This window comes from Mus caroli, unplaced genomic scaffold (genome assembly GCF_978045245.1).
Source record: "Mus caroli unplaced genomic scaffold, Mus_caroli_1 scaffold_19, whole genome shotgun sequence".
Classification (NCBI taxonomy): domain Eukaryota; kingdom Metazoa; phylum Chordata; class Mammalia; order Rodentia; family Muridae; genus Mus; species Mus caroli.
Genome location: NW_028227274.1, coordinates 78,399,272 through 78,687,629, shown reverse-complemented (window position 1 = coordinate 78,687,629; position 288,358 = coordinate 78,399,272). Strand labels below are relative to the sequence as shown.

General features: G+C 48.3%; 4 protein-coding genes across 11 annotated transcripts in view; 3 read left to right on the top strand and 1 right to left on the bottom strand.

The window, feature by feature from the left end:
- The first annotated feature begins 47,660 nt into the window (after window positions 1-47,660).
- Window positions 47,661-109,253, top strand: Ctdp1 (CTD phosphatase subunit 1). Of its 2 annotated transcripts, XM_021151013.2 has the most exons (13): window positions 47,661-48,219; window positions 57,137-57,220; window positions 57,850-57,943; window positions 58,315-58,443; window positions 61,326-61,476; window positions 65,031-65,121; window positions 66,088-66,254; window positions 67,234-68,241; window positions 69,894-70,035; window positions 71,298-71,507; window positions 82,997-83,159; window positions 96,428-96,615; window positions 108,436-109,253. In XM_021151013.2, exons 1-13 carry the CDS (start codon window positions 47,906-47,908, stop codon window positions 108,575-108,577), a joined length of 2,883 nt encoding a protein of 960 aa, XP_021006672.1. In that variant the 5' UTR covers window positions 47,661-47,905; the 3' UTR covers window positions 108,578-109,253. The 2 variants fall into 2 exon arrangements, with proteins under 2 accessions (XP_021006672.1, XP_029327830.1); XM_029471970.2 differs by lacking the exon at window positions 82,997-83,159.
- Window positions 109,254-151,682: 42,429 nt separating this feature from the next.
- Window positions 151,683-229,047, top strand: Kcng2 (potassium voltage-gated channel modifier subfamily G member 2). Of its 3 annotated transcripts, none has more exons than XM_085833669.1 (4): window positions 151,683-151,781; window positions 152,448-152,613; window positions 200,722-201,419; window positions 225,083-229,047. In XM_085833669.1, exons 3-4 carry the CDS (start codon window positions 200,757-200,759, stop codon window positions 225,860-225,862), a joined length of 1,443 nt encoding a protein of 480 aa, XP_085689795.1. In that variant the 5' UTR covers window positions 151,683-151,781; window positions 152,448-152,613; window positions 200,722-200,756; the 3' UTR covers window positions 225,863-229,047. The 3 variants fall into 3 exon arrangements, with proteins under 3 accessions (XP_085689795.1, XP_029327698.1, XP_085689796.1); XM_085833670.1 differs by lacking the exon at window positions 151,683-151,781 and adding an exon at window positions 152,044-152,167; XM_029471838.2 differs by lacking the exon at window positions 152,448-152,613 and having other exon boundaries at window positions 151,684-151,781.
- Slc66a2 (solute carrier family 66 member 2) lies at window positions 229,042-267,080 on the bottom strand. Of its 5 annotated transcripts, none has more exons than XM_029471839.2 (6): window positions 266,935-267,080; window positions 265,240-265,576; window positions 258,766-258,899; window positions 250,637-250,690; window positions 238,201-238,417; window positions 229,042-230,165 (listed from the first exon to the last, which is right to left on the bottom strand). In XM_029471839.2, the coding sequence occupies exons 2-6, from the start codon at window positions 265,440-265,442 to the stop codon at window positions 229,958-229,960; spliced, it is 816 nt and encodes a 271-aa protein (XP_029327699.1). In that variant the 5' UTR covers window positions 265,443-265,576; window positions 266,935-267,080; the 3' UTR covers window positions 229,042-229,957. The 5 variants fall into 5 exon arrangements, with proteins under 5 accessions (XP_029327699.1, XP_021006185.1, XP_021006186.1 ...); XM_021150526.3 differs by lacking the exon at window positions 266,935-267,080 and adding an exon at window positions 266,041-266,139; XM_021150527.2 differs by lacking the exon at window positions 266,935-267,080 and adding an exon at window positions 265,956-266,044.
- Window positions 267,081-287,354: 20,274 nt separating this feature from the next.
- Hsbp1l1 (heat shock factor binding protein 1 like 1) overlaps window positions 287,355-288,358 on the top strand; it is a 6,591-nt gene continuing 5,587 nt past the window's right edge. Inside the window, exon 1 of the mRNA XM_021151093.2 lies at window positions 287,355-287,554. Within this exon, the coding sequence (XP_021006752.1) occupies window positions 287,504-287,554 (51 nt within the window). The 5' untranslated portion in view covers window positions 287,355-287,503. The remainder of the gene's footprint in view (window positions 287,555-288,358) is intronic.

Sequence of the window (288,358 nt, the reverse complement as noted above, 5' to 3'; positions counted from 1 at the left end):
GTGTCTTGGGAAAACTGTGTTCACGCTAACACTTGGCAGAATGGTTTTCAAGTGGCTCAGTCAATCCATGATCTGTTTCTCAGTTTTCACTCTAACATGACATACCCTGCCCGGTAAGGACAGTGCTTAGAGAGCTTTCAACAGCTTTAAAGAGCACAGACATCTTGACACCAGACAGATGGAGACCTGCTGGGGACAGTGGCTAAGCACAGATCGGTTTCCACCAAATCGGCTTGGTTTAGCCTCTGCCCCATGAGCTCTGGAGTATCTAGAAGCAGACATGAAGCAGGTCTGAGCCCCCAATCCCACACACTCTCTGGTCCTTTGGTTCATGTGATGGCCACCAAGCCCTCAACCCTTGTCAGCATCTTCTTACGTACTTCTGCCAACCTGTTCCTTACATACTTCTGCCAACCTGTTCCTGCCAACACAGGAAGATAGAACTCTCTCCAGATCCTCCAACATTGGTTCCTGGCCTTCATGACCCCCTCCCCCCTCCCCCAGTGCAGTCAGCAATCTCTATGCCTGGTCCTTCCCTGTCAGCAGATCTCTACAGTGTCGACTCCGACATTACAGACACAGAAGAGGGTGACACAGGATGGCTGATGCGTTTCCCAAACCAAAAGACTTCTGGATTAGAGTGACTTCAGACATCTGAGCTGTCGAACAAGATCAGTGAGATTCCACGGAAGAGCCTTCACCTAACTTTCTTTGTGCAGACCCCTGAGGAGAGGTAGGCGTGGGTTGACTGTGTAGCCATCATGCTAACAGGCCTGAGGTCTGCATCTGGCTTCTGAAGCTCTGGTGGGAAATCAGCATCAATTCTGGAGCATACCTGTAAAAACAAAACAAAACAAAACAAAAGCCAGGATGCAGTCAGCCTCTGCCATGACAGAGGCTGCATTTGCTGCATCTCCATTATCAGGGCACACAAGACCATCCAGACCAAGCAGACCCTCAGAATTAAAGGACAGGCTGCTGATGTTGCCAATTACCTAAGAGAGTAGTTACCTGGCATGTGGTTTCTAGACTTCGAAATGGCAAATGGGATGGACAAGTGAATATACACTGGGTTAGTTGCTCTTCTCTGTGGTGTGGTAAGTTACGTTACTCACAGACCCAGTTTAAAGAAGGAAGGGTTTGCTTGCACCCACAGTCTGAGAGCACATTCACAATGGTAGGGGAGTCACAAAGGCAGAAATGTATAACACTGTCGATACATTGTATCCACAGTCGGGATACAGAGAGGATGCTGGTGCTCAGTTCCTGCCATGCTTTTTATTCAGTCCGGAATGCCAGCCCGTGTGTTTTATTGTCCAAATTTAGGATGAGTCTGCCAACTTCGATTAACCTAACCAATGTAGAGGACCCCCCCTCCCTGGCAGACACGCTCAAAAGTTTGTTTCCATGGTGATCCTAACCCCGCTTAATTAATATTAATCATCAAACATAACTGGACCTTGGTATGTGCCTGCAGAGACAACTGCATGTTGCCAGCATCGTAGGTATCATTCACACACACACACCAGCATCAGTGCCAGCATTGTGGTTATCACTTACATCATCATAGTCAGTCAACATCATCCTGCTCTGTCCTCATCACCGTCATTATCACTGTTGTCATCATGGGCATCTGTGTTGTGGCCGTCAAGGTCATCACTGTCAGCAGCAGCATCTTCAGTTTGCACCATGTGTCAACTCAATTCTGAGTCTGGGCTGGGCCCCCTGATAGAAGCTCACAGTGGTCAGGCCCTGGGTCTGGGTCCTGCTGTCAGAGCGTCTGGAGCTGGTCAGAAGTCTTCACAGGGAAGTCTCTGGGTGACTGGGCCACCTTGCTGTGATTGTGAGAGAGTGGTACTCTCCAGGCACTCTCAGCAACATCCGACTGCATGGTATATCTACACGTCCTTCCCAGCGATAGGTAGTGAAGGCCAGGCATCCCAGGGGCAGAAAGAGCATTAGACTTTGGTCTCCTGTATGATGAGCACTGATCGATAGCTCTGATAAGCTGAAGTTCCTGATCTGCTTTTCGCTTTTGTTTTCTGCAGCTGTTGATTGGAATTCAGAGGCTGCCGAGGTCTGTCCTGGTGTCACGTCCACTGGAGCCAGAGGATGCAGCCCCATCTTGCTGGCCTCTAGGAACTGCATGAGGTAGGTAAGGCAAACCAGGAGTGCATTGCCAAGTCCATGGAATCATCTGCCCAAGTCCTGGTTCCAGGCCCACCTTAGGGATTAGGAAGTGTGTGTGTGTGTGTGTGTGTGTGTGTGTGTGTGTGTGTGGTGTGTGTGTGTGTGATAAAAAGTGTGGTTTTATGGTACAGACTGATGTGTGTGCTTCAGTGAGAGTGTGTGAAAGTAGGTATATACATTTGTACATGCTTATGATTACATGTGTGTGTGCATTGTGTGCTAGTATGCATTTCTGTGTGTATCTTCAACAAACATGTGAAATGTATGTATATATGTATATATCTATGCATATGTGCATGTCTGTGTTTGTGCATACACTGTGTTAATTGTGCTTGTGTATGCAAATGTCACATAAGGACATGTGTGGTGCTGGGGTTGGCGGCCTTGTCTCGGGGTGTCTGCCTGAGTATGTCTGTACATGTGAAGGGTGTTAAGTCTCAAGCGTGGTTTGGTATGCAGAACTAAACTACTGTCTCCATGAGGCAGAGCCATGTGGCAGGATTTTCAGCTGAGGCTCGCAAATAATGTGCTGCTGATCAATACCTTCTGTCTAAACTGGACTGAGCCAGTTTCTGGTGGAAAATCGTGGTTCAGATTCCATAGGCTCCCTCCGAAAGGCCTCAGACGCCTGCTGGCTCATCCCTGTGAGCCCGAGAAAACCGGCATGAAGATATAACTTCATTAACTTGGGCTTTCAGGTACGGGCCTAAGTTCTGCTATCTCAGAGCTCAAATCAATCAGCTAGAGCAAGGTCACTGCCGCTTGGTGCTATCACAGACCCAAAGGCAACAGTTGCACTCAGAAGTTCCTCCAAAGAAATCAACCTCCTTTGCCTGCCGCCTGCCATCCCGGCTGTTTTAAAAAGTTACATATGAGCTAAACATGAAATAACCCAGAAAGACTCACCATGGCACTGTGCATGCATAATAACTTTTACTTCATACAGCAACCCTTACCTATTTAGTCGGTGTTTCTCTACATTTTCTATACACTTTAAACGTCTTGACCTAACAGATTATATGAGTTTGAACATATTCACCTTTCTGAACAATGTCTTTTTCTCTCCCTGACCCCTCGTGAGTTTGGTTCCCTGTCCATGACCTTCTGGGGGGCCTGGGCTGTCCTGTGATTCCTTAGCCTTTGAATAAGAGTTGAGTTGGGAGAGTGGCTGGCCCTCACATTGTAAATGCAGGCTTCTGGACACAGAGCTGGGACTGCAGTTGACTTTCTGCACACCTGCTGGGTCACAGAGAATAACTTGTAATTCACAAAGACACAGAGAACCTCAGGGAAGCCATGCTGTGAGGGAGGCTTGGGCAGAGTTGGTGTGCTAGTGTTTCCCTCCTATGAAGTTCACCACATGTGGTGATGAAGAGAAGAAAACACCAGGGTATCCAGGGAGGTAGAGATGGGGTCCCCTGGAGTAATGTGCCACACACACACACACACAGAGAGAGAGAGAGAGAGAGAGAGAACCTGTTGAATGGCATTCTTAGGATGCATGCACCTCACTGTGTGCGTGCCTTTATTTTAAAAGATTAAAACACCTATAGACTTCCATTATGGGAACCTGACCTGGAAATCAAAGGACAGATATAGATAGATACAGGGTACAGGGATCGGAGGGGCCGATGTATGGAAACAGAAACGCTGACGACAAGATTCTGCTAGTCTGCGTGAGTGTTCAGTATGGGCATACCGAAAGATTATCTCAATCTTTCTGCGTGTCTGACATTTTTTCATAGAAGATGCTTCCTAAGTCTTGTTTGTCCATGCAACATGTAAGACTGGTTGTCCCAGTCCACCAACCTTGGCAGCCCTTTCCCTTTTCCCCACAAACACCCAGTTTTCTCTTCACTGTAGCCTTGGTGTTAGGCGGTAGCTGACCCCAGCCCTGACGCCTAAGGTACTACCCAGCAACATGGCATCTGCTTGCCTCCGATGGCCATGTTGATGAACACCTGTCACCAATTAGTTCAGCAAGACCACCCCTCAGCTCTGGCCTCTGGTACAGTATCTTCATGGTCATGGCTCTTGCTATATCAGAAACCACGTTAGTGACTGGTAGAACCAGTCTCAGGATGGGTGAGAATACAAGATTCAAAACAAGATCAAGTGGTTGCTGCGGGGTCAAATCATCCCTGAATCCTGACCCCCATGAATCTGTGTGCTTAGTCAGACCAATTATTAGGTGAGTCTCTATATAAGTTAGAGTTAGCAACAGCCCTTGCTAGGTACATGTTGAAATTACAGTTCCATTTCGTGTAGTTTTGAAAACCTTGCCTAGGGCTAATAGAGCACTAAATGGTACCTCAAGGGATGCCAGCCTTGCCTGTGGTATAGGTTTCCTAGTTTATAGAATCTTCCTGGTAGCTCTCTATGGCTTCCACAGGCTGCCATTTTCAGTTTTCTGTGGATGAGGCTGACTACCTTTGGGGCTACAGAGCCTTCACCAGAAATACAGTTTTAAAAGACTGGGTCCTCTCATAGCTTACTTCTCTGCCACAGGAATGTTTAGATAGCGGTAAAAGCATCGTTCTCTGTTCATCTCTACCACAAGAGGCAGGCAGTGACTTATTCCTGCATGTGAGGGAGCTGAGACCCTTGGCCTATTCTGAGAGCTGAGCAGTGGGACTTTCCTGATGTGAGTGTCCCTGAGCAACGCTGACTGTCTCGCCCGCAGAGAGCTATTTCTGGGAAAGCAGAAACAATCGATTCTCTAAAAACACCCAGGATCCATCCATGCTTCCCCTTTCAGAGAGAGAACAGAAGCTTCCTCTTGGTGTTCTTGTGGGAACCAAGGCAGGTGCAGGGATGTACAGCCGTGTCTAACGAGGAGCCCTCCTGGTGACGGGGTCAGCCAGTCTGCTGATGAATGATCTCCTGAGTCACAGCGTGAGCCCTCACTGTCCAGGACTCGGAGACAGTGATTAACACTGCAGTGGGCTCTTCCTTCCCACTGGAACTTGGGGTTGGGGTGCAATTTATTCTTCAACAAATAGCAGGAAAAAACAAGATAAGATCAGGAGGGAGAGAGACTGTAAGCCCCAAATCAAACATCTATAGCAGGTAGGATGTTACTCAAGTAATGATTCTAAGGCTGAAGGCATGCTCCATCAGTAAAGTGAGCGATGCACTAGCAGGAGGCTCTGAATTCAGATCCCCACCTGAGTAGCTGAGCAAAGGAGACTAGGACCATAGTCCCATCACTGAGGAAGCAGAGACCAGAGTATCCTTAGGGCTTGCTGGCCAGCCAGTCTAACTGAATCGGGTTCAGTGAAAGACCTTGTCTCAAGGTGGAGAGACACTGAAGACATGTGATGTCGACCTCTGGCCTCCACACAATGTGCGTCCACTCACCCATGTGCAAACATGGTGTGTGTTGGGGTTGGCGGAGTTTCCCAGCAAGCGATGCGGGGCCCATTCGAAAGTTTGTTTAGAAGCTCACACATGCCGATTAGAGGCTACGATTCGGGAGTAATGGGGCTTCCTGAACCAGCTCATTTCTGGGTCTCCAAAGGCCAATGGGCATTTGGAGGCCCATTCCCAATGTGATCACACGGTTCCATTGCATCTCCACGGTTCTTAGCGTATATCCATAGCCTACCTGATTTCAGAGGTAATTGTCACTGTCTTCAGGCAGATCTCTGCAGCAGCCACAGCACAGAACACAGGGAAGAGTCCATGCTAAATCTCTTGGTAACCACTAGGCTTCCCCAAAGAGTCTTGCCACCTGCCCTAATAAACTTGTGTGCCAGCCAGCACGGTGAGTTCTAGGAAACCTGCAGCCAGAGAAATGGCATGCAGGTACCACAGATCCACTCCTTCTTCAACTGGGCAGGTGGCCCACATACGTCTGCCAGCGCTTTAGGGACAAACCTTCAATGTCTAGAGTCCCATACAGTCATTACCCTAGGAATGGAGCAGAGCCCTCCCCCAAACATACCATGGCTGGATGGCTCCCTCATCTCTCAGGTTTCAAACCAATAGTCTGCTTCACCCATGGACACCCACACTGCAGTATGCTCTCCTGTTCTGCATTTCCTCTGGGTTTGAGCCTCGTTTCGCCCTGTTTCTTCTGTTTACCATGTATTGGGTTTTGTTTGCTTTGTGTATTCCACCCGACGTGACCCTCTCTCTCATCCTTTGTGGAGTTCGTCCAGGTTGAAATCAATTAGCAAGTTGACATTCACCCTGGTCAATCCCACCACAAGGCAGTCATTTCAGGCTCCCTGGTCCTGTGTACGGGTCTGGGGACAGATACTGCTACAAACTTCAGAAGCAGTGGCTTTTTTTGTCTGCGCCCCTGCTCACAGGAGGTCACAGAGATGCAGTGCAGCCTCGGGGACTGACTCAGTCCCCTGATACCTCTCCCCACAGCTGCAGCAGAGGCAGCTACTGCAGATCCCCAGTAGTGTCCATGCCGCATACCCTGTGTTGGGAGCTGCCATCTAAGAGCTAAGTATAACCTATCACACCCCCTGGCCACAGCTGTCAGGGAGTCTAGAGCTTTCCTCCCACTTCCGGGTCCATGGTTGAAAGAAGCCCTGTGTTTAGAGACCCTAACAGGCAGGTGGCAGCTGGCTGTCTCTGAGGTCTCCAAGCCTGCTCGTATGGAAACTGTCTGCCAGTTGCAGTGGCCGCTTGCTTGGCTGGTTGTGTGGAGGCAACAGAGGGAACTAAGAGATGCTCCATTTGCGAGGTGGTGAGCGCAGTGACCATGCAGAGGGGGCACTCATTTGTCACGTCCAAATAAGCAGGTGTCACTCTTCCCAATAGAACCCTAAATCACAGGCTTTCTTCACATCTCTCTCCGGCCTGGTTCATGACAGCAGAGTGGGCCAGTGGAGTCTCTGTGAGGTTATGCCATCCTCGGGAGAAGGAGGGCCAGCTCACAGAAGGTGGAAGGGACTCTTAGAGAGCAGTTCAAGAGACCGGGGCACAAGTGAAAGACTAGTGACACTGGGAGCCAGCACTAGAGGCTCACATGGCACCTGTGGGACCACTAGAAGGGTGACACTTCAGTAGCCCAGACAACTGAACCTCCTAATGAACATCAGGGCCACCTGGCACAGGACAGGCGTGTCCAAGGACTGTTACCACAAGAGAGCCTCAGACCTTGAGAACAGCTGCCAGGTCAGATAAGTAAAAGGACCAGGTGCAATTTCCTTCTCAGTGCCATTGAGGGAGGCTGGCCACCTGAGAGACACAGGCTGCTACCAAGCTGTTCTTGAAATGGATGAAGACACAGAAAGCCTGAGTCCAGCAGAGCTCTGCTGCTTCCCCACCATGTTTTTAACATTCTGACATGATCCCTCTGGCCATGAGCCACACACACCCTCAGAGCCCAAAGGCCTACTTTTGGCTCCAAAGATAAGGATCCTTTCGAGGCTCAGTGTTCTTATCTGCATCTAACCAAGGGTTTCCACACCTGAGGAACATCTCTGTGGACATTAACATCTGTGGATGCTACCCTGAAGCTCCTGGGCGAAGCTGTCCTAAGTTTACCCTTCATGCCTAAAGTTCTTCACAGTGAGTTCATTTAGCAAGTGTTAACTGACCACCTGCTGTGGAAAGCCGAACTACAGCCAGCCTGGTATAAGGGTATCACCACGAATGGAGGCTGGCAGATGGCCTGACACCCAGGGTAAAGTGAGTATAGCTGAGAAAGGATGTAGGCAAGGGCTGGAGAAGAGAGGCTTCTCAGACAGTAGCCTTGGTGGGTTTTCAGACCCAGGAGCTGGAGGGAACCAAGGAAGAAATGCATGGGCAAACCAAAAAGGCCTATCACCTTGTAGAAGATGGCAGAGCAGAGCAAACTGATTTTGATTAAATATCTAGTCCTAGGTTGACTAAAATCCTAGAAGCAGTATTACATGCAAAAACTCACAACTGATGCAGAAGCAGATGTCTGAGAGGTTCTCCACTACATGGGATATCTGCACCACATGGGATATCTGTGCCACACCTCCCCTCCCAACACTCAGAGGTCATCATGGATGCACCAGATGGGAAGACTGTAAGAGTCAGAGGTTGAATCAGAACAGAGCAAAACTGTGACTTCTGTGCTCAACAGGACCGCTGCAGTCACCAATCACAGCAGCTGTGGTTGTCAGCATAAGGCCCACGCAAGACCAAGCCAGCCAGCATTCCAGCGTGGAGCAGGACAGGACCCATGAGCCCCTACCTCTAACTGAGAAGCTATCGACAGTACATGGGTTGTGGGGGAGAGAGAGCCAGTTTTCTCCAAGGATGTAGCCCCAGGTAGGTTAACCATGGTCCAGCCAGGGATCCCATGTCCTTTAGTAAATGGACAGGACAAACTGCACCCTGACTGATCATTTTTTTAAAAAGGATATGAAGCTGGGAGAGGATGGGAGTAAACTCAAGAATGGTTAGGGAAGGAGTGCAGAATGAATGATAACTGTAAACACGTATGAAATTCTCAAAGAATTAATAAAATATATGTTCTCACCTCGTTATTTATATATTGTGTATGCACATGTGTGTGCATGTGATCACACTTTATTTACATATCGTTTGTATTTGTGTGATGTGATCTTGGCATGTAGATTTATTTTGTTAGTTCTGTGCCTGATATAGACAAAGCAGGTTGAGGCGAAGAGAGTATGTGTGGACAGGCTGGGCCAAGACTTTGGAAATGGCTTCAGTACAATGAAATCTGGTGAGATGAGGGTCATGCTGGGATGGAAGATGTAAGTCTTGTCCAAGTCTAGACTGTGGGATATATCGGGCTGGGTGGAGAGGTTGGGTGTGGCATGGGAGGGTCCCAAAGGCCATTTTCAGGAGGTGGTTCTCTTCTTCCACCGTGTCGCTCCTGGGATTGAATTCAGGTTGTCTGGTTTGTCAGCAAGTGGTTTTTATACACTGTGATATCTTGCAGGCCCTGATATGGTATTTTTTAATGTTGTTGAAACTGGCATATGTATAAAAATAAGAGGGAGGAAGGGAGAGAGAGAGAGAGAGAGAGAAATATATTTTGTTTTCCCCTAAAACTAAGGAGTAAAGAAGAAACCCAGAAAGTTCATGTCCCCAGAGCTGAGAGAGTAACCAAGAGGCAGAGGAGAATCAGGTGATGCCTCACTACGAACCCAGAAACCCAGATCCCTGAAGCCCTTGACAGGGGTGAGATGCATTCGAACTGAGAAGTCATGGTCAGGACTATCAGGTGACTAGGCTGCTCCTCAGTCCTGTAGCCTGCAATCTGTGCCTCTAAGAGGCGTGTGTTTCTGCAAGCACCATGATACAACTTCTAAGACTGGCACAGGCAGTCCAGCCAAGTTGGAGTAGCCTAAGCACAGACAACAGTCCCAGTCTCTTGTCTGTCTATCCAGAAGCTAGGATAGGCATTCAAGCAGATACAAGTTAGTCAAGGAAGCTGACCAGTCTAAACGGAGTCCTGAAATGCAGACAATACCTGAAGAGAGGAAACACAAATACAACCATATGTGGTAAGCATGAGCCTGAAGCGACTGAATGAAGCAGATGTGAGGAAAGAAGCCTTAGCCTTGTTGGCACCAGATAGGCACCATGGCCGTGACATATGGAGAAAACACTTCAGAACACACAAAACAAACACAAGAAGCCCCTGGTGATCCGGGAAAGTCACAAGAGCTGGCACGTGGAGAAAGTACAGGTAAAAGAGCAATAGGAGAGAAGTCACACGGGAGGGGCCAGGGATGGTTCAGATGTTCATCCCAGGAAAGGCCAGAGATGGAAAAGGACACCACGAACCAAGAAGCAAAGAGAAATCTCATGGAACTGAAAGATTCCTCCTAGGGCCCACAGCAAACAAAGACCACACACACACATTCTTCTTGGTCCTACACCTCATTAGAAAGATAGAAACCTGAAGGTATCCAGGGACTCACAATGGCTTCTGACATCTTCAGGTCATCCCAGGAAGCTAGCAGACGGTATGATCTCACATCCCAGACATATCCACCTAATAACGGGAGCTAGGATTGATTGCATCAAAAACCCAAGATAATGCTTAACATCTGTTATGTCAGTAAAACAACAAAGAATTTAAAATCCAGTGCTATGGCTGTGTAAGGACATATTTTGTAGGGAATATCCAAACCATCTATCTGGCTTGCTGTAGGGTAGGACAGTCCACATGGCCACAACTCTCGAAGAAAACCATGGTAGAAGAGGCCTGGGCCACACCCAGAGAGCCCAAGATGCTGCATCGCAGACATGAGGTAGGTGCATTATAAAGCTGACATACTGGAAGCCAAACTGTGAGGTGTGTCCATGAGTCAAGGCACTGGGGAGTTGGAGTGTTAGAATTTGAGGCATGGGGAGTCGAGGAATAACGGGGAGGGGGGGTCCTTAGAGAGATAAAGCTGGCAGGACATATACAAAAAGAATGGAGGGTTTTATACCTTGGGGATCGTTAGCATCAGTGGTTGGTTTATTTTTATTTGTTTTTTTATTCAGAGTCTCTCTGTACTGCTCAAGCTGGCTTGAACTTAAAACGCTCCTATCTCAGCCTCTGAAGTAGCTGAGAACACAGCACTTGGCTTTGTGGCCAATGATTAGAGACCCCAAATGCTAAAAAACAAAACAGCGTAGAGACTCTGGGAGAATGTCCTGAAGAATGAGAATCTAGGCTGCAGCTTGCCGAATGTTCCATAATAAAAACTAGTCACAACATCCGCCATGGCCCTTATGAGGGCCTGTCCTAGCAGAGGGTGTGGGCCCAAGATAAGGTGTGTCCCTAGAGCATCAAAGGCACTGGTGGTGCCCAGTACAACAAGTTGTTTCTGATGCCAGTTGCAGGGCCTTTGTGGAAACGGTGGTTGTCTCCGTTGTTTTCTCACATAGCTACGTTGATCACATAGCATATAACTATATAGTCTTGGGAGGTGCTGCCTAACTTGTGGAAATTTAGCCTTGGTTTCAAGTCCCGCTCAGCCCCCGATTTGGTTTAGAAAATGCACCAAGTGGATTTTGTGAGCTCTGCGAGCCTCCTTCTAAAGCCGCCTCCTTATCACCAAAGGGTTTTAAGGAGGAATCCCAAGAGGTCTGCATGTAAAACCACAAGGCTATCCACCAATGGCATTTGTGGGCAGGAAGATCCTTTCTTGAGGCTTTTCAGTGTGGAACAAGCAGGATTCCTTGGCTCTATTGTACCCACAGCATCAGCACCATTTAAACTGAAGCTCAGGTCTGGCACACATCCATTGAGCAGCACCTCAGTGTCCCAGCGTAAGGTGTGAGGGCAGGTGCTGTAAGCCAACGGGAAATAGAGGAAGTTGTAGAAAGAGAAACAGTGTAGCTCAGCCTGTGGAGCTGAATCAGAGACTCGGACTCCCTGCTCTACCTGTGGCTCACCCTTCACTTGGGAAAACTGGGATCTGTGTCAAGATGCAGTTGGTGTCTGCTTGCTGTTTGGGACGCCTTGAGGGTGATTTTCACCCAGGAAACTCACTGGGTCTGAGAACAGTCAGTCACATGCAATGGATGGGTGCAGTGTGTGTGCGCGCACGTGTACATGCCTGCACGTGCATGTGAACTATTGTGCATGTGTGCTATGAGCAGCAAGCTCAGGGCATCAGAGCACCTGTACCAGACCCAGGCCGTTTTACGAGCAAACTTCCCTTTATAAGCCATGGGTAAAGCCTCTGGTTATGACCTTTCTCATCAGAGAACACTAAGTTAAGATCATTGGAAAAGAAGAAAGCTTTCCTTAAGTGTCTGTGACCTTAAAAACTAAATACAAAATCAAGAATCCTATTTTCTTAATAGGGTGACCTGGAATGAGTTGAGTACAAACCACATCCCTTCATGGGTGCCCTTACGTGCTATGGGAAGCCCATGTTATCAGTTCTTGAAGGGGCTGGTGTCTACAGGGCATCGGATGTGGCATGCTGACCACTGGTCTGGTCTGATGGCTGTGGTAAGCGGGAGATGTGAGGCCTTTGGCCTCCCACCAGGCATGCTCCTTCACTCTCAGGAAACGCTGCAGTGGCCAGTGACTATTTTCACACAAGATCTGACCCACAGAGAATCAAGGTCACTTAAAACATGCACCATTGTGGCTTTGGTGGTGGAAAGGCACCCAGCTGGAGACTGCATAGCCATAAGCCTCTCATGTGCGTTCCCACTAAATCACTTTTTCCTCTCCTTAGAAAAAATAGGGCAGGGACATTATCCAACTTCCGGAAAGCACACAAAAAATAGAAGAAAGAAAAACTGGGTGTTATCCATGGAAATGTGGCTAATGTTGGCACTTTATATATGCCCTTCTGATTGTGTGAGCGTGATAATGATGATGATGTGTGTGTATGAGTGTGAATGTGTGTATGGTGAAGTCAGATCAGCCAGGGCCTGAAGAGCCTTGGGTGAGACGGCTTCTCTCAAAATACTGGACTCCTGAGCATCACAAAGAGGAATAAGAGAATCTGTCTGTGAGATCCATGTAGATCCTACACACAGGTGCCTGCAGCAGGGCTCAGCGCCTGGCAAGTGTTTAACAGTTGATTATAGAACCACTGTACCCACCAGATGGACGGCTGGGTGTGCCCTTTTCACACAGCCCCATCACAACCCCATGGCACTACAGCCTCTGACTGTGTGAGCATGCCTGGCATATGAATATGCACACATTCTCATGTGTGCGTGAGCGCACATATACGTGTGTCCGTGTGCCATGTGGAGGCCAGAGGTCACCATCAGGCATCTGTTTTCAGTCAGTCTCCACCTTGATGTCTGAGGCAGTGCCTCCCACGGAACCCAGAGCTCACTGAGCTGGACTGGGGTGGTCAGCAAGCTCCGGGGAATCTATCTGACTCCATCCTTCTTCAGTGCTGGAGTTACATATATGCACCAGTCCTTGCTTTACATGTAGTGCTGGGCATTTGGACTTAAGTCATTGTTATTTGGCAGAAAGTGACTTACCCACTTAGCTATCTCCCCAGCCTGAAAACATGGTTCCCACCCAAGGTGCTGTTTATCGTTGGAAGTCCAAGCCGCTTCTGATTATGATACTCTGGCGAAAGCCTCGTGTGTGAGGCCAGGTGAGAGTGTCCGCACTAGAGTATGCAGATGCACTTGTGACCCCCCCCCCAGGGGCATCCCTGGAGCACTTCCTCCCCATTCTCGCTACCTGCCAACTCCTGAGGTTAACAGAGCTCCACATTCAGAAGCAAAGGTAAGCGTTAGGCAGCAAGTTGGCGACCAAGGGGAGAATGGACAGAGAATGCTGCTCATTCTCCTTGTGGAGATGTCCCCTGGGTCTGCACCTCTCTGGTCCTGGAGCCCCAGCCTCCTTTCCAGAAGTCTTCAGGGAGCCCTCCCTTCTCAGACAACAGTCCTAGCCCCATTGGGACAAGAGTACGGCATGACGTCATCCGCTGTTCCTCGGGAACTCACAGGGTACACGTGTACCCAAGTCAAACCACGGTGCAAACCTCTGCCTTCTGCCAGCTTTTCCCCATGCTTACCGATACCTAGGGCTTTACCTATGGTGTCTCTCATCTGACTCAGCATTGTAAATTCCTTGTCCTTTTTAGACTCAGGAAAGGTATAAACCTTAACACAAAAGGACAACCGCAGTGACATGTAGTGGCCCCCACCTAGCTGTAGCAGGAGAAACCTGCAGGTCCAGAGACAGCCAAGAGGGGGCTGGGCAGGTAATTGGGTGACTGTGTTTCATGAATACACTGAGGTCCTAGGGCATGCGACATGGGACATCACTACGAGTTATTTCTCTTCCCATGGCACAGTTACATCATAAAGGCTGCTGAACCATGGGGTGTCACCTTCATAGAGTTCAAGGGGACACCAGATATTGACAGAATTATATTATCTTGGAACTTGGTAGGAAGCTAAGTTTCTGCTTAACACTTTAAATCTTTTCTTTAAAAAAAAAAAACGTAAACATTATGATATAAACTTCATAAAGCGTAAACTATCTAAAATAAAAAGTATGATAAGTTGTGCAAGAATTCATCACAAGAAACCCAGTTCTAAAAGTAGAAGCTAATATGGTCCAGTTGACCACAGCTCTCTCTAAGTGACCTGCTCTCTGCCAGTGTGACTGCCACACAATTGGACACCGCAGGATCAGTAGATGGGACCCAACGCCTTCATGCCTCTACCCAAGCACACAGCTCAGTTCACCAAGGACAGGGGAAGGAACTTCATACTGCATTTCAATCAGGCATAAGGAGCAGAATAGGGAGAGTTGTGGTTTCTTTAAAAGCCCAGTTACGTGAATATGTTCTTGTTTTAATCCCAGGTATGACATAAAAGGCTGCTTCATAGCAGGTGACTATGATTTGCCTCGTGCTCCAGCAGGGATGTGGTTTTACCAGCTGCACATAGTTTCTTCAAGTGGGCGAGTATGTGAAATTTGGAATTCTGGGAACTTTTCAGAGGTTATGAATGCTTGAGCCATGAGAGGGGCCACGTGCACCTTCCAAGGAGGCTGCTGCTCCCCCTGCTGCTCCTCCTCCTGTTGCTGCTCCCCCTGCTGCTGCTCCCCTGCTGCTGCTGCTGCTCCTCCTCCTGTTGCTTCTTCCCCTGCTGCTGCTGCTCCCCCTGCTGCTGCTCCCCTGCTGCTGCTGCTCCTCCTCCTGTTGCTTCTTCCCCTGCTGCTGCTGCTCCCCCTGCTGCTGCTGCTCCCCCTGCTGCTCCTCCTCCTGTTGCTGCTGCTGCTCCCCCTGCAGCTGCTGGTTCCTGTTGCTGCGGTTTGTCAAGGGGTTGTGAGCAAAGAGATGAGAAGAAGAAATTAGATATCCTGATGACAAAGATTGGACTTGTCCCAAGGAACTCAACACCCTAAATCAGCAGGAAATAGTCTACCCTTCTTCCTCTCCTACCTAGTGTTGAGGGTTTGAAAGGGGCTAGGGTGGGATAAAGTTTGGGTGGGTGGTAGGTATAAGATGGTAGGTGTAGGAACCCAATGGAGTAGCCCAAAAAAGCCACACCTGCAGAGCAGCCTTGATAACAAATGTTAGGTCTCTTCAGATGTTGATATGGAACATCAACTCTTCTGTGTTTAGAGCAGGTTTTCTTTCTATAAGAATTCAATTACATTCAGGTAGTATGTACAATTACATGCAGGTAGTATGTGCAATCACCTGTATGTGTTCCTTCTTGCTCCTCTCATCCTTCAACCAACCAGTCACTTAACACCTACAAAAGACCATGGGTCTGGCAAATGAAAAATGAAAATAAAAAGTCACTTGTCCTCAAACTGTTTGTAATCTAGCAGGTAGACAAGAGTGTTAGGAGGCAGATTAGAGGGACATACCTCTTTCTGGATCACTGCGAGCATGCATTGTCAGAGAGCACTGTTAAACGTGGTTGGAGCACGGTTCATGTCAACAGTAAGTCTATTTGTAAATGCCTTCTTAATGCTTTTTGTGAATGATGAAACTGTTCTATTGGCTGGTTTTGTGTGTCAACTTGACACAAGCTAGAATCATCTTAGAGAAAGGAGCCTCCCTTGAGGGAAATGCCTCCACGAGATCCAGCTGTGGGGCATTTTCTCAATTAGTGATCAAGGGTGGGAGGGCCCATTGTGGGTGGTGCTATCTCTGGGCTGGTAGTCCTGGGTTCTATAAGAAAGCAGGCTGAGCAAGCCAGGGGAAGCAATCCAGTAAGTAACATCCCACCATGACCTCTGCATCAGCTCCTGTCTCCAGGTTCCAGACCTGCTTGAGTTCCTGTCTTGACTTCCTCCAATGATGGGTTGGGATATGAAAGTGTAAGCCAAATAAACACTTTCCTCCACAACTGTCTCTTTGGTTGTGGTGGTTCATTGTATCAATAGAAACCCTGACTAAGAGAGCTCTCAAGAGCTGATTCCTTGACAGGCCTTTCCCTTATACCTGGCAGCCACCAGCAGGGAGCCATGAGCAAGCGCACCCTATATTGACTACCAGCCAAATTGCCCTTGTGACACCCAGACTGCTGTGGACACTCTATAGCCACTTTGTGGTCACTTCTGCAGCTGCAGAAGACCACCACTCCCTTGGCTGAAGACACACTTCAGACACAGTTGCCTTGGAAACAGCATTCAAAGCAAGATGGGCCTCAGAAAAGTCTAGATGGACATTTCACCCTGGCCACAGGAGGGGCCCTTTCCCTAGTGACCCAGCAAAGGCCTCTGACTGGTGCAAACACAGTCCTTCATTTGCATGAGGGACTGTATGTGCCATGATTGGCACCAACGCCTTGCCACACCCTCTTCTGGCTCTATAAGCAGGTCATTCACTCTTGCAGCCAGCCAGGAAACACTCTCTTTTGCATACCCTGATGTACAATTTTAGGCCTAATAAAAGGTTTGTCTAGGGGGCTGGAGAGATGGCTCAGCGGTTAAGAGCACTGACTACTCTTCTGAAGGTCGTGAGTTCAAAACCACATGATGGCTCACAACCATCCGTAATGAGATCTGATGCCCTTTTCTGGGGTGTCTGAAGACAGCTACAGTGTACTTACATATAATAAATAAATAAATCTCTTTTAAAAAGGTTTGTCTAGAGTGGTCTTTCCTCCACTTCCTTTGGCCTTTATCATTTATAACAAGCTGAACCAGGAACACAGCAGCCTAACAGCAGCAGGACTGAGGTGTCAGTGGCCTCCACCCCGGGTTCAGCAGCAGTAGCAACAGGAAGAAACAGGATGAGGGCGGATAAGGAGCTCTGGAAAGTGGCTGGGGCAGAAACGATGAAAGCGGAGGCCACAGAGCCACACAGAGCTGTGAGGAGCTCCAGGGAAGAGACACCAGGCCGCAGTCACTCTGAGTGGCCAAGAGTGTGAGTGAGGCTTGCCAAGGGCTGAGAATCCAAATACTCCAACCCTGACAGTCGTAACACTGGCTATGTCCGAGCTGGGCATCCCAATGCCTGATATGTGGACAGAGACAAACATCTGATAAGAGCCTTTTTAAGGAAGGTGTTTATCTGGGGGCAGGCATTCAAGGGTAGAGTCTATCGTGATAGGGACAATGTGGTGATGGGTCCATGTGGCAGCTGGTCACATTATGTCTAAGCACAGAGCAACTGAACTCACGTCCCTCATTGTGTTCAGTTCAGGCTACCAATCCCACAGCCTGGTGCCTCCCACAGTGAAAGGAAGTCTTCCCATCTCAACTAAGCTAATCTACATAATCCCTCTCAGGGATGATTGAGGCTTGTTTCTTACAGGATTCCAGAGCCCATCAAGTTGACAATCAATGAAAGAATAAGGGTGATGGTTATAAATGATGCCGAGGTCAATATCAGACACACTCTTCAATCTTCTCTCCTTGATGACCATTATGATAAAAAAACAAAACAAAACAAAACACTGTCTGCTCTGCTGAGGAAACTGAATCTGAAGAACAGGCTGGCTGGACATCTGGACCACAGGCCGGGAAGACAGACACAAACCTCAACTTCCTTGTGTCCTTGTGAAGAAGGAACTCTATCAGGAGAAGGGTGACTGTGAGCCTGGTGTTTGCCTTATGCCACTCCAGGGCCAACAAGTGGCAGGGAGGAGTCGGTGGAGGGATGAACAGAGAAGTGACAGCGGGTGATTATTCCCTGGAGGAATGGTGGATCCCCAGGGAATGGGGGCTGTAAGCCCACAGGCAGCTTGTGTTTCAGGTTTAGCAGGTTGGGATTCTCAGCCCTTGGGAGGTGGGTCCCCAGGACATAGGTAGGATCCCTTGGGAATCTTGAAAGAATGGGAATATCCCAAGGAAATAGGTGGAGCCCCAGGAAACAGGTGCATTCTTGGGGAAGTTATGAGCCCCAAGGTATAGGAAGATGCCCCGCAGCCGCAGCCTTTGTTCCACAGACAGCTGGTGATCACTATAGTGCACTTTCTTTCTTTCTTTCTTTCTTTCTTTCTCTCTCTCTCTCTCTCTCTCTCTCTCCCTCTTTCTCCCTCTCATTCTCTCCCTCTCTCTCTCTCCCTCTCTCTCTCCTCATCCCTCTTCCTCCCCATTTCTCTCTCTCACACACACATATACATACATATACACACACACATACACATACCACATACATACATACATACATATACACACACATACACACATACATACACATACCACATACATACATATACACACATATACACACACCACACATACATACATATATACACATACACACATGCATACACACACCACACACACACACATACATATACACACATACACACACCACACACACATACACATACGTACACACACATATACACACATACACACACCCATACATATACGTACACACACACACACACAGATGTTAGCTCTCAGCGTTCTCGTTTACAGATGTCGAGTCAGGATTATTTCCAGTGTTGTATAAAATGATGATCAATAAACCTACCATTTTGTGAATAGACATTGTTTTCTTTTCTGCCACCCAATTTAAATATTATAAGCCAAAATAAACATTATAGTCAGGAAGAGAGTAGCCAGACTAAGAATCTGATTTTTACTAAAAAGTTATTTAAGGGAAATGAAAGTATCGGTTGTGCTTTCCCCCATATGCAGCAGCTAATTCTTCTTAATTCAAAGATACATGCAACTGGGACATCCGCGTGGCAGCGCCAATTCCCAGGCCAGGAGCAAAAGCTGCTTGCAAGGTTCTCATCTGTAAACTGAGCCCTGGTAGGGTTGGAGCCAGCTGCAGAGCCTGGGTTCCTCCCTGCCCTGCGGTGCCAGGACTCTTGCCCCGGTGGTCCTGCCTGGTCCATCCCGCTGACCCTTAACACATGCCTACTGACAGCTCACAGACACCAGGCCCATGGGCTGCTCCACCCAGTACCTCCTTAACCCTAAGACCTCCCAGTGCTGAATGACAGAGGTCGTGGTGAGAAGGATGGACCCTAATCCTCTGCCCCCAACCCCTCTCTTCAGCCACCCTGGAGTTCATCTCAATCTTGTCAGAACCCCCAGAGTTCCCAGCATTAACCACAGCCAAGCCCCTCCACATCCCCAGGGTCCCCACCCCCATGATGACTTCTACATACCCCTCCCCTCACAGGCTGCCCTATTCCAGTATTCTTTAGGGAACTGAGTTATCCAATACATGCCTTCCTGGGTACCCACAGCATACCATGTTGCTATGTTTCCCCTTTTATTGGGGTACAAGTGCCCTTACTACCCCAAAACTAAACAGACTAGTTGATGATGACAGCCTTCAAAAGACAGCCATCTCTTGACTCTAGTCCCAGGCCAAATCCCACTCAAATGTTGGGCCCTGAGAGAATGAGGCTGGCGAACCTTTGGCTCTCCCTCTAAGTGCTCAGCGCCTTCAGACATGGCCTCTCCTCTGAAGAGTGAGAAGGCGACCTCAGGAAGGGACGAGAACAGCTAGAGAAACCACTGTGCCCTAAAGCCATTGCCCACGTGACCACTTCCTCTCCAGGAAAGGACAGAGGACTTCCTGAGCCTCCTGTGGTGTCAGGGTCAGAAGACAGAGCCACACACACAGGGCTCTGTTTACCAGGGCCATGTCCTCACTGCCCAGCAGACTTGAGTCCGGGCAACCAAACATCTCTTTCTGCTTAAGTGAGTTTGAACTGCTCTGCTGCCTGTGGCTCCTAAAGCTTCTAAAGCTAAAGATGTCTCTAGGCTCATCCTGTAAGGCATGCAGCCGCAATCAGCTTACAAGCACCAACACGGACCCTGGTAGTTCCAAGGGGCAGGCTCACAGCCCAAAAGGCCAGGTTGGTTCGTTCTGCTGCATGCAGAGACCCGAGCTGTGCATGGTTTAAAATGTGGCACCGAGGCAGCCGTGACAGCCCCTCACCACCTCGACAATCACCTTTATGTCTTTCTGTGATCGGCTGAGCTTCAACAGTTTTACTCCCTGTTGGGGACTGGCCACTGGACAGTGTTCCCAGGCACTTCTGACCTACAAAAGCAATGGCAGCCCATGCTCTTAAGGAAGATGACTCTGTCCCCTGTCCCTAAGCACTGGTAGAGCCTCAGAAGTGCTTCCCACCAGGTGGTGTCCACTCCATCCTGGAGTCTCTGTTTTCAAAGGGCTGGGGATGTAGGTACCTCTCTGTTGGTGTTCTGAAATGTTAAAGCGCCACTCAGGGTGCTGATGTGGACAAGGGTGACCATGATGGGGGTTCATCATTCCTCTTCAGGAACAGAATACCAAGCAGCTGTTGGAGGCTTGTCCCAAACTTGTGCCACCCCGTAAGAGAGAGCCCCCAGACCACAATCTCCAGCCAGCAGGAGCTGAGACAGTGAGACTTCATCAGGTCAAGAGGCAGCTCTCAGTAGCTGGCGCAGAACTCCAGAGACATCTTTGGGAAGGGCGCTGCCTCCTGGATATGAATTTGAACAGTGTGGTCCAGACTCCCAAGGCCGGGCCCTCCAGAAACAGAATGTTCACAGGCCAGCAGAAGCTCCAGTCCACGCCAGCCCTGGAGCCGCCCACTGTCAGCCACACTTTCTTTTCCTGTGGCAATCGGGATGGTGAAGACAAGTCGTCTCTAGAGAAAACCTCAGACTTCTGTTTTCAAATTGGAAACAGCATTACTGGCTCTAATTTTCTGTGAAATTAACCGACACTCTCGCTCTCCTCCAGCGCTCGGGCTGCCATCCTGTGGGTGAGAGCGGAACAGGAGCCCGAGAGCGGGTTTCCACTGCTGGAGGAGGCTCATGTTCTGGAAAGGCTCTGAGCACCCATGGGAGGAACTGCCGTCCTCCTGGGCCCTGTGGGTTGAGCCTGGGCAGAGGGGCCACCTCTTCTGAAAACAGGGGAAAGTGGGTCTCTCACACGGTGGTGGGGTGGTCTCAGATCGACGCCCAGCAGAACCCCAGGGGAGGGCTTCCCAAATGACCCTACAGCGTCCAAGTGGACCAGCGTCTATGTCAGACCTGCAGAAGCAGTGAGATAGACCCAGGCTCTCAGCCAACTGGTGCCCAGTGACCCCAGTCCTTAGAGCAGCGATTCTCAACCTTCCTACGGCTGCAACCCTTTAGTACACAGTTCGTGTGTTGTGTTGACCCCGACCATAACATTATTTCATTGCTACTTCATAATAGTTTTGTTGCTGTTATGAAAGGCAATATAATATATGCTATATGCAGAGTATTTGATGGGACCTCCAAGGGGGTCGTGACCCACAGGTTGAGAACCACTGCTTTACGGCTTCAAAATTCTTGGGCGGAGGGCGGGGAGGGTCTCTCATAGGGTTTAGGGAAAAACAACAACCACAACAACAAAACGCTGTTCAGGAGGGGCAGGCAGGTGTCTCCCCAAGGTGTGAATAATGCCACATGCCACATGTGAGGCTTTACTATGAACAGAGAAGGCTCTGCTGATCTCTGTCCTTGTCTGGCATCCATACAAAGGCAAACTTTATCACTGTCAAGGGGACTTTGGCTTTAAAGCTTGGGTTTTGATTGTTTGAGGAACGCATCAGAATATAACCCTGGCTGGCCTAGAACCCAGGGCAATTTTCCTGCCCCTCTCCCAATCTCTGAGCTCCCAGGCGTGAGCCGCCAAGCCCACGGCTTAAATTTATTTTTATAAAACCTTTAACATCTCAGTTAAAATGCTTTTAAAGTACTGTTTCTTGAGAAGTTTTTGTGCAGATATTTTTTATCATTTATTAAATGATTTAATAAGGAAGTGAGTCCATTGCTCTGTCTGGTCAGGCTCTGCTTCCCCCCCCCCCCCTGCAGAACATGCAGCGTGGTGGAAGCTGAGAGCTCGGGAGAGTCTCTGAACTTCTGCTTATCAGACAGTCTGCGGAACAAGCAGAGCTCACAGACAATCTCTCTGCCTCATTCCCTACCCACCAGGGTTTTGTCATTTGAAAAATATCCAGAGACAGGTACCGTGGCTGGTGCCTTGCCCTTGTAAAGTTAAGGCAAGGGGATTACTGAGAGATCAAGACAAACCTGAGCTATACAGTAAATTTCAGGCTAGCCTGGGCTACAGAATGAGACTTTGTCTCCACTATAAATAAATAAATCCTTCTCACCACTGATAGGATAGTCAGGCAATTTGTGGAGTTTGGCCCACTGGCCTGTGAGCTTCTCCTCTGAGCTTCATGCTGGAAAGCTGGTCATGACTGTAGATGTTGTGGGTCAGATCACGGCTTTGGTGGGATAAGGAGACAGGCTACCCCCTTCAAATGCAAGCCACTCACTGACTTTATCTCCAAGTTCCCACACAGTGCCCACCTCCTCCCAGAAGCGTGTAGGGAAGGCCTAGGAGATGGCATGTATCAGTGCAAAATGGACAGCCAAGGGAAGGGTCAAGAGGATTGACAGAAGAGAGAGGAGAGCCGAGATGATGATGAATTATGGTTGTTTAAAGTCATGAAGGGAGAGAAAACCATGAACAGATTAACAAAGAATGAAGCTAAGAACCATCAAAAAGAGGCCATGCTGGAAGCTTCTCTCCACACTTCCTTCCCACAAAAAAAGTGTCACTTGCTACAGCTGCTGTTATGACCATAGCAACAGCTCCTGATGCTGATGATGATGAAGGAGGAGGAGGAAGAGGAAGAGGAAGAAGAGGAGAAAGAAGAGGAGGAAGAAGAGGAGGAGGAAGAGGAGGAGGGGAGGAAGAGGAAGAGGGGGAAGAGGAGGGAGGAAGAGGAAGAAGAGGAGGAGGAAGAGAGGAGGGGGGAGGAAGAGGAATAGGAGGGGGGAGGAGGAGGAGGAGTAAACTACCAACCAAAAAGGGCAATAGGGCCAGGCTCACGAGGGTCAGAGTACTCCAGCCCAGAAAGCACATGTTCCAGACATATCTGACAAGAACGCATGGGAGGTTTTAAAACGGAATAAAGGTTGTTTTTGACTAAAAACAATTAGGTAGAATAAAACCCCCAGAATTCCAAAAACCAAGGCACATAGGAGTAACCCTTCCTGAAATGAGAAGATGCACCTATGTCATTGAGAAAACCATGGTAAGATAGACTGTCCAGCTTGCCCTCCTAAACAGCTCTAGGCCTACAGTTCAGCAGTAGGCATGCAATCACATGACTACAGCTGTCACCATCACCCACAGAATTTCTTCCATCGTATACAGATGAGACGCCGTCCTCACTGAACTATGGCTCCAGCCTCTCTAGCCAGTACCCACCATCCCACTCCATCTCTGGGAGTTTGGAGGAGTCAAATAGCCCCCGGGTTCTCAGGGCTCAGTCGTGCCGATGTTGCCTATGTTGATGTCTTCCTTTTTAGAAAGGAACACTATTCCGTGTTGGGTGTCTCTGCCCACTCGTCAATCAGCCAGTGGACACAGGTTGTTTCCCTCCTGGCTGCTGTGCACAGTGTGGCTGTGATAAGCACACAGCCCTGGACAGCCCAGGCTTCATCGCTTTGGAGCTACACTCAGTCTTCAATGTATCTTGAAAATTGGTTTTGTCTTTCCTTGAGCTGTTTTCATACCCACTTGTAAAACTCTTACATTGGTTTATTTAAGATGTGTTTGCAATAAATATTTTCACATCTGTAACTACAGCTACTGCTAAATAAGATTTCTGCTAACAAATACTCCAGGAGTTAAAAGAGATATGAAAAGGAAGGAGAGACACGGGGAAAGAAGAGGCAGGGTAGGCAAGGGAGGAGGAGGGCTGTAAAACCCTGACCCACATCCCTGGACTGAGCTGTGTTGGGGGTTTATTCTGCTATGGCCTCTCCTCTTCTTCCACCATCTACAGCTCTCTTCCTTCCTACTCTCCTATGTCCCAAGGCCAATCCTCACCACAGTCACTAAGCAGGGAGACACAGGTTTGGTTGGAGGATGTGGTAAGTACAGAAAAATAAACTTTACTTCTCACTTGTTGTATCTGAAGATCCAATTGTGCCCCGGTGTGGTGACAGTTAAGAATGCAGACCCAAGAGCACCCGACAGTGTGGGTGTGACAAACTTGCACAGAGCCCTGTGCATCATGCCGTGTTTGGTAAGTGGGTGAGAGAGATGCCCGCCAGCTCCCTGCAGGCTGTGGCTTGTGGGGTGCCTAAGAGGAGATGCACTGGAACCAGATGCTATGCTTATTTAGCCATCGACTCGGTCCCTCGGTAAATGTTTCTAAAATGTCTTTTCTCTTCGCCCCCAAGCACTGCAAGCAGATGCTTAATAATAGGACAAACTCCTTCCATGAAACAGCATCGTGCAAAGCTGTGCTTGTCCACATGAACATGAGAGGAAGTGTGGGCACTCCTGCCCAGAGCCTGCAACTATGCTGTGAAGCAACCCTAGCAAGCTCGCGTTCCTAGGAGAAAAGGAGAAAGCCGTGGCTGGCCTGCCTGAAGGCAGCTGCACACAGATGTGTGTGAGCAAGGGCAGAATAGTTCCGGTAACAGACCCAAAGAAAATCTATAGATGACCCAAAGCTGAATACCTTTGGCAGCCTCTTTGGTAACCAGTCACATCGACTACTCAAAATGCAGGATATCTTCGGAAAATGAGGATAATAGGATAGTTAGACCTCTGGTCACTAATATCATCAAATAGTCCAAGAAGCCTTGAGAGCCCACACGTGCATGTATGGGTGTACAATCATGTACTTATGCAACATTGCATGGAAAGGGAGAGGCACTTTGGGGAAAAGAGAGACCTCCCCACCCCTCCTAGCCCTGAGATGTATCTCAGTACAAAGAAGCCAGAAACCCCAAGCGGCTCACTAACTTGATTGTCAAGTTTCAGAGAAGCTAGCTAAGTCTCACGAATGGCTATGTGGCTCAAAGATCCTGAATCTCTTCCCCCTCCACTCCCACTGAGCCCCCAGTGACACCCATAACTCCTAGCTCACATGCACAGGTCCCTAATTCCATAAAGAGCTGCTTCCTGATTGCATTATCTGCATGATGAAGTTCCCTCTCGTCCTGGGGCAGACCTTCCCTTTGCTTATCTGATGGCATGAAGTAAATCAAAGGCCGCCTGCTTCTGAAGCCTGAGAGCAACAAATGATCCCTCCCTCAGGGGTGAGAGAGTCCCAAACACCTCATTAGATACTAGTTGCTACTTATTTCCAGAAACAGAATTCCCACTCACTCTGAGTTAGGAGGCTTCTGGGGGAGGGAGCAACCTGCATTGTCTACCACCGACACCTGCACCTCCCCCTCACAACCCTGCCTCTCATACAACTGCAATGCTGTCCATTCACAACCCTGCCTCTCATACAACCAAATGCTGTCCATTGTATCTCACGTCCCTTAATTAGTTTGTTGTTGTTTTGAAACCATGTCTTACAATGTAACTGTGGCCTCAAACTAAGTATGTTGACCAGATTGGCCTTAACGGCACAGAGATTTCCCCAGCCTCTGCCTCCTGAATGCTAGGATTAAAGGTGTACACCACCCGACCCATCTTTTGTTACTTTAGTGCTTAACAGTTTTCTTTTTAAAGGAATTTGGCCTCATCCTCAAGAACCTGTAACACCACTAGTTAAATGATTCTCTCTAACACACATTCAAAAAAAAAAAAATGCACAATCAATCAAGCTAACAGATTTGTAATCAAATAAACACTATGGTTCAAACACTTCCTAAAACGCCACTCCAGGGCCACAGCTGAAGGTGTGGTGTGTTCTGGGCACTTGAGAAGACAAAGCTTGCCTCCCTGTATTTCCCCATTGTAGGACCACAGCCCAGGCCACGAAGCACACAAGGCTATGGAGAGCGGTCTCCATCTAGTGGTCACTTCTCTCATTACATCGGAGAGGCAAGTTCTTTCTGTTCCCACGGGTGGGGAGAGGGGGTTTTCCTGGAGTCTTTAATGAAATTAAATGAGGGTGATGGTTTCATAACCTTCTGAATACGATGAGAATCATTTACATGAGCATATTAAGGAGACTATAATATGGACAGTTTGTTTTCCGAGTTTTAAAAAGAATAGTGTGAAAAGTGCCTCATGAGCAGAAAGGAATGGTCCGCATCTAAGGTAGACTTACATGGCCTGAAGCCCAGTTATCCTCCCAGGATAGTGGAAATGTGAAGTCTGACACCCAGGGACCCCAGGTCAGAAAAACAGAAACATTTGTTTCATGTGTGTTTGGAAACCTTGTCTCCGTTTCTAGGAAGGCAGTCTGCCCCGGACCCCTTCTCTGAGATTGACTAAGTTGTTTCTTTTTAAGGCCACCTTCCCCCACTGAGACTCCAGGGCTGCAATTACTGATCTGAGCCCCAGCACACAGGCCTTCACTCCTGCTCCACTGGGCTGGTGGGTGTGGTTAAATTATGATGTTTTATTCTAGGGGAGTAAGAAACATCTGCTTCTTGATGGGAGCCGTGTGTTATTACAAGACCCTACGTCAGGCATTTTAACACGATATATCCCTCGCAATTAGACTCGCCACACAGAATACCGACGCAGAATTCCCACTAATGTTCTCATCACACTCCAACTCGAGGACCTTCCTCTGCACCTCCATGGGATTGATCAGTGCAATTATTCTGTAAAGGGCTTTGTCAGTGGATTCAAAATAACCAGAAACAGTAATTATTATTATTTAGGATTCAAGTGTTAATTTTCCAGCTGAGATGCAGCTACAGCCACACACAGCTACAGGTGTGGATCAGAAGAAAAAACAAAGTTGTCTGCACAGAGCATAGCTTCATATCTTCAGAAGGAATCCTGAGAACAGCTCCTTGCAGTTCTATGTAGTGGCTCATCGTACGAGAACAAGCTGCCTGTGCAAGTGTTGAAGATGCTGCTACAGGGGTCTCTGAGGACACAGGGTGATCCCCAGGCTTGGCAGGTACTTGTTACCCACACCCTAAGGGGTCCTCCTCTGTCATATCAGGAAGTCTCTTTACCAGCAAACCTGAAGTACTGCCTAAAGCAAGAGACGGATGGTGCTGCCTCCAGGGTACCAGCTCCAGCTCAGAGCAGGGCTAGAATGCAAAGTGTGAGCATCCACTGGGGATGAACTGGAGAGCCGCATCCATGTGCGGCCCTAGGCCAGACTCTGAGATGTTCTGCCTACCTCTTCTCTAGTGCCCACCTTTCCTGTCTGGCTCTGCTTGCTTGCCTTGCCCTTCAGAGCTGTGAACCCTAAACAGATCCCACCCAGAGGTCCACCTTCAAGTCAGACCCAATCAATGACGCAAGGGGCAGCCTAGGAGGCAAAGAATCACCCCACCAGAGTATCGGCATCACAGAACTTATGAGAGCACTGAGACAGATTGACCAAGGAAAGACACTGGAAGCAAGGAAGGCAGGTGTCGTGAGGGAAAGGGACATCACTGCCAACTGTGCCAACAATGAAATCACTGTGGTGCCATCTAGGGATCCATCCCATATACAGACACCAAACATGAATGCTATTGTGAATGCCAGGAAGTGCTTGATGATGGAAGCCTGATATGGCTGTCTCCTGAGAGGCTCTGCCAGAGCCTGACAAATACAGAGACGGATGCTCGAAGCCAACCATTGGACTGAGCGCAGGGTCCCGGATGGAGGAGTTGGAGAAGGGACTGAAGGAGCTGAAGAGGGCTGCAGCCCCATGGAGGGAGCAACAGTGTCAACAAGCTGGACCCCTGGAGCCCCCGGGAACTGGACCACCAACCAAAGAATATACATGGAGGGACCCATGGCGCTGGCCACATATGTGGCAGAGGATGGCCTTGTTGGACATCAGTGGGAGGAGAGGCCCTTGGGCCTGAGAGTGTTTGATGCCCCAGTGTAGGAGAGTGCCAGGGCAGGAAGATGGGAGTGGGTGGGTGGGTGGGGGAGCACCCACTTATAGAGGCAGGGGGAGGGGACTGGGATAGGGCTGTTCTGAAGGGAAGACCTGGAAAGGGGAAAACATTTGAAACGTAAATAAAGAAAATATCCAATTTTAAAAAAAATTACTGTGGTGAGCACACCCACCCCTGTACACAACATGAAAAAAAACTAGAAAGACGCAAATAATCAGACGTGTCTTAGGAAGAAATAAAATGCCCGAACGGCCTATAGCAGGTAAAGGAAATGAATTGCAACTAAAATCATATCCACAGAAGAAAGCTCAGACCCAGCTCATGTCTCTCAAGACGCTGAAGAAAACGTCGCACCAACCCTACACAACTCTTTCTGGAAAAGGATTAGATAGATAACACTTCTGAGCTCATTCTACGAAGCAGGTGTCACCCTGATACCAAAGTTCCAGTGGCACGAAATAGTATCGTGAGCCATGGCCAACTGTAAGATAACACACGTTTGTTCTCACATCTAAACAATCCACCAATTTGTAGAAAATGTGGGGAAAGAATAATACGGTGCAACATCTGTTTGTGATTTAAAAAAAAAAACAAACACAAAAAACAAAAAACAAAAAACCTTTCAACAAACAGAGTCTGGGAAGAAGGGGTTGTTCTCAGTCTGCTAACGGCAATGTACAAAGCCCACGGCTAGCATCAGAGATGACGGTAAAAGGCTGAGCCCCTCCCCTGTAGATACAGAGCACGAAGTCTGTTCTGATCCTTCTGCTCCGCACTGTGCTCCAAGTTTAAGACTTCTACAGGGAAGAGAGGGAGAAAAAGAAAGTGGATCAGAGCCACAGATACTGAAAGAAAATAGTCTGTTAACAATCAACCCCATCTACATTACGTAGAAAGATAATAGATGGATGGATAGATAAATAGATAGATAGATAGATAGACTACAAAAGAAAAGACCAACTCAATGTGATAACATCAGGATTATGGAACACAAAATCTATAATATTTCTGTATGCTATCAGCGAGCAACCTAAGCATCCGATTAACAAAACAATTCCACTAAAAACAGCCCCAACAAGAATGGAATGCCAGCGCGGTGAGCAAATGCCTTCAATCTCAGCAAAAAGCCTTCAATCTCAGCACGCAGGACTCCTAAGCAGGAAGATCTCTGTGAGATTCCAGGCCAGCTGCATCTGCTCAATGAGCTTCAGTCCAGTAAGGGCTACAGAGCAAGCGAGATCCGGTCTAGAGAGCAATTTTAAAAGGAAATGCTTTGTATTAAATGTAACGAAAGCGTGTTACATTTATTCTTTAAAGGTTGCAGACTCGTGAGAGCTGGGTTCACATACCAAACATAACCCTAAGTAAACAGAGACAACCTACACCCACATGTTAAAAGATTTAATCGTGTTTACGTTTATCAGCTCTCTACAAATTCAACGCAGTCACCGTTAAAATGTCTGTATGCTTCTGTGGAAATAGATAAAGCCAAGCTGTCCGTTTGCATGGATATGAAGAGAATCTGGAATAACCAGAACATCATGAGAGAGAAAGAATTCAGAGAACACACACTACTAAGTTTCAAACTCGTTATGAAGCTACGGTGTCATGGTCACGTGGCATTACTGTAGAACAGACGAGATCCAAGTAGCGGATGCTGGTCTCACTGGTACGGCATGGTGATGTGGAGCCACGGGTGGAGGTCAGGATGGGAGAGGACCTCTCCATCTGGACTTTATCCTTGTATCTGCCCTGCAGTTCTTGTCTAGGACACTAGCCTGTTCTGTTTTGAATTACACTAATGGTCCTATTTATTTATTTATTTATTTAGGTTTGTTTTCGAGTGTCCTGGAACTCACTCTATAGACTAGGCTGTCCTCGAACTCAGAATTTTGCCTGCCTCTCTGCCTCTGCCTCCCAAGTGCTGGGATCAAAGGCGTGTGCCACCACTGCCTGGCTACAATGGTCCATCTTGAGACCTATTTTTTTTTATAAACTCTCTCCAGTGAGTGGAGAAAATAACACAAGAAACAAATTGGGTGATGATTTGTGTATAAGTCATAAGCAAATGTATTCATCGAGGGCCTTTAAAACTGTTCATTATGAAAAATTTCAAACACATGCAAAAATGTTGACAGTCCTACCCTCCTCCAGCAGTCACAAGTGCAAACCCACCTGGTTCCAATCACCTGGTAGCTCTCTAATCCAGACTATCCTGAGGCAGACGCCAGACGGCCAACCTTTCCATCTTTAAGGATTCTGGCATGCACCTCTTAGTGATAAGGGCTCTTAAATAAAGGTGTAACCCACCACTAAGCTCCTGCTGGTTTCTTCGTATAAACAGACACCTTCCCAGGGCTGCATCTACACTCAGCCTAGGGAGCCAGGGGTCTCCAACAGGACCTCGAAGACACATTGGAAAAGACCAAGCCAGCAAGTTTTAAACCATTGTCCAATATTGTACCGGTCCCAGCTGGAAAGCACACATTATCATATGCAGCAGCTGGGAACCTGTAGCAGTTTAGCTGCCAGAATAAACAGTGTTAGGATCTGACCACTTACTCTTCTTGTGCCATGGGCTGAGGGTTTTTCTGGGGGACAGAGACAGTGCTGGAGAAGCTCAAAGCTGCTCACGGCCTCCCTTCAGTCCTACAGGGCTCTCCCTGGAAACCCAGTCCCACACCCGGCCGTGTGAGGCACCAAATGAAAGTCTGTAGGCTGCAAGCGTGAATCAGAGTCACTGAAATTCCTTGCTTCCTTAATGCCTGACTTGTAATAACAATAGGAAATTAGACCCAGGCTGAGTGCAGAAACTCTGCGTGCTGCATTTGGCCATGCCCCCATCTCTGGCAGTATTAACGTTCTGTGCTGAAATCAAACCCTCCTCACTGTTGTCGAACGACACTGGGATCCCAATCGTGAAAAGAGTGCAACTTGGAGGATCCAGAAGAGCATGGGTGAGTAGTGAGACCTGCCCCAGTCTTCTGTCTGCCCTGATTGCTCCAGTGCACTGAGAAGTGACAGAAAACACATGCTCTCCCCTCCACTCACATCTGCCCTACACAGCATAGCAGCTACTCTCAAGGTGACAAACCCCAGCTGTTGTCACATATCCTCCAGTCTCTACCTTCTCCATGGAGCATAAGGGAGCTATCCCAGCTTCCCAGGATTCACACAACATGTACTACTGCCCCCTTTAAAAACAAAGGCAAAACTGAAAATGTGGCGTGCCCCTTTTAGCAAAAATGCATCTTTGCAAGATTGCTCTGTTCCCCAAGAGACACTTCCCTTGAAAGTTCAGTGCTGTGTGGTCCAACCTACAGGAAAGTGTCAGGACACAGTGGGCCATGGGTAAATGGAAAGGTCTAGAAAGCCCGTGTCGTCAACGTGTCTCAGAGCACAGCCATTCTGAGGTTAATCCATCAAGTAACAACACCTGAGACGCAGCCTGCTGTGTTTGTGGGCATCTTACGGTGCTCACGTCTGTCTCTCTGAAGCCCACACCAAAAGCATTTCTTCCTGCAGACCTCCTTCCTAGCAGAAACCTTCTTTAAGGACCCCTTCATCCTCCAACCCATTCCTCAAAATAAGAGGACCATGAGACCCCACCGCCTTTGAGGCTAGGGCTTAGAAATCAGGCCAGGGGCTGGAGAGATGGCTCAGTGGTTAAGGGCACTTGCTACAGATGGTGGTTCACAACCATCTGTAATGGAATCTGATGCCCTCTTCTGGCCTACAAGTGTACATGCAGACAGAGTACTCACTCATATACATAAAAATAAATCTCTTTAAAATATATATATATATATATATATATATATATATATATATATATATACACTCTGGGCTGGAGCGATGTCTCAGCAGTTAAAAGCACTGATTGCTCTTCCAAAGGTCCTGAGTTCAAATCCCAACAACCACATGGTGGCTCACAACCATCTATAATGAAATCCGACACCCTCTTCTGTTGTGTCTGAAGACAGCTACAGTGTACTAACATATAATAATAAATAAATCTTTGGGCCAGAGTGAGCAGGGCTGGAGCGAGCAGGGCTGGAGTGAGCAGAGGTCCTGAGTTCAATTCCCAGTGACCACATGATGGCTCACAACCATCTGTACAGCTACAGTGTACTCATATATATATATATATATATATATATAATATATCATTTTTTAAAAGACACACAATCCAGGTATGAAAGAAGGAAGGAAGGAAGGAAGGAACAAAGAAAGAAGTAAAGAAAAAGAAATGGGGCCAAAGGGAAGAGAAAAATCAGAAGGCAGGAACAGGGAGGAAGTCAGTGTCCCTTTAAATCTTTGCAAGCCCGTTTCAAACAGAGCAGGAAGATGGGAGCGTATGTCCACTTCTGACAAGAAAGCATCCTAGACACTCTGAAGGCCTCATGCAGCAAAATATCTAAACTCCAACTTAGGATTCAGTTTTTCATGTCAGCATTGGGCTTGAAGAAGAAAAGGGATAGCTTCAAAACTCCCAACCAAGAAAACCCTTGTCACCTGACTGTCAAGGAAGGAAAGAAATGCAAGAGTATAACATGAGAGAAGCTGCCCAAGGGGACATGCTCTCCTGGAACCACCCAGAGGGCCGCAGGGTACAGCCTGCCCTGAAAGGATGCAAGGATGCTCCCATTTGGCCCATGGCTCTTGCCAGCAGCAAATGCTACCAAGTGTCCACAAAGTAATACCAACCAAAATGTGCTCATAGAGAACACAGACGCACAGGGCACACTCCTGGGATGGAAGCTAATGGATACAAAGCAGGTGGATCACAGAACACCAACTGCTCAAAATGTAAAGCGCATAACTTTAAAAGTCAGATGTGAGCCATTATCAAAACAGTCACCAAAATGAGAAATAAAAACTGGGTAGAAAATGAAGAACTTTCAAAATAAATCTGATGAGGTTTATAAATGCAAATATCAACTGTTGAATTAAAATCTCAAAGTGGGAGACAACAGACTGGTGAGCACAGACTAACACAGAGAGCGTGGGCCTGAGGAGACTAAACTTCTGCTTATCAAGAAGTCAGGAAAGGAAACGTGACTCACGTGACTAGGAGGGCAAGTCGGAGACTCGGAAGTGCCAAGTTCCGAGACGGCTTGCTCCGCGTTCCAGGGAGACCACAGGGGAAGGGGAGCTGCTGTACGTTCTGGGTTGAAGGCTTTGGAATTAACAAATCCACAATATTGCATTCCAGGCTGAGTGGATGGGAAGAGAGCCACCCTCGTGTCACAAATCAAAGAGCGGGGCACTGGAGAGACCGTTCAGCAGCTAGGGGCAGGGGCTGCTCTTTCAGGGGACCCAGGTTCTCTTCCCAGCCTCTGTCACTGATCTGACAATGGCTATGTTTAAAATCAGAAAACCACAGGGGATGAAGGGGATGTGAGGAAATCACAACCCTTGCTTAAAACGGATGGAGACACAACAGCATGGGGCCCCTGATCTAAGACCAACAATGCCTCAAAACACTAAGCTCCGTGTGTAAAGACGTACTACACCAAACTTTCAAAACAGAACCCGAGACAGAAAATAAGGAGAGTTCCCCAAGCTGTTCCACAAGACGGGTGAAGTTGTGGTGCCAAATTAAGCCTGGATAAGATGCAGAGGAGACCTCAGAGGTGATCTCACTCAGATACTTGAGATTCCAGGGAAAACACTATCCGGAACCAAGAGAGCTTATCTCAGGAATACACAGTTTTATTTACGTATAGATAGAATCACAAACATATATTCAAGTGTGCATATAAGCTAGTATATGACAGACATGCTTATATGAAGGCTGATATTTGATAATGTTCTGAAATAGCTATAAGAATATTTCAGGAGGGGCTGGAGAGATGGCTCAGCAGTTAAGAGACTGACTGCCCTTCCGAAGGTCCTGAGTTTGAATCCCAGAAACCCCATGGTGGCTCACAACCATCCGTAATGAGATCTGACGCCCTCTTCTGGGGTGTCTGAAGACAGCTACAGTGTACTTACTTAGAATAAATAAATAAATCTTTTTTTTAAGAGAATATTTCAGGAGATGAGGAATAGATTTGTGGTGGTTTGAGTGACAATGGCCCCCCATAGGAGGGTGTGTTTGAATGTTTGGTCCTTAGTTGTTGGAATTGTTTGGTAAAGGCTAGAAGGTGTGACCTTATTGGGGAAGGTATCTCAATGGGGGTTGGCGGCTTTGAGGTTTCAAAAGCCCACACCATTCCACTTGGCTCTCTCTCCCTGCCTTGGGCTTGTGGATCAGGTGCAAGCTCTCATCTACTGCTCCAGTGCCATGCTTGCCTGCCTGCTGCTGTGCTCGCCACCATGTTGGTCAAAGATTCATTCTAGGAGACTGGAACAGAGACCCCAGTTAAGTGGTTTGTTGTTGTTGTTTTGTTTTGTTTGTTTGTTTTTTAATAAGTTGCCTTGGTCAAGGTGTCTCTTCACAGCAACAGAAAAGTAAATAAGACAAGATTCTAGTTTCGCTCCCTTGAAAAAGAGCATCTGCCTTCGCAGACAATAAGAACATGTTAGAATTCTCCTTTTTAACATCTAGAATGAAGTGGGGACAACGCCACGGGTAACCCTGATCACCTCTGTCTAGAGAATAGACTACGATCGCAGGCCAAGCGATGAAGTTGGGAAGAAGTGCGACTGTTTGTAAATGATGTGACTTTTCATAGAAAATGCCACAGACTCTACTGATGAGACGGTAGAGTCTCATCAGAAAGAGACGGTCTTTGTCCTCACAGTCCTAACGATTGAATCCAGGCCTTACTAGGCAAGTGTTTTACCACCGAGTCTTACTTACCCATGTTGACATGGAAGATCTTAGTGTAATCATGTTCAGTCAGAACTTTATATACCAGCAATGCTGGAAATCTTACAGCTCCTACTGCTGTGCCACAGCACCACAATCCAAAGCAACTTTGCGAGGAAGAGGTTTACTTCGGTTTACAGTGCCACATCTTCATCCATCGTCAAAGGAAGTCAAGGCAGGAACCTGGGGGCAAGAACTGAGGCAGTGAAGGTTGAGCCCAAGTTGTAATGGGAAACCCAAGGTCTTGGTGGTGCCTGGAATGCGGTCCATGTGCAGGAAAGCTGTGGACACTGAGCGGAACCAGCTCAAGGAAGATCCCTGATACTGCCGGCAATAGAGTCAGAGCGACTATCTGTTGCAGGTCAAAGTCTACTATGTCTGGATAACTCCTCTGAATTCAATGCAAAATGGAAAACTCCCCTTTCTTAGAGGGGCTTCCTCTTCTCGGCCTGATCTGGGGTGCCTGGCCCCTGAGGAATGTCATGTAGTCCTTGGAAAACCTACAAGTTCAACTTCCTCTTTCCCAATAAGAACCCATCTTACTAAGGACCTGAGACTCCCGGAATGCCTCTCCATACAAATGAGGCAGTCACAGTATGTTTAAGCTCTAGCCAATGATTTTACATTCACCCTGAAAATTCTACCCACTCTCCAAGGTCCATATATAGCCCTTGGTCACCCTGAATAAAGTATATGCTCGCCAGTTGTTTCACTGGACTGTATAAGAGAGCTGTTTCATTGAATATATCTTCCAAAACAGCTGTAACACTAAAATCCTCAGAGAAGACTCCCTCTTCCCTCTGCACTTGCTCCCAGCCAGACTGGGATCCTCAGACCCCATCTGTTCTGGACTCCACTTTATCCTTGCAGCCTGGTGTGCAACTGCACCTGGATAGTTGGGGGAGAAAGCAGAGGACTCGGAACCACAGCTGGTTTCCCGATACACGTACAACTATCCAAGACCATCAGAGCCTAGGTGGTGCCACCACATGTCCCAGATGTCAGACGTAGAGCAGCCAGTGCTCTTAAGTGCTGAGCCATTTCTCCAGCCCCTCCTGAAGTATTCTTATGGCTATTTCAGAACATTATCAAATATCAGCCTTCATCAGCTGACAGACTAGCTTACATGCATCTATGCACACTTGAATACAGACGTGGGGTTTAGTGTTTGCGGGATGGAATTTTACCGTGGTTTAGTCTTGTTTTTCCTTCCTATCCTGTGGTGGTTCCTCCTTCTCCTCCTCCTCCTCCTCTTCCTTTTCTTTATCATAGATGTAAGGGTTTATTTTAATTGTCAACTAAAGTGGATTTAGAATCGGCATGGAAACACACCTCTGTTTAACTAAGTATGAAAACCCAGGTGGACTGTGGACAGCCCCATTGCACGGGGTGGGGTTCTGGACAGAGTAAAGCGAGCAGTGAGCTGAGTACTAGCGTCCCTGCCCTCTGCCTCAAGACTCTAGACACCACCTGAAGAACTGTCCTGAATTTCCAGTACCACTCATCTCCCGTCACAGTAAGTTTTATTCCCCACGTGTGACCCAAAATAGACCGTTTCCTGCTTAAACTGCTTTTGTTAGGTATTCTGTCGCCGAGGAGGGCAAATTAACTAGTACTGAAGGTTTCCTCTGTGCTATTGGATACTGGAAGTATGTAACCTGGTTTTAGTTTTAGGGAAGCTCGAAGTTAAGGATCTTAAGATCCTTGAGTCTCAGAAAGGACGTTAGACTTTTGAGCAACTCTGGAACTGTTAAGAATGTGGGGACTTTCACTAGACATGGTGGCGCATGCCTTTAATCCCATTAGTTGGGAAGCGGAGCCAGACGGATCTCTGTGAGTTCGAGGCCAGACTGGTATACAAAGTGAGTTCCAGGACAGCCAGGGCAACACACAAAAACCCAGTCTTGGAAAAAATAAAACAAAACAAAACAAAACAAAAGAATGTGAGTATATTTTGCATTATAAGGTGGTTGGCTGTGAGCATATGGGAGCTGGATAGAATTGTGTGGCTGAGTGTAAAACATCTCCCAGAAAGTTACCTTTAAAGTCATGGTCCCCACCAATAGAACAGTTCGGGGAGGTTGTGAGTGACTGGCACAAGTATGTCACTAAGTGGGTCATTAAGGTTATAGCCTGGCCCTTATTCCAACCCAAGAGCTTTCCTTTCCAGTTGCCAAGATGTGGTCAGCTGCCCTGGTCTAACCCATGCCAGCTACCATGCTTTCCCCACCAAGGACACCAATGACCCTGAAATTATGAGGCAATAAGCTCCTGGTCCCTAAGCTTGTTTCCGACGAGTGTTGGTCACAACAACAACAACAAAATTAACAAAACTATAATGTGATGTTAGTTTTTTTAGGCATACAGTAGATAAGATTTACAGACTCATCAAGGCTTCCATGTAGATTTCAAAGGGAAGGCTGAGATGCCAGGCAGTGTGCAACAGGACCAGAGTGAACCCAAAGAGTGCAATACCTGAAACCGTGGTAATCAAGCTGGATCCATGCTGGAAAACTTAGGGCAGAGTTTTCATCATCATGCCAGGACTGTTAAAGCCTAGGAACCTCTGAAGTTGGAATAAGTGCAATTTGCTTTATGAGACGGCCTGTGGGGTAGGGGGAGCAAGGGCGGAATGTGAATTGAATGGAAAATGTCTTCCATAGGCTCACAGATTTGCATACTTGGTTCCTGGCTGGTGGTGCTGCAAGTGGAGCCTCACTAGAGAAAGCGGGTCACTGGGAGTGAGTGGGTCTTGAGCTTTTAATAACGCAGTCTATGTCCTGCCCTGCTTCCGTACTAGCGATGCAAGGTGGCTGGATGCCACCATCGTAGATTTCATCCCTTCACACATTAAGCCAAAATAAACCTTCCCTCCCTTACATTGCTTCTTGTTAGGTATTTGGTGTCATCAGCAAGAAGAGTAACTTACACCCTGGCATTTAGAGACTGTCAGAACAGGAAGGTCACACACAGAAAGCACAGAGGCAGTGTTGCCAAGTGGCTGGCCACGGTTGATAGCTAAGGAGCTAGAAAACAGCACTGGTGAGGGCGCCAGGACAGAGAAGTCAAAAGTCCCCAAAGTCATAACAATTTCAAAGCAGAAGCCGTTTCTCTCTCTCCGTATTAGTTGCTTTTCCAGTTACTGTAATAAAAAAAAGAAAAAGAAAAAAGGAAAGGAAAGGGAAGGGAAGGAAGAGAAGAGAAGAGAAGAGAAGAGAAGAGAAGAGAAGAGAAGAGAAGAGAAGAGAAGAGAAAAGAAAAGAAAAGAAAAGAAAAGAAAAGAAAAGAAAAGAAAAGAAAAGAAAAGAAGGGGCTGGTGAGATGGCTCAGCGGTTAAGAGCACTGACTGCTCTTCCGAAGGTCCTGAGTTCAAATCCCAGCAACCACATGGTGGCTCACAACCATCTGTAACAAGATCTGACGCCCTCTTCTGGAGTACACGCGTCTGAAGACAGTGTACTTACACATAATAAATAAATAAATAAATAAATAAATAAATAAATAAATAAATCTTTAAAAAAAAGAAAAGAAAATTAAATTGACAGAAGCAACTTTAGGAAAAGAGTATTTATTCAGCATCATAGTTTAAGAAGGGACATAACCCTTTTCATGCTGGGAAGGCATGGGCAGGAAGGTTGAGGTGGCTGGTCACATTGTGGGGCAGTGGACCCAGACTGGTAAGGTTGCAGCAAAGTTCAACACCCCCCCCCATAAAGCTCATTACTGAGAATGGCAGGAGTTCAGACTAGTTCCTGACAAGATTCCTGTCCTGGAGCATGTGACCACCCCAATAAGAGGACCATGACAATCAGTCATGTGAGAACAACACCTGAAGTCCTTCCCCATGCAAATGGGGGGTCCCTAACTTCTCAGACTGAGCCAATGGGAAGTTTGACCCCTAGATCCCGCCCCAAAAATGTGTATAGGGTCCCTGTCCACAAGAAATAACGTGCGTGAGCTATTTCACCGAAGACTGTGTGAGAGTGCCTGTCTTGTTGAGCTGTAACACTCCAGGGAAGTTTTCTTTCCTGAAGCATTCATCACTGGACCTCAAACCCATGCTTGACTGCAGCCACTTCCTGCTTGGTGTCTGACTCAGGCTCCTAGCTTGCCGTGCTCCAGCTTCCCCACCCCAGAGAGCTGTAAAGCCTAATCCCCAAGAAACCTTTCATTCTTGCCCGCCAGGCTAAGGATTTCTGGCTGGCTGCTCCCCAGGACACAGACTGGCACAGTCAGGAAACGGAGACCGATCCTGGCATTCCACTGGACTATTCCCTTTCTCCCTAGCCCATGGGACAGTGCAGCCCACATTCCAGGTAGACCATCCACCCTAAGTTAACCCTCACGGGAGATTTCTAGAGATATATCCATGAGGTGATTCCTAATCCTGTCAGGTTGACAGTAAAGGCTAACCATCACAGGCCCACCCCTTGTCAAATTGACACCCGAGCACAACACTTTAACTTTCCACTCCAGGTCCCCCAAGATGTTTGTGGTCATCTCAAGGCATTTAGTTTCATCTTCAAAAGTCCCCCAAAGTTGGAACAGTTTGAAAACCTTTCAAAGGTCCAATGTATCTTCTGAGACTCAAGGCAATCTCTTCCCAACCCGTTTAAACTTTTTAAATTACATACCTTCCAAAATGCAGTGGGACAAAATAAACACCTATTCCCAAAGGGAAAATGGAGAAATAGCAAAGAAAGTGGAACCTAGAGCTGAAACCTAGAGCTGAAACCTAGAGCTGAAACCTAGAGCTGAAGCCTAGAGTTGAAGCCTAGAGCTGAAACCTAGAGCTGAAACCTAGAGCTGAAACCTAGAGCTGAAACCTAGAGCTGAAACCTAGAGCTGAAGCCTAGAGCTGAAGCCTAGAGCTGAAGCCTAGAGCTGAAGCCTAGAGCTGAAACCTAGAGCTGAAACCTAGAGCTGAAACCTAGAGCTGAAACCTAGAGCTGAAACCTAGAGCTGAAACCTAGAGCTGAAACCTAGAGCTGAAGCCTAGAGCTGAAACCTAGAGCTGAAACCTAGAGCTGAAACCTAGAGCTGAAACCTAGAGCTGAAACCTAGAGCTGAAGCCTAGAGCTGAAGCCTAGAGCTGAAACCTAGAGCTGAAACCTAGAGCTGAAACCTAGAGCTGAAGCCTAGAGCTGAAACCTAGAGCTGAAACCTAGAGCTGAAGCCTAGAGCTGAAGCCTAGAGCTGAAACCTAGAGCTGAAACCTAGAGCTGAAACCTAGAGCTGAAGCCTAGAGCTGAAGCCTAGAGCTGAAGCCTAGAGCTGAAACCTAGAGCTGAAACCTAGAGCTGAAACCTAGAGCTGAAACCTAGAGCTGAAGCCTAGAGCTGAAACCTAGAGCTGAAACCTAGAGCTGAAACCTAGAGCTGAAGCCTAGAGCTGAAACCTAGAGCTGAAACCTAGAGCTGAAACCTAGAGCTGAAACCTAGAGCTGAAGCCTAGAGCTGAAGCCTAGAGCTGAAGCCTAGAGCTGAAACCTAGAGCTGAAGCCTAGAGCTGAAACCTAGAGCTGAAACCTAGAGCTGAAACCTAGAGCTGAAACCTAGAGCTGAAACCTAGAGCTGAAACCTAGAGCTGAAACCTAGAGCTGAAGCCCTGCAAGGGAAACACCCAACTTTCATCTCCATTGCCAGCGCCTGGAATTCGTCACAAAATCACTTAATTTCCAGTGACCTCCAGGTAGCCCACCCTACACCTTGACCACCTATAGCACGTGTGACCTCTCTTTTGAGCCAGCTTGATTCCATGCCTGTAGCTTTCCTTGCGGATGTATCATGCTTCGGGTATCTCCAACATTCCAGGCTCTCCGCTGCAATTTAGGCTTCACCTTGGGTGTTTCCCACAATGGTCTTCCATGGCTTCCTTGTGGGGACTCTGACCCTGTCAACATTGCCTGCCACCAGTGCCACCGTGAAACTTTGGTGCGAGCTTCCATAGCCCTCTTGCTTTTGCATTTTGCGTTTTACTGTTATGTTATATGCGTGAATGTATTGCCTGTGTGTGTGTCTCAGTATCACATGCCTGCAGGCCAGGAGAGGAGGTCAGATCCTCTGGAACTGGAGTTATAGACTGTTGTTAGGCTCCATGTGGTTGCTGAGAACTGAACCCTGGTCTTCCTGAAGAGCAGCCACCTGTGCTCCTGACCTCTGAGCCATCTCACCAGTCCACGATTGCATTCTGAATGCCTGCAAAGCCCTCACCCTGTGACTGATCCTGGCAAGTTCCGTTGCTGGCTCATGAGGTAGTTGGCATGTTTCTACCACCACTGCAACGCCTTCTGCAACTTTTGTTTCTGACCCTGGGAGAACACTTCCCTATGCAGTGTTTGGGAACCAAACAGTCCCTTGGTGGCACTGTCAACACAGCCTCTCTTCTTTCAAATGAATTTGTGTTTGCACACAAGTGGAGCCTTCAGTGGGTGAGTGAAGAGCTCAGGTCTCTACTTTAGTGACACTAATGTCCTTAACAACCATAGCTGTTCCCCCTCCCCTACCTTGTTTGCAACTTTAAACTCTCTTGTGTATCTTTTCTTGTCAAACTGCATAGTTTTTATATGCTTTAAATTCTCACTGTGAGTCTCAAGTGCAATGGCCGTAACCACTGCACAGACTCAATACTACTCTGTCTTAAATGTTCCTCTGCCAAAATAACTTAGCCTGTTCCTTTTGAATTCAGCCTCATTCAAGTTTTAGGACCTAGGCAGAAAATGACCAGATTTTTCCCCCCATAAAGTATATGAATGGCCTCTCATTCCATTCCTAGCATGGCCTTTGTTCTCCTCTGAAACCCTGTAGCTGTCTTAACTACTTGCCTTTTTGTATCTTTCTCCCACAAACCAGTTCCAAAGTCCTATAAACCATGCACTCCTGTGGTCATGGCAACAGCTCCACTCCTCAACACCAATTACCTCTATCACTTTTCTTGCCACTGTAAGAAAATATCTGACTGAGGCAATTTAAAGATTTATTTTGGCTCACAATTTAGGGAGGGATACAGTCTGCCCCAGTAGAAAGGCCATGCAGTCCAACAATGGCTGCCCCCATGCTAGAGAGCCTGAGAGCCTGGGAGTTACTCAGTTTGTGAGTCTGGGCTCCTCTGCAGTTCCAAGATAGTGCCGATGGCCTAGAAGACTCCCGGAAAGCCCCTGGTGCTCAGTTCACATTGGAAACTCAAGAAAGCCGGAATCTGATGTCAGTGAAGCGTGGCCACCACAGCTACAGAATAGACACGTTCAGCATTAAGAAGCAAAGTCAGGGAGGCGAAGGAGACTGCTTCTTTTACCCAGGTCTCTTTATATTTAGGATGACTACAGGAAGGTGCCACCCACACTGGAGGGTGTTCTCTTCTGTCAATCATTCCCAGAAGTGCCTTCTTAGTTGACACCGGGTCCCAACAAGTTGGCAATTAAGATTAGGATTCATATCGTGTAACTAAAATCCAAGGCTATTTATTACTTGGGAGAAGAAATATAAAAGATTTTTCAGAAAGTAGAAAAGCAATCCAGTATAGTGGAAAGTGACATTCATTGTCTTACTTTCTTGCTTAGAAAATACTAATTTCTTAGAAGTAGACAAGAAGCAGCCTTTAAGGAGCATTGAGTGCCAGCAAGGTGGCTCAGCATGTAAAGATGCTTGCTGCCAAGCCTGACGCTTCCAGTCCATTCCCCAAGCCCCAAACGGTAGGGGGGGGGGGAACCAGCTGCGGTCACATTGTCCACTGGCCACCACATGAGTGCTGTGGCACACAAGCTTCTATACATCCACACACCACACACTCAATAAATAAAGGGCTGGGCTTTGTTTTTTAATTGATAAAGGATCTAAATATAATGCAGCTTTCTTTATTCTGTGTAGCCAACTCTCCTTATCTATTCTCACACTTTCCAAGCAATTCTGAAATATTATGAAATTAAAAACAAGAGTATTATTAGAGTATTTGATTCACAAAAATTAATATTAATTTTAGGGGATATTGTTCAATGGTAGATCACTGGTTTTACATGTGCAAAGCCCTAGATACGATTCCCAGCACTCCAAAAAATATCCCCACAATATCTATTTTACTATGCTTAAAATGAACTGAAACCATGCAAAGGGATTTTTCCAAACAGTCTAAGACATGATCATCACATTCCATCTGGTAAGGTTTCTCTTGCTCTTTTCTTTGGGAATTTTCATTGTTGTTATTTAAAAGATTCACATAGAACTTACCATACAACACGACAGAGCATCGCTCTGCTTACTATGTACCACGTGTTTCCAGAACTCTGTATCTGCTAGACCGTGCCTATGTCCCTTCTTGCAATCGTTAACTAACTAGTCAATCTTTTCTTTAGGAACTGATTACATTAGGCACATCATAGGAGATTTATGCAGTGTGTGTCCTTTTGTGAGTAGCTTATTTCATCTAACCTCTCTTCAGTGCTCACCGCATTGTAGTACGAGCCAGGCCTTCACTATCTGTACGGCTGAATGGTATCCTACGGCATGTGTGCATAGCCCTTTGTTCATCATCACAGCAAACACAGGCTTTTTGGTTGCTTCGGTTTGGCTACTGTGGATGATGATTCTATGAGCCTGGGCACAAAAGCATCTCTTCTAAACACTGCTTCTAATTCCCCTGGATGAGTACACTCCCTGACCGTTCTGAGGACGACTGGGGTACACAGGAATCCCAAAGGGCCTCCATAGTGGTGACGTTTTATATACCTGCTAATGGTAAGGAGGCTTTCAACTCCTCATACCCTTTTCCAACAATGACTTGTTTTGATAATGGCTGCCCTAACGCTATGGGAGATACTCCGATAAAGCATTCATTTGCATAAAGCACTCTAATTGAGGCTTGCAAGCATAGAGAAGAGTTAGCAACCTATAGACCTGTTTGGCTTGAGCTAAACACACACACACACACACACACACACACACACACACACACACTTTTTAACAATACACTTAGAGATCAAAGACTTCTTCGTTGGGCTCCATGCACACCCGTCTCCAAACAAAAGCAATTATGTCACTATGTGTCAAGTGTGTTTTGAAGGAGAAGGGGCTCAGCTGATTGAACTTGGCTCCTGGCTGTTGGTGCTATTTGGAGAGGTTATGGAACCATGTGGAGTCTTGCTGGAGGATAGATGCCCCTGCAGGCAGGCTTTGAAAGTTTATCTCCTAGTCATTTCCAGTGGACTCTCTGATTCCCATTTGAGGTCAGAGAGGTGTTCTCTAGTCTCCTGCTCTGGTGCCTGCTGTCATACCACTCCCACCATGGCCATATCACAGTGCAAAATTCATTTAGTTCAACTTCAAAAGTGTATAGAGTCTTTCAGTCTCAAGACTGTCTAAAAGTTTAAAGTCTCCTCTGAGACTCAAAGCAATTCTTAGCTATAACCCCCTGCAAATCACAAAGTGAATTACATCCTTCTAACATTCAAGGCATAGAATATACACTGCCATTCCAAAGTGGAGGAATTGGGGCATACTGAGGAAACACTGGACCAAAGAAAGACTGAAACCCTAGGAGGACAAAAATCCTGTGACTCCGTGTCTCATGTCAGTCTCATGTGGGAGATGGCTTCATCCCTCCAGCTCCGCTGACGGCACACACTTCCTCTTGAGCTGGTTCCACTTCCCGTGTGCAGCTCTCCTGGGCAGGAATGGCACACCTCGGGGTCTACAACATAATTCACAGCTTCCCTCGTGGCCTCTCAGGGTCTCCACTTGTGGCCTCCCTTGCCACATGCCTGACCTCAGCAGCTTTCCTTGACTGTAAAGGAAGACTCCACAGCCCCTTTCTCCTTCATCCTTCATGACTCTGAAACCAGAGCCACCGTAAGTTCTCCTCTTGAATTTAAGGATAGTGGCGAATCCAGCTTAGACTGGTTTTCAGTGTGAGTAAGGCAAACTGTGTCTTCAAAATTAACTTTTTTTGGGGAAAAAAATCCCTTACCTACTTATCTTACCCCTAGGCATGACGAGGCATTGATTTGATTAGAATCAGCTCTATCAAAGCAAAAGTCATGCCCAGTGAAGAGGCTCCCACAATTCCAGTCAGTCAATCAAAACGGAAAACCACCTATATTCTATCCGTAGTACCCAACTCCTCCTCCTTTTAGACTCTATAAAAGAAAGGTTCAAACAATGACCTCATCTTGAGCATTCTAGTTCAAACAGCCCACTGCTCCCTTGCGGTTTATCTGCTCTGTTCCTTTGTTTTGCTTGAGACTAAAACTCCCTGCTTTCCTCTCTGTGTGCTTTTGAGTAAGATTCCAAGAACCTGGTGATACCCAGTCAAGGCAACTCACCCCAGTCAAGGCAACTCGCCGTGACATAATTGGTCATTTATTATCATCTTGGGTTTTTGAGACAGGTTATATGTGTCTTTCTGGCCTTGAACTTGTAATCATCCTTCATTCACGGGCACACCTGGTGATGATGACCCGCCAGGCACATCAAAATAATGAATTATTTTTTTCTCTTCCCTCTGTAGCTTGAGGGGGCAAAGGCAGAGCCTTTATACATCCCAGCTAAGAAGTCTACAACTCAGCTAATCCCCAGACCCCGCTATTATTGTTCATTTTAAAAGATATACTTCCTTTGAGAAAATGCCTACTTCGACTTTTTGCACTCAGTTCTGAAGATCAAACCCCACCTGCCCATTTTAAAATTAGGTTGTTTGATTCTTGCTTTGATTTCCTTTGCATGTTCTGGATATCAGCCCCGAACACCTTGCAAATGCTTTCTTATTTGGCACGCTGTATTTTCATGTTGTGTCCTCTAATAGCAGACATCTTAAAAGCTTGATGTAATTTTATCTGTCCTTATTGTTCTTGCCTGTGGATCTCTGTCATGTTAAGAAATCAATGCTAAGCCCAATGTCACGAAGCTTTCCCTATTTTAGAAATGTTGTATGTAGTTTTACATCTATCACAGCCCAGTCCAAGCTGATGTTCGCTTACCTTTACAAGATATGTGCTCGCAGCATTTTTTTAAAGCCACAAGTTGATGCATGAAACAGGCTATGGCATACAAACTTGCAGATGAAGGTCTGCAAGCGTGGGAAATCTGGCCTTCCTGACGGGTTGGTTACCCTTGCCCTGGCAGTCCTCTTATCTCTCCTCTTAACTGCCTCTTCGTTTTAGCCTCACTAGCATTGACCAGAGTCTGCTCATCAGAGAACAAAGTTGAGGCTTGAAAGAAGCCTATCTCAGCCAGGAAAATGGATGAGGTAATTATGGTCCAGGTTTTGAAAAACAGTGAAGTAAATCAGGCTGGAATTCAAGAGACGCAGGGCCTTCTCCTTGGGGATAAAGATCACTGCATCACACATATAGGATGTTAAGTCTCAAACCCGGGTGCCTATCACCATAGCAACGCTAACCGTATGCAAACCAGCTACCCTTCTTTCCAATGAGTACCAGTTCTTACCATCTGCCTGGTGCTCAGGTTTGGTCTCAAACTCCTACAAAGTAACTGCCTGGTGGATCTGGCCCTAGGACAGCAGTCACATCCTCTGGACCTTAAGTTTCATGATCTGGTTGCACAATTCAGTTCCCCGTCTATTTACTGGTAGACTAGTATAAGGAACTTGGAGAACTCTTTGCTTCTGCAAACTGCAATCCTTACCTGGTGTCTTAGGGATGGTTAGGGATAAAACACGAAGCCCAAAAGCAACTTGGGAGGGAAAGGGTCTATTTTGCCTACACTTCCACATCACTGTCTGTCTTAGTTAGGGCAACTATTGCTATGATGAAACAGAAAGATTGGGGAGGAAAGGGTTTATTTGGCTTATACTTCCACATTTAAGGAAATCAGGGCAGGAACCAGAGACAGAACCTGGAGGCAGGAGCTGATGCAGAGCCTATAGAAGGGTGTTGCTTATTGGCTTGTTCCTCCTGGCTAGCTCAGTCAGCTATCTTATAGAACCCAGGAGCACCAGCCCAGGGGTGGCATCACACATAATGGTCACATAAGAAAATGCCCTACAGGCTTGCCCACAGACCTATCTATGGAGGCATTTTCTCAATTGAAGACTCCCTCTTCCAAGTAACTGTAACTTATACCTGCAGTGTATAGTTAGGGAACCTATCAATGAACAGTGCTATCCCTTGAAAACCTATACAATTATAACAAGCAATTTTGAAGGAATTTTTTTTCTTGGTTTAAATATAGAAAACGGACACCTCCGACGCTATAGGCTATAGCTTAGCCTATTCACTGAAACAACCCGTAGCAACGAAGGCGGTGGATTGGCAGAAGATGAGGTAACAAGTGTACGCCTCTTGAGAGAAGCGTGTTCACAGCTCGGGTCACCCACTCAAGCTTTATGAGAACGCTACTTTATAGGATTCAAGAACTGCGAAGTCCCCAGTCAGAGTGCCTCCTGGCTCCCATTTGTAGGCCTGATACGCGCACCAAGCAGGACCTGATGAATAATTAGCGCACAGCAGCCCGGGGAGGAGCGAGCAGGCGAGGCAGACATTCTTAATCCGCCGTCGATGCTATAAACTCCGCTCTGAAAAGAGCCGCCGCTGCGAGCGGCCACTGCGCAAGCTCCTCCGCCGCGCAGAAGGCTAAAGAAGGACCGAGTCTAGGCCCGCCGCCATCAGAACGGACAGCACTGCAGAGCTGGACCTATAGCTCCGGCGACCCATAGTATACTAGTAAATCTCGCAGTGCACGACGGGAATGGTGGGACCGCAGTCCGCGATGCATGCTGGGACTTGTAGTCTCCCTCGACGTCAGGACTACAACGTACAATCCAATACAGCGGTCCGCGCCGAATGGGGGCGTCTGAAGTCTCCCATAGTCGGAATTCGCAGTGTACGACGGGAGATGACATAGATTCGCACTGCACGCCGGAACCTGTAGTCTCGATGCGTCAGGACTAGCAGCGGGTGACAGAAAACTTGTGGCAGCGATCCGCGTGACATGGCTGTGGTCTCAACACCACGGACCGGCGCTCCGTGGGTGTGGACCAGCGCCTGTCGGCTCCGCGAGGGCCGAGTGTTTGCCCGCCGCTTGAGAGCACGCAGTCACGTGGCTGCACGTCGCCTGCCACGCCCTCCGTGACGCAGCACGCCCCCCCGGAAGTGAGTGCGCAGCGAGCGGCGGGTGAAGCCGGTGTCGGAGCGGGAACAGCAGTGTCGCCGCCGCCCGCGGTGGGCGCCGCGCCCTGAGCGCCTTGTGTTTTCGTTTCTCACCTCTGTTGTGACCGTCCGTGCCGCTCTCTGGGTCACGATGGAAGCGCCACCCGCGGCCGGCGTCCCCACCGAGTGCACTCCGGCGGTGGCCGGGGCAGAGGTGCGCTGCCCCGGCCCCACGCCGCTGCGTCTGCTGGAGTGGAAGGTGGCGGCGGGCGCGACCGTGCGCATCGGCTCGGTGCTGGCAGTGTGCGAAACCGCAGCCTCCGCGCAGCCCGCAGGGCCGGCCCCGGCTCGCGCGGCCTCTGGGGGCTGCGTGCGCGTCGCGCGGACCGAGCGCAGGCTCAGGTCGGAGCGCGCCGGCGTGGTCCGTGAACTGTGTGCGCAGCCAGGCCAGGTGGTGGCCCCTGGGTGAGTGTGCTGAGACTAGGACATCCCGGGCTCTCAGGATGTCGTGGTGGCGGTGGCGGTGGTGGCGGTGGTGGTGATGGTAGTGGGGTCTCTGGCTACAGTTACAGTCCGGGCGTGCAGGTCGCCCTAAGAGGCTGCGGGGTGAGACTGTAGAAAGAATTGTCCCCATTTGTGATTCTACCGGCCCCGAGATAGTTTGAGTTTGAGAGTTCTCGGTGACCCAAGGTTACCCCTTTGGGATGTCTTTTGCATTTGTCCTTCTTCTATAATTGGTGGACTCCACCTTTGTAAGTGAAGGCAACTTGGGTGGCTGTGGCCGCAGGACTACTCAGGCAGGTTCCTGGCTCGTTACTGAAATAGAAGGTGTGGGGCGTGTGTGTTTCTACAAACGCTTATAAAACTTTGTGTACGCTGTTGTAAAAACCCGGCGGCTCTGCATCATAGCCACGGAAAGGGCAGAGCCCAGACTATCGGGTGATGTACTTGGTCCTGGATTTCTTGTGAGGACTCTAAAGCTGTCAAACTTGTGTCCTAACTCTGTAGGATCTTGACTTGGTTTGGTCTGCCGCTGTCCAGTTTTATTTCTGAGTTTTGCCAGTGTTGTGTTTTGAACCTAAATTCACACGTGGGCATGTGGGTCACATGGCTGGGATTGTTTTGATTGTAAAGAACAGAAACTACTGGGAGAGGTGCATGCGCCTGCCTACTGTGGGTTGGGCTGAGAGCTTCCCTTTGGAAGCATTCTTTCTGCAACTTTTCTGATGTCCTTTGCTCACTTCTTGGACTGGTCAAATCTTTCCTTTGTTGACTATTTCCTGCCCACCATTCTCCACAAGGAAGATTTCCATTTTCCACTGATCTTGTCATAGACAGAGAACCCTGCCTGCCTGTTTGTCTTCCTGGTCACTCCATCTAGTGCATCTTTAAAATACTGCCTGGGTTCTTGGTTTGTGGACCCTCACCCTACTCCTGCCCACTGTACGCTGGGTTGCACAGCCACCAGGAAGGCTTGCTTCTCTGGGGCTGACTTTAGTGAGCTGTCTGTCTGGCTTCCTCTGGAAATGATTCTTGTAATCCTGGGTCACTGACAGAGGCTGCCAGTCCAGTGATATCACGTGAGTCCCTGCTTCTGAGAAGGCCACTAGCAACATTACTTTGATTTAAAATGCTTCTTCCTTCCCTTTTCCTATTACGTGCATTTGTGGACAGCATCTTGTCAGCATTCTGGGGAGAAGTGTAGTGAGATGACATTTGTGTTTCCCATAGTATTCCTGTATGCCTGCAGGTACATGTGTGACAGGAAGAAGCAGGTAACAAGGCCCCTGCTTAAAGCTCCATTTGTATCCCCTGTGTCAGTCCTAATAATTTCTCTGGAGTAAATGTCAAGGGTATGGGTTGCCTTCCCCTGTTGGATTCATTCGTGAGTGTTTGGCCATAGACCCAAGGCTGATAAGAAGGGCAGTACTCCCCCCCCCCCCCCAACTACTAGCTCTTTTGGCCTTCCCCAGAATTCCTGTCATACTTTTTATGGAAAAAAAGTTTAAAAAGAAATTACTGGATTAAGTCACTTTTTACAAAGACCGCTCAGCAGTGAATTGTTTCCTCAGGGCCTCAGCCTGCAGAAGCAGCGTCCCACGGAGCATCTCTGGTCAACAGAGCCCCTCATTCATAGTCACCACAGACTTTTTGTAGCACATAGATTACACCTAGGTAGGTCTTCCCCCCCACAATTTAGTTATACAGGCCAAGTATCCTTAATTTTAAAATTCAAAATCTAAAATATTCTAAGAACCCAAACCAAGGCATAGATGCTTTTGTGTTTTCCAGTGCTCCGCCTGTGAAGCCTGTGCAAACACACCAAACTCCAAATGGTCCCAGAACAGCAGCGCTTCTGGTCTTCAGCATTTTGAATGAGGGATTCAAACATTAGGAAGACTTTATACATGGCGTGTGCATTTCCCTGTTTGAGAAAACAGAGAGTAGTGGGTATCATTGGGTCCTGGTGTGGAATGGTGCTTGCCATGACTGTTAGACCTTGGTCGGCAAAGACCTGTCTGGCTCACACCAGGTACGCTGGCCGAAGCCTTCCATTTTGAGAAGGATTTCTGTGTCTGGGTTTGGTGCAGCTTCATCCAGCATCTGCTCCAATCACGGGACTGCTTTACCCCGGGGAGGGGCTGGAAGAGGTGTCAGGAAGGAGCAGCCGGGCCTGATAGCCCTGGAAGTTTACTTCTGTGTGAGCGTGTCTCAGAATCACTTAAGACTACTTTATAATGAACTTACCTGAGCAGTCCTGGAAGATTGTTCATCTAGCAACACCATCTCTGTCTTTCTCAGTACTGGATTACAGATACATATTCTTAAGATCACATGCCGGGCAGTGGTGGTGCACACCTTTAATCCCAGCACTTGGGAGGTGGAGGCAGAAGCAGGTGGATTTCTGAGTTTGAGGCCATCCTGGTCTACAGAGTGAGTTCCAGGACAGCCAGTGCTGCACAGAGAAACCCTGTCTTAAGAAAGAAAGAAAGAAAGAAAGAAAGAAAGAAAGAAAGAAAGAAAGAATCACATGGGAGAGCCACATTTACTGACATTTGTTTTAAACCTTTGTAGAGTGATTATTGTGTGGTGGTTCCTAACTCCCACCCACAACCCACACTTTAATCCCATCCTTAGGACTAGTGGATTCTGAACTGTTTTGAGAGGCTCTTGCCCACCTTCAGCTTGCCTGTGGGCAGAGGAGGTATCTGTTCACGAGCGTTCTCTCTGTCTGTCTGTCTGTCTGTCTCTCTCTCTCTCTCTTTCACACACACACACACACACACACACACACACACACAAATCTCCCCCACAGCAGCAGTGGAACCTGCCACTCTAGTAAGAAGCAGCAAGCCCATTCCACTGTTGAGAAGCCTGTAGTAGTCTTAGACAACTGTCTAGATAATGCACAGCTGAGCTAGCCTGCCAAAATTGAAAACTTGCTTCTGGGACAAACTGGACCTGAGCCTTCATGTGTGTGCGACACTATTTGGTCCTCCGTGGTGTCTCTTCTGAGGCTGATCAGGCCTTCTAAACCTGACATCTCTGGGGGTTTTCTGCCCTTTATTGTTCCTCCTGTTTCCTCCCAGGGTTGGCTGCCCCCTATTTTTGAAGAATGAAGGGTGATCATCCTCAGCCTGGGTGCTGTAGCACAGCTGAGCCCAGATGTGTACACTGGGTGACAGCAGACTTCAGTGACAGGTTGCTTGATAATAACTTGTTTTTGCTGAGACCAGAGCAGAGTCAGAGGCTTGTGTGCTAACAAAAGTGAGATCCTGTGGTTGTGGTTGTCACTGTTGTCTTGGTCATTAGCAACATCCAGTCTTGCCATATCTGTGTTTGTTCCCAAAGCGCTGTGTCAGGTTGAAGCTGAAATGATGAGTGATTTTGAGCTATGCTAGGACTGTTTCCACAGTACTTCCTCCTGTTGGATGAAAGAAGGAACTGGGGGCGGTGGGAATGGAAGGTGCGTAGTGGCCCTCTGCTTGGTAGGCTGTGGTGTGTCCGGTATTGCCATGAAATGCCACTTAGTGTGTTCCTTACACCTTATTTATCGTGGACCTAGAGCTTAGTGGCAAACCGGGAGAATGGGAGAATGATACTCTGTACGGGGTTATAGGGAGAGTGATACTGTGTATCGCTTTGCCTGTTTGTAATGTTACCGAGGTTACAGTTACTGAGGTTGAAAACACTGGTCCTTCAGCTGTTAGACACAAACCCCTGAATTGGCTTGTCATATCCTCTGCAGGGCTTTAAGTTCCCAGAGGCATTTGAACATGTAATTACGGGGAGAGTGGGGTGGAAGGAGGTGATAAGAACCAGTAGGGACGCTCACCCCACATCAAGGAGACTTACATCACTTTGCAGCAGAGACCATTACAGACAACTACAACCAGTCAAAGTGTAGAACTGTGGAGCACAGTCCCAATGGATACATTTACAGTACATCTTCAGTACCTAAAGCTCAGGGTCACTGTGGAAGAGAGGGTAGGAAGGCGGTGAGAACGAGAGTTTGCTGTAAGGTTGTGCCTCCTGGTGATGTCAGAAGCTATACTCTTAAGATCTTGACTGCCTAAATTGGAGCTGAACAAGGACAACAACAATGAGCACACTAACATGGACGAGTGTAGGCATACTGTTCTTGTGCCCTGTATATTACTCAGATGCTGACTTCTATGCCCCCACATCTGGTTGCAGCCCTTACTCTAGGACTCTCCTGTTTCAGTGTTGTATAAACATTGCTCCTCAATTATTCCATAATTGGTCAATAAAGTAGCTGGTCAGCCGATGACTGAACGAACAGGGGGTGGGGGAGGAAGCGAGGATTAGTCACTGGAAGAGAGAGTCTGGGAGATACCCTGAGAAAACATCTGGAGCCCAGAGAGCCAGATCAGTACTAAGATGCAGATATCACTGGAATGTTGGCCAGGAGGCAGCCTGATTAGTTTGAAGGATTAAAATAGAGTAATACTGCTCAATCATTGTGCCTTGAAGCTTGGTAAATAAATAGAGCAGTCAGAGTCAATGAACTAGCAGGGTTAAGAGGAAAACTGCAACACCCTTATAAAATAACTAATAGATAATAAGAGAGTCCTTAAAAAACCAAGGCAACTCAGGGATGCTGACAGTGGCAGAAATAGCCTTCCCCAGGGAAGAGCTCACTGTTTGACTCTCCAGCCCTGGAAACACACAGTACCATCATACACACTGGGCAGGGCTTCCATGATGAGGCAAATCTATGTATGTATATAGCAACAATCTTTGAGAAGGAAGGGTACCCAGGAAGATTTAGAAGGGAGAACCGATATATTACAATCTTAAAAAAAAAAATTTAAAGAAATAAATTTTTTAACTATGTAACCTCTAAAACAAAAATCATGAGGCAGAAGAGGGCAGACCTGCATTTGGGGGACATTCAGCTGCTGTGGCTGAATGCTGGGGAAAAGGGCATTTTGCCTAACCAGCTCCAGCAGGAGCATCCTGCTAAAAACCAGAGCCTAGAGAAAGAAAACCATCTTGGAAGGTCTGAATAACAAAGTAACTCAGAGTTGCTCCTGTGGTTACCTCCTCATTCAGTGTGGGAAGGTTAGATGGGGAGAGATGCTCAGAGCCCATCACGGGCGCTGCTGCGGAAGCTGTTGCCTACACAGTTTGCCTTTAGGACTTAGATTTCTTTTACACTCCCATACCTTGAATTTTTATGAATGAATATTCTTTGGGTAAATACTGATTGTTGGCATCTGCTCTATCTAAATAAGGAACAGCAGATAAGCTGTAAGAATTGTATATGTATTATGAAATGTTTCCTTTATCTCATCCTAAAAGAGACTAAGTGAGGGGGCTGCAGAGAGGGTTCAGAGGTTAAGAGCCCTGGCTGCTCCTCAGGGGGATCTGAATTCAAATCTCAGCACCAACATGGTGACTCACAGCCGTCTGCTAGTCCAGTGCCAGAGAGTCCTCTCTGCTCTCTGCCAGCCATGCAGGCAGAATACCCAGACACGTTAAATAAGCCTTTTTAAAAAAGGTTAAAAGAAATACTCATTGGTGTAGAGGAATAGATAAGTTAGTTTCATATATATATATATCTTAAAACATGCATAAATCCTGATGTCGCTGCCACATACAACAAGTGACCAATGCTCACCATCTCAGGGCAGGAGCATCTTACACTGAGGAAGAGACATAGAACAAAGCCACGAAGGAGCATCTTACACTGAGGAAGAGACATAGAACAAAGCCGTGTCGGAATGCTTAGAAAATACTTTAAAGATACTTTAAAGATGTGCATCTTAAAGCTTAGAACCAAAATGTTATAGATAGATAGATATACACACACACACACACACACACACACACAGAGTTCCATTGAATTCTAAAAATGAGTTATTTTTAATTTTATTAAGTATTTTGTGTTTCATAGTTTTTTTAAAGTCTGTTTTCACGTGGCACATGAAATTGTGGATAAATGTTAATTTCATACACTTATGCACTGTGTGTGTGTGTCTGTGTGCGCGTTGGCTGTGAACTGGTGGGAATGTAAGTCTTGTGCCTTCAGGTGGCAGGTGCACCCTGCAACTTTGGAGCTTGGAGCAGCGATGGCTTTATATGGATGCAGACATTTAAACCCCTTGCTACAGCTGAGTTTCTTTGAAGAGTGTGGAGGGTGTGTTCTCTCTGGGCCACCATGGCACATATTTTATCTGTCTCTTGTGTTTATGGAGCACAGACCCAGCCCCAAACACCTGCATTTCCCAGGTTCCAGAAACAGAAATGGGGTTGGGCCTCATCAACTGGACATAGGCAGCCAGAGTATGGCAGCAGATGCTATGAGAGATGCAAAGATAGCTGGCACTTGTGTACGGTCCCAGGTTGGTTTGGTGGTGTAAGCTGTCACATAGATTAGCTCTCCGTGTAGATGAGCTCATTGGCTGGCAACCAGGGATGAAATCTCTAGAACGCTGAGAGCGAGCACCAGTGCACTGGATGAACAGTAATGCTCTGAGGTGCTGTTGGTCTCATGGCTAGGTCGTGGGACTGTGCCACAGCTACTCTGTGCCCCGCGAGGTAATAGAGCAATATCTAGTGTGTCTGTAAACCTCATGTGTTCCTGGGCAAAATATGCCTTGTAGAATAAGATGCACAAAAAAGCCTTAGATTCTAGTACAAAAAAACCATAATTTGTTCATACAGTGAGGCCGTTGAGTTCAGTGTCCAGAGTATAGAGTCAGAGTGTGCTACATAGACCGTGTCCTCACTCTGGTCACAGCCCCGCTTTGGACGCTTTTGTTTCTACCTTTGCTTCCTCTGTACTTGCCAAGAATTCACCATCTGTGTGATGGGATTCTTGTCACTAAGTCTTTGGGAGCAGGGTTGCATAGCCCACTTCTTAGATTGTGGCCACGTTTCTTATAGAGGAATTTTTGCCCACGGCAAAATTGATACTGGGCCCATGCTCCAGGGAAGACCAAACTGGGCAGGTAACCCACTGAGGCTGTTGGCTCTGTTACTAGTTCTGCCCTCACAACAGAATTCCTTCATAACTTTACCCCTGTCCTTGATGGCAGCTCAGTGCTACCATGTAAATTGGCACATAGTTTCTAGACAGGGACAGGAGGTAGAAAACCAGGCTGATTCCACACAGGCTGCTGGGAGGGGGTACTTAGAGGAACTGGTCCTGTGTCTGACTTAACCATAGTAAGGTGAGACCTGGGTAATCCTGCTGGTGGGCGGGAGGAGGTTCCTTGTGCAGCCTGTGTGGCTGGTGTGGTCACTGGGCATGTGTGTGAGAGATGCTAATTTGCTACCCAAGCAGAGCTTAGCAGCTGTGCTTGTGGAAACTGCTGAACTGGTCCTGATGTTTGTACAAAAATACAGGGAACCTAGAATAGCCACCTGGAAAAAACAAATAGAGTTGAGCTTTTATTAACTGGTTTAGACTTATTTTAATCAAGATCTCAGTATTACAGCTGAGTTATGAGAACTCTTCATGCTAGCTAGTATCTTTTTGTTAGGACTGTGGTTAACTCCTGGGGCCTCCCTGTCTAAAAACTCAAGAGACAGATTCTGCTAAGTACCTAGCACTGGCTTTTATGTTTAGTTGTTATCTGTTTTAAGTCAGATTTTGTATAAGGTGTGAGCCTTAAAGGTCCTTTTGTGTTGCTTTTTTCTTGGCTGTGGTATCTCACAGTACCAGTGGAAGTCTCTCCTGGCTTTCCTGAATTGTAGTGTAGACCTTGGGCACATGCCCAGGTCAGGTGAGTCCCTTTGAAACCTCATACACAAGAAGGGAGGCGATAGGTGCAGAATAGAGTACCCTGAACTTAAGACCCTGTCCACTGAGGCTGGACGCGGGACTGTGTGACTGTGTCTTAGGTCTCAGCCTTCTAGTTCTGTGACATAGCGGGGACATGCCCTTTGTTGTTCCTGCAAGGCCATGCTTTGGTTCCTTCTTTGCCCTGCTTTCCTTCAGCTCTCAGAGTGCTGTGAGGGGAGCCGTGGGAAGTCCTGGGAGAGCTGAGTGCTGGATCCCAGTATGCTAGGAAAGGCCTCTGGGAGCTTCTGCTGGGGGCAGACTAGCAGAGGGGTCTTGAGTGTACAGCAGGACAGGACCAGTTCTGCTTCTGGATGATGAGCCTCCTCCTCCTGGAAACTCGGCTAATTTTATGCCGCTAGGTTCCAGCAGCACACGCGCCTGTGTAGTAGTAGCCACTGAGCCGTAGCAGAGACATGTGAGTCTCTGCTGGTCATCAGGTGCAGCCTCTGGTTTTATGGTCTTTAGGTATATGTTAATCCTTGAGGCAGTGCTTTTGGGACATAAAAAGAAAAATAGTTTCTGTTTATTTAAAAATTAGAAAGTGGGCAAGGTGGTATACACTGTGATCCCAGTCCTTAAGAGGCTGAGGCCAGAGGATGGTGAGTTCAGGGTCAGTGTGGGCTACCTGATCAAATGTTGTTTTAAAGGGAAAAAAACAAACAACTAGAGATATTATGATAGTTCTGTCAGAGAAATGTTGGGTGAATATGAGCCAGTCTAGACTGGGAATCATCTGTGGGAGAGAGCAAAAATGTATTTTGGAATTATACCAACATGTGCTTACAGTGTTCCTAGGTAAAGCTTTGGCTTTGATGTGTTCCTTATCAGAAGCGTGAGAAAATCATATGCACATATTCATTGAGACCATCTGTATAGACATCTGCAGTTCTTTCTTTATCTTCTGCAGTAGATGGTTGTCCTGGTAGAGTAATTTGAGAGTCAGATAGAGCCAGCCTGAAGACTCGTTTGGGACTCTGCTCCCACTTGGGTGCCCTTTCTTATACCATATGGTCCACTCAGAGATTTTAAATGCAATTTGTTTGTTAATGTTTGCTTTTGTTTTTGCAGAGCACTTCTGGTGAGGTTGGAAGGATGCAGCCATCCTGTTGTCATGAAGGGCCTGTGTGCCGAGTGTGGCCAGGACCTGACCCAGTGAGTACATGGGAGGAGGCTGTGTCTTTGCCTCTTGGGTGGTTGAGCCTGTGGTACTGAGGCACGACACAGGGTCCTGCTGGCTTTGCCTTGGCAGCACCTTGAGCAGTTTCCCAAGGAAAGAATCCTTTTTGTTTTCCAGCTATTTTTCATGCCCTAGATAGGTTGAGTATTCTTCTCCAGTATTTCTGGAAGACATAATGCTTTTTGTCTTCACTGTAAAGACAGCAGATCACCTGAAGTGTTGACAGTGAGCCTGTTTTTCTAATGCTCTATGTAGATGACCACTGATTCTTAAATGATCTCTATTCATTCTGCAATGTAGGTGGTGGGTGGCTGTTGCTATTTTTTGTTTGTTTCCATGTAACTGCAGTTGGTTTACTTGGAGAATAGACTCTTGCACTGACTAGTGACTGCCGTATCTGACTGCAGGTATGACCTCGAGCCCAGTTTCTCATGTTTTCTTTTTCTAAAAGAAAGACAGCATTCACGTAGCTGTCTGTACAGGAGAGTTGTGCGCTAGGATAGCAGTGTTGGTAACCACTTGCTGAAATCATACCACCACATTCACAGTTGTGACAGTTGTGCCTTTCCACACAATGTTAACCAAACCCTTTCCACTCTTACAGGCTGCAGAGTAAAAATGGAAGGCAGCAGGTCCCCCTTTCCACAGCGACTGTTTCCATGGTGCACAGTGTGCCGGAGTTGATGGTGAGCTCTGAGGTAAGCAGAGGGCTCTGGAGCGTGGATTGATAGGCAGCCCCGTCTGAATACTGCTTCCTAAGGTGCAGCTCCACTGGCTGCCGGTTTCCTTTTTTCTGTTCATAAACAACTGTCTTTCCATGAATGCTTGGAAGCCCCACAGCTTAGTTTTGTAGATCAGTCACCTTCTTGGTACTGCTGACACAGCAGCAGGGGTGGCCTGCATTCCCCTTGAGCCAGACTGTCCTTAGAATTGCTGTGACAGGCTCCTAACAGGAAGCAGTGCTATGGCTAGGAACTTGTTTGTGCTCTTTTTCTTAATAAAATTGAATTACATTTTGAATCCAAATATATATACTTTGTCATTTTTCTCATTTACTTTTTGACTTTAGCAAGCTGAGAAACTAGGAAGAGAGGATCAGCAGCGACTACATCGAAACAGAAAACTGGTTCTCATGGTTGACTTGGACCAGACCTTGATTCATACGACTGAGCAGCACTGTCCCCAGATGTCCAACAAAGTGAGTGACTCCAGCTTTTCCCTTGGTAGCTCTCACAAAAGTGTTAGACCCGTGACTCCATTTGCAAGTGCACTCTCTTGTGTTACGTGAGTCCCTGTGAACCCTATATGTGGGAGGCAGGTCAGGCGGCTGCTGTGGGCAGACCTCACATATCTGTGTCTGGGCTGGGCCAGGTGGCACGGGAAGTGCTCTCTTCCTGTTGGCATTAAGCTTCTGTGTCAGGTTGGCTCACACTTACTAGGGCCCTTTAAGATAGAAGAGTTCAGAAACAGTCGCTGTGGAAAGGGGGACCTGCTGCCTTCCATTTTTACTCTGCAGCCTGTAGGAGTGGAAAGGGTTTGGTTAACGCTGCTGGGGACATGCTCTTGGGAAGAGGTGTGTGTAGAGTGCCGTATAGTTAGATGTCTAGAACAAGAGGATATCTGAGCCCGTGTTAAAGAGAACCTGGGCGGCACCGTGAAGGAGTTGAATTCTCCAGGGTGACATGGAAGTGGCCAGGTGTAGAATCCCATGCAAGTTGAACCTGAATGGGGAGTGAGCCCCACGCTGGGGAGTTGAGGTTCAGGGGCAAAAGCTTTTTTAGTGCCTTGTAGAGAAAGTCCATCTAAAGCCAGTAGTGAGACGGACCTTTAGCCAGGATAGTGTCCCATGTTTTCAAATGTTAGCTGTTGAGCAAATGACACATAGACTATTGTTATAGATTTTGGGTACCACTACAGGTCTGCATGTGCCCTGCTGTGCCCAGGTCTAGGGGTGGGAAGATGCTAAAAGCTGATCACAGCCTAGAGTATGGTTCACCGTAGAACCAAATTCCTTTGCTTTGAGTGAACTGCTGCAGATGTGATGGTGATATGGGTAATATGGCTAGAATTCTGCCTCCCTCAGTGGTACAGCTCCTACTTGCGTCACACTAGGTACCTGTGTACTGTGGGGTCTGACAGAAGTATCCAGTGTATTTGATGCCAGGAGGCCGTACTACGCAGGTTATTGTTCAGTCTCATCCCTGCCTGTAGAGCGAGCATGTGAAGGGCGCAGGGATGGAAGGGGCTCTGCACCTCTGCACTCTGTGGGAGCTGGGGTTGACTCTTTCATTATACCTTTGGAGTTGCACATTTTAAACTAGTTCAATAAGACCAGTTCTCACTTGTAAAAGACCAGGGAGTTAGTGTCTGTCCCTCGGTGCAGGTGCCCATCATCGGTGTAGGCCTAGGACACAGGAGACACAGGTAGTTACATCACGGCTCACAAGGGAAGAAAAGTGGTGCAGTAGAAGAAGGATAACTCTGGCTGGGGTCACCACCACATGAGGAACTGTCTGCCAGGTCACGGCGTTAGGAAGGCTGAGAAGCACTGGTATAGGCTGATTTAGGTGGGACTAGTTCTCTGCTAAGATCAGTACTTCTAGGAAGCTTCTAGTCTATTCTGAGGATACCCTGGGCACCACTGAAACATAATTGCAGGCCTTGATGCTTATTCAGCCTTTGAGTTGAGTTCCTGGTGTCTGGACACTTAGGGAAGGGGTATGTAATTCTTGCTCCTGAGTATCATCCATGCCTGTACCATTAAGGAAGTAGTCATGACAGCTGTTGAACTTCAGTGTTGTGAAGGGGAAAGCTGATACTCGAATTTCCTATTCTGTCTGTGATGGTTCAGTTTCACCATCCTGCTGGTGTGTTTGCGATATCTGGCCTAATTAACCTTTTTCGTTTTTTGAGACAGGGTTGCGAAACCAGGCTGGTCTCCAACTCAGAAATCCACCTGCCTCTGCCTCCCAAGTGCTGGAATTAAAAGCGTGCACTACCACTGCCCGTCAGTAGTTAGCCTTTTTAATTGTTAAAGAAATCAGTATTTTTACTGAGAAAACAATGAGCTATAGAAGTAAAAGGATCGCAGCTTAGTTTCCTATGGAAAACAAGCGTATCTGAAAAATAATAATGGAAGTAAAAACGGTTTCACCTGCCTGCAAGGTGGCCTAGAGCACTGTTTCCGCACTCATGTGTGCTGAATGAAGCTGTCTCACCATTAGCCACTGTCACTCTCATTAGAAGCCCAGGAGTCCGGAGCTCTTGACTCTAGCTGCATATGTATCAAAAGATGACCTAGTCGGCCATCACTGGAAAGAGAGGCCCATTGGACACGCAAACTTTATATGCCCCAGTACAGGGGAATGCCAGGGCCAAAAAATGGGAATGGGTGGGTAGGGAAGTGGGGGGAGGGGGGAGGGAGAACTTTTGGGATAGCATTGGAAATGTAATTGAGGAAAATACGTAATAAAAAAAATATTAAAAATTAAAAAAATAAAGTTATCGTGGGATTTATGTTCTTAACAATCGACTAGTACGAAATACATAATTACTCATCCAAAAAAAAAAAAAAGAAGCCCAGGAGTCACCATGCTATGCTCAGAACAGCGATGCCACCAAGGTAACGGCACAGATGGGATGTATGGTCCAGGACGGATCCCAAGACTCCCCACTACCCTGAGGTGTGCCACGACTGGGTAGCTGCTACCGCCGTTAGCAGCCTCCCTTGGTTGTGGTTATCGAGACAGTTATGAAGATGGCTGATCCTAAGTAGTTACAGGCGCTTGTCGTGATTGGTGGTTACCAGGTGGTTTATAGGAAGTAGTGTAGACGGTTACAGTTAGGAGAGGTAGTTATTGCAGCTGCTAGTACAGTGCCCAGTTGGCATAGTTAGCATGGTAGTTGGAGGCCTCCATGACCAAGGACCCCCAGCCTCGCTCATGCAGTACGTGGGCCTCATATGCCCGGTGCAATCCCACATCTGACTTGTATGTCTGCACACCCTTGCTGGGCCACAGCTCAGGCGCTGCCTGGCAGCTCTCCCTGCATCCTTTTCTCACGCTGGACGGTTGTTTCCAGGGCATCTTCCACTTCCAGCTGGGCCGGGGTGAGCCCATGCTGCACACGCGCCTGAGGCCTCACTGTAAGGATTTCCTGGAGAAGATCGCCAAGCTGTATGAGCTGCACGTTTTCACCTTCGGCAGCCGTCTGTATGCCCACACCATCGCAGGTCAGTCCAGCACAGTGGGAGGAGTCGGGCCTTAGATGGATGGAAAGAGAAAACTTAGGCTGTGTCTTTTCAAAGCTTGTTCCTTTAGCTGACTAAAGATGGCTTTGTAGCTCTGTTGGCCACGTGTGTTTGTGGCAAACACTGTGTCTTGGTTGGACACGAACTGCTATGCTGGCAATCACTTCCATGTGCTCTTAGTTTGCAGTGGCCACCAGGTGGCAGCACTGGCTGGGGAATGAGTGCTGGCTGTAGCCAGATGGGAAATTACCTCTGACTGCATTACATGACATGAAATGACATTACAGTCACTGCCTAAATACTGGCGGGGGTGGGGGGACACGACGGACACATTCTATCCCAGCAGGCTCACAGCACCTGAGGAGCAGCTGCAGAACTTGTTCATTTGAGCAGTTTTAAATTCAAAGGTTTTGGAGCTGGTTCAGTGGGTACAGCCTTCCTGTGCGAGTGTGAGGGCCAGAGCTCAGATCCTCAGTACCCACCAAGAATGGCCAGCCAAGGTCTGAATCATTGAGATCAGATACCCAAAACAACAAAAGAAACAACGCAAAAAGTGATAGAGGAAGAAACTCGGTGCTGACCGCTGTCTTTCACACATGCATACATGGGTGAATATATCTGCACCTCACCGCACCGCAAAGATGGTCTGTCTTTGTTGATGGAGTTGGTAGTTTAGAATCTCTATAGCCTATTTTTTTAAAACAGGCTTTGTTTTTTGGTCAGCTTTAGGTTCACTGCAGAATCACAGATGTTTCCCATGTACACGCTTCCCTCCATAGACTCTGGCCTGCTACACACACCCCACACAATGCTCTCTACCTCCCCACTGTCAGTGGCTCCCACCAGATTGTGTAGTTTGTCTAATTTGTGAACCTACACTGATGCTGTTTGTCATGAACATTGAAGCCACATGTTCAAGCTGTTTCACTTTGTCTGAGATTCAGTGTTTTAAGATTGTCACTCGTGTGTGTCACTTGTACACTGGGTGGGACGCAGGATTTGAAGGTATGTAATTGTATAATAGGCAGGTGAGGCATCTCAGACCAGTGAAGAACCTGTGCGCTGACCTCGTGTTCTAACCTTTAATCAGCAAGGTGGTGATTAGGAGGTGATCTTGGAGGCAGAACAGCCCCCACCTGTCAGGGAAGCTGCTGCTGCCCTCACCTTGGGTTTACAGCTCACAGAGCTGTGATGTAAATTACCCAGTCCCAACAGCCAAGGCAGCCCTGTATAAAAGCAGAGCCACTCCCAAGCCTGTGGCTTTCTTCCCATTGATGCCCTACATCTCTAGGTGCTAATTAGTGATGCATAGGCTAATAGTGATAATGGGGCAAGCTTTAGGCAGGTGACAGGAAAGGCACAGCAGAGTCTAATGAAGAAAACATCGCAGTTAAATGAGTACTTTGGTACTTTTTAAGTTAAAAGTATCAACGTTAAAAATAAGAGACTGTTCCTCACTGTCAGGTGCACGTGTATCCCCTCAGTGTGTGTCCCCGTGGGTGGTCTACATAGCTTGTCTCAGGGTCCGTGCGTTCCCATCCGTGCAGTGTGCTTGACCCGTAGGATTTATACATCATCGGTGTCACAACACCACAAAGGAACAGCTGTACTCGGCTTTCTCTTTCATCATATGGTAAACCTCCCCTCAGCGTGGGAATGGATAGACTTCTTGCTCTGGATTAGCTTCTGGGTGGGCGTCCTGATGCCTGTGCACCCTGTCCCTCTAGTGCCAGTACCGCTGCTTATTGTTTGGGTCTCTCAGATCTTAACCATAGGTGTTTGGGACAATTGCTGGGCACATCCTACAGCAGTAGATCTCAACTTGTAGGTTGAACAACCCTTTATAGGGGCTGCATATCAGATATTATACATATCAGATATTTACATTGAGATTCATAGCAGTAGCAGAATTACAGTTATGAAGTAGCCATGAAAATCATTTTATGGTTGGGGTCACCACAAGGGTCACAGCATTAGGAAGGCTGAGAGTCGCTGCTCTAGAGTCACTTAACTCTGCCTTGTAGAAACTGTGTTTTGTTGCTCTGACCACATCAACACAGCAAGGACCAGAATGAAGGAGGCACAGGGACTCTGTCAGTACTGACATCTCCTTAAGCAAAGCCACATGTCCCCGAGTTTCATGTAGGTCATACCCTCATTAGTCCTTCTGATAGTCAGTCAGTGAGATACTGCATCAGGTTCCTGTCAGAGAGGCCCCAGTGATAAGGGTAAAATAAGAGGAAAAGAATGCCAGGCCGCTTTCAGACCTGAAGCAGGAGAGCATGTTAATGTCTCTACTGATATCATCGGCAGTGCCACACCACAAGAGCCTGCTACCAGCTCTGGCCTTGGGGGGTGGGGGGGGGGTCTACCAAAAGCAAGACCTGCTGCTGTGTGTCTTCCTGAGCTAGTCAAGCAGGGGAGGCTTAGGCACCTGTTCCATTTCTACCTGTGGCTTTGTGGGAGAATTCTAGTGTCTCTTTCATCCAGAGAATGTTGGACAGAATGGGACAGCAATATCCATTAGAACTCTATGCTTATCTTTAAGAACATAAGTGTAAATGCTCCCAGACCAGAGCCCGAGGACAGCTGTGGACAGGGTGTGAATCCAATGGTAGTTACACCTACAGAACTAAGTCCTGAGTGTGCTGTGCGAGACACACCACAGTGACTGTGGTCACCAGTTAGTGGGGTGGGGATAGTTCAGCCTTTAGGAAGCACGGTCAGGTGGGAAGCAGAGGTGGTTAGGGCAGAAGCCTTAGAGGGAATACTGGGGCCGTGCTCCTCCTGTTTACTTCCTGGTTGCTGTGGAATGGTGGTTTCCCCAAAGTTCACGAGCCTGCTTTGATGTGCTGTGTTGTCATAGGCTTCAAACGAAGGCCCGGTGACCATGGGTGGAAGCCTGTAGATCTGTCGGTCATGAGTCTGTCCTCCTGCGTACTGCTCTTTTCAGGCGTTCACCACACGATGACAGAAAGCTTGATACACTTTTTGGAGTGCTGAAATGTGGTGACCACCTTGGAAGAGGTGCATCTCCTGCAACACTCTAACAAACTGCCTTTTTCATGCTGGTTTCATCCTGCGTCACTGACATGAGTTCATTACTATCCAAAGTGTCAGGCTTCCTCTTGGCTTTGTAACACGCTCCTGGTCGTGGAGGAGATGGCCGTGTGGTCCTGCTGATGGAATCAGAAATGCATGGGGAGTGTTTTCTCCCTGTTATTAAATGGCCTGGATTACATGGCAGAGTGATGTTCTGCTCTGAGTGCAAACCACAGGTGGACAGACCCACAACCATTGTTGTGTGAAGTACAGCGACAATTTATTTGCTTTATACAAAACTATGGAGTTTATGCATCTCAGTTGTGTCTTACAGATTGCTTCACGGATGTTGCTGTAGGCAGCAAACATGGTTCTGTTGTAGAAATTCTAATGTGTTAAAAGAAGAGCAGACCCAAGTGAGCTGGTCTCAACTGCACAGAGCACAGTGTGGAGTGCTGTGTGCACAGCATGACCTTTGTCCTTTCTTCCCACAGGCTTTCTGGACCCCGAGAAGAAGCTTTTTTCTCATCGAATATTGTCTAGAGATGAATGTATTGACCCGTTTTCTAAAACAGGAAACCTTAGGTATGTACTTAGCTGAATTACCATGGGACAACTTACTACTCAGTTTCCTCTTTAAAAATTGAATACTGAGATGTAGAGTAATAATCTCTGTCTAACATTTTCCAGAAATTTAACCTTCCTTCTCCAACTTTGAGCATAACCCATTGAGTACTCAGCAAGGCTGTTTCTATATAGACCCTGTGCTCCTCCCACATGGGTCCTGGGCCTGCTCTGCATGCTTGGGTCCTGTCTGTTTAAAGCCCATTTCTGTGATAAGATGCCACGACTAAAGCAACTTAGTAAAGAAATCAGGGGCTTGCTCACAGTTTCAGGGGGTGAGTCCCTATCATTGCAGGGAGCACATAGAAACGTCGTGAGCCTCTGGAGTCCATTCTCATTCAGACCACCACAGCCCTGAGAGTACCCAAGCCTTTCTGTGTCCTCCCGTCCTGTGCCCTACTCTGGACCATAGCAATGTAAAACTGCTTTTCCGTGGTTCTGGGGCTCTGTCAGAAGAGGCACAGTGGTCATCTTGCCCCTCGTGGACTGCATGTTAGCTTGCTCTTCACCTCTCAGCCATTGCCTTTCGTGTCTCCCTTCACCAGCTGGTCTCAGAGATTAGGCCTTGAATTTCAGGCCTATCTTGAGGCTTGTCTAAAACTCCCTGCTGCAGAGGCAGGAAGCACTGGCCATAGAGGTGGAGGTTTAGTGCTCATGAGGCAAAGCAGCCTAGAGACGGTGTGGGCCTGGAATTTTCTTAAGGAGAACCAAACAATGGAGAAAAACATTTTAATTTCACTTTCTCTGGAAAACATATACATTATGAGCTAAATGGAAGCACACTGTAATAGCTTGCTTCTTTTTAAGGAATCTGTTCTTTGTTCTTTATAGATAGTTGGAAGTCTTAGACTGTTCTTTTTAGCAGGATAAAAGATTATTGCAACTGGCAAATCACTGTCTGTGTAAACTGCATGTGCTTGCTTCTAGAAATCTCTTCCCCTGTGGAGACTCAATGGTTTGCATCATCGATGACCGAGAAGATGTGTGGAAGTTTGCCCCTAACCTCATAACTGTGAAGAAGTATGTCTACTTCCCAGGCACGGGTGATGTGAATGCACCCCCTGCAGCCCGGGAAGCTCAGACAAGGAAAAAAGGTGGGTCAGCTTCTCAGAGCGAAAATAGCATTTTAATAAGTGTCTGGCTCTTATTTTTTTTCTCTCTCTGTAATGATGGTTTCAAGTTGAATATTCACTTTTTTCTGTTTTGCTTTTTATTTGTATTTCAATTTTCCTGAAGCAATTGGATTTATGTAATGAAAAGTGAGATATTTAAAAATCATATTAGAGGCTGGTGCTATAATTCCGTGGTCTTTGAGTTCAGTCCCTGGTACTGGAGGGGACAGGTGTGGGGTGGTGCGGGATGTCACACTGTTCTGAGTGTCTCAGTGTGCTGCTGCGCTCCTTCCTAGGAGTCTGGGATAAGCACCCACAGGAGGAGTACGGTGTTCGGTACAGTGGTTCCCCTGTAAGAACCAGCCCGCAACACAACAGGGACTCAGTCTATTGCCTGCATGGAAACTGCATGGAAATTGAGTCAGAGGCACATGGGGGCCAGAGTCTGTCTGAAGGAAGTCACATTTCTCCCTCCCTCCCTCCCTCCCCCACCCCGCACCCTCTCTTGAGACTTAGTCTTTCTGTATAGTGCAGACGGCCCCCTCCTTCAGCCTCCCAACTATGGGGATACGGGTGTGCATCACCAAGTTCAGTTTAAAAGTTTTGATTTTAAGTTTTTATGGTGAGTTTTAGTTTTGAAATAGAATGTTTAGAGACATGCTATTGCTTCGTAGGCACTAAAATAGAAAATGAAGGTAAACTCCTTTCTGTAGCTGTAGGTCTTGCAGATGTAGAACCTTGTACATGAGGGTGTTGACCTAGAACACCTTGCCCACGCAGGCTGTTGGGGCAGAAGGTCTCTGCATGGTTATTTCTAGTTATTGTCCAGCTCTTAGATCAGAAACTTCCCTAGGCCTGAGCCAGAGAGGACGGCCAATCATACCGTCCTGAAGAGGGGTTTAGTTTCGAAAGTCACTTACCATTAAATAACGTAAATCTCTTTTGTGTGTCGTCTATGTAGTAAATCACTCTTCTAAGGGAGGGGACGCCTTGGAACAAGCTCTGTCCGTGAGGGACCCTGAGGACGGCAGACCTGCTCCCGGGGTGGAGCACAGCAATGGCCTTGGGAAGGCCTCCCGAGAGCTCAATGGTGGTGAGGCTGTGCCAGGAGTTTTTCCCAGTAAAGCAGACGAGAAGGAAGCCTGGCCCCTCACTCGGGCCTCTCCTGCCAGCAGCTCTAGTGGCCACGAGCCGACTGAAGCTCCAGAGCTCCCCGTGTCTTGTGAGTGGGATGGTCGGACAACGCCGGGGGTGCAGCCCACTCAGGGTGACGCCACCACCCAAGATTTGGACTTTGACCTGTCCAGTGACAGCGAGAGCAGCGAGAGCAGCAGCAGGTCAGAAGGTCAGAGGGCTCCAGCCCCCCAGGAGAGAACAAAAGCAGCTCCAGAGCACAGTGGGCCCCAGGACACGAGTGGGGGCAGAGCTGCAGCAAGCCCCCTGGGAGAGTCTGGGCCTAGCATCCACCCCCATGACAAAGGGTCAGACCTGGACACTCAGGAGGAGGGTGAACGGGACAGCCTCTGTGGCCTGGGCAATGGCAGTGTGGACCGGAAAGAGGCTGAAACGGAATCCCAGAACAGTGAGCAGTCAGGTGTCACTGCAGGCGAGTCCCTAGACCAGAGTGTCGGGGAGGAAGAGGAAGAGGACACAGACGACGACGACCACTTGATACACCTCGAGGAGATCCTGGTCCGAGTACACACTGACTACTACACGAAGTATGACAGATACCTCAGCAAGGAGCTTGAGGAAGCTCCAGATATCCGGAAGATTGTGCCAGAGCTCAAGAGCAAGGTGCTCGCAGATGTGGCGGTCATATTCAGCGGGCTGCACCCAACAAACCTTCCTGTGGAAAAGACTCGAGAGCACTATCACGCCACGGCCCTGGGAGCCAAGGTCCTTACCCAGCTGGTGCTGAGCCCTGATGCTCCAGACAGGGCCACTCACCTTATTGCAGCACGGGCTGGTATGTGCCACTGTCCCTGCTCCTGTGGGTGGGGACATCCCTGTGCTTCAGTGTGGTCCCTCCTCTCAAGGCTAGGTCACAGTGCACTGCATCTTTATAATCGTGAAGGTTTACAAACAGGTTGGCTTGCTAGGGAAATAAATGAGTGGGTGAAAGTGCTTGCCACACAGGGTGGGTAGGGCCTGAGTTGGCATCTCCAGAGCCCAGGGAAAGCCAGGCACAGATGCCTGTCACAATCCCACCGTACCCCAGACAGGAGGGTCCCAGAAGCTTGGGGGTCAGATTGCTTGGAATAAGCAACAACAGATGACAAAGACCCAGTCTCAAGAAAACAGAAACCAACATCCAAGGTTGTCCTCTGACCTCCACATTTGTGTATGCTACCTACACACACGTGCGCACGCGCACACACATAGGTTGATAAGTGACTTGACTTTGGGTAAAGTTGTTTTCCTATATACATTTCACCTGTCTCAGGTCTCTGGAAGAGTCACCTTCATGTTATGTATCGCACGATACTGAGTATTCTCTAAGAAAAACTTAATAGCTAATTACTGTTTTAAATGATCTTTATAAGCATTAGACTTTTCCTTATTAAGGTCACCCAGGCTGTCTAGGCACTGCTTGTCACCTCGCCATTTCTCCTCACCAGCAGTCAATGACTTAGGACTCCTGAGGTTTCACCTCCAGGCTATGCATGGCTGTCCATGTGGTCCAACCCATAGTCTCAGCAAAGGTTGCAGTCCTGTTTAACTCTGGCTCCAGAGCCTGATGGTATTGCTTTGTAGAACAGTTTGCACAGATCAGTGGGAATCAGATAGGCTCTTTGGACCCAGCAATGTCTTTTGTCTGAGGAGGGAATGTAGCACCAGCCCTCCTCAGGAACAAAGGGTCTTCCTTTCAGGGTATCCAGAGTACAAGCCAGGTCTTTCCTTGGGGGTGGTGTGTGTTTGCGTACGCGCTGTGTAGAGACTGTTGGAGTTACTAGTCTCCATGTCTATTTTGCCTGGTTTTGAAGCTTGTTCTCTGTGGACTCTTTAGTCGTAGGGATGCTGTGAGATATGTTCTCATTCTACCTTTTCCACTGAAGAGAGTGACTTCCTTGAAAACATAGCGAGTCTGGGAATCAGTTGGCCATCCTACAGTGTGGGGTTACTGAACTGTGTGCAAAGTAGACTTAAGATACTAGGACAGGGCAGGGTCAGCTGAAGATGGCTGAGGAGTCACTCAGTGAGTGGTCAGTAGCACTCCAGGGGCCCTTGGGACACAGAAGGACAAAAGAGAAGAGTGTGTAAGGCAGGGGACAAGGCCAGGCCAGGTGCCAGACTGGTTAAGGAAGCCCTGGAGTTCAAAAGTGATAGTGTCCCTCCATGCGGGGAGAGTTAACGGGACTCCAGATGGGTCTCTTGCCATGGCTGGTACCAGAGCCCAGGTAATAGGCAAGCCCGGAGGACAGGGCCTCAGCTGTCTGCAGGGATGACTTTATGATTAGGAAGTAGTTGAAGAACAGAAATACTGTTGACAAGAGGTTCTGTCCTCAGTGGTGAGGAGCATGTTTGTCTGTAAGCCTAGCATGCAGCTCTGTCCTAAGAGGAACTTAAGACCCCATTCTGGTACCACATGGCAGGCAGGCTGACATGTTGTCTCTGCAGGCACAGAGAAGGTGCGCCAGGCACAGGAGTGCAAACACCTACATGTGGTCAGCCCTGATTGGCTGTGGAGCTGCCTGGAGCGCTGGGACAAGGTGGAGGAGCAGCTCTTCCCACTCATGGATGATGATACCCGCACACATAGGTAGGTTCTCCCCCATCCATCCTATTCCACGCTGCCTTTCTTCCTTCCAGGTCCCTGAGGTACCCAGCCACAGCCAGGCATCTACTGAAGTCTACTCAGCTGTGACCCACCCTCATCCCCTGTGATCTTCCCACACTGGGCCAGGAGTTTCTGTAGACTCAGTTCTTTCTTTCCAGCAGTGCTTTCAGGAGGATAACTTGAGTTCTGGCTGGATACAGTGCTGAGAGCCTTAATTGCTGAGGGGTGGCCATCCCGGTGCTGTGACACAGTACCCTGACAACAATTGTAGGGAGGAGGGAGTATATTTTCTATCCTGGTAGGGAAGTTATGGTCACAGAAGCTTGGGATAGCTAGTCATGTGTAGGGCCCCCCTCACCCGAAGCCCAGAGAATGGTACCCCACCTACTTCTAGGATGAGTCTTCTCTCCTCAATAAATTTAATCAGAATAATCCTCACAGGCGTGGCCAGAGGCTTGTCTCCTAGATGATGGTTGATCTCTTATGCAAATTGTTATTAACCATTACAAATGGTACCCAACTCCCAAGGCTGCAGTGCTCCTTAGAGGGAGTCTGCTCTGTCCACCCTGGTCTTGGCCTTTGCAGAGTGATACTGCAGGTCCTCCATGGGCTCAAAGATGAGCAGCTGTTAACATCCAGAGAAGCATTAGAGCTGGGCTTTACTGTAGTGAAATTCAGTTGTGATACTCAGCACTAAATTCTAGTTTGCGTGTATTTCTTCAGAGGTCAATATCACACACATTATATAAAGGCTAGTCTAGATCTCAGAACCAAAGCAAGGGTATGGGATGAAGACCATGGAGCAGGTACACAAAATTACTCAAAGAAGGCGGCATATTGGGAAAATGGAATTTCTCATCTTTTGTGTATTTGAGATAGAGGCTTTTGGTTATTGGGGACAAGTGGCAGGCAGTTTCTGAGAGTAGCCCTGGTCGTTTTCAGCTGAAGCAAGTATCACAGAGAGCCAAGGCAGAGGGTTCCTGCAGGCAGGTGACTGGTGATGCTGCTTACACATCGCTGTGTTCTGGAAGTCAGAGTTGCAGATCTTCCATCTGAAGCATTCACTTAGGAGTCTGAAAGAGCATGTCATCCGGTGCCTAGCCAGTAGTGTCTGTTGTCCCTGATGCATTGTGCCCTGTTCCTGTATCCATGCCGTTCACATTGCTATGCCTCTCTTTCATCTTATGTCCCTGGGCCAAGTGTTACTAATAACACTATTCATGTCCCTTGCTCTCATCCCACAGGGATAACAGCCCTGCAGTCTTTCCAGACAGACACAGTGTGCTTCCAACAGCCTTGTTCCACCCAACACCCATCCATTCCAAGGCCCATCCTGGTCCCGAGGTTCGGATCTATGACTCTAACACAGGCAAGCTGATCCGGATGGGCCCCCAGGGTTCTGCACCAGCTCCCTCCAGTGCCCCACTTAACCATGGAGAGCCTTCCTCCTTCAGGTACGTTGTGGCACGTGTAAGCCTCTCTTGCTGAGAAAATGGGCATCTAAAATGTTAAACTTTAGTTTTCTGACCCTATTAAGATGGTTTTGTTGGGCTACAGTATAGACAAGCGATATTCGAGGTTCTCTTCAGTTCTGAGTTAGTGCTGAGCTGCCTGCCCAGCTGGTGATTTCCATGAGGCATGTGTGTCTACAGGATGCTCAGGGCTGGCAGGGTACCCATGAGAATCCTAGGATGCTCGGCAGAGGAGGGTCCCACAGGGTACTCCGACTTCCCTCCTAGGTCTGTCCTCAGCAGGCACTCAGTCTTAGCCACTTGGACTCTTGCATAAACTGAGATGTTTTGTCAGAAAGGTATGTGAGGACACTAGAGTAGATGAAGTCACTTGATGGCAGGGTTAGTGATGCTCACAAGCGACAGACCCTTATTGTTAATCCTACTCTCTCTCTGACCCTCAGACCACCCTGCTAGCGCTGAACATCCTACTTGTTTAGATAATGAGCTTAGCACGTTTGGGGCGGTAGTTACCATGTTCAGCTTGCAGTTGGCACACAGCCACCTGCCCATTCTCTGTGCTCCTTCAAAAGCACCAAAATCCTCCCTGGTAGTTGCCCTGGGGTCAGCATCCCAGAGCTATAGTGCTGTCGTTCTGCTCTGACTGCAAGCGCTCTCTGGCAGGCTGAGCAGCTTGCCTGTGTTCAGCAGAGTAGTTTTAGAGCTGAGCACAAACTTGTGCCCAGCCTCAGTGACACACAGGCAATGGGAAGCAGGATTGGCACAAATGGAATCCCAGATGTTTGTTCAGGACTGCTATCAAGTGGCTCTCTGTTTCCTCAGTACACCGTGGAATGCACCTGCTGCTTTGCAGTTTGAAACGAAAAGGGTCATCATTTCTGCAACTTGGTTTCTTCCAGTTAGTCACTTACGTGCTGGGCTGTGTCCACACGCTGCTGCTTATAGTCTGGACCATCGTATTACCACAGTGCCATCACTGAGTTAAAGGTTGTGAATATTTTTATCTGTGGTACAGTATTGCAGCCACTTTGGCAAACCGTGCTGCAGTTTGCCCAGATACCCAGAAGAGACGACCTGTATTGCCTGGTGAGGTGTGTGTGCTGCTCATAGCCCGTGAGCTGTCCTGGGAAGCTAATGGGTAGCAAGAGGTTTGTGAAGGCAGCCTCTCTGCGGCTGTGGCTCACTATTAGAATACACTGCAGCAAATTGCCTTCTCATGTCCTTCTGGTCCTTTCTCTACTGAGTTCTTTGGGGAGGGTGTTGGTTGACTTGTTATGAAGTTTGTCACGTAAAAACTCGAATGGAACCCTCCTACGTGCTTACAGGAGAGAGGCCTTGGAGAACTCGAGCAGCCAGAGCTTTTGCTGGCTGTGCATATCATCATGTCCAGTTGTGTGCATGCTAGCTGGTCTCCTCTGTAGCAGGTGCCTATGAGGACAGTTATTCGTTCAGTGTCTGTGAAGTTGCATTCAGTATAGATTCACTAGACATTTTTTCTTGCATTTTTTCACAGTTCAGACTGAGCCTCCTTTCAGATTCTATTGTGATCAATACTCTTTGGCAAACTCTACAAACTCTGATCGATAACTTGATCCGAGAACACAGGGGCAGAGGTTTTGGTACCTCCTGCCATAGCCACAGCCCCGCTTGCCTGCTGTGCAGAGCCTAGTCAGAACAGGTGTGAGCTAACAGTCACACGCAGGATCCAAGTAATTCATTTGTCACAGCATGAAAAGGCTGAGTTTGGTTCACAGCTGTGTGTATTTTACTATCTGAAAATATCTCAGGTAAACATTCATTTGTTTGCCAAAGTGTCTTTTAAAATGGTAAAGCTCTCCTCATTTCCGAGGTCTTGGATTGCAAATAAAGAGGATGAGTGTGCAGGGACACAGGTGGGGTGGGTGTGTCGTATGCCTAGAACTCACATAAATGCTGGCCACAGTGGAGCGCATCTGCAGTCTCGCTTATATCAGTGCAGGTGGAACTGGGCAGATGGCTGAAGGGCAGCGGCCGGCCAGCCCACCTCAGTCAGGGGGTGCCTTGTCTTAGACATATAAAGTGGAGATTGATTGAGAAGACACGTGATGTCAGCTTCAGGCCTCTACACAGACATGCATATAACTTGTATGAACGTGTTAATGCTACATACATTATATCAAAGAGCAAAAACATCCTGATGCCTCAGATGGGCAGCGGTGCTGAGACCTCCTCGCTACTCACCCCTGCCATCTCTCTACTCTCTGCTGCGCTGACACATGAAAGCCAGAAGCCATAGGGTGTGGGACATTGTGGAAGGTAGAGACAGAGTGTTTTAAAGTCTCCTGGAAGGCCCCATAGCTGACAGTGCATAAGAGAAGTAAAACCACACGGTACCAAAGAGCTCAGACCCAGGTGGGGCCATAAGTCTGTGCACATCCTTCATGTGGGACATGGTACACACGTGGAGGTCAGGGCAAGTCTGGTCTCGGGGCTGAGCTAGATACCTGGGCCCATGTGTTGTGGCATGATACTAGGTGATCTCAAGAGGAGACTGGCAGTGGAGAGAGATGAAGCATTCAGGTTGTAGGGATTAGTGGGTTGTGATGAACACTAGCCTCTACACAATCGCTAAGTACAGAGGTTCTTCCCAGGGCTGTGTGTTCCTTCAGAGGTGACATGTGTGTGGGTTTTGCTGAGGGACGTCTAAGTGGACTGAGCATTCGGCTGAGCTCCGGCAGTATTTGCTGAGAGTGCTCGCTCTTGGACCCAGGGTTTGCTTTCAGAGCTGTGACCTAGGGGTCTGAGGGCAGTGGAGCAAGATGCAAGATACGGAATTCTTCACTTTCTTTCTTGCTGAACATAGTCATAAAGCTGTCACATGAAACCATAATGGATGGTGTTGGGAACAGCCCCAGTGACCAGCTAGGCTGTGGCTTGTAGCCACCCATGTGGTGTTTTTTGGGCTGGTATGCTATGAGTCCAAAAAGGATGTATTCTTCTGATCTCAAGAGACACAATGGGGGAGTTGAGGCCACCACAGCATCCAGAATTTGAGAATCAAAACCAAGAGAGGGGAGGACCAAGGAACCTGATGACTACAGACTTCTTTTATTCTGGATTTTGAGTCCTTCCACATTGTCTCATCCAACAATAGCTGTGGAGGGAGTGTGCTTTGGTCAGCCTAGAGAAGCAGATGGGTATGGGAAAAGGGTGAAAAACTGGAGAAGTCAGGGAAGGTGTGGGCCTTTGCTGGGGGTAGTGGAGGCTGTCAAAAGAGCCTCAGCACCATGAAGTTGGGACACTGTGAACCCATTCTCTGGGGTTTTGTGGAGGTCCCTTTACATGGGTGTACTAGGTTAAATCACTGGTCCTAAGTGATTGGCTTTCTGGAGGTCAGAGGTGGGGTTGGGTTTTGAAGTTCCAGGCCTGGGGCTTTGGAGGAAGCAGCCCTGTTCTGAAGCCATCTCGTGCGTGGTGGAGACAGCAAGGTTTTGACTTTTGTGTTAGGAACCAGCAACACGCTAAGATTTCCCCTTTGAGCATCTAGTCCCAGAAGTCAAGGGGTTCGTGTTTGTGTTGCTGGCTGTTTGCAGTGTTATTATAACCTGATAAGGGGCAAGAAGGAGCTGTGCATTGAAGGCTATTTCTGAAATTCAGTTTCTAAATTGCAGTTGGACAGCAGTGCTTCCAGAATTTAAAGCAGCCGCAAAGTCAGTATGTGCTGGTGTGCACCTGCGCAACACCTGTGCAGTCTGCTTTCCACGCTGCGGAAACCAACTCAGCCTCTCATTTATTTCCCTTAAATAAAAAGCAAAGGCACCTTGTCTTAAGGTGAGTACAGGGTTAGGTACAATATTGTGTTTTTAATTATTCAACTTTGTTTGAAGTGTGTGTCAGTAGACTAGGGATTCCCAAGGCAAGTGAAAAGTGAGTGTTGTCTGAAAATACTTTGTGTGGCAGTCTGAGCTCAATACAGCTTTTATATGACAGCAGAGGCAGCCGTGTCTGAGATGGGGAGCTGCCTCTTGTAGCTGTAGGAGCCCGTCTCTGGCAGTGCATTCTGGGGCAGTGATGCGTTCTCTTAAACCTGCAAGTATCTCATGCATCCAGGCTGCCAACCAGTCTTGGTAGCCATCAACCTTGTCGCTGTATAAACTTTAAATGCAAAGTCTTAGCCTAGCTCACTTTGGAGGCTGCCAGGGAACCATGCTCCTGCTGTCCCTGCTTGAATGCACAGAAAACATAGAAACGCTGCAAGGTCAGCAGGTGTGAGAACTACGTAGTCATGACTCTGATTTCCCAACTGATTAACATACATAAGGAAAAATGGAGGCCCTGCCCCTGACTCTTCATTGCCTATATCTAAATACAGAGAACTGGATGTCTGGGGAGCCAGGAGCATCCAAATGCCAGAGGAATGTACTCCTTGTGTGTGTGTGTGTGTGTGTGTGTGTGTGTACACCAAGGGATGTAGCTGAGAGCTTCTAGCCCACTTTTTAGACCTTCTCTGCCAGAACCCCTTCTTGGCTGGTAAGGAAATGTAGAGTGTTTTCCTTAGACCACCGTGTGGAACACTCCCCTTGATTTAGAGACTTCCTTCCCGTACTTGTCGCTGAGTCTCCCGTGCTGAGGCACTGAACAAGTCGGTGTGCTCTGATTCAATGCTCCATGCTGCTGCTTGGCACCTGGTGACTTTCTCGTAGTCACGCCCACCACAGTGCCAGAGGTCCATCCACGGTGGCCTTGGAACAGCGCAGCCACAGTCTCCAGTGTCGGCTATAGAGTCTCCTCGGGCCACAGCATAGTATGGACCGCTCTTCTAGCCATCCAACAACTTGTGCGGCTTCTGCTTTGCCTGTCACAGGGCTCCTGTGCCTGCTCTACTTCTGGGAATTCAGCCTTGTACCTCCACAGAGTGACAGGCAGCCGGTCCTGGGCCTGGAACTCTCTGCAGACCCATTGTGACAGGGCGCTTGGCAACAGCACCGAGATGAGCTGCGTCACCCTGGTTGTGAGGTTGTAAGTTTTGCTCTGTACTTGGTGGCTAGTACAATGGAGTCTCCAAGACTTGTCACTGAGTGAAGTCAGGGACATCTGCAGGCACTCCTTAATGAGACTCGAGCACAGTAAACGTGTGGCTTGAGAGCCAACTGTATCCAGTTGGTGGGTGATGTCATCTGACCCCACTCTTAACTTGGTGTCTGAAGCAGGCTGAGATACAGGTACCCCCTGGCCAGGTGAATTCAGGGGCTGACCCCTTGGCCTGACTGAATTTGCTAAGATGGTGGTGGTTCCCATGGGGCAAGTAGAGCCAGAGAGAGGCCGAGCATGCCTCTCCTAAGGCTTCCCTGAGCTCTGAGCACTCACTGGTGAATGGCTCCTTGGGGAAATGGCTGTGGTCTTGCCCAGCCTCTAATGGAGCTTTTTGGTTATTTCTGTTAACATGTCTGTATGTTTTCCACTTGAACAAACATTTTCTCAGTCTACTGCAGTTTGTCTTTTTACCTTTTAACTAACTGGACCTTTGATAGTATAATAGATTTTACTTCATGAGTTTTGTAAACTTCTACTTACCAGCTTTTTTGTTATGAATTGTGTTTTCATTGTTGAGTTTTATTACCGACAGCCTAGCCTTCAGATTTCTCTAACCATTTTATTCTGTTTCTCTAAACATGTTGTACTCTTAACATTTACATATACTTAAATATGATGTTTTCTGTCAGGTTTTTTTTTTTTTGGAAGGAGGGCGGTATGAAGGGGTGTATGGTGTGTACACAGGAGTGCATGTGGAGGTCAGAGGTCAGTATCCCCTAGCAGCCTCATTTGCTCTTAACTATACAGTTTGACAGAGTTGGAGCTCACCAATTTAGTAAGCAGACTGACCACTGAATTCCAAAGATGTGCCTGTTTGCCTCTGCTGTACTGGGATTAAAGGAGCATGTGTGGCCATGCCAGGCATTCACAGAGGTGCTGGGGAACCCAGTTCCAGTACTCAGGCCTGCATGGAAAGTTTACCGAGTCACCTTCCCAGCCTGAGTCACTTTTTGTAGAAGTTACAAGAGGTCTTTTTCACCTCTGTGCGACCGACCACAAAGATGCTTGAGGATAGGGGGATGGATTGGTTTGCTCTGAGACAGTCTCTTACTCTAGCCCAGTGTGGCTGTGCTGCCACAGCCTCCCCACTGCTGGGTCACAGGTGAACATCACTGGGACGTGAGGCCTGCTGTGCTCCACGAGTGCCTTGCCCTTCATTGCCGTTGTTCCCAAGTTGAGCAAGTACAGTTTTCCGGGTTTGTTTCCTGGCTCCATCTGTTCCACCAGAGAACTCGTGTGTCACCTTTCTTTCAGTCTTGGGTGAAATATTGTCTTTGGGTAGGTTGTTGAGAGTCTGTGGGGTTTGAGGCATCTTCCTTGTCACACTGGAGACCGTCCCTTCTTCCTTCCTCATATGAAGTGTTGTTCCTGGTGACTGGGGTTTTCAGTAGTTGTGTGTATCATGAACTCTAATAGACATTTCTTTTCCTGAACCTGCTTCTACATGGGTAGTCACCTTGTTTGAATTTTATTACATTTATATACTTACAGTTTTAGAGGGAAGGTGTGTGGACTTGTGAGGCATGCCACAGAGTGACCATGAAGATCACAGGGCAACTTACACGAGTGTTTCTCTCCTCCTACCATGTAGGTCCAAACTCAGAGCTCAGGCCAGCAAACTTGGCAGCCAGCACCTTTATTCAGAGTGTCTCCCTGCCCCAGTGGTTGGTTTAATATAAAACAAAACATCTTTGAACTCTTGGAATGTGGACCTATCTCTGTTGGCTTATATATGTTGGCAGGCATAGTAGCCATGAGTCTGCGATATATTTCCCACTGTGTGACCAGTGTGACTTTGCTTCACAGGATGGGTTGAGTAGTGCCCTCTCCCCTTCCTTCACTGAGCCGGTAGAGAGCAGGGACCACACTGTGGAATGTCTGGATGTTTAACTGATTCTGACTAGCCCTGATACTGGGAATCATATCTTTTTTTGCAAATCAGTTGTGCTGGAGTTCTCTTCTGTAATCAGTTATTTACACTTGGGAAGTAGAGTCAAGAGGCCCAGGGATCCAGCTCATCCTCAAGCCAGCCTGGACAGTGTGTGCTGTGTCCAGAACCAAACAACACCAGTCATTCGGTTTATTGACTTGTGGTTGTTTTCTTGTTAAAGCTCCGTGGTTTCTGTTCTTTACCGGCTTCCTCCTGCTTGCTTGCTTGCTTGCTTGCTTGCTTGCTTGCTTGCTTGCTTGCTTGCTTGCTTGCTTGCTTTCCTACATTTGTTCCAGCAGTTGCATGCAGTTCAAGAGATTCCCTTAGAGCAAGGTCTTCTGTGGTGCCCTTACCTGCTGTGTAAACCCTTCCTGGGGAGGGTTCAGTCAGGTTTCTGTCCCATGTGTGCTTCAGATTCCATTCCATGATTAGGAGACTGTGTCCCCTAATAGCCCCATCTCAGCACCTTGAAAGCATCTGAGCCCTCCTGGTCTCTGAATTGATAGACAAGGTCTACTGTTGGCTTCCTTCCTCCTACAGAGGGTGGCATCTTCCTCACACTGCTTCCATGATGGTCTTTTGTTTGTTTTGTCTTTAATCGCACGTTCCATGACTGTGTGCTGGTGTGGATTTTGAGTAGAGGATTTGCTCAGCCTCTTAGGTCAGAAGTTTATAACTTTATGCTAGATTAGGGACATTTCCAGCCATTGCTGTTTGGGTTCATCTCTACAGAGCTCTTTTAGGAGTCTTGAACCTTTTGTTGCCTCTTACCTGAGTTCTTGAAGCTGTCTTCCTTCTTCCTCCAGTCGTGCTTTCTCTCTGTGTAGACAAGGTGGTTTCTGTTACATCTCACTGTGGTACACGCATGAGCTGCCAGCCTCGTGGGTGCGCTCCCATGGTGCTTTTCATCCCTAGACTTCCCTCGTCTTTTGCATCCTCCTCTTTGCCAAGGGTTTCTTTTTCTCGTCTCTTTCAGATATATTTGTAATTGGTGGTTAATGTCTTTTTTTGTCGTAGATGGCTTAAAATCTTTGTAAGATAAAAGGTCACCTTGGAGTTAACAACCCTCTGTTGATTGTCCTTTCCAACAGTTAGAGGTCTTCCTGTTCTTACACAAGTAATTCTGGCTGAAGCCTGGCCGTTTCCCATCATGTTAAGAATGTGGGTCTGGTGCATCGTCTGTCTTAACTGACTACTGATATTGTGGTGGGGGAGGGGTGGTGGTATTACTAGGAAATGATACCAAGTCTCGCTCCCTGTGCTGCTTCTGAGGCCCATCATGGATGCTCTTGCTGCAAAGAGAGCACTGTTAGACTCTAGGCTTTCTACCTGTCTCCTCCCTGCTCTCATTAAGATGGCAGGAGCTGGGCAACAGTGGGTTTGTTTGGTTAGAGTAGAATTGGTATTGTCTACACATTGATGTATCAGCTCATTTAACATTAAAGCATTGTCTGTTAATACATGTTTTATTTTAAATCAAAAGTTACTTCTTCAGATCAAGAAGGGATATAACAGGAGTTATAACAGGAGTGCTTTCCATTTGACAGCTCTGCCATACTTTCTCCTTTGGTGGCGCTTTAAGTAACTGGCCAGCCTTGCACCAGGGCAGCCCTGGAAGAGCAGGACGTCACAGGTGTTTGAGAGCTTCCTTCCATATAGTGACTGATCTGTAGCCTCTTAGAGGTCAGAGGAGATGGTTTTGCACTTTTCATGCACCTCAAGCCTGTCACTGTTTGCAGAACTCCCCTGGAGCTGTCAGACCAGGGTGGCCCTGATCTGGGCATGGCCTGGGCAGTGCCAACCTTTAAAGATTAACAACTAAGCTTTCAGAAGAGAGGTCGTGGTCTTAAACTTCAAATTTGGTTGAAACCATTAGACAACCTAAAAGAGAAGCACACCATGTTTATTTTTAGTAAAAGGAAGACGAACATGAGCTTTCCCCTGTTTTCTTTGGAGCTGTGGTGTTGGGAGCAAGGGGCAGTGGTTTAAGCAGCTGTAAACGAGGTCCTGTTGTGAACCTGGGTAGAGCATAGCAGGGAGGAAGAGGCTCCTTCCAGGGCTTGTTACTCAGCCCTGGGCAGCACAGGAACAACTGTGGCAGGAGGTGGCACCCTCTGCTGTTGCAGTTCACCTGCAAGCCTCAGATGTCCAGGCCCTTCCATCTCTCAGTGTTTATAAAGGTTCTACAAGTACACAGCTCCCTGCAAGCCTAGGAGACTTGGGATTCCTTAGCTGTTGGTAGGAGGTGGCATTAGAGGATTCCCTACCCCTTGCCTCTCGCCTATTACAGTGTCCAAGCCTGGGGTGGCTTAGACTCCAAGGCTAAGCAATACTCCAGCAGTCTCCCAGCCACCGTGCCCCATGGTTTCTCTTCTCTGGCTCTTTGCAGCCTTGTGTTCTTCAGCTTCTGTTTTACCCTGGCCAGTCTGAGCTCTTGAGCTTCCTCCTCAGCTAACAACAGCCTTGCCACTTTGACAGCTCTGTGCCAACTACTCAGTGGTCATTACCGCTCTGCCACCTCCAACATGACTGTGACTCTGGGTCTTAGCCTCCTCTCCTAAAAGTAAGCAAATAGAGATTAAAGAGAAGCCTAATGTTGCATCAGGAGAGCATTGTCCATCTAGCTCCCCAGGTGAGTCATGCTGTTCTGTGTAGCTGTGTGTGTGGGGGGGGGGGGGGGGCCACAGTACCCAAAGCCCTTTGGTACCAGCCAGTAAAGTCTCTGGTAGGCCAACAGAGGAAGTGTTGTCCCTTGAGTCCCTGGTAATTGTTTTAGGGTCATCTAGAGCTTACCAAGGCTTGTCTTGTGGTAGCAAAAACTCACTACAGAGGCTTTGAAACAGCCCTGTGGCAAGCAGCTGAGGTTGCTGTGTAGCTTTCTTACAGTGCCCATGGAGTGATCAGGAATGGCCAGTGCCACATACAGATAGTTCAACTTTTTGAGGCAACCAAGCAGAGTGAGTCCAGCAGCTGCCAGGTAGAGTCTGCTTGCCTCGTCCCCAAGTTATTTCCTCATTTACAAGAAAATAGCATCCGGAGTTTTACTGTAGCAGATTTAATACTAATCATTGTGTCTTGCTGTCCATGAGTCCTTTCATCTGTCTCATAAAGGCAGTGCTAGACCTTGGCCACACACATCCTCATCACACTTTCTGCTCAACTATGACTGTGGTCAGACAGTTTTGCTAAAGATAGGACATGGAGACAACATTTGCAGAGACTGCACTTCTTAGATTTTCGGGCAGAAAAATCTTTTGCCCTCAATAGATAATATTCAGTTAGCCTAATACAGTTTCTTTTTATCTTTGTGACTTAGAATTAATGCCCCATTATTGTTTTTATGTTTTAATGTGTGTGTACGTGTGTGTACTCCAGTGCGTGTGTGCCTGTGGGTATGCATATGCTGTTGTATCCTTGTGGAGAGCAGAGCCCGTGTGGGTGTCAGTTCTGTCTTTCCACCTTGTGGATCCTTAAGAACCAATTCAAGTGGGCCGCCTTGGCTGCAAGTGCCTTTATCAGCTGCACCATCTTGCTGGGTCCCACATTTCTCCTTGTGATAGTGAGGTTTTGTCACTTTATGCCAATGTCTGTGCTGGCCGGTCTGGGACCCCGTAGGCAGTGGTGCTCAGCTTCTTGGCCCACTCTTTAACCTCAGGAAGGACCTATTCTAGAAACAGCTGGCCTCAGACTCATAACAGTTTTCCTGCTTCAGTCTTACAAGTCCTAGAATTGTGCATATGAGCCACTCACTTTGCCTAGTGTACCTTAAACTTTAACACAAACTTAAACATGCATAAAATATATTCAATGAGGTTTGCCACATGTAGATGCACATTGCAAACAGAAATGTTTTTCAACAGAGCTTCAGTTTTGCCAATAAGAATACCACTTTAGTGTTGGCATCACGGGGGTCCAGGTTGGAAGTGTCTTTGAGGCTTGCACTTGGTCCTTGCAGCTGCCTGGTTACTATAGACTCAGTGAAGCTGTGCACGCATAATCTAATGTCTCCTCTGCGTCCTTTGTAAGCAGATTAATTCCACCCCATTGGGAGCCACCTCTCAACTCACCAGTCCTGCTTGACTTCTGTTGTGTGCTCTGAACAGGAAGTAAATGTCACTTTTGCCGCCTTTTGTTCATTCCTAAGTCTTGGCTTTCCTCGGGGTAAATGACACTCCCTGATGATTCCGGGCAAACCCTTGGTCTCCCTTTAAGTTTCATGCTCAGGTCAAGTCAGGCGATGGATTGTAGACAAGGAGGTTTCTCTGTTAAAAGAGGTGTGAGCCTCCTCAAGAGCCAGGACGTGTCCCAGGAGGAGATAGCAAGTGGGTAGAGCGGACAGGGCAACTTGTCTCTCCCAACAAATGCCCTCTGTGTGTATCACCTCATCCAGAAGTCAGGTGTCTGCCACCGAGCTGGAAGGGTGCCATGGAAATGCTTTCCTCACGCGGGACTGTAACATTCCTTACAGAGCTGTTCAGCCACATCAGCAGCAAATGTTTGGTGAAGAGCTGCCAGAATCTCAAGATGGAGAGCAGCCTGGCCCTGCTAGAAGAAAGCGACAACCCAGTATGTCAGAGACAATGCCGCTGTACACTCTCTGTAAGGAGGACTTAGAGAGTATGGACAAAGAGGTGAGAATGTGACCCAGGTCCCAGTTTCCAGAGGCTGCTGTGCACACGCACGTCACAGATTCAGCTGGGCTTCCATGCAGGACAGGCACAGGTGTTGTGAGCCAGCACCTGGTTTCCTATTAAAAAGGATTTGTAACCACGTGAAATGAAGTGCCCATGTGTTTGGCAACAAAAACTCACAGCTGCCACTCCCAGGGATTCGTGATAGTGTCTTCAGATGTTCCAAATTGTCATAACAAGAGGGTGCTTCTGGCATTTTGAGGTACAGGAGCCACAAGAGCTTTTCAGGATACCCTGCTAAGGAAACATCCAGACAGAAAGCTGATAGGATTCAAGATATGAAATGCTTAATTAGTTTGCATTCAGTTAAACAGATGGTTTTTTTAATACATGAAGTCAGACAAATTAAAACCAGTTTCTTCTGCCGTTTTTACACCACTAAATAGTTTTAAGTACATAATGTGAAGTTAGTTTTTTCAAATGCTCAATTTGGAGAACTGAATATCCTGACTACAGATGTGTTTTAATTACAGCCTAAATACTGGGGCTGTGGAGGGGGCCAGTTACTCCTTAGAGCTAAAAGCAAAACTGTGTCATAGGTCAGTATTGCCCTGGGTATTCCTGTGTCCCATCTTCCTCTGGGCTCCCAGGCTAGCCCTCTGACAGAAGCTTTTGCTTCTGGGGTGTTTGTGGTGTGGTCTGTGCAGTTGTTGCTCTGCGGCCTGTTTTGAGAGGACCACAGTAAGAGGCGAGTATCGGGTCACGTGGACCAGAGCTGCCCTCGGCATGCTTCCTGCACCTGCGGGTGAGCCCATGTCCCTGGCACTGCTGGGCTGTGAGGACAGAAGTGCTTCCTCTCCATTGATCATGCAGCAGAGAGCCCAATCAAGAAAGCATGGTTCTCATTTATTTTTGAGCAAAAGCAAGAAAATACATTTATTTTCAGGATGAAATCTCATCTGTAATTCAGATTCTCTCTCAGATGATAGCTTCTTTTCTGAACTCTTTACCATTTTTCTGTGTTTTTACACTTTAACTGTTGTCATTTCATGAGAAGGTTTTTTCTTGGCCACTGATTCCCTGTCTTCAAGATCAGCTGACTTGGATCTGGAAGCAGTGCCCACTCCCGTCGAGCGAGCACACTTCCCTCTCCCCACCCCGGGGCCTGCCATGTTCCTGTTTCCCTTCTGGCTTCACAGGAATCCCCTTGCAGTCCATTTGATACTACTTGGCCTTGTTGTTGCTTTTATTCCCTTCATATCAAAAGACCTCAAGTTATGCTGTGAGACAGCAACTTTTACTTACTCCACAACCTTATCATCCTCTCAGCCATAAAAACCCCTTAAGCCCTAACTCAGCTCCGCAGAAGCTCCTGCGGATGAGCTGGAGCTCTGGCTCCCATGCATGGGTCCTGCTAAGTGGGGGAAGACAACTGGAAGCTTCATAACCCTACACGGGCTTTGCTCTTTCCTGGGTCCTGGGACCATACAAGAAAGCATCCCTGTCCTCCAACAGAGACAGTAGCCATGCTTCCCCATGCCGGAGCATAAGGGAGATGCTTTCTCAGTTCCATGGGTCCCAGATCACCTTAGACTGTCCAGTTTTCTTGGGGATAAAGCGGGCGGGCAGGCTCACAGTATCTAAGCACCACGCTATTTTATGTACCTCAGGCCACTTAGGCTGTGCGTGACATATCCACTAAGTAGTAATAAGCCTCGTGGGTGCTTAGGTTTCACTGTCTCCTGTATATCAGTGTCTGTCCCTCTTCCAGCAGACAGGAGTCACTACTCTAGGACCACCCTGATCCCAGAGACTTCATCTTAGCTAACACATCAACAAAGACCCTGTGTCTCCAATGAGACCTTGCTAAGAGTCACTTTCTGGGTTATGTCCAGTTGACAGGTAAAGCTAGCAGAGTTATGGACATGCGCCATGTACATTTTGTATCCTGCCATTACACACAATGCCATAGACACAGGGACCAGAGCAGGAGCTTGGGGTGGAGAGGCATAGATGTGCTTGATAGGATAGGCAGGGACTTGAGCAGAAGCACCCAATCACCTGCATCCGTGCTGCTACTCAGGTGCTCCCTTGCGCAAGCTGGAGCAGGGTTTTTCCTGAGACATTTTAGCCTGGCTTATAAACTAGGTATACAAACCACACGCTTACTTGTAGTGAATCATGAAGTTTATTTTAAAAGAATTCTTTGGTATATGTATAACCTTGTTGCTTATTAAAGGTCAAAGCAAACTTGAACTTTAATAAGATAAATATGTGTATTTGATGTGTTCATGAAGACATTGATTGCCATGCATGAGCGTGACAGAGGACAGTCTTGGACACTGTTCCTATAGTACTGTCCACCTTGGACACTTCCCGGAATACTGTCCACCTTGGATTTTGAGAAGGGGGGGGGGGTCACTCACCAGCTAGGCTAGGCCAACTGCCTAGGCCATTCCGCCCAGTGGATCCACCTCTCTCAGCCTGCAGAGTTAGGGTTATAAGTGTGTACCACTATGCCTGGCTCTTTTGTGTAACTTCTAGAGATTTAATTCAGAATTTGTTCTTTTTAAGAGAAAAATTATTTTTCTCCTAAAAATATTAAATATTTACTACTGCAGAACATGGCTCGTTTTTTCATTTTAGTTGATATTTTGCTTTTGTAATCATCAATTCTGATGATACCATTTTACAGAAAATAAAAATCATACAAGATGGCAGTAATATTCTTAGAGCCATTTCAAAAATTGTTGGGAAATTATGTGCTAATCCCAAACCAATGTTCATTTGATGATTTTTTTTTTTTTTATGAAATTCAAGTTAGCAACTCAAAACTGAAATTTAAAAATCAGCATTTCAGGGCTAAAGAGATGACTCAGCAGTTAAAAACACTGTTCTTCCAGAGGTCCTGAGTTCAATTCCCTGCAACCACATGGTGGCTCACAACCATCTGTAATGGGATCTGATGCCCTCTTCTGGTCTGAAGACAGCTACAGTGTACTCATATCAAAATAAATAAATAAATAAATAAATAAATAAATACCTTTTTTTTAAAAAAAATCAGCATTTTAGTACAATATAATTGAAAGCAACATACTAACTTCATATTTATGTTTCCTAATGACCGGAAAATATTCTTTGTTTTCTGTAAACAGTTATGTTTCTTTAAGAGCAGACAACTTTGTCTGAACAGCAGCAGCACTGCAATTTCATGACATGCATCAGTCCCCAGTCTGAGCCAAGGCATTCAGACAGCATCCACTGGCATTGTGTGTAATGGCAGGATACAAAATGTACATGGTGCATGTCCATAACTCTGCTAGCTTTACCTGTCAACTGGACATAACCCAGAAAGTGACTCTTAGCAAGGAATTACCTTGATCGGGCTGCCTGTGGGCTGTCCATGGGCAGTTTTCTAGGTTGTTAATTGAGTTAGGAAGACCCGCCCTGAGTGTGGGCAGCACCGTTTCATGGACTGGCCCTAAATTGTCCACTAGTGAAGAAAGTCAGCCGGCATAGTGGCAAGCAGGTGGGCAACCCGGGTGAGGTCACTTGTCTCTGCCTTTCCTGGGCGTGCTATGACTACTTTGTCCCCCCGCCATGATTTTCTCTCAGTGATGGACTGACCTAGAATCAGAAGCCAAGTAAGCCCTGTCCTCCCCTTAAGTTTGCTCGGGTCTAGGAGTTTTATCATAGCAACAGAACTGTTACTAGAGGAGTGAGTTTGTTGCTGCCTTTTTGTGCCTTGGACTGTTTTATCGGCAGATTGGGGAAGATTTGGAACTTGGGGCCAAAAAAGCTTGGGAGTGCTAATTGCTTACTGGTCTTTCTGGTAGGAGCTTGGAAGATGAGATTGGTAAGAATAATGCAAACAATGGAGAAATGTTTCAGAGGGGAACCAGAATTTTTGCCCTTAGCTGGATTGGGGCTATTTATGGATGTTTTTGCTGTGTGCCTGGGCTGAGAGAAGTGGTTGCGATTGTCAGAGCTCAGCACCACTCAGGTGAAACATTCCAGACCTCGCTGGGACAATAGGAACATGTGTCCTCGGGGTCCGACAGAAGCTGCCAGGGAGGCCAGGCTACACATTGTGCTTCCAGCAGAACTTAGCAATGTCTGAGTCTTGTCCATGGGGTACCATTTTGAAGGCATAAAAGCCACAAGACAGAGAGAGCCACAGAGAGTGGCTGAGGTGTGGTGCTTGTGTACCTGTCTGTGGTGAGGGCCTGCTTAGGGAGAAAGACGCAGGAGTGAGTGTTACTTTCCAGTCCTCCCTGGCATGGTGGCAGGATCCTCACCCCATCACCCCTCATTCCTAGCTCTATTTACAGAGGTTTTGATGACATCGCCCCAAGTCCACATACCTGATGGAGCCTCCACTGCCACCTCTATGAGCAGGGAAAGCCAGCGCTCTTCCAAGCACAGGTCTGAGGGTGACATTCTCTGCCCAAAACCATAGAGAAACCACAGAACTTTAGAAAGCATTGCCTAGAAAGCAAATTAGAGATGGGAGTGGGCCAAGAAAAGTACAGCAGACACGTGCAAAGCTAATAAAAACCGACACCGTGCTTTCTCTCAGCTGCTTTAATCCTGTGTATATTTCTAGAAACATAGAGAAGCCAAAGATTCTTGACAATCCAGTGTAATCCCCAAGGTAGAATCCCAGCCTGGGGAGGGGGCAGGGCTACCTGCAGGCTGCTTTTCTGTGTCAGAACAAGTGGGCTTGGAGGATATGAGCTGCTCCGTCACTAGAAGCACTGGGTACGTCACCGGGTTAACGAGACTGCATCGCTGTTTGTCGTATAACTACTGTAATCGTTCCAGGTTTCAGGCAGAACAGAGGGTCCCCTTGGGTAAGGCTTCCGTATGCTAGAACATGCAGCAAACAGCACATAGATTATCATGAAACCAGGAACTTTGAATCATCCAGCAGCAATGCAGTTTAAGTTGAAGCAGTCAGCTTTAGTTCTTGATTGTTCTCTCTGTGGGCTGAACTTGGTCTCCCATTTCCACTGAAGGCGCTGCTTCACCTTAGAATAAATAACGTTAGCCACGGATAGAAATACCTCACCTAGATGGTCTCAAGGACGTTATGTTGACTCTGAGCTATTGTTGTTCTCTTCCCTCCCTGAAGAGAGAGGGAGGGTGGGCTAGCTAACCCTTAGATAGGAAAGCTCGGGGACACTGGAACAACATGCTTGGGTCTGAGCCGGCTTCTCAGTGAACTTAAACGGCACATGCCAGTTTACCAAGATCATATGCAGTACATTATCCAAGACAGTTATGGTGGCTAAGGGACTTCTCAGTCTTAGAAGAACATGAATTTGACAGCTTAAGTATTTAGCAGAACACAAGTTTTGTGCATTCTGCTAGTCTGACAACCTCAGTCCAGCTCATTGTCAGAATTTACACTCTAATTTATACTCCTAATTTATTCAGTTTGCCAGCCACGAGGAATCATGAGAACAGTTTAGGCACCATTATATGACCTCAGCTTCCTGAGTCCATGCCTGAGAGAAGAGGCATGTCATAACAGTGAAGCAAATCATAGTTCTGACTTGAGCAGAGCCCAACCATGGCCATTGTAGCTGACATACTGGGCAGGATCTCCACCGTTGAGAGTGAGTGCTGGCAGTCCCCACTCCTGTAATGTAATTGTTAGCATGCTACCAACAACCCTGACCCCCCTTGGCCATGGCTATCAGTTGAGGACAAGTGTCTGTGCATCCCAGGCCTAGCCAAGTAGTTCAGAGAAACCTACAGAGCCACAGGAGAGCACCAGTCCCTCCTCTGTCCCAAAGGTTCTACATGATGGGCTTGTGCCCCCACAGGCAGTCAGCAGGAAGACCCACTACCTAGCACATGGTCGCCTGTTCTCTGGCTCCCCTAGCACGTGCAGCAGGGCTCTCACGAAGGCCCACTGTAGTCTCTCGGATTACAGGCCGTGGTTGTTCCGTCCTTCCCAGACAATATCGAGTTCTTTAAAAAGAAGAGTCTCACATGGACGATGCCGTGTGTCCTTTAAAGCATGGAGATGCACAATCCCTTGTCACATTATGTAGGGACAGTCAAGCTTGGAGCAGGTGCAGCAGGCACTTCAACAGCCCTAAGCTGCCTGAATGTACCTCTCTAAGTATTGACTGCAGTGATTCCTGTCCTATGACTCACCTCCTGTTCTTCTAACTATTGAAGGTCGCTTGGTATAGTACAACACCCAGTCTTTGCTGGTGTGTGAGAAGAATACCAGAGTCCCTGCTCAGATGCAACAGCTGTCATCCATAACAAAGATGAGAATCATTTGCCTTCTTCTTCTGCTGATGACAAAGTTCAGTGCCAGGATGTATATTCTGTCTTAATTTATCAGCAGCTTTTCATTCCAGTAAAAGATAAAGCTTTCTTTTCTCCCCAGTAAGTTTGATGGGTGGTTTTTGTTTTTTGTTTTGGTTTAGTTTTGCCAGCAACATCTCCTTTAAGTATGGTTTAGTTTCTTGAACTAAAGGTCTGTGAAGCTAACCTCACTCACCATGCCATCTCTTCGCAGCTCTCTGCCTTCCACCTTGAAGTAACTGGGGTAGTCAGTCACTTGTGTGTGCTGTGGCCCCACAGAAGAAATTCTGCAGGCAGGCCATGTCCCCTGAGTGTGCACTGGATTGTGCTCTTTGAGGTGGTTCTCCTCAGCTTGCTACCCCGTGCCTCCTAGCGCCCCTTTAACTCAAGCTGAGGAACCATTGTTAGCATGGCTCAGGTGCCCACTGGCTTGATCCTTTGTTAGGCCTGACTGGTATCCTGCCATGTGGGCAGCACCTTAGTACTCCAGTGCCTTCAGCAGAGTCAGAAGTTGTATAAAACATTCTCAACTCTTTGTCTTTGTTGAGAGAAATAAAGTATTAGCAGGACCTAGTGAGGACTGTGTGTGTTGGCTTTTGTCTTGTACACGCTGAGCTTCTGCGAGTGGAAGGCAGACACTAGTGCGTGTGGACACAGATGCGGTTGGGGGGAAGGTGAGCACCGTGCAGGTGCATGTGTGGGTGAGCATCAGTGCAGGTAGGTGTTAATACAGTCAGTTCTGCAGAGCCAGCAGCTCTGGGCAGGCTGCTCTCAGGAGTCACAGCCTGTGCATGCGCACATGACTGCACTGTTTGCCACACTCAGTCCAATGGATAGAGAGTATCTTCTCTCAGAGTAAGGAAGATTGAGTTCCTTGTCAGCGCGGGGTCAGGCTTGACCTTGCTCATGCTGGGCATGTGCTCTTCTGCTGAACCCGCAGCCCGTGGTTAGGGTTTGGAGGCCATTTTTTTTTTATATTGTTTTGTTACTGGTTTTTATTTGGGGGTAGGGAGCATGCCACAGCATGAATATTGAAGACCAGAGGAGAATTAACAGGAGTGCTTCTAGAAGGTGGGCCAGGGGATAGAACTCAGGTCGTCAGGTTTGACAGCAAACACCGTTACCAGCTGGGCCTTGGAGGTTTTGTTTGTATGGAACGTTTATATGCTTGTTTAGGATGTATACAAGCTGTAGGCTTAATGGTTGTGTGCTTCATGCTTATGAATTAAAGCCGGTTGAAGAAAATGGATAGTCTGAAGCCTGCAAACTGGACTGCTCTGTACAGTCTCCATCTAGGCACCCTGCAGCTCTGGGGAGCCTGGCAGTGGCAGGCACCACGTGACATTATGGCATCTCATGCCTGAGCTGCTCTACCATGCTGACTCTGGGCACAGTATACGACCCTATCGCTAGTACATGAGGCCGGGGAGCAGCTCAGAGCTCATTCTCCCACTGTTCTCAAGTATGCACTGACGGGTGTGGAGCCATACCATCCCCCGTGCCAGGAGCACTGACGGGTGTGGAGCCGTACCATCCCCCATGCCAGGAGCACTGAGCTGAAGGAAAGGCAAAGTGAAGCTTTCTGAGCAAGGTGGGCAGGACAGACAGGCAGCCTTTGTCCTAGCACACCAAGGATGTGTGTCGTATAGCAGTGGCCTTTGACAGTCCAATTGTTTTGATGTCTTTACAAATCTTGAAAACATCTCTTCACGTGTATCTGAGGACTGTCAGTCTCAAAGGAGGGATCACCAGTTTGTGTAGATGCCCCTGAAATTATGAGTATGTCTGTGCAGAGCTGACCCGACAGAGTAAAGGCAGGTGCCAAACTCTCTATTTGCTACTGGGCATCTGGGAGCCCCAGTGAAATGTCAATGTTATCAAAGCCAGCTCTGTGGTTTGAGAGTTTGGTGGGGTGGGGTGGGGTGTAAGCGTACCGTTACTTGTGACTCTTGGAACTTTGTTAAGGCAACTCTGGTCCCAAAAACCTTTCCTGTTACTACCACTGCAGAGTGGGGTTGATGGTAAGTTTCTGAGGGGACCAGGGAAGGAATCACCTGTGCAGGTTATAAGCACAAACCGGTGTCAGGGTCACCCGGAAGCAGACAGGGGACCAGTGGCCGTTAGAACTGATAGAGGGCAGGTGAGTCACCTAAGCCCACCGGGGCTTGAGACAGTCCATAGCATTACAGGGTCTCTCCCATTCAACTGGAGCTTGTTCACAGAAGGCAACACAGATTTCATCTGTAAAGTCAGCCCTAGACAGTGTGAGGCAAGACTATGACAGTGAAGTGGTCAGAAAGAGGCTTGTGCAGCTTCTGTGGCCTCTGAAAGGTGAACGGTGACCAAAGAAGTAGAAACAACACCAAAGAACCAGTACATGCAGGAAGTGTGGAGAGCCACTGAAATCTATCAGTGGGACCATCGTAGGCAGGGCAGGGTAACAGGGAAGTGACATGCATCCTCAGACAGAACCTCAGGAGTGATTTATCCTGAAGATCACCTAAGAACCGTGGAAGGGAGTAGACGAGGATACGGGAACCCCAGTGTAGTGCTCATAGAGACTCTGACTGAGGACAGTGCAATAGAGGAGGAAGGGGAAATGATGGCTGAGAGTGTCTGACCTGAGGAGGAGGAGGCAGACAGCAGTCTCTCTGTACAGCTGAGCTGGCCAGGTGTGGAGGTGGCCAGGTGAAGTCCATACTGCGTCTGCTTCACGTCCAGACTTTCCCAGTGTTCTTTGTTGGGAACAGAGATGATTGGAGGTTGTGTTGGCTTGTGTGCATGGGGTGGGGGTATCCTCTGTCTCATAGTCACTAGCTAGACTTATGTAGTCCTTTCTTCTTAATCTGGTGTGTAGGTTCTCTGGATAGAGAGGAGGGTGAGAATTATCCCAAGGATTCCTATATACCTGGAAAAACTTTGTGCAGATATTTGTCAGAATGTAAATGCTTGTTTTCACGGTGGCCAAAACTTTTGGGTATTATTCCCCACCTCCTTCTTTCTGGTCTGTGATTCTATCTTGTGATTTGAGCAGGCACGGCTCCCGTCTGTTGTCTCATAGCCAGCCCCATGTGTTGTATCCTCTCTTGGACGGGATGTGTTTGACTCTGACTTGGGTGAGTTTGCAGGCTTCCCAGAGTGATTGATTTTTTAAATCAATGCTAGAGAATTCTGTGACTTCCATGATTTCATGTTTCTGCTTTACTGTCGTGGACAATCTGTTTATCTTCAGATTATTAACAATAATATAACTTGTTATTTTAAAAAGCCAGTGGGCAGAGATGAGACCTGAAGAGACGGTAGAGGGGTACTGTGGGGTACTGAAGCAGAGACGGGTGCATCACCCATGTCTCTGTACCTGCCTGCTTCTGGGGGAGACAGTCACCACAGGAAGCAGGGCCTGTGCCTGCAGTGGCCGTGCAGAGGAGCAGTCATCTGCAGCCAAGCACCACGCCTGTCTCTCCCAGTCTTTCCCATTGGCCACCGTCCTCCGTGGGTGACTGGCTGCCTTCAGACCACCCCCACCCCCCCAAGACTTGCTGCTCCTAGGTAGGGAATCTAAGCACATGTGACCCGTGCTTGTTGGGTGAGGGCTGAGTGTGTGTGGTTTATCCACAGTGCAAGAACACCATCCTGATCACCAGTGTTTGCACCCTAAGCTAAAACTGATGCTGTGAGAGTGGGAGTGTTCCACTGGACTCCACACTCGTCTGCTCAGGTCTGCTCCTGTTCTCATAACAGTACAACTGTTTATGTTTATATTGGACTTATATATAGTCAATTACCCTTTGGCAAAGGTCAACAACAGTAGTAACTCACACTGAATTAGACTTTGAAAAGAGCCTCAGCTTTGACCATGTACTGTGTACACATCTGATGGTTAGTGTCACAATGTACAACAGACATGTCAAGGCAATGTTTGGGCATATTCTGTTATTAAACAGCAGTCACTCTCACCTCTCATCAAGTTATGACTGGATCTTAGACAGTTACCCTAGTTAACCAAAGCTATTTAGTCAGCAGAGGTCATTGAGCCACTTGGTAACGGCATGTCCTACCCAGAATGTTCTTTGCTGGTATGGTGATTTCACAGGTCTTCGTCCGGCGTTTGTGCTTGGGTTTATGTATTTAGTTTTAAGGGGATAAGTGTTTGGAAGGATGATCCTGTGTCATTGGCCCTCTGTTTCCTGAAAATGTTGGTCCCTGGAGTTTTAGTGAGATGGCCTCATTGTATGTGAAAGCCTGTGAGAGGCAGAGACCTGAGGGTTATCATTTGTTTTCATTGCCCTGGTGTAAAGAGCTTTCTGGGGGTTTAGAGTGTAATTTGCATAAGTGCTGCCCACAGCCAGCATTTGTGTGACAGTTTTAAATCCTCTCGCGCAGTTTCAGAATACCTCAAGTTTGTTTTCCAAGTTTGGGGTTTTTCGCATGTTATTAAAGTTTCTCTTTGGCCCTCAAAGTATTTTCTGTTCATAAAAATAGCTTATCAGTTGACATCATTCCCCTTAAAATACATTCTACCACTCACTATATTGGTCTTCTGTGGTGCATGACAAGGAACGCAGACGCAGACGCTTCAAGGAGCCTCTGCCTCTCCTCTGTGTGGTCACAGGGTCAGGAGTCAAGTGCAGGGAAGTGGGCTCCCCATGGGGCCTCAGAGCATTCTTGTCAGCCAGCAAGCTCAGTGTCTTCCCTGCTCCTGCTGGGTGCAGCCTAATTCTCACTGTTGTAGGAGTGCAGTTCTCAGGGCATAGGCTGTCACTCTCCTTGGCATTACTACTAGGGCACTGGACCCCAGGGAGAGTCTCTTCTAGGTGGCCAAAACAGCCTGGTGTCCTAATATCCATGGATATTAGGACAAATGATAACCCTCAGGTCTCTCTGCCTCTCACAGGCTTTTACATACAATGAGGCCATCTCACTAAAACTCCAGGAATGCATTTGCCCTTGGAGTGAGAGAGAGTCCTGCTGCCACAGTGAGTGCTTGGCTCCCTGCTGACCTTCATGTGCCCACCACAGGTGGTTCCAACACCATCTGTGTATAAAATACAAGGCGTTGTCCAACAGCAGAAAAGTGTGTGGAGTTCCCTCTGTCCTTGGTAACATCATCGAGAAACTTCTAGAAAAGAGTGACATAATGCATCCATAAATACATTCAGTTTTTCTGTCAGAAGGTTCTACTGCTCAGAATGTTGGTTCTTTAGAACAAAGAAATCAATACGTTTATGTGGGTTCCAGGTCCATTGATAAAGTTTAAGGGTAGTAGAAACCTGTTCTTGGAGGTCATCTCCTCTGGGCAGTCATGTGAATGGTCGCACTTTGAAGGCCTTCCTAGTCCTCTCTGGTAAGGCTGGTATGGAGCCATTCTCTGGGAAGTTCTGCGTACTCTCCCTCTGCTTTCTGTACAAGGCTCGGAAGAGGCTGTCTGTCACTCTTGTGCAGAGGAGGAGGAAGGGCCGCGGGCTTTGGGCCCCTTGTGCTTTCGCCCTTTGGCTGTAAAGTTATAAAAAGACAGATTCTCAGAGAGCTGTCTCCTGAACGTGGCAGGCGGAGCCACAGATGCTGTCTGTTGAGAGACACTGCAGTTGATGTGCTGTTTTGCCATTATTTGAAGATTTGAGGACTGAATTGGCTATTTGTTGATTTTTTTTTGTTGTTTGTGTTTTACATGTCATGTGCTTGCTTTTAAGTTTTGCCTTAACATTTAAAACAACTTTCCTGTTGCATATTTTAAATTAAGTTTCTTACAAATAGTTTTCAAAAGGCAGTTGACACATTTGTAAAAGAATGCCTTTGGAAAATTCATGTCATTGCCAAACAGAAGCCTGGTTGAAGAGGCCAGACTCGGTGTATGCCCACGGTTGTGTTTGGCTCTTAAGGTGTTTGTCCCGCTAGGTCTTGAGACAGCCAGCAGAGTTAATGAATGCTCAGGTTAGCTGTCTGCCACACGGGAATGCTGGCATAGGTGTTTGAATGCCTTTCTGATCAGCTACACAGAGGCTGGTGGCCTTGTGTCTCACCCAGGTTGCCCCTTGACCTGGCAAAGCTGTGCTGTGCGTAGAATCCCCCAAGGGAGTTGTTCATCAGGACTGATAGGCAGGGTTCTAGCACATTATTGTTGCTGAAATTCAATAAACATCTCACTGGTGCAGCTGGATGCAGCCCCGCTCTACTCTGTGGCTTTCCTTTGCCCATTTCTACAGTGCAGGAGAAGAGCTGAGAGCTGGGGCCAGAGTGCCAAAGCCAGGTGCTGGCTCTGTTCCTTGTCTACATAGCATCAGCTCCTATATGCACAACAGAGGAACAGCAGCCCCTCTTCTCTGGTACTGAGTTACAAGGTGGTTCACTGTAGTGTAACCCAAGTGAGGCTCCCCAAATGCCTGCTTGTCGTCTGGCTTCTCTTTGCTGTACCCCCCCTAAATTCTCTGACCATGACACCTCACTTCACTCTACCTGCCCTCAAATATCTATCAGCAGCAAGAATTCCAGGTAGGCCTGTTCCTCCTCCCACGTGTCATATGCCCAGCTTGAGGTAGGTAGGAAAGAGAGAAAGGCCAGCCCAACACAACTGCACTCCAGTATCTCGGAGCTGCTTCTCTTGGGAAATGCACAGCCTGAAGGCTGCGGGTCTCACTGATGAGGTAAACGGCTAGCAACGCACAGAAATTCTATCAGTATAATATGTGAGAATGGAAGCTACCATCCCTCCTCAGGACTCAAGTGTGCAAGCTGCACGGGCATTTCTGAATGAGCCTTAGTACACCTGTGCTCTTGTGCTGTCGTTTAAGCTTAGTTTCAGTCCCCAGCATGCAAGTAGAAGACAGAACTGAGTCTGCTCTTGTATGACAATGGTGTGAATCCGTTGCAGTCCTTCCTGGGCAGTCCTTTCCTACAGAAAGCCAACCTGCCAGACAACCCTCTGACTCTCCACCTTTTGTCAGGTCGACGACATCCTTGGAGAAGGCAGTGATGACAGTGACAGCGAGAAGAAGAAGCCAGAAGACCAAGACAATGAGCAGGAGAGAGCCCCGAAGCCTAGGAGGCCCAGGGCCCCAGGGATCCGAAGAGAGCAGCCTGTAGGGTTGCCCTCATCTGGCGAGAGGAGCACCACTGGCATGCGTGGACCCAGGTAAGGAGGGTGGGCAGGGGCCTGGACAGTGGAGGGAGAGAGTTCAGGGGAAGGCAAACAGCAGGCAGTGCCGCACATCACAACAGTGGGAAGGGAGAAAAGAAACCTTGACCTGTTTGGCATCCTCGGCACTGTCAGACTGTTAAGACATTCATGGGAACTAGGTTCTAACTGTGTTCCCAGTTCTGCACTGAGAGTTCTGGCTGCCCTGCCTCAGGATGAGGAAGTGGCCTGAGCTGCACCCTTGGCCTTGCGTGTAGGAGCGTGGTCCTATGTTCCAAGAACCTACCCTTGAGCCCACGGGAAGCAGCTACCTTGTCCCCCGTCCTCCTGTGTTCAACCATAAACACTGATGGTGTGCTCCTGCCGTGGGGACCTCTTCCTAAGTATAGGGGCATTGTGACGCTGAGCTTGGCAGTGGGTGTCCTGTCACTAGTGGGCAGTCAAGAGGTGGAGCAGGACTCACGCAGCTCCATCTGCTGCTGTCAGAATGGCGTGTAGGGCTTTGTCAGGTGTTTGGAAGCCGCACGCGCATGTCTTTCACGCTCCTAAGTGACTAGTTTGTGCTTTCTCAATTGGCAGAATGACCTCATCTCTGCTGTGTGTGTGTTTTAGCCTATCATCTGCTTCTGCCTCCATATTCCATGGTACGATTGCTAAATAGCTTTTGTGCATATAAGGTTCCTTGTTTCACGGTCTTCAGGAGCATGAGTTTCTATCAGCTGCTTTAGGCCTTGTCTTTCTGACATCAGTCTTAGTAAAAGTTCGCCTGCTTTAGTAAACAGATAAGGACCTCCTGTCAGTAGTAGTAGTGTGCTGTTACTGGATAGTGGCAGGACATATCTTCAACAAGTTAGTTTGCCTTTAAAATTTGTTTTAACAAATTGACATGAATTTGTGTAAAATTCAGAAGACATTACAAGGCATAGAATAAAAGATGATCAAGTCAAGTGTCCCACCCCAGCCCTGTGCTTGCCCTGTCTACATTTTCTCCCTCTTGAGCTGCATTTTCACTGTTAAAGGCCATGCTTTTTAACCTTTCCCTGGCCTCAGTCCTGCCAGTGTAATCGTTTCAGGGTTAATTAAATTATCGGACTATGCAGTATTTATTGTGACCTAAATCATTCCATAATCATCTTTGGTCTCTTCTTGATCTGATAATTATCTCACTTTTATTTGCTTAGTGTGTGGCTGCCTGTGCAGTACAAAGTCACACATCACTGTTGTCCTCTCTCACAGCTGCGGGCAGGACGCTGAGCTCAGTAGTAGTGTGCTAAGGGCCCTTTTAGAATAAACAAAATAGAAAAAAGCAAAAACAAAAACCTGGCTTCATCAGTGTCGGTATGCACATGCACAGCTGCATGGCAGCCTTGCTGCATCCATGTAGCCTTGGTGGGGTAGCCCTACAGCCTAAAATACCCAGTGAATACGGATGCTACCATTTTAGGGGACAGAGGGACTAAGCCCCACTTCACTGGGCGCTCGGCCTTTGGATGTGAATCCACTAAGCCCACGTGAGTACAGCTGCTTTCTGGCAGGGAAGAGCGTGCTGTCCTGTGTCCTTGTCCAAGAATTCCAGTAGTGTAGGCCCTTCGCTGCCTTGCCCTATTCCCTCTCTCTCGGGCTTGGGGTCTTGTCTTGTCCTTGGTGTCGTCCTTTGTGTGGTCCTCATAGCTCAGAGTGTACTGCTGACTTCCACCTCACATGCATGCTCTGTCCATAAACCTTAGACAGGCAGCTGAGAGAAATGCCCAGCTCAGCAGTCTGGCAGAGCCTCCGTTTACAAAGAAAAGCAAACAGGATACATCCTAAGGGTCTCTCCTTGAGCTGTTGTGCAGCGGCTGTGTGGTGTGGACGGAGTGCAAGCGAGCGAGCTGAGTGAGGAGAGCAGCAGGGGAGCTGCTTAAGTCGGTGCTCTCAGAGTGCAGCACTCAGAGAGAAGGCTGCGGCTGCGGTCACCCCATAGTTAGAGGCTTGGGCCAGATGGGATCGCAGCTGAGCAGGATCAGGGTTCTCGTTATGCAGTTAGGAAGGAGCACTTTCCAGTCTCATTGAAATGCTGCAGAGTCATGTCACATTAGGAGAGATGTGCAGCTTCTATACTAGGTCATGAGTCATGGGTTTTGGTAGGTATGTCTTCATGTCTGGGAAGACAGTAGGGTCTGTAGGGAAGCTTGGGACCAGCCTTGGAGAGGGAATTATAAAGGATAAGTCTGCTGCTAAGATTAGACCCCTTACCCCCTTGAGAGCCTGAATGTAAGAGGGCTACATGCTGCTAATAGTCTCTGGCACTATCAGTCAGACAGAAAGACTGTAGCTGTCCCCATAGGCCTGCTGGAGCCTTGCTCTCACTACTTGTCCTGCCCATGGTTGCCACCTCTGGTTAAAGAGGTCACATCCAAGCCACATCTCTAGACTTAATTATGTATGCATGGAACTGGAATTGAGGAAGACTCTAGACTCTGTCTTGGGTGTAAGGGGTGCTCTGCTCTTGAGCTGAATAGGGCCACCAAATGTGTCCAGGGGAGTGGGGTGGACAGGGTCTGGTCCCTGCTCTGGTCTCTGCTCATTGGGCTCTTGGGCACATCCCTGCCTGTATTTTATCTACTCTACATCCCCATTTTAACATTATTCAGTGAGAAGTCAAGCTGGTCTTGAACCCAGGCTGTGCCAGGGTTAGGATGAGCCTCTAAGCAAAACCCCCCTGATTTAGGAAGAAGAGTTTGGGTGTAGCTGGCCTGGGTGCACAGTGGTGCAGCATTAGATGGATTAGCCTGGTAGATGCTCACGTGATTGCAAGGGAACAGGCCTGTCCACCCACTGGCTCCTTGGGTAAGAACTCCTGTTTCTGTCATTGCTATTCTGTGGTTTTGACTAATTATTTTGGAACTTAAGGGCAGAAGAACAAATATTCCACGGGCTGAAGGAGAGCTATCTAACACTAATTACACTCCTCACCTTCCTCCTGCTTGTTCCTCACCGCCAACACCCACGTCATCCACGGCAGGTTTTGCAGGGAGAGCTGCAGGTTCCATGGCCTCTGATAGCTATAATGGCTGACAGAGCCAGCTCACCTCTTAGAAACTGGACAGGTCCCACTCCTGTCAGCTTAGCGCCTCTCACACTTGGAGCTCTCACATCTCTGCAAGTTTCTTAATAAGTCTGCCCCTCTGTGTGATGAAGCCTTGCAGCTGAGGTGCAGGTTTGGTATGGTGTGGTGCTCTGTTGGCAGCACATCCTGTCAGGCTCGCACGGCCAAGCTGTTCAGAAGCAGCACCGTGTAAACTTGACAGTGACTAACAGGAAGACGACTATTCTCTGCCTATCTACCAAGAAGTGCTTCATCCCCCTCACAGCAGCACACGTACTTGCCTTCTCTGTGCACATTCCTTAGGGAAGAGAGCTAGCCGAGCTCTCTAGGTGTCTGCCACCCAGGTAGGGTGGTCACACAGTGAGTGCAGCATGGCCCCTCAGGTGTGGTCCTTCATAGCTGTCTTCTTTCCACCCAGGTAGGGTGGTCACACAGTGAGTGCAGCATGGCCCCTCAGGTGTGGTCCTTCATAGCTGTCTTCTTTCCACCCAGGTAGGGTGGTCACACAGTGAGTGCAGCATGGCCCCTCAGGTGTGGTCCTTCATAGCTGTCTTCTTTCCACCCAGGTAGGGTGGTCACACAGTGAGTGCAGCATGGCCCCTCAGGTGTGGTCCTTCATAGCTGTCTTCTTTCCACCCAGCAAGAGCTTTTTTATGGGGGGGCGGGGGGCAGATGTAGGTGGAGGGTTAATGGCCAACAGCTGTCAGACTTGAAATACAGCATGATCATAGTCTGTTCTTGGAGCTGCTGGGGAAAGCAACGGTATTTAAATGGCAAAGTCCACAGCAGTTTTGCTGATCACATGTAACTCTTGGGTGAGAGAAAGTCTCATAGTGTCTGTCCTACCTTGGCTGCGATGACACTAGAACATGCTCATCTCAAGGTTGTTCCTGCCCTGTTGGTGCCCCACACTACTGGCTTGGAGGCCCTCTGAACAGCTGGGAGATGCTAGATGGGCACAAAGTCCCAGTGCAGGCCCTGCTGCTTACCTGGCACTGTCCTAGAAATGAGGGCACAGACAGAGTGGACAAGCAGTGCAGCCCTGCAGTACAAAGGAGTAGTCTCCATGCAGAAGCTCCCGCGCCCGGTCTCAGCCTCCTCGTGGAGACTGTGTGCTTCCCAGGGGTGGAAAGACAGCCCTGGCCAAGCCTCCCCATGCATCCCTTCCTTTCTCTGGAGGCTTGCGTCAGCCCCAGCTCTCACATCCAGATGGACCTCACTAAGTACTGCTGCAAAGATGCTCACACAGAAACTAGGCTTGGCGTGATAAATTAACTTTCAAGACAGAAAAGGCAGAAGAAAATATTCTGTTTAAAAAAAAAAAATGGCTAAAAACTTCCACAAACTTGCTGGCATTGATTTTTTTTTTAAGACCCAAAAGTTCAGCATGCCCCATGTACGATAAGAAATCCACACAGACACAGCACAGTAAAATTGTGAACATGGAGGGTGAGAAGGAAACTTAGAAGGCAGCAGAAGGTGCCCATAGGCTCTCCAGTGAGGTAAAGCTGCTCTCTGTCTCTCCGTGGGAAGTCGGGCAGAGGTGCAGAGAGCAGTCGCTTGGCAAGACCATGCCTCAGGAGTGGAGGAAGACTCCCTTGCCAGCAGACTCCTCGGAGGAGCCCTGGCACTTTAGACTGAGAGCATATTCTCCAACAGCTTTATAAACCCTTAGGCAGGAGGGAATACCCGGTAGCCATGGAAGAGAGTGCTGCACAGTCCTTCCTTCTCCCTGACTTGGGCTGTGATGCATACAGCTGCACTGCTGGGCCTGTGACATCCTGACTGACTGTAGAGGGGGAGGCAGGAACCAGCAGGTAGGAGCTCATAGACATATCCTCAAATGTGATGCTGACTTACCCATGTCAGCCCCGGTGGAGGGGAAGGACGTCCAGAAGGCAGCTCCAGATCTTTGGACTGCCGGCTTGTGTATGGAGACGTCTATGTGGGGCTAGCTGGGAAGAGCTCCGAGGGCTCTGCCTCAGGCTCTTCAGAAGCTGTCGAGGTGAATGTTTTATAGAACGCAGGAGTTGCACTGTACTCCCTAACAGTTTCTGTCCTCTGCCTGGTCAGCACTGGACCTCCCTCACAAAGTGTGTGTGTATGTGCAAGAGAAGGCACAACATGTGTTCTCTATGTAGTTTTATCTGTGTGTGCCAAGTCACACTCTTTAGTGTGCATAGCCACACAAACCAATCTTTAGATTTGTGTTAAAAGTTAGAAACACTTGCATCTGCGTGTGCAGCATACCCAGACTGTCAATACTCAGTGAAGACAGAGGAATAAAGCACATTAACACATGCCGCCCCCCCCCCCCCATATTAGTGCTGCCCTCTGCTCTTCTGTCTACCACAGAAACCACACAAGGGATAATCAGGTGTCAACAGTGCACCCTTGGCAGGCTGATGACTCTGGCAGGATTGGATGTGGTTAAAACAGCACTGTTTATTAAAATATAGTTCTGCATCTTTTTGAATAAAAAACTGGCACTAGTCCATGTATGCTGAGACTACAGTGAATTCAGAAAGCTGAAATATTGGGGAGGAAATTTACATCTATTATTCATATTTATATTCTTCTACCACATTGAATTTGATACGCTTTTTTCAAGCTTTCAGATGTTCCAAAATTAAATCTGCTAATATTTCTCTATGGAGTTGTGCAGCTGGTTGTAAGAACAAAATATAAATATTGCATGTTACACTAAGAGGAAATGAAACATATCAGTTGTAGGCACTTATTACTATGGCCTACAGCTGTCTGCTTCTAATTTTTGAGGTAATTTTTAATTACCTAAATTTACTCATGGTGTATTTTAAACTGTACTGCTGCAAACATTGTTTTAGCCAAGAGTGGAGCCTGTGCATCATTTTCTATAAAGCTCTGCCTGAGTCTCTCATAGGCTGTGGCCATGAAGGGCTGCCCTAGGCTGGCTGTCCATGGTAGGAATCGTCACTGAAGACCTGGCCTGCTGTCCCAGTTCTTCTCACTGTGGACTGCTTGCCATCTGTCCCCTCCTCCCATGGACCTGCTGGCCCATCCGTTCTCCTCGTGGTCTTACTGCTCCAATATTTCTGTCCTCTTGTGGTCTTCCCATCTTCCCATCTCTTGGGGGGGGGGGGGGGGGCTGTGTTCTGATTGTTTGTTTCCTCGGAGTCACATCCCAGACAGGTGGCCCGTGTGCCGCCTGACCCCTGTGCTTCAGTGAGAGGCACTCCCTGAAGCAGAGAGAGATGCAGTCCCTCTGACCTCTCACTCTGCCCCTGTGTTTAGGGCCTGTGATGGTCACCTCCTTGATTCAGACAAATAGCCAGCGCCTACCGATGTGCTTCCTGTGAGCACTTCAGGACACAGCACCTAACTAGAGCTCAGTGCTGCTGCTCTTCTACGCCTTGTGGAGCCAGGAGTGAGGGGGGTGGTACAGCTTTGGCTGCCTGTGCGGCTCCGGCTGTATGGAAAGAGTCTCAAGCCAGAGTGCCCTGCAAACGAGAAGCCTGCTTTAACATTCAGCTCCCGTGTCTATACCTTCTCCTCATTTGAAATTGAAAGTAGTTCATCATTTGGCTCTCAACAGTCTTCCACCCTAAGTTTCCTTTTACTTACATGCGTCACTTTAAGTACCAGCTAAAACAATGCAAATTTTAAAAAACCAAATTGACCTTCATAGGATTTTTTTGAAGAACAGAAAAAAGTGGTATTTATATTCTGCCTACTGTTTTCACACCGTTAAAGCTTAGTGTGGTGGCATATGCTATAATTACAGGGAGGCGAAGGCCAAAGGATGGGGAGTCCAAGGGGGCAGCCTTAGCTACTTGATGTCCTATCTCAAGACCTCTTCCCATGAAGAAGTTTGTGCTTGAGAGAATTAACTCTCCATAGCAAAGCCAGGCTCTGTGTGGCCAAGCTCTGCAGCAAATCCAGGAGGAAGTGAGACGTCTTCAAAGTCTAAACCAAGTTTCCCTGCCTCGGAAGGGAAGGTGAGCTGGGGATAGGGCTTGACACTAGGGAAAGGAGGGAGGCCTAGCACTGCTGACCTTTGACCTCCCCTGGAGTCAGTTCCCATACCAGAACCACACTTGGTGACTGAAATTGACAGCCCAGCAGTCATGAAGTGGGCGTTGCTGTTTGAGAATGGAAAGTCACCCTGTGACATCAACATTTGACAGTAGCCAGCTGTGTCACACGGGGAGATGCTCCCTCCCTCAGTGTTGGCCACCTCCCACAGTCTCCTCCTCATGACAGCAGGTACCCAGTACCGAAACACACTACCGACACACACGGCGCTGCCGTCCTCCCCTGTAGCACCTCCAGAACCTGGACAGTGACACTGGAAATACAGTGAGGTGCCTTCCATGGTTTTAGCCTTTAGATCATTTTGTCACTGTCTTTGATATGGGTCTTTTTGTGCTATGCTTGTTTGGTTGGTTGGGTTTGGGTTTTATTTTGGAGACAGGATCTCCCTGTATAGCTTCTACTGTGTGGAATTCAGAGATCTACCCGTCTTGTCTTCCAAGTGCTGGAATTAAAGGCACAGTTGCTTCATGCCTTCCATCTTTGATGTCCTTGTCTTTAGTTTAGGTGTTAAAATGCCTTTTCATATAATTATATTGTAATGACTTCCAGTTAAGCGGTGTCCCCAAAGGAGCCTGCTGCAGCTTGTGAGCTGGCCCACCACGTGTCAGCATGTGGAATGGCTTCTGAGTCACTTTTCAGTCTTGGGCTTTTTACTGCAGACTCCTTCTCAGTCGCTCCTGGTTTTTTAATGTACCATCCCTGCTATGTAGACGTTACTGGGTCTGTCGGGATTCACGGAGGCTGCCGTGTTGAGGTATTGACCACTTTGTGTTCTCCTGGGTGCTCTGTGGGCCACCACGAGAATGCTTGCCTGCCATGAGGCCTCACTGCTTGGCTTTAGAACGATGTTGTGAGGACCAGTTCTTGTGCCTTTTGCTGTATTTCTCTGACTTTATTCCTCCTGCTCTTCTGGATCCTACCAAGGACCTCTCCCTCTCACACCTACCCAGTGTCTTAGTTAGGACTTCACTGCTGTGTACAGACAGCATGGCCAAGGCAACACTTACAAGGACAACATCAACATATATTTTGGGCTGACTTAAGGGTTCAGAGGTTCAGTCCAGTATCATCAAGGTGGGAACACGGCAGCATCCAGGCAGGCATGGTGCAGGAGGAGCTGAGAGGTCTCCATCCTCATCTGAAGGCTGCTAGCAGAAGACTGGCTTCCAGGCAGCTAGGATGAAGGTCTTATAGCCCACACCCACAGTGACACACCTAATCCAACAAGGCCACACCTTCTAATAGTGCCACTCCCTGGTCCAGGCATATACACACCGTGACAGTCAGGGACCTCAGTACTCTCAGCTGCGGACCTGTGCTTGCTGTGGCATCACTGTTAGTCCAGGGCAGACAGTGCACTGCGGAGCTGTCAGTGTTACTGCCGATGACAAACAGATGGAAGACTCTCTAACAGTGGCACACGTGCTCTCACATACTCCAGAACACAGCCACCGTTCCCAGAGCAGAGCTACATGGCTTCCAGGTCTGCCCATCTGCCTAGCATCTCCTTCTTAGCCTGACCACTGGGCACTCATTTAAAAAAAAAAAATTGCAGCTGGACCCTCAAAGTGGGGAGGCTGACTGTTGGGTGCTACTCATCCATTGGGCACCCAGTCACTGTTGGGGCTGCTGCTGTCCTTGGGCTTGCTTCATTTGAGGATGCTGTTGGAAAAAGAAGCATGAAAAGTGGAAGAGACTTTTGAGGGTGAATAAAAATTAGTAAAGCTCTTTGAGCATGGATGGCAAGAGCAGTTTCAAATGCATTTCAGAATCTGGTGAAAGTTGTCCCAACTTCTGCCAGTTCTGAACCTCTGTGTCATGGGTTCTGTACCTCCTCCTCCTCTGTTGCCACAGGCTGAGTGACCTCCTCTCTGACTTGTTTTCATGTGTGCGTATGTGTCTAAAAGTGGCACAGGAGGTACACTCGCCTGTGACTGCACGTGTGGTGGCCAACACTGGTGTCTCCCTCTAACTAACACTTTACATTGTTCTCAGACAGTCTCACTGAATCTGGACCATACCATTTCAGCTAGGCTAGCTGGCAGGCTTGTCCCCAGGACCCCTTCTCTCCTCCCAGCCCTCCCCTAGCTGGGATTATAGACACGCACCATCATGAGCAACCTTTACACCAGAGCTAGGGGTCCAAACTTAGGTCCTCCTTCCTGCACTTTACCCACTGAGCCATCCTCCACTCCTGTAGCCTTTTTGGCTTTCTTGCAGTCATGCTCATCCTAAACCAACACTCGTCTGCGGCTGCTCTGCCGGTGGGACAGCAGACGGGGATCACAGCAGTTGCATGTTGTGTGTCAGCATGCGGTCGGTCGGGCCTGTTGGCATTGAGTTCCTGCATCCAGCTTTAGGGGGGCTTCCTACACGGGGAGTGAGGTGTGCTGTGCTCAGCTTTAGCGGGGGCCTCCTACACAGGGAGTGAGGTGTGCTGTGCCCTCCTTACCCTGATTCACATTTCCCAGCGCCTGCTTTGCTGCTGCTTTAAGTTTTGGTGGCTGTGTTCGCTTGCAGAGTGTTCCTCCTGGGTTGGTTGTCGTCCTGCCACTTTTAGAGTGTCTCAGACACAGCGTCACATAACATGGCCAAGTATGCGCCATCTGTCTTGTAAATCCAGTGTTTGCAACTTTGTGATCTGTTTGGCTAAACAAATACTCACTTTTCTCCGGGCAGATAGACTTTTTGGAAGGTTTCTTTTCTTCTTTTGCTACAAAATTCAGTTTCTTTGACTAGTGGGCCCTTCTCTTCCCTCCGACTTCCACAGATGGTACCGGAGCAGCGAGCTGTGCATCTGCAAAGAGAGAAGAAGTCTCACTGATACCCCACACCCAGTGCAGAGACTGACTCAGAGTAGACACGGCAGGAATAGAACTGAAGCTCTGAGGGGGCAACCTTTGTAACCATGTGTTCCGCAATATAGGAAGTGCTGCCATAAAGCAGTGGGTAACTCTTGTTTGTAAGAAGAAATGTAAGATGAGAAGAAGGTAGCTAGCTCCAGAAGGAGTGGTGCAGGGCTGCAGACCTGAGAGCAGTGAGAACCTGTACACAGCCTAATAATCTCAGAGCTGGAAACTGCAGCCGGAGACATTGTGTAAAGTGAAGCCATGGTGAGACTTGGCACACACTGGTTAGAACAGCAAAGACCAGGAAAAAAAGCTGTGGGCCCGTAAGCAGAAAGGGCTTCGACCATGATGGGAAGTGGTTTGATGGATTTTGCAGGGGAGCAGCAGGCAGCTTCCATCAGGCAGCATTTGAGGTGTAGTCTGGCAGCTCTGTGTTCCTGTGTCTACTGCATGGAAACCAGCTGAGAGCATGCTGTGTGACCCTGAAGGCTTGAGCCTGGGACTGGGTGTACTATGTTTTGGGCTGTGCCCATGAGTGGAACACAGGTAGTTGTCTTCAGGGCCGAGGGTTCCCCTGTCTCCACAGGCCCTGCCCCACCTGCTTCTCAATCAGCATGTGCTCCGTGTGTATGGGCTCTCCATAGCATGGGACCAGAGGTGCAAGGCTGAGCTGGCCGATGACCTTGGATAAGTGTTGTGGTTGTTAGTGTTGGAGTCACGGTAACACAGATCCCATGAGCCACCTGGAATGGGCTCCTTCATAGACAGTCATTGTCTTGTCCAATGCTTCCTTCCAATCACCATGTCACACTGTACCTGCCTCACAGGAAAACTACAGTGCTTTCCTAACACTAGCATCTAGATATGTTTGATGCCACCGCACATATTATAGATGTGTTACATACATGTATGTGTGTTCGGCAAAGAAACTTTTGTTCTGTGGCCATAATTACAATGTATTTTGTCCCAGGGTTGGAACTCTGAGCTGATGTTGCCCAGTTATCCTTTGTCAGGGTCAGATCAGTTAGGGCACTGTGTGTGTGTGTGTGTGTGTGTGTGTGTGTGTATGATCTATGTATAGGTTATATATAAGATAAACTTCAGAGACGAGGGTCACTCTAGTCTCAGAGCTAAGGAAAGGACCGTGCTGAGCAGTGTAGTTGGATGCTAGTTCCGGTCTGCAGGCTCCCTGGGAACAGGGTTCAAGGCTTAGAAATGTGCACTGCTGTGTGATGGTTGTACAATGTGCTGGTGATGGATTTAGTTTCTGTAGTAAAGTCACTGGCTTGAGTGACGGCCTGAAGTGACTTTGGATTCCCTTTCAGCAGCTTATCCTTAAGTGGTTGTTATAAAAGATGGCAGTGCACCCAGTGGCATCCCATGTCACTTTGTGGTGTTCATTCCTGTTGTCCGCACTCATAAGCAGCACGCTCTTTCCACCTATAATATGGGACCTCCCTTTATGCCTTGTTGGGTTAGAACCAGCTCCAGTAAGGTATGTAGGTCTCCCCCCTCCTACTTTCTGGCCTGTTGTCCTTGTTGTGGCCTCTACTATTAATAGATCTGTCGCCTGCACCTACAGAATTCCTGTCGTCACAGCTCCATGCTTCCTGGCATATACCAGAGGGTGGGGCTGTGTTTCCCCAGTCCACTCCCTCCCCCTCCAGATGTAGCCAGGTGCACAGTGTGCCCTCATCACATGCCCTCCTGAGGCAGTGACCATGACATTGGTTTTGTGCTGAGATGACTAAGGGCCTGCATGCTTGCCAGAGTCTCACAGTGGTCCTGCTTCTCTTCTCTCTTCAGAGGCCACAAGAGGAAACTAAATGAGGAAGATGCTGCCAGTGAGTCCAGCGGGGAGTCCAGCAACGATGATGAGGAGGGCAGCAGTTCAGAAGCAGATGAGATGGCCGCTGCTCTGGAGGCGGAACTTAATGACCTCATGTGACTTGGACCCGCCCCATACCAGCCCTTGGCTTGGGTCCTTTTTCTCCAGAAAAACATATATTTTGCAGAGCTCCACATACAGAAACACATTATTTTGCAGAAATAAGTGTTTGTAAGAAGTTTTACTATAGGAAAGTCTACTTTTTTAAGCGGCAAAGTGTTCTGAGGAGTTGGTGTGTGATGCCAAAGAGCTCAACAGGGCCTCTCATGGTGAGCGTGGATAGATACGTGATGTCTGGTCATGTAGTGAGGGCCTTGGGGGCTTGCCTTTGAATGCTATAGCATATTTAGTGTGAGGACTGGGGACCCAGTAAGATTTAGAGAGCAATATAGCAAAACCTGGCATCTTGGGCCTTTTTCACAGCTGATGCTATCATAATTTTGAAGGATTTTTAAGTAAAACAGCAGTGTACATATGTGTGTACAGGACACCAAGACTCACAGGCAGGCCTGAGAGCCCCAGCCACCCTTCCGGCCTCAGCGGATCTGCAGATGACCTGGAGTTCCTGATTCAGGTCCCTGTCTGCAGCCTGGGCTGCCTGGGCCACAGCCTGCCAGTGTGGGCAGTGTGATGAAAGGTGGCCTGTACTGCCCTAAGAAATCTGATGTAAAGTTTTTGTATATTTCATATTCCACCCACCAGATTCTGCTTCCATTTAATAAAACCTTTTTTGTAAGCTGTGTTCTCTGGTGTGTGACAGCAGTGTGCTGTCCTCTCTTCAAATTCCCTCTCAGCAGCCCAGTGCCATGTTGGGTTAGGGTGACCACATCTGAGCTTGTCAGTTTGTAGAACAACACAGTGGCCCCTGTCTTCAAAGCTGTCTGAACAGAAGGGCCATAGTCATTCTCTTCCCAGCTTGTTCTGCTAAGCTGTGGTAGTGGAAATGAGGTCACTCGGATGCTCCAGACCCATGGAGACAGTGAGCAAACAGCCAAGGACGTGCAGCCACACCCTGGGATTGGCAGTTCCAACGAGACAGCTGCCCACCACCGGGAACGGCAACCAGACTGCAACAGTCAGAGGCTTGTGGTCTCTGTAGAGCAGAGTGCAAGCTGTAAGCTCCAGACAGCATCAAGAACTGGGGCTTGCTCTGGGTCAGCTTTCCACTCTGCGAGGCTCTCTCCACTGCCCAGCTAAGATGCTCATACTCTGCCCCAAATGATGTGGACAAGGAAGTGATGGGAAGACAGCAGTGGACCCAGAAATGAATGCAGAGCAGGCAGGCATCCAAAGCCGGAGCCTCGCCAGAGCCTGCTACCATGCTCACTGGGTGCCTTCACTCACTCCTACAGCAGAACCAAAGTCTCTGTGTCTTCCAGGCAGTCTCTAGGAAACAATGAATGGAGCAGGAAGCCTCGTTGCAGACCTGCACAGGTATGGATGTGAAAACAGGCCTTTAACATGATCTCGGCACACAACAAACCAGCTCTCCTGGCGCTCTGCACAGTGTTGACCAGCATCTTCTCAGTATCTGTCTTGGTGATGTGCTCAGCTGGGCTGTCCACTACTCTTAACGCCTCGCCCCAGGCCATGTTCTGGCTGTCGACCACGTGTTGTGATCAAGGATCTAGAACTGAAGATGAAACCCAGGACCTTGAGTGCATTTTGTACCCAGAGGTCTTTGTTGTAAATTTTCAAGATGGCCATAACGCACTGACCCTTGAGTGCATTTGCTCTGCGGTACAAATGCAGACTCAGCTGCAAGGCCTTCCCAACCTTCATGGCATCTGTGCCCTCATGTGGAGATCACCATGTACAGCTCATTCTGTCTGTCTTTGGGGGAACCACTGTTGGTTTAGGCTTTGTCATACCAAAGGATGTTTTGGTTGTAAATGGGCTGTCATGAACATCCCTGTGTGGCTTCTGTGTACACTCACATGTTCCACTTGTGCGTAAATACCCAAGTGCAGGGTGGCTGCACACACCACTGTGAGTTGGACTGCTGTCCACTGTGTCTCACCAGCTTGGAGTAGGAGTCCTGCTGCAGCACTACTTCCTACTGTGTGTGTGTGTCTGTGTGTGTGTTCTGCACAATCGCTCATCATTGCTTTTCTGGTTTTCATGGGCTTTGGTCTGATGCTGAGAAACCACTCCCAGCAGTGGTTTGGAGATCTTCCTGTCAGTCACAGCCCCTTGCACCTTCATGGGTCTTCGTGGTGATCTTAACACCTTAAAATCCAACTTGCCAAGCACACGGGTTGAGGCCAGGTGCCAGTTTATGTTGTGTGAAGGAGACCTTGCCCCACAGACCTGGAATGGGTCCCACCTGAAAACTCAACTCCACGTAGTTGTGTTGTTTGCGCTTGTTGCATTTCAGCGATAGGACCAAACCCAGAGCTTTGTACATGATAGGCAAGTGCTCTGCCGCTGAATTCCATGCCCTGCCCCGCCCCCCATGCACACTCAAATTCCCAGTTCTCACCTGTTTGTCTAGGTGGAGTTGAAATTATCTCATCAACCAAACCTTTACACTCTAAGGAGCACTCAGAGTCACAACAGGAGGTTTTGAGCCTAATTTCCTCCCGAGACTCAGCTCTCTGAAGTGGTATTCTTATAAATAAACCAAATTGCTCACCTTCAGGGAATGCTACAGTAACGGTTAATCTTCATTCTCAATTAGACTGAATTTATAACCACCTAGAAGATGCAGAGGCTCGTTTGGTAGGGTCTGTGGGGGAGTTTTTCATAAGAAAGGTTTAACTACGGAGAGAAGACTCGCCTGGAATGTGGGCTGGCGTCCTGGACTTAACCAAAGAAAAATAATGCTAACTGACCAAAAGCATCAGCCCCTCCGGTGCCACTGCAATGGGACCAGTGCCCCACACTCCTACCCATGCAGCCAGAGCTGCTGAGTGTTGGGATGGACCCTCAGTGCCCAGGTGACCAATCCATTCTGAAAACTGAGAGACATTTCGCATCTCTCCTTTGCAACGGTCCCCCTGGGGTGTGACTGCTGGACAGGGCGGGAGACTTTGCTGCCCACCCTCAGGGTTGTGGCAGTCTGAGCACTAACCTTCATCAAAAACAGATGGTGTGCCCCTCCTGGTGGAACATCACAACAGAATGAGTCTGGTCGGATGAAGATCGCACTCACTCCTGCCAGCAAACGGGGCCGACACTGGTGAGCAGTTCCACAAGGCAGGGCTGCCTGTGATCACTAAGCTTGACTGCATCTGGAATCCACTAAAACGCAAACGCTGGGTCCACCTGGGAAGGATTCTTCTTGATTGGATCGTTTGAGGATGGAAGACAATCTTCCCTAAATCTGGCTCATGCCTGCCTTCTGCCAGCTTGCCCTCACTCTCCCTGGAGAGGTCAACTAGCTGCTGAGGTGTTCCTCCACTGGCATGAAAGCCTACTGCTTCGGGAGTCCAGCTGAGACCATCCAGCCTTGTGGGCTGGACAGTCACCAGGTTCTTGGCCTTTCCTTAACAGCTATTTTTGGAACTAGGCAGACCACAGCCTGTAAGCCATTCCAATATATAAATATGGAGTATACGTAGACACACATATACATATGTGTGCGAATACACACACATATACGTATGTGTACGTGTACACACATCTATACATACTACTTTTGAAGAAGTCTGGCTTGAAATACTAGCAGTATATCAGTCAGGGTTCTCTAGGGAAATAGATCAGATGTGATTGTGTGTGTGAGTGTGTGTGTAATATGTCTGAAGAAAGCTCCACTGATGACAACACTAACAGAATTTTAAGGAGGCATGTATTTGATATTAAAGAGTTTATTTCATTTAGGTACAGTTGTACTTTGAGTTTTTATTTTAAATATCGAGACATCAATGGATAGAATCTCTGAGTTTGCATTAAAACATGGCTCAGGAGCAGGTGGAGTTCGGCCATCTGAGAGCTGGGTCACGAGCAGCAGAACTTCTCCCAATTTTCGTGTTTGAAATGATCTGTAGTAAGATAGTAGTCATGTGAGTTGGTTGGTTCTGTGAGTTGGGGTTTCTCTGGGTAGCCCAGGCTATCCTGGAACTCGATCTGTAGCCCAGGCTGGCCTCAGACTCAGAGATGTTCCTACCTCTACCTCAGGAGTGCTGGGATTAAAGGCATGTGCCACCACCTCCGTGCTATAAGTTTTAAATTCATAATTATGTAAGAATGTTTGCAATCAGAATGGCTTAATTGCCCTGTGGCAATCCAGATCTTCCTTTAAAGTCACTGGAACCGTGTAAAGGCTGGAAGCGCATAGTGTCCCTTTCAGATGGACTTCTGGAAAGATAAGGTCTCCTACAGACAACCTTCGGAGCTTTTGCCAGTGCTGGATGCAGCAGAGTTGTCCTTCCCACAGGAGTCACAGTTCTGCCCACACTGAGAAGACTATTTGGTGGGCCACAACTTCTTGATTCTTGAGACAGGAATTCCACTTCATCTGTATGCCTTGTGAAGACTGGTCAGTCTTCCAAGCCCCATGGACTAGACAGATGACTATGGTCTTCTCAAGCTATAATAACTACTGGCCCAGCCACCAGCCCTGCTCCAGGGTAGCATAAGTGCCGTTACTACGAAAGATGATGTTGCAGATCATCTAGAACATTTTTAGCATTGTTTTTACGATTTTATTTCAAGATTTCTTTGGCTATAATGTCTTTCTGCTGATTTCTGTTTGAGAACAAGCCTGCATACATGAATCCTTTTAGCATAAATTGCCTTTGATGTTGCTTCAGTTGGATTTTCCTGGGCCTTGTTGGAGAAGCTCGGTTCCTACTGTCTGTCACGTCTCACATCTTCCTCTCCTTGTCATCTGTCCCCAGATCCTGGGAGGACTTCCCAGGACATTTCTCCATGCACTTAGTGGGAGTGCCATGAGCATTCTTCCTGGCCAGCAGGATTGGCAGCTTCCTCAGCCTCACCCCTCCGTCCTGGTCACATGACACTCCTGGTGCTTCATGCTTTTCTGCATCCTGTGGAGAAGGAGAAATTCTTTCGAAATGTTCTTGGGTTATTGGTGTTTCACAAACATAATTTGTTTTTCTTTTTGCATATTTTCAACGGGTCCACTTAATTGTTTTGTCTAACCTCTGGAAGATAGGTGTATTCAGTTTCAAAATGAAGTGCTTTGGGGCCTGGAGATGAGGCTTAATGGTTAGAGAACTTGCCTGGCATGTAGAAGGCTCTGTACTTGATCCTCAGCTTGCCCCTACACACACACACACACACACACACACACACACACTCATACAAAGAGTTTGCCTTTCCACCTATTTCCTCCCCTCCATCAATCTTTGTTAATTTGCGGTTAGTTTGGGCTTTTTGCCCTCTGACCCCTAGTTTCTTGACTGACATCCCCATGCTATGCTCCATGGTAACAGGGTGGAAGTTGGGCTACTGATGTTTTATAGCTTCTACTCCCAGCAAAGACAGACCTTGTCTCTGGTACCCGTTTAGCAAATGTCTGTTGTCTGGCATGGTTCAGGTAACCCTCAGCTTTCTTCAAGTCACTTCCCATCCCACGCCTGGGCTCTGAACCATTTCTCTACCTCCTGTCACAAACAAAGGTTACACTTGGTAGATGTCCCCATCCTGTGTGAGAATCAAGGAGAAGCTAGAGCCCAAGTCAAGGGAGTCTCATACCTTGCCTTGGGCTGGTTTTGGGTACCACAACTTTATTCCTCTGTGTCATAGTAAGAGAGCCAGCGTGTGAGCTGTGAGTACTCTTAAACAATGAATGGAACTGGGTAGTTGTTGAAGGAAAGGCCTCCAGATGTGTGTGTGTGTGTGTGTGTGTGTGTGTGTGTGTGTGTGTGTCTGTGCGTGCCTTCCCAGGTGACACTTCTGTATAGGAAAAATCCTGAATAGCCTAAAATGGACGTAAGTTCAGCAAGGTTGCAGGATATAATATCAGTATAGAAAAGCAAGTTATGGCAGGCATGGTGACACACACTGTAATCCCAGCACTCAGCTGCTGGGGTTGAAGAACATATTTGAGGCCAGCCTGGGCCATGTAATGAATTCAAGGGCAGCCTGGATGACAAAGCCAGACCCTGGAAGAACAATGTCTTCAACAAATGGTACTGGGAAACATGGACTCCACGTGGAGAACAATGAAGGCCTCTCCCTCACTCAAAATGGAACAGAGGCCTAAGTGTAGCCCCGAAACAGCGAGACTACTGAGAGAAACATAGGCATAAGCCTTCATGCATTGGACCAAAGACTTGAGTGTGGTAACTAGTGCACCAGCCACCAAAGAGTAGTGGTTAAGTGGGACCTCATCAAACCCACAAAGTGTTGTACAAACTACACTAGCAAGAAATTAAAATTCTTGAAGAAGAGGAGAAATGCAAGGAATATCTTTGAGAAGAATATAGTGTCTAGAATTTGTAAATTGTCTTACAAGTCAACTATAAAAAAGCAATCCAGTATAAAAATAATTGATGATTCTAGTCATTTTTAAAATATATCTTTTGAAATATGTCTATATGAAATAATACACACATACACACACACACACGAGTGCACGCACATGATTAATGAACAGATTAAACAAGACTCAATACCATTAATCCAAAAAGGCTAGGGGATTCAAGAGATTGCTCAGTGGTTAGAGCTGCTTCCTAACAGCCATGAGGACTGGCTTGAATCCCACAAACACCTGTAACTCCATCCCTGAGGGATCTCATGCCATTTCTGGGCTCTATATGCACACAACTGCACACAAATGTATGCAAGTACACACACACACACATACCCCATAACAACACAGCCCTAATCACATTTATAAAAGATGACAAATGGGGCTGAGTGAAATGCACAGCCAGTGACAACCAGCAGAAATAAGAGTGTTCACAGAGGGCTGGTGAGATGGCTCAGTGGGTAAGAGCACCCGACTGCTCTTCCGAAGGTCCAGAGTTCAAATCCCAGCAACCACATGGTGGCTCACAACCATCCGTAACGAGATCTGGTGCCCTCTTCTGGAGTGTCTGAAGACAGCTACAGTGTACTTACATATAATAAATAAATATTAAAAAAAAAAAAAAGAGTGTTCACAGAGTAGAAGAAAAGCTTTGCCAGACAGGATTAGTATCTACCATATATAAAGATCTCAAAAGAAACAAATACTAATGAAACGATCCAATAAATGAACAGATAAAATGAACGGGCAGTTCTCAAAAGATGTAGTAGAGACATGGGGAGTGTCTGGTGTCTTGAGCCATCTGATGCCAATGAAAACAACACAGGTCCCACCTCACCCTAATCAGAAACGAGAATGGGTAAGCGCCGGACTGTTCCTCGGTGCCTTTGACTAAGGAAACAAGAAATGCTGAAGAACATGTGGAGTGAGAAGAAAGGTGCACAAATCTATCACTGTTGAGAAGGTAAGGAACTGCAGCAACCGTGGACATCATAGAGGTCTCTCCCCCATTAAAGGAGAACTGTGTCCTCTGGATTCCCAAAGGAATCAAAGCTCACAAGAGATATTCACACCCATGCTCACTGCAGTGCTATTTACAATACCAGCGCCGCATTGCAGTCAACCTGGGTACGTACCCATCCACTGATGCATGGAGCACAGATGCATCCACATCGTGCAGGAGGCCCTTAGATTCAATCCCAAGTACTTAATAAATAGATAAAGGAAATGTGCCAAGTGTACCCAATAGACATCATTTCACCATAGAGAATACAATGCTATTGATGCGGTAATGAAGGCAGGTGGAGCTGGAAACCATCACATTGAGTGGAGCAGACCAGTCTCACCCATTTCCCTCATCTACACACAGCATGGGATGGACTAGCGGGAAGACAGAGAATGGGACAGGACAGAGCAATGGATGAGTTTGTATAAACGATATACTTAGTGATGCTGTCAGTAAGAGGCCAAGCTGTACAATGAACCTGTGCTAACCGTAATACAGATGCCCAGTCACTCGGAGAAATGCAATAGGCCATTTTATTTGACTTTAATTATAGTGTTAAGTAGTTACATCTGGCTGGTGGTTTTATTCTAGAGACTTTAAATTTTTTTCTTAATGATGATATTTAAGTAAAATTCTTGTCTTCCATTTTCCAGCTCTTAGAAACCATCTGCTTCTGTCTCTATTGTTTTGATTTTTTTTTTCAGAAAGTCACATAAATGAAATTATATATGGTGCACTTGAGGCTCATTTCTTTTTTTAAAAAGATGGCTGAGAGCAGAGGGTGTATCATCTCAGCCTACGCGTCCCCTACGTGGGTGGCTCTTCCCACGTCCCAAGCTTCTGTGGCAATGCAAACCAGTCTCTGGCAGCGTTTAGCTCCAAGATCATTTGGTTGTTACTAGTTTCTAAAAATTCATGGTTTATGTTTTGCCATGGAAAAGGGAAAGCTGGCAGCGGGCACTTGAAGCCAGGAGGCTCTGGGTGTCTGCAGCCAGCGAGGCTGGGAAGGCTCGCAGGGAATTTCAGAGCCTGGGGGAAGAAAGGTCTGCAGTCAGCAGGAAGGGGTTCCCAGATGAGTGGTACCAAAGCGGGCCACCCGGGCAAAGGCAAACCCCTCAGGGTTACCATGGTGGCTGCCAGGAACTGTTCTCGGGTGCTTTCTTGAAATGGCTCAGTTCTCCAGAAAGTGTCAGATGTCTTAAAAGTGGAGGAAAGAGAAAGTGATAACTTGCAGCTCGAGCCCAAGGCAGGAGGAAAGTGTGGGAATGAACACGTAGCAGCCTCCTCAGTCTTTATTCAGAGCCGTCCCGGGGAAGACACACCTTGATCATCCATAGCTGCCAGCTCTGTGGCTGACGCTGTGTCACTTCTGCACCGTCACAGATTGCTGAGGCTTGTCAGCTCCCCGTCTAATCAGGAGAAAAGGCTATGCAGATCCAGTCTGCATCTCCCAGAACTAGAACAACAGTGTCCACCTTCTCCCAGCCGATGCATCAAGAGTCTCCACAGGTGCTCAGGTGAAACTGGGCACACAACTCGCCATCTTCAGAGTGGACATCACAGCAGCAATGTTGGTCTGTCCGCTAAGTTCAGGAAATGAGGCCACCCCTAGAACGAGTGAGTGAGTACAGGGCAGAGGAAACCCTTGGGAAGTGAAGTCCTGTGTGAATATATATTTTTGCCTTGGGCACAGCCGTGCCAAGGACCCCAAAGCCTCAGACCCATGCAAATGACAAAGCCTTCCCCAGGTGAGACTCGGGGATAACAAGCCTTCCTCTGGGGTCCATGGGTGAACAACGGACCAGTATGTACAAATATTGGCAACTGCAGCTTCTTCCTGGGTGCTTACAGCTCACCTACAGACACATCCTACCAAAACCAGTTTACCCCTCCTCCTGGGCTGTTCCCAGTAAACACACTGAAGTCCCGGGTTGTGGTGGTGGTTGGTGTCTCTCCATCAGAGCTAACACCACCCACCTGACTGCAGCTTTTCTATACATGTCTGTCCTTTCTTCATTCCCTCACTGCCCCAGTCAGGTTTTCAGACACAAACTGTGTGGGTCATGGCAGGAACCAAAGTGAGACCATGTCGATGACTAAGAGTCTGGGTCCTAATGAGGCAAGATTTATGTCTCTTGTATTTCAGCTCTGTTACCTGCTCTCACTACCCTTGTTAGTTCTACCGTCACTAATACCATACTGTCAGCCCTCAGTGGCTCCATGCCCCCTTCCTGCAGGGGTAAGATCACCTGAGACCTCCTCTGTCTCATTCCATCCTTCTCTCCCGATACCATGGTCTGTCCCCTGATGTGGCACCCAGCTCGGTATGTCCAGACCCTCATGTGCACTGTTACCTACTAAGATGTGGTTGTCCTCCTCCAGCTGGAAAAGCTGTGGCCTGGCTTTCGGGATCTGACTTCATGTGTCTTCCAGGAGCCAAACAGAACGAGGGGTGACTCCATTTTTTGGTGATTTACGAACTGCTGTTTTGCTTTTCAATTGCTGTGAAGAGATACCATCGCCAAGGCAACAGCAGCAACAACAACAAAGCATTTAACAGCAGCTCACAGTTCCAGAAGGCAGTAAGGTCCATGGCCATCATGGTGAGCAGCATAATGGCAGGCAGATGTTGAGCTGAAACAGTAGCCAAGAGCAGACACGCCGAGACAACAACCATGATGCAGAGAATGAGAGCTCACTGGGAACAACAGGGTCTCTTAGAACCTCAAAGTCTGTGGCAATAGGACCAAGGTTGGAGGGTGAGTGGTGATGGAGTCGTGTGATGTATCCCAGGACTAACTCCAGAGACCAGCATCAAGGTGCAGATCTGAGTTTATTGCCCAGCCTATAAGCTTATATATCAGTGTTTGAGCCAATTCCAAGCCCCTAAATCCTTGGCCCATCATTTGTCAACAACGAAAGCCCTGCCTAATGAGGTAACTCAGAAGTAGTGGGGGTGGGGGTGTAGAATATCATCACCTGTGAGGACTTCTGTGAAAATGGGGGAAGCAGCCACTGCCCAGGCCTCAGTCCCTTTCTGCTGTCTCACCTGTGTGCCGGGAACCATCTTAGATCTAATGCATGCCGAATCAGGACTCTTAGAGGTACCTGTGGCAGCTCGCTCTCCATCCCACTCTTTTCCTTCACAAGGTTGAACTCTACATCCCCCACAAAAGCCCATACCCAGTGACACCTCTTCTAACAAGGACACGCCTCCTAATCCTTCCAAAACAGCTCCGCCAACTTCAAAGTAAGCATCCAGACATATAAGCTATAGGGGCCTGCAGAGACTGTTCTCAGTCAAAGCACCGCGTGTGCAGGATTGTATAGGTCATGAGGTAGTTACACAGTCCTTGGGAGGCAGAGGACTTGATGGATGAGTGAGCCTAAAATAATTCTATCCACCCAAGGAATGCCCTTCAAGGTTTACACAGTACTCGCCAGGAACCTAAGTTCCCATGAGCAGTTGACAAGTGCTGTATCATGCCAGGACTGGTCTGAATCTAGTCACACCAGACTCTAGGTGGGCATGGTTGGCCAGCGTATGCCACCCATATGCCATGTGACACCACACAGTTAAGTCACTGCCCTCCTCACTAAACACACAGCGAAGGCAGGCCGGTGAGGGAACCCAGGCTCGTGGCTAGACATTGCACCTCTCTACAAAAGCACAAAAGCTCTCTTTAGGCAGACTGACTATCCAGCCCATTGATCAGAGGCTGTGTTAGCATGAGTGACAGGGGGCTTCCCACAAGGTGAATGTTGCTATTCCCTCTTAATTACACAGGACTTCAGTACTGGTTGCCCCTAAGGATCTAAAGAAGCTATAACCACAGGCCTGGCCAGTGGAAGAGACAGACAACTGAAGCAGATAGGTAACTTCAAGGAGGCCAGAGAGGAGCTGTGGGTGTCCTCCTGGAAGTCTGATTACAGGGTTAAGGACACTGGTCCCCATTACAGCCACCATCACAGCGATGTGGCCTATCTACTTTGTGGCAGACTACAGAGGAACTACGATCTTCAGACCTGCATCATTGTACAGGCTGGACAAAGCTTACTGAATTCTCCAGCCAGGAGTGCCATGTAGCCCTAGGAGTGGGGTGTTCAAGGCAAAGCTGAGAGGCTCAGTGTACCTTGGCCTCCACAGATATTTTCCCTCAGATGTCAGTCTGCGCTTCAAGAAGGGAGAGTTTAGTTACAGGACACGGCTTCTTAAACCCGTACAGGAACAAATCATCAGTAGGTGAGGTAGAAGGTTTGTATTTTCTTCAGGAGGACTCAGATGGCACAAGGGCTCACACAGAGCATCCTGAAGGAACAAGGTGAGGATTCTTTTGTCTTTGGTCTCCAACACCTGAGCCACAAGGCCAGTGAGACAAATCAGGCAGAGCCTCTTCCATTCCTCTGCTCCTAAAGCCATGAGACAGAAGGCATGCCTACCATGTATAAATTTATCTTCTTAGATCCTGGGACACAGCCCCCAAGACAGGATTCAGGGGATCTGTTTTTATACCCAAGACCTCCCCACCCAGGGACATGGAGCCTCTGGCTGTCCCAGCTCTAGGCTCAGCTGGACTAATCTGAGATTCCAAGGGGCCTGGACATTCTGCTAGGAAACACAAGGCTAAGTTGTTGGTCTGTTGCTGCAAAAGAAGGTGTGTGTGTCCATCTCTTGCTTCTTCGTAGGTTCTTTTCCCCCCACCCTTTTCCTACCCTTCCAACCCCTCTAACACTAGATAGGAGAGGAATGATTAAGGGATTTGAGTTCCTTTTGGGCAAGTTTGATCTTTGTCGTCAAGATATCTAATTTCTTCTTGTTTCTTCTTTGCGCATGACTACTTAACAAACCAACAGTAACAGCAACCAACAACAATCCACCATGCCTCTCGGGGCTCTAGCATTTATATACCCCCTGAAAAGTCCCACAATTCCAAACATCACACAATCGCAGACACTATCTGCAGCTGGCACAATCACTCCCCTGCTAGAGCACGAGGCAAATCATAGTCAGCTGCTGTGGACAATCTGAAGCAGCCCCACATCCCACACCTGGGATTAAAGTGAAAACATATTCTTATAATATTTCTGTGTTGTTGTTTCAAAGAAACTAAAACTCCAAAATTGTCACAGGTGGGTCTCCTTGTCAAGGGAGCTGCAGACTCTGTGGTCTCTACAAGATGCAAAGCTTGACCACAGGAGGGCACATGACATCCAGGGAGACCAGGACTCAAAGGACAATTCAAGTCCTGCTTCCATCTACCTAAACCATGCATCCTTGGTGTACGCTGCTCACCAACATCCACTTCCTTCCTATAACCTGGCCCACTGAAGTCGACTGCAAACACAAACTTGCTGTCTATGCTTTATCCTCTTAATATTTTTTATATTTCTGGCTTGGAAAATATCCAGTGGGACATTGTTCTTGGAATCAGCACACAACATGTGTGTATGTGTGTGTGCATGTGAGTGTGCGTGTGTGTTTTGAGTGTGTATTCACAGCACCCACGTATGCTGACTCCTCTCCCGTGGCACCAGCCAGGTCAGGATCCTCAGGGGCCTGCTCAGGGAGGGAACAGGCAGGTGCCTCTCCTCTCCTGTGCTGATAGATTCACTTTCACATTGCTCTTGGCTTCTGACCTCAGAAGGTCTGGTGGGGCTTTAGCTCTGTGGCCAGTGCTGACATGATATAGGCAGACCAATGTCTCTCCTCAGGACACACAGCCTGGAGCTGGCTGGCTCCTCATTCCCCACACTGGAATAACATGTGACGAAATGAACGTCTTCCTAGGACCAGTGCTAGGCTGAGAGCTCACCACAGTGTGAGATGACAAGCTATACCCCATCAGCCCGTCCCTGGACAGACACTAAGGCATCCTGGTCACTTTCCAGGATGCCAGTTCCTGACTTCCCACTTCCCTGGAGATGATGGCTTGTTCCAGAAAAGTCAGTTCAGATTTGCACCTGGGGAACAAGGAGAGGGTGTGGCGTGGCTTCCTGCTTACCACAGACCTAGCTGCCTGGGCCTCAAGGTCATGGCTAGCCAAGGATCTGGCCTAGCCTCGTGTCACCCTGGGAGAAAACCTCCCTTACTCCTCTTCCAGAGGGCAGGTCCCATGTGCACTGTCAGCCTGAAGCCATCTACAGATACCCCTGCCCAAGGTGCCTGGTCACCTAGGAGGCATGGTGTGCCTTCTTCACCTTGAACCCATCTGTGCAGGCAGCCACTATTCATGATGTAAGGAGAGGTGTGTGGATTGGAGCTCTTGGGGAGCAGGTCCTGAGTGCTCAAGTGAGGGAGACAGATCTGTCAGGAGATCCCCTCACCAAGAAAGGGAGCTCGCTTCACCCAGATCCTAGAGGAGCTACAGCCCCAGACACATCGAAGTTCCTGAGCCAGCCCACTAGGGGACCAGTGCGGCTCCTTCAAAGAATAAATCAAACTAGAACCCTACGTGGCTGTTTGACATCACAAAGGCTAGGTGAAGAGATGATAACAGAATAGCTGTTCTCAGCTTCGGGACCACCCCCCTCCCCAGGCTTCATGAAGACACTGCCTAAGTGTAAGCAATATATTTCTATGGCATCTGTGACTCGTGAATAAGTGTTCGGAAAGGATTCGTTCAATTAGTGCTGGCACCGGAGACTACAGATTGCACCGTGTGTCGGTCGGCTTTGCTCGCAGAACACCATGTGGTGGTATTTGTTCCCAGCCGTGGGCTGCACAGAGAGCTCAATCCGGGCCCACTCTGTTGGCTAGCCCGAATGTCCCCAGTGGGAATATGTTTGTGTGTCTTTTCACACACACCCTGAATCCCAAACCTACCGGGACAGATAATAACACAGAGGAACACGACGTGAAGAAATGTGTACCCAGTTTTGGGTGCAGATCACCTGCAAAGCTGCTCATAATTTTAAAAGGTGTCACAGGCTGGAACTCACTATTTAGACCTGGCTGGCCTTGAACTCAGAGATTTTCTTGCTTCTGCTTCTTGAATGCTGGGACTCTGCCACCACTGCCAAAATAAATGAATAAATGAGTGAATGAATACTTAAAAAAAAAAAAGGAGTAGCTGGGGCCCACTGGGTCATTTTTACTCTTGAAGGCTGTGCTTTCTACCATCACATAGCCTGGGATGCTGACACTAGAGTAGATTTGATTTGCTGAGGTCAGTTCTTCCTCTAACACTTGCATTGGTCGTTTCTAAACTTGGAACGAAAGGGGAATGCCCACCCCTGTGCAGTGCAGCCTGAGTCCACGCTGTAGTGTGATACAGCAAACATGGGCTGTAAAAACCCACCAAGGCCATTTTCCTGGAAAGACTCCGAGCGCTAAGGAGGCTTCAGTACACAGCAGCAGTGTGTCTGCACCGAAGCTGATTCAAACCGGCGTGACCCTGACTGCCGGGTCCAAGACTCAGGCTCCACAAAAAGAGAGCTCAGCTAACCCCGAGTCCAGCAGGTTCCTGGAAGCATAGGTTTGACACTGTAGCAGTGGTGAGCCACTTGCCCTGCCCTTGTGTGCTCCTGTAGCTCAGCTCACCGGCTCGGTCTTCTGAGGCCTCAGCCTCCTCACTGGAGTAGCTGCTCCACTCAGGACTCAGCTTCCGGCCTGCTTCCCTATTGAGTGAGCCCTGGTGGCCTCCCTGGAGCTGCACACAGCAGGTGCTAGCAGCTGACCCTTAAATTTGTGAGTGGTCAGGGACAGAGATGTACCAGACTGCCAGAGAGCATGATGGGTACAGCCCTGGGGCCACATGAGGCAGGAAAGAAGATGGGGCTGGAAGGGTCCTCCTTATTTATTCCCCTCAGACTCAACTCCTAGGCAGCTCTCTGTAAGATGTTGGACTTCCACATCAGACAGAATTTCCCTGAAGATAAAAGAAATAGTGACTGCAATGAAGAAGGCCGTAAGACTCGGATGGTCGATGGGGCTAAATATGGCACTTCTAACTCAGAGAAGAAAATGACAATCACACACACACACATGTACACACACACACATACAAACACACATACATACACACACAAACACACATACACACACTACACACACATTCACATATACACAAACACACATACACACAGATATACACACAAAACACACACAAACACACCCATACAAATACATACACACAGACACACACAGACATACAAATATACACACAAACACACATACAAATACACACAGATATACACACAAACACATACAGATACACACACATACAAACTCACACAACATACAGATACACACATACAAACTCACACAAGCATACACACAGGTATACACAGACATACACAGATTTGCACACAAACACACACATATACACATTCATACACACAAACACAAAACACACACACACATAAACACACACACACACACACACACCACAGATAACCCCTTTGTTGACACAGAGAAGAAGCCAGTGCACATCTGCAGGTGGGAGCCTTCCAGTAAACGGAGTACCCTAGCTAATCCATTCACACTGAGGGTGTCACAACACAGGCTTAATGAATGAGGAAGGCAGCATCCCACGCACTCCCTCGCTCAGCCTGAGTCCCGGTAGACCTAGGGAGCCTCTCTCTGGGGAGTGAGATGCTTGACTGGAAGGCTGGATGCCCCCTGGTGAGAACCAGCCTCCTGCAAGCCTATTCCTCAGCGTCCCACTGAGTGTTGGGATCTCTTTCCTGACATCTGCATGCAGATCGCCCCAGATGGCCCCAACCTGCTCTGGCCACCCAAGCACTGCGCCCTGGCTGCCATGCAGACAGACTGGTGCCAGAGGAAGTGTGTGTGTCCTTTCCTCTTGGGTGAAACTGAAAGTCATGGGAGTCAGCAGAAGGCTCATAGATGGGGTAAGACTCCCCCTAATGGCTTCTTTCCCAGGACCAAACCTTCCTGTATGCAAATCTGTACCAGCCTGAGTCTGGTCTTATTAGGACTGTGCCCTTTATGTCTACTTCACAGGGTGGTGACAGTCTACCTACTCTACTCTGCTGTGACCAATGACCAGAAGAAACTCAATAGTGACGTGTCTCAGATCCAAATTCAATGGACTCCTCTTCTTGGGATCCAACAGAAGCATGTATGTTGGTCACATTGTTCTTTCATGCCCTTTCGGGGAGAGGTACTGAGATAGAAGGCATAGTGTCAATGGGCAAGCTTGCGCTGCTAAGCTGTGTGCCCAGATGCTCTGCCCGAGACTGCTCCCTCTACCCAGTAGCCTCTACCCAGAGTGACTCTGTCCCTCGGGGGCAACTGGTGGCCTCACTTTGGGGTGAGGGATGCTGCTAGCCCTGGGGTGCAAGGCAGGGGCGCCACAGAACAATGAGTGCTACATGTCGATGACCACAACTGAGAAGTCTGGCTCCGTTCCAGCCTGGCGACAGGCCCCTAGGATGGGCAGTGAGCAAATACATACTACCTCTCTTCCTCTCAAATCTCTGAGCGTCCGTGGTTATGCAATAGGGACACGCATCTTAGTATATGCTAGGAGGGGTGGGTGGGAGGGGCTGTAGTAACAGTCAGGGGTCCTGACTTTGAAGGCAGACTCTAACTGAACAGCCGCCCCCATTGCGCTTGAGAGCTTAGGGCCTGTGGCTTGATCTATACCTGCTCATCTTTAAAAGTAAGCTATTCCCTGCTGGTTGACCTACTCAACAAAGCCAGAGAACTGCCTCCAACACATGGCTGTGTGCTGTGCTCTGAAAAACCCCCATCCTCCAGCCCTGAAATCAATGGCTGCGTGGTAGACGACTTTTCCCATGGTGAGGATGACTTGGCTGGAGAAGCTTTCAGATACCAATGCAAAGCGCAGCTGTCAGTCAAGGGGAGCAAGACAGCCTATCTCAAGCCAAGTAACAGTAGCCGTGGCCAGGAACCTGGATGAGAGCGTACCCAATAGCACATTCCAACATGGACGTGGTTACGTGGCTACAAAACAAAAACCACAAACCAATGTATTTTCCAAATGCATTTGTGGGGACATCAGGTACACGGGTTACAGGCAAGCCGGGAAAACTGCTTTAGGTCTCAGATGCTACTTAAAGACACTTTAGTGTTTGGGTGGGCTGAAGCTAGCGGACTGCTAAGTTAATACATTTCAAAAGTTTTACCCAATAGTTTAAAGGATACAGGCCGGACAACTCGATGTCCAACGAACTGTCATTAAAGGGATGAAAGATAATCCAAGATAATTGGTTCTGAGTTGCAATATTCCAACTCTCCACAACAACACAGTTATAATCAATTAATGGGTTTCGTGGAATCTTTCATACAGGTGTGTGTGTGTGTGTGTGTGTGTGTGTGTGTGTGTGTTGTGAGGGGGAAGTGTGGAGTATGTGTATGTGAGGGGGTGTCGTATGTATTGTGTGGTGTGTCTGTATGTCTGTATGGTGTGAGCATATGTGTGTTTCTGAGAACATCAGTTCACACAGGTCTCCTCACATCTGAAATGCTAGGCAGCTTTCATCAGAACAGAAGTCTTTACACATCTTGGAGAAACCTTGTTACACCGTGACAGAGTTAACGTTGTATTTGTGAGAGCATACCAGCCGCAGTCATCAGTAAGTTTGTTTGTTTGCAATATTTTAATAGAATTGCAGCGCATTGTAACAGTTCACAATAGTATCAGTAGCAATAAATATTTTGGCCTAACTTTTTTCTCATCCAGAGAATAAAAGCAACCTGTTCTAGTTTGCTCTCTGATACTGTGACCAAAAGCAACTTATGAGGTGTGCTGGCTAGTTTTTACATCAACCCGACACAAGGTAGAGTCATCTGAGAAGAAGGAACCTCAATTGAGGGAATGCCTCCATAAGATCAGGCTATAGGCAAACCTGTAAGGCATTTTCCTAATTAGTGATTGATGTGGGAGGGCCCACCTCGTTATGGGTGGTGCCATCCCTTGGCTAGTGGTGGTCCTGTGTTCTATAAGAAAGCAGACTGATCAAGTCATGGGAACAACCCTGTAAGCAGCACCCTCCATGGCCTCTGCATCAGCTCCTGCTGCAGGTTCCTGTCCTGTTTGAGCTCCTGTCCTGACTTCCTGCAATGATGGACTGGGATGTGGAGGTGGAGGTAAAATAAACCCTTTCCTTCCCAAGTTGCCTTTGACCATGGCGTTTCATCACAGCAATGGATAGCCTTGCTAAAACAGGAGGAAGACTTTTATTTTGGCATACATGTCCAGGTCATACTCTATCCATCCTTGAGGGAAGTCAGGGCAGGTGCTGAAGTAAAAGCCATGTAGAAATGGCTCTTACTGGCTCTCTCCCAGGCTCACATTCAGCTAGATTTCTTGGACAGCACACTCAGGAATATCACCGCTCACAGTGGGCTAGACCCTCCTTCCTACATCAATCAACAATCAAGACAGTTTCTCACAGACAAGACCACACATGATCTAGGCTCTCTCCCAACTGAGATTCCTTCAGCTAACTCTAGGATGTGTTGAGTTGACAGCGGAAGCAATTAGGACATAGTGTGTTTGTTGCATTGTGTGTAATCCAATGGGATTCTCTTGTGTGTAAGAGGCCTGGCACAGCAGGTCACTGGAACAGATCCGCTTGAATCCCAAGACCTGTCATCGACATCAGAACTGAACGTTTTCTGGACTGGACAAACTTAAAAGCTGTGTCAAATGCACAGACACTTCCACAACTGCCCTTTAACCTACCTCCCCACCCTAAGTCCTCGCCTAGTCTGTGTCAGCATATAACAAGCTGCTACATGGTATAAGGCACTAATCTACATGGTATAATTCATGTGATGGTTTGTATATGCTTGGCCCAAGGGATGGCACTGTTGGGAGGTGTGGCCTTGTTGGACTAGGTGTGACCTTGTGGGTGTGGGCTTTAAGACCCTCATCCTAGCTGTCTGGGAGCAAGTATTCTGCTAGCAGCCTTCAGACAAAGATGTAGAACGCTCAGCTCCTCCTTCTCCATGCCTGCATGGATGCTGCCATGTTCCCACCTTGATGATAATGGACTGAATCTCTGAACTTGTAAGCCAGCCCCAATTAACTGTTGTCCTTAAAAGAGTTGCCTTGGTCATGGTGTCTGTTTACATCATTAAAATCCTAACTAAGACAATGCACAAATCTACATGGTATAATATATAAATCTACATGGTGTACTACATAAATCTGCATGGTATAATGTACAAATCTACATGGTATAACGCAATAGGCTTAGTTCTCACTCTCACCGAGTCTAGCATGGCTGGAGACTGGTGCACACAGCAACCTGTAATGTCTTAACCCAGCATGGCATGGCTTGTCCTTCTCCACACATTTGATAAACATACTCCAAACAGTACTAGAGCTCAGTTGGGCTCCTCATGCCTTGGATTTCTCCTTTAGCCTCTGCACCCAAGGGAAAAAGTGTGTGTGTGTGTGTGTGTGTGTGTGTGTGTGTGTGTGTGTGTGTCTGTGTGTGTGTGTCTGTGTGTGTGTGTCTATGTGTGAGGGTGGGGGACTGCTGCCTTTCACACAGGTGAGTAACCGATGGAGTTTGGATATATGCTGTGTCTATCCTTCAGCCACTCAACACCTAAGTGTTGGCTTTGGTATTTTGGGGAGATAATGCTTCCAAGAAAGTGTAGGAAGATGGAACGGACTGGAGTAGGGAAGGGGGCTTCTGACTAGGGAGAAGTTGTGGAAGGAAGGATTTAGACTGAGAAACAGTTTAGAACAATATTTCTCATGGCCCCTTTGGGAAGTTGAAAGACCTTTCCACCTGGGGTCACCTAAGACCATAGGAAAGCAAATTATGGTTATGAAGTAGCAACGAAAATTTTATGGCTGGGGAGACCACAAGGAACTGCATTAAAGAGTCTCAGCATTAGGAAGGTTGAGAACCACTAGTTTAGAAGAACATGAGATATGGTGAAGGCCATGGGTCCATCACAGCTTAAGGCTCATTGGGTGGCCCTGCCCCTCAGTCGATGATGAGGGCCCTCTCTAGTTTTGATGTGGAATGTGCAGAGAGCAAATAGCAGATAGACCATTTGGGGAGATGGCATCTGCCAGAAGTCAACTCTGGGTGTTGTTCCTTGGGAGCTGTCCACTTTGATTTTTGAGACTGGCTCTTCAAGCCCACAGGTATGCCTACCTTTGCTTATCAGGGAAGGATTTATGTGGCCCATCACCCTTGGCCTTTATACATGGGTTCTGCAGAGTTAACTCAGGTTCTCAGGCTTGCAAGGCAAGTACTCTATCAGCTGAGCCATCTTCCTAGTCCATCAACCTTGTTTTAAGTTTCTTCTACACTAGGACGTGATATGGATGAGGGTCAAATGTTGTATCTCTACATCCCAGGATCCCCTGAGCAACTGGACAAGACACCATGATGACCAGAACTGGCACCAGTTTTTGGTTGTACTTTTGGAGCACCTTGGCAACTCTTGGCCAAGGGCAGACTGGAAGGACAGGAGAATTGCCCCTTCGTAAGAAATAAAATACCCAATGGAAAAAATTCACACTCAGTCCTCAGAGCAGCCTTGGGCTATGATAAGGATAGCATATGGAACTGATAATCTCATGACCAGTATACCAGGTAAGAAGATCTCCAGTGGTCTGGAGAGATGGCTCTGTGGTTAAGAGCACTGACTGCCTTTCCAAAAGTCCTGAGTTCAATTCCCAGCAACCACATGATGGTTCACAACCATCTGTAATGGGATCAGATGTCCTCTTCTGGTGTGTCTGAAGACAGCTACAGTGTACTCATATAGATAAAATAAATCTTAAGAAGAAGGAGGAGGAGGAGGAGGAAGAGGAGGAGGAGAAGGAAGAAGGGGAAAGAGAAGAAGGAAGAAGGAAGAGAAGGAAGAAGGAGGAGGAGAAGAAAGAAGAAGAAGGAGGAGGAGGAAGGAGGAGGAAGAGAAGAAGGAGGAGGAGGAGAAGGAGAAAGAAGGAGAAAGAGAAAGAAGGAGAAGGAGGAGAAGGAGAAGAGGAAGAGGAAGAGGAAGAGGAAGAAGAAGAAGAAGAAGAAGAAGAAGAAGAAGAAGAAGAAGAAGAAGAAGAAGAAGAAGAAGAAGAAGAAGAAGAAGAAGAAGAAGAAGAAGAAGAAGAAAGATCATCTCTAATGTGGTGGCCAGAGCCAGGGCATCAAGGTGGACAGGGAGCCAGATGAGACTGGGGGAGCCAGCCAGATGTTCTGTTGGTCAGAGATGAATAGGTCTGGACATTCTGATAGATAGATAGATAGATAGATAGATAGATAGATAGATAGATGATAGATAGATAGATAGATAGATAGATAGATAGTCCCCCCACCCACCCATCCACACTGAGAACAGGTGGCCGTGGAAAGTAGATGTGACCTAAGGTGGTATCTCATCAGGAAAGATAGAGTCCATGGGAAGGTCTCCATGGAGATGGGAGACAGCAAGACGGCTCACACAGTGCAGGGCAGATTAGCGGGACTTTAGCGCTCAGAAGAAATAAGAGGGTCCTGTAAATTCCAGGAAGGGAAGTGTCTGAGAGGCTCAGCTTTTGGAATCAGTGCTGGGTTGACAGGCACTAGCCTGCACATCTGGAGTGTTTTAGCCTGCCTGCTTGCCTGCCTGCTATTGGTGCATAGTGTTGAAGACTCCCAGCACTAAGGCAGAGGTGAAGGCGGAGCAGCTCACTCTGAAGGCACTGTTGCCCCCGAAATCCTGCCCCTCCCACTCCAGGCCACTTCACAACCCCACAGTCTTTTTGCACACCGTAAATCTCCATGACTTAGAGCCAGCCTCTGTAGGACAGCTGTTTCTTCACTGCTAGGCTGACATTCCTACTGAGTCCTTAACCTTGGGTGAACCTGACTGGGGTATGGAGGGAATGAAGGCAGACACACGGAAAGAAAAACTGGGATCCCATGTTCTGGGCCTCCTAATAAAGAAAACACCCCCAGAAGCTTAGTGTGTTTATTATAGGCAGTTGGACAGAGGTGGGGGCGGGGAAGTTATTAAACACAGTTGAACAAGGAAGCCAGTTATTACCGATAAACAAGGAGGCGGGGCTTACGGTATACAGCTGGATCCGGAGGCAGGCTTAGCTAACACGCGTAGGAATGGTCTCTGTGGGGAGCATTCTCGAGGCAGTAAACACAGAGGGGTAAGCTACAGTGACATTTTCTGCGCATACTATCAACCTCCACACATGGATGGCAAGAAAGCGTTGTCACACTTCTGAGCCTCTGTCTGTAGGGACAACTGCCATTTGCCGTGGAGTCTGAGGTTATGGGACACTTGGCATGGCTGTGCCCATGTTGACAGCACACATGTAGGACTTTGCTCACCCGGGGATTAAATCCTCCCGGGAGGATGGTGCAGCACAGTGAACTCTGCTTTCTGTAAATTTTATATGATGACGTGGCTAGGGTTCTGAGCCGCTAAGAGGATCAACCACCGAGGGCTGACTGATGGGATGAAGCGCCGAGCTTTTAGATCACATAGTCTAGATCTGCGGGTGATGATGATTATGGATCCTCACGTGACTGCCACCTACGAGTCATGAAATGAACCAACTGTGAGTTTCTTGTTTCCTTCCAGCAGCCGTCACAGAGCAGCTGGTGGCCCAGGGGCTTCTCCATCCTGGCTCTTTGGTTTTACTGAAAATGTCCCATAGGGAAAGACTTTCGCCTAGTGCTGCACCCTCTGTGCGCCTTAGTCGGAGGAGGTGTTCACTCCAGGGACCACAGGAGCTGATAAAGGTGGGGCGGTGGTTGGGAGGGGGCAGAATCAGAGGCCTCTCCTGCGCTGAGATGCTCAGCAGCTAAGAGAACGAGCTCTAAGAAGTGCAGCCACAGCAGCAGGAACAGGAAAAGCCCGTTCCAATGTCTGCCAGTGAGCACATTCAATATTTGTGGCATGTTTAGAAAACTGAATATGAAAAATATACACTGTACACAACACAAACCATACACATAGAGTTAGCTGTGGCGTTTCCATTTCAGACACAGAGAAAGATATAAATACAAACTCCACACGCATAGGAACTTGGCTTTTTTTGTTTGCATTTATCCCATTATAAACACTTTGTATATTTAGAGAATAGCATTTGCTGGATCCAGCCAGGTCCAACAACAGCATCGATACGATCTGTTATTTATTCCACATCGATCAGTCATCTCCCACGGTGTGAAGTAAAATACAGTGCCATTCCTTCACCCTATTGGCTGCGGGTAGGCCTCTGGCTGTACGCAATGGAAATAACGTGAGACGCAATGTCCAACTCTCAAGACAATCTATGGTGGCATGGGAGACAACACTCCTATACGTAACACAGCCTCTTTCTCACTGTGACCCACACTTTTGAATTGTCCCTGTTCACTGGACTCAGATGATGGATGGATAAAGCCTGGGATACAGATATGGGCTACAGAGAGGCATGGCCACCATGCCAGACTACAAGACCCAGAATCCCCAGCTGTGGATAACACGCCCACTTCCCACCACTTGCAGCTGGCTCTAGACTCTCCTTATGGGAAGTGGAGTTCATGCCTGCCAATCAGCGTGAATCACATGGCCTGTACAGGAAGTCAGTGCTGAGAGAAGGAGCCAAACTGTTCCTCTGCAGAGGCTGCACCGTTAGCTCCACTGGAGACAGCCCACAATGGCGAAGGAACCATAGCCAAGGCCTGAGATTCGAAACCAAATACAGCCAGGAGGGCATTGAGGTGGCAGTTGTCACAGATCCATGACCTCCACGGGGAGAAGTGTGTGAGACATGCAGTTCCACACACTCAGAAAATGTATATCAGATTAAAGTTACTGTCCGACACTGAAAAGGTCAGCTAACTAAAGACTGTTGGAAAACTCCACAGGGCTCCAGAACATGAAAACCCCTCCTCTCCCAGAAGGAAGAGGTCGGTGGAGCACGGTGGCCAGAAGGGGAAGGCTGATTAAGCCCCTTCTACCTCCTTCCCTAAAGACCAATCAGTTTAAAAGGCACACTGTTCCATCAATCATATTGTGCCTAGTTGCTAATGCTCTTTTCTGCCCCTGGAAACTGTATAAAAACTGTATAAAAAATGATCCCAGGGTCTCCTTCGGGTGCAGGAGGACCCCAGCACGTTGGAACAGTAAATTCCTCTTGCTTTTGCATCGATCCCTGGTTCACTCAGAGGGTCCCTGGTAGTTAAGGCTCGTGCTAAGAGCCAGAGGAAACACACAAGCCAGAGTGGAGAGCTGGGGACAAAAGAAACTATTTGAATACAGGATCAAATGCTGACTCCACAAGCGTGCTCAGCTGTTCACCCTCAGAGGAAGGACCCCAAATGATGAACCAGGACCCAACTATTATTAAAGCCAAGCCAGGAGAAGCTCTTATTTTGTGAGCAAGGCTAAAATGACACAGAAATAGGATGTAACAGCATCAGGAATGGCTGTATCTGGTTCAAGCATCTTTGCCTCTCTGCATAGGAACTGCCTCTCTTCCTATTACCCCACTCCTTCCAGGGTAGAATAAGGTAGGACCAAGCCCACATATGTCTTAACTCTTTGACAAAACAACCCAGTTTGCTTCCTCAGTGATGGTATGAAAAACCTGTTGTCTGGTCTTTGACCATAAGCCTGTCAACCCATGAAGGGGAGTCTTTCTGCCAGTGTAAATACATGCTTTGATGGAGACATGATTCCCCTAGGGCGGTGTAGATGCTACCACACAAGCATACGTTAGGGTCTGAAAAAACAGTTTCTCTCCTCTCCGCTATGCACAGCTCAACCATGGAAGTCAGAGGAGCCCTCAAGGGAGAAGATTCTGACTTTACTCTTTACCAAAGAAAGGGAATCCACTTCAGGACACACAGAGCTAGAGGATATCCCTGGAGGATAGCCAGGCAAGCACTTGCTGGAGTACACTGGGGTTCTAGTTCAACAGGAATAATACTCAGAAGGAAGGTGGAGAATTGTATGAAGCCTACATCTCAGTGCTCAGCCTCCCCAGAGTCAGCAGCAGCCATTGTCTGCTGTGGCCAGGATTTCAGTGTTAGGCCCTGCCAACCCTGCCCGACCCGTAGTCCAAGCCAGTGGCTTCATGCATTGTGCACTGTATACATTCTAATTCCAACAGCTGATGTACTCTAGATTGTATATAGGTTCCCGGCATCTAAAGAAGGCTACCGTCTTATTCCTCAACATGTTTAATGCAGGTTCAATTGGTGCTGGTTATGAAGTTGACCCTAGACGCACATCAGGGGACAGAAGGCACATCTTTCTGGTCTTTCCTTGGGAGATGCAGGAGGCTCACAAGCCCATGTGCTTTTGAGAGTGCACAGCTTCACTCCCTGCCCTCACCCTGCTGGATTGGGCTAATATCTGGCACAAAGCATAGAGGATCCTCAGACTTCTGGTGGGATCTGCGGTCCTCTCTGTTCCTGGGTGCTCCCAGAGCTGCTGGGCTCCAGGCTGTGTCCCTCTGGTGGGATCTGTGGTCCTCTCTGTTCCTGGGTGCTCCCAGAGCTGCTGGGCTCCAGGATGTGTCCCTCTGATGAACTCCAGCTGCCACTGGAGTCAGGTCACTCTGGGCACAGCAGGACTTGCAGGACATGATTTTCAACAACCCAGGGATGGGCCATGTCAGGGCCAATGCTTACGGTGCTGTGTCAATGGTTCTGATGGGACTAGCTACGCTTAACACTAGGGGGGCACAAGGCAAACATAATGAGCCCTCTAAGGATGCTTCACTTGCACAGCCTGAGAGCTCAGCCTGAAGAGGATGACCCCACCCTCTACAGTTACAAGGGAGGATGCCCCCAAGCCTGGCTTCTCTGCTAGCATTCAGCCCTTGGTATGGGAAGCACCACTATCCTTGTGAGCAGGCCTGTCCCCGTGAATCCTAGCGGCCAATTGTTTCCTGTGCCACAGGTGTTCTAGACATGGGGAAGTCGTCTGGCATGGTCCATCAAAGGTGGAAACATGTTTATATTCACCCATGGAGTTGAGAGTATGTGATGCTGATATGAAGCGGGAACATGTAAGAATAGACGGCTGAGGGTCCCATGCCTGATGCTACCCTACCTGTAGAGCTCAGGCCATGATGTCAACCTGTCCCTGTGACCTCTGAATTGCTCTACTGTCGCTGTCCACACACTTTCCCAAGTGTTCATGACACTCTCAATATTTTGAGGACATTCTTGGCTGTGTAATGTGCCCACTCCATGGTTGGGGACTTCAGCAATAAAACGAAAGCTTCTTTCTCTTCCCCAGTGTCTTAGTCAGGGTTTCTATTCCTGCACAAACATCGTGATCAAGAAGCAAGCTGGGGAGGAAAGGGTTTATTCAGCTTACACTTCCATACTGCTGTTCATCACCAAGGAAGTCAGGACAGAAACTCAAGCAGGTCAGGAAGCAGGAGCTGATGCCTAAGCCATGGAGGGATGCTACTTACTGGCTTGCTTCCCCTGGCTTGCTCAGCTTGCTTTCTTACAGAACCCAAGACTACCAGCCCAGAGATGGTCCCACCCACCATGGGCCTTTCCCCTTGATCACTAATTGAGAAAATGCCTTACAGCTGGATCTCAAGGAGGCATTTCCTCAAGGGAGGCCCCTTTCTCTGTGATAACTGCAGCTTGTGTCAAGAGGACACACAAACCCAGCCAGTACAGCAGGCCTCTAGCAGTCCTATCTAGAAATATGTCCCATGGATGCGGAGAAAATGCAGGGTGCCTGGTCATTGTTCCGTCAGACTTAGGTGTGTATGGCGAGATGTATGTGTTCACAAGATTTACTCACCAAATGTTGCTGGGCAGCACCTCACATGCTTGTTGGCTCCTGTGGGTCCTACAGCTAACCTCATACACCATAGTTTTCAAACCCAGTGTGGCTGTGCAGTGATGCCCTGGAGGGTAGCTACAAGAAAGTTTAGAGAAGTAATTAGGAGTTGATGAGTTTTGATCTTAATATATTTCGTTGGAAGTTTATGAGTGTTCCTTTTTAATAATAACTGCTATCTGACTTGGAAAAGCCTCCAACACTCTGACAGCTCCCCGATGCCCACCCTACTGACTAGTGCATCTCCTCTGTGCTAGCATCCAAGAGTAACAGCCCTCTGCTCACTGACCTGGGCCGCTCTGTGGAGCTTTGCCGAGGTCCCTTTATGGCCTTTGAAGAGCCCGCCCCTCCTCTCCCAAAAATAAAATGAACCTGCAGTCAGAGGAGCCCTCAGAGGTCCTGAGCTTAACCTCTCACACCTTAATTGTGTGGGATCCCCTGGGGATGCTGATCTGTGGACGGTGGGCTGGGACTCAGCCTGTGTCCCTAAGGCTACCCACTGAAGCAGCTAGACCACAGTGCAGGGAGCGAAACCAGCCAAACGCCTGCAGCCCACAGGCAGTGCTGGCTGACCCACTGTTCCTCACAGAGTCCTGTCTGCTTGTATCAATCTACAGTAGAGCTTTCTTCCTATTGAATGTGATGAACGTTCTCTGGGATTTCACTGCACGCACACACACTAAAGAATCACTCTATGGACAAAGTGCCCGGGAATATTTGGTTAATTACATGATGGTAAACATCTAAAAACAGCTAAAGAGGGTGATCCCTCGTGCCTCACATTCTACAGGCACTGGGTCTCCAGGCCTCTGCGGATAGTGAGAACCTGCCATCCTTTGTCTTTCAACCTTGTCCCATGTTGGATGACACTTCTAAGACAGCTGCTATCAATCATAGGGCTCACTGCCCTCTGGCCTCCATTTTTGGCCACACTGTCACCTTGGGCCAATAAACTGGCAAATGTCTTTGCTTCCAGAACTGGGAAGACAGCATCCCTCATGGATGCCTGGCACCAGAGTATAGCAAGGGTTTTCTGGCAAGTGAAACCATGTCTCTATCCCTGCCACATGCCACTCCCTGCTCAGCCCCTTTCTCCAAAGCTCCTAGAGCCTCCCAGCCTTCCTAATACTGCGGCCATTTAATACAGTTCCTCATGTTGTGGTGATCCCCAGCCATAAAATTATTTTCATTGTGACTTCATAACTGTAATCTTGCTGCTGTTATGAATCGTGATGTAGACATCTGATGTACAGAATGGTCTTTGATGACCGCTGTGAAAGGGTCATTTGATCCCAAAGGGAAGACCCACAGGTTGAGACTGTCCTAGCTATTCAGCCACTTGGCCTCTGGCTCCTTTTTCTCTCAGTAGGCAGTCCCTTCTCCATTGTGCTGCTGTGTGGCTGTGTGAAGAGTGGGCAGCAGCAATGACGGCTGAGCTCCTGAGCTGAGAAGAAGCCAGGCCTGCACACCAGGTTCACCCCTCCACCTGGCTGGGGTACAAGCAGCGTGGTCCTCTGCTGCAGTGCAGGAGGTAGGCAGTGCCTCATCTGGGGACAATCTCCTGTTCTACCTTGGAGGAAACCGGAGGCCTCTGTGCACACGAGCAGCTGCTCTGAGCCGGGTCTGTCTCTGGCTAGGGAGGTGAAGCTTCTGGGCCCATCTTCCATTGAGAAGACTATCCTTCGTGTTTCAAGGCTGTGTGTGTGCACTGGTTATATCTGGAAAGACGTCAGGGTGCCAGCTGCCCAGGGGTTTCTCTCCTTGTTGATATCCACACTCTCCCTTCTGCGGGACCCGCTATTACTCTGGCAGCCATGGGCTGTTGAATTTCCTTCTAAAATCCATACTCACACATTTATAACTTGGCTTGGATCCAATCTGACAAGAGCATTTTAAAGCCAGCAGCATTTGATATTTTCTTTCCCTCTCGCTAGCAAGTGCTTCTGTAATTGCGGCTGTCTTCTCGGGGTTCCTGCCAGGCACACTGGGGGAGTCTCGGGGGGAGCCTTCAATCAAGGTTGTACCTGTTTGAGAAGCTGTGGGGCGTCGTTTTATTTTTGGTCCTAGTAATCTCTGGCTCGTAGGTGTTGAGGGATAAGGAATTTTCCAGTCACTCCACAGCAAATACAGGACAATTAAGCCAGGTCACAATCCATCCTCTTAAGCGCCACTCTCCTGCTGTGGGCGGGGCTTTTTCTCTCATAGAAATCCCTCTCTAGCTACACAACTGCTCTCAAATAAACAGCTTCAAAATTGCATACTGACCTATTGTTGGCCAAGCCCTTAAGGTCACACAGCTTGCCTATGGTGGCCAAATTAGTCACAGCAGGTGACACAGAAGCTGTCATGGTGAGGGAAGGGGCCTTGATTACCACCGTTTTCTAAAAGAGTAAATAAGAAGGCAGGTGACAGATCCTTGGCCAATCTGAACAAAGCTGGACTCTCTGGCATGGGGTTGTCCCCCTGCCTCAGTCGGCTGTGGCCAGCTCCTTGGGTTCTTCAGGCCTCAGCCACTCAGCTGCAGGAATTAAACTCATATTCAAGAGGCCACTGTGGCAGCAGTGTCTGTCAGAATCAAGGTACCAAAGCTGCCCAGTAGACAGCCTTCTGCTGTTGCTAATTCTTCAAATGGCATTGAAGGGACTGGCAAGGCCCCAGCTTGTAGCCACAGGCTGCCCAGGGGCGATGACCCCAATCAGCGGGTCCCGCTGACCATTGCTTATAGTAGTCAGAGAGAGATGCTGCTCCCTGCCTGTAGAAAGCCTCCCCCTCAGTTCTTCCCTTTAGAAAACCTCTTCAGCTCATTTAATCATAGCCAAGTCATTAATCAACAATGTGTGCTCTCAGGCTGTGTCCATGGCTCACCAGGCCAGCCCTCATAGTAACACTTATCGATGATAGCACTTCCTTAAGGAGCCGAAGAGCTCCCGCCTTGGGTTTCATGGAAACCATTCTGGTTTTCTTAAACACTGGTCTTCTAAAAGAGGGAATCTTTGCTTGTTCCAGCTGGCTTTCTTTGCTATAATTAAAAACAACAACAACAACAAAAACCAACCAAACAACAACAACAAAACACTCTGAGCAAAAGCAACTTGGGGAGGAAAGGGCTTATTTCAGCTTCCTGGGTGCGGTTTCTCAGGAAAGCCAAGGCAGCAACTCAAAGCAGAAGCCATGGAAGGAAGCTGTTCACCAACTCGCTCCCAGTGGCTCGTGCTCAGTGAGATTTCTTACACAGCTAGGGCAGCCTGCGCAGGAGGGGGCACTGTCCACAGTAGCCTGGTCCTTACTATAACAGTTAGCAATCAAAACAATGCTTCACTGGGTCCAGTTGTGTAGGAGCAGTTGACGGTCTTGGCAGAGGACCCAGGTTCAGTTCTCAGCACCACTTACAGCCATCGTAATTCCCATTCCAGGGGTTCACTGATCCCTTCTTTTAAGTCTTTCAAATAACACACATGTGGGGTGGGCAAACACTTATGCAAAATAAAACAAAATAAATAAATCTTTTAAAAAAGTCTCGTAGAAGTTCTATAGAATTTCTCTATAGAAATTAGAGATGACACTAATGTGTATCAAGTTGACAATAAAAAAACTTAACCAGTAAACAGTTACTTATTGTAATAGCAATCAAATACAATTTTATGTTCAAAGCAAACCTGGAATTAACATTCCTTCAAATGAAAAGAAAAAAAAAAAAGACTTTCCAGGTCAGTGACATGGCTTACTGGATAAAGTCACCTCTGCCAAGCCCAAAGACCTGAGTTCAGTCCTCAGGATGCACACGTGGAGAACCAACTATCATAACTTCCACAGGTCATGCATGCATGTGCATGCGCTCGGGCACACACACACACACACAGAGAAATTTTAATATAATAAATAAAGATTTTCTATAGGTCTTTGAGTGGTGACTAAATCACCTACAAACATTCCTAAGTCAGGAAACAGACAGTTGGGGTACAGGGAAATCCTCCAGTCACCCCAAGGACAGTCTGAACCCCACAGAAATAACTGGTGATGTCATACAGGATGACATCACACAAAACAGCACCAAACACGGAAGTAACATCACATGAGAAGAGATGATATGATGAGTGATGGCATCACACAGGATGTTGTCATGGAGATGATATCAAATGGTGCAGCACCTCGCATGGTGACGTCATGGGAGGTAGCATCACATGAGATGATGCCATAACTGATGACATCATCATGGGAGGTAACATCACATGAGATGACGTCATAACTGACTGTGTCATCTGGCATGACATAGGCGATGGCACACAAATATCCACTGTCCAGTGCTTTGATTGTAATCTGTCAGATAGTGACAAGAACAGAAGGACCTCAGCAGGTGAGAGGGCCCAGGGGAATCTCAGAAGTCTCCCCACTCTCCGAACCACTCTATCCTGGCCTCTCAGCTCCAGACACAATGTTCCTGGTGCTCTGGCCTCTGTTGGATTTTCCCTGTCACTCTGAAGTGACCAGTGGCCATTGTCAGTATCTACCTAAACACTGAGCTCAGGCGTATAGTTGCTCTCAGGTATCCTGATGGGAAGGAGCAAGACGGGCGAAGTGTAAGGGAGCGCCAGCCAACAGAGGAGCTAGCAAGACCTTGCCTGCTAGTTCCTCTTCCTTCACAGCCTCTTCCTTCACAGCCTCTTTATCCCCTCTGCTCTCTTTGCTCCTGGGTCCAGGCTTGTGTACAGAGGGTATACGGGGTTGTGGGACTGCTGCGTGAACACCTGGCAGTTAATATGGGGAGAACATTCCGGTCAGACCAGATATGACACGTGAATAAAGAGAGCAGATACACAGGGGATGCCACTGAGCAAGAGAAAGCTGTCCTGCTGCCTGCTCTGCTCCCAACAAGCCTCAGGACCCCATGCTGTGGGTTCAAGATGATGTTCTTGATACTATAATCAGCACACCTGGCCAAAGTCTTTGCTTTAGGGTACAGGGTAGATAGTGGTATGTGGTATAGTGCCCACATTTCCGTATGTCTGCAAGCATAGAGGACAGACAAGATCATATAGATGAGCTGCTGGTCTTGCTCTCCCAGTACCATTTCCAAGTCCAGGCTCCCAATCTCCTCAGAGAGGAAGTTCATCAGGGTGAGGCAGAGCTCATGAACCATCTTGTATTCATATCAGAAGGGCAGACAATGCCTGCCTGATGAGGCAGCCCAGGAGGTGTCTTTCCTGTCATGATCAGTGCTAACAACATGGTGGGCTTTCTCCAGGGAGGCCAGCTGGGCCAGGGCCCACAGATTTAGATGAGGCTCAACCTCAGGACCCCAGGCCTTCCCTAAACCACACTGTTGCACTTTCTAAGTGACTGAAAATCCCAGGCTAATGACAGCAGTGGGGTAAGACTAGATGCAAGGCCAAAGTAGGCTGTAGAGCTTAGGGTCAGACAGAAGGCTGTTGTGCTGCACTGGGGGTCCTGGTAGCAGTTCTCGGCAGACGGGCTTCTCACACGTGAGAGGGCAATGGGACTTGTCTGTTGTCACACACTGATGTGACAAAGCTTGAACTGCATTTGCTGTCTGACCCAGGGGAGGTACCCCTTCTGCCTTTTCAGAGACAAGAAAACTCTGTCCCATTAGGGCCTAGCCAGGCTGGATTGTAGCTACAGGTGGACGGGCTCCACATTCCTTTCCAAGGCTGGCATAGTAAGAACAGAAGTTAGTTACTAATTTGGATTTCCCCCTCAAATATGAGTCAGCGGTAATAGAGACTGCTTTCAGACAATACGCTGTGTAAATATATGCATACATACACGTGTAGGCTGAGGTGAGTGTTCCTCTTGCTTCTGAGAGATGGAACCCACTGGAAGGCTCTACAGGCTTCGGGAGGAGCCCAAGATGGCTGTGTGGGTTGGTGTGGGGTGGAGGAAGGATGAGACAAGAGATATATTTAAAAACACGAGGCTATTTAAGCACTCCCCTCATGCCAATACTTGATGGCTACGTGAAGGACAGGTTATGTGCCATACACTAAGTGTCACCTGAGCTCGCAAAAGCCAGAGACGCTGAGGGTTGGTATGAATCCTAGAGTCAGCAGCATTTATTTATGAACACGGCAGCCTCAAATATTCATATTTTGGCTGTCAGTTTATCTATTCTTCAAGGCTTGAAAATGGATGGGCCCAAAAGCCAGATGACCCAGCTCTGAGTGAGCTGAGCTGGAGAGCAGCCCGGGTCTGTCCTAAGCAGTGTCGAAATGGCCCTCAACTGACTCTCTCCTGGCAGGAAAGGAGTTTGGAGAAAGAAACTCACAAGCTCAGATATGACCTTTCCGGCGAGCTGTCACTTTGCAAACTGGGGCACAGGCGTGGAGAAGCTCTTATTGGGCTTGATGTTACTCAGCACTTTCTAGATAGGAAGTAAGTCATGGCCGGGGAGATTTCTAGAAAGACACGGAACTGATGGTTAAGGGTTGCTGAAGACAGGTCAGGGCCGAGGCTGAATGCTGGCAAGCCCCTGGGCTTGTGGAAACCTAGCAATGGAGAGAGCTAGCTGGGGGAGGGGAGGCGTGCTCCTGAGAGGGAAAGGCCAACTGTGTATCTAGGGACTTGCCCTTGGGTCCACCTTTGAAGTCATTCAGAGTGAAGGTGCCCAAGAGTCCCCTTGCCTTGGTTCCCTCCTTCAGATCACCTGGGCCTGTAGGTTTCGAGACAACAGGAAGCCCACCCTGGAGGAGAGGGACAAGGACCAAACAGGGAGTAAAGAAAGCTAGGGGGACCATCCCGAAGAACATTGCCTCAGTCCCACCTGACATTTGTCTAGGAGACTTTCCCGCCTCCAGGAGCAGCAGTTCCTCAAAGACAGAACCCTTGACAAAGCACCAACTGCTGGGTGAAGTTAGGGGACGTTCTGGAACAAATGTAGTTCATTTACAATAAGGGACATCTACTCACCAGGTGCGCCTTGCATGTTGACAGGTCAGTTAGACACACAAGAGGCCCAAAGGTAAATTTGGGCCCGATACCCTGAGCCCCAGCAATTAAGCTGCAGTAAAGTGTCTGTGGAGACAAGCAGACAGAGATACACAACTCATGCTGTGCCCTGGTTCACTCTTGCTTGGTGAGAAGAAGTCTTTCTCTGAGACATGTTGGTTGAAAACTCTATTCCACTGCAGGCAGACATTTCTTCAGGAACATGCCTGCTTCCTTCCCAGTATCCAGCCTTGATTCTGACAGATCCAGGGCTGGGTTACGCTCTGGACCTGCAATGCAAGAGAAGAGAGAAGTCTCGGGGTGGGTAATCCACAGCCTCACAGGCGATTAGACTGCTGGCAGATACATCCTAAGAAAAATTGCTAACGGAATTGGAACTATTTAGCTCCGAGCAGGGAGAAGCCAGGCTGCAGTCATTACCCCGCAGCACTTCACGGCTCTATTTTTGGCTCCTGCAATCCCCGTATTGCAGGTTGGGGAATTTGAGGACTATTAGGGCAGTCACTGGCTAGCACTGCTAGGGCCAGTCTACAGGCCTGGGAAGGGGACCTCATGCCCTCCCCTACCTCTGGTCCCTTCTTAGCCTGTTTTCTCCTGTGGGCATCTCAGGATCATGTTTTCCTTCATTGTAGTGTATAGTCAGGTCTGAAACCAGGGGCACAAAGGAGGGCTTTGCCCTTTTCTTTCTCTAAATCATATTTGAGAGGATTCTAAACTTTCCTCACCTGCGAAATGAGAGCAGGGCCAAGTAGTTGCTAACATTAATTTAAGTGACATCAATTCTCAGCTCAGCTCTAGTGTGCAGTATATATATATATATATATATATATATATATATATACACATATATATGTGTGTGTGTATGAAGAGAGAGAGAGAGAGAGAGAATGAATTCGGGGAAGGAGTGTTGCACAGTGTAGAGCCCTTCAAAGATCACCAGGGCAGAAGACACCCCTGACAGCAGCAGCCCCACCCCCCACAGTCCTTCCAGTGGGGACTGAGAGCCAGGTGCAGTTATCACTGGAATTCAGCAGTGCTGGGCTGACCTGGGCTGCCCTCACTGGTCCCACAACAGCTTCAGTCCCCATCAGACTTACTTCCTCCAGAACCAGAAGCACATGGTTCTGCTGAGCCAACCCATGTCTCCAACACTTCCGTGTCCCCCATGTTCTGGACAGAGCACGTGAGCCCCGGTCAGAGCCTCCCTGAGAGTCTTGCCAGAACATTTACTTGAGTAGTTATTCCAACAAAGTCCGGAGTCACTGGGGGCTTGCCTCTGCATAGGGACATTTGACAGCAGAACTGGGACAGAGGAGAAGGAAAGCCAGCAGGACTGAGACCCCAGTTTACTGTCACCCCTGCATGTTGGTGATGGAGGTCGCTGCACACGTCACATGAACTTGGGAGTGTCTGTCAAATTCAACTAAAGGTCCAGCTGACACAGTCCTCTGATAGATGCTGTTAGTGGAAGGCAAGATGTTGCAATGAAATATGAAACCACAGTTAAAACCTCAGGGGGCAGACTAGACAGTTTCAGAAAGGCTGGCATTGGTTTAACATGGTCTTTTTCGTTTCCAAAAATGTATGAGGAAGTCTAATAAATTAGGTTTTTTTCCCCCTGTTTTTGTTGTTTTATTATAGTCATTCAATTGTTCCATGGTTAGGAATAGTACTTTAAATTCTTAGTATTTTACTAAATTATGAGATCGTTTGCTAGTAAAACCTTACTGAGGCCTCTGTGCACTGGGGTCTACTCTGACTATCAGAAGAGAAAACCACAGGACACTCCCACAAAAGTCAACTGCGGGTGGGTTCAGCACTGGCTGTGGAAATGGGGCGACCAGAGGATGGCGGGATCCTTCCATTGTCGAACACTTCTCACCTTGTATGGCTACAGACGTTACAAAGGTCCTTTGTAGAAAATACAAGAGACACAGCAAAGTCAAAAGGAAACAGAATCTCTCAACTCTGTTATCCTGAAGGGTCCACCAGAGCACAGATCCCCGAGTTCTTATCCACGTGGGGTGGCTCATCGTATCCCTGTTGTGTGTTCTTAGTCACGTGAGGTTGACCGGGTGCTACCAATACTTGTAGAACCCCTCAGGTACATAGCACCTGCACTGGACAACTGCACAAAGCTCGGGGTTACTGACGAGGGGAGTGAAAGTTCCATAGTCCAGTAGTTCCCAGAGGTGGTGAAGTGAGCCAGAAAGTCCCATAGTCCAGTAGTTCCCACAGGTGGTGAAGTGAGCCAGCAGGTGAGGTATTCCATCAGCCTACCAACTGCTGTGCCTGTTCCATCCCGACTTGAGGTCTACTCTACCACGCAGTAGACCGCAGGCCACACAGTTTTACACATGCCTTTTGCCAGAGTGCCATGCACTATGCCAGCGTTATAAGACATTCTTTGGATTTTATTGTTAATGTTTGGTAGGGGTCCTTTTGAGACCAGGTCTCATGGAGCCCAGGCTGCCCGTGAATTTGTTATGGAGCTGACGGTGACCCTAAACTCCTGATCCCCATTTCCACATCCCAAGCACTGATATCATAGGTTTGCACGACTGTGTCCAACTTCTGGGAATACGTTTAATGGCTGCATTTTTCTGTGTTTCATGTGGCTGTCACATAATCTATCAAATCAACCTACTGTATTGGTTCTGATGGTTCTGATCTCTCAGTGGTGTGAAAGCAACTAGGGACACATTCTTAGATGCAAACATCAAAGACCTCGGGAGCGAGATGAGGTAGCTGGGAAGTTTTACCTGACAGCAGCAGGCTGGGAGGTGAGGGGCAAGCCCCTCTTTACCCCTGCAGCTCTGTGGCCAGAGCGGCCATTAACGCTCAGCTGTCTGCACCTCTCTTGTTTCTGCCTAATCTTCTTCAGGCCCCTTCTGTCCCCCAGCCTTACTACAGGAAGAACTGGCCATCCCTACAATTCAGCAGATTCGTTAACCTCCACAGGAAGGTGACCATCTCCCTCAAAGGCAGAAAACCCCTGCTGGTAGCTGTTCACTCATGGAGAATGGTTATGTTCTAATTGGGTTCTGGGGGTGAGAAGGCTGTGCTCCACACTCCTGGCTCTTCTCAGGTGCTGGGTCTATGTTCTGTGACTGAGCACAGGAGGAAGATTTTTAAAGCTCATTTTAAGGGAGGAGCAGGAGCCTACAGGCACGATCTCTCTCTCCCTCTCCCCCTCCCCCTCCCCCTCCCCCTCCCCCTCCCTCTCCCTCTCTCTCTCCCTACCTCCCTCCCTCCTCCCTCCCTCCCCCACCTCAGGCTTGCTTTGTAACTGTCCACTAAATTTGCCTTTTCATAAAGCTGAATCCCTAACTACTCTCAATAACAATAACTGTTTGAAGCATCTGTGCCCAGAACATATGACCTGGGGGTGTCCTTTGCTGTGACAGGTAAGCAGGTAAATTTATTAGACTGGATGCAGATAATGATCTATCCCAAGTGGAGAATGGGGTTCCATTATGCACAAGGCAGGAGACTGTCTTTAGAATGTCTCTGTTAGCATGGGGTGTGGGGAAGCAGATGCCCACCTCCCAGCACCTCATTGACTTACCGGTCAGCACGAAGCAAAGCAAATACTTCAACATGATTCTGTTGAGCCAGAGACTGCTTCGAAGCACCGGAAGTTCTGAATGCCAAGAGGTCAGCATCACAGCCCTGATGGTGAAGGGTCCTGTGTTCCACCAAAGATCAACAGGATGCTGGAGAAGAAACTCCGGATGCTTGCTGGGCACGAGTTTGAATTTGTAAAGGCTGGAGAGATGGCTCAATGGTTAAGAGCGTTTGTCACTCTTGTAGAGGACCTGGGTTCAGTTTCCAGAACCTACCAGGTGACTTATAACCATCCATAACTCCAGCTCCAGGGGATCCGACCCCTTCTCACCTCTGTGGGTACCAGACACACTTGTGGTGTACATGTGTACAAGCAGGCACTCACTTATATACATAAACTTAAGTTGTGCTGTTGACTGTTATGTGATTCCTTCCCTAGACCTTGATCATGTGAGTTCACAAGCTTAACACCACACAACTTCAGTCACACACATAGCTGCATTGCGGGGGGGGGGGAGGGACCCAGTCACAGATGAAGTAGTTGATTCTTTCGTTGCCACCTGGATAAGAAAATTCAAAGGGAGAAACCCCTCCCTTGCAAAAGGTAAGTGAGAAACTAGCTGTGTATCCCAGGGAAGAAGAAAAAGAGGAGCTCTCTGCACGAACAGTACATGGAGGACTCTCCTCTCTGCAGGAGGACTCTCACGCAAAACCACAGACAGAATTTCAGTTTCCACAGATTTCAGAAGCACGTGAACACTGCGTCTGCGTGCAGGTATGTGCGCAGATGACAGAGTGAGCTCTGCCTTGCAAAGTCCATGTTCAGGGATGGGAAGATGAGCTGAAGTTTGGTTGCCTCCCTTTGGGGTCCAGGCAAGGTAAGGACACAGAATGATGATAAACGTGGAGGTGGTGGGGAGCCTGGGCTGTAGGATTCAAAGTAGTGAACAAAGGTGGGAACTTGAGAAAGCTCAAAGAGAGAACAAATTCCCTAGGATGAAGAACGTTTGATCCATCAAAGCTGGACGTTAGAAGGAACAGGCGGGCGTGGCTGGCAGACAAGAGGAATCGGTCTGAGAGCATTTGGAGCAATTGTGTAACGGAGAGAAGGTGTGGAAAGCTACAAGCAGTTGATGGAAAGAAAAGCCACAGACTAGAACAACAGATGATCGCACACATCCATGGAGCGCTCAGGGAAAGGCTACCGGTGGGATGCCGAGGCTCACAGAGGACTCTGCTCTGCATTCAAGAGGGCAGTGGCAGAGGGTGCTCAGGCTTTAGAAGCAGAGCTGTGTCATCTAGAACTATGGGGACCCCAGAGAAAGGCAGACCTACAGAAGAACACAAGTACCCAAAGTGGACAAATGGCCAAGAGCAGGTGGCATACGCAGCACAAGGGGACAGTAGGCTCCTTCATGTTCCCCAAGCACTGATTCAGAAAGAGGCAAGATAAGCAGAAAGGACCAGGAGTGCCATGAGTGGGGGGAAGGGTCCAGGGTTCATTAATGGACAACAGGCATAGAAAACTGTAAAGATGGCTATGAACAGGGTAAGAGCCACAAAACTACCCACTGTAAAGTGCACAGTGTCTAATTGGATCTCACTGAAACTGCTAATAGCAACTGAATGACATATATCATCTTCCTTTGAAAAACAGCCAAGAAGCGAAATGTATATAGTTAAATATCTAGGAGAAAACCACCGATTTAGAAAATGCCGGCAATGAAAGTAACTTGATATGTGCTCGTGTTAGATAAAAAACGGGAATCCCAAGCTGAAAGAATCCTGAGCAGATGGAGCCAGGCAGGCCTCTGAAGTGACCCAGCACACTTGGTTTGCAAACACCAGGAACACTTGGCTGTGACTTGCAAATGCCTGTGTTAAAGAGAAACAGAACCTAAGCTCTGGCAGTCATGTTACATAACAAGTGCTTTTCGACAGAAAGAGACTCGGTCTTTGCAGCTCCACCATCATGACCATCAGACTTCTATTGTTTGCTACACTGTACTGGTCCTGTGACAGCCTCCCTTAGTTCCTGAGCTACCTCCAGGTTGCAGCTCCCTGGTATGCTAATCTTTATGGACTCAATGTCTCTACAAGTTTATTGTGCCTCTGTTTACTCTTATGACTCACAACTTACAATAGTATCTGCTCATCTCCTCCTCACTGATGCAAACCGTAAACATGCATTAACTTAACAAGCTCATAGGACAGGCTCAAAGGACCAATGACATCAAAATAAAATATGCCCCTGCCCCTGCCCCTGCCCCTGCCCCCGCCCCTGCCCCTGCCCCTGCCCCTGCCCCTGCCCCTGCCCCACGGGCCAGTGTTTGCAAAGATGGAGAGACAAACATGCTCAGAATTTCCTGTTTCTTCAGAGAAATCAATTTGCAATTTCAGGTCCAGGCAATATTTATTTCTAGAATTTTCTGCTAACAATACACCAGTTGGAATTTGGTAATAGGTTAACGTAGTCATGAAAGGGACCCAAATATGTCGATGACGGTAAAGTTCTTTGAGAGTGGAAAGTTGGAAAGAATACCATGTCAATTAATAAGGCATGATACACGTCACAGACTGGAATTCTGTTTAAGTAACTCCTAACTTTTATGTGGGACCGGGGGACCATCAGCAACATGTGTTGCCTGTTTGGCGGTGAAACTTCAGCATATGTTATAATATTATTTTTTGTATTAATGAACCCAAAGTATTCTTTACATAAAAATGACCAAGGTGTTTTGGTGTCAAAATTGGTGCCAAAATGTTAACAGTGGTGACGTTTGGATGGTGGAGCTACAGGAAGTTTGCTGGTTCCCTTTCATGTTTTTCACAAGTGGAATTTTTTCTCTAATAATAATGTACTATAGACAGAAACCATTCTGAAATATTCCTCCTTCACAAAACAGTGGCTACTCCAAAACATGAACCTCACCCAGATATCAACTTCATATCATCTAGGAAATTCAAACCAAGCAGCATAAACCCATGCTGGCAGGTTCACCACCTCCTCCCATCAGCTTCCTAGGGCTAGCCAGCCACCGAGTGTCCGTGTATCCCTAAATGCTCTCTGGGGAGCTGCCTAACTAAGATACCATGGGTCCTAGAGCAGGAAGCTGGACTGGTAACCTCACATCCTACTGAATCCTGCATTTCAAGAGCCCTCGGGTGTAGCAATGGTTAGTGTATCAACCTTCCTGAAACATTGTTGCAATACATGTAACTTTGGGGGGGGGCGGGTTGAAAAAAGCTTCTTTATTAGCTTATAAGGTTTTGCAAATACCAGAGTTACTTTAAGTGCATAAAAATGAAATATGTAACTTTTTATTTCAGTGTTTTGCAAGCTTTTTTTTTTTTTTCTGCTTACAGTGAGTCTGGCATTCCCAATAACTCACTAGATTACCAAAGGAAACAACATGGACTTCTTGCCACTGTTTTCGGTGTACACACAAGGACACTCAGAGAGAGGGCAAGGACACACCGACTCCTATGCAACCCAGGCATAGGAGCTTACTTGCACTGATCTCCAAAACACCAAATCGGAGTGGTGGACACCGGTGATGAAATCACACTAGGGCCGCTTTCCTGTTCTGTTTTGGTATGTGTACAATACTGGTAGTAGACTCGAAAGTTTAATTGTGCCACCAATTATATTTCAGTTTCGGAGGACAGTATATCAATGCTGGCATCCCTCTAAAACACATAGGAAATACTGGACCGATAGAATAGCCAAGTGGGGACCAGCACCGACACTGACATCTGGGCCCACAGAAGTTGGTTCTTGTCAGAAACACCGACTGCACTCTCGTGCAGGGCCTTGTTGCAGCACAAGACCCGTACTGAGGATGCGCCAGGCAACCAGTCAAGTTTGTATCTGTCCAAGGAGACAAGGCAACAGGGTAAATCTAAGATCCTAAAGCACCTGACAAGCTCATGAAAACGGGAAATAAAAATGAATGAGGTGAAATTTAATAGGAACAAATTGTAATAATCTACCTTTCAAAGAATCAAAAAGAAAAAACCCAAAACAAACAAACAAAGAAACAAAAAACCACCTGAAGCATTATATCGCATCAGGGAAATGAATCCCAACAACTGCCCGGGTGGGAGGTAAAGACCTGGAGACTGGGAGTCAAGGTTGTCTGCAAATGAGCTGGGTGACTGGAATGGATAATGACAATCTTCAGAAGGGAGGGAGGGAAACAGGCTAGTTCCACTGCGTGGTCACTGTGACCCAGAGACTTGGCCCAAGGTGAGGGTCTAAAAGGGTGGCTAGTGTGCAGGTGAACCTGGCCATTTCCTCCCAAGACGAACAGTATAGGGCCAGACAATAAGAGGTCCAGGACCCACCTGGATTGTCTGTGCCTATGAAAACGTGTGCAGCTGGGCGCTGGCTGAGAGCTTCCTGAGAGTTACCTCGCTTATCAATCTGCTTATCAATGCATCAGAGGCGTTCCCAGTTCATTCTACCTCTGTCACTGAGTATCCACAGGGCTGGCCAGGAGCATCTGCCCCCGCCCCCGGACAGATTGTGTTGACAAACAGAACTGCCTCAAAGGTCACAGATCCCAGAAGCAGCCATTTCCTGTGGAAGGAACTTGGTGACTTGGGCTCTGGATAGTTAGTAGAGCCTGGGCTCCTGGGCTCTAAATCCAATGAACGGTTTCCAAGGAGAAAACGCCTCTCTCTTCCAGGCCTAATCCAGGAGAGAGGCTGGGAAAGAACATCGCCCTCTCCATGCAAACAGTGACACAGTGGCCACCAGAGGCCTCCCGCCACCGGATCCATTAAATACCCCTGTCATAGGAAGGATCACAGAGCCTCTGCTTGCCCTGGATCTCCAGATCGCACAGTTGGAACTTGTCCGTAGACTGGAAAACTACGTTCCCATCCTAAATGTCTCTGGAGTTTGTTTGAAAGAGCTTGTTTCCTTCCCCTGGAGCACGGCTTCGGAGGGGCCAGTCCACACGTTTCAAATGGCATGGGCTCTGAATTTAGGCGAGTGGGTTCCTTACTTGGCCTGAGCCATACAAATAGCTGTGTGTGAGGGTGTGCACCAGTGTGTCTCATGTATGCACTATTAGCTCCCATGTATGTGTGATCAAGCGCTTATGCATAAACCATGTGCGTGTGCCTATGTGGTTGTATGAGTCCCCTCAGGTGTGTATGGGTGGTGAATGTGAGTTCTGGTGAGCTTGTGAATTCATGCGTGTGCACCTGTGTGCCTTTTTGAGTGCGGCTGAATGTGAGTGTAGAAACCCATGTGTTTGGGTGCCTTTGTCCCTCCATGGTCCCACACAGTGCCCAAAGAGCCCAGCCTGGAGCTTCCCAAGCCACAGTAGGGGCCTCGCCCTGGGACCCGCTGGGCACGAGGGGGCGCCGCGCTACCGTTGCGGGGACTCGCTGGCCAGGGCGGCCTGGGGGCGGCTCACGGGGCGGTGCCGGACTCTGAGCTGTGGGCTCTGGGGACGCCGCGCTCCACCCGGAGGAGAGCCACGGCTGGGCACGCAGAGCAAGCAGCTGGGAGCCCGGGCAGGAGGTAAAGTTGAATTTACAGTGTGTAACAGGAGTCTGCACCGAGAGTCCCTGGGACCGTTCCGGGACAGGGGCGTAGCTGTGAAAGAGGTCTGTGCAGCGGGGCCCGGGTCCGAGCGGAGCTGGACACCTGTCCGCGGGCGGCCACCGGCGGGAAGGCAGCTCGGCTCGGGTGCCTGGCTGCGCTGCGGGCGCCGCAGCCCACGGAGGGGCGCTCGAGGGGTCGGGCAGGGCTGGGGCAAGCGGAGTGGGGCCGCCGGCGCTCCCCGCGCTGGAAGCCGGAGGATCGGGCTTGGCCGCGTGCTGCGCTTTCATGGCGCTTCTGGCGGCCGCTGGAGGCTGGGTCTTGCTGCCGCCCCGTCTGCCCGCGTCGGTTCTACCGGAGCCCGGGTAAGAAGGAGAGAGGAGGGTGAAGGAGGTTCTCATCCGGCGGCGGGGCCCAGGGTCCCCGAGAAGCGATCATGGCTCTCCCGGATCGGACGGGACCAGGCTTGAAGGCTGTGCGCACCGGCTTCGGTGGACAGGTGACTGGGGCCGAGTCCGCGGCTCTGGTTCCCTTTCTGGTCCGAGATGGTGAATGCCCCCCACCCACCTTTTACACGCGCACTCGCGCGCTCACGCGCTTTGTACACGCGGGTGTCCTGCCACCTTGCCTTCTCTAACCTCCTAGGGCGCCGGTGTGACTCGGGTGTGGGTCCTAGCTCCCGCGTTCCAAATTCTGCAAACTCTCTGTCCTCCTGGCTCGGACAGCAACATCTGGTCCGGACAGTGGCACCGCCAGGAGTGAGAGTGCTGGATGCCGAGGGGGTCTGAGCCTGGGCTAGCGTGTGCGGAAGGTGAGCTGCCTCTTATACGTCCGAGATGGTTGTCCAACCTCGCGATTCTTGGGGGGATCCCACGCATGTTTGCCATCGAATGATTTTAGAGTTGGGAAGCCCCTGGATTCCAAGACTTCTGTCCCTTGAAGCGCTGCTTCTGCTCCGCAAGAAAGCTCTGGGCTCATGTGCTGTCCTAGGGATCCTTTTGGTCAAGTCCAAATTCTCCTGCTCCTGGGCCCCAGAGATCATGAGCTCAGATTCAGCCTTCTTCTTGGCCCCTGGAGGTCCTAGAATTCCCTCTCACAGCCTCTGGTCTCTTTTGTCCCCTCCTTTGCCCTTGGCTAAAAAAGGACAGGACAGCATTGGAGCAAAGGCTTGCTGTGAATAATGGATTTTCAGCCAGTCTGGAACTCTGAGAGTGATTAAGTAGTGGATCACACTGTGGCCCTGCTCTTGGGTCAGTTAAGTAAACCCACCCCGGCAGGGATTTGCCTTCAGTGATGGTTTTTCATTTCTACCAGTGCCAGGAGGGATTCACAAGCCCCACAGGCAATGGCTGTCCTCTCTCTCACTCTCTCCAGTCCCTCCTTCTCTCTTGGGCTGTGTAGGACTTTCACTGTCCTCTGGCTGCCTTAGGTAGGTTCTGCTCTCCTGTGCTATGAGCCCTGAGGGTGTTGTGGCATATGGAGGGGTGAAGCCCACTTGCCTGGAGGTCCCTGCTCTGTACCCGACACAGACAACAGGCACATGCAGTGCTGTCCAAAGAAGGCTGTGGTTTCTGGGTCTCTTTGGGGGGAGAGTGATGACAGCTCTCCAAGGCCAGTTTATAGATTCCATTTGAGTCGTTCCCCTGCCTTGGGGTTGCCATAATTAAAAACAAAACAAGCAAAAAGAAGTTGAGTGTTTGTGGTGGCAAAGGAAGAGATGGGAGTGAGCCCCAGGCTGACACAGATTGGAGCTGTGTGGTTTTCTTTTCCCAGTGCCTAGCAGAGCCCTGCGTGGGCCAGATGCTCAGAAAATGTGTGCTGCTTGATTAATTGGTTGAGTTATAATTAAGAGTTTCTACCTAGTGTATGGCTGGGAGCAGCATTATCATAATTACAGGTATGTGTGCTGTAATTAGTAGGTCCTGTAAAACACATAGGTTGGTAGGAAATGATAAAATGTTGGGGTTTGCCCTGGCAAGTGCTGGTCCTAAGTGTCTCTGAGTTGGAGGGGGATGGGCTGAGGCAGATGAGGATGGGGTCATCTTCACCCCTAGTTCTGGGCTTGTTTTCTGGAAGAAGTGTGTCTCACCAGGTTCCCAGAGGGCAGGATGTCTAGAGTGGGAGGTGCTCTAGGCTCAGAAACCCTACGTGGGTATGTGGGGGCAGACTGGAGGGGAACAGATGTGTGGCACCGAGTATGTGGGTGCTGAAGGCCACCAGATCTGAATGATGAGGCTGGCCTTTGGTCCAAAATGGCTCTTTGGGTCTGAAGCTGAGTGCCTGCCCATGGATGGTAAGGAACAGGAGCATTCAGAGATAACACTATCAGGGGACATTCTAAACCATGGAGACCCAGAGAGCTCTCCACTGCTAGAGTGGGAGTATCTGCCTGAACAGAGACTGCCTTCAGTTGGCCTGTGTACCACCAAGAGGAAAGTATCCATGTCGCTGCAACTATGTTGCTAAGGTCTGCTTCGCTGAAGCCTCCACAGTGTCTGACAGAAGCGAAGGCACCATGGTTGGCTTGCAGCACCCCCCACCCCAGAGCGGCTGAGTCAGAACTGCCTTTAACAGGGTCTCATCTTCATCTTCCAGAGCTTGAAGGTACTTGGGATCCCTTTTCTGTTGCAAAGAAACTGCATGCTGAAGCAGTTTCAACTTTGAAGCTCATCAACTTTGTTAAGCGGAACTCCAAAGGTTCCTTTATCCAGAGAGGCTCAGTCAGGCTAGGGAGGGACCAGTCCTTTACCCTCCAGGAACCACCTGCCGGCCCAAGCATCTCCCAGTTGGAGGAGCTTGGGCTGCTGCAGATATGAGGAGGCTTGGGGCCATCTTTCCCCCTTTTCTAAACAGCTCAGTACATAAGAGCAAGCTGAGGAAGACACCCGAGAAGCACCCCCACCCCCATCCTCTAGGCAACGTCCCTCTGAGGACACAGGTTCAGCAAACCTGGGTCTCGGTGTCCACAGATGTGGTGCAGTCTGCAGTGTTCATGTAGACCTTAGTTCCAGCATTACGTGAGAAGGCTCCACCAAATGACGTCCTTGAACTCTAGCTTTGGGGAGATGTGTTTGTAGAGTAAAGCGCAAACCACATTCCATTAGAAATACCCATTTTCATTTGAGCATGAGTTTAGGAAAAGACTTAATGGAAATGTGAGTGTGTGCAGAAACCATTTGTGTTACTTCCGTCCCCTAAGAGAGAGTCTGTAGAGTATCAGACGCCAGCGAAGGTTCCAATGGCTGTTGGGCCTTGGGCACAGCTACCTCTCTGTCACTGTCCCTAATGAGCCATGGCACCTCTTAGGTTAGCATTTCCTCTTCCTCCACCAAGGTAGCTCCCCAGGACCTGGGCTCCAGGAAAGAAGGCAGGATTCAGGCTATGGTCTGAGAACTCAGTGGCTATCCTGGATATTCTTAACCTTAAACATAAAATGATGGCGTTTAAATGTTAGCATAGACCAGAGTGGTGCCTTGAAATCAAAGGCTAGAATTCGGAGGCTCCACTAGGCCTCCAAACCGTCTGGCTGTTGTGAATACGGGGGCAGTTTCAACTAAATTCCATCTCTAAGAGGCAGATTTATTTTTGTCAAGGTTTGGCTGTGGTGGGAAGGGCTGTGGGATCCACTTGTGCCTGACTCTTGGCTCTGCTCTCCCTATGACTTCCCAGCTCCTGGAACTCTCTCCATCGGGTGTGTTTGTTGGGTTTCTGGGTCTACTGTGTTGTCACGCACTGTTCCACCTCCCAAGGAACGGGGATCTGAGGGTTTCCTTACACACAAACCACTTGGCCGCTGCACTCAGGCCTTGCCCTCGGGGACTCAAATTTGGTAGTGAAGGTGAGACCTGGCAATATGGATTCTGAATATAGGTCCTAAGCAAGTGTGTGTGTGTTTGTGTGTGGGTGTGCTTGTGTTCCTAAGCATGCCAGAGCACATGTGTGAAGATCTGAGACCAACCCTTGAATGTCAGTCTTCACCTTCTTCCTTGTTTGAGACAGGGTCTGTAGTTCACGGTATTGCTGTGGGTCGTGCTGGCCATAGAGTCCACCCACATTAGCTGAGTTGTTTTATGTCACTGAACTTGGTGCCCTTGGTGGACCTTCTCATTCATCGCCTCCTCTCTCTGTCATCTGTCATCCTGTGATGGCCTCTATGTCTCTGCCATCTATTTCTCTTCTCTCAAACTGATGTGTGTGTGTGTGAGAGAGAGAGAGGGGTATGAACAGGTTTCTTGTTGAAGGGGATGTGAAGGCCAGAGGGTAACATCTTCCTCTGCCATGCTTTTTGCTTTTTGGGGGGCTGCTGGGGGTAGGGGGCTAGACTGACAGGCTAGCAATGCCTAGGATGTGTGTTGACTCCAGCCTTCCTCCAGCCAGTGTTAGGGTTACAGGTATATCCTCGATCTTGCATGGGAGCTGGCGATCCAAATTCAGGCCCTCATGCTGGCCCCACAAACACTTCATCCACTGAGCCCTATCTTGAGCTTTCTGGTGCTTCCAAGAAAAGTGCAGGCAGAATTCATCCTTGCCGGGAGGGAGCTGGAGAATACTGGCTACTTCTTCCTCAGAGCGTTAATTTAGTGACAGCGCAGCGTCTTGCTCTGTCTCACGGGAACAGCCTTTAGACTGTGCTGTGGCTCTCTTCAGGCTGACACAGAGGCCAGACATACACATCTCTCCTGGCAAATTAATAAGGAGGAAAACATGTCCTCGTCTTCTTTTGTGGCGCAGGGAAGTCAGTTTTCAACATTGCGCCTTGGCCCAGGGCTAGAACAACAAGATTAATTAAGTGAAATGTTTCTTCCATTTTCTTCCCTGACATCCTCACATATCCAGAACCTGTACAGGGCCTCAGGGTGACAGTGGGGACTCACCCCCTCCTCTGTGACTGTGTGTGAATGTAAGTAAAACTCACATTAAAACTCTATCCTCAAACTCTGCCCTCAGACCTGGAGAGGTCTTGGGGGTTAGGTACCCATCCAAGTACAGAGGTCTCCCACCCAGGTTGGTCCCAGGGATGGCTGTGGAATATTTGCACACTCAATACTCAGAAATCTCGTGTGTCTCTCTGCACATCCTCATACTAAGATGTCATCAAATCCCAAGGTTGGGATGTTTATCACTGAAGAGAAACCATGATATTAAGGGCCATTCAGATCCCAGATCTTCTAAGTGAATACCAGCCCTTCCTTCCTGACTCAGGCCCTCGTGGCTACTTGAAATATTATTTCAAAGAGTGAAAGAGTGAGTGGGCTCACCAAGTCCAGAATTTAACTGGCTGCATAGTTACTGTGTTTCTGGAAGCGCCCTTCGTGAAAGTTTTGCACTTTCTATCCGTAAGATCCTGGGATTTAATGGGCTCTGATCTCATACAGGAAGATGCTCTGTCTATCTGAGGATTTGTGTCTAGTTTTGTTAGAATATAATAAGTGTACTAATGGGTTTATTATGACAGTTGCCTACATGTGTAATGTGTCTTAGTCATACTCACAGCTCCCAATCACCCCTTCTTGCATCTCCCCATCCGGTCCCTTTCCTCTTCCCAAGCAGTCCTCTTGCTCCTTTCAGGTCTTCTTTGTTTTAAATCGATCTAACCTGAGTCTCTTTTTTTTTAAAGAAAAGGAGGAGGAGGAGAAGGAGAAGGGAAGGAGGAGGAGGAGGAGAGGGAAAAGGAAGAGAGGGAAGAGGAGGAGGAAGGAGAGGAGGAGAGGAGGGAGAGGAAGAGGAGGGGAGGAGAGAGAGGAAGAGAGGAAGAAAAGGAAAAGAGGAGAAGAGAAGGGGAGGAGAGGAAAAGGAAGAGGAGGAGGGAGGGAGAGGAGAGAGGGGAGGGGGGAGGAGGAGGAGAGGAAGGGAGGAAGAGGGAAGAGAAGGAGGGGAGGAGGATGGGGAGGGAAGAAAGGAGGGGAAGAGGAAGAAGAGGAGGAGGGATGGGGAGGAGGGGGAGGAGAGGAGGGAGATGGGGAGAGGATGAGGGAAGGATGAGGGGAGAAAGGGAAGAGGGAGAGGAGGAAAAAGAAGAGGAGGAGGGAGAGGAGAAGGAGAGGAGGGGCCAGGCGTTGTGGTGCACGCCTTTAATCCCAGCACTTGGGAGGCAGAGGCAGGCAGATCTCTGAGTTCGAGGCCAGCCTGGTCTAGAGTGAGTTCCAGGACAGCCAGGGCTACACAGAGAAACCCTGTCTCGAAAAACCAAAAAAAAAAAAAAAAAAAAGAAGGAGAGGAGGGAAAGAGGAGAGGAGGGGAGGAAGAGAGAAGGGAGAGGGAGAGGAGGAGAAAGGAGAGGAGGAGGGAGAGGAGGAAGAAGGAAGAGAGGATGGGGAAGAAGAGGAAGAGGAAGAGGAGGAAGGGAGGGGAGGAGGAGAAGGAAGAAGAGGAGAAGATTCTACTTAGAAATAGCCTGAGGTAAAAAATGGAGGAAAAAAAACAATGAAAAACTTTTAAAGGGATACTTGAAAAGAGAGAGGTTGGCATAGGAGAGGGTATGAGGATCAGGAGCTCAAGGCCACGCTTGGCTAAGTAGTGAGACCGTGTCCTGCTCCATGCTAGAGTGTTGATTGCCTTGGTCTTGTGCAGGCAAGCACAGCAGCTAGGGTGCCGAGTTCAGCGGTCCTGTCATGTCAGAAGACACTGTTCATCCCACCATCCCTGACCTTGGCTCTTACACTCTTTCAGCCCTTTGTCCACAGTCCCTGAGCCTTGAGGAGGAGGTGTGAGATAAACGTCCCATTTGTAGCTGCACACTCCACAGACACTTCTCTGGACTTTGACCAGTTGTAAGCGTCTGTCTCTCTTGACCACCCTCAGCTTCAGAAAGAAACTTCTCTGATGAGATAATGGGGTCTGTGCTGATAGATAAGTGGAGATAAATGAATATACTGGACACTTTGTGTACTGGCTGGTTTTGTGTGTCAACTTGACACAGGCTGGGGTTATCACAGAGAAAGGACCTTCAGTTGGGGAAATGCCTCTATGAGATCCAGCTAAATGGCATTTTCTCAATTAGTAATCAAGGAGGGAGGTCCCCTTTTGGGTGGTGCCAACTCTGGGCTGGTAGTCTTGGGTTCTATGAGAGAGCAAGCTGAGCAAGCCAGGGGAAGCAAGCCAGTAAGTAACATCCCTCCGTGGCCTCTGCATCAGCTCCTGCTTTCTGACCTGCTTGAGTTCCAGTCCTGACTTCCTTCAGTGATGAACAGTAGTGTGGAAGTGTAGGCCGAATAAACCCTTTCCTCCCCAACTGCTTCTTGGTCATGATGTTTGTGCAGGAATAGAAATCCTGACTAAGACAAATTGGTACCAGCATAGTGGGGTATTCCTGTGACAACCTGACCATGTTTTGGGTTTTGGGGAGGACTGTGGAAGGACTTTGGAACTTTGGGCCAGAAGATCCATTTGGTGTTAAGAGGTCTGTGAGATGTTGTGTGTAGGAGCTTGGAAGATAATGTTAAGAACAGTGCAGAAAATGGAGGCCTGGCTTAAGAAATTTCAGAGGAAAAATTAAAGACTCTTTTCAGGGCCATTGCTATTTTGGATTGTGAAGATTCTGTGGTTCCAGTTAGCTGAGGCTGAAGAATCAGCTGTGATTAACAAGATACCAGAACTACTAAAGTGAAAACTTCTCCTTACTGGGACTATTGATGCTGGTTAGCTGGAGCTAAGAAATTAGCGGTGATTAAGAAGAGACCAGCATCATTGAGGTGACATCTTCTGGGAAGTGTTTTGAGAGCACAGAGGCTGTGTTCCAGAGATAGCCAAGGTTGTACCTTGTGCTGTGGCTGGACTTGGTAATGTGTAAGAGTTACCTAGGTGGTACTGGTTTTGAAGGCATGAAGGGGTCACGCAGAGCAGCTGAAGCTCGGCACTGTGAGAGGCCATGGAAAGCCATTGGTGAAGGTACAGCCTCAGTTGCAATTGATGGCCCAGGACTGGAGGGGTCATGCAAAGGAGTTGAGGCTTGGCACCATGAAGAGAGCCTATGAGAGGCTAGTGTTGAAGCCTAGTTATAGTGGAAGACAGCAGCATTTTGGAGATGTCAGTACCATGAGATGACCACCAAGAACAGCAGCAGCAATGGAGTACAGGCATCTGGAGCCTAGAGGACAATGTGTATGCTACAAAGGGCATGGCTGGAGAAGTGATCCAAGCCCTTGGAGGAGCCCAGAAGGTCGTGAGTTGGGTCCCAGACATTGGATGGTTGGAGATTGATTTTTGCTTTTGATTGTGACTGTGCCCTGATATTTTTCCCTCTTGAAGGAAGAAGGTATTTTATTGGAGTCCATAGTTAAGAGACTTTGAATTTTAAAAGATATTGAATATTTTAAGTGATTGGACTTTTAATATGTAAAGATTGTGGGGCTTTTAAAGTTATTTAGGCCCAGTCGGAGGACAGTGACCTGCCCTGCAGGGAGCGCCATCTTGGCTCCGGGACTCCGCCGAACTTAGTCTGTACAGGTCAGAGTGAGGACCACAGAGGCAGACAGCTTCTGGGACAGGCGGGAGCCACAGAGCCGCTGAGGCAGCACCCTTTTGGGGCCGCAGACATCCGGCACCCTCCCAGTCGGAGGACAGTGACCTGCCCTGCAGGGAGCGCCATCTTGGCTCCGGGACTCCGCCGAGCTTAGTCTGTAAAGGTCAGAGTGGGGACCACGGGGGCAGACGGCTTCTGGGACAGGCGGGAGCCACAGAGCCGCTGAGGCAGCACCCTTTTGGGGCCGCAGACATCCGGCACCCTCCCAGTAGGAGGACAGTGACCTGCCCTGCAGGGAGCGCCATCTTGGCTCCGGGACTCCGCCGAACTTAGTCTGTACAGGTCAGAGTGAGGACCACAGAGGCAGACAGCTTCTGGGACAGGCGGGAGCCACAGAGCCGCTGAGGCAGCACCCTTTTGGGGCCGCAGACATCCGGCACCCTCCCAGCCGGAGAACAGTGACCTGCCCTGCAGGGAGTGCCATCTTGGCTCCGGGACTCCACCGAACTTAGTCTGTACAGGTAAGACTGAGGACCACAGAGGCAGACAGCTTCTGGGACAGGCGGGAGCCACAGAGCCACTGAGGCAGCACCCTTTTGGGGCCACAGACATCCGGCACCCTCCTAGCTGGAAGACAGTGGTCTGCCCTGCACAGGAGCCCTCTGCCTCAGGAGCAGGGAGCACATCTTGGATCCAGGACTCCAATGAACTTAGGAACTTAGTCTGCACAGCTGAGAGTGTGTACCACAGAAGCCTACAGCTTCTGTGACCTGCCAAAGCAACACAGCATCTGGGAAAGGTCCTGTTTTCCGCCTTCTTCTTCGGCCAGGAGGAGGTCAAAACCCCAGATATCTGTACACCTTCCCTTTAAGAGGAAAGCTTGTCAGCAGGGAGTGCTCTAACCACTGAAACTCAGAGGAGAGAGCCTGTCTCCCAGGTCTGCTGACAGAGGATACTCAGAATCCCCAGAAGAACAACCTCTGAACAGAGACAACTATAACAACTCCAGAGATTACCAAATGGCGAGAGGTAAAGGTAAGAATCTTACTAACAGAAACCAAGACCACTCACCATCATCAGGACCCAGCACTCCCACTTCGCCCAGTCCAGGGCACCCCAACACACCTGAAAAACTAGACCTGGATTTAAAAGCATATCTCATGATGATGGTAGAGGACATCAAGAAGGAATTTAAAGAACTACAGGAGAACATGGCTAAAGAGTTACAAGTCCTTAAAGAAAAACAGGAAAACACAACCAAACTGGTAGAAGTCCTTAAAGAGAAACAGGAAAACACATCCAATCAGATGATGGAAATGAACAAAACCATACTAGACCTAAAAAGGGAAGTAGACACAATAAAGAAAACCCAAAATGAGGCAACACTGGAGATAGAAACCCTAGGAAAGAAATCTGGAACCATAGATGCAAGCATCAGCAACAGAATACAAGAGATGGAAGAGAGAATCTCAGGTGCAGAAGATTCCATAGAGAACATGGGCACAACAATCAAGGAAAATGGAAAATGCAAAAAGATCCTAACTCAAAACATCCAGGAAATACAGGACACAATGAGAAGACCAAACCTACGGATAATAGGAGTGGATGAGAATGAAGATTTTCAACTCAAAGGACCAGCAAACATCTTCAACAAAATTATAGAAGAAAACTTCCCAAATCTAAAGAAAGAGATGCCCATGAACATACAAGAAGCCTACAGAACTCCAAATAGACTGGACCAGAAAAGAAATACCTCCCGACACATAATAATCAGAACAACAAATGCACTAAATAAAGATAGAATACTAAAAGCAATAAGAGAAAAAGGCCAAGTAACATATAAAGGCAAGCCTATCAGAATTACACCAGATTTTTCACCAGAGACTATGAAAGCCAGAAGATCCTGGACAGATGTTATACAGACACTAAAAGAACACAAATTCCAGCCCAGGCTACTATACCCAGCCAAACTCTCAATTAACATAGATGGAGAAACCAAAGTATTCCACGACAAAACCAAATTCACACATTATCTCTCCACGAATCCAGCCCTTCAAAGGATAATAACAGAAAAAAACCAATACAAGGACAGGAACCACGCCCTAGAAACAACAAGAAGGTAATCCCTCAACAAACCTAAAAGAAGACAGCCACAAGAACAGAATGCCAACTTTAACAACAAAAATAACAGGAAACAACAATTACTTTTCCTTAATATCTCTTAATATCAATGGACTCAACTCCCCGATAAAAAGGCATAGACTAACAAACTGGCTACACAAACAAGACCCAACATTTTGCTGCTTACAAGAAACTCATCTCAGAGAAAAAGATAGACACTACCTCAGAATGAAAGGCTGGAAAACAATTTTCCAAGCAAATGGTCTGAAGAAACAAGCTGGAGTAGCCATTCTAATATCAGATAAGATTGACTTCCAACCCAAAGTCATCAAAAAAGACAGGGAGGGGCACTTCATACTCATCAAAGGTAAAATCCTCCAAGAGGAACTATCAATCCTGAATATCTATGCTCCAAATACAAAGGCAGCCTCATTCATTAAAGAAACTTTAGTAAATCTCAAAGCACACATTGCACCTCATACAATAATAGTGGGAGACTTCAACACACCACTTTCACCAATGGACAGATCATGGAAACAGAAACTAAACAGGGACACAGTGAAACTAACAGAAGTTATGGATCAAATGGATCTGGCAGATATCTACAGAACATTTTACCCTAAAACAAAAGGATACACATTCTTCTCAGCACCTCATGGTACCTTCTCCAAAATTGACCACGTAATTGGGCACAAAACAGGACTCAACAGATACAAAAACATTGAAATTGTCCCATGCATCCTATCAGATCACCATGGACTAAAGCTGATCTTCAATAACAAAATAAATAATAGAAAGCCAACCTTCACGTGGAAACTGAACAACACTCTTCTCAATGATACCTTGGTCAAGGAAGGAATAAAGAAAGAAATTAAGGACTTTTTAGAGTTCAATGAAAATGAAGCCACAACATACCCAAACTTATGGGACGCAATGAAAGCATTTCTAAGAGGAAAACTCATAGCTCTGAGTGCCTCCAAAAGGAAACTAGAAAGAGCACACATTAGCAGCTTGACAACACACCTAAAAGCACTAGAACAAAAGGAAGCAAATTCACCCAAGAGGAGTAGACGGCAGGAAATAATCAAACTCAGGGGTGAAATCAACCAAGTGGAAACAAGAAAAACTATTCAAAGAATCAACCAATCAAGGAGCTGGTTCTTTGAGAAAATCAACAAGATAGATAAACCCTTAGCCAGACTCACTAGAGGGCACAGGGAAAGCATCCTAATTAACAAAATCAGAAATGAAAAAGGAGACATAACAACAGATCCTGAAGACATCCAAAACACCATCAGATCCTTCTACCAAAGGCTATACTCAACAAAACAGGAGAACCTGGATGAAATGGAGAAGTTCCTAGACAGATACCAGGTACCAAAGTTGAATCAAGATCAGGTTAATGATCTAAACAGCCCTATATCCCCCAAAGAAATAGAAGCAGTCATTAATAGTCTCCCAACCAAAAAAAGCCCAGGACCAGATGGGTTTAGTGCAGAGTTCTATCAGACCTTCAAAGAAGATCTAATCCCAGTTCTTCACAAACTATTCCACAAAATAGAAACAGAAGGTACTCTACCCAACTCATTCTATGAAGCCACAATTACTCTGATACCTAAACCACAAAAAGACCCAACAAAGATAGAAAACTTCAGACCAATATCCCTTATGAATATTGATGCAAAAATCCTCAATAAAGTTCTTGCTAACCGAATCCAAGAACACATCAAAACAATCATCCATCCTGACCAAGTAGGTTTCATCCCAGGGATGCAGGGATGGTTCAATATACGGAAATCCATCAACGTAATCCAGTATATAAACAAACTCAAAGACAAAAACCACATGGTCATCTCGTTAGATGCGGAAAAAGCATTTGACAAGATCCAACACCCATTCATGATAAAAGTCTTGGAAAGATCAGGAATTCAAGGCCCATACCTAAACATGATAAAAGCAATCTACAGCAAACCAGTAGCCAACATCAAAGTAAATGGTGAGAAGCTTGAAGCAATCCCTCTAAAATCAGGGACTAGACAAGGCTGTCCACTTTCTCCATACCTATTCAACATTGTACTTGAAGTCCTAGCCAGAGCAATTCGACAACAAAAGGAGATCAAAGGGATACAAATTGGAAAAGATGAAGTCAAAATATCACTTTTTGCAGATGATATGATAGTATATATAAGTGACCCTAAAAATTCCACCAGAGAACTCCTAAGCCTGATAAACAGCTTCGGTGAAGTAGCTGGATATAAAATTAACTCAAACAAATCAATGGCCTTTCTCTACACAAAGAATAAACAGGCTGAGAAAGAAATTAGGGAAACAACACCCTTCTCAATAGTCACAAATAATATAAAATATCTTGGCGTGACTCTAACTAAGGAAGTGAAAGATCTGTATGATAAAAACTTCAAGTCTCTGAAGAAAGAAATTATAGAAGATCTCAGAAGATGGAAAGATCTCCCATGCTCATGGATTGGCAGGATCAACATTGTAAAAATGGCTATCTTGCCAAAAGCAATCTACAGATTCAATGCAATCCCCATCAAACTTCCAAATGAATTCTTCAACGAATTAGAAAGTGCAATCTGCAAATTCATCTGGAATAACAAAAAACCTAGGATAGCAAAAACTCTTCTCAAGGATAAAAGAACCTCTGGTGGAATCACCATGCCGGACCTAAAGCTCTACTACAGAGCAATTGTGATAAAAACTGCATGGTACTGGTATAGTGACAGACAAATAGACCAATGGAATAGAATTGAAGACCCAGAAATGAACCCACACACCTACGGTCACTTGATCTTCGACAAGGGAGCTAAAAACATCCTTTGGAAGAAAGACAGCATTTTCAACAAATGGTGCTGGCACAACTGGTTGTTAACATGTAGAAGAATGCGAATCGATCCATTCCTATCTCCTTGTACTAAGGTCAAGTCTAAGTGGATCAAGGAACTTCACATAAAACCAGAGACACTGAAACTTATAGAGGAGAAAGTGGGGAAAAGCCTTGAAGATATGGGCACAGGGGAAAAATTCCTGAATAGAACAGTAATGGCTTGTGCTGTAAGATCGAGAATTGACAAGTGGGACCTCATGAAACTACAAAGCTTCTGCAAGGCTAAAGACACCATCAATAAGACAAAAAAAAACCACCAACAGATTGGGAAAGGATCTTCACCTATCCTAAATCAGATAAGGGACTAATATCCAATATATATAAAGAACTCAAGAAGGTGGACTCCAGAAAGTCAAATAACCCCATTAAAAAATGGGGCTCAGAACTGAACAAAGAATTCTCACCTGAGGAATACCGAATGGCAGAGAAACACCTGAAAAAATGTTCAACATCCTTAATCATCAGGGAAATGCAAATCAAAACAACCCTGAGATTCCACCTCACACCAGTCAGAATGGCTAAGATCAAAAATTCAGGTGACAGCAGTTGCTGGCGAGGATGTGGAGAAAGAGGAACACTCCTCCATTGTTGGTGGGATTGCAAGCTTGTACAACCACTCTGGAAATCAGTCTGGCGGTTCCTCAGAAAATTGGACATAGTACTACCGGAGGATCCAGCAATACCTCTCCTGGGCATATATCCAGAAGATGTCCCAACCGGTAAAAAGGACACATGTTCCACTATGTTCATAGCAGCCCTATTTATAATAGCCAGAAGCTGGAAAGAACCCAGATGTCCCTCAACAGAGGAATGGATACAGAAATTATGGTACATTTACACAATGGAGTACTACTCAGCTATTAAAAAGAATGAATTTATGAAATTCCTAGCCAAATGGATGGACCTGGAGGGCATCATCTTGAGTGAAGTAACACAATCACAAAAGAACTCACACAATATGTATTCACTGATAAGTGGATATTAGCCCAAAACTTAGGATACCCAAGATTTAAGATACAATTTGCTAAACGCATGAAACTCAAGAAGAATGAAGACCAAAGTGTGGACACTGTGCACCTTCATAGAATTGGGAACAAAACACCCAGGGAAGGAGTTACAGAGACAAAGTTCGTAGCGGTGATGAAAGGATGGACCATGTAGAGACTGCTGTATCCAGGGATCCATCCCATAATCAACTTCTAAACGCTGACACCATTGCATACACTAGCAAGATTTTGCTGAAAGGACCCAAATATAGCTGTCTCTTGTGAGACGATGCTGGGGCCTAGCAAACACAGGAGTGGATGTTCACAGTCAGCTATTGGATGTATCACAGGGCTCCCAATGGAGAAGCTAGAGAAAGTACCCAAGGAGCTAAAGGGATCTGCAACCCTATTGTTGGAACAACATGATGTACTAACTAGAACCCCGGAGCTCTTGTCTCTAGCTGCATATGTATCGAAAGATGGCCTAGTCAGCCATCAATGGAAAGAGAGGCCCATTGGACTTGCAAACTTTATATGCCCCAATATAGGGGAATGCCAGGGCCAAAAGAATGGGAATGGGTGGGTAGGGAAGTGGGGGGCGCTATGGGGGACTTTTGGGATGGCATTGGAAACGTAATTGAGGAAAATATGTAATAAAAATATTAAAAAAATAAATAAATAAAAAAAATAAAGTTATTTAGATCCTGGGGATGAATAAGAATATAAGGGTTGAGGCTTACTAGTGATGTGGTTTTGTGTCAAGTTGACAAGGGGTCAATTGTACTGGCTGGTTTTGTGTGTCAACTTGACACAGGCTGGGGTTATCACAGAGAAAGGACCCAGCTGTAAGGCATTTTCTCAATTAGTAATCAAGGGGGGAGGTCCCCTTGTGGGTGGTGCCAACTCTGGGCTGGTAGTCTTGGGTTCTATGAGAGAGCAGGCTGAGCAAGCCAGGGGAAGCAAGCAAGCCAGTAAAGAACATCCCTCCATGGCCTCTGCATCAGCTCCTGCTTTCTGACCTGCTTGAGTTCCAGTCCTGACTTCCTTTGGTGATGAACAGCAGCATGGAAGTGTAAGCCAAATAAACCTTTTCCTCCCCAGCTGCTTCTTGGCCATGACGTTTGTGCAGGAATAGAGACCCTGACTAAGACACTGTGATTCTACATAGATTCCCCAGAGTACTAGTGGTTGGTTCACCCTGAAACCTGTGAGATCCTCCACTGTAGGTTCTTGATCAGATTACAATGCTAGGTGTGTTTTCTCTTGTGGAGTAGGCCTTAGATCCAATCAGAGGGGCTAGTTATCCTCATGAGAGTTGTGCCACGGTTGTTTTGTTATCCACAGTCATAAACCCTCATTGCAGTTCACCTAGTTCACAGTGGGGCAAGACTGTTGAGGGCTTTCCCCCACAGCGGCCTGGTGGTAGCACATTCCAGTATTATGCAAGCGAGTCAACAGGAGAAGCCAGGCTTCTAGGTTAGTGCCAACCGGATTTCTCCATGTCTTTTGACCATTGTATGTAATATCTTCAGCAATAGTGTGGACACAGCTATCCTTCTGAAAGCAATCTACAGATGGAATGTAATTTCCATCAAAAACTCAAGTGCAATTCTTCACGGAAATTTTTTTAAATTGTTAAATCCATATGGGAGCGCAAATGATGACAGGTAGCAAGCAGTCAAACAACAATAAACAATCCTGAACAATAAAAACACAGTTGAAGGTATCACTGTGCCCAATTTCAAGTTATACTACAGAGCCGTGACAATAAAAACGCCAGGCTACAAGTACAAGAGAGACACATTGAACAATGGAACACAGCTAACGCCTCAGAAGTTCCTGCTTACGGGCCTTGACAAAGATGAAGAAAACGCCCATTGAACAAAAGACAGGGTCTTTACCAAATGGTCTTGGGGAAACTGAGTCACTACATGTAGAGTGCAAATTGGCACGGATGCTGCGGAAACCAGTCGGCAGTTGTTCAGAAAACTATCGGCAGGTCTACCATATGACCCAGCTATAACACTCAGGGGCAAGGCTGCCTGGCTTACATTTAAAAAGCAGTTAATATATTCTACTACCGAGCAGAAAGCCCACAGCTGATGTAGAAGAATGTTTAGCAAAACCTAACACCTAATCAGAATGAAAGTTCTCATAAATCTGTCTGTTCACAGACTCTCAGCTTGAGAGAGAGAGAGAGGGAGAGAGGGGAAGAGGGGAGAGAGAGAGAGGAGAGAGAGAGAGGAGAGAGAGGAGAGAGAGAGGAGAGAGAGAATTTAAAGTGAAGACTGAGGCTTTCTTTCTTTAGGATCAAGAAGGCCAGGATGCCCCTTCCACCACTGCTACCCAGTAAAGTTAGGAAGAGTGGTGGGAGAAATGACAGATATTCAGGTAGAAGAAGAAGAAGAAGAAGAAGAAGAAGAAGAAGAAGAAGAAGAAGAAGAAGAAGAAGAAGAAGAAGAAGAAGAAGAAGAAGAAGAAGAAGAAATAGAAATAGAAATCTCTCTGTTTGCAGATGACATGACTCCAAGAAATGTACATTCCAGCAAATGTATCCCCCAAATTGCCAGAACTGGTGAGTGAGTTCGGCAGGACTGCAGTGTGTATAGCCAAAAGAGAACTCACACTTCTGTATGAAAACCTTGATCTATAACACCAAACGTGCAGTGCTTGCCTATCGTGCCGTTCAGTCTTTCAGCACGAGGGAATGGGGGGGGGGGCTAAACACAACTAAGCAGGGGTACACATTGCACAGAACACCCACACTCTGAGTGCTGCAAGTTAGAATTGTTGCTTGAGGACATCAGACACCTGGGGATGTAAGGCAGGGATAGTGGACGTGCTTAAGGCTCTGGGTCCAGTCCTCAATGCCATAGAAAAGGAGGAGGAAGATATCCAAAGTTAGACCAGGCTCATGGATACGAACGAAGAACGAAGATCATGGTACATGTGTTGCCGCTCAGACTGATGGGCAGGCTTAGCCCATTCACTTGTGGGAATATCCCTATCTCGTTTTCTAAAGGAACCGCACATAGGCATATTAAGCTTATTCTGAGGTTCTTAGGGGAAAATACAGACCCCAAAACACCCAAAAGAACCCCCAAAGGGAGAACAGTGGCTGGAGCCATTCCAGCCATATTCACACTTTCTCTGTAGCCACCATTATCTCAACAGTGGTATTGATCGTGTCCTGGAAGGACACGTGGATCAATGGATCGGGACACAGAAACCATTCGTTCTGCCCAGCTAAGTTAATGTAAGCTGGGGAAAAACCAATCCGATGTAAGGTAGGCGAAAAGTTCTTAGATTTGAAACCTAGATTATGGTCTATAAAAGACAAACTTTATTCACAGGACCTCATCAGAATCCAAATGACCTTTTAGAGAAAGGCAAACTACGGAACAGAAGGATATATTTGCAAACTATACATTCAAGAAGGAATACAAGAAGACTCAATAGTCTATCAGGAACCTCAATTAAAACTACACAAAGTATGAGAATAGACACTAAAGAGAAAACTAGATAATAAACAGTCATGAAAACATAGTCCACACCAATAATCTTTAGGAATGTGTAAATTAAACCACAGTGAGATATCGTGTCCTGCCTATCAAAATGGCTACAGTAAAACTCACTGGTAACACCACGGGCTGACAGAGAAGCAGGGGAGCTATTGCTCCACAGGCTGGCTCAGCGCCTGTAGAAAACCACTTAGTGGTTTTGGAAAAAATAAACACCCAACTACAATATGACTTAGCACTGTAATCACTGTCCTAAAGTTGAAACAGGACCAAGGGGACGGTTCACTGGGCAAAGGCACTTCTGGCCAAGCGTGATGATCTGAGCGGGCTCTCCAGGACCTGCACAGGGAAAGGAAAGAACAGATTCTCTGGGTCCACTATGACCGCCACCAGCTTGCCGTGGCGTGTGCATGCATGCATGCATGCATGCATGTGTGTGCATGCTCATACACACAGCCATACAAAGCCTTGCCATAGGTTTCCACAGTACCAAAAACAATCCTAGTAGGCCCAAACGAGACATGACCCAGATATCTATAAAGAGGTGATTGTTAACCAGGGATGCTTCTCTGTGGTGGTACACACCTCTGAGAGAGAATCATTGAGAACATAGTGCATGTGATTCCTGTGCAGAGTGAAGAGCGAATTTCACGGTTATCAGACCTCATGATTCCATCTTCCATTTTTCACAGCATCAGAAATGTGGGGGCTAGCCCTGCGGTGCCAGGATGGGGTGTGGAAACCGGGATGGGGGTGGGGGGAGTGAGCAAGACTGTTGAGAGCAATAGGAGCGTGATGGTGGCCCTGTCACCTCCTAATGGTAAAAGTATTCTATGAATTTGTCGGAAATGACCCTGCGAGAACTGGCCAGAGGGCGCGGGGGTGGGGAGTGAGGGTGGGGCTCTCCACGATAGGTGTGGGGAATCTCAACCTGCAGAAAGTGATGTACAAACTTTGTGTGTCCGTATACCACACACGGATTTAATAAAAAGCTCTGCCCAGTTAGAATTATCTTAAAAGCAGCATCCCGCAGAGAAGGGACCTGACTTTGAAGAGAAGGCAGTGGCCACACATTTGTTGTTCTGTGAAGGCGGGGCGGGGGGAGGGGAGCTCTACAGAGATGCCAGGTCATCTCCTTCTCCTCCAGAGGAGCTCAGACATGAGGTCCAAAGGCCACTGTGAGCATGGGCCCACTGCGGGCCAGACCCCTCCCAGCCTCCTTTCCCGCCCTCCAAGCATCCTCCTGCGGCAGCCCACTGCATTGCTGGGTCTCCATTTCCATCTCCTGGAGATTATTAATTAAAATTCTTTCAGAATCAATTTTCTGAGTAAAAATTGGTGTGGGAATGAGGCATTTATGTAACTCCTTCACACTGTTTTTCTTCCAGAAATGGATAATGGGCTTGCTTCAAATTGAATTAATAGATAATTAATACACGTGCAGACACAGGCAGGAGAGCAATGAGCTATTCTCATTCATTCATTCTCTCTCTCTCTCTCTCTCTCTCTCTCTCTCTCTCTCTCGACTTGGTTGTGGGCCTGACCATGTGAGCCAAGGGAGACACAGCAGCCCTGGTGGCGTTTGGGTCAGTAAGAAGGTGAGGAGGACTCACCCGTGACCAGGTCGTGCATCCAGAGTTAGATGGTGATCCCCAGCAGAGAAGTTCCCCTGTGGCTTTCATGGAGGAAGTAAAAGGGCTTATTATTATATCTAAGTACACTGTAGCTGTCTTCAGATGCACCAGAAGAGGGCATCAAATCTCATTACGGATGGTTGTGAGCCACCATGTGGTTGCTAGGAATTGAACTCAGGACCTTCAGAAGAGCAGTCGGTGCTCTTAACCATTGAGCCATGACCCCAGCCCCCTCTGATGACACTCTTATTGCTACCTACTGTCAACAGAATGGCGTACCTTGTCACAGGCTGTCACTCTTGTCATAAGTTGTCTCACAGTGGCACCCTGTTCCTGGGCTGTCCCCAGACCACTCACACCCAGCTAAGGATCACCAACGATTATTCCATTGGCTCCGCAGTTCCTGTACTCCTTTAGATATCTGCCCTCTGGCTTTCTGTGGCTGGAGTGAGGCTTTATCTCCCAGTCAGCATCTCTCACATCCTGAGACCTCTGTACTTACCCCATACCACTTAACCCAAGACCCTGTATCTCGTTCCTATTTGCGTGCCTCTTAAAAGCAGTGCAGCTCAGGGTGACTTTGGGTCACCAGCAGCTGTTCATTTCCAGTTCTTTCCTGGAAGGCATGGGGCAACAGAAGCGGGAAGGAGCCTGAGCCTTTCCCGAGCCTACAGTCTACTGGGCTCTTCTCACTGAGTTTACCAGAGGCTATGCCCACTTCCACCAAGGCCAATTGTGCCCCTTCCCTAATTAGGTATATAATGTGCGCATAGAGACCCTGTTGACCATCACAGAATCAGCTTCTCAGAGAAGAAAGTATAATGAGCCCTGTTCTGGAAAGGGAGCCCTCTGTGGAAGCATTTGGCTTCCACCTGAAGGTGGTTAGCCTATGGTGGCTGGGAGGTCCTAGGCTCCATCCCCACTGCTCTAACCTGACACACCTGGGCCACCTTCAGCTGTAAGGGTTCCGGTGACGAGAGGGGCGCAAGGTACAGTCACATAAGCCAGGACGCCCATCCCCACAGGAAACAGCACAGCTTCCAGAAAATGTGTTTTCTAGTCCTGAACATCGAAGCAGCCCACACACAAATTACCCAAAGGCGTGGGCAGGAGTTCCACTGGGGCCCTAATTATACTGTGCAGTATGGAGGAGTGTCAGGTGCCTCTGTGGTGAGCGCTGCAGAGCCCATGAGGCAGAGCTCAGCTCTGGCAATGGTCCTGGGCCTGAGCCTCTGTCAGGCAACCACCTCCACCCCTGGAAGTGCCTTACACTGCTTCACAAGCTGCCAGAATAGCGCCTCAGAGCCCAACGAGCAAAGACTGCAGCTTTAGAGCCCGCCTCTCCTGTGCTCTCTTTACAAAACCGTGTGTGTGTGTGTGTGTGTGTGTGTGTGTGTGTGTGTGTGTGTATGTGTGTGTGTGGTGTGTGGTGTGTGTGTGTGTGTGTGTGGTGTGGTGTGTAGTGTGTGTGGTGTATGTGTGGTGTGTGTGTGTGTGTGTGTGTGTGGTGTGGTGTGGTGTGTAGTGTGTGTGGTGTATGTGTGTGGTGTATGTGTGGTGTGTGTGTGTGTGTGGTGTGTAGTGTGTGTGTGGTATATGTGGTGTGTGTGTGTGTGTGTGGTGTGGTGTGTAGTGTGTGTGTGTGTGTGCGAGTGTGTACGTGTATGGTGTGTGTGTGTGGTGTGTGTGTGTGTGTGTGTGTGTGTGTGTGTGACAGAATGTGTTTTAGTCATCTTGATGTATAATTTAGTGGTACCACTTACATTTACCATGTCATGTAACCATTACCACTATTCCAAAATTGTATTACTCCCAACAGAAATCCTACACACACACACACACATACCATGCATTCTAATCTACTTTCCATCTTTATAACTGCTTGGTCTAGTTTAAGGCTTAAGCTTTTATCATTTGAGGTACCTTTCAACAGAAATTTATTTATGTGACCCTGGAGATATATACATATATACATATGAAGATAAAATATTTATTGATAATCATGCTGAATTTTAAAAAAGATTCCTTGGTATATAAATCTAAATTTTACCACTAACTAAAGACTAAGACAAATTCTCATACTATTGAGATATGTGTATTATTTATTTTTACATAAAGATTAAATCTTGGCTGAAGTTGGTTCTGTGGGTTGTAGGGCACCTTCAACATCTTTTAGAGCTGCCCAGTGCTTGATTTTTTAAATCAATAATGTTGAGAGCGCTGCTTAGCGTAAGCATTTCATACAAAATGGCAGTCATGCTTAGGAACCGTTCAGAAGTTGTTGGAAACTTTGTGCTAGTCTCAAAAGTTACTTAATGCTTGTTTGTTTTTTTAATGAAATTTAAGTCAGTAGCTCAGATACTGACTTCTTAAATTAAAGAGTCTAACGCAATACAGCACAAGGATGTTCTAACACGCTCAATAGTAATGAATTTTAAAAGTGTTTTCTGTGATTAAGCCATTATATTTCTGTAAAGGTGGAAAGCTTTGGATAGATACTTAAAACCCTGCATTTCACAGCATAGAATGATCTTGAATCTGAGCCTAGGGCTTTCAGGGCATGTTGGTTGGTTGGTTGGTTGGTTGGTATTACAGGACATAATAGCATGTGTTGTGTGTGCATGGTGCAAAGTGAACATGCTGAGTGTTTCAGACCAAGGGCTGCAGCAAAGTTGCACCATGCAACGGAAGTGAGCCACGCCAGGAATAACTTGGATTTGCTACATCTTTGACTTTGTTAATGTTTGTCATCCTGAATTCAGAAACAATTTCTGTTGTCAAGTGTTTCATGAAAAGTGTTACATGAGAAAGTATGATTCTCAGTTAAGGAAGCTGAGTTCTAAGTGTTCCTATAACTGTGCAATGTGGTTCACCTATGTCACAGTGTCTGTCCTATGTGGTATGAGGCTGGACCTTCTGCATATGGGTGTCCCTTATGCATATGGTGTCCCTGCATATGGTGTCCTTTCTCAGCACCATCTGAGGACTTCTTGCTGACTGACTGGTCTAAATACTCTGTTCCCATAGACACCAGGATCTATGTCTGGGCTTTTTGTGCTAGTTTGTTGACTAATATATCTGGCACCACACTGTCTTAACTGCTGTTGTCTTTTATATCCTTTGGCAATTGGGTAGGGCTCTGATGTGGTCCTAATGAAAGACTCCAAGAGGAGCCCCTCGCTCAGGCCTCAGGACAATAGCGGACACCCAAGAACTCACGATAGACTGAGCTTGTTGCAAACCACATGTGGCTTTATTTGGGGAAAGCCAGAGCTCTGGGGATGACTCATATCCCACGCAGGGGTAGAGGAGTCGACCTCAAGAGGAAAGAAGTCCCAGTTTTTATAGGCCCTCAGGGGAGAAAGGAGAAGGGGGGGGAGAGTAGGGGATTTCCAGATCTAAACAATGTCTATTCTCAAGAAATGGGTATGGGAGGGGTACAAGGAAAGAGTCTGTTGCAGGTGTAGCAACTCAGGATTGGCTGGGCTGTGGTTGCTGGGGAGATTTTCTGACTCTTTCTCAGCAACCAATATCACAAACACCTGGCAATGGGCTTCATCAGTGGGCACACACATGGGTTTAAGGAACGGTCAAAACATTGGCAGACACACAGGTTCAAGGAGTGGCCAGAGCATTGTCCACCTCTATTTTTCTAAATCAGTGAAGCTAGTTCTGCTAACACTGATGTCTATCTTGCCAATTTCAGGGCTTCTGTGTCCTTTTACATTCTGTCAGGATCTTTCACTTCCATGCCAGATTAGGCGGGCTACCCACAGGCCATTGTGACTCCATATGAATTAAGATGAGCGTTTTCTGTCTCTACAAAACTCTCTTGAGATTTTGATAGGCTGTTCTAGAAGGACCATGCTTGCGAGGAAGTCCCAGCATGGGTGTTTGGGGTGTGAAGACTTCAGTTAACACATCAAATTCTGACTCAGGGTGCTTTTCTTTCCAGGACCCCAGGGTTTAAGCAGAAAAAGTTAGGGTTTTAAACACTTTTATCTGAGCTATTTTTGGACTCGCAGAAGAACTGGGGAATGTGCGCACTTTTTTCTAAGCCAGTGTCCTCCATCACTGGTGACTCTCAGTGGAATTAGATACCACCCCACCACTGCCTGTCCCGCCTTCTGCGATGGCTCCCCAGATCTGCCTGGGTCTTTGTGATCTTGACACTTTAACAAAGTGTTGTTCTGAGCTGTGAGGCATTGTGACTAGCTGAAGCCTTTTACCCACAGACCTTTGTCTCCATGGCCCTCTTCCGGTAATTTGAGTGGTGTTCTGCTCTCACTTCCTGAAGCCTTCCATTTGCCTTAGTGAGTTCTGTCTTTCTGTAGCCCTGTGTGTTCATGTATATGTGGTTCTGTCTGTGGGATGGGGAATGGTATCGGAGCTCTGGCTGCCTTTTGGGTCCTTTTTGAAGTTCCCTCGCACCTGTGTGGCGTCACGGCCCTGGCCCACCCAGTATGTCTTTGCACTGAGACATCTCCCTTAGCAATACTTCCTGACCTCTGTTCAAGGAAGGCCAGACCCTCCTTCTACAGACGCAGTGTGCTCCTGTGGAAGCGCATGTTTATCCTGGGTCTTTTCTCTGTCTGGATTGGTACTTTCCAATCATTCGCCAGCCAGAACCACTCTGCAGTGTAGAGCCCTGCCTGTGCATTTTAAGTTTCTTTGGAATGAAATCCTAGAGTTGGATAGGCTGAAGACTTCTAGACTTCCTACAGGACACTGAGCACAGAGTGACCTCACAGCTAAAGGGATGCCATCCCATAGTGGCAGGGGGCTCCCGATGCTGTGCCTGTTGGCATGTGTCTAACTACGGGTGAGCACAGACATCTTCCCGAAACCCTGGAGGGCCACTTGTATCCTCTGACTTCCTGCTCTGGTTTCTCCCTCCTTCTCTGTGCGTTTTTGTCTTTGTCACTCGCTTACCAAGAATTCCGTGTTCATGTTTCTCCTCAAGCTTCTTCAGTGCCCATACTTTATGATTAAGGTTTGTCATCCAAAATTAGCATATTTTGTCTTAGGGGGTAGGGGACTGGATTTAATTTATAAATTAATGCCAAAAGGAAAGTCCCATGGGCTGGGGAGTTGGCTCAGTGGGCGATACTGTTTGGACCGACAGCACCCAGTCAAAAGCTGGGCATGCTCATGTATGTCTGAAACCCCAGAGCTGGGGACGTGGAGACAGGAGAACTGCAGGGGTTTGCTCATCGACGAGTCAAAGTGAAAATGGAGATCCAGGTTCAGTTAGAGAGGCCCTGTCTCAAGAGAATACGGTGGAGAAGTGATGGACATCTCCTTATCTGCCATGAGTGCACCAACATGAATCAACACCCACACCCACACAAACACACATGAACACACACACACATACACACACACAAACACACATGAACACACATACATACACACACACAAACACACATGACCACACACACATACATACACACACAAACACACACCACACACACATACATACACACACAAACACACACCACACACACATACAAACACACACACATACACACACCACACACAAACACACAAACATACATGAGCACAAACACACATACAAACACACACACAAACACACACAAACATACACACATATACACCACACACAAACACACAAACATACATGAGCACAAACACACATACAAACACACACACAAACACACACACAAACACACACACAAACACACACAAACATACATACATATACACCACACACAAACACACAAACATACATGAGCACAAACACACATACAAACACACAAACATACATGAGCACAAACACACATACAAACACACAAACATACATAAGCACACACACAAACACACATACAAACACACACACATACATACACCACACACAAACATATATACATATATACCACACACAAACACACAAACATACATACACACACCACACACAAACATGCACACACAAACACACACACACACAAACTCACAAACATACATGAACACATACACAAACATACATATACAACATAAATGAACACACACAAGCATACATACACACACAAACACACACACATGCACGCATACACACACACACATACACACTCACACACACATCACAGACATACACAGCACTGGGTGGGTAGGCATCACAATGTTAAGCTGTCTTGTCCAAGAACAGAGGATTGTGCCCCACGTGTTCAAGCTAACTCCTGATACTGTGGATAGAACCCTGGGCCTTACATATGCTAAGCTAGTGCTTGACCAATGAGCCATATGCCTAGTCAAGTTCAAGTTTGCTTCTGTGTTTCCAGAGCACTGTCAACTTTTCTTATAAAAATTGCACACATGTCTTGTGAAACTTATTCTTCTATTTTTTTGTTATTGTTGTATTTTAAGCAGGCTGCCCTCCATTTGTTGGTTTTATGGCCAGCTGTTTTGATAAATTCTTTTGTTCATTCGAGGCATGTCCCCTGGATTCTTGAGGTCTGCACTCATGTATAGTTTTGTCTGCACATAAAGGTAGCCGTGCTACTCCCTGCCCACCCTGGGCCACTGGCTGTTCTCTGTCTATCAGCTTGGCTGGTGCCTCTCAGGTAGTACCAAGTGAGGCCAACACTGTACCATTGATATGCTTGCTCCTGGTCTTCTTTCTTCCCCCATTAAACATAAGAGTTGCTTTAGACACAGCCTGAGAGTTCATTCATTTTGACCCTAGACTCCCAGAGTATTTGGAGAAGGCTGTCTTGGCATCTGTGGAGATAATCCTATGTAGCAAGTCACAGTGAGTTTCTTGCACTCAGCTGGCAGACACTGTCCTGGGGTTCTACACTTGCTAAACGAATAACATCTTTGTTGCCCAGACTGTAGGCAAAGGGAACAGGTCCTGGGCCACAGAAATCCTGAGGAAACCTGAGTCTGCTCACTTCTGGCTCTTCATAGGCCTCATACGCAGGATGTCCTTCAGAGTTAGGATGCAGGAAACTGGTATATTATCATTTCATGGGACCACACTCTCCTATAAAAATGCTGTAAGACGGTATTTTCTCTCCTAAAATTGGAATGCTTTTATTACTTTTTCTAGTTACTAAAATTACCGGTATCCTTTGTTCAAAAACAATCTTAAAGAGAAAAAATGCAACAGAGAAAGACGAAGGAAGATGTGACAGTTGCCTGAGTGGTCACGCCGGATCTGTGCACTACTGATGTCTTTTGGGTCCTCTCTGCTGTTTATGGCACCCTGAAACCATTCTGTCTTCCAAACGCTCTTTCAGAACACTGTTGTTGCTAGAACAATGGGAAGACTGCAGAAAATACACAGTCCTGAAGGCAGGAGTGAGTTTGTGAGTCCATTACAACTTCACAGGCTTGTCCCCTGAATGTGCCTCAACTATTGCTAGGAAGAGTCCAGCCGAGGGGCTGCCTGTGGTCTTGGGGTGCAGGAGCAAAAGGAAGGGGTGTGTGTCACCATTGGAAAATGCATAAACATTGGTGCCAAACCAAGAAGGGTTTACTGAGCATAAGGTGAAGTGAGGGAAGCTGAAAATGTCCGTGTTCACCCCCTAGTTAGACACATGCCAACTGGCACAGCACTGGGAGCCCACTGTGAGATGGCATCCCTTTAGCTCTGAGGTCATTGTGCTCTAAGGAAAAGGTTGGCAGCTCCAGGCCTGGGGACTGTGCATGATGCCCAAAGAGTGTCACCCAGAAACCAGGCTGACAGGGCTTTGAGAGGCCAGCATTGGCCCGAATACACAGGTGCTCTCAGTGACACCGTGTGACCTTCACAGTGCAGCAGCAGCAGACGACATTGCAGAGTCTAACTGTGTGCCTTGCACGTGGTGAAAGGGCTGAGATGATTAGTCATTTATTTGGTAAAATTGGACAAGAAATCACCAGTTAAAAACCATAATAATTGGGCTGGAGAGATGGCTCAGTGGTTAAGAGCACTGACTGCTCTTCCAGAGGTCCTGAGTTCAATTCTCAGCAACCACGTGGTGGCTCACAACCATCTGTAATGGGATCTGATGTTCTCTTCTGGTGTGTCTGAAGACAGCGACAGTGTACATATAAATAAAATAAATACAAAAACCATAATAATTAAAGAGTAGAATGTAGGGGCCAGAAGGATGTCTCAGTTGACAGAGTGTTGGTCATACGAGCACAAGGAGCTGAGATCAGATCCTAGAATCCATGTAAAGCCGGTCACAGCAGCACATGCCTGCAGTCCCAGCATGACAGAGCAAGGTCTCTCTGGAGTTCGTCTGCTAGCCAGCCTAGTCGAATCGATGAATGTCTGGTTCAGTGAGAGACCCTGACTCAAAAAGCACAATGGCAGCCAGGGGAGCTGGAGAGACGGCTCAGCAGTGACAAGCACTTGCTGCTCTTACAGAGGACCTGGCTTCAGTTTCCAGCACCAACAAGGTGGACAGAAACCATCTGTCAAACCAGTACCCAATACCCTCTTCTGATTTCCATATGCACCAGGCACGAATGTAGTACACACACACACACACACACACACACACAGGGAAAATACTAACATACATAAGATAAAATAAATATTTTTTAAAGTTTATAAGCAAACTGGACAACAATAAAAGAAATCACCTGATGCTGACGCCAGCCCCTGACCACCAAAGGCATGTTCACCTGCAAAGAACATACACACACACACACACACACACACACACACACACACATACCTGCAAAGCAATATGCACACATCCACAGAAACACCTTATATTCCCATATCCACAAAAACAATAGACAAAACATAAAAAGGGAAATGTAATTGTCTGACATGTGTCTGGTTTCTGGTCACTTCTCATGCATCACTTGATGTCTTTCTGCTATTTCTGACGAAGTTGGCTTAACCTGTGGGTGCCAGGCACTGTCCTTGGATGGTGAAATCCCACCCTCTCTCCAGAGGCAGGTTGCTGACTACAGCAGAGATTTCTGAAGCAGATCTGGATCTCGTGAGCTTCTGTAGTCAGTTCAGATCACCTGAGCTTCGGTGTGTCCACCCCCAACCCTCGATGGCCCTGTTCTACCCTGACCTCTGATGGCTGACCCTCAGTGGATCTATATTCACTTTTAATCCTTGATGAATCTTGTCTAATCTTGCTCCTTAGGATCTGTGTCCAATCTTGATTCTCAGTGGACCTGTGTCCAACCTTGACCCTCAGTAGACCTGTGTTCAACCTTGACTCTCAGTGGACCTGTGTCCAACCTTGACTCTCAGTGGACCTGTGTCCAACCTTGACTCTCAGTGGATCTGTATCCAACCTTGATCTTCAGTGGACCTGTGTCCAACCTTGGTTCTCAGTGGGTCTATGTTTACCCATGATCCCCTGTGCATCTGGGTCCAACCTTGACCCTCAGTGGATCTACACCCACCCCTAGCCCTAGGTGGATCTGTGTTCACCCCAGACTTCAGTTGATCTGTGTCTATATCTGTCTCACAATGGTTCTAAATTCATCCATGGCTCTTAATGGACCTGTGTCCACCCCGACCCTCAATGGATTCACTAAATCCTCAGTGGATCTGTTTGACCTTTGACCCTTGGAGTGCATTCACCTTGAATTATAGTATGTGGCCACACTTGCTCCCAGTGTCCCCTCTGCACACCTTGCCCACACATCTGAGTACCTTTCTGGTATAGGGCATGGCACTGTAGTGACTCCTCACCCCATGAACAGATAGGAGCAGGAACCTTTCCCTAAGCAGCTAGGAGAATTCCCCATCACTGATAGCATCTCTACCTCTAGACTGCCTGCTCGATGTTTGACATCGAGGTCGAACAATGCCCAGGTAGACAGTTGCCTTAGCCTAGAGAGGGTTTCAGTCCAACCCTTAGTGGAACAGGAGGGCAGGACTTGGTAGCTGATGACCATGACTCTCAGATGTAAAAGCTTGGGAGGGCCCGGGACTCTTAGGACTTTTGTTCATGAAAGGAGGAATGGTATCTAAGGTCCAGAGAAGGACTCTCAAAATCGGCAGTGTGGTAGGAGGAAAGACACAGCGTTATCTCCACCTGCCTGCAGCTCCCGGATAGCTCCGTGGGCTGGACCTCAGTCCCTTTTCTCTGGGCTCCACAGCAAAAATGCTGACGTAAATAACCACTTCTGAGGAAGAAAATGGTCTTAACAGTACATTTGCATACAAATACACTAATTATACTCCTCTTCCTATATGCTTGTACAGAATTAGCAGTTACAGCTATTTTGGAGCACAATATTCCTAAAATCTGTAGGCATATAGGCATGCAGAGATGCCTAAGTACACATGGAAATGCATTTGTTTGCACATGCATTATGCATGCACACTTTCCATATGTCTGTGTACATATCTGTGTGTGCATATATACCCATGTGTTTATCTGTCTCGGTGTGCATGTATGTTTGCATGTGTCTGTGTGAACATGTGTGCGTGTGCCTTGTGAACGTTTGTGTCTGTGTGTGCTTGTATATCTGTGTGTTATCTTTGTGTATGTTCTTGGGTCTGCACATTCATGTATCTGTGTGTGTATGTGTCTTTGGGTCCATGTGCATACATTGTGTGTGTGTCTATGTACCCCTATGTACTTGGGCATTGGAGACAAAGCTTTCAGCATATGAATTTAGAGGAACATTTCATATCAAAACCATTCTGAGCATCTTTGTGTTTGGTCAGGTTTTTTTTTTTTTTTTTGTAGTTATTAGTTCCTGTGTGTTAGGGTTGGATAAGTTTATATTTCTGAAATAGACAAAAATCAGGCATCCTCAGAGTAGTATAGCTATCTATAGACTGTTTCTGAAACATAATTGTGAAGTTTCAGGTCTGGCCTTGTGTTGACACCCACTACGACCCCACTGCCACGTGATTTGTTGTTTCATAGGGAAGGGTTGTTTGTGGTGGCTTGTGAAAGGCAGAAGAGACTGCGACTGGTGCTCCTGATGAACTCCAATCTATCATGTAGGGTGTCACTGCCACAACAACTTAACAAAAACTCCTGGCATTAGGGGAACGATGTCAGGGACTGCTTTGTTACAGAGTTTGCTGGAAACCCAGATTGTACTGAGAGAGCGCATTGCATCCTTCCAGGAAAGTGAAAAGTCTTGGAAACAGCCTGGAACAAACATCCTGTCTCCTTTTTATCCTGTTGTGGCCACAGCAGCTGGGCTGAGCAGAGCAATTTTCTAAGTCAGGGAGCCAACCAAGCTTGATGGAGGACCAGCTGAAGGTTCAGGGAGCAGCCAAGTTCGATGGAGGACCAGCTGAAGGTTCAGGGAGCCAACCAAGCTCAATGGAGGACCAGCTGAAGGTTCAGGGAGCAGCAAGGTAGGGCCTGTGAGTCTGTGGGGGGTCCTAGGGATGAAGGGCAACCTTCCAAAGGAAGGGCACGAAGGAACAGAACACGTGGAACAGAGAATGGAGCAGAGAGGATTCTGTTTGGTTAGGACCTTTAGATGCCCCGCCCATGAGGCCTGTGAGCCTGGCATGAGAAGCCATTGTAACAGTGGTGGGTTGGAGACTCTGTTTCTATGTTGAGAAGGGAAGAGAAGCAGGGTGTGTCTCTCGCTGTGGATGGGTGGGATCTGGAGCAAGGGCACAGAGCTGTCTGCCTCTCTTGAAACAAGAAGGATGAGGAGGACTGGGCTTTGGGTCTGAGCTTAGGGAGATGGTTCTTGTCTTCTCTGGTGCGATGTTCCCGACGAGTATCTGTCTAATTTGTTAACGGAGGACAGAACGCTAAGGAAGATGAGCCAGTTAGGAAAAGCTGTTCCGTTTTCATTTGTCTTGTCAGAACTCTGTGCGGAGAGACTCATTTGCACAGTGAGGATGTTGTGGGGTAAGAGCACAAACCACAATGATTCAGTTAAATGCTGTCAGGGTAGATATAAATGTCCCTGAAACGGCTCTTAACCAGGAGCTGGTGCAGCTCCGAGTAACTCCGTGGGCTCCCAAAGCCCTAAGAGGGAGGAATCCAAAGCAGTGAGCAGCTACCTACCTGCTGTGAGGAACGGGCCAGTTCCTGGCTTTTCCAAAGTCTTACTAAAATCAGAATTTGTCATATCCTTTCAGGGGTTTGAGAGGCATTGACAGAGATCTCATGAGATGGCACCAGATGAAAAGGGGCAGCTAGGATAAGCCCCCCCACCACCACTTGGAGATCGAGATCCAGGGTCAGGAGTATGACTGTTGAGTAGGGGCTTGTTGCCTGGTAGAGGCAGCGGTCTACCATGTAGAGCCCCCAAGGCAACATTAGATGGCGGATCACATTACAGTCAGGCAGAAGATAGAGTGTGGGGGAAGAGGAAGCTAAGGATGAAGATTCAGCTGTGGATCCCCGTAGTGTTCTGGGGACGCTATGCCTGGTTATGGGCTGGGGAAGCTAGCACGAGGGAGCTGTTTGTGGAGATCATACTGCTTCGTAGATTAAAAGCCGGCATTATGGGTGTGTGTAGGAGGGTACCACGGTCCTTCAGAGATCTTGAGGCCTCCTCGACCTGCTTCACTCTTCCCTGCCTGCCTTGTGGGGGCAGGTGGTTCACTTGTGAGAGCCCAGTGCTGCTTCTTGAAGTCTGGAGCTGGAAGCGTCCATCTTCCCCCCTGCAGGGAGACACATCCTAGGGTCACCTCTAGATGCTGCTGGAAGAATAGTAATTTCACATCCAGGAAGAAGGCTAGGGAGGCACTGGGCGGGCAGCCTTGTCCATTAGGTCCTCTCAAGCAAGCCCACTTGAGTCTACTTCCTGAATCTCTCCCTGCACACCACACTCTGCTCAGTACTGGGCTCTGTTCACCTGACTTCTTCCCACTCATCCCTGGTCCCCGATCCATGGACTGTAGAGTCCTCTTCTACACACAGAGTAGAACCATTCAAGGGAGGATGAGGGTGGCATCTTCCATGAAGCCTTGCTCCGCACCGCTCATACTTTGTCTCCTTAAGTTGCCACATCTTCAGGCTGATGCAAAGGTGCTTTGGTAGGGTGCTCTGGGTCGCCTACTTTAATGCCTCGGTTAGCACAGCCCCTAGACTTGGGGGACAGGATGGAGCATAATTGCCCTAAACTCTGGCTATGACGGAAGGATGCTCTATCATTTCCTCTGCTGTGTATCTCAGCATTCCTCAAGTCAGTCGTTAAAGATGTCACGCCATCTAACCTGAGTCCCTTCACTGCCATTTGTTGACTGTGTTACCACCGTTGCTGGGAATTTTCATTGAGATTCTAATTGTTGTTTTTCTTTCAACACCCACGCTGTTAGTACTGTGTTTGGGAAGTGAGAAATCAGAAAGTGTGAGTTACAGAACAAAAACCCAAATTTGTTTGGCCACAATAGTCTAAAAGAAGCAAACTTTCCCTCAGATGTTGGTCTCAGTGATAGTCACAGCTGAGGAAGTCAGTGGGTTGTGTGGACGAGTAGAGAGAGGACCAGAGGCCTCTACGTGTGTGACGGGGTACCCCAACATTGTGTCAGGCTGGAGTCAGCATGGACAGGAAGCCTGTGTGCCTACCCTACTAAAGAACAAGAAGTTCTACCTCTCCTCCCCACCCCATGCATTTCAGGGACTGGGAAATCGGGTTTCTCATGAGAAGCATCACAGGATCCCCACCCTGCCAGGCATGGGTGCCTATGGGAAGCTCCTGCCCTGAGTCACGGGTAGGTAGAGGTCGCATGGGAAACCTGGGCTCCACCCACCTGCCAGTCATGGGCTGCTGTCCAATGCCTGGAATCAGCAGGACTTAGCCACAGTGGAGAGTGACAACACGGGACAGTGTCCAGATTCCATTAGGACACTCTGCCACAGTACGAAGAATCGGAAAGATCTCAAAGGGAGTAAGGAAGGATGGTCAGGAGATACACGGTTAAGATGACCAGGCACCGGAATTACTGGACGGAGACACAGGCCACTATTATGAAGGTGCCCCTGTGAACAACCGGAAATGTGGCGGGGATGGGAGCGAGTTGAGTCTCTGCAATGGAACAGACAGCATGAATAAAAACTAGCTGAACATTTTAGAACTGAGAAATACAAGAAGTTAAGTGGGATTCTCCACAAATGGGCTCGGTGGTGGTCGGAGAACCCAGATGAGAGGCAGTGAAGCCAACAGAGCAACAGAATGAGCCCTTGAGTGTGCTCTTCAGCTACAGCAACACAAATCTGCGGTGATAGTCAGCGCTGGCAGCGCCAAGGACCCAGCTTAGCTTGCCCACAGTGCTGGTGGGATGCAAAATGGCCCAGCTACTCTGGAAGACACTTTGGCAATCTTTTTCAGAAATAAACTTGCAACAGTCAGCCAATCTAGAGGGAGAGTGAGAAAAAAAAAAGATAAATTAGACTTTGGTCAAATTTAAAACTTCTATTCTTCCCAGAGCGGAGCGGGGGTGGGGGGAACATGCAGAGATGTTTATAGCAGCCTCGTTCACAATCACAAAATCCTGGAAATAAGCAAGATGCTGTCCAGCTTCTGAATGGTTGAACAAACTGTAGTTCACCCTGCCATTTGGTGTGAGAAAGGTGCCAGGCGCACAGAGGGCCACGCTGTCTCCAGGAAGCCGTGTGGAGTGACAAGCAAACCTCGACATAATCAGACTCCTGAGTCTGTTTTCTCAGCATCCCAGAGTGGCTTGACGGTGGGGTAGAGAACAGCCTGGCTGATGACATCAGGGGTAGAAGGTGTATGTGATAGGAGTATGGCATGCTGGTATGCTGGCTGCTGTACGTCAGTTGAGCTGTGCCCTGTGTCGTCCTGCTACAGAGAGCGGTTGTCAGGAGGTATCTGCCATAGGGTTGGGATGAGGGACAGCAGAACTCTGTGATAGACTGATGGCTGTGTATGAGACTGTGGGGGTCTCAACACAAGCACGGTTTTCAATGCCTCCAGGGCAATCATGGTAGCCTTGCTTGCACCTCGCCCTGTGCATAAGAGTCATTAGTCACCAGGCTCTCGTACATCTATAGATTCGGAGATTGCGTCTCATAAATCATTAAGTGAAAAGCACTTGTCAATTTCTCTGTCAACATCATGGCTTAAAAAATGGATCTAATTAGCAAGTTTTCAGTCTGGCTCATTACACACTCTTGCATGTGTCTGATAATTAACGCTTGGTAATTGCGTCCCTTTGACACGGAAAACAAACCCGTTTCAAAATAAAATGACCGAACTCACGTACGAGTTTAACAATCGGGAAAAAGTTGTAGGGATACCATTAACATCCGCCTCCTCATTTCATCTCCTGTGTCATATTTTACTTAAAACTGTTTACTTTAAAGTCAGGCACAGTGACACAGGCCTATAACATCTGCCCCGGATGGGCTGAAGCAAGAAAATAGTTTCAAGCTCAAGACCAGCCTGGACTTGTGAGTCAGGCAAGGGTTAAGCAATGCCTCCTGGTTGTCATAGTCAGACACGTTTTAATTTTAAACATTTATCAGCTGAAGTCACTCAGGAGTTGATTAAGGGAAAATGAGTCTTGCTGAGGTCACACATGGCCTGCACACTTGTGAGAACCTATCCTCTCAGAGCTCCTCTCTGCCTGTAAAGACTGACAAGCCCAACAGAAGAGCCGGGAATGTCTCCCTGAGAATCAACAGATGTTACCATTCTCCTTGAGCCAGATTTATGATAATACCAGAGCCACACAGATGGGAAACCGCCCATCAGAAGCTTTGTATGAGACTGGGAAGCTACTCCGGTCACCAGACTGCTTGCCACACAAGCGTGAAGACCTGACTTCAATCGCCCAGAACCCATATAAAAAGCCATCCATAATGTCACATTCTTATCATCCCAGAGCTGTGAGGGCAGAGACAAGCACACCTCTGGGGCTCACTGGCCAGCTAGCACACCCTGCTCGTTCTCTCCAGGCCAAGTGAGAAACCCTGCCTCAAGAAACAAAGGGAACAGTACCTGGAAAATGACACCGGAGGTTGACCTCTGGCCTTGCCAAAGACTCTCTCTCTCTCTCTCTCTCTCTCTCTCTCTCTCTCTCTCTCTCACACACACACACACACACACACAGAGCTTTGTTTATCTGGGTATACCCTAATAACATCTTGGCAGGAAAAAGTCTCTAAATCCTTAAATGATGAAGCTTAAGCTCAGAGGAAAGTTATGGTCAGAGCCTCCCCTCTGGGTGCTGCAGCTTGCTGTGTAGGGTCCTCTGACAGATGTTGTCTGTCTCCACTCTGGGAGTGACGGGTGTGGACCAAATTATTTGACTACCACTTGGTTTGAGAATCCCTTCTATAGTGGCCAACACAAATGTCTATGGAAGTCTCCACGCATCTCCTGGTAAGCAGGGCTAGCAGTGGGTCCCGCATGAATGGCATTGAGAGGGCATTGGGGTATCTTTAGCAAACAAGGAGTGTAACTCTTTAGTACAAATGGAACACTTGCCTCTGATTCTTCCCTCCTCTGGTCATGACTTATGTGCCTCAAATCCTCCCCATGCTCCCCATCCTCCATCCTCTCCATCCTCTCCATCCTCTCCATCCTCTCCATCCTCTCCATCCTCTCCATCCTCTATCCTCCATCCTCCCCATCCTCCATCCTCCATCCTCCCCATGCTCACCATCCTCCATCCTCTCCATTCTCCATCCTCCCCATCATCCCCATCCTCCATCCTCCCCATCTCCACCCTCCCCATCCTCCATCCTCCCCATCCTCTCCATCCTCCCCATCCTCTCCATCCTCCCCATCCTCCCCATCCTCCATCCTCCCCATCCTCCCCATCCTCCCCATCCTCTCCATCCTCCCCATCCTCTCCATCCTCCCCATCCTCCATCCTCTCCATTCTTCATCTTCCATCCTCCCAATCCTCCCCATCCTCCATCCTCCCCATCCTCTCCATCCTCCTTCTTTTGGTAGTCCTCACGACACAACTGTCACTCCAGTCTATCAAAGATGCTGGTGCCTCTTCCTGGACCCCTCATGCTCCAGGTTACCTTTCTCCCAAGGTCCTTCCTGAGCTCCTGGGTCTATGTTCAGATATCTTGCAAACCACCGTCTATGTTGGGTGTTTTGAGTGGAGTGTCAGTCTGTGCTGTGTGTCGGAGGTTGAGTCCCCAGGCACACCCACCGTGTCTAAACTCTATAAGCACATTCCTGTGGCAGCCTCGATGCCCCTGCCTGCCACCTCCTATCTAGTCTCCTGCATACATCTATGAACTCACATACATATGCACCCACAGATACATGGAAATAAAAGATAATTCACCATCTAGCCAATGCCCCTCCCCATCTCTGCAAACCCACTGTCATCTCTCCCTGCTCAGAGGCAATGTCGGTTCTACAAGGCTGATTTATCCTGACTCTTCTCTATGTGGTAGAAACTCTCAATAAAGTTATTTGGTGGTTTTAGAAGGAATGTAGATATTTAATTACTGCTTCCGTCTTCTCCGTGCTTGGAGATGCATTCAGGGTTCCTACTTCTTTGTTCTTTTCTGAAGTGCATGGAGACCGTGCTACACAAAGATCTTGAAACCCTGGGCTTGAGTGATCCTCCTGCCTCAGCTAATGTCTCACCACACCCTCTGTCTGGGTTCCTGCTTCTGCAATCAATTTTCAGGCTGCATGTTTCTGTTTTGCGATGTCTCTTTCTTCCTCTTTTTTCCCTCTAGGAGCAGAGTCGTCATTGCGTTTCTTCACACAAGGTTGGTCCCTGCTGCATTTGTGGCTTTGTCTTTTTCAGGCCCAGCTTCTCATTTCTCTTCTTCATTAACCCTCCAGTTTTGACTTTTTCTGCCTGGATAAGAGCTAGAGCTTAACCTTGCTTTTCTGCTTCTCCTTTGGGCTTCACAGCGAGAGGATCTTCCAGCACACATGGTGATCAGCTGCTCTGTTCTCCACGGTGGTGACGTTTAAAGCCTTTGTCTGTGCATTACGTTTTCCCTTGGAGTTTTGGTGGTGGTGATAGTGGGGTGTGTGAGTGTGTGAGTGTGTGTGTGTGTGTGTGTGTGTGTGTGTGAGAGAGAGAGAGAGAGAGAGAGAGAGAGAGACAGAGAGAGACAGAGACAGAGAGAGACAGAGAGAGACAGAGAGAGACAGAGAGAGACAGAGAGAGGGAGAGAGGGGGGAGAGAGAGACAGAGAGCGACAGAGAGAGGGAGAGAGAGGGGAGAGAGAGAGAGAGAGAGAGAGAGAGAGAGAGAGAGAGAGGCAGAGGCATGTGTATGGCCTGTATGGTATGGTGGTTTGAGAATGACCCCATAGGCTCATATGTTTGAAAGCTTGTTCCCCAGTTAGTGGAACTGTTTGAGAAGGACTGGGACATGTGGGAGCTGGCGTTAAGGTTTCAAAAGCTCATGCCAGGACCAGGCTCGCTCTCTCTCTCTCTCTCTCTCTCTCTCTCTCTCTCTCTCTCTCCCTGTCTGTCTGTCTGTCTGTCTGTCTCTCTGTGTGTGTGTGTCTGTCTCTCTGTCTGTCTCTATCTGTCTGTCTGTCTATGTCTGTCCATCTGCCTCTCTGTCTGTCTGTCCGTCTCTCTGTCTGTCTCTGTCTGTCTGTCTGTCCATCTCTCCCCTGTCCGTCTCTCTGTCTGTCTGTCTATGTCTGTCCATCTGTCTATGTCTGTCTGTCTTTCCGTCTCTCCCCTGTCCGTCTCTCTGTCTGTCTGTCTGTCTGTCTCTGTCTCTGTCTCTCCATCTCTCCGTCTCTCCATCTCTCTCTCTCTCTCTCTCTCTCTCTCTCTCAGCCAGGGCCTCTCACTGACTCAGAAGCCCCTCGGCTTGACTAGACAGGGCTTCAGTGAACTCCAGGGATCTGATGTCTGTGGCTCCTTTGGTTTGTTCTAGGGCTGTAGCATTGGGTCCTCCCCCTTAGGCAGCTGCACCTCGCTGACAGCCGTCTCATCGGCACCACTCTGAGTTTTGTTCCAAGCCAGAAGAGAGAAGAGAGCTTAGAGGATCCCAGCGAACTCTGTCTGTCCACTGAGGCATGGAGAGAGCCGTCTCTACTCCAGCCCTGCTCCCAAAGTCATAAAGCATGTGACTTTGGGGACAAACCTCACATGACTCCAGTTAGACACTGGCCTAGGAGCCTGAGTAGCAGTCCAAGACTTTTAATGTGGTGTGTGTGTGTATGTGAGAGAGAGAGAGAGAGAGAGAGAGAGACAGAGACAGAGACAGAGACAGAGAGACAGAGACAGAGACAGAAACAGAGAGAGACACAGAGAGAGACAGAGAGACAGAGACAGAGAGAGAGAGAGAGAGAGACAGAGAGGAAGGGACAATGACAAGATACAGCAGCTCCCAAGGACAGTTTCCCAGGAATACTTCTTCCAGGTCAGTCTTGCTTTCTGATAATGTCACCCATATCGTAAATCCATCGGGAATTAATCCATTGACTAGTTCAGCACCTTTGTGATCTAATTGTCCCTAACAAAGCCTTGCTGACACACACTGGAGTGCTTCCTAAGCCAACCAGTTGACAGTCAAAGCCACACCTCCTAAGACAGGCAGGATTATAGCCCCAGTGGTGATGGTTTGACTTCGGACATTTCAGATCTATAGTGGCCTGAACACCACAAGCTCTTGGTGGAGACTGCATGGAGTGTTAGTTAACTGTTCAGAGTGACCCTTACAACCATTCTTCAATTTCCGTCCAGGACCCAGGAAATCAGCTGGAGTGATCAACATTTTCTGATAAAACCACCTTTGTGTTAGATGAATTTGCCCCACTATGGCTGGTGTCCAAGCACACTGAGAAGGGTGGGGCTGAGCTGTCTCGCCTGTGTTGCTTGGTACTAAATAGACTTTCAACTGTCAGTTTATAATGAGCCCATCTGCAGCCCCTGTGGGTGGAAGAACATCTATGCTGTTTTTTAGTCACTCTATCATGTCACTTTTACAAGGTCATGAGGCCAACAGGTGGGGAGCTCAGACTATTCTTACCTCTAACTGGATTTTCAAGTGTCCTGAGACACCTCGGGTTAAAGCTAGCATTGTGGGGACTCCAAGTCACGATGGTACATATAAGTAATGTTTAATTACCACCAACGAACATTGTTCCCTCCCAATGGCCTCCTTTCAAGCAAGCGTTCTCTGTTTTCATAAGTGCTGTGCCCCAGGGAGATGATAATGTCAGCAGTGATACTTCTGATAATGTGCCATTAATCTCCAGCAGAGCTAGGAGATGCTGGCGCTGGAATAAGCAGCTCCCTCCAGAACATTCTGTATCCAACTTGATCTTTGCTTTATGTCTGTGTTATCGAACCCATCCAAAAAGCCCCGGGCTGTCAGGATGTGTTCACTGAAGATTTAGATCCCAGCAAACCAAAGGAGAAGCTGCCTCTAACGGGCCCACACCAGGGATCAGACCACACATGCCTGGGAGAAGTTTACATCCAATCTGTTATCCTTGAGAGGGTCGGGGCCACTCCTTCCGGGGTTTGGTGACCTTCATTGTCCCTGGTTCCTCCTTGATTTTTTTTTTTTTTTTTTTTTGCCATACAAGTGACAGCTGCATTCCTCACATAATTACTGATATTCATGGATAGTTATCACATCTGCTGTCCTCAAGCCAGGGGTGACACTAAAGAAAGCCAGAGCTGGACTCTTAACATGGTGACAGGAGCATGAACAGAAGCCTGTGGCTTCCTGCCAGAGAGGAGAGAGCGGCCAGGACTCGCTGTCTCGGGATAGGATCTTTTCTGTTCCCAGCACTGCAGGCTCCACCTTCTCCCTTGTAGGGCTCATATTGTTTATGACTTAGGAACCCCTTCCTGGATACCACGTAGGGCAGAACAGGGCTGAATGTGCCAAGCTGGTTTCCATCCTACTGACACCTCTTTCCGTTCCTGGCTTCTAAACACAATAGTGCCCACCATGACTCCTGACCTAGCCATGCATCCTGGGGCAGAGTCATGGAGCTGTCTTTAACTAACGATACTCCATTTCCCCCTTATAGCTCAAGGACATCACCACGCCCAGCCACCTTCTGCTCAAAGTCGCCTAATAGCTTTGAGTTTCACAGATAGAAGTCCAGCTTCACGAGGTTCACCTGGGTTCTGAGACTTCCAACCTCATTGTTGTTGTTGTTTTCTTTTTAAACTTGAACCAGGGAGATCACATACCCTTCTTTATGGATCGATTTTTCTTTAAATGTCCCTTTTGTCACTCCTGTGGCTGCAAAGTCACTCTTTAACTCTTCCCTTTATGCTATGAGGAGCTAACAAACTGCCTTTTATATTCCAACCATGTCCCTGATGGAGTTTGCCCTGTGGCTCTGTGTTGACACAATGCCTTCTGGTTCCTAAGTGTCTGGTTTTGCGCTGATGGGGGGCACTGAATGGTTCTTATCCACCCGGAGGCCTCTTTGCCTTGGCTGGGTGTTGGGTGGAGTTGCCTTTCTGTCTTTTTTTTTTTCCTACAGAGCTGTCAGGTTCCCTCTATGATGGCAGAACCTGTAAGCTGTCTGCTCTGTTCCGTACAAAGGGTGGGCAAGATCCCCCAGAGCTTTGAAGGCTTTCAACTTCACAATCTCAATTCAAAAGGAAGTTGTCTTAAAAACACTTACAACATATAATTACCATTCGTGTTTTAAGATGAAGATTCTGGGGGAAGAAAACTCATCCCAGCAGAAGTTCCTCAGCGATTACCCAGTTACACTTATTACTCATCCTTCCGTATGAACATTTGGACTTGCCTTCGGTGACAGAAGGAGCCAGGCCATCCTGCCACAGCAGAAGGCAGGCAGAGGCAGGGCCTCTCTGGAGATGTGATGCCCCATGGAAGAGACCAGGTATCCCCTCCCTTTCTCAGGTAGAAACTTGGACTTGGCTCTGACTTGGACAGGTAGAGCATATACTCCACAGGGCTTTGCAAACTCAGGTCCCATAGGATCTGTCAGGAAGGCTCCACAGCCCTGGAATGGCTTCGTTAGTTCACAGGGTGAGATGCTGACACACATTTGCCAGGGCATTCGGCTCGTGGGTGTGGTGCCTTCAGAGAGCCTTACCTACAACCTAAGACAAACCAGGTCCCCAAAGACACGGCAGGTGGCAGGACTGTATACAAACCAGAGTAGTGGGTTCGAATCCTGACCAATCAGGACAGTTGTCCTTCCTCCTCGCCATTCATCTTCCTGTTCTTTAATAAGTTCTGCCTCCAACTGAACCCCTGTGGCCTGAGTCTCCACAGCAGATGGCTGTTGAGTCCATCAGACCGCCCAGCCCCAATCCATCCAGATTCCTCAATGTTGTGGGCCACTGCCTTGCTCCGGGGAGCCCCCTGGCTATGTCCTACTTCTCTGGCACACCATCCTCGAAGTGTCATGTGGGATTCTTGGTGTCTCATGTCTGGTACAGGGAGATAAAAATGAGTACATCCTGGGGCAGGAGCTTGGTGTTGGCCTTGAGTGTCCCAAGGACTGAGTTCTTGGGGGTTGCAACACACTCACTCTTGGCGACTCTTGGAAGTTCCCCTCACCCTTCCCTACACAGTCACACTAAATGATTTCTCATGTTCAGATGCTTCACGATTCCTCATTGGCACATGGAACTTACTGGCAAGCATGGACATTTCCTTCCTTCCTTCCTTCCTTCCTTCCTTCCTTCCTTCCTTTCTTCCTTCCTTCCTTCCTTCCTCCCTCCCTCCCTCTCTTCCTTCCTTCCTTCCTTCCTTCCTTCCTTCCTTCCTTCCTTCCTTCCTTCCTCCCTCCCTCCCTCTCTTCCTTCCTTCCTTCCTTCCTTTCTTCCTTCCTTCCTCCCCCCTCCCTTCCTCCCTCCCTCCCTCTCTTCCTTCCTTCCTTCCTTCCTTCCTTCCTTCCTTCCTTCCTTCCTCCCTCCCTCCCACCCTCCCTCCCTCCCTCCCTCCCTCCCTCCCTCCCTCCCTCCCTTCCTCCCTCCCTCCCTCCCTCCCTCCCTCCCTCCCTCCCTCCCTCCCTCCCTCCCTCCCTCCCTCCCTCCCTCCCTCCCTCCCTCCCTTCCTTCCTTCCTTCCTTCCTTCCTTTCTTCTTCTGTGACAAAGCATATGACAAAGGCAGCTTAATAGAGAAGGGATTTGGTTTGGTTCACAGTTAGAGGGCACAGCTTGTCCTGGTAGGAATGTGAGGATCCTGGTCATACGATGCCTTGGTCGGTGTTCTATTGCTATGAAAAGACACCATGACCACAGCAACTCTTTTTTTTTTTTTTTTTTTTTTTTTTTGGTTTTTTTGAGACAGGGTTTCTCTGTGTAGCCCTGGCTGTCCTGGCACTCACTTTGTAGACCAGGCTGGCCTCGAACTCAGAAATCCGCCTGCCTCTGCCTCCCGAGTGCTGGGATTAAAGGCGTGCGCCACCACGCCCGGCCCCACAGCAACTCTTATAACAGAAAGTATTTAAATGGGGCTGGCTCACAGTTTCGGAAGTTTAGCCCACTGTCGTCATGACAGAAGCATGGCAGGTAGACATGGTGATGGAGAAGAAGCTGGGACTTCTACATCAGATCTGAAGGCAGCAAGAAGAGAGAGATGTTGGGATCTTTAAAGTCTCAAAGCCCACCCCAGTGACATGCTTCCTCCAACAAGGGCACACCTCCTAATCCTTCCAAGTAGTGCCACTCCCTGGTGACCAAGCATTCAAACCCATGAGCCTGTGGGGACCGTTCTCATCCAAACCGCCATGCATGACATCCACAGTCAGGAAGCAGAGAGAGATGAATTCTGGTTGCTTGGTGCTCTCCTTTTTAACCAATCTGAGATGCTTACTCGTGGAATGGTGCTCCCACTTTCAGGGTGGGTGTTCCCACCTCAGTGAAACCCCTCTGGAATCTCCCACACAGGTATACCTAGTGCCGTGAGTCTGGCATGGTTCTACGTCCTGTCAAGTTGACAATCAAGAAGAGGAAGCAGCATAGCGCGTTACCGTCAGCCTTCTCTCAGTGTCTTTCCTCTGCTTGTCACATTTCCTGTGCTGCGTCAGGCGACTCACACCTGGCCCCACCAGGCTGAGCACCCACAGCCTGGGCATGTGTGTTTGCAATTCCTAGGTTGTCTCAGTGAAAAGTTTGTTTTGCTGGGCAGTGTTTAGGGAAACAAACTATGAGCATCAAGGGAGGCCCTCGTGGTGAACACTAAAGGCAGTGGTTGTCAGGGCTTACCACTGTTCCCGTGGACAGTACTGGGTTTCCCCGGGACCCACCCGCTCAGAAATTTTTCCATTGAGATAAAATCATACAGCATTTCACTTACCATTTTAATTTAAGTATACAGGCCAGCAGGTTCTTAAAAAAAATCCATTAACGGTGTTGTAGAGCTGCCACCCCTGTATAGTTTCAGGACATCTTTATCGTGCCAGGGGAATTCGGCACCTACTAAATGTTTATGTATCATTACCTCTTTTCCACTTGATGGCCACTAACTTTCTGTCTCTGAATGAAGTTACCGTGGGCATTTCACATCAGTGGGTTCATACTAGGTGACCTTTTCTACAAAGTCTTCTACATCTGGCATACCATGCTCAAGTTCTGTTCATGTGACAGTCATACCTCACGGCTTTTGTCTCCAGAATGTACCGGGCTCTGGTTCCTCGCTGGCCACTTTGGTTGGATTCATCCTTTGGCTATTTTAAACAACACTGTATAAGCATGTTCGTATACATCTTAGTTTGGCTGTATGTTTTCATTTCTCTCAGGTACTTACGTAAGCGTATAGCATGTGTCGTGTGGTAAGGTGACTCTATCTGATTATTATTTTTTAAGATTTATTTATTTTATGTACACAAGCACACTATAGCTGTCTTCAGACACCCCAGAAGAGGGCATCAGATCTCCTCACAGATAGTCGTGGGCCATTACATGGTTGCTGGGAAATGAACTCAGGACCTCTGGAAGAGCAGCCAGTGCTCTTAACCACTGAGCCACCTCTCCAGCCCCAACTCTTCTTGCTCTTGGGGGGGGGGTCACTGCTGACTCTTCTGTGGGGCTGTGCTCTTCAGTGTCTCCTACCATGTGTGAGGTTCTTGTGTTTCCACATCTTGGCTGACATTGGTTTTACCGTCTGTTTGGTGTGTACATATGTGTTTTATGCATGTGCACATATGTGTACATATGTGTGGAAGCTGAGGTCAACCTCAGGTGTCATTTTTCAGGAGCCATCCATATTATTTTTTGAGATGAGGTTTCTTCCTGGGACCTAGGTCTTGCCAGGTTATCTGGGCTGGCTGCAGAGAGCCCTGAAGATCAATCTGTCTCTGTCTTCTCAGACCTGATACTAAAAGCACTCACCTCTGTACCTGCCTTTTTACATGGATGTTGGGGTGCTGGGGACCGGCTGGGGACTGAACTTGGTTCCTCAATTTTATGTGGCAAAGTGTATGAACAGTCCTGTATCTCACCCAGACCTCCTCAGTCAGAATGCTTGCCCATTGAAACAAAACCACGTAGAATGATACTTGATTTTTTAATCATTATAAACTATGCAAGTCAGTGTTTTAAAACACATTGCCAGTCATTGGTGACTATCGTAGTATACTTGTACATTGAGCTATCTCCACAACTCCTCTGGTTTGATTGTAATTAAACAAAGTGGCATCTCTCTGTGTGGCGAGGGCCATCCCTCCACCTGCTGGCCACAGGCATCTGGTGGGACACTGGCCTAACGTTTGCCCTAACGAGGCTCCCCCGGATGCTTAACAGTGGCCTCTCCCTCTGCTTTCAAAACGCTCTCGAAGCCTTCCATAGACAGTTAATGTGAGCCATGCCAGTATGGCTCTCTGAAATTATCTGGCTTGGAGTTTCTTAATGCATAGATTGAGGGATTCCATCAAACATGGGGATATTTTTATTGTTTGGGAATTTCATACACACATATAATATGTCTTCATCAAGTCTGCCTCCCATTCCCTGGCCCCTGATGTCTCCTCTCTCCTCACCACCGCTATTTCCTCCTCAGTTCCGTGTGTTCTTTTGTTGTTGTATTTTTTTTTTTTTTACGTGTCCCAGCATGCCACTTAGTACTGCCCGCATGTACACGAGGTAGCCATCATGGATCATGAGTAATCTCTCAAGGGCCGCATCCTATAAGAGAGCTGACTCTCAGATTTCGGGATTTTTTTTTTAACTGTTTTGTCAACTGTTCATTTGTTTCACCTCTCCCTCCTTCCTCTCCTTTCGCTGTGTCTCTTACCCAGGGCAGTGGGCTTCCTGAAGGCTGCTTGCCAGTTTCCTGTCTATGCCTAAAGGGGGCCCTTTCGTGAGGCTTGCTTTCATCCTGTGCCTCTGGGGCCTTCTCAGTTGTGCAAATGTTCATCTTATGCCCCACACTGTTCAACTCCAGTATTCTCTTGCTTCCTTTTTATGACTTCTGTCTCATCGATACTTCTTACAGAGACATTCTCATAATCATTTAGGTCAGCCTTCGGATATGGCTGGCTCCCTTTAGCTTTTTTTGTTTGTTCGTTTTTGTGTTTGAGACAGGATCTCTCATTGCAACCTGGAACTTACTCTGTAGCCCAGGCTAGCCTCAAACTCATGACTATCCTCTTTGCCTCAGTTTCCCAAGTGCTGGGGTTACAGCTATGCATCATTACCTCAGGATATTCCTTGAACGTATTCCATTTAGTTTATTTAGTCTTTTTCTGGTGAAGCTGATGCACAGGCTCCCTTAGGGACCGTTCGTTTTAGTTGTTCTTTTCCCGCGTGTAGGCTATTCTTTCTCATACTTCATATTCTTCATAATTCTTGTTGTTGAAACCTGACATTTTAAACAGCATAAGCAACAGTTATAGAAATCAGAGTGCCCCCACCCCAACCAGTGAATGGCCGTACTTAGTGGTGTTTGTTTGCACAGCGCATAGGTACAACTCGTGGTTTAAAGGATCAGTTTTGTAAATTTTGTAAAGGCTGTGTGCCCATCCTTATGTGGCCATAATGGCTCTGCTCCATTCGAGTCACAGAAAGAAAAGCAAACCCAGTCTTCGCAGATGAGCTGTGTGAGCTGGGGCCTTGCCAGCCCTCAGCCAGGCAGCCTAGATAGCTCTTCTGCTCACCTGCCTCTAGACCTGAAGGTCAGCCGGGGACAGCCTCGGAGGCTTCTTGGATATTTACTGAATTAACACACAGCCCCGCCTGCACCCCCCAATCCCAAAGCATCTTCCAGTTCCTTACTCCCCAAGCACCTCCTGCCCTCTGAAGCGCTTCTCCATCCAACTGCCTCAGGCAATGAATGCTTTGACAGACAGTCTTAAGCTGGCTGCATTGGCTCCAGGCAGGTTCCTGGTATGGGAGATAACAGCAAAGCCTTTGGGTCAGTCTTCTTGGAGGTTGGCGGGAGCTTTAGGGAACGGTGAGCCCTGTTGTGGTGTGTTCTTCCGGTGAAAGTGCTGGTATCCTTAGCGCAGGCAGTGTTTTTCAAGGACACCATTGGGTTGGAAGCATGGAGTGAGATCTCTGAACTGTGTGCAGGACATGGACAAGATGAGACCCCTGAGCATCGATCGAGGGTAGATGTGGGGTGGCTTCTCTGAGCTGGGATCAGGGTAGATAGGGGGTGACTTCCCTGCACTGGTATAGAGAAGACACAGAGAAGATCCAGTTGCTTCTCTCTCTCTTCTCTCTCTCTTCTCTCTCTCTTCTCTCTCTCTTCTCTCTCTCTTCTCTCTCTCTTCTCTCTCTCTTCTCTCTCTCTTCTCTCTCTCTTCTCTCAGATTTATTCATTATATATAGTGTCCTGCCTGCATTTATGCCTGCAAGCCAGAAGAGGGCACCAGACGGCATCACAGATGGTTTTGAGCCACCATGTGGTTGCTGGGAATTGAACTCAGGACCTCTGGAAGGGCAGACAGTGCTCTTAACCTCTAAGCCATCTCTCCAGCCCCAGTTGCTTTCTCTTAAGGTCCTTATGGCCACTGACAGTTTTTGGTTAGTCTCAAAGTCCCACAAGAGCTAGCTCTGAAGCTTTTTTACCCGTTTTTCATTACCTCAAGGAAGGATTGCAGAGCGCTTTATCCTGAAAAGTATTTTCACATAGGATGCTGTGGTTAGAGCGGAGGAAATTCTTTCCTAAAAGGTGTGCTGACAGTTACCATTTGCCTGCCTGTCTGTCACTATAACAATACTGGGGGTGGGAGGGAGATGTCCCCCAACAGTAGTCAACCAAGGTGTTCTCCCTGGCTGGTTGGTCTAACCTGGACCAACTGGAACTTGCCCATCAGCCATGCTCTTGTTACTGTTACCATAGCTCCGAGTGCCTCTGCTGAACCTCTTCCATTCCAGGAAGCAAAGTAGCACTGCAAACAGTAGATTGGAGGGAGAGGGGAGTCCTCTGGAAAAACAGCAGAAGTCTCCTTGCAGTCAAAGTCTTTAATGTTAGTAATAGCCCCCCATTTTTTTTATATAGAATACTCTAGGACAAGTGAGCCTAGTGGAGAAAAAAAATGTGTATGCCAAACAGTTGGCATAGAAACCTGAAGCTCCCAGAGCATCTGAATAATTTCTGTGGGTACCAAACAGTTCCTCTGACTTAGAAACCAAGGCTGGCTGAAAAATCGGGCACTGTGGGTTTCCATCTTCCTTGATTGGTGATTCTCAACTCCAGCTGTGCAGCAAAATTACCTGGGAGCTTTGTTCTGAGCAGAGCAGACCTCGGCCATCATGGAGATGTCAAAGATGCATGAAGCATAAAAAGGCCTGGTGCGGTGCAAATATCTGTGAGATGCAGGCAGTTTCCTCCGCGAGCACCGGAGTCCCGGACCCCTCTCATCTGTGAAGATGCAGGCGGGACCTCTAAGAAAAACTGCCCTGGTTTCTCATATACAATTATCATATCTTTCTTTACATTTTCTTTACTTCCTACGTTGTGCTCAGTGTTTCTCATTTGGCTTTAAATGTTTCTTTATAATTGGTTCCTTTTAATCCAGTCTAGAGCAGTGGCCACACAGAATTTTGTAAGTCTGCTTCTAATTTACCTCTCCTCACCTTTAATTTTCCTCTACGACTTCGTTGGAGGGTTGATAACTGAGCTCTTTTTAAATACTGACATATAAACCAGACATATGGGTTTGTAAAAAGCCTTATACTACGTGGCACAAACCCTTCTTGAGTCTAGGGTTCTTTAAACTGGTTCTGCCCACGACCCTTCCTCGCCTGAGTAATCTTATGTGGTCCTGACTTCTAGGAGATGAAGATAAGTTAAGATACTGTATCTGCCTTCCGGGGTCCTCTGGAAATTGGGGGGGGGGGGGCGGGAATCCCAAATATGGATATGGCGGAGCCTTCAAGTGTGCCAGAGTTAGAGGTGCAGCTGGGATAGGAAGTTCCTGGCCCCCCAGAATCCAGATCTTTGGTTAGGCGGCCTTCTCAGATGGCCGCAGTCCTAACTCTGCGATTCCTTTTGCAGGCCCAGTCTCCTGATCGCGGCTGGCATATGGGGCCATGGCCCGGCTCCTGGGGCATCCGGAGGCCCCCGACGCGGAGCCTGGCAGCGCAGGCCGACGGGGCCGAGGTGGCCGCGGGGCCCGGGCGCGCCACGTCATTATCAACGTCGGGGGCTGCAGGGTGCGTCTGGCCTGGGCCGCGCTGGCCCGCTGTCCCTTGGCGCGCCTCGAGCGCCTGCGAGCCTGCCGCGGCCACGACGAGCTGCTGCGCGTGTGTGATGACTACGACGTGAGCCGCGACGAGTTCTTCTTCGACCGCAGCCCGTGCGCTTTCCGCGCCATCGTGGCGCTGCTGCGCGCCGGCAAGCTGAGGCTGCTGCGCGGCCCGTGCGCCCTGGCCTTCCGCGACGAGCTGGCCTACTGGGGCATCGACGAGGCGCGGCTGGAGCGCTGCTGCCTGCGCCGCCTGCGCCGCCGCGAGGAGGAGGCCGCCGAGGCCAGCGCCGCGCAGCCCGCCCGAGGGCCGCCGACCAGCCCGGGCCGAGCCCTGGGCAGCGGGCGGCTGGAGCGAGGCCGACGGCGCCTGCGCGACGTGGTGGAGAACCCGCACTCCGGGCTAGCAGGCAGGCTCTTCGCCTACGTCTCCGTGGCCTTCGTGGCCGTCACAGCCGTCGGCCTGTGCCTGAGCACCATGCCGGACGTCCGCGCAGAAGAGGAACGGGTGAGCGTGGGCGCAGCCTGCAGGGTCTGCGGCGGGACATGGGGGGGTGGGGGGGAGCCAGCATCAGGGAGGTGTGGCCAAAAGGCCACGTCCTGCACCTAGGTGGGATGCCAGGGATGCAGAGATTCCAAGGGCACATGCAGATTACTAGTCAAGAGTTGTCCACTACGCCCCTGCAGTGGCTAGAGCTCCAGGCTCCACACCCCTTTTCTATGCTAGCTGAGTGGTCGGGAGTGAGGGTCCACTGAGTTGATGCCTGCACCTTCAAACTTCGTTACATTCCGGGACAAGGATGCACAGCTTTTCTTCTGGTGCCCTCTCTGTATCTTCAACAGCTCAGCAAGTGGGACCTACAAAATCTAGACAAGGCAGAACGTTAAAGGTATCCAGTATCTAAAGAGTGTAGACCGGCAGTTCTCAACCTGGGGGCCAAACCACCCTTTCACGAGGGTTGTATATCAAATATTCACATTATTATGCATAACAGAAGCAAAATTACAGTTATGAAGTAGCAATGAAAATAATTTTATGGTTGGGGGGGGTCACTAGAACGTAAGGAACTGTATTAAAAGGTCTCAGCATTAGAAAGATTGAAAACTACTGCTCTGCAGAATTGTAATGGCCAAATTTGGATATCCCAGGGTTAGAGTGCCTTTGTGGAGAAATGAGGACTCCGATCTTGTTGAACGACCTGTTTCTTGTCCTCTTTTTCTCTGTCTTGTCCACCAATCCTAGAATGCCAGCGCCAGGGCAGGAAATGGAAACAGATTTGTTATTTGTGGCTAGCCAGTTCTTGCAACGACAAGAGGGGAGAAAACAAAACAAACCAACTTAAATGCATTTGCTCACATTACCATCATGGGAAGTTCTGGAAACAATTGGGAAAAGATATTATGTAGCTGACTGGGTCTGTGTTTGGGGATGCTGGGATTCCTGCAGAAGAAGATGTTCTACACTTGAATTTAGCTCAGTGCTACTCCAAGTCCTTCCAGTCTCTTCCCTCTGAGTAGATACTTCCAGCCTCCTCACAGATACCCCTCCCTTGGGCAGAGCTCTCAGGCCAGCTTTTTAGAATCCTAGCCTGTCCCCACCCAGTGCTCACCTAGAGGGATCAACTCATTCAGAGAAACAGAATTTACTAAGAGCTTGGCAGCCTTGGCTGCAAATTAAACGTAAGCGTAAACGTAAGGAAATTGGCTTGCTTCGTTATTGGGCATCCCAGGCATGGGCCAAGTCCAGTCATTTTAAGTAGTCATGAGTTTCTGATTCTAAGATGATACTTAAGGGAAGTTTGGCTCTCTTGGAAAGCATTTGGCTAGCTTAGACAGCAGAGGTGGGGTGGGGAAGAGACATTCGAAGTGTTGAATTTTGTTTGTTTGTTTGTTTGTTTGTTTTTGGTTTTTGGTTTTGGTTTGGTTTGGTTTTTTTGGTTTTTCGAGACAGGGTTTCTCTGTATAACCCTGGCTGTCCTGGAACTCACTTTGTAGACCAGGCTGGCCTTGAACTCAGAAATCCGCCTGCCTCTGCCTCCCAAGTGCTGGGATGAAAGGCATGCGCCATTACACCCAGCTTAAGTGTTGGATCTTTATGTAGTAATCACTCCATATACTGCTCAGGAAGAAAGGCATTTGGGGAAAACTGTCCAATAGAAATCAGGGGTGCCTCCACTAGAGATGGAAAAGTCCAAGCCCCAGATCCCCTCAAAACATCTGCTCACCCCCAGATGCCCCAGCTGTGTACACTTCCAAGCACCATCTTCCAAATTAAGTTACAATTAAACAGTGGTAAGCCCTGGAGAGAGAGAGAGAGAGAGAGAGAGAGAGAGAGAGAAATCCTCCAAGGTGTGTCCACACTGCTACCCAGTCTTACCCTCACACACTCCTCCCCCCTCCCCATCCCCTTCTCTAAGGAGAAGGGGAGCCCTCCTATGAGTACCAACCCCCTCCCCAACACATTAAGTCCAATCAGGACTAAATGCATTCTCTCCCACTGAGGCCAAACAAGGCAGCCCTGGCAGGGGAAAGGGACCCAAAGGCAGGTAACAGATTAAGAGACAGCCCCAGCTCCAGTTGTTAGGGGACCCACATGAAGACCAAGCTGCACATCTGCTACATATGTGTAGGGGGCCTAGGTCCCTGAATGCTCTTTGGTTGGTGGTTCAGTCTCTGTGAGCCTCCATGGGCGCAGAAGCATTCGTTCTTGTGAAAAGTGGTTTTTGACCCATGTAAGGGGTACCTGTGAGGGACTTCTGTATACACAGAGCGCTTCTGGATGTATTGGTTAGGCAATAGGATGCCATAGCTGCCTACACCATGTTCTCTGGGACACCTAAGGATACTTTGATCCAGAAGCTGCAGAGAATGATCCTCTGGGGTCTCTAGATGTTCAAGAAATGTCTGTCCTCTGCACAACTTAGTTGTACATAAGTAGGCAATGTTATGACCACCTCCCAGGAAAAAGCCTTATATCCCATCAACTGTTTTATGTTTAGTAAAACATACATGAAACTTGCCATCTTGCCACAGTGCAGCATGCAGCAGCAGTGCCATGCACATTCACATGTGTGTAGCTTTTACCCACCCATCTCCAAGACTCTCCACCTTAGAGATGACAGATCTGGAAAAGCCCAAGCCCCAGATCCCCTCGAAACATCTGCTCACCCCTCAGATGCCCCAGCTGTGTACACTTCCAAGCACTGTCTTCCAAATTCAGTTATAATTAAACATTGGTGAGCCCTGGAGAGAGAGAGAGAGGGGGAGAGGGAGAGGGAGAGGGAGAGGGAGAGGGAGAGGGAGAGGGAGAGGGAGAGGGAGAGGGAGAGGGAGAGGGAGAGGGAGAGGGAGAGGGAGAGGGAGAGGGAGAGGGAGAGGGAGAGGGAGAGGGGAGAGGGAGAGGGAGAGATTAAGAACAACAGAAAGTACAAGGGCTGGTTAGCAGGGAGAGCTGAATAAATAAGGTTAACCGGGAACCATTGATAACACTGGCTAGGAGCTCCATCTGGGACCGGTGAACTTGTTCCATAAGCTGCTGATGCAGAAACCACAGCCTGCCTTCCTTACTGGGGCACAGATCTGCCGAGTAGAGAGTGGAATTTCTGGGGATTGGCCAGTGTGGAACAGGGTTGGCCCCTTCCTGAGGCTATTGGATCTATCCTTGCCTTTTAGCTTCAGGCCATAGCTCCTCATTTCTTCATCACAGACACTCATCAATGTGACTTTCACTTTCTTGTCTTATTGACCCCAGCCTCCTGTGTGCACAAACCCTAGACCCTTGTCAAGCCCACCTGGGTAACTAGGCCAGCATCCCTTCTCAAGGCCTGTAACTTTATCACACTGCAAATTCCTTTTGCCTCATGAGGTGACATTTTCTCAGACAGTTTCTTGGTGGCAAGCAAAATCATGGTGCATTCCACGTAAGCCTGCTGCCTTGTCCTCTAGACAGAGTATTTCAGGTTCGGCCATGTGCTTTGTCTAGGTTGGGAGCCACACCTGCCTGCTCACCCCAGAGTTCAGAAGGCACCTTGTTGACCTGGTACCCTGTTCAGGCTGTGACCTGGGTCTGCACCAACGCCAGGACACCAGTGCTTGCTGCAGTGTCTGTGCAGATGTGTGTGTGTTTGCACACGGCCTTTCTGTTGGAGTCACATCGTCTTCCTACCTGCAAGCTTTCAGCTCCTCCTGTTGGTTGTAAAATGCTGTTCTCATGGGATCAGTATTTTCTCATATTTCTTGTGCTGTGTTCATAACTGCACACTACGCAGATATCCCATATCCTTTCCCTAGGGAATTGTGCTGTGACACTGTGCCTCTGCTGCACCTGTCTCCCAGTCCCAGCAGGCTGTGTCCTTGACCTAATCCCTGAGAGAGCATTCACTCAGTAGCTGTGTCTTTTGGAGAAGAAAATCTCATTGCTTTCCAAACCTATTGTGTGTTTTCATGCCGTAAAAAGTTATCAACCAACAGCCTGAAAATGTCTGGTCACAACATCTGATGTGAATTCTTTGACTCTTAAAAAGTACATTCTGGGGAAAATGCCATACCTCTTTGCTAAATCCCCAGGTGGACACCTCATGGCAATATGCAGATTTCCATGTTTTGCACACTAAATGGTGGCCTTGAGGTCACTAAGCAGGGTCTCAGCACCAGGTGCTGAAGGAGGTTGGAAGGATTGGGAAGACAGGGCCTGGAGTAGGTCTTGCAAATGGAGACTGGGCTCAATACTGTGTCTCTCTAAGCTCTTGCTCTCTTCTGTGGGAGACCTGCAGAGGAGACAGGAGTCTCCAGCACAGCTGATATCTTCATAAAGTGTCCAATGACTCTATAGCGGTCCCCAGGTTGGGGTGGAGGAGATGGCTCCTCTACCTTCCCCATGCTGCAGGCCAGTGTTAAAGTGTATACTCAGTTTTACATGCCTTTTCCTGAGGAGATGTGAACAAACATCTCTTCAGATAGACACTGGGGCAATGACTACCCAGTGAGTGTGTTAGCTGTACTTACAGGACCATGAGTGACCACTTAGGCAGCTCTGTTACTGAAAATCTCACCCAGCATGGGTGAGAACTCATGAAAGCTGCATCTCTGGAGTTCTCTACCTAGATTACAGGCAGCTTTGGCATCTGGAGAGATGGTTCAGCAGTTAAGAGCACTCGCTGCTCTTCCAAAGGACCTGCACTCCTATTCCCAGAACTCACATGACAGATCCCAAACATCTGTAACAACCACCCCAAGGGATCAGAGACCTTCTTCTGGCTTCTGAAGATAACACATGCATGGGCTACACATATATGATGCAGGCAAAATACCCATATACAATAAACAAACAAACAAATTCTCCTCTCCCAGTCACTAACCTGATACAGCACTAGAAAAGAACTTAGTGAATCCTATAAATTTCAGGAGCTTCCTGAACCTTGTAAGTAAACTACTTCTTGATTCTTACTAGCCTGTCTCCCCACTCTAGGAGACAATGTTGCAATTGAGAGGAAATAGCTACATAACATCAGAATCCTTAGGGACAATAGTGCTATTGCACTATAAGCAACACAGGCCCTGACCATGACTGGCCCTGACTAATATGGAGTCGTTCAGAAGTAGATGTCTTCTGAGAACTTACCTACAGAGTAGAGGTGACAGTGGAAGTGTGCTCTTCTCTTGTGTTGGAAGGTGCTGTTATTTGTAAGAAATGCCCAGAGGTCAGGCTGTGGGCTAGCAGGGAGGGGGTATGTTGCAGTATCTGTTTTGAGTGGTTCAAATGTGTGGAGAGACAGTGCACAGAGAATTTTATGCCAACAGATAGCTGCAAGGTTCCTTCCATGCGGTGGTGGCTGCTGTGTTGCCTGGAGACAGAGCTGAGCGCTTGCCTGAGCCCTGGCACACAGCGGGGACGGGCTGTGCTTGCCAGCCTGCCCGAGAACAGCCTGTCGCTGCTGAAGGCCCATGGGGTGCAGGGTGCTTTTCAGAATCCATCATTTCCTTTTGCACTGGGCTGTGTGGCTGTGCCAGTCACTGTTGCCTTTTGCTCACGTGATTTAATTTACAGCTCTTGTAATGAGCTATGGATTTCGTGCCTGGGGTTCCAGCTTTGAATTTACCGAGATTATTTCTGCAGCAGCCTGGAAATCTGGTGACAAAAGTTTCTGCTGTAAAGGCACATAAGGGCAAACACAGAGCTCTGCCACCTTCTGGCAGAGGGAGGGTTCAGCGGTCTCTGGGCCGGTTAGTCAGGTCCCCTAGAGACTTAAGTGAAAGGCTGGAGGCGCAGGGGGTTCACTGTCCAGCAACCATGGATGAACTGGGTTACCTGAACAGGAGGCTGGAAATGAAAAAGGATGGGGGGGGGTGGCACGAAGAGAGAAAGAAGAAGCCAAAAGTTTCTGATCAAAGCTTAAAGTTTAATAGTCAGCACTGCATTTACATCGGGAGAGCCCACAGCCCCATCCTTTGTTCCAGCTGAATTATGTTGTGAAGCAAGCTCAGTCTGCTCCTGTGGGAAATGGGCTCCACTTGGGTCCAACGGGGGGTGGGGGGGGGGCAAACACTTAAGGTCTGTTTAGCCTGCTCAAGGCTAGAGGAAGGACACACTCAATGTACACAGTCTCTAGCCAAGCTATCCCAGACCCGAAGCTTCTGCCAGGATCTCTGAGGGCCTAGGCACAGGCTCAGAGTAGGAGACACTGATGTCCTGGCCCCACGGACATGTAGGACTCTCTGTCACTCAGGAGAGAGGCCTTCTGTACCACTCATGTTTCCATAGGACTAGGTATGGCAGTCACAGAGGAGGAACATCTGTGGCTTTATCTAGACTCCCTCACAGGCACACCTGGAGATACGTCTGACCAACCCTGGGCCACCCCAGAGTCCATCCATACCCACAAAGCTTCCTATCACGTGAGCTCTGGCCTTTGCCCCATGCCCACCTTAGTGCCTATGGCTGAGGGGTTCTCCGTTCACTGGTACCTCCCGAGAGCCCTGCCAGATGGCAAACTGCACTTCCAGCACGGACACAGACAGACTGTGTATTTGTTGTCATTGCCTCTGACACAGACATACTGTGCATTTGTAGTTCTTGCCTCTGGACCATCACTGGGAACCTCTGGCTGGTTTCGTGGGGTGTGAAATCTGAAGCTCAAGGAGGCTCATCTCAGAACCTCAGGGCAGAGCTGAGGTGGGGGGGGGGGGTCTCGATTTAGAAGAGTTTGCAGAGGAACTACCAAGGGAGTGTCAGCGCTGGGCTCCCTATCCATGTTGGTATGAAAATGGCTGTTATATGTGACACTGAGCCATTCTCCCAAATTCTCAACATCAAAGCTCTTTCTACTGTCCCAGCATCTAGGGTGAACAGCATAGCCACTATCAGTGATGCACTAGTGCACAGGGGCCAGGTGGAATTGTTACTGCAGTGCACTAGTGCATAAGGATCGGGTGGAGTTGTCATGACTCACATTCAGCTATGACCCCAGGATAAGAAAATCTTGGTTGCTCTTCACTGAGAGGTGAGGCATAACCTGGTCAGTAGCCTTTCCCTTTGGTGACAGTGACAGATCACTGCCCAGAGCCTCTCTTGGGTGATCACACTAGGGACTGTCACCAGGTCCTGTCACAGCCCAGGAACTTAAGGGTAGAGACTTTACCTCACCTGAGGCCAGACTACTACAGGACCATGTGTGGTTAGGTCAGTGAGCTCTGGATTCCATGTACCCTGTCTGGCCAGCAGTGTGCTCGGTTGGTTTACCTGCCTGCTTGCAGATCTGTCTTTCAGCAGACAAGCAGGGGCATTACAAAGTGAGTCAGCATGGTGTTGAGCTGCAGTCAGGGGTCTGAGTCAGGTCTGTTTTTGTTTCTTTTGTTCCTTGGATTGCTGGGACTGTGATGTAACTGGGTCTGTAATGACTCGTGTGTTATACAGTGTGGCCGTCATCCCTGTTATGGCCAGCCCCACTACTCAGCAGGTGTGGGAGCCCATGGCCAAGATAGCTGCCTGTTTGCATGTGAGGCCCTGTGGGAACTTCTAGAGGCATGGAGACAGTGGGACCTGGCCACTTTGGTGGACACTGGTTAAAGATAAAATAAGGGCATTGGTCTTTCTCAGCTTCCTATCCAGATGTGGCAGAGAAAGTCTAGATTTGTGTTTTGGACTTTTGCCTTTGTTTGAGAAAGACTATATTAAAGATACACCCAAATGCCCAGAAGAAACACTGCAAGACCAAGGACTCTTCCCTCCAATATCTATCCTAGGTCTTTCATCTCTCTTCTGCCTCCTTAAGAGAATAATTTTTATACACATGCACACATGTGAAAGCCAGAAGTGTTGGATCCCCTAGAGCTGGAGTTACAGGCATGTCTTAGTCAGGGTTTCTATTCCTGCACAAACATCATGACCAAGAAGCAAGTTGGGGAGGAAAGGGTTTATTCAGTTTACATTTCCACACTGCTGTTCATCACCAAAGAAAGTCAGGACTGGAACTCAAGCAGGGCAGGAAGCAGGAGCTGATGCAGAGGCCATGGAGGAATGTTCCCTATTGGCTTGCTTCCCCTGGCTTGCTGAGCCTACTCTCTTATAGAACCCCAGACTGCCAGCCCAGTGATGGCACCCACAAGGGACCTTTCCCCCTTGATCACTAATTGAGAAAATGCCTTATAGCTGTATCTCATGGAGGCATTTCCCCAACTGAAGCTCCTTTCTCTGTGATAACTCCAGCCTGTGTCAAGTTGACACAAAACTAGCCAGTACAGGGCAGTTATGAACAGCCTGACGTGGATGTTAGGAATTGATCTGGGGTCTTCTGGAAGAGCATCAAATGCTCTTAACCACTGCGCCATCGCTTCAGCCCCTAGATGCCTGTTCTGACTGTTACGGGACCTTTACACACTTATTTCTCCTCTAGGACTCAGTTTCTCCATGAAGCAAATGCAGGTCCTGCAAAGAGGTCAGACTCAATGAATCATGGGGATTAGGGGACTCAAGTTATTCTGTTGCCTACAAAAATCCAAGCATACCTGGAAGGGCCATGGTAGCACTGTAAGAGGGAATTCGAGTGGTACGAGTGGGCCTCCCCCTCTGACTGACACCGGAAGGTTCTGAGAAGTAGCCAGGGTTGTTGGTGTGCAGACACAGCAGACCTGGAGGAGAATGGAGGATCAAGAAACCCCTTGTGATGGTTTGTATATGCTCAGCCCAGGGAGTGGCACTATTAGAAGGTGTGGCCCTGGGGCTGGAGAGTTGGCTCAGCAGTTAAGAGCACTGACTGCTCTTCCAAAGGTCCTGAGTTCAATTCCCAGCAACCACATGGTGGCTCACAACCATCTGTAATGGGATCCAATAGTCCCTTCTGGTGTGCCTGAAGACAACTACAGTGTACTCACATAAATAAATAAATAAATCTAAAAAAAAAAAAAGAATTATTTAAAAAAGAAGGTGTGGCCCTGTTAAAGTAGGTGTGTCACTGTGGGTGTGGGCTTTAAGACCCTCATCCTAGCTGCCTGAAAGTCAGTATTCTGCTATCAGCCTTCATTCAGATGAAGATGTAGAACTCCTCCACTGGCGGCAGGGTTGGCACACAAAGGCCAGCAGTTCTGTCCCAGTGCCCCGGTTTCTATTGACCATCCAAGTGTAGGAGTCGTTCTGCCCCACTGACCTGTGCAGCGGCCAGTGAGCACAGCTGCGGTGCTGAGGACTCACTGGAACTGAGGGAAATCGGAGATGTTTCCCAGTGTGTTTGCTTCCTCCACGCACTTCCCTAAATAGGATTGAATTATTCTGACAGATAAGCTGTAGTTTTGAAGGGAACTCAGTTCACCCAAACTTAAACTCATCAGGCACTCCCCAGTTGGGAGAGCACATTTGAGAAACTGGAACTGAGATGAATTTTTTTTTTTCACTCCAGCTAAACTTGAAATATTGAGATGTGGCACAAAGGGGAAGTTGTCAAAATTTGCCAAGTCAGCCATAGCCAGCTTACACCATTTTACCAAAACTGTTTCCCCACGAGGCTCCGTGGAAAATTCTGCTGTGGTTTGCAGCAGAACTCCACATCAATGACCCAGGTGAACCTGCATCCTTTGGTTCCCTGTCTGCTAGGGGAAGCCATCCTTCCACAGACACCATTCTGGAAAAGTGCGCCTTCCTGAACTGAGTCAGTTTTCTTTTTACAAGTGGACTTCGATGTCTTTTTTTTTAATTTATTTTATGTATATGATTATTTTATGTATATGAGTACTCTGTCTTCAGACATACCGTAAGAGAGCATCGGACCCCACTACAGATGGTTGTGAGCCACCATGTGGTTGCTGGGGATTGAACTCAGGACCTCTGGAAGGGCAATCAGTGCTCTTAACCACTGAGCCGTCTCTCCAGCCCTCGGATGTCTTAAAAAAATAAGCCTGCCACCTCCGTGGGTGCAGTGTCTGGAGGGAAGCAACAAAGCCTCACATCCTGTTACCTATTGTAAGCTTTTGCTTCTATGGACAGTCGCAAAATACAGAGCTGTTCCCAGAACCACAGGGAATTTAAGCAGAGGGCCAAATCGGCCAATAGGCTACCATTTGCCACCTTCCTCCCAACAACCCCCTTTTCTGTCAGAATGGTGACCCATACAACAGCCCGGCAGCCATCTTGTCTCCCAGCATGGTGGCCAGAGCCCTCTCTGATCATCCCTGCGCCTGCCTGCACAGCACTGGGGGAATGCGGTGCTAAGTGTTCCCTAGCTCTTTGTTGTAACTTATTGTGGGGTGACCATTCTTGCCCACATAAGACTTCGAGGAGTTTCATTATGTGTTGTATTGTTGCTTCTCAGGGGGCCCCTATGGTGGTTCCATAGTCTGTTCCTCAGAGGTCAGGCCAGTGACTTTTAGGACTATTCATCCATATGTCCATAAAGGTTGTAGGAGCCAGACCAGTGAAGAGACCTGTGGTAGTTTGTATATGGCCCAGGGAATGGCACTAACTAGAAGATGTGGCCCTGTTGGACTGGGTGTGACCTTGTTGGAGTAGGTGTGTCACTGTGGGTATGGGCTTTAAGACCCTCATCCTAGCTGCATGGAAGCCAGTATTCTCCTAGCAGCCTTCAGATGAAGATGTAGAACTCTCAGCTCTGCCTGCACCATGCCTGCCTGGATGCTGCCATGCTCCTGCCTTGATGATAATGGACTGACCCTCTGAACCTGGAAGCCAGCCCCAATTAAATGTTGTCCTTATAAGAGTTGCCTTGGTCATGGTGTCTGTTCACAGCAGGAAAACCCTAACTAAGACAAGACCCTTCTCCAAATTCACCCCTCTGTCTCAAACACTACCTCATAGCTGTTTAAGTCTCCTTGGTAACTAGGTGATCGGCTGGTGTGTTTTTACGTGTCTATCTGCTAATTATTTCTCTGAAGATTGCTGCCCTTGGGTGCTTGGTTGTTGTTGAACCTATGTGCATACTGCAGTGTTTTCCCATTGATCCTTTGTGTATTTCTGCCTAGGCCTCTGCTTGCTAGGAACACACCCTCCCTACCTTGCTTCCCCTGTCACTGAGACCCGTACTTCAGCTCGAAGCTCAGTGGGTCCAGAGTCCCCTTCCTGCTGAGTACCCGCTGGACAGTGCCAAACCGACTGAGTTCAGCAAACACCCAACAGTGCTTTGCCTGTGTGCATTTTTAAGCCAGGGGTGGGCCAACCCGGCCCTGGATGCTAGTGCCCTCCCGTTTATAACCCTGCATAAGAAGCTCACTGTCTTGCTTGCCTTGGATCCACAGTGAGCCTGACCCTCGGGTGGATGTCTGTTGAATCAGCATTTTGTAACTCAGAAGTGCTGAGTGTGCTCCTGCCTCCCATGGAAGCTAAAAGAGGCTCTCTGCCCTGCGCTGCTGCTCAGCACACTGAACAAGGAAATCAACTTAATTAGGCCTCGTAGGGGCATTTCCTAAAACTTCGCATTGTTTCTCATTAGCCCTAATAGGCTGCCATAAATAAGTTCTTCACTTAACATGGTATGGTGAAATATGGATGGCTAAGCAAATATAAATGTTGCTTGCACTCCTACAACTCTGACTGTCCAGGTACCTGATTCAATGAAAGCCCTGACCGTATTACCCCTGAGTTGACCCGTTTGAGGCCGGTCCTTCTGTCGTTGGGATGCGCCCTGAGCAGAAACGGCTGTTCTGATTCCTGGGGCAGCGATTTCGTTCTGAAGACTCAGCCTGTCGACAACAGACACAGGCTTCCTCCCCCCAGGCCGTAGCCACTGTCTCTGTGGATTTTACTGCAAATCCAAGAGACCCAGCTGCAAGTGTACTGGGAACGAGTGGATCTGCCAAGGTGGCTGGCTGTAAAATAAACAGAAAAATTCAGTCACTTCTCTGCATATCAGAGGAGTTTAAAAAAAAATAGTGGGAAAACTGTTCTGTTAGTATTAGAATAAAGATGTGAAGTGTCTAGGGATATACTTAGCAAGAGAGGCTCAGTGTTAAAAAGAGAAGCCAGCATGAGGCTGGGTGAGGCATAGAAAGAGCGGGTGGGGGCAGCATGTTCTGTGCTTGGATGGGAGAAGAACCTCCCCCAGCCGATACATATACATGACGCTGTCGGTCACAAGCCCAGGGAGTGTTCTTGGATGTTCTACAGGATGTTAAGGACTGAGAGACACACATGAGTAGGCTCTGATTTTTCAAAACCTACTTTTATTAAGGGTTCTTGAATGCTTTAACCTCCCTTCTAACCCACCAGAGGCTGTGGGACAGAACGGTTATGAGGATACAGGGTATGTGGATCTGTTTGGAAATAGTTCTTTGGAGCAAACCCAACCTGCGTTGTCAGGAAATCAGCAGGGCAGAACACACGAATCAGCAGCACAAACACCATCCACGAACCAGCACCGGCAGGTCGGTCCAGAAGAAGCCATGAGGCTCTGCTGTATGCTGTTTAGAAGTAGTTCCTTGGGATAATTTCAATCTCCGGTTGTCAGGATACCAGCCGTCCAGTTCAGTAGAGTCAGGATAGCAAACATGAATCAGCAGTGGTGGCACGATCCAGCAGAAACAGCCAGGCCTCCACCAAATCGGCATGAGTCAGCAGGAGGGACCAGGACCAGCAGGGACACCAGGAGAAGTTCTCTGCCTCTCTCAATGAAGTGAAGATCAGTGAAGATGAAGACGAAAGACCAACAAAGCATTGCAAAGCTAACTGTGCAAGCCCGCCGTCACTGTCCAATTTATACTCCCTCCAAACATCCCGTTTGTCCTTTCACGTGTCTGCTTCAGCAAAACATCCCTTCACCTGTGTCTGCTTCAGGAAAACATTCTTTCACATGTCTGCTTTAACAAAACCTCTTTTCGCCCGTGTGCCCCAGCAAACCATCGTTTGACATAACTGACTTTCCAAAGAAGCTACAAGTTTCCTCTTCACACATGTGTTCTACTAGCTGTGAGGTGTAGAGAATATGGAAGTCAGCTGAGCAGGAGGCTGGGGTCCTCTCTGGTGTCTAACAGCTTCCTAGACTTGGAGCATGTGAATGGCGATACACGCTTACTAGTGTCTGTGGCTGGTATTCAGCCGAAGTCAGCTGTGCCCACACAGTGTCTCCGGCTCCCAGGCACCTAGCACATCTTTGGTCTCATCTTCCAGGTGGCCGGCAGTAAGAAGATCTCCTGGCTACGCAGAACATGGTTTCTCCACAGCCTTGATATGGCAGGCATATCTAACACCAGCATTGATGTGAGTAGGAAGACAGGAGGTGGGGGTGAGGGGGGTGGTGTCTGTGGAGACACCATCTTAGTATTTCACACTTTACCAGATATAGGAGCGCAGAGTAAATAAAATTAAACAATTATACAAGTAACAGATCTTAGAAATACTATATGCAAAATTAAATATGCTCTTAGTAAGACACACATTGGAAAGTGTAATAAGTAACATGAAACAAGCATACAGTTAGTCACAGTACCAAGCTCACCCTGGCAATTTGGAGATGACTACACAGAAATAGAACAAATCTGGGTGGCAACTTAGTGTATAAGATGAAGCCTTCCCACAGCTGTGAGTGGTTGTCTTATAGATGCTACCTGAAAGCATCTGTTTAAATAAATTCTAAATATGTAGGAGATCATGGAGGGGAAACCCAAACCCATATAAATAGCAAACAAAAATGTAAGTAAATATACATGGATGTAGGGGAAGTTATTTTACCCTCCCCCCCCAAAAAAAAAACCCCAGAAACCATAAAGGTAATAAAATTACAATGTATGTGACAATAGGCTTATAGTCTTCATATAGAAGAAATTCAAATGCATTTATAAGAAAAATACTACCTCGGGGAGGTGGAGACTGTGCTGCGAGCCCACCAGGAAGGTTAGCAATGCTGGAAACTGTAGCAGATGCTCTCTATGGTGAAAAGAAGGACGCATCCCATTCAGTGATGGAGAGGGTGCTGCTTCTGTGTTGGCAGGAACTCGAATACATGTCCACATCAGTGTGTGTGAGGTCTTTCGTAATGCAGAAGAGGGGACATTTCACGGGTGAGCCTATCACTCACAGGAGAGAGTGAGTCTCGAGTAGGAAGTCTGGGGATCTACCTAGTTCAGTGGCAGAGTGTTGACCTAGCATGTGTAAAGCTCTAGTTCAGTGGCAGAGTGTTGACCTAGCATGTGTAAAGCTCTAGTTCAGTGGCAGAGTGTTGACCTAGCATGTGTAAAGCTCTAGTTCAGTGGCAGAGTGTTGACCTAGCATGCGTAAACCTCTGGATTCATTAAAACCAGGAAGCCTGTTTCTGGGAAATCTGCCTAAGGAGCCTCAGGCTTAGCATGTTTAGAATGTTCCCCGGTGCATCATTGTAGTAGGTAAAAAAAAGCGCTCAGCGGGCTGAACCAGGCGCAGAGCGGCAAGCCCCTCCTCATCCTCAAATAGAGCTTAAACTGTGGGGTCTGGCCTTCAGGAAACAGCTAAAATTAACAGCTCAGTGAAGAAAAATGGCTGTGCCTTTCGTGCCATTGTTGAACCACATGGTACATGATCCGGGACTCGGTCCTGTCTGTCCGCATCCTGCTGATTTCATCTGTACCAGGAACCTCAGTGCACTCTCTCAAAGCTGGGTGAAAGCACACTCTCGACACGCCCAAGGGCACAGCAGAGCCCGCATCTCCAGGAAGCATGCCGCCAGGCTTAGTGTGCCACCTCACGATGTCCCCAACCTCAGGCCCTTTCTTACTATGAATCTCTCTCAGAAGAAACCAGCGACACGTGGGGTCAGGGCCCCTGAAGAACTTGTTTCTGCAGCATGACACACACCGGGTAGCAAAGTGTCGGCAGGAGAGTGGGTTGACAAGCCTGCTTCAGAGCAAACTCTTCGAAAGGAGCAGCTCGCTTCCACTTAAATGACTGCATTGCTGCTTTTGAACATGTGCTTCTCCTGGGGAGATCTGACCTTCCTCTGCCTGCACCACCAAGTCTGACTATGTGAGAACGCTCTTAGAAGAATTAATTACGAAGAATAAACCTCGAGTTTGGAAGTCAAATTTGGAGTTGGTGAAATGAGTTACCGAACATCTTGTTCTTCTACTGCTTCTGAGAGAGAAAGTGAAATCGGCACGGTCATTAACAAGATCGGGTTCGGCTGTGAACTCAGCCTTCACAGGATCTGCCCGTGGCCAACTCCAGGCTAAGCCTGCTAACTGCAGGAAGATGGGTAACCTGCAGACGACTCCAGCTAGCTACCTAAAACAGATGGCCGGACGGATGTGGAGCTGGGAGTAAGTTCCGGTGGTGCACAAGCTGTAGTCAGAGCCACGAGAAACAATTTAATCACCACCAAGTAGGCTTTCAGACACGAGCCAAGGAAGACACAGTCTTAAGACACACCTGCCTTCCTATGTCCCCTCCTGTCTCCTCATCTGCGGGCTATGTTTAATTTACAGAGACTGAAGTACATAGTCATTGCAGGGCTCCTTGGTAAGCTACTGTCACTAATTTTTAATTGCACACAAGGACAAAAGTGAGCATGCGTGGGGCAGCATGCTAGTGACACAACTACCCCCTGCTGATTGACATCTCATTACCATGGGAACTGGACACACCCACCCCCTGCTGTTTGACATCTCACCACAGTGAAAGCTGAATTCCTTCTTTTGTTTCTCCTGGAAAGTGTAGAAGACTGGTGCCAACATGGGCCCCATGTCAGTAGACCTTGTTTTCTGAAGTGCTTGGTTGTCCAAAGTGAGCCTGTCCTGGTCACTAGTTGTGAGTTGTATAGCAGAAATTATTAAAACCCCAGTCTGGGGTTTCAATAGCCTTTGGTTATTGAGTTCCTGATGAGAGACACACTCACACAGTACAATAGCTGGGCAGCTGCCTACCCTCCATATTGTTAGAATCTATTTCCCTATTGATAATCCAAGTTATTACTTCCTATGTTTCATCTGGGCTGCTCTTAGCTCTAATTAGGCAGCCCTCGGGGCCATGCTCTCCTCTCTTGTAATGCATGGCTGCTTCCTTCCTCCTCCTGCACAGTCTTCTCCTGGCTGGTTCCAAGCCCAGGAAATCTAACCCCCACCTATGTCTGGAGGAGGACGAGGACGAGGACAAGGATGGGGAGGAGGAGGATGAGGAGGAGGAGAGGCATACCACTGATGAGACATCCATGATCAAAATGAAGAGAGACATGCTTGCCATGAGCTGGGAGATCAGGTGCTATAGAATTCATCCTAGCTGAGTTGCAGGGTCTGTGAACTCTCCTTCCAAACCTGGTTCATGTAAATATCATCAAGCTGTTTATAAAATACATGTGGCTCAACAGCGGAGGTGTTTTAAAGAACTAGGTGGAAGATTCACACCTCCTAACTTCAGGATTCCCAACAAAACTCCAGTCAGGCTTTGTAGCACTGTGTGAGAAAGAGGTGAGACCTGCAGTCTCTGCAGTCAACCCAGAGAGCAGACATGCATGTGCAAGGTCACCTGAATCTTTTTATGTGTATGTTTTGCTTGTGTGTATGTGTGTGAATGTGTAGGTAGTGCTTGAAAAAGTCAGAAGAAGGCATCAGATGCCCTGGGACTGGAATTACAGATGCTTGTGGGTCACCAGGTGGACACTAGGAATTGAACCTGTGTCCTCTGGAAGAGCTGCAAGTACTCTTAAGCACTGAGACATCTCTCCAGTTCCTTGCCTTATAATTTACACAAAAAATTCAACTCAAAATGGACGGTAGATATAAACATGAAATATAAAATGTGGAACTTCTAGGAAAACCTCGGAAACTGTCTTTGCTTGTCTAGATTGGAGACTTCAGATGTTATATCAAAAGATTTCTACAGGGGGAAAAAAATTGGTAAATTGCACTTCATCAGAGTTAAGCACTTTGCCTATGAAAGACTGCTAAGGGAATGAAAAGGCACGGCTCTGACTGGGAGAAATATTTGCAAATCACAGATCTGACAAAAGCCTTTAGCAATTAGACTATATAAAGAGCTGTACAAACTGAGCTGTAAGGAAACCCGGTTACAAAGGATTTGAGCAGATACTCAGCCAGAGAAGACATAAGTGACATCACATGAGAAGATCCTGGACGCTGTTCGCTGCTAGGGATATACAAACTAAAGGACTGTGCGAGACCACACACTTTATTTATAAGGGCGACGAGGGGGAGAGAGAATTATAACACGCATGTAGGTGGGCTGTGATTTGAAAAAGCAAACAAACAACCTGGAATGAATCGGAGCGCTGGATCCCCAGATGCTCTGGGGAAAGGCAAGTGGTATGGCTTGGGAAGTAGTGTGCTCTCATATACATGGTCTGACCCGGCAATCTACTGTAGGATTTACCCCCAAAGAGAAGCAAATGCTCACAGAGATTGACTCGTTAACGTTCATGCTAGCTTTACTTGCAAAAGCCCCCAGGACATTAATGCATATCCACAAATGGACAGTGGATACACTCTGACACAATCATAGAATGGGATCCATCAGTTAATAGCCAGAAAGAACAGATGTTGACAGGGTAACACAAGCGAACACAGACCTCCTTGAATAGGAACTTGGGTACCGACGCCAAGGTCTGGATGCCAGCCATGTGTCTGTCTGGAGCAGGCAGGGTCATCAGGCCTGGAAGGACTGGCGAGCCCTGAGGCGTCTGTGTTGGTTGTGACTATTATGTATCTTACCCCTGGAAGATGCTTTCTTGTACTGTCTTCAGTTCACAGACCTGCCCTCTGGCATGTGGGGATCGCGTAGTGCATCTCCTAAGTCTTTGGACCCATTTCTAATGTTCCCTAAGAGTGTGGTCCCCAGATGGAATGCCCAGGTCAAAGAGGTTGGACAGTGATGGACTGCCTTGGAAATGTATCTTTGCAGAGTTTATGTCGTTACATGTTTTGTCCTGCAGTCTAGACCTCACCTGGACTGCCCTGCTCTAAAACCTTAGCCTCAGATCCAGCTGGCCCATGTGTAACAGGGAATGGGTAGGCTAAGGGAACAACTCAGGCGTTTCTAATAAACAGGAGAACTGTGTGTCCTGTAAAGCCACAGCTCACACCCAGCAACCCTAGAGAAAGAGCCCTTAGTGTGTGGACACAGGACATGCCTAGCAGGTTAGCCTTTGTAAGTTGTTTTGTTGGGGGGTGGGGCGTTTTCTGTTTTGTTTTGTTTTGTTTTGGGTAATCGTGGATGAGACTTAATTAAATGCACCGAATCCAAACTCAGCTCAGTGTTTCTTACATACAGAGGGAAAGGTGCCTAAGCGGACCTCGCTTCCTATGTTCTCACGCATGTCTGTAGTCTCTGACTCACAGTTCACAGAGCTGCTTCCCTGGGAGGTGGCTGACCTTGGTTTCCTCAGCCAAGTTACCCCAGAAGCTGTCACCTGGGAAGGTGTCAGCCGGGAAGGACTCACACGCCTTTTCCTGGAGAGGGGGTTTGCTCATGGGACCAAATATTCAAATACAGTTAGCGTTTCCAGAGTCCAAACAGGTAAACCAGGTGGATAAAGGAGAGAAGATGCTACATGCCCACTTCTATCAGGCCCACGGAGAGATTGCACTGGCTAGCCCAGGAGGGCCAGGTAGACTGAGGTCTCCGGTGTACTGTGTGAACCCCCACCTTCAGCTGAGTGGCTGAGTGCAGACAAGGTATGAAGTGCCAGGCTGGACCTGCACCTGCTCTCTGGCTCCTCATCCCAGCAGCCAGACCCCAATGGCCACCGAAGCCACCTCTTTCTCTTTTCTACCCTACCCCTTCTCTGTACAAGACCCTGAATCTAAACAACACCTCTTCCTGCTTCTCTTCAGCTGACAGAAAAACTCCTCCTAACCCCCAGAGACCCTTCCTGTTCCCCAGGACCCTCTTCCTGGTCTTTTAAACCCACTTCTTCCCCACCCCCAGACTCCCTCCTGTACTCCAGACCCTTTTCCTAATCCCCAAATTATCTCCTCCTCCTCCTCCTCCTCCTCCTCCTCCTCCTCCTCCAGAACCCTCTTCTTGCTCCCCCCAGGACCTATCTTCTGGTTTCCCATCATTATCAAGTCCTCCAAAGCTTCTCTCTAGTCCCTTCGGGTCCTCTGCTGGTCCCCTAAGAATCCCTACTGGTCCCCCAAGACCCTCTTCCTGATATGGATATGAAAGTATGAAACATGTCTGTTCTCACCCATCCAGATATGGCTGACCCCACTCACCGGTGTGGCCCCGCTTCTCAGCTTCGATTCATTTCTAGATTTGAGTTCAGTGAGAAACGCCTTCTGTGCTCCTTAGCCTAGTGCCTGGCTTCTCCATACAGATATCCCATAACTCTACTTCTGTCCTGCTCTCCCCTGAACAAAAGGACTCGCCTCTGAAGGGGTCAAGAGGGTCCCAGAGACTTTTATTGTTACCTTTGCTGTGTAAACGTTGGTCAGTGCTCTTGCTTCTGGGGACACTGGAGTATGGCTATTCCTAGTGACAGCTACCCGTGCTGACTCCGCCTGGACACTGTGCGTGTTGGCTGTTCCGGTGACTCTTGATTGTGGCGGGGACTCCATCCAGCCTTCCAGCCCTCGGGCCTTCACACCACACATAGACCTTGACAGCTTGCAGAACGTGAGGGAGGAAAAGTACAAGCAGAAGTCAAATAGAATCACAGTGTGAGAGGGAACGCTCTCCGGGGGCCGCTGGGATGAGCACGGGCTTATTTCTGACCTGGTTTTTTTTTTACCAAGTAAGTAGGACAGATATGTCACCTCATGATGAATAGAGGTCTGCCTTCTGGGTTGAAAGCTCGCCCGGATACTGCTCCCTTACACTAACCCCAGGCTTGAAGATATCACCACCCTTGGCTCTCTCTGGTGACTTCTAGCCCTGGAGGTGAGCTGGGTCCCTGGTGGCAGCATCTGGATCTTCCTCTGGTAGGGGCCATAGTGATCTGTGGGGACTCAGAGGATATGTTCTGGCCCCTGGTGCCCCCACAACCCCGTTTTGTGGTTTTAAGTTTATCAGGGACACAGGGTTTGTTTCCTCCTGCCCTGTGGGAGCAACCATAAGTCCAGAATGACGTTAGGGTAGTGTCCTTCAATTCACGTGTGACCATGTGTGTGACCTGGACAAGCTACCCAAGGAACCCAGGGAAGGGGACATGAAGACAAAGACAGACAGGAGACCTTCGTGAACACCCAGTGTCTTACTAAAATCTGCATCTGGGTTTCCTTGAACAAGGCTGAGGCTAGAGTCTCGTCTCTCCTGCCCTAGATGTCTGGAAGTAGGGACTCTGGTCTCAATGAGTAGAAGTCTGTAGGGCCAGGACCAAGGCTAGGGCACCTTCTTAGGCTTCAGTGCAGCCTCCACCCCTCTCATTGGCTGGAATTTGAGTACAGATATGGCATTTCCAACCTCAAAATAGGATGGTGGCTAATGTGTAGGTCAAGGAGGGGGCCCTGGCATCCCGTTAATGCAGGAAAGAGCAGATAAAGCAGAGGGCTCTACACATAGTACCCTAGATATGGATGGCCAATTACATGTGGCACACTAGAGTTTGCAGAATTGAGCAGCGATGTCTAGTTGCCAGCTCTCTACATCCCTTTCAGTCTAGTGATCTATCAGACTCCCAGCTAAACACACAAGATGACCCTCCCATACCTGAGTGTTCCATCTTCCTTAATCCCTCTGTGTATAGGAGTCATTGTTGGCTGTACACTTACAAGACACTGCTAAACTAAAATCTCTATGACCACTGAGGCCTCAGACCCCTTCTGAGTAGAGGTTTCACTAGAGACAAAGGCGGCAGGCCTTACCACTCTGCCCACTGGGCCTCAGACACAAAGCTCCTATCTCCAGGTGCTCTTGTGGACCTAGAGATTCCTTGCAAGAGGTGGAACCAGGGCCTAAAATAAAAGGGCAGAGAGTTGTGAACACATCACTGTGCATATTTCCTCCATAGTGGAGGTGATCTGGTGACAGATTCTGTCACACAGAGTCAAATACCCTGAACAGGGATGGCCAGTGAGCTGGGTGGTTTTGTGGTGGGATGGGGAATCATTAGGCAAGACATAGCAGCCTTGAGGTTGCGAATGGCCAGCCAGCTCTGCCCCAGTTCCCAGCAAGATGGCTGTCTCCTACACTGTTAGATGCAGCTATAAACCCCAGAATATATCCCAACAGTGGGATGGCTATCACAACCTCAGCCTTCTGCTATGCATTTGTTTTCTGTCACCCAGCTAGCCACAATCAATCTCTTGGGTTTTCTTAGAGATTAAGTATTTTCAGTAAAAATATTTCACATATATAATTCACATACCATACCTATAACACATCTGTAGTGTATTTCAATTCCATTGTTTCCAGCAGTAATTCCATTGTCACAGAGAAATGGCATGTCCCCCAAACCATGTCTCTCTTACCCCAACCCTGACACCCACTAATCCATTTTCCCGTAGATTTCCCTATCTTGAACTTTGATATGAATTAATATCAAGTAAGTTTCCTGCGTCTGGCTTCTCTTACATCACATGCTCAGGGTCCACTTACACTGGGGTCAGCTGATGACTAAATATTCCGACATGTGAACCAACTACATTTTGTTTATCCTTCAGCCACAGACTCACATTTAGATGACTTTGCCTCCTGGTGTAAAGTCATATAGAAGTTCTACGGAGACATGTTTTCTCCAGCAGAGACCCATGCATAGCACTGTAGAGTCTGATGGCAACTGTACTTATTTGAGGGGCTGACAGAATGCTCTCTAGAGTGACTGGACCAGTTTGTATTCCTATCAGCAGTGTAAGAGTCTCAGTTCTCCATGTTCTCACTGACGCTTGTCACTGTCAGACTCCTTGACTCTATCTTACTTTGTGGCATTTCCTTCAGAAATAATGACATCAAATATCTTTGTGCATGTGTGCATATGTGTGTATATGTGTATGTGTGTATATGTGTGTATATGTGTGCATATATATGTGTTGGTGTGTATGTGTGTGTACATGTTTGTATGTGTGTATATGTGTATATATGTGTGCATATGTGTGTATATTTGTGTATATGTGCATGTTTGTATATGTGCATGTGTGTGAGTGTGTGTACATGTGTGTATATGTGTGTGTATGTGTGAGTATATGTATGTATGAGCTATTTGTACACTTTCATGGTATTTTGAATGGGATTTTCATTTTCATATTATTACAAGTTTATAGAGAGATAAAACCGACTTTCGTGTATCTGTCCTTCAATATTACTGAGTTAGTTATTCAGCTCTAATGTGTAACTTTAGTGGATTCTCAGGGCTTTTCTGTATACAAAGTCATTTCACCTGTGAACACAGGGTTATTCCTTCCTTTCTAAACTAGATTTTTTTGGGGGGTGGGAGGAGTCTGTCATGGCTTGAACATTTAGAACTCCTTGGGTAGGGGTAACAAGACCTGATTATCTGGTCTTATTTTTTATGATGCTTTTATTATGAATTAATCAGTTTCAGGTGCTAAGTCAGCCCTGCTTCCCTAGCAAAAACCTTTCTCCATCTTGATTTTTTAAAAATTATTTCATGTATCTATCTATTAGAAGGGCATGCATGTGCCAATGTCCACCTGTGGAGTTAATTTGCAGAATGGGTTCTCTCCTTCCACCATGTAGCTCTTAGGAATCAAACTTGGGTTTTAAGTCTTGGTGGCTAGTGTGTACCTGCTGAGCTGTCTCAGAGCCCCTCCTCCACCATGGTTTCTAAGTCTTCTGTCTGCTGCTGGCTTCTCTTTTACTTTAGACTCTATTGTTGCTGTTTTCACTTTTGTCTCTGAGAGGGACTAGTGTAACTGAGTCTAGCCTCAACTGCATACATAGTTGAAAATGGGCTTGAATTCCTGATTCTCCTGCTTCCATCTCCCAAGGGCCAGGGTTGGAAGGCAGACCCGAGACCCTGTCTTTCTATAGTTTTCTGAAGATGACGCTGTCTGGGTTTTGTGTCGCTCAGAAGTATCTCCTTCACTCTTGTTTTGTCATGGTTAGTGTTAATAACTCAGACAAGTTAATACTTGGACATCGTGGAACACTAATGTAGGGCCATCTGGACCACTGGGTGGGCTCACTGCTGTTTAACCTCCTGGCCTTGGACTCTGGTCTCCAGGCTTGCTTCAGACTTTCTTCCCAAGTCTCTTTCTGTTTTATCATTCTAGAATTCCTCCATTGCATCCGAATTATCCAAGTTCAGGCACACTATACACAGTGTAGTCTTTTTTCCTTTTCCTTGTTGGTGGCGGTAGCCGTGTCCCCCACCCCCGTGCTTCCTGTTTAGTTGTGTGAAACCTGTCGATTGCGGTCTTTGTAAGAATCAGGGTCTCAGGTCTGCTCTCTGTTTAGGTATCCCTGCCCTCATCTTTCTGTGCCCGAGGATTCCCTTTGTCTCTTTTCCCAACTGTCTAAGAGTGGAAAGTTAGTCTACTCATCCAGAACTTTATTGTGGGCATCTCACAGATCTAGTCAGAGATGCTCCGTGGTGGGTGGTCCCTGGTTTTAAATGCCTTTCCGGTTTCCTGAGTCAGCCTGCTTATCGGCTCGCATAAAAAAAAAAAATGGTGTCAAATAAATCTTCAAAAGAATAAGGGGGGGGCAGATTGGGCTTTTTCAGCCAAATTCTTCTATACCCTTCCCCTACTCCCAGATGTCCCTGGTGCGAGTCTGTGTGACATCCTCCTTCCCTTCCTGACTTCCTCATGGCCACCGCCCGTCCGCCAACCCGATGTTCCTCTTCTCCATAGGGCGAGTGCTCCACAAAGTGCCGCAACCTATTCGTGCTGGAGACGGTGTGCGTGGCCTGGTTCTCCTTCGAGTTCCTGCTGCGCTCCCTGCAGGCCGAGAGCAAGTGCGCCTTCCTCCGGACGCCGCTTGCCATCATCGACATCCTGGCCATCCTGCCCTTCTACGTGTCGCTGCTCGCGGGACTGGCGGCAGGGCCCACTGGCAGCAAGATGCTGGAGCGCGCGGGTCTGGTGCTGCGGCTGCTGCGGGCGCTGCGCGTGCTCTACGTGATGCGCCTGGCGCGCCACTCGTTGGGGCTGCGCTCGCTTGGCCTCACCGTGCGCCGCTGCGCGCGCGAGTTCGGACTGCTGCTGCTCTTCCTCTGCGTGGCCATGGCGCTCTTCGCGCCGCTCGTGCACCTGGCTGAGCGCGAGCTGGGCGCTCACCGGGACTTCTCCAGCGTCCCTGCCAGCTACTGGTGGGCAGTCATCTCCATGACCACCGTGGGCTATGGAGACATGGTGCCGCGCAGCCTTCCGGGCCAGGTGGTGGCGCTGAGCAGCATCCTCAGCGGCATCCTGCTCATGGCCTTCCCTGTCACCTCCATCTTCCACACCTTCTCGCGCTCCTACTCGGAGCTCAAGGAGCAGCAACAGCGCGCGGCCAGCCCTGAACCGGCCCTGCGCGAGGACAGCACGCGTGATGACAGCACACGTTCGGCCAGCGCCACCGAGGACAGCTCTCAGGACCCTGAGACCGCAGGCGCGGCAGGGAGCTTGCCGGGCCGGGTGGGACCCTGAGCTGTACTAAGAACTTCAAGAGAGTCAAGAGCCTCGGAGGACACCAAGCGCCTGCTGACCCAGGAGTTGCAAACTTGGTCTGGCATATCCTTGCAGCTGGCTCGCCTCCCCAAGCAATCCCCGAGCTTCGCGTAGCCTGGAGGATATAGCAACCTGGTCTTTCTTTATGCTTTGATTTTCCCTCCAGTTTTAAATTTTCTATGGCTAATTAAAAATATAGTCCCAGAAATTCCAAGTCTGAAGCAAATACCAGCCACCCTGAACTAAAATTTGCCCTTCTTTGATTCATATCTCTGGCAGCCCCAGGGAACAGAGGGTGGCATCTATCTTGTGACCTTAGTGGGCAATACCCTATATAAAAGATGGTGTCACCTGGCATCTGTCACTGCCATCATCCACATCACTTGCCAAGTGTTGGGGTAGTTGACAGGACACTTAGCCCCCTAGTTCTGCCTATCCACTCATTGCATGGGGAAAGAAATCTCAGGAGTTGACCTCTGTTCCCCAAACCATCTCTACCAGATCGCTTGCATAGTGGCCTTTTAACCCTTTTCCTGCCCTCCCTGGTCTGCAGAAAGGTCGCCTGTCTCCAGGGGATGTTGGTGTCTCTTCTGTCAGAACGTTTCCCTCAGATGTGACTCAAGTGAAAACCAAAAGCCTGGTGGGGTGAAAAGGCGTTTCAGGGAGAAGACGATGAGGGTGCCGCCAGGAGGAAGTGCCGCCTTTCTCTACTCCATGGAGGCAAGGGAAATGGAACTTCCCAAATTGTGTCACTTTGCCCTGTTTCAACAAGCCCACAGGTGGTGGCATATGCCTGCAACTGTGCCACTTGGGAAGTGGATACAGGAAGATCACAGGTTCAGTGAGCCCCACCACTACACCCAAGATAGTCATAGGCTTCCCCATCAGAAGTAAGGTTCTCTATCTGCAGGCTACCACCATTGCCTACTACATAGTAGCTTTCGGCAAGGGCCCTGTGTGAGCTCAGCACAGGCCCATTTGGGGCCCTTGCACCAACGGCTTTGCAAGAATCTACTGTAACCAAATAAAAAATTGCCAGCCCCTCCTTAGGTCAGTAGGCTGAGTTCCTCTCACTTGGGTATCATTTATGTTTCTGTGGGGTCCACACTGAGCCTGGGGCTCCTAGAGCTAGGAAGGGGGTTTCCTGTGCTTTGGGGGGTCAGGAAACGCACAGGAGGAATAGAGTACCCCAAGCCCACTTTGTTAGCCTCCTTGCCCCAACAGTTCAGTAAGTGTCACATGATCCTCACTCCCAGGGAAGGTGGGTAATTTCAGGGTGGCAGGTAGAGAACTGAATGCAGGACTCAGGGCTTTTGATATCCATGTCATGTCCTGGGGATAAGGGTGGCATGGAGTGGCAGGCATGCATATAAATGGACTTCACCTGTCAAGGCACGGTCTGAGAGCGAAGGAACCTGGGAAGCATACAGGTAACCTGGGCCTGCCATTCCTCCTAGACCAAGCAGAGATGGAGGCCAGTGAACTACAAAAAATCTCCCACTTTTTCCATGTATCCCCCCTTCTCTGGGATTTTTGCACAAGCTCTTTGGGGCAAAAAGAAATGTTCTTTCAAATGTGGAAACAGCTACCAGGATGGGCCTGGCCAAGCCTGGCTGAAACCTGGAGCCCGGTATGGGATTTGCTTAGCCCTGGCTTGCAGCTCGCCTGAAAGCAGAGCTTTCTTCTTACTGCTGGGCTCACATCCACCAAGGCCAAGGCTGGCAGGGCCTTCTAAGGTGTTTGTAGTGAAGGAATGGGGAAGTGCAGAGACAGGAAAAGCTACAGCTTTCCTCTAAGAGGAGGCAGAGCTAGAAGTTACCCAAGTGTACCTTGGGCTCAGGCCAGCCTCACCAGCGTGTGAAACAACCTGGGTAGACCCTGACCACACCGAAGATGGATCTGGAACTTTCAAGGAGACTGCCCTTCATGGAGGAACGGCCTTGGGCTTGCTTAGGTCCTAACAGAGACTTTGGTACCAGCAGACAGAGGTTCAGCCAGAGGCATCTGTGTCAGGCTGACATTCAAGGTGGACTCCTTCTCTCAAGGATCGGTATGGACACCTGCTAGGCAGGTGCAGTGACTTCCTTCCTGAAGATCCTGGAAGGAAATTCCAGGTTGCTGTCCCTTGGAAGCCAGGGAATCCATGAGGAGAGAGCAAGGGATCCAGTCATTCTAGCCAGAGCACCTTCAACAAGGCCCCCAGAAGCCACCCTGGGTTACCATATGGCAAGGGTTGACAGCTAGCTCTGTTGAGAATGGGGGCAGAGGACACATTTCTTCTGAGCAAGCAGACCACCAGCTCTAAGCTCCTCTGCCTGTACAGACCAAAGAAGACTCTCCTACTAAAACCTTCTGAGAGGGATGCAGGGCTTGGACATGCTGTGGCCTCAGCTTCCTGTTTCGTTTCAGGGAACATGTATTCCCCATATCCCAGCCAGCCCCCTTAGGACATAGAGGAAGTCCACGTGGAAACACCTGTCAAGACACCCACAGTGCACTGGCTGCCTTCTTGGTGCACATGATGCTCAGAGTCACCACGAGCACAGCAACGATCGGGCTTAGGAAAGCAGCTCCGTCTCACACCCCAAGAGCTGGGCTAAGCTTGTGTGTGCTAAGAACTGAAGTGAGACACAGCCTCAGCCATGCGAGCAATGACCCCCCACAGCCTACCACCACCCTGGCAGGCTAAAGAACAAAGGTCAATACACCCTGGAGTCAATACACTGCCTCACTCCTGCTTCGGTTCCCTCCCTGTCGGTCCAGAATGATCCCCAAGCCCCTGCTTTAACATCTTAGGAACCTATAATTCAGTCATGACTGTGTATATGCGGTGCTCATGGAGGACAATCTGAGTGGGTTCATCTCACATATCCATATCCTCAAGTGCCAGACAGATGTCGTCACCCAACCAGATCTGGACCACATCCCTGAGAGCCACATGAGCCTTTCAACCCAATGAAACCCTGAATCTCCCACCTGAACCCGTACCAGCTTCCATCTCCCCAACTACTACAAGTACTGTCTCCCCGCCACCCCCCAACTTGTACTACCACCCTCCACCTGACAGCTCTTGCCCTGCCCTGCCCACCTGCTGCAATTCACCCTCCCTCCTCACCCTGCATGCTGTTCACTGACTTACATACACCACATGAAGCATGTTCATTCAGCAGCCAGGGCTGCCTTCAATGGCATTTATTTTGGAGGTAATCACCACGACAGACATCTCCCTTCGTTTTTTAAAAAATAAACATCTCACAAGCATCTTACAGGCCAAAGAGTAAGCAAGACTCTCGTTCACACAACTTAGAATATCCGAGGGAAGCCAAAAGGTGGCACAGTGTGGACTCTTCGGCCATCCCGCGAGCCACCATGACCGTCAGAGCTATTGTGCTAACTGGATGGCGTCATCGTCGTGTGCACAAGAAGTTCTTCTGCCCAGCAGAAGGGAAGATACTGTTATATAGAAGCATCTAGAACATTCTGGACCCAGGAGCCAGCCAGGTCAGCACAAGGCTGGCAAGTGTAACATGATCTCAAGATGAGCTCAGAGAGGAGCAAAATACAGTGACCAGTGTCAGGCCAGCAGCTTCCATCCCCCCACAGGTGCAGCAGACTTAGCTATGGCCTACAAGGGCAGGACAGGCCAGAGCTTGAAGACAGACAAGCCACCTGCAGCCATGACTACACATTCCCTAGAGTGCCACAGGCTCTGCTAGGAGACCAGAGGCTCACTGTGGGAAGCTGGCTGAGAGGAAGGAACTCAGCTGCTTCCTGTGCCTGCCATCTTGCTCAGTGGCACAAACCTATTTCAGGATCAGGCCAGTGTTTTTTTCTGGAGGAGGTAAGGCCAGACGCCTGCCTTTTCTATCACCTCAAAAACACCACAGAGCCAGCCCTAGCTCCACTGACCCCGAGTCCCCCCACCTGAAGGCTGATGGGGACACGGCACTCAATCTCTGCCGACACCTGGCCCATCTGTGGAGTGCACAGGGCCAGTCTCCCCGGTGCAGAAGCACAGACTGGGACGCAGCACCCACGCTGGTCGGTCACATGTCCTTGTTCTCCCTAGATTCCTCAGAGAGCCTTGGTACTGGCAGGGTGCACTGCATGGGCCGCTGGCTTCTGGGGGTGGTGAGCAAAGGCATAGGCCTGCCCCAGGATGACCAGGTCCACCATGACCTGTAGTAGACCGCAGACTGAGAACTGCAGAGGTGCGCCGTTGAGCAAGAAGTAGGCCGTCTTGAAGGTGTCACCACTTGTCCACATGAGCACCATCTTGAGGCTGCAAGAAAAGAAAGGGGCAGTCAGTGTTGACCCAAGGACAGGGATATATATAGAGGTCAGTAGTGTAGCCCAAAGGATTAGCAGGCACATTCAGAGATGGAGGCCACAGAAGGAGATGGAACACCCTGACCCAGGCCTGTCCAACCTACAGCCTTGTGCCTTCCTCTGGTCCTAGAGAGAAAAGGCAGTCTATCACATGCCAGGACCTGGGAGTTCTGACCGCCATGGATAAGACTATAACTCTAACAAGGCCCCGAGAATGGTCTGCTTATAGATAGCCACAAGGGCTGGTATGCGGGGAAGCCAGGACCCCAGGGTTCTTCAGCCTGGCCTAGTAGGTCCCCAACACTGGGTTCTGCAGATGTGGGAGGGGAATAGAGAAGGCAGAGACGACACACAAAGCAGAAAGCAACTGCCCTGGGGCCTCCCTTCAAGAGAGTTTCTGAGCTGGGCGTGGTGGCCCACGCCTTTAATCCCAGCACTCGGGAGGCAGAGGCAGGCAGATTTCTGAGTTCGAGGCCAGCCTGGTCTACAGAGTGAGTTCCAGGACAGCCAGGGCTATACAGAGAAACCCTGTCTCGAAAAAACAAAAAACAAAAAGAGAGTTCTAAGAGAAGCAGAATCATTCCTCTTGTCCCCACACATCCCTTGTTCTCACATGGCATTAGGGGCCACAATTTCCTAAATCATAGGTGCCAAAAAGCCTAGCTTTCTTGGCAGAATAAGCCTGTGGCACTAAAGCTACATGCAGCCCAAGGGCCGATGGCCCCAGACAGACAGCTGATGGCACAATGCAGAGGAGAATTCCCTCACGCTGAAGACACAGCCACACTTTCTTTGGCCACCTCTCTGTAGTATCCAAGCTTCCTATCCTCTGCGGGCCCCAGCTTTCTCCTTCCTGAAATGGCTCGCACTTTATGCCCAACCCAGTGCTGAGGCTCACACGCCCCAGAACACAGGAGGAAGCACACCCTAATCTCGTGGTCCTGCACCTGCAAACCTGGGGTTGTGAGAAGTGCCTGCCCTGGGCCTTCCTGGAGACAGGGATCTGAGTGTGCTCTGAGGAAACTCTAGTGATGGGGAAGAACTGGGTTAGCACCCTCAGTGGCTTACATTAGACACTGTACTGTGATAAAGTGCCTGACAAGCAATCCATGGAATGGTTTGCTTGGCTTACAGTTTGGAGAGGGCACAGCAGCAAGAGAATGAGATGGCTAGTCCCTGTTCCTGACCCTGTCCATATTCAGAAAGCAGGGGAGAAGTACCTGTCGAGAAATGTCTGTCCTCGATTTCCTTCTTCTCTTTCATCCTGACCAGAACCCCGGCTGTCCACAGTGAATATGGATCTCTCTACTCCAATTAACCAATGAGAAAGTCCCTTGTAGACATGCCAAGAAGTCTGTCTCCTAGGTGATCCTAGACCCTGTCGAGCTGACCGTGTTAACAAGCATCACAGCCAAGGTTCTGGCCATCTGGACACAGAAGTGCCATAGAATGCTGCACTCTGACCCTCCACTCCAGCTCCGGGTCCTCCTAAGGTTCTCTCTAACACTTAGGAAAAAGTTCTGCTCTTACTCTTGAACTGTAACTTAAGCAATGGCTAAGTTGTCACTTAACATCAGTGTCACCTTACTGTAGCCAGGTGTGGTGGCACTTGGGGCGGTGGAAGCAGAAGGATAGGGAATTCAAGACCAGCCTCAGCTACAAGGCTTTAGCTCAAAACGAACCAATCACATTACTGGAAAAGCAGATTGTGAGAAGACACCACGCACAAACACAAGCCAGGTAAAGGACCTCTGAAGGGTATGCAAACATGGGGTCATGTGGAGGTCACCATTGGCTGGTGTTGCACATGTGGTCGGACAGGTCTGAGGCTGCAGGTGGATAGAACCAGTCTGTATGACATGACACATCTAGGGTCAGGAATCGCAGAGGTTCACCTCTCAGGCGACAGTGCCCCTCATAATCCAACAATACTAAGTTAACAAGAAAGAACTTCCATACGGTCTTCTAAGAGAGTGAAGCCCAGAAAGGCGGCTTTTAGTTCGAATTTTAAAATCAGGTAAAGCCACACTGCTGGGCTCAGAACACCTAGGGTGATAGAAAAGGGAGGTGGGGACAAAATATGGGTCTTGTTGGGTCACCTGTGCAACAACTTCACACCTGAGTTTCAGTCCCTCAATAGAGGAGCAGAGTATGTAGGGACTGCCTAGGTGGGGCTGCATCCGATCCATTACCTCTCAGACAGAGCCCAGGATTCTCCTAGGACAGTCAGTCATACACGCCAAACTTCCAGAAGGCCTCTGTGACAGTCACACCTGTCCAGGCCCTCAAGAAATGCAGGGACAGTCATGCCTATACACTTATTGCAGACAGAAAGCAGGTGCTGTACTCCAGGTTCCAGCCTTACAGTCAGGGGCACAAAGCCCTGGTCAGACAGCAGGTGAGCTATACAAGGACATGTCATGGCCTAAGAAGAAACCAGATCTAGCTGTGACTCATGTAGATTTGAAACAAACCAACAGAAACCAAGAGAGACCTGCAGGAAAAGGTGACCAACTTGCCCCTCAAAGTTACAGATGTCTGGTGAACACTGAATGGGACAAAACATGCAGAGGTGACCTATGCGACTCAGTTAGACACAGGGAGAGGGTGCTTCAATAATTCACCCAGTGTTACACTAAGTGAGTGTGGGATTCCTTGGGTTTGACTCTAAAGTCTGGCATAGACAGGTCCATAGCACCGGACATACAGCTGTAGCCCTGTGTCCCAGGCCACCTGTCCCTATCCGAGCCACCTGCCCAGGGTCCTCACTCTTAACATCCTGTTGGCCCCGAGTACATAGTTGTGTCTGTAACAGCAAACGGAGACATGAAGTAACTGCTGGAGCATGGCACTACCCAGTGCTGGGGGATATTCTTAGCCACCTCCGTTCTTCCTTCAGATGGCCTCTATCTTCCAGGAAAGATAGCTCACTGGTAACGTCAATGCCACTCTGTTCCCGGGACAGGAATCTAACCGTGCTGAGGTCCTGACGTGCTCTGAATTGCTCAGAGAGTTAACAGAGGGAAAGGAGACCACAGTGTCACATACACACACATCACAGGACACAGGGCCGCTGTACACAGGACAAACTCAAATCAGTTTCCTGGGACTCTTACTGGTTTGTTAGCTCTGAGGCAATGGCTGCTGGGTCTCCTCCACACCAGAGTGTTCCTAGTCAGCGCCATTTTCATGAGCAAACAGTGGGCACCACCCCTGAAATCCCAGTACTCAGAAGGCTGAGGCAGAAGGATCCAATGTTCACTGGGCCAGGCATGATGGTATATGCATTTAATCCCGATACTGGGAGGCTGAGGCAAGTGGATCTCTGTGAGTTTAGGGCTAGCCTGGTCTACATTATCAAGTTCTAGGACTACATAGAGAGATCCTGTCTCAAAAAAAAAAGGAACAAAAGAAGAGTTGAAGGGCATTCTGGGGGGTGTGGGAGTGTGGTAGAAATATACCACATCCCAAGAAGTTCTTCTCTTGTCCTTGGAAGGAGGAAACAGCTGGTCTAAGGTCTCTAAGCAAGAGACTCCCACAGTACAGGATATCCGCTCTCCTGTAGGGACAGCCTTGCAGTGGAATCAGTGTGGGTGTAGAGCAAGACTGTCATCACAGAGACCTAGATTTTCTGCTTCAAAATCACACTGTAGCTGGTGGCCCAGGCATGGCTGTAGTTCCCCCTCTTCCATCCCGCTCCTCTGCCTCTGCCCCGTGCGGACTGCTGTTGCTGACTGCTGTTTCTTTGACCCCTCCTGTCCTCCCCACTGTTTTAATCTAGGCTCCCATTACCTCACTCTTGGCTCCAGCGTTTATCTTCCCAACCAGGCTACCAGATCACTGCTCTTAAAATACCCCCTCACCTCATCCTTGTCCTGGGCAGCCGACAGGAATGGCTCTCTCTGGCACCCAGGACTGAAAAGCCAACTGCTGCACCTGCTCAGCTTGCCTTCCACTTCAGCCCACTGGCATGCTGACCATGCTGACCTCAGCCCAGGACCAAGTCACCACTACCGCCCACAAAAGCCCCGCCCCCAAGGCAAAGCTCCGCCCCAAGGCAAAAAGCCCCGCCCCAAGGCCAAAGGCCCTGCTCCCAAGGCTGAAACCCACCCAAATCGTGTCCCCTTGGTAACCTGGGTTAGGCAACAGTTCTTTTAGATGAGATACCAAAAAACTAAACAAAAAAGGAAAAGCAGATACACACAATGTCTTCAGAGCTGAAAGTTCTTTGTTTGTTTGAGACAGCCTCCCAAGTATTACATTCCCACTATAGCTGGGGGTGACTTTGAATTTATAAGGCTCCCATCTCTACCTCCTACATGCTGGGGTTACAGCTGTGTACCTCCATGCCTAGTTTATGTGGTGCTGAGGATCAAACCTTCAGAGCCTTCTAGGCAAACACACCTACTCTTCCAGTGTTTTCTAGCCAGCACCTAAGCTTCCACTCCAGGGGTGGGGATGGCTCAGTGGGTAGAGTGTGATGCATGAGAAATATTAACAAATCACATATTTGATATGATTCTAATACCCCTGAACAGATTTTAAATCCCCTGTCCTCTTTTAAATTCTTACCGTAATTCAGTAATAAGACACTACAAATACACAGGCTAAAATGGGCAGAGATCTTGAAAAGATACTTCTTCGAGGACAGAAGCTAGGGCCACAGGAGGTGTTCGCTGCCATTTAATTGTCAGTGAAATGCAAACCAAACCACCCTGAGCCAAGCACTTCACACCCACCAGGGCGTTAGAATTAAACAGCAAATAAGAGTAACTATGGGGAATCAGGACCACACACACACACCTACCCCCACCCCTCCCATCCTACCTTCCAACCTGCCACCCTGTACAACTAGTAGAACGTGAAAATGTGCTCCCTGGAATACAGGCCCGCAGTTCCACAGAAGATAGCCCCGCCCCCGGCCATCACGTGACCCGCCCCAAGCCATCACGTGACCTGACCATTCTATGCCTACGTGCTTTCTCTATTAAGGAAAGCACGGCATGTCCAGAACTTATCTATGAAATCGGGACAGCACGAGTCCACTGAAGACAGACCAACATCTGGAGCACCCACATCGTGAAGTCGTAGAAAGGAGTGAGGCTCTGGCCAGACACAGAAGGCCACACAGTGAATGATTCCACAGACATGTAATGACCAGATCAGGCAAATCAGGGAAGACAGAAAGCAAGTAATTGGTGTGGAGAAGGCTGGGTCGGATGGGCAATGCTGCTAATAAGTTCAAGCTTCTCACCTCTGTGGAGAGATGATGCTAAAATTAGAGCACAATGCTACTCCCAGAGCCTGTGCACGCACTAACATGCTCTAGTGGGTACTCTGCAGGCAGGTTATCCTGCAAGCAGAGGATCTAGCCAGGGTAGTACCTGGCCTTTCCACTCTGGGCACTATGAGCAGCATGTTTTCTTCTCACAGAGCAAAAAGCATAGGTTGACTATAAAGGTCTGGCAGTGATCAAGACATCTCCCAGATGCTGGATTTCCTAAGAGGCCTGCTCAGGGGACTGCAGCTAGACAGGCATGACCATAGGATAAGCAAAGCCCAATTTCTGGGAGCATCTCATGATGGCCAGAGAGCCCAGAGTCCCAACTGGGTCCTGCAAAGTGGCCTGAAGCTCAGCCTCCTTCCATGTGCTAAGCTTGCCTGCCTCTTTGTCATCCTGTTCTCACATGGCTTCCATCCTTACTCCCCAGGGCCCTGCCTTCCTTGCTAGCCCTTCCTTGCTAGATTCTTCAGACTCTGCCATGCCTCTCCCTCTGTTCTGCACTTCCAGTGCCTTCCGCGGCTACTCCCTCCTGTTCCGTGCTGTGTTGAAGGCTGCCGAAGGCTTGGCATCCTCCCTCGTTTACACCCACCCCAACCCTCCAGTAATTACTTGTTAGGGAACAGTCTTCAGTTCTAGTAAAACCTGGAGGAAGAAGAGTGCAAACACCCCCTACACACGCAGGCTCCGCCTTGCAGAGGTCTGCTGCATTCATTAGTAAAGTCATTCCACAAGCGTCATCGTTCATCACCGACTCCAAAGCCACAGCTGGTTAATATTTTTCAAGAGGGAAAACTATTCAAAATAGCTCCAAGATGGGAGATGTGTGTGTGTGCACACTCATCTGTACACATGTGTACATAGAGGAAGACGTTCCAGGAAATATGCTCTGAAGCTACTAAAATTAGTCAGAAAGGAATGAATGCAAGTTCCTCTCAATTCTTAATCATTCCCCGCACCACCCACCTCCCATCCCCTACTCATAGCCCGATATAAAGTACAGGTGGACTGAAGTCCCAGTGTAGATTCCTCCCCGCTATGGTGCAATGGCGTGAGCAGGTCCTTAGAGACAAGTGATAAAACCTATATGGTCTTCTCTCTGCCTCTCTGCAGCCTCTGGGTCTTATGTGCACTGAAGTGTCTGTGCATGTGCACATACAGGTCTTAAACTCATTTTCAATCAATCACACGAAGTACCTGCACTCTATCAAATTTATCTGAAATGGCACGTTGCGTGACTTCAAGAGCCATAATCCCATAGAGCCGTGGTAGTCCAGCACTCCATCCAGTAGATGGGGACACAGTAGGACCTGAGACATCCCCAACTACGATTCCTGGTGGGCAATCCTAATAATGAGGGCACCAGCCCTGCAGTATTGGGAGCTTGGTCAGCAAATGCCTCTATGCCCATGAGGGAGTCTAGCATCTGGCCCTAGAAGATGCCCCAGCAGGGAGCCCTAATATCTCCAATCATCAGCTCCTCTCCTTGGCTCCGCATCACCAACTAAAACATCTCTGCTGTCAGCTGAAAATGGCTCACCTAACACTTGAGTTTTGGAACCACAAGTTAATGGCCTCCAGAGAGCACCCTGTGGCTTTCCTCTGTGACCTGCACTGACACGGACCCAGAGCTGCTGCTTTCCTGCACATCCATCCACCAGCCCCAAACCAGAGTTGTGGGATTGTCTTGGCTTCGGCTTCACCAGATGTTAAGAAAAAATAAATCCAGACCCAATTCAGGGCTCCACCCATCCTCATGAGGGAAACGTGACCCACTGTGGTCATAACTGCCAGCCTATCTCTGCCCCTCCTGTGTAAGCATCACGTTCGAGCCTACCCTGTACTAACTTCTACGCTTTACACTTGTACCAACACTCTATGAGTGCATACGAGCATCACCCTACAACCCTACATCCAATAAGAAGAGCTACAGAGGGATGTTAAAACCTGGTATCTGGCATGACCCCAACCTCTGCACTCTCCACTGCCTGTCCCTTCTTACCAGGACTTGGCTTTCTCAACAAAACAGGACCCTATGATTCCACTGACGACAAAGTATCACCAAGACACACAAGGGTGCACAAGGGTGCCATGAACCTTCAGAGAAAGGGGGGCCGCCAGAGGTGGAATGGACTTTAGTGAGGGGTGGGTAGGGAGAATTGGACAAGGTCTCTGGGAGAAGAAGGATGGAGTCTCAGAAGTGCACGGGATTTCTGAGAAGTGGGCAGGCTCTCAGTGTGGAGTCAAATGGCTTCCTTAAGGATGGTGCCTGATTAAATGCATGGCTGTGCTCTTCCCTCTTCCTCACCAGCTGACCTGCGCTGAATAAACGCTGTTTTCTTCAAGACTTTCCAATGGTCTATGGGAACCGTCCTGTGCTAGACAGATGTCTCCAGACACAGTCTATCCTCGTCTGCCACACATTGTAGCTTTGGTAGGCCATGGCGAGTCCCGCTGTGAAAATGCCATAGTTGGGGTACCTTTGTCAGGGTCATATGCCTTACCACATCCAGTTGTATAAGTATCTGGTCCTGCATGAAAAGCTCTGCAGCTCCTGATGGGCTGTGGCCTCCACAGAAGGTTTCTGCCTCCCTCCCTGCCCCCCTCTAAACATATCTTCTTAGACAAGAGTCAAAGGCCCATTGTGTTTAAGCAGTGTGATTCCCCACAGTGAGTGCTGTGGGAACCTCCACAGGAGCACCCATACCTCATGCCCTCCGTAGAGCGGTGGCAGTAGTTTCGGTACAGCTGTGGCACCCCCAGCATGGCTTCAGTCAGCACGGCCAGGAAGCCCAGCGTCTCCACAAACAGAGCCGAGTCAATGGACAGGTAGGTGATGTAGCCCGCCACGCCCGTGAAGGCCAGGACACACTGCACATAGTCTGCAAAGCTGCTCCAGTGCCAGAAGTGGTGAGGATCAAAGTCTAGAGGGAGGGGGAGAGGGAGAGAGAGAGGCGCCTCAGTCGGGTGAGCACATCGGAGTTCACAGCGAGAGAGATACCAACAAGGCATGGGCAGGTCCAGTCAGCAGAGGGAGTTGAACCATGGGACAAGGCAAGGTCATTGTGAGGAGAAATGAGTGGGGCCAGCCAAGGCTAGTGTGGTGAAGAGGGACAAACGAAACAAGGCCAGTGAGAGGAGACACGGCCAGGGCAAGGCCAGTGAGGGGGGAATTGAGTGGCTCAAAGTCAGTGTGGGAGATGTGGATGGTTCAAATCCAGTGAGGAGCGGTGGGAGCAAGCCAGTCAGTGTGGAGGAGACGCTAGCAGGTCAGTGTGGGCCGATGAGAGCAATCAAACAGAAGCAATTCTAGGGACTCTTGGTACCAATGTTAAGTCCTTTAGGTTAATTCCAATATTCTAGGAAAGAACACAGTCTGTACCATAGCCTCTGGGATCTGATGCCTGGGTTAGAGGGACAGCTCTGTCCTCTGTAACTCTGGTTAACGATGTGTCTCCATTCACCCGGGTTAATGAACCCACCTCCTGGGACTAGCCGTTAATGAATCAGTTCTACAAGTCTTAACTGTTTTCCCCCCATGAGATGGACTCAGTCAGCACACAGTACTATCACTACATACTTGGTCACCGGCACAAGAGCCCGTGTTGCCTGATGATGGAGTCTGGAATATTCACAAGCAATGCCGTGAGTGAATTAAATGACGCGTCACCAGAGACCGTGAAGCTGCTGTGGAGAAGCTTCCGAAGAGAAGGGAAGCCACCGTAGGAGAGGATGCAGCATGACTGTGCCTGACCTGGCTCTTACATCCCAAGGCCAAGACAGGATTTCCAGCAGGTGTAGGTGGGCAGGGCCAAGAGATGCCAGAAATGCTAAACTCTGCTAAGCCTGCCTGCTTTTAGGGAGAGGTAGGATTTTTCTTTTCTTTTCTATTTTTGTTATTTTACTTTGGGGGCTGGGAAGGAAAAAGTCCTCACACACGCTAGGCAAGTGCTCTACCCATGAGCTACACCACAGCCCACTGAACACACTCTATAGTAAGGAAAACAGCTAACCAGCACCATTGGCCTGGCATCCCTGTCTGTAATGAAAACTGGATAGACTTTCACCGCAGGAAATCTGCATTCCTGGGGTTTTCAGGGTCTCAGCCTCCCGTGCATCAGCATTTCTGCATCTGAACCGTGCATCGTTGTTGTCGGAATGAGCAGACTGCCATCTCCCTCTGTTCCAGAAGAAATCGGGGCATGGTGGTGTGGCACACACTAAAAAGTGGGGAGGCGGAACACCTAACTTCCAATTACTCAAACAACACACACACACAAAAAAGGCCAATCCTAATACTACCTAAGGGGTTCACTTATCTAAGGAAGCTATTTTTTGTTTCTGGGGAGTAGGCCAGGACAAAAAGGAGTAGCCTGGACAAACCCCAAGAGAGCAGAGGCCAGGTCACCTGCATCAATGACATCTCATTGTATCACATACTACCTAACCTGGCAGGATGTTGCCCCATGCCCACCCCACTCACTAGACTCAGAGACACAGAGGAGTCACTCTGTCAGAGATTACAAGTCTCATTAAAGCCTGGACCCAGGAGAAACTCTACAACAAAGAGCTGCCTTCCTGAGTTTGGGTCTCTGGGGTATCCCCCATCCCTAGCCTCAGCAACAGGCAAGTGCCCCCAAAGCCTTAATGTGTTATCAATACATCAGTGAAATCTGACAGGGCCAACTATAGGGCTAAAGCCCTGTGAGAGGAAACGGAAGTGTCACCTTCACCATCTGCAGCCAAGGCCTCCAGTGTTAGATGTTCATAGACTACGCTTAGCTTTGTCTCCACTTGGTCCATTCTAGAGCCTTCTGGATGCCAGTCCAGCCTGGACTCACTCACAGTTCCAATGTGTCCTGATCATGGCCTAAGGATCAAGCACTGGCCCCTCAGAGGAGAAGCCCAGTCCTGAAAGGAGCCTTCTCTGGGGGAGCAGGGGCAAGCAGGGCTAGCCTGCACTACAGGAGCCCACACAGACACTCCATGTTCCACCCTCAGAGATTCCTAACAGAGCATAGGAAATAGGTCTGCAGCCCAACGTAACATCATCACTGTGGCGTGTGGTGACCGGGACCTGGAAGCCAGGGGCAGCCCTTCAAGGTCACATGAGGGACAAGCCTGGCTCCCAGGATACCTGGTTCCTGAAAGGCGGTGAGAAGATATGGAGAGATAATGGGGAAGACACAGCACAACCATGTTTCCTCCGGAAGACAGAAAGGTAAAGAGCTCTGCAGGACACCGACACATTAATAACCTAAGACAGACACATCTGAAAGCCCTCCTGTCCTTCCGAGTCTATGATATACAACAAGATGGATGGCCCAATACGTAAATAGGCAAAGGGAATAGACAGAAAGTGGTCAAAAAACACACGGAAGAAAACCCAACATCCTTAAGTCTTAAGATCAAGTCCTAGCCGGGCGTGGTGGCAATGCACGCCTTTAATCCCAGCACTCGGGAGGCAGAGGCAGGTGGATTTCTGAGTTCGAGGCCAGCCTGGTCTACAGAGTGAGTTCCAGGACAGCCAGGGCTACACAGAGAAACCCTGTCTCGAAAAACCAAAAAAAAAAAAAAAAGTTAAAAAAAAGATCAAGTCCTCCTGGACCCCCTGAGGTCAGAGCAGCCCTAATGCTACTGTGAGGAAGAAAAGACCCTGGGTCCATCACAGCATCAAGAGCACAAAGAAACCAAGTCCAGGCCAGGGTTTTGTTTTTGTTTTTGTTTCCCCTTAACAGCCCATCTCTGGGGCAGTGGTGGATACCACCACCTTGAGGCCCTGCAGTTTACCTGGGGCAGCTTTGACGCCTGTGGTGTACAATCTGTGTTCCTACAGCAGCCCGCCAGCACCCTCGTGTGGCTTGTCTGTGCCAATTCAGGCAAAGCCTTCCCACTCCCTTAGAAGCAAGAGAAGAACCACATTCTCTCTGGAGAGCAGCGGGTGTGCTCTGCAGTGTCAGGAACCCTGGCAGTTAGGGCCTGGGTTCTCTCAGCTCCCCACCTAGAGTTCAAGCCAATGACATCTGGCCACTGAAAAGGCAGAGCGAACCTCAAAACTAGTGAGGAATGAGGTACAGAGCTCTCTCCCTTGGAAGTGACAGCTCTGCTCCAGGTCAGGTCCTGCCCCGACCGGCAGTAGGGCTCACCTCTGAGAAGATGCTCAGGAAGAGACAGCTGATGCTTGGCACTAACATGAAGTAGGGGCTCAGGAGACTGAGCTGTTAGAACTGGTGAGCTAGGTAAGAACAGACCACCCCAGTGACAGTACAGCAGGACGGTAACACTTCACAGCTCCACCCGGTGAGAGGGACTACGGAATGCTTCTCTCCAGCTCCCTCAAGTACTCAGCTTCCAAGCTCCAGAAAGGTCTCTTGTGGCCCACATGCTGCTCCATGTGCCCTTGTGGCAGAGACACGAGTCGGGATTGTGGACTGAAAATGGCAGGAACCCAGCTGGCCACCCAGAACGAACTCCTTGGTCTGTGAAGCTAGGAGAGCAGAGAGGCGTTCACATCGGATGCAACTAACAGGGACCACTCTTTCCCTGAGCACCCCTGGGCAAGGCCACACAGGGAGGCCACGAAAGGAGCCTGAAGTCATCAGACCTCTGGGTCAGCAATTTACAACAGCTCTCACCATCCTGGGGACACCAGCATCAAGGGTGATTTCCTTAAACCAATCAGAACAAACAGGGAACACAGTACCCTGCCCTCAGCTGGGCAAGTCACTGGACAGAGGAGGGCTCTGCATGCACAGAAACTCATGAAGAATCAATCTGGCAGAGCCACCTCCCAAGCCCTTTCCCTATGAGTTAGATAAGCATGCTCATTTTCAAACCCAAAGGCCTTTCTCCGACAGCTACGACAGAGCCGCTTCCTCCTCCTTCTCCCAGGGTCCCACCAGCCCGCTACACCACACATCCCAACAGGCACGGAACTCGGCACATGCCTGACTCCAAAGGCTCAGTACATAAAAATAGGTCTACAATGTCTGTGTTGACTGTACTGGAAGGATATTTTATAAAATAAACATAAAGGGTAACTTCACTCATTTCATTTACCCGAGAGATAGGGCTTTGGTCCAGGCTGCTCTCAGACTCCTGGGACTCCTGAATTGTGAGGCTCCAGGTATGGCCTCCTGCACCTGGCTTTTTCATCTTCTTGGATGAACTGTTGAAAACTCCACACTTCTCTGTGTGGCTCACACGCTGGCTACATTGTTTCTTCAGCAGCAACGTCTAACTTTCACTACAGCCTAGCAGGACTCTGCCCAGATCACCTGAGATTCTGAGACCGTTATCTAATCACTCCCCAGCACATGTCTGACAAAGTTAAGAGTGACCAAGGTGCTCCTGGAGGTAAGACAATAAACGTGCTCTGCAACTTATCTGAGCTCTTTGTCTGGAAGATACGGAGGCCTGCTGAGAGCAACATTCTGGGTAGTTACAGAAGAAACACTCAACCTCACATGGCTCAAGGACAAGATTCATCATGGTCCAAATTTAACTTGGTGATGATATCTATACAAAAAACCAACCCCCCTTGAGAAAACAAATACACAGGTCTAGTCCTGGCCAGCCTGGTTCAGATTCAAGCACAGCCTTCCTTCCTGCCAATGCACACAGGAACTCAGACATCAAGGTAGAACCCCAAGTCCCAGGAAACCTGCAGGAAGCCTCCAGGGCATGGCAGCTCACCTGGAGAGATGACAGGAGTCACATGACCCACACAGCACCAGCTTTCTCTCTGACTGAAGGTCAGATACACCAACAGTCTTCAGGAGGAACAGCCAAGACCTCCTGCAACCGCTGAAATGATCTTCCTGGCCTTCCAGATCAGACTGGTGGTCCCTACTCACCCCAGCCCTGCCCTCACCCACAACAGACAAGGGATAGGATAGGCTGCAGCTCAGCCAGAGGCTGGTTCGGAGACCCAGAATCAATGTTCTGGGAACACAGCCCTAGCCCACTAAGGAAGCTGGCCAGCAGTGCTGGTGCTACCCATGTTCAGTGCCCCCTCTCCCAGCTTCTGGACTGGGTGCTCCAGGAAACTGGCTGGGAGCACCCGCTGCTTGGCCAAAACAAGCAACCACCGAGGCCAGCATCCCACTCGGATTTGAGGCTACACAAATAAGGTTATCACAGTACTGTTGCTAGTGTGGTACCACATTGCTGCGGCAGCCACTCTGAGAGGCAGGGAAGCTGGGGTGAGTGGTGTCTGTTATGTATGGGCTATCAGTGCTGGTGATTCTCTGTCTCTCATTTCAGGAGTCCTTTCTGACTCTATCCTACCAACATACCAACAAAGGACTGGAACACTCAACTCCAAGTTTCTCCGTCAATGACGTGGACAGACAACACTGAACCACGTGGTCGGCCTGGCCTGGAACATTTTTCCTTAGCAGGGTTCCCCTTCAGTGGAGAGATGAGCCAGCAGAAAGGGGGTACCGTGGCCCACACCTGCCATGTCACCTTGCAGAGCACTCTTCAGTGTCACCATCATTGTAGCTGGTAGGAGAGCAATCTCTGTTCTGAAGAGTCCCATTCAAGTTCTTGACAGCACAGCTCAAAAATAACAGGAAGGGCCCAGCAAGGCTCTGGCCCAGCGAGCACCAGAATAAAGGGTTTTATCATTCGAAATGGTGCCTTCATTTGAAAGTGGTTTTAAGGTTCCTGCTTTCCCAGCAGTCTTAGCAACACAGTTCTCAGTTCCAACACTAAGCCACCATGAAAACACTCCATCAACGATCAACACCACTGACAGAGAACAACACTGATGCACATGGCCGGCCTTTATGAACTGCCCTCCCTAATTCTAGCCTCAGGGGTTGAAGTAAAACAGAACAGTCGGGTAAGCACTTGTAGAAAAGCAGCAGGAAGTCTTGGGGAGGGGGAAGATGCTCCCGCACAGGGGCAGGATGAGGGCTAACCTGCCACAGTCAGCATGCCCTTCACCTGCTGAGCTCCTCTGCCCTGGGCTCCACCCCAGCCAGCCCACTCAGGGCTGGGGCTCCACACTGGGCTAAGGCTGAGAATCTTGGGTGGCCCTATGGCACTGTACACAGAGTAGGGGACTCCATACCAGAGGGAGAAGGCTGAGCAGGGCAGAGCTGTCCTCAGAGCAAGTTGTTGCCACCAGCTCAGAGCAGCACCTGTGGTTCTGTCCCCGGGACAGAGATAGGAGCAGAGAGTTCAAAGCCCTCGCTAAGAGACAGAGCATAGGCAAGCCTGGACACATAGTCCTAGCAAAAGAAGGAAGACCTGGGACCTAGAGGAAGTTGAGTCAGATATGTCTGGACACCCATGGTTCTTACACTTGGGGAACTGAGACAGGAAGACAGTGGATACTAGGCTAGCCTGGGCTACATAACCAGACCCTGTTTTGAAGGTGAGGGGAAGCAACAGAAAAGAAGCGTCAGCTAGTGTCTGTGTGGGCAGCTGAGGGGAAAGGAGCAGGCAGCGCAGAGCTCAGAGCTCGAGCTGACCAAGGAGAAGCACAGCAGCTAGTACCATCAGGAGACGGTGGGCTCCGCCGGCCCCACTCAACCAAACCCGGAGACCAGCACACAAGACCGCCTCGCCCAGGAATGAGAGTAGTGCCACGGCTGTCACAGTGTTACTTTTCAATGTCCAGTATGCAAACAAACACGGAGGGGGTAGCAACAACCAGAAGCAAGAAGCTGTTTGTGAAGAGATGTTAGACCACTCCGGAAACACAAACTAAAACAAAACTTCAAAATAACCTTGTAACTATACAGTGAGAACTAAAGGAATCCAAAGAATATAAAGAACCAACAGAGGTATGAGGACGTCATCTCACTTGGCATAAGAATGTTTCTAAAGGGAGATCAATCTGTGAGAACCAGGAGAACCTGGAGCCAGCTGCAGGCTGTGTCTGAAATAAGAGCCATTATTGGTGCTCAACAAGAGATCTGAGCCAATGGAAGGGTCAGCCAACTTCAAGATACTTCCATGGAGATGCTGCTGCCTAAAGACAGAAAATGAACAGTGCTTTCTGAGAAACAGACACAGCACCAAGTGCAGCAACACAGGCATAGTGCGCATCCTGAAAAGGAGGAGAGGAAGGAAGGGGCAAGGGACTCACACTATGACCACGGGTTCCTGCCCACCCGAGAAGCTCCGTTACCTCCAAGGACAGAAACACAGATCCCGATACATCACCAAGGTGTGGATGAATGTCAGAGACAAGGACAAAAATCTTAGAAGCAGCAGGAGAACAGAGATGTCACTTACAGGGGACCCCCAGGAAGACGAGCCACCCACTTCTCATCGGACACAATGGAGTTGAGAAGGCAGAGGGATGGCATTCAAAGGGCTGAAAGGAAAAACAACCATCAGCCTGGAGGAAGCTTTCCACAGGAGGAGAAAACAACGTCCCCAGATAAACAAGAACTGGGCAACTGTGGCTTTCCATGTGGAAATCAAGTGACCTCAGAGGTCATGTGAATGCCCATAACAAGAATGAAGTATGCATAAAGGAAATGATGTACCTTGCTCCAAAAACATACGAGGGAGCTGGGCATGGTGGGTCCCGCCTGTAATTCTAGCACTAAAGGCGGGGTGGAATGCTGAGGACAGTCAGAGCTGCATTGGAAAACAATGTTTCAAGAAAAAACATTCCCTATGTGCGCGAGTCACACCTTTCTTAACTGGCTTACAAAGAAAGTTCCAAAAACCAATATGTTATGGTGCTATTTGGGGTGTTTTAACTCGCCTTCCATAATACAGCCACCAAAGCAACACAGGAGGACAGTAAGGCCTGGCGGTGGTAACTAAGTTCCACAGACAGAAAACAGGATAGCCAACACTAAGAAAGAAGGTTGACACAGTAACTTCTCCTTTCTTCCCTCATCCTCTCTGAAAGGAGCAAAATCTATACAAAGTAACAATTCAAAGGCACACAGTTAGACTTGTAACACCCGTAAACAAAATGCATACATAGTCCTCACACCACCAGAAGAAGGAGGGAGGAATTCCACAAGGATTTCTGTGTCTCACCAAAATGAAATTCGTACAAATTTAAAAGATTCTGATAACTGAACAAAGAATTCTCACCTGAGGAATACCGAATGGCAGAGAAGCACCTGAAAAAACGTTCAACATCCTTAATCATCAGGGAAATGCAAATCAAAACAACCCTGAGATTCGACCTCACACCGAGTCAGAATGGCTAAGATCAAAAATTCAGGTGACAGCAGATGCTGGCGAGGATGTGGAGAAAGAGGAACACTCCTCCATTGTTGGTGGGATTGCAAGCTTGTACAACCACTCTGGAAATCAGTCTGGCGGTTCCTCAGAAAATTGGACATAGTACTACCGGAGGATCCAGCAATACCTCTCCTGGGCATATATCCAGAAGATGTCCCAACTGGTATAAAGGACACATGCTCCACTATGTTCATAGCAGCCCTATTTATAATAGCCAGAAGCTGGAAAGAACCCAGATGTCCCTCAACAGAGGAATGGTTACAGAAACTATGGTACATTTACACAATGGAGTACTACTCAGCTATTAAAAAGAATGAATTTATGAAATTCCTAGCCAAATGGATGGACCTGGAGGGCATCATCTTGAGTGAAGTAACACAATCACAAAAGAACTCACACAATATGTATTCACTGATAAGTGGATATTAGCCCAAAACTTAGGATACCCAAGATATAAGATACAATTTGCTAAACGCATGAAACTCAAGAAGAATGAAGACCAAAGTGTGGACACTGTGCCCCTTCTTAGAATTGGGAACAAAACACCCAGGGAAGGAGTTACAGAGACAAAGTTCGTAGCTGTGATGAAAGGATGGACCATTTAGAGACTGCCGTATCCAGGGATCCATCCCATAATCAGCTTCTAAACGCTGACACCATTGCATACACTAGCAAGATTTTGCTGAAAGGACCCAAATATAGCTGTCTCTTGTGAGACGATGCCGGGGCCTAGCAAACACAGAAGTGGATGTTCACAGTCAGCTATTGGATGGATCACAGGGCTCCCAATGGAGAAGCTAGAGAAAGTACCCAAGGAGCTAAAGGGATCTGCAACCCTATTGTTGGAACAACATGATGTACTAACCAGAACCCCGGAGCTCTTGTCTCTAGCTGCATATGTATCGAAAGATGGCCTAGTCGGCCATCACTGGAAAGAGAGGCCCATTGGACTTGCAAACTTTACATGCCCCAATATAGGGGAATGCCAGGGCCAAAAGAATGGGAATGGGTGGGTAGGGAAGTGGGGGGCGCTATGGGAGACTTTTGGGATAGCATTGGAAATGTAATTGAGGAAAATATGTAATAAAAATATTAAAAATTAAAAAAAAAGATTCTGATAAGTTAAAAATCTGTACTGTTAGCCTCAGAAAACCCACCAAGAAAAAACAGTTATCACTATATAGTTACAAGTCACTAAAGGAATTGAAACACCACAGTATTAAAATATTCACTTACTATAAAAGCTGTAAAAGAGTGGGTATACACAAACCACAAATGAATGACAGGCAGAGATCAAAACCAGCAAACACGAGTCAGATAAGAGGGCAGAGATGGCTTTGTTTGGGCACAACGTTTATTTTTCTACTCCGTGAATGCATTGGTGGCCCGGTGAGGAGCAGCAATCTGTATGTAAGAGTTGGTTTTTTCCTTCCATCTCACGGGCTCTGAGCCAGGCTCAACAGCAAGCACCCAATCCCAGCCTAACCGGCCCGCTGGCCCTGTGGTGTTATAATTATGTTCTGAGACAAGATCTTACAATGCAGCCCAGGGTGGCTTTGAACTTGCTATCTGCCGGCCCCTCTTCGGAGCATAACCACAGGGATTCACAGAGGCTATGCTAATATTGGAGTAAGTTGCAAGCACAGCAGTGGGGTAGGCCAGTTACTCAGCACCTTGGGAGGCTGAGGCAGAGGGTCAAACCTTCAAGGCCTGCTTGGGCTGCAAAGACAATTCAAGGCTTAAGCAACATTAGTGAACCTAGCCTCAGGAGAAAAAGGGAGGTAACTTGGTGGTAGTGTGTCCTGTGCATGAGGCCCTGGGTTCAATACTGGGCAGGAAGGGGGCCTTCAAACAACATAAATGTCATAGAAGGCATTTGTAATAACAAAAGGGCCAGTCTCTAACAACTATATACACACCTAACAGCTGCTCTGAAATCAAGAAAGCCACGCCTGACAGAAGTGAAAGAATTAACAAGTATTTGGAAGTTTCGATGCCAGCTTTCAAAATAGATCCAACTGAGCAGACAAAACAGGAGATAAGAGAAGATCACAGCATTGCTGTAAACCTCAACACAACAGACACTCGCCTCCCCTCCACAATGAGACGCTCCCATAGCAACAAGGACCATCTCCTGGGGAGACCCCTCAGGAGAGGTCCCAGAACAAGCTTCACTTTGGAGGATCTGAATGGACGCATTTCTCTACAGTTACTGTAGATGATAACAGAAGCTGACGGAGAGATTTGAGGGATTCACAAACAAGAAGGTTGTCAGATACTCTTCAACTCTGAGTGGGTCAGAGAAATTTTGAAGAAGACGAGAAAACACTTTAAGATAGGAGAAAAAAAGAAAAAAAAAAAAAAGCATAGCAGACCAAAACACACAGGTCAGTCCACCATCTCGGAGTGAATTCGTGGCTGTAAACGTGTTTCATAGTACAATAGGAAAAAACCCTGAAATCAATACTCCTCCATGCAAGGGACTCAGAAGAAAGTGCTAAGGCAAAAGCAGGGAGAAGACAAATAATGGGGGGTGGGGGGGCAGTTAAAGTGGAATGAAGCAAACTAGATAAAGAAAAAAAATCAACAAAAGGAAAAGCTGGCTCTTCGAAAAGATCAGTGAAACTGACAAGGCCGTAAGGAGAGAAGCAAAGGACAGAGAAGGGACTGAAATGACCAGAATAAAGAATAAAAGCACTGGCACCCAGGGCCAGGAAAAGGGATTTAAAAAGAGCACTAAGAAGAGTGACTCCCCACAACTGGAGACGTTTGTTGCGATGAATCTGAAACCAAGCCACAATACAGATGAGCCAAGATAGGTGACGGAAGTGATAGAGAATCTAGCTGGGTGCAGAACAAGGTAGAGCTGACACTGTTAGAGAAGAAGCCCAGGTAAAACCAGCCATACAAGGAAACCAACCAAAATTTTAAAGAGGATTGATGGTGACCTTTCTCAAACACTCAGGAACTTACCTCATTACCCAGTATTCAGAATAATACTGGCTTATATTTAACCAAAATCAACCCAAAGCCATCAAGAAAAAAGGACTGCAGACCAAAACTTTTCATGAGTAGGGACATTAAAAGTCCTCAGCATAGCATCAGCAAACAGCACCCGGCAGTTAAGAGGTAACTAGACACCATAATCAAACGGAACTTAACTCAACACACAAAGGTTGACCACCCCACACACACACAAAGCCCAATGAAAACAGAATAAAAGGCCTTTATGTCCACAGACATAGCACGGTGCCTAGAACTCACAAAGTCATGTCCACAGATAGCACAGTGTCGAGCCAGGGTCAGCATCATTCATGACAGCAAAGCAAAACCCCTCAGCTCACATGAGCATTAAAGACAACTGCAAAAACCAGAAGTCCTCAGTAAAGCCAAGAGCAGAACGCGCACGTCTTGTCTCGTCTCTGTCCAGTCAGGGTATCTGGAAGACTGGAAGGAAGAAGCCAAGTGTTGTCCCTTCTCGCAGGTGATGTGACTTTTCAGGTGGGCAATCTCTAGAAGTCTAGAAGTACAGGAACCGGTGCCGGAGCCAACAGAGTTCAGTAAGGCTGCAGCAGAGCCCACACTGACAAAGCCAGTGTTCCCTCTACATACTAGCCGTGAGCACTTGAAGAGGGCATGAGGGGTAGTGACTCCACTAGCACACCATCAGTAGGGACGGCTTGTGACAAGCGCCAAGCTGGTAATCTTGAATTCTCCACATCCATTCTTCTTCCCTTTGGTCCACCCCTCCCTTGAAATTGGCAGGTTCTAAATAGTCCAGGCAGAGAGCAGCAGGCTGGGGGCTAAGTGTGTCCTGCCGTGAACAGGCCATGCGTGGTGAAGCGACTCGAGGTGGACATGCTGACAGAGGGACAGGCCGCAGGGTGAAATGGAGTCAGGGTCTCAGTAGTACATACCCAGGTAGGGCCGCCTGGGGGGCACTCTGAGTTCTTCATCCTTACTGTCTGTGGCTACATTTAAAGAGAGAAAACAAAAAAACAAAACAAAACAAAAAAAAAAAACAGAGAAAGGAGACAAAAACAGACTGGTTTTAACACTGGCAAGCGGGGATTTCCTAGGGTTGTTGAGTTTCTAAAAACAAGCAAGCAAACAAAGGACGACATCAAAACAACATCAGAGCAGGGAGAAAGACTTTTGTTTCTTTGTGTTCAAAAATCCACTTTCTTAACTGTTCTCCACTCTATCCTCTTCTAATAATATCCTGGGACAGTGAACAGGAGTATGGGGTGGAAGGGGGAGGGAGAGAGACTAGGGGGCAGGGGGAGGGGAGAAACGCCACCAAATTTAAGCCTGCACATTCTCACTCCTTTCCTGCAATCAAGGGACATTAACAAGGGCTTTAGGACAGGCCCCATTTCTCATGTCCCTAGAAGGTCAGGGAGCCCGTGGTTGAGAACAGTTAATCCGGGGGTGAAATGTTCTCTCGGCAATGGCACAGTAGTTCTAGAGTTCACACAGCAACAGCTCCACTGCCAAAGGGCAGCCAGTTTAACGGTGAATCAGGGTTAGGGTTAGGGTTAAGGTTAGGGTTAGGACAGGTGTGTGGCAGAGACATCGTGATGAAGACACTCAGCCTGCCTGGGCAGACATCTCACCTAGAACAGGCAGGACATCAGAAACCACCAACAGGTTATACTTTAACCTCCCAGCTAGCCCTGCACTGGTCAACAGCACACAGCACTCCATGCCAGGGTGCCTCGGGCCAGCTGGCAGCTCTCCCTTTCTGGAGTTTAAATTGTTGAAGCAGATCTGAGGTCACAGGCTGCATCCCTACCAGCACTGTGTGGAAGTAGACAGCTCAGAGCTGACAGCAGAGGATCTCTTCATGTGAGGCGCTGCTGAGGAGGAGTGGGGACCTGTCACTGAATCTGTGATCTGCAGGCCACAGGCACCATGCCTCCTGGCGCCCGCTGTGCCTCGGCCAATTTTACCCACGTCTCTTTTAAAGATCAAGACCCACGAATGCAGTAAGGGAGGGAGAACATGCTGGAACACTTGGACACAAGGTGTGGGCAGAGCAAAGGACCAACGGTGACCCCGGGCGGAGCTGTGTAAGACCTGTCATGGCAGTGGGCACTGAGGCTCCTACAGTCTCCGATCTCCACGGTCAGCCAGGCTTAGCGCTGAAAACTGGGGTGTAGAGAGCAGGGAGACGGGAGAAAGTCTCACACTGAGGAAAACACAGGGCATTTGCAACCATCACTCATCCCCACAGATCTGTTCCACTCTCTAGAGGAACTGGGGGTCTGGGTGTGGCCCCAGAAATGGCTGGATGCATAGCATCAGGAATGTAACTTGGGCCCTAGTTGTGTGGAGTGTAACTTGAGAAACTGTGTTGTTTCTGGGTGTATGTCTCTGTGTGTGTGTGTGTGTGTCTGTCTGTCTCTCTCTCTCCAAGATCCTCAGATGGCTTGTGACTTCTAAGGCCAGATTGCAAGAAAAACACAGCCCAGGTTGTTTTTTACCTACTTCAGATTTAGGGTAACCTGAAGGTTAACCTAGCCCTCAGGTGGGAATTCTGAAGAGCTGATCCCAGTGTGCCCTGTTTCCCCAAGACCACCCAAGTTGGCCCACACGACAGGCTGTAGACAATGGCTGCAGGTGGGAGGGATAGAGAGGGCAGCTCAGGAGAGAAAACTGAGGTAAGCCAAGCTTAGAACTAGGGTGAGATGCAGGCCTGACACACAAGTTCCTGCTGTAACAGGCCTCACAAGAGCAAAGCCTTGGCAAAGGCAACTTCTCACACACACACAACACTCTGTAACAATTTTCCTCATAAGGTTCACGGCTCGATGGCTCTTACTCACGCACAGGGGCATTCACCATGACCACCAATTTAGAACATTTTCATCACAGTGAAAGAAACCCCTACCCATAAATAGATACTAGCCTCCTACCCCAGAAAGTCCCAATCTGGAGCTCTGGGCACTAAGAGATGAGACACATGTCAGATAAATTCAACCTGACTCTGAGGCACATTCTGTCAAATAACTAGTAAGAGAAATTTAAAACAGAAATACACTATAAAGCAAAACTTAAATTAAAAAAGAAGTAGTAAATTAGAATCAAAATCACTCAAATGGAACACACGAATCCAGTCGGTAGAGCTCTGGGAAAGGTCACCGCTCATGGGGACTCTGGGGCTCTTCTCCGCCAGGACACGACCTAAGATCACTCAAGCCCGAGTGTGTAATCCCCCAAACTACCCACTGCTCTAGCAAACACATTGCTGGCATTGTTATTCTCACTTGTGAAAGTGGCGTGGGCGATGGCACACATCCCATAATACTCTGGGTTCCTGAGACCCAGGTGGTGGAAGAACAGAGCCACGTCTGAAGCCCAGATGCTCTCAGAGCCACAAAGGCTCAGCAAGAAGAACGTGTACAGAAACAATGGGCTCCGCGTCCAAAAAACGACCTCCCACCTTGACCCGCTGAAAAAGCCAGATGACACCTGTCCTGGCTGGTCGTGTGTCAACTTGACACAGGCTGGAGTTATCACAGAGAAAGGAGCCTCCCTTGAGGAAATGCCTCCATGAGATCCAGCTGTAAGGCATTTTCTCAATTAGTGATTCAGGGTGGGAGGACCCATTGTGGGTGGTGCCATCCCTGGGCTGGTAGTCTTGGGTTCTATAAGAGAGCAAGCTGAGCAAGCCAGGGGAAGCAAGCCAGTAAGTAACATCCCTCTGTGGCCTCTGCATCAGCTCCTGCTTCCTGACCTGCTTGAGTTCCTGTCCTGATATCCTTTGGTGATGAACAGCAGTATGGAGGTGTAAGCTGAATAAACCCTTTCCTCCCCAACTTGCTACTTGGTCATGATGTTTGTGCAGGAATAGAAACCCTGACTAAGACAATATCCATGACCTGTGATATCTAATACTAGAGCTCTGCTAAGACACAATCCACTGTAGTCCAGAGCAGTAGTCTTATAATCCAAAGACCTAGCCCTTCCACCCAAGGGCTCCCATTGAACAAGTGGGCACCAGCACGTATACTACAAGCAGCCAAGTGGAACATATCATGCCAGCAACCATGTTGGAATGTATACATCAACTTAATGTAAAGTCATCATTGCAGCTCCTAGCAAGTCAGCTGCACACTGATGGAGACTTTCGTTTCCTCCACACACCAAACCCCTGAACACTCAGTCACTGGACATGGAGTCACCTCTGCCTAGAGGTGCTCTACCAAACACGTGCACAAACACAGTGCAGTCCTCAATGACAAAGGGTCTCCTCGGGTGCCAACAACCCTGACATCGGTGTCCTGAAAGCCCAGAAAGACTTCCTGGAACCAATCCAGTCACTTTTAAGATTCTTTTCCAAGTCAAAAGAGACAAGAGAGGCATCAATTGCTATGGATGCCTACTGAAGTATCTACCTCAGAGCCTCCTGGAGGCCCTCCGGTCTCCAGCTCCAGCCCACTGTTGCTGCAGAGTGCTGGAGGTTCACATGGAGTTAAGATACCAACAGATAAACCACAGTTCATGGTGGACAGTGCAGGGAGAAAGGAGGCTGGGGAGGGGTTCTAAATCAAGAGTAATTAATGTTAAAAAGAAGAGAAAGACAAACACATCAGTCCAGCTACTGAGCAACACAGGCAACCAGCCCTCACAGAATGCCTGTGCTCAGACCCTGATTCAAGGGAGCCAAGTAGCCAAAAGTCAGAACCAACCACCAGAAACTTCCACACAAACTCAATGTCTGGTTACACCGAATTGTGCATTTGTATGGGTGGCATGGGTATTCTGGCTGTTTCCCACGTTACCTTCTGCAGCGGTGGTTCTCAACCTTCTAATGCTGGGGTCCTTTAATACAGTTCCTCATATCGAGGTGACCCCCCCATCATAAAGTTATGTCTGTTGTTACTTCATAACTATAATTTTGTTACTGTTATAAATGGTGATGTAGAAGGCTGGGGAGATGGCTCAGCAGTAAAGAGCACTGACTGCTCTTCCAAAAGTCCTGAGTTCAAATCCCAGCAACCACATGGTGGCTCACAACCATCTGTAATGAGATCTGACCCCCCTCTTCTGGGGCATCTGAAGACAGCTACAGTATACTTAGATATAATAAATAAATCTTTAAAAAAATAAAATAATGGTAATGTAAATATCTGTGCTTTCCCATGGTCTTAGGCAACTCCTGTGAAAGGGTCCCCAAGGGGGCCACAAGCCACAGGTTCAGAACTGCTGTTCTAGACATATATTTGAGTCATTTATAAATGCAGTGATGTCTGGGGTGTGCCTTGAGACACACTGGACTGAGCTGGGAAGCCACTTAGTGATAAAGGATCTGTCTAGCACAGACAAACCTGGGTCCCAATCCCAGTGGGTTTGGGGGTCCGGGTATAGACTCAGGAGGGGTCAGGGTGGGTTCACAGTGTGGGTTCAATCACAAAATGGGCTTCCTCAGACTTTCTCTTCACTTTACAAACGTTAGTGATTTTACAAGCTGAAACTGAAAACCAAAACACCCCCCAGCACCCCCAGGACACGCCCACAGAGCACATGCCTGGCGGGAAGGGACTTCACACTGTCCCAGGGGACCACCCTTGCTCCCTGCCTCCCCCAGATCCAGTACTTAAAGCCCTCATTCTAGTGAGCAGAGGAGGCTGGGAAAAAAGCCTCATGGAATGTGCAGAATTCTTAAGTTTGATTCTACTTTTGGAAGTTACACAGATATTGTGAAAAGCCACTGACAGTAAAAGAAAAAGACCTTGGAAAGTGTACCAATATATCCAAGATAGTCACGGGGGTCGGTTTTACTTCATCTACCTCAGTGTTCCTCAAAGTCTGTGAGTCTACCCAGTGCACGTTCTTTATAGAAGACAACAGAGCCCATATTTGATGTTTGAGATTGCTCCCCTTTCCTTTTCGCTTTTTCTTCCTTTCCTTTCCTTCCCCTTTCTTTCTCTCTCTCTCTCTCTCTCTCTCTCTCTCTCTCTCTCTCTCTCTCTCTCTCTCTCTTTCTTCCTTTTCTTTCTTTCCCTTCCCTTTCCTTTCCTCTTTCTTCTTTCTTCCTTTCTTTCTTTCATGCATTGATAAAGGAGTTTACTGTGCAGCCCTGGCTGATCTAGAATTTGCAGTGTAGACCAAGCTGACCTTGAACTCAAATTCACCTGACTTGGCCTCCCAAGTGCATGTTTAAGGCATGTCCAGTTTCTTTCTTTTTTTTTTTTCTTTGTTTTGATTTTAATTTTAACTGGTAAATTGAATTAGTTACCACTAAAATTGAAAGTAAAATATTAAGAAAACTGGAAAAGGTCTGTTAGAAGTCACCAACCTTCTGTGTTAAAATATAGCTGCTGGCAAGAAAGTGAGGTGTCTCCTGGGCCCTGGGACCTCGGCAGCTGAAGGACTGGGTGGCTGTGGGCTGGCACCAGAGTGCATTTCTGTTGTTGTTTTTTTTTTTTTTCCACACACATCACCCTTGTCAGCCTTCTGACAGATGGTAGGAAATGGACCCACACATTTCATTAAAACTATTCTTAGGAATACACTAAGACCAGTGTCTTAAACAAAGCAGGCTCGAAGCCCTATAAATATGAACTGGACTCAAAACTAAAAGTGCTAAAGATGTAAAATATCAAGAATTCTCAGGAATGTGTGGTAGCACGTGCCTTTAGTTCCAGCATTTGGGAGGCAGAGGCAGGAGGATCTCTGTGAGTTCTAGGCTAGCCTGGTCTACATGGTGAGTTCTAAGACATCCAAGAACCTATCTTAAAAAAAAAAAAAAAACCAACAACAACAATAATAACAACAAGAACAGCAAAAATAAATAATTCTCCAACAAGCACCACTGCCCCATGATAGGTAGAGAGGTCTAAGGTCCAGTAACTCTTGGGGCCAGGGGTGAGTCCTGCTCTATCCCTTGAAATTAAATCAGCCACAGGGGACCAAGAATGATGCCCTTTCTCAAGATCACCAATTGTAATTACATTTGCAGAGGCCCTTCCTAAAGTAGAGGCCATTCTGGGGTCACTACTATGCCCTTATGGAGCCCCCAATAAAAATTCATATCCCAGTCCTAACCCTGCAAACTGTTTGATTCACCATTTAGCTCAATCCTAGTTACCAACATATAAGTAGTGCCTTGGAAATCTACACAGACCACCACTGCACAAGAGAACAGTTGGGACTCCATGACCCACACACTCTCTGGTCTAGACCATGTTTCCATATGGCACTTAGGTATGATCATACAGCTCCCTGAAGTCACCGTCACCTGAGGTGAAGGGACATGTACAAAGTGGCTCTCAAAATGAACACTGTGCTCTAACGCTGCACCGTGTGCAAACGCTCTCTACCTGACAGCTGACATGGGCCGCCGTCAGAGCCAACACCCATGGCAACGAAAGTCACAAACCTGTCCTCATATTTACAGCACAGGAGCAGCACAAACCTGCAGGGAGCCTCTGGCACCCTGTGTACAACAGTCTCCTTAGCCTTTCGGTATTGCAGTGTGTGAGGGTGGTGAGGGACCCACCATCCTGCAGGCAGGACGACATTCTGTTCCCAGGGCAGGCTGAGGCTCAGAGGGGCTCAGAGCTCGCTCTGTGGAAGCTTGGAGCACAGAGGACAGGCCATGCTTCTAGGAGGCAAGCCCACGGCACCAAGTAGAGCCGTAAAGCTCAGCTCCTCTATGATAGCCATCTTGATAGGATTCTCAGTATTATCAGCACTAACACTGGTGTCGTTTGAGTTCAGGCCAGGAGGGTGGGGAATAGATACTGAGGGAAGATTAGGAATGATGATACCAATGGGAAGAATGGACGAGAACACACCAGGAGAGACAAGTGAGCTACCATCCATATCGGCTTCTCCCCTAAACCAGGTGTGGCCACTCTCTAGGACGACCGGGGTGGCATCACCTGTTTAACAAAAACCAGGTGGAAACAGAAACACAGAAGCATCCTGTTAATGGGGTAAAAAGAAACGATCAAAGACAGAGTAAAGCCTCCTCCCAAGCAGCTCCCAAACTAGCACTAAATACTTCTAAAAGCAAGATTCAAAAAGCATGTACGCATGCACGCACGCAAGCACTTACTTCAGACAAATCCAGAGAGAGAGCTACTAGCTGCTCATTAATGGAAAGATAAAAAGAAAGGCTTTTGCTGGGTATGGAGGTGTGCACCTACTTAGCACCAAGGAAGTGAATGCAGGAGGATTGAGAGTTTAAAGGCCAGCATGAGTTATGGAGAGAGAATTAGTGTCAAAGAAAGGAAAACAGGCCGGGCGTGGTGGTGCACGCCTTTAATCCCAGCACTCGGGAGGCAGAGGCGGGCGAATTTCTGAGTTCAAGGCCAGCCTGGTCTACAAAGTGAGTTCCAGGACAGCCAGGGCTACACAGAGAAACCCTGTCTCAAAACAAACAACCCCTCCCCAAAAAAAAGAAAGGAAGGAAAAGAGAGAGAGGAGGAGGAGGAGGAGGAGGAAGAGAATTAGAATCCGGAGGAGGTGGAAGTTAACTCTCCCGTAAGCCCGCCAGCCCACACTGACCAGCTTATCATATGAAGCTTCGGTGAAGGAGAGGCCAGAGACAGCAAGAGGTTAATCCAGGATTGTCCCGGGGTAAGGGTGTGATGGATACTGCCCGGGGTCCTCGGCCCACAGAATACACAGACGTGGGTGGGTGTGTTACACCTTAGGTGGGTGTGAAGCATGGCTAAAGGGCACACAACTGGGGCTTGAGTCACCTGGCAGGGCACACAGCAATGACTCTGCCTTCTCTGGTTCTTGTGACAACACGCAGTCAGGATGTGAGCAAAGAGAGCCCGGAAGATAAATTAAAACCTCACCCACATTCCAGGAAAGAAGTCCTTAATTGTTGGAGGCTGTGAAATGTTTAGTCAGTTACAATATGGAAAAGATACAATTACAAAATATACAAAATCAACGGCAGATAATGGCCATTCAGTGAAAATGGTAGCTGCCCAGGTTAAAACACTGAAGTGGCTACAGCTTCCCAAGAGGTAAGCTTTGCCCAGGGGCTGAGCATGACTTTTCTGGAAGATGCCACACCCACCTGCAAAGGAGCGGCGCTTGATGTTCAGCTCGTTGGCCACGCGGACCTCGGTGCAGAGCTTCAGCATCAGCAGCATCGTAAGGATCATGACTATGCTCTGCCACAGGAGCGGGGACTCGAAGTGCCTTCCAAACCTAAGGGAGGGGGAGAGGGAGAACCCGCATCAGGAAGGAAGCAGATGCCGCCAGCCCCTGCCAGGACTTCCAGTCTCTCCTCAACCAGGGCCTGAGCTGCATAACGGAAAGGAGCCGAGGCGAGGGTCTTGTTCAAGCATCACAGTCCTGGTACCTGCTTGCCTAGACTTCCAGGGTTTGTGTGGGACCAAGCTAGAATGAAGAAGGGCCAAGGGACCCACCCAGGTCAGACTCAGCAAGGACCCTGTGGAACACTGAGCTCACCTGAGGCTTTTCCAAAGCTCATGTCTGTCCTCGATGGACTCTGTGACCTAGTCACAGATGCCACACTCAGGGCCACAAATTGGTATGAAAGGACCCTACATACCTACCATCCTGTCAAAGTCTAATCTTAACCAGACAAGAGCCTCTTTCCAGACCACGGTAGCTCTGCTTCCTGCCCCATGAGCAAGTATCTGTGGAAGACATATAGCCTGGTGCTAAACCTTTATATACATCTTCCACTAACAAGAAAGGGCAGCCAGAGCTAGCACCACCGAAGATCCTTCCTCCATTCGTGGCCTCCTAGCCCAGGGCTGCTTTCCCTCCCGGGGCAACCCCTCCTCCAGCCACTCCAGTGGCTCCCACTAGTGTTGAATATTTCATCAGCTGAGTCAGCTTTGGAGGGCAGAAGTGCAATTCAGCAACCAACAGGGTCTGTGGATAACACCCTTGGCAGATCAGAGCACCACCAGACTGCAACACACAGACAAGCTGACACAGCTCATCCTCAAAGGCAGGTCCCAACGCAGCCTTAGCCCCAGCATGGTGAAGCACAAATGCAGGCTGACATTGGCCAGAGTTTGTTTGATCTGAAAGTTATTTCCAAGACTGTAACTGGTGGTTAGCACATGAAATTCAAAAGATTCTACACAGCAGCTCTACCTCCTGAACGTGTAAACAACAGGCCCAGCCTTCTCCCATGTCTGTGGCCCCTTACTACACTGGTCTCCTGGGACAGAAGTTACCTCCAGGGCTGAAGAGGGCAGCCAGTACAAGGTGTAGCTCCTGAGCCTATAGGCAGGAGGGACACAGGAGGAAATGGTAGTACTGATTCATACCCAGCACCAAGCCTGCTCAGGGACACATTCTAGCATTCATGTAGTTACTACTACATGCAGAAACTTGCTAAAAATCAACCCACAAGTGAAAAGCAAGCAGTATTTCACATGCCGGGTGTACAGTGCACTCCTATACACCCACACTTGGGAGACTGAAGTGGGAGGAGCGTAAGGTCATGGCCAGCTTGGGATACATAGCAAGTTCCAAGCCAGGTCTGTCAATAACGTTTTAAGAGAAAAGCATTTCACAGAACTCTACTGTGACAGCAATTGGTAAAAGACCAGTTGGAGACAGGGAAACCACCTTGCCTGTGTCTCTAAAGAGTGTGTCTGTCAGGCCTGCCCATTCTGTGAGGAATGTTCCACACTGTACCGTGTAGAGCATGCAACCCTTTAACGAACCTGAAAACCCCCTTCAGTTCCTGAAAGTTATGTCTACAAGCAATTCTCCATCAGAGAGAATCCTGACCAGCTTGAGGGCCTTCACAGAGCTCTGGACACTTTCTACAGATGCCCATGGGGCATGCCTCCGCCCAGATAAGCCAGCAGTTAAGGCCTTCCACAAGGAAGGGCGTGCTGTAGGCCAGGCTCCCCTCTGCAATCAGGGCAAGTCTCAGCTTCCTGTGGGGTGGCAAGCCAAGACTGGAAATTCCAAGTTCAGGATAAGCCCTCTGTGCAGCTTTCAAGGCTCAAATGTCCCCTGTGAGTTCATAAGCTCCACAGACTACGCAGCTGCGTGAGGAAGCTTAGGAAGTGGGAAAACAAAGGAAAGGGTCGCCTAGGCACCGAGTGGACACAGGAGCTGGCACGGGCAAACAAGCTCTATTCCTAGGATATGCCCTGGATCCTGTGGTTACCACATTAACCCCAGATCATGAGCCACCACCGGTGGTCTTGGAACCTCAGTGTTTTCTTGCAAAAAGTTTTTCTTTCAAATCATGACCGCAGAGCTCCTGGTAGACAGAACCAAGCCCTTAGCTGCTCTGCTCCTAGAAACCATTCTTCCTCTCTGGCTATCTAGCTGGCAATTTGCTCACAGAGATTACATGGGGAGGTTAACATGGGAAAGGGCCACCTCAGCGCCATGAAGCTAGGAGACTGAAGGCGTAGCTTCCCAAACAAACTGACTCCTGTTACTAGGAAGACTACGGAGAAAAAAAAAAAATGTCAAGGTTTAAGTTCCCATACACCACATCAAAATCAATCCTAATGAGCTCGAGGGCCACAATAAGGGGGGGCGACAATAGTGTTCCAATGAGCAGAGCTGAGAATCTGGCTGGCTTTATTTATAGGAAGCCATAACAGGACACAAACTTTCAAAAAGTCCAACTCCAAATGGCATAAGGGGCAAAACAAATAGGAAACAATGTTTAACATAATTGATTTTTACAGCTTTTTTTAAAAAGTGCCATTTCTTTGCAAATTAATGCCAACAGTCTGCTGTAGTGACAATTTTGAAATTTTGGTTTCTTAAAAAAAAAATACAGAACTATTTTAAAAATGTGTTTTTGTTTTAATCCCAGGTGTGGCTTATGGCGCTGCTTCAGATTGTTCACAGCAGCGTGACTTTGCCAGCAGCAGATCATTTTCTGTGATTCTGTGACATTTAGAATTCTGGGGACTTTTCAGAGGGTATATCAATACGAGGGCCCCGAGAACTGAGATAGGTTGTTGGTTACTTGCTGTTGGTCATGGTTTGTTAAATAGTCATGCTCAAAGAAGAAGAAGAAATTCGATTTCCTCAGGGCAGTCTGCTACTGAGTATATGGTTCCTCTTCAGCTCGAGACTGAAGGTTAGCAGAAATCTTCTGAGGAGAAGTGGCAATTGCCACCACACAGCTATGGGTGATGGGTCCAAGGATTCTCATAGGAATGAACACCAGAGCGCATCAAGAGAGACATGTGCAGAAGTGGGGTACCCAAGGTTCACCAAGTCCAGTAACTGGTTCTATGAACAACTTCTCCAAGTCCCAAAGTAACAGAAAAGCTCTTAGGGGGAGGGTACACACCTCTATAGCTACTCCCTACATATCAAAGAAAACTTATCGCCACAGTAGCAGAATGTTACCACGCCTCAGATACAGTGTTTCAAGATCACAGCCAAGACCTGCTGCCAGCACTGGTGGAGACTGAGACTCTCCATCCTGAGACCTCCAGGACTGGGTGGAGAACTTTGCTCAAGGAGAACCTGGGCACCAGTCTTGCAGCCCCACTCTGGCACCTCTTAGATAAAAAAAAGCCTGTAAACATTAGATAAAGGGTCACTTGGCCCCAGCTTCCAACATCAAAATTGCAAAATCCTGTAACCCACATTCCAACGAGAGCAGCCTGCTAAAGGTGAGTTCTGTAACATGGTGAGGATTATAAGAAGTAAAGGGTTCACATTAGAGTTTCACAGGCTTCAGAATCCCTAGGTTTGCAGTGAAATCAGTCTCTTCCTGCAGGACTGTCCAGTGAAGAACGAGGAGGAGGAGGAGGAGGAGAAACAAGAGAGAAAGAGAAAGAAAGAAAGAAAGAAAGAAAGAAAGAAAGAAAGAAAGAAAGAAAGAAGAAAGAAAGAAAGGAAGGAAGAAAGAAAGAGAAGGAGGAGAAGAAAAAACCTTCCACAAACCTCTAAATGAGTTTGGAGGTCTGTGTCCCAGTTAGCACTGGAAAACTGCTGAGAATTCTACCTTTCCCCCTTTCATAGTTTGGAAGGCTCCCATCTCACCTGGACCCTACCACATTCAGGACCTGCTCTCCACACTGGAGGAGGAGTTGTATAAATGGGGAAGGGGTGTATTGCTCCAGTCATTGCTTCCAACGAAGCACCCCGACACTACAGCCTTTGGCTATGTGAAATCTAAGAGGATGCTGAGCTGTGGAATCTGGAGAGGGATGTCTAGACGGGGCTGCAGAAGGCATTGTGGAGAAGCACAGCAGGGCCAGCACATGGTTTTGGAGCAGCAGGGTCTCTACAGACTGTGTTCCAGACACAGTCCAAACCTCTGACTTTCGTCCTGTGAAAGTCTGCAAAGATACTTTCCAAAATGAAACGCTCAGGAAGGCCATGACCCTCGGCTCCTCTCTTCCTCAGTCTTCTAGAATGTACTGAGAAACTGAGCCCCTGTGTACAGTGCCCACAGGAGCCCTGGGTGGCACAGAACACTTGGGGACACGGGTTGTACCGAAAAGACAATTTGTGGACCATGATTGGCATGCATAGAAGGCAGCCCAGCCCCCATAGTGAAAAGCATTTGAGGTCTTCTCAGAGGCCCCAGCACAACAGACGAGCAGACCAGTCTTAGTTTCCCTCTCCACCAGTGCACACAAAGAAAATGGCCTCACTTCTGGCATCTCCAAACCATGTCAGTAGTCCTACTTCAGGACCTGGAGAAAATGTGTTCCTCAATCCTGAAAGTGAATATCCTGCCCCTACGTAAGTTAAACAGTGAGGCAGGGCTACACTGGGCAGCCTGCCTGAAATCAAAGGTCCATCCTGGGCACCCACCCGGAGCAACCGGTAGTGTGAGCACGGTTATAATGAAGGAGCTGCTTGGATATAACTAAGGCTATTTCTCGGAGCCCAGCCACAGTCACAGCCCAGCTCGGGACCCCCACCCAGGGGGAAAGCAAGGGGAGGGATGCAATCTCTGAAATGCAAGTCTCCAGCTTTTTATTTAAAGCGAGATCTCAATGACCCATTCCTCAGAAGAAGTCACCTGACCCCAGGCAAAGAGCAAGGTGGCATTGTTCCTTGCTGCCAACTGACTTCCCTTCCGAGTCATCTCACTAGCCAACCTCCTAACTGACGCAGGCAAGAACCCACTCATGAGATAAAGGGGGCCCAGTGCTGGGACAGAATGCAAAAGTGCAGAGCGAATTCCCTACTCATAAATTCAGGGTGGACACCCTTGGCACAGCTCACTAAACTATACAAAGTGGGTGTGTTTTATTTATTTAATGTAGATTTACGACATTTCTCTCCTTATGTGTATGTGCACATGTGTCGTGGTGTGTGCGTGGAGGTCAGAGGGGGAAACCAGCAGAAGTTGAATCTTTCCTTCTACCATGAGACAGAACTCAGCAGCAAGCTCCTCTACCCACTGAGTCACCCTGCTGACCCATCAATCAAACTGACGTTATAACACTAGTTAGTAGAAACTCAGACAGACCATTCCCAACAGTAAACAAAAAGTCAAAAGCAAAGAACTCTGACACCAGCTCTCTAGATCCCTTCTCCCTGGCTTCTGCAGGCAGCTGGCTACCTTCAGGAGAATGCATCAACAGCCTTTCTATGTGCACCGAGGGCTTAGGATAGGCCCAGAAGGAAAACTACAGACATGTTTATCTTAGCACGCAGCAAGGTTTTGTAATTTCCTTTGAAAAGTCATCCGACCATGATGGCGCCTGAGCTCTTGGGAAGCCAACTTGGTCTACATAGTGAGCTCCAGGACAGCCAGAGCTACACAGTGAAACCCAGTCTCAAAACAATACCAAAACCCTCAAGTAAGCAGGGCTTCAACAATTGTTAAAATAAACTTCAACTTCCTCAACAGAATGCAAATGAAAAAGAGGAAGCTGGCTCAAGAAGGGTTAGAAAAACAGGCTCCACCTGAGTTTACAGGGAAAAGTCTGACTTCCCACCTAAGAAGACACAGCCACATAAGAAGTCCAGAAGAATCTAGCAGTGGTGCCACACACATTTGATGCCAGCGCTAAGCAGGCAAAGGCAAGTGGATCTCTGTGAGTTCGAGGTCAGCCTGGTCTACAAAGCAAGTTCCAGGACAACCAGGGCTACCTAGAAAAACCTGATGTTGAAACAAACAAAAAGAGTCAGAGAAAAATGTAACAGAAGGCTTTCCCCACAAGCAAGTCAAGGGAGCCTTCCTGTTGCTAACTAGCTTTATTACTTCTCATCCTGTCACCCCACTCCACACACTAGAAAGAAAAGGCAGGGATCCAGAAACTGTGCCTACAGTGAGGCTCCAGGATGTATCAGACAAAGGTAAAGACACAGTAAATGAACGAGCAGATCTGGAGATTATATTTGGCTCTCTGCTCCAGACCTGCCAATCTTGGAAATGCCGCGCGTCCTAGTAAATTCGGCTCAGGCTACTCAACCACCGTTAAAGAATAAGAGCCTGCTCTTCCAGAGATCTTTCGGGGGAAGTAGATAGCTCCAGTCGCTGCCACTTGAAAACCGTGAGAACAAAGCCATCTCTCCAGCAGCACTCCCAGGTAGGAAAGTCTGAACTTACCAAAAGAGTATCCGTAAAATATTGGCCACCAATAGCACCAGGCACACATGGGTGGAGAAACCGTCGGCGTTCTGAGTCCTCCGGATGTCCCTGTATTGGGGTATGTACGGTACTACCCCTCCGAAGACCATGGCCCCAGCAGCCACCCAGGAAACCAGCTGGTGCAGCGGGACCAGAAGCCATCCCAAGCCTTCAGCTTCCATCGCCAGCACCGAGGCCGCGCTGCCAACCAGCGATGTCCACCTGGGCCAAGCTCCTTTGGGCTCTCTGAGTCCGCAAGCTAACTGTCACCTCCACATGGCCGCCGCTATCCTGCGCAGTCAGCCACCATCCCGACCTGGAAGGGGAAACAAAGATAAAGCATTGACAGGAGCTGGACCAGGGCGCACCTGTGCCCGACCTGGAGTCTAGGCAGGGCCTGGGAGCGCAGCGCTCCGCACCCACAGCTTCAGAAGCCCAGGCTCCCCGGGGCGCGCGGCGAGGGTTCCCAGCAGAGCCAGGACCCGTCCTGCTTCCAGGAAGGCTAAGGAGCTGGCGACAAGCGCCTGGCCCTCTGCGGGCTGCCCAGGTGCAGGGAGGAGCGCACCCCGCCGGGTTAGAGGGAAGGAAGGGGTGCACCGCCCGGGCGCGATAGCCGCGGGGGGTGACACCGCCCCAAAACGGGTTCAGCTAGTGGGGGAGGGGTGGACGCGTGGCCCAGAGGGAAGCAGAGCAACCTGGACCCCAAGTCTTCAGGTTCCCCAGGGAGGCTCCGCCCGACAGCGAAGAGCAACCAAAGTGAGCTGAATCCGCGTCCCTTACCAGCCACGCCGCGCCAGTCGGTCTTTCTGTCCCTCAGTCCCAGCCAGAGGAAGCCCCGCCCCGTGGCGTCACAATGGAGGTCACGCCCACTCCAGGGTCCCGCGGCTACCCCGCTGGGTCCTAACGCGCGCTCGAGCGCGCGCGCTCACGACCCGGTGGGACAGAAGAGGTGGCGGGCACTCTGCTCTGCTGCGTGTCCCAGATTAGGAAAAACCTACGGGGAGGCGCTTTCAGGCCAAGTGACCACGTGAACGGTCTCTAGCTAGCGCCGCGCGCTGGGCACAGGGTAGATGCCTTACGGAGCCACTAGCAGCTGAAGATGAAATACTGGGTGTTGGAAAAAGCTGTCTCAGCGGCCAGCTCTAGGCCCCCGGGATTCCAGGGGTCTTTGAAAGTCTCTGAACAAGCCTATGAGGAGCTGGCAACCCTTACCAAGGACTGGAGCTTGGGAGTTTGCTGAACTACTCACTGTCTGCCCTAGGCGACTACAAGGCTGGCGTCAGCACGCCACAATTGCTGAGCTTCCTCCTCCATATGTGAGGTCAGTCGTCCTCTGGGTGCTCATTTACAGGAAAAGAGCGTAGGAATTCCCGAGTACACCTCTAACCTCAGATGGACCCTGGTGGGCTGAGCAAGTTGAACCAGAAGAACGAGCTGCCCTACCTGTCAGTTGGGGACCTAGGCAGTGAGGTGCCAGCCGCGGTGACAACAATAGGAAACACATCGAACTCTGCCTGCCATTCTCCTTCCGAGCAGTACTTAAGCAGAGCAACCCCGCCCCGCCCCCAGAACACAACTGACCCCCACCCACCTCACCAGGTATCGCCCTTTTCACCAGGTCTGGTCCTGTTCCCCACCTGGATGGTTTTGCGGGGAAATCATTTTAAGACTCACCTAAGATGAATTCCAAACAAAGCTTGATTGTCCAGGGGCCTGGAAAAGACAGGAAGCGATTATCCTCCAGCGGGGCCCACAGCCCCCCTAGCCACTTCCTGAATCAACACACTCAATACTCAACACCAGGAAGGAACAGGAAGATGAATAAATACAAGGGAGCTATGGCAGGACTGGGTGAAGGGGAAGTAGGTGTTCCCATTTAGCACACACCCCCATCCTCTTACACACCCCACTCCACCCCACCCACACCCACACCCACACCCCTGCCCAAGGCTCCAGAATTTCCAGGATCCCATTGCCTCTCCTGGCTCTCATGATGCATGTTAGGAGTAACATATGGCCGCCCCACTTGTCCTGAATATTCCATGGGCTATGGATACACAAATAGGAGCTTCTGCTGCACAGCATAAGCCAGAGGCGCCTCCAGGAGCCCAGACCAGTGCACACAATCCTACATTTTCCGGTCCAGTACTGCACACCATGGTACTCTCTGGTACTGTCTGTAGAGCTGTGGGTGCTTTTTAACATCACCGGATCTGGGTCCTGAGCCTTGGTCTAGGCTCTAGAGTACCTGTTGTGCAAGGACCTTCACAGATGCTCCGCTAGCAGCAGAATCCCTGTGTTCCCAAGGAAGGAAGCCAACAGAGCTGTACGAGGTTGCAGAACGGCCTCCAGAGATGGTGGTTCTCCCTAATTTCTGACAGTTAGTTGTGCATGCTATCGTACGTGGGGGGAAGAAGTCTTATTTTTGCAGATGCGATTGCATTAAGCATCTTGAACTGGGCCCACTCAAGATTGGGTACCATCCAGGGAGCCTTTAAGAACAATCACAAGAGTCTTCACCGGAGAGAACAGATTTTAAGGACACACAGAAGAGAAAGCCAGTGAGGATGGAACAGAGACTGAGAGAGAGAGATCAAAATGCAGCCTCAGAAGCTGAACTGAGCCATGGGTTGCCTATATCAGGAGGCTGCCTAAACCTCTGCACACTACATATAAGAAAGCATACATTGGTGGACAGTAGTGGCTCATACCTTTAACCCCAGCACTCAGAGGCAGAGGCAGATGGATCTCTGTGAGTCCCAAAACAGCCAAAGCCACACAGAGAAACTCTGTCTTTTTGTTTTTCTTTTTTCTTTTCTTAAAAAAAGGTTTATTTATTTTCATTCATATGAGTACACTGTAGCTGTCTTCAGACCCACGCCAGAAGAGGGCATCAGATCCCATTACAGATGGTTGTGAACCACCATGTGGTTGTTGGGAATTGAACTCAGGACCTCTGGAAGAGCAGTCAGTGATCTTAACCACTGAGCCATCTCTCCAGCCTGAGAAACTCTGTCTTGGAAAAAAAAAAAAAAAAAAAAACAGGCATACATTATGAAGATATTTCAACTGTTTTAGGATAAGTGAAAAGAAACAAAAATTGCTTAAATCTACACTCTCAAATATTTGCCCCCGAAAAGAGTTCTCTTCCAGAACCTTTAAGTGATAATTTCCAATAATACAGAGAGAGAGAGATAGCAGGAGAGAATGGGAGGGCAGGGTGGAAGAGGAAACATGGGGAAGGGTAACTAACGTGCTTAAGGCCTTTTGAAAAGTCATATAGGGAGCTGGAGAGATGGCTCAGCGGTTAAGAGTACCCACTGCTCTTCCAGAGGTCCTGAGTTCAATTCCCAGCAACCACATGGTAGCTCACAACCATCTGTAATGAGATCTGACGCCCTCTTCTGGAGTGTCTGAAGACAGCTACAGAGTACTTACATATAATAAATAAATAAATCTTTAAAAAAAAAAAGAAAGTCATGTGGAGACTTACTGGAGTATAGAAGCTTCCTAAAATGTATACATGTATAAAAACTTAAATGGATAATGGTGGTTCACTATCCCAACTAGACATTATACACTACAAAATAAAACTCTAATTGCCAGGAAATTGGTACTTCTTTTGGAGTTGTTGGCCAATGTGGTCCTGTAGACACCCTCCCCCAACATTAAAGGCTATTGCTGACACTACTGGTTACCCTCCAGAACCTAATAGTAAGACGCCACATGCTCGTGTCATAGGACATAAAGAATCTAGCTGTTGGAAGCTTCATCCCTACTGGCTAGCACTCATAGTGTTATGAACCTTGCCAGCTATGATAAACACCTGCAAGGCCAGACACGCACACTGGTGCTATAACGACAGGAGTGTTACAGTATCCAAATTTCATCAGTGTTTGAAAGGGAAGTCAGCCCTTCTCTGGCCCGAATCAGTACAGGACTTAACCTGGACACCAGATTCTCAGTACAAAGATTTATTACCCCAGAGGGCCAAGTGAGGGGACAGACGGGCTGAGGGGCCAGAGCTGCAAAGCTTAAACAAGCAAACCAAGAGACCAGAGAAGCAGGAACAGGAGGGGGTATTTCTGCAGGAGTCAGGTTTTCAAGGGGAGACTGTGGGGAGGGGAGCCGTGCGGGGGGAGGAGGGGTGTCCTATGCTAGAGTGACTTGGTGAGTCCTGATTGGACAGGTTCGCCAAATAATGAATTCTGATTACTGGACCTTGGTGTTTTGTCTCAGGAATGAGGCAGTGGCCAAATAAGGGCATAGTCCTTGGGGACCAGCTTTAGGAATGTAATTTTTTTTCAAGGGAGGGGAACAGGGGTAAAAGGGCAGAACCTGTCTCTCATGTGTGCCATGCTCAGGCCTGTGTGAGTCTTCCGTCAGTGCTACAGTTTGGCCAGGAGCAAGCCCAGATTTGAGTTCTCGGCTTCTCTCCCCATGTCTTCCCTCCCTCTCCTGTCTGCTGTTATATGAACCTGACTCTGGGCCCACATGAATCCTGTCTTGTGACTCTCTGAGTCTGTGTCTGTAACAAAGAGCTTTTGCCCGATATATGAGGATGATATTGGATGGTTTATGCTCTAAGATCAAGAATCGACAAATGGGACCTCATAAAATTGCAAAGCTTCTGTAAGGCAAAGGACACTGTCAATAGGACAAAATGGCAACCAACAGACTGAGAAGATCTTTACCAGTCCTATATCTGATAGAGGACTAATCTCCAATATATACAAAGAACTCAAGAAGTTGGACTCCAGAGAACCAAATGACCCTATTAAAAACTGAGGGACAGGGGCTAGAGAGATGGCTCAGCGGTTAAGAGCAGCAATTGCTCTTCTGAAGGTCCTGAGATCAAATCCCAGAAACAACATGGTGGCTCACATCCATCCATAACAAGATCTGACTCCCTCTGTAGTGTCTGAAGACAGCTACAGTATACTTACATATAATAAATCTAAAAAAAATAAAAAAGGGAACAGAGCTAAACAGAGAATTCTCAACTGAGGAAACTTGAAGGGCTGAGAAACACCTAAAGAAATGTTCAACATCCTTAGTCATCAGGGAAATGTAAATCAAAACAACCCTGAGATTCCACCTCACACCAGTCAAAATGGCTAAGATAAAAAACTCAGGTGACAGCAGATGCTGGTGAGGATGTGGACAAAGAGCAACACTCCTCCATTGTTGGTGGGATTGCAAGTGGATTGCATCCACTCTGCAAATCAGAAAATTGGACATAGTACTACCTGAGGACTCAGCAATACCACTCCTGAGCATATACCCAGAAGATGCTCCAACATGTAATAAGGACACATGCTCCACTATGTTCATAGCAGCCATATTTATAATAGCCAGAAGCTGAAAACAACCCATATGACCCTCGACAGAGGAATGGATACAGAAAATGTGGTACATTTACACAATGGAGTACTACTCAGCTATTAAAAACAATGACTTCATGAAATTTGCAGGCAAATGGATGGAACTTGAGAATATCATCCTGAGTGAGGTGACTCAGTCACAAAGAAACAAACACGGTATGCACTCACTGATAAGTAGATATTAGCCTAGAAGTTCGGGATAGCCAAGATTCAATTCACAGACCATATGAAGCCTAAGAAGAAGGAAGACCAAAGTGTGGATGCTTCAGTGCTTTTTAGAAGGGTGAACAAAATACTCACAGGATGAAATATGGAGACAAAATGTGGACCAGAGACGGAAGGAAAGACCATCCAGAGACTGCCCCACCTAGAGATCCATCCTATATACAGCCACCAAACCTGGACATGATTATGGATGGATGCCTAGAAGTGCTTGCGGATGGAAGCCTGATATGGCTGTCTCCTGAAGAAGTTCAGCCAGAGCCTGACAAATACAGAGGCAGAAGCTCATAGCCAACCATTAGACTGAGTTTGGGGGTCCCCGATGGAGGAGTTGGAGAAGGGACTGAAGGAGCTGAGGGGTTTTGCAGCCCCATGGAGAGAGCAACAGTGTCAATAGGCTAGACACCGCCCCCCCGACTGGACCAACAATCAAAGAATACACATGGAGTGACCTATGGAGCTGGCCACATATGTGGCAGAGGATGGCCTTGTTGGACATCAGTGGAAGGAGAGGGCCTTGGGCCTGAGGGTGTTCCATGCCTCAGTGTAGGGGAATGCCAGGGCAGGAGGATGGCAGTAGGTGGGTGGGGAGGCATGCTCATAGAGACAGGGGAAGGAGAATGGAATAGGGCGATTCTGAAGGGGAGACCTGGAAAGGGGAAAGCATTTGAAATGTAAATAAAGAAAATATCCAATCAAAAAAAAAAAAAGAAAAAAGAGAGAGAGAGAGAGTTACATTGGGAAGGAATAAGAGATGCTTTGCAGAAACATTTTTTAGTTTTATTTATTTTTATTTTATAAGTGCACGGGTGTTTTGCCCGCATGTATAGCTATGAACCATGTATGAGCAATGCCTGAGGAGTCCAGACAAGGGTCCTGGATCCCCTTGAAACTGGAAGTTACAGACATTTCTTAGTCACCATGTAGGTGTTAGGAATTCAGCCTGGGTCCTCTGGAGGAGCAGCCAGTGCTCTTTCTTAATCACTGCACCATCTCTCTAGCCCACTTATGGGAAGTCCTTAACAGGGTTTTACAAGGAATGGAACTTTACTGACTCCAACTGACCCAGATAGCAAACTCTTACAGCCAGCCCTGTAAATGGCATCTGTGTGCTGTTCCCGGCAGTTGTGGTGGATGTTTACTGTATTAGGTTGTTTTTATGTTACTGGCTTAACAACATTCCTGTCACTGCGACACATTCATACACACATGCCTTACTCTGGGTTCAGGACATGGTGGATGAAGAACACGAAGAACATAATCTAAGAATAAAGCTGGGTGTGGTGGCACATGCCTTTAATCCCAACACTTAAGAGGAAGAGGCAGGATCTCTCTGTGAGTTCGAGGCCAGCCTTATCTACATAGTGAGATCCAGGGTACCCGGAGAGCAACACGAAGAGACCCTGTCTTGAAAAACAAAACGAACAAAAGAAAGGTTAAAGCTATTCTTCAGCTTAGGTTGTGAATGCTGATTCCCCGAGAAACCCAGGACAAGTGAGGTTGGTTGTTACATTTTTTCTCTTAAGGGGAGGTATGGTGGTTTGAATAAAATGGCCACAGGCTCATAGGTAGTGGTGCTATTAGGAGGCGTGGCCTGTTTGGAGGAGGTGTGGCTTTGCTAGAGCAGGTGTGTCACTGCGGGTGGGTTTGAGCTCTCAGAAGCTCAAGCCTGGCCAGTGTGTCACAGTCACTTTCTGCTAGATGTAGAACATTCAGTCTCCCTTAAGTATTGTGTCTGCCTGGGTGCCACCTTGCTGATAGTGGACTAAACCTCTGAACTGTAAGCCAGCCCCAGTTAAACCCTTTCCTTTATAAGAGTTGCTGTGTCGTGGTGTGTCTTTAATAGAAGACCCTAAGTCAGCAGATTAAAGAACCTGCCGATGACAGAGTAGACTAGCAGTCTTAAGTGACCTCAAGGTGTATTAACCTGGCTTTGAGAACGTAAAAGATATTTTTCATAATAATGTGTTGACCCAGTAGCCAATCATGTTTTGGTTGGATTTAAAGCCTACTCAATGAGATGGAACCCCATACCTAACACTGTTAATGAGGTCAAGAATCTGAGACTAGATAGGTCATGAACCTTAGGGGTGGAAAAAAACTACTAATTAGTCTGCTAAATTCACAGTGGTTCTCAACCTATGAGTTGTGACTTCTATGGAGGTCAAATGACCTCCTCACAGGGATCACCTAAGACCATTGGAAAACCCAGATACTCGCATTATGATTCATAACACTAGCAAAATTACAGTTATGAAGTAGCAATGGAAATAATTTTATGGTTAGGGGGTCACCACAACATGAGGAACTGTGTTAAACGGTGGCAGCATTAGGAAGGTTGAGAACCACTATGCTTAAAGAACATGGTATAAAATGATTTTCTAGTGACATATTGCTATATATAACCTTAGGTCAGAAGGTAGATCCCAGTTAACACAGAAACTCACAACGGGTCAGCATGCACAGAATAGGAATGTTCTGCCCCAAATGGATTCTCTACACTATATGCTCCACTCGAGGCTCAGAGATCTATGGGGAAGAGGGGTGGAAAGAGAGTAAGGGCTAGGTGTGGTGAAGGACTTCCAGGAAGCAGTATTTTCCTGACACTGGAGGGCTGACCCACATATGAACTTAGACTGTGACAGCATCCAGAAGGCCTTCATAAACCCAAGATAGACAAAATGCCAGGACCGAGAAGGGAAGTGGGCAGGAAGTCCTTTCATTTGATAGCTGCTGGGCAAGGGAAAGTCAGTTTTCTTCAGCGGAGAGACACTGGAACATCAACCATATTCATACTCCAGTGCAGGCCCCAGACCCAGGAACAGTCGGCCAACACAAACAGAACTCCGTAAGTTTCTTCTTCCTTCCCTTCCTCCTGCCTTTCTTTCTTTTGAGAGATAACGTGAAATTGGGTAGGTAAAAATGTGGGGGAGACTGTGGTAGGAGCTGGAGAGGAGAATGAATGATCAAAGTCTAGTGTATAAAATTCTTAAAGAATTGCCAGAAACATGTTTAAGGTTGCATGAGAGTCTCCTGAATGTCACCGATGGGGGAGTGAGTGAGCGTCCAGCGGCCTGTAGGCAGCTGTAATCTGATACCAGGCCCTGGAACTGGAACCCTTTCTGAGGTCCAGAGGGCAAGGTAGCAGCTGGGTTTGCCAGAGGGCACCCCCCTCTCTGCTTCTTCCTGCCTTGGTTGTATGAAGCACTTACCTACCCAGGTGAAATGTGTTTTCTAATTTAGAATTAGCTCCTCGATGTAGGGGTTTGCAACCCCATAGGAAGAACAAAAATATCAACCAACCAGACCCCCCCAGAGCTCCCAGGGACTAAGCTACCAACCAAGGAGTACACATGGAGGGACCCATGGCTCCAGCTGCATATGTAGCAAAGGATGGCCTTGTCCGGCATCAATGGGAGGAGAGGCCCTTGGTCCTACGAAGGCTCGACAGATGCCCCAGTGTAGGGGAATCAAGGGTGCGGAGGTGGGAAGCCCGGCGTGGTGGTGCACGCCTTTAATCCCAGCACTCGGGAGGCAGAGGCAGGCAGATTTCTGAGTTCGAGGCCAGCCTGGTCTACAAAGTGAGCTCCAGGACAGCCAGGGCTATACAGAGAAACCCTGTCTCGAAAAACCAAAAAAAAAAAAAAAAAAAAAAAAAAAAAAGGGTGCGGAGGTGGGAGTGGAAGGTGGGTGGAGGAACACCCTCATAGAAGCAGGGGAAGGAGGGATGGAATGGGGGTTTCTGGGAGGGGGGAAAACGGGAAAGGGGATAACATTTGAAATGTAAATAAAGAAAATATCCCATAAAAAAATAATTGAATGCATTATAAGGAAAAAACAGCTTTTACAAATGTTTAAATGTATAAGGCTAAAGCTTTCAGATATTTTATTATGTCTTTATTGATATGTAATCTTGATAAATAGATAAATACAAGACTAAAAATTAGGGCAACAACTAAACACCAGAAACTGAAAAATTCCTGTCTTTAAGACAATGGCCTTAATAAGTCTGACAAAGAACTTGGAAAAAAAATAGAATTAACTCCTTGTTATCCTGGGCAGTGGTTTGCATCTTTGCTTGCATACAGGAACTTCAGTCTTGAAGACTATTTTCTTGAGATCATCTGTCTTCACCCTGGAGAAATGGTGTTTGGTTTCTGTCTCTCTACAGTGCACTTAAATGTTCTTTAATATTTAATGTACATTTGCAAGGTCATTTATTAATCCCCACCGATATCCAACAGAATCATATTTGTTGAGTCACAAGCAAGCTAGGAGGTTTCCTTTTTTATTAATATGCATGATACAAATGGATCCATAACATTTCCATGATTTATGTAGAGAACAGTGACCCTGCCTCTCCTCTTTTCCAGCCCTTCTCAGTCCCTCATACTCACAAGCCATTTTTTCTGTAGCAGACACCATGCAGGAAGAGCTGTAGGGGGCAGGTGAGCTTCCTGGAGACGGCCTTCCATGTCGCTCAGCTGCAATGGGTGTATCCTGGAGAGGCGCGACCCCAAGGCCTTTGTCCCAGGATCACTTCTTGCTTCTGATGTTCCTTCTCGTGTTTGTTGTTACTATACCCCTCATCTATGTGGCATGGCGTGATTGAGCATGGGGAGACCCTCAGTGCCTATAACCTGGTATGATTATACCCTGAGTGATAGCCTACTCTGTTGGGCAAGTTTCCTGCAGATCAACATGAAAATCAATGTTCTTGAAATAATACTGTTTAGATGTATTAATGATTTTATGGAATTCCTGATTTGATTTATGTAGTTTTAGAAAGCTAGTGTGATTCTAAAAGTTTGGGGGAAGTTAGGGTAATTGATAGAAAGTTTGAAGTTAGAATCAAGAATAGAATGTATCCTTCCTCATGGGATACTTAGGGCTTCACAGGTTAGAAAAGGAATACAGTCAACTTTCATGTGTTACAAGCACATAATTGTACCAGCAAGAAAAATAGGCTTGGGTCAAGTAAATGATCAAAGGAAACAGTCGCTCGAGGTTGGGCCCAAGTTCCTTGATCTTGTGATCTAGGGATGTGGTCATAGGTTTTGGTGTGCACCATGAAAAGGCAGGTCCTGAAGAAAGAGAAGGCGATTCCATTATGAATGTAAGGACAGAAGATGGGTGATCAGTCAGGTTAGCTGATCAAAACTTCATGAATAAGACATAAGATTGATGACCTGTTCCTTAGCAAATACAGATTGTTGTCAGATGAGCATAGGGAAAAACTGGCTACTACCAACTTGGCTTTTTACAACAAGAGAATTATTGCTTCGGGGTTACAATGAACTTGTGGAGAGAAAGATAGACAAGGAATGTAAAGTTAGGTGTAAACTTCAAAAGAAGAATATGAAATCAATAACCCTGTTGTAATTTCCTTTTGTGTAATGATTTTAATCTGTTTCTGAAGACTGTGTTTTGGTGTGATTGTTTTTAAAGACTATGTAACTTGTGGCTATGAGGTGGTTTTCTTCTTACATGGAAAACTTTGCCTTAGAGGGTATAAAAGGGCTAAGGGAAAAAAAATACGTGATTGGAGCCCGGTCTTCAGAGTTTACTCCCCCCACCAAAAATGTGTGAATGCGAATGTATATGTGAATGTATATGTGAATGTGTATATAAGTTATATAAGTCTGTGTGTGTGTGTGTGTGTGTGTGTGTGTGTATGTATGTATGTGTGAAGTTGTTGGAACTTGCTTCATCCACTGTGTGTGTGTGTGTGTGTGTGTGTGAGAGAGAGAGAGAGAGAGAGAGTGTGTGTGTGTGTGAGTGTGATTATCTTCGCCCCAGAGAACTAAGTTTTGCTCCCTCAGACAAAGTCTGCTGAGTGACTTTTTACCAACTCCATGCTCCTTGGTTTTACCCCGTGGTTTTGAGGCTGGCCTTCGACATTTCTGGGGTTCTAAGTATGAGAGGAAGCACACTGTATTTGTCCTTGTGTGTCTGGTTTCTTTTGCTCAGCATGCTGGCCTCTAGCTCCCACTTCCTGCAAATGAGAGGCTCCATTCTTCTTCAAGGCTAAATAAAATTCCATTGTGTGCACAGACATACCTAGGACCTGGGCTGATTCCCTCTTGGCTATCGTGAGTATCCAAAATAAACCCAGATGTGTAAACATCTCTTTTGCATGATAGCTTTGCTTCCTTTTGATGGATAACCAGAAGTGGTATAGCTGGATCCTGTTATTGCTTTTTCTCCTTACTCTTTCGAGGAGAATCTATTCAGGTCATTTGCCCTTTAATGGTTGAGTTACTTGATTTTGAAATATGTTTAGTTATTTATATATTTGGGACATTAAATTTCTATTGGAATTTCCACCCCTCTCTGGGGTCTGTCTTTTCTTCTGCTCATTGGTTCCCTTCCAATTTTTACACAATTCCCTTTGTCATTTCTTTTTTTAAAAAAAGATGTATTTATTTATTTTATGCATATGAGTACACTGCTGTCCTCAGACATAGCAGAAGAGGATATCTGATCCCATTACAGATGGTTGTAAGCTACCCTGTGGTTGCTGGGAATTGAACTCAGGGACTCTAGAAGAACAGTCAGTGCTCTTAACCGCTGAGCCATGTCTCCAACACCCCACCTCTACCGCTTTGTCATTTCTTGAATTATTCCCTGGGCTATTGGAATCCCTTTAAAGAAATCCTCGCCTGTACCTGCATCTTAAAATGTCTCTCTTTTTTTTCCTTTTTGTTTGGGTTTTTTTGTTGTTTTGGTGGTGGAGGTTTTTTGGGGTTTTGGGTGTTTTGTTTTGTTTTGTTATATTTTGTTTGATACAGGGCCTCTGAGTGGTCCTGGCTGTCCTGGACTTACTCTTTAAACCAGGATGGCCTTGAACTCACAGAGATCCACCTGCCTCTGCCTCTGCCTACTGAGTACTTGGACTATAGGCATACACTACCACTGTCTGGCTTGAAATGTTTCTTGTTTTCTTATAAACATTGTGAAATTTTAGTTCTTACATGAAAAAATTTTTGATCCATTTTGATGTTTGAAATAGCATAAGAAATAAGGAAGTAGACTCAGTCTTCCACACATGGTATCTCTTGTCAAAGAAGGAGCGCTTGTCCTGATTATATGTCTGATAACCCTGCAGGAACTGAACAGCAGTTGGCTACATGGGTTGATGTCGGAGTCTTCTATTTTATTTTGTTTGTTTGTTTGTTTGTTTTGAGACAGGATCTTTTTACATAGTTCTGTCTGTCACTCTATAGACCAAGCTGGCCTCAAACTCTCAGAGATCTTCTGACACCTGTAAGTGATGGGATTAATGGTGTGTGACAACATATTGGGCTTGTATCATCACCCTTCCCTTCTCTTCCCTTCCCTTCCCTCCCCTCCCCTCTCCCCTCCCTTCCCCTCTCCCCTCCCCTCCCCTCCCTTCCCCTCTCTCCTCCCCTCCCCTCCCCTCCCTTCCACTCCCCTTCCCTTCTGCAGTTATACTTTCAGAATTGCTCTTTTTCTCAAGATTACTTCTTTCTATTGAAGGTTTCTTGTCTTTTTATATAAACTGGGATTTTTGTAAAAAGGAGTGGATTGCATTGAATCTGCAGCCTGTTTTTGGTAGTGTGGCCACTTGAACAATGTTAATTCTTCCAGTCTTATAAACACTAGCTGGCTGCTTTCCACCTTGTGGTGTCTTTGTCAGCTTCCTTTTACAATGTTTCATTATTCTTCACTATACAAAGACCAAGTGAACCTTGAGTTTACCTTCCTTCTGCCTCTGTCTCCCAAGAGCTGGGATTGGTTATGCATCACCACACACAACCTTTGGAAGTCTTTATCTTGCATTCAATCAGTTTAATATCTTTGGGGTCTATTACTATAGAACTGTGAGCTGTAGGTGTCCTGATGTTTCGATGTTTATTGTGTTTCTGTGGTGATCTGTTGGGGTGGACATCTCTTCCATTCACTTTTATGTTGGGCCTTCTATGTAAGGAGCTCCCTGCCTTTGACTCTCACTCCCTCCCTTTCTCTCTAGGTGTGTGTATTAAAAATACATTTTATTTTTATGTGTCTGTGTGTATGAGCGCATGTATGCATGTAGTGCCCATGGAGGCCAGAGAGGATGCTGAACCCCTTAAAGATAGATTTACAAGCAGCAGTCATCTGTCTGACATAATGCTAAAAATCAAACTCTGGTCCTCTAGCCATTCCTAAGCACTGAGCTATCTCCCCAGCCCCAGTAAACTTCTCTTTATCATGTGTCTTGAAAGTATCAGTTTGCCGGGCATGGTGGCACATGCCTTTAATCCCAGCACTCAGGAGGCAGAGGCAGGAGGATTTCTGAGTTCGAGGTCAGCCTGGTCTACAAAGTGAGTTCCAGGACAGCCAGGGCTATACAGAGAAACCCTGTCTCGAAAAACCAAAAAAAAAAAAAAAAAACAAAGAAAGAAAGAATCAGTTTACATGTAGTAGTGTGTTTAATTCCAGTTAACTCCAGTATAATCTCTCAGTGGTTTCTTCTCTGTGGTTGGTGGGTCTAGACATAGAATGTATTCTCAAAAGAGCGGTGTCTCTGAGATAAATCAGGATGGCTTCTTGTGGATCACAGAGTGTAGGAGCTACTCCTACAATGGAAGTGGTCATTAGCTTTTGTCCTCCTTAGCCACTAGCGTGGTCCTCGGTGTTTCATGGGAAGTGGACATGAGAACTATGTGGTGCTCACATCCCCTCTGTGGTGCTCACATCCCCCCTGTGGTGCTCACATCCCCCATGTGGTGCTCACATCCCCCCTGTGGTGCTCACATCCCCCATGTGGTGCTCACATCCCCCCTGTGGTGCTCACATCCCCCATGTGGTGCTCACATCCCCCCTGTGGTGCTCACATCCCCCTATGATGCTCACATCCCCCATGTGGTGCTCACATCCCCCATGTGGTGCTCACATCCCCCATGTGGTGCTCACATCCCCCTGTGATGCTCACATCCCCCATGTGGTGCTCACATCCCCCTGTAATGCTCACATCCCCCATGTGGTGCTCACATCCCCTCTGTGGTGCTCACATCCCCTCTGTGGTGCTCACATCCCCCTGTGGTCCTCACATCCCTCTGTGATGCTCACATCCCCTCTGTGATGCTCACATCCCCCTATGATGCTCACATCCTCCATGTGGTGCTCACATCCCCCCTGTGGTGCTCACATCCCCCCTGTGGTGCTCACATCCCCCATGTGGTGCTCACATCCCCCATGTGGTGCTCACATCCCCTCTGTGGTGCTCACATCCCCTCTGTGGTGCTCACATCCCCCATGTGGTGCTCACATCCCCTCTGTGGTGCTCACATCCCCTCTGTGGTGCTCACATCCCCTCTGTGGTCCTCACATCCCCCTGTGATGCTCACATCCCCTCTGTGGTGCTCACATCCCCTCTGTGGTGCTCACATCCCCTCTGTGGTGCTCACATCCCCTCTGTGGTCCTCACATCCCCCTGTGATGCTCACATCCCCTCTGTGATGCTCGCATCCCCCTGTGATGCTCACATCCCCTCTGTGGTGCTCACATCCCACCTGTGGTGCTCACATTCCCCTCTGTGATGCTCACATCCCCTCTGTGGTGCTCACATCCCCCATGTGGTCCTCACATCCCCCTGTGATGCTCGCATCCCCCTGTGATGCTCACATCCCCCTATGGTGCTCACATTCCCCCTATGGTGCTCACATTCCCCCTATGGTGCTCACATCCCCCTATGGTGCTCACATCCCCCCTATGGTACTCACATCCCCCCTGTGGTGCTCACATCCCCCATGTGATGCTCACATCCCCCATGTGGTGCTCACATCCCCTCTGTGGTGCTCACATCCCCTCTGTGGTGCTCACATCCCCTCTGTGGTGCTCACATCCCCCTGTGGTCCTCACATCCCCCTGTGATGCTCACATCCCCTCTGTGATGCTCGCATCCCCCTGTGATGCTCACATCCCCTCTGTGGTGCTCACATCCCCTCTGTGATGCTCACATCCCCTCTGTGGTGCTCACATCCCCCTATGATGCTCACATCCCCCATGTGGTGCTCACATCCCCTCTGTGGTGCTCACATCCCCTCTGTGATGCTCACATCCCCTCTGTGGTGCTCACATCCCCCTGTGATGCTCACATCCCCCATGTGGTGCTCACATCCCCCTGTGATGCTCACATCCCCCATATGGTGCTCACATCCCCTCTGTGGTGCTCACATCCCACCTGTGGTGCTCACATCCCCTCTGTGATGCTCACATCCCCCATGTGATGCTCACATCCCACCTGTGGTGCTCACATCCCCTCTGTGATGCTCACATCCCACCTGTGGTGCTCACATCCCCTCTGTGGTGCTCACATCCCCTCTGTGGTGCTCACATCCCCCTATGATGCTCACATCCCACCTGTGGTGCTCACATCCCCTCTGTGGTGCTCACATCCCACCTGTGGTGCTCACATCCCCTCTGTGGTGCTCACATCCCCTCTGTGGTCCTCACATCCCCCTGTGGTGCTCACATCCCCTCTGTGGTGCTCACATCCCACCTGTGATGCTCACATCCCCCATGTGGTGCTCACATCCCACCTGTGGTGCTCACATCCCACCTGTGGTGCTCACATCCCCTCTGTGGTGCTCACATCCCCTCTGTGGTGCTCACATCCCCTCTGTGGTGCTCACATCCCACCTGTGATGCTCACATCCCCCATGTGGTGCTCACATCCCACCTGTGGTGCTCACATCCCACCTGTGGTGCTCACATCCCCTCTGTGGTGCTCACATCCCCTCTGTGGTGCTCACATCCCCCTGTGATGCTCACATCCCCTCTGTGGTGCTCACATCCCCTCTGTGGTGCTCACATCCCCCTATGATGCTCACATCCCCCCTGTGATGCTCACATCCCCTCTGTGGTGCTCACATCCCCCATGTGGTGCTCACATCCCCTCTGTGGTGCTTACATCCCCTCTGTGGTGCTCACATCCCCCATGTGGTGCTCACATCCCCCATGTGGTGCTCACATCCCCTCTGTGGTGCTCACATCCCACCTGTGGTGCTCACATCCCACCTGTGGTGCTCACATCCCCCATGTGGTTTTCACATCCCTTCTGTGGTGCTCACAATCTGACATGGTGTCACTGATACTCACATGTGGTGTCTATGATAGCTGGTTTACTTCTCTTTGCTATAACTGGATAGGTCCCTGAGTAGGTCGTGAGACACTTCTAGACACAGTCATGTAGGGACATCCTCAGCTTGTTCCCAGAGTGCAGGTAAGCCCTGGAGCAGCTACTTTTCCATCTCAGGTCCTCACTTCTCCAGCGGTACAGATTTCTACCTGCATTTGCCCCACACAAAGCAAGCAGGAAACCAAGATTTTATTTTCGTTTTGGGTTGGGTTTTTTGAGACAGGGTTTTTCTGTGTTGCCCTGACTGTCCTGAACCTTGATCTGTAGAACAGGCTGGCCTTGGACTCACAGAGATCCACTTGCCTCTGCCTCTGGAATAATGGAATTAAAGGGCAGAACCACCACTGCCTGGCTGGAAAATAAGACTTTTAAAAGAAACAACAGGAAATGTCATGGAGTAGGTTTTGCTTTAGTGTTAATTAAACTTAAAATCTATGCAGTCAAGATGAAGACTACTGTTCAACAAACAAACCCACATGATCTACTATATTATGAACCTAGATCCTTTCCGTTTCGTATCCAAGAAACCAATGCTAAATCTTATGTCATGTCCCCCCTTCTGCATATATTTTAAACGTTTGCAGTTTCAGCTATTATGCCTAGCTCTTTGATCTATTTTGAGTTAGATATTTTCCCCCATGCATCTAGAGATCCAGCTAGAGAAAGAGGCACTTTTGTGACAAAGGAGATTAATTTGTGCTCTTTAAGGTAAGTCACCCAGGCATCGTGCCTCTGTTATGTCACCCCGTCCAAGGTTCTGAATGCTGAGTTTCCACAGGCACGTGCATAGTGTCCACATGGTTTCACATGTATGGGTGGGGCCTTCCGTGGTCTCAGAGTGCTGATCTTTTCCACATAGAACAAGAGCCTTGCCTGTGTGGTAGTCTCTGGCATGGCTGTCTTTTCTGCAGGGTCAGGGAGGGCTTGATGCTCTGGGGGGCTCATGCCTGGCCCAGATCTCTGAGCTCCCCAGGTAAACTGAGGGCACTTCCATCCATCCTTCCTTGCCTCCCAGTAAGCCTGAGGACTATTTATCTCTGTCTGTCTCTGTCTCTGTCTCTGTCTCTGTCTCTGTCTCTGTCTCTGTCTCTCTCTCTCTCTCTCTCTCTCTCTCTCACACACACACACACACACACACACACACACACACACACACACACACCGGGGCGGGGGGCGGGGGACAGCAGGGCTCTGTGTGTGGCTCAGCAGGTGATCAGGCAAGGAGGTTGGGAACTGCACCTAGACACACTGCTTTAACTCTGGGTCTTGAACCCTTGACCCTAAGAACTGTCTCTATCCCACTCTGAGCACAAGAACATTGCTCTTCTCTGCGATGGTTCTACTTCTGGAAACTTCCTCTGAAATATTTCACGATTGCATGGTTGGTTCTCTCGGCTGGTGACTTCTCTGTTTTGCACTTTTAGATTTAGAGAGGGGTCATCGACACCCCTCACCCCCTGCCCCTGGGCTCTTACTCCATTCTTGGGAAAGCCTGTCAGGCTTCCTAAGGGGTGGTCCTAAGTTTTCTCCAACAGAACCGCCCAAGGAACAGACATCTTGTCTACCTGACCTGCTGAGTCTCTGGTGGAACCCTAATTTGAAAAGCAAACTATGTGAAGGATGTATGCAGGCATTAGTTTGAGACACACCAAGGCCCTGTCGCTGCTTCGATCGAACCGAATCTGTCTCATGGTGTCTACCAGCTCTCTGATGCCCTCTTTGAGGCTGACTATGCTGGCAATGGATGTCAGAAACACCATTCTGTAACTTGATAAGGCTCAAGCAAGAGACAACACCATTGTGAAACAGCCTCGTGTATTTAGGCAACTGGAAGACCTTGTGTTCTGGGCTGTGATAGACTGAAGCCAGGCCAGGTAGGTGAAGCCAGACCTGCCAAAGCCTTGGCCTTATCTCTCCTGAAATATTTCCCTTTCCTCCTTAAACTGACTCTAGTGCGTCCTGGGCTTTGAAGCTTCGGTATGTTCCTGATAGGACACCCTGGATTCGACTCTCCTGTGCGAGGCCACAGCCTTTTCTCCCCTACTCTCCTCACAGGTGTCTGCCAGAAGTCAGGCACTGCTGTACAGGTTGACCGTAGAGGCTGGCTGACTGATGGCCTTGCAGGGCTAGTTCTCACACCCCTTCCTGCTCCCAGAGTTCTGGCAGTTCTAGTCACAACGGTTTCTGCCTCAGTCCTTCTCAGAGAAAGAAACGCCCAGAAAGACATATGAAGAACCATGCCTTAGTCACGGTTCCATTGCTGTGGAGTGGCACTGTGACCTCCAGGCTCCTATTTCTTATTGGTATCATTCCAGCACCTGGCTTCCATCCTCACTGGCTGCTCTGGTCCAAGATAGCCATGAAGGGCATCCATTATTGGATCCAGATACAGGCCTGAAGGAGGAGGAAAGGAGGAAGCACAAAAAATCTGCCTCCCTCAACTGAGTCCATGCTCAGTAGCTTCCCAGAGGCCCTTGTTAAACCCACTTTCTTACATTAAGTGGCATAAAATGTGAACATTTAATGGGGGCTTGCTTACAATTTCAGAGGGTTAGTCCATTATCGTGGTGTCCCCACCGCGGTGGTGGCACACATGGCTCTGGAGAAGTAGCTGAGAGGAACATCCTGATCTGATCCGGGAGGAGACACACACACACAGAGACACACACACACACACAGACAGACAGACACACACACACACAGAGGGGTGGGGGAGAGAGGGAGGGAGGTGGGGGGAGGCTGACCGGGTCTTTTAAAATTTCAAAGTTCACCCCCAGTGACACACTGCCTCCAACAAGACCACACCGCCTAATCCTTCTAATCCTTTTAAAGAGTTCCACTCTCCGGTGACTGAGCATTCAGTCAAATATGTGAGTCTATCCTATGGAGGTCATTCTTACTCAAACCGCCACAGACCCAAAGGGCAAAGTGTCCATACTTTCAACATCTATCATTTAGACCCTTTGATACATAATTCACATACTATAAAATTCACTCAAAGTAACTCACTCAATGGTTTTTACTGTATATATACAGGTTGTGCAGCCGTGGCAGCAATCTGACATCAGAGAACTTGTCCCAAAGAAGGAGCCCCTTACCTATGAAGCAGCTTCCCCCCTGTTTTTCCTCCTATTGTGGCAACCACTTAGGTATTGCCTCTGTGGCAACCTCGGTCAGTTCCTGATGTCTCTTATACTGGAGTCATTCACTAGGTGGCCTTCTGTGATGGTTTGAATGTGCTTGGCTCATGGGAAGTGGCACTATTAGGAGGTGTGGCCTTGTTGGAGAAAGTGTGTCACTGTGGGGGTGGGCTTTGAGGTCCTGTGCTCAGGCTCCACTCAGGGTAGAGGAGTGTCTCCTCCTGGCTGCCTGTGGGTCAACAAGTAGAACTCTTGGCTACTCTAGCACCATGTCTGCCTACATGCTGCCATGTTTCCCACCATGATGAGCATGGACTGAGCCTCTGAAACTGTAAGCCAACCCCTATTAAATGCTAGCCTTTGGGGTTGGAGAGATGGCCCAGTGGTTAAAAGCACTGACTGCTCTTCCAGAGGTCCTGAGTTCAAATCCCAGCAACCACATGGTGGCTCAAAACCATCTGTAATCTGATCTGATGCCCTCTTCTGGTATGTCTGAAGACAGCTACAGTATTCTCATATACATAAAATAAATAGCCATTAGGAAAAAAAAGAGGGGGGCTTAAAAGATATAATGTGTGAAACTGTCAAAGAATAAAGAAATATTTTTAAAATAAACAAATAAAAAATTGTTAACCTTTATAAGAGTTGCCTTGGTCATGGTATCTCTTCGCAGCAATGAAACCCTAAGACAGCTCCCTTCCTTTGATTTCTTTGAAGTTCACTTCGTTGTATGTTCCAATATTACACTCCTTCTGTTGAGGCATGGCAATCACATGTGCACATACCTCCTGTCTGTCTGTCTGTCTGTCCATCTGGTTGTCTCCTCCTTGACTGCTGCGATGACTGAGTACTGCTGTAAAGGGTGTGCACATCTCCGTGTGGGTGTATGCTGCTGTTTCTTGCACACACCTAGGAGTGGAATGTACTCATGTGATGAACACTGTTTACCTGTATTTTCCTAAGGGGATGAATGATTGCCCTTCCTCCTGGCATCCCCAGGGGTGTGAAGCAGGGGCTTATCATGGGTCCTCATGAGTAGTGGTGCTGGGAGCCTTTGCTTGTAAGGCCGTGTTCTGTTTTTTGTTGTTGTTGTTGTTGTTTGTTTGTTTTTTAAAGATTTATTTATTATTATATCTAAGTACACTGTAGCTGTCTTCAGACACACCAGAAGAGGGAGTCAGATCTCATTACAGATGGTTACAAGCCACCATGTGATTGCTGGGATTTGAACTCATGACCTTTGGAAGAGCAGCCGGTGCTCTTAACCACTGAGCCATCTCTCCAGCCCCCGTGTTCTGTTTAAGTTTTAATTTTTTTTTTCATGTGTAGGAATACTTTATGCTCTCAAGCACACAATGTACATGCAGTGCTCATGGAGGCCGGAAGAAGGCCTTAGATCTCCTGGAACTGGAGTTATTGAGGAGCCATGAGGGAATCTGGGAACCAAACCCTCGTCCTCTGCAAAAACAGCAAGGGCCAAAGAACCATCTCTTCAGCTGCCCTGCCCCCATCTATTTAAACACAGCTGCAGAGCAGGTGGCTCAATGCGCTATCTCTGGGCAGGCTCTCGAGGTACTGCAGTGACCTAAATAGTCACAGTCCTCAGCCTTCAGCCCAAAACGTGCAGATGTGTAAACAAAAAAAAAGCAACCTGATAAAATCGTGGTCCTGGGAAATCCACCACAAGGTGACCTATGAGCCACAGCTCAGATCTAAAATGGAAAGGGACCCTGAGATCTTGTTTCCCACAGCGAAACCAGCTCAGTCTTGGTGTCTGAGCATTGAGCAGCTAAAGACACTCAGCTCTGAAGCTGACACACATCCTTAGGTCTTCAGAAATGACAAATTTACTGTAACTGATCCAATTGCCCAGTTTGGTGTGCCGTCGGCTGCTGGCAGCACCTGTGGGGTTCCGCCCAGTAAGAGGAGACACATCTTATGAAAGTTTGTTCCTAGACAAAAGCTAGAAGGATTTTGGGTCCGAAGAGCAAGACAGGAGAGTCACTTACAGTGATGGACAGTTGACTGTTGGTGTGAGACAGAAGCTTTAGCGATGGAGGGACAGGGTGGGTAATGCATTTGCGCTGTGCATTCAGAAGTGGCCGGGTGCTCACTATCCAGTCGTGTTTATTGCGCCGCGGCACATTTGAATAACTACCCACAGGGTTCCTCCCAGGTCACCTACTCTGAAGGATGAAAACACCCAGCAAAGCCGGATTGGCCAGCTGCTGCTGGTCTGGTCCGCACCTGCCCCCACGCTCGCTCTCTGGGTTTACCCGTGGCCAGCTCTAAGCTCGACAATTGCTGGGTCCACCTAAGATCCAGGACTCCGGACTGTTAAGCTGGTGTGGATGGACACCCGGACGCCGGAAGTTCCCTGTGGGGACTTGCTGCAGAACGCGGTGAGTGACGTGCCCTAGGGCTCTGAGGACCAAGGTCGCCGGTTTTAGGGTACTGGAAGGGATCGTGGCCACAGCCGGTGGGGATGCTAGGAAACTAAAGTCCTGAGCCAAAGTCGTGATGGCGGACGCTGGGCAGCTGGGGATGCAACTTGTTCCTACAGAGCCTGGACCCTTGTCCCATACCTGGCTCATCCGTTCCCCCCACCCACTTCAGTTCTATCCCACGTCCCTAGTCAGGTGTCCATCTGGGAGCGTCTTTCCCTTCCTCCAAGTCCCGCCCCATGTCCCAGATCCCGCCCACCCCTCCTTTTCTTCCTAAAGCCCAAGCGCCGCCCATTCCTTCCCTGCCTGGTATCTTCTCCAACCCCGGTCAAAGCAAGTCTGTTACCCTGGCAGGTCGTTATGTTTAAAAGAATCTGTTAGAGTCTACATCGTCTACATTCTTCTTCCGAACTGCCGCCTGCCGCAGGGAACCTGCACAGAGGAGCGCAGGGTCCGGGTTCCAGGACTTGCGCTTCCATCTGTATGGGCACCGCAGGCTTGGGACAAAGATTACTCACTCAAGATGTGTAGACCATAAAGTATCAAACCGAAGCCTTGCAGTCACCGCAGTGGCATTTCTGTATGGTTTGTGCCGTGTGCTATTAAACAGCCAAAGCGAATACAAAGGGTCCACGGGCCTTTGACACGCCTTGGACTGTAGCGACAGGGTGACTGCTTTCTGCGTTGATAGTGGAGTTTACAGCTTTGCTCATTCTATAGATATGTCCATCATAGAGGGACAATTTGTTCCTAGGAATGTAA

Coding starts and splice junctions, on each gene's coding strand:
- Kcng2 (XM_085833669.1), top strand. CDS start 200,757: ATGGCCCGGCTCCTGGGGCATCCGGAGGCCCCCGACGCGGAGCCTGGC. Junction 201,420..225,082: donor TCCGCGCAGAAGAGGAACGG/GTGAGCGTGGGC, acceptor TCTTCTCCATAG/GGCGAGTGCTCCACAAAGTG.
- Ctdp1 (XM_021151013.2), top strand. CDS start 47,906: ATGGAAGCGCCACCCGCGGCCGGCGTCCCCACCGAGTGCACTCCGGCG. Junction 70,036..71,297: donor GATGATACCCGCACACATAG/GTAGGTTCTCCC, acceptor CTCATCCCACAG/GGATAACAGCCCTGCAGTCT. Junction 83,160..96,427: donor TAGAGAGTATGGACAAAGAG/GTGAGAATGTGA, acceptor ACCTTTTGTCAG/GTCGACGACATCCTTGGAGA.
- Slc66a2 (XM_029471839.2), bottom strand. CDS start 265,442: ATGGAAGCTGAAGGCTTGGGATGGCTTCTGGTCCCGCTGCACCAGCTG. Junction 250,691..258,765: donor CAAGCGCCGCTCCTTTGCAG/GTGGGTGTGGCA, acceptor CTTTAAATGTAG/CCACAGACAGTAAGGATGAA. Junction 238,418..250,636: donor CCCCAGGCGGCCCTACCTGG/GTATGTACTACT, acceptor CCCTCCCTCTAG/ACTTTGATCCTCACCACTTC.